Source organism: Pinus tabuliformis, chromosome 5_1 (assembly GCF_031772625.1).
Source record: "Pinus tabuliformis cultivar Carrire ecotype Pingquan chromosome 5_1, CPIR1, whole genome shotgun sequence".
In the NCBI taxonomy this organism is placed as follows: Eukaryota; Viridiplantae; Streptophyta; class Pinopsida; order Pinales; family Pinaceae; genus Pinus; species Pinus tabuliformis.
The window spans coordinates 914,192,179-914,480,536 of NC_142305.1; positions in this window are offsets into that span (position 1 = coordinate 914,192,179).

A 288,358-nucleotide genomic window follows, 5' to 3' on the forward strand; every position below is an offset into this window, starting at 1 on the left:
TCAGCCTATCCAAAGAAATACCCTTGCAATATAAACAAATGTATTTAGATCTATTCAAAACTTAAAAATATGTATGTGTGTGGTCTGTGATTATTTGAAATAGTTTGATACTAATATAATTCAGCATAAGATTCGCTTGAAGAGTGGGATAAATCCATGCAAATAGAAACTCAGACTGATAAATCCACTCTTACTTCCCTCCATTTAAAAGGAGGTAAGGAAGCTACTATAGGCCAATATCATAGTACCTTTAAGATACTCTGAGTGGGTAGCCAATTTAGTCTCTGTCTGGAAAAATAACAAAGAGATAAGGCTATGTGTCGACTTTCAAAATATAAACAGGGCATCTCTAAAATATAACTACCCTCTGCCCAAAATGGATAATATATTGCAAAAGGTAGTGAATGTAGCCAGAATGTCCATGATGGACAGATTCCCAAGATATAACCAAGTTTCAGTCCACCCTAAGGACCAGAAAAAGATTGCTTTCACCACCCTGTGGGGAACATTCATATACGCCTGCATGCCATTCGGGTTGATAAATGCAGGGGCCACATTTCAGAGAGCTGTGGACATAGATTTCGTAGGTGAGAAAGACAAATTTGTGGTAATCTACTTATAGAACATCACAGTCTTTTCTAAGGCTAATGAAGAGAATATCTTCCATTTAAAGCTCACCTTCAAGAAGTGCAGGAGGTATGGTCTCTCTCTAAATCCTAAGAAATATCAGTTGGCCCTAAGTGAAGGGAAGTTGCTTGGACACATAGCAGCGTAGGAAGGAGTAAAGATTGATCCTAAACAAGTCAAAGCCATCAACCATATTCCCTTGCCGAAAAAAAAGAAATAAGTCCAAGGTTTTTTGGGGAGGATAAATTTCTTAAGGTGATTCATACCCAACTATGCTGAGATAGTCAAAGGTATTACAGACATGCTCAAGAAGGAGAATGAAGTCAAGTGGAGCTCTGTCCCCTGTGATTTTTTCAATAGAATCAAAGAAGATTTGGTTGAGGCCCCAGTGCTGGTTAGCCCTGACTATTCAGTGCTATTCTACATCTTTTCTTTTGCCTCTCCACATAATATCGTTGATGTGATATTATAGAAAAATACAGAAGGTTATGAGTAACCAATTTCCTTTTTTAGCCAAGTCCCAAGGAATGATGAGCTAAAATACAATATATTGGAGAAATAGGGTTATGCACTAGTCAAGGTGTTGAAGTAATTATGTATGTATGTGCTGCAATTAGGAATCACAACGTTCATCCCAATGACTACAGTCAAGGACATCCTGGTGCAGGGAGACATTGAAGGAAAGAGGGGCAGGTGGATAGCTAAAATACAAGAATATGAACTAGAAATAAATCCTACCAAGCTCATCAAAGGCCAGGGGCTGGCCAAGATTTTATCTAAATCCAACTACCAAGCTCTGGGATAAGCTTGATCATAGAGGAAGGGAAGCCAAAGGATCACCAAAGGGGAATTAAAATAGCTGAGCAGAAGATCTATGCCAAATATGAGTGATCACCCAGGTAAAAGAAAATTGTTCATTACCTCTTATTCCTAAGATGCCCATTGGGACTGGATAGATCTAAATACCGGAGTTTGAGATTGTAGGCACAGAAATACGTTATATCCAATGGACAGCTCTACTGGAAGGACTTGGTGGGGATATTACTGCTATGTTTGGTGGAGAGAGAAACCCATGAAATGATTGAGGATTTCCACAGGGGAGTTTGTGGAGGACACTACAGTTGGAAGACAAGAACACATAAAATCCTTAAGGCAAGATTCTACTAGCCCACGTTGTTTGGAGATGTTTATTCCTGGGTCAGGTCATGCCAGAAATGCCAATTGTTTGCAGAAAGACATAAGTTTCTCCTCTCCCACTGATTCTTGTGCACATAGAGGATCATTTTAGATAGTGGGGACTATAATTCATTGGAGAAATAAACCCACCATCCAGTGTCCAACACAAATGGATTTTAATAACCACGGACTATTTCACCAAGTGGGTAGAGTCTATCCTAGCTAGAAATGCTACTGACTCAGTGGTGATAAAATTCATGGAGGAGACTATACTATCTCTCTTTGGGTGTCCTTTTCAAATTATCACTGATAATGAATATGTCTTCAAATCTTCCAAGTTCACCAACTTCTGCCATAAATTAAATATCATTATTGGACACTCCACTACATACTACCCTCAAGGGAATGGCTTGGATGAGTCTTCAAATAAGCTGTGGTGAGGGTTCTAAAGAAGACCAACACTAAAAATCAAAGGAACTGGGACTCCCAAATAAAGTTTTCTCTATGGGCTAACTGTTTAACGCCCAAAGGACCCACTGGGAAATCACATTTTGAGCTAGTGTATGGCAAGGCTATTGTCTTCCCTATCCATTTAGCAATGCTAGTAGCTAAGTTGCTACAAGAAGCCGAGGAAGAGCTAAGTGCCTTGACTAGAAGGATAAATCATCTAGTGGAGCTCCACGAGAATAGAGAACAGGTGGGGATCAAATTGTCAAACTACCAACAAAGGATGAAATCTATGTTTGACAAGAAGGCTAAGGATAGACCTCTTCACCAAGGAGATTTAGTTCTCAGGTGGTATGTTCAACGGGAAGACAAAGGAAAACATGGGACATTTTATCTGCTAGGTTCAACCCCTTCAAGATTGCAAAAGACAGGGGAAATAACACTTACATGCTTGAAAACTTTGATGGTGAACTGCTGGAACTACTTGTAAATGGCCAGTTCCTAAAATTTTATTTTCAAAACTAGAGATATCTATCTCTTGCTCATTGTAAATGTTTGGTGTGTGTGTTGAAATTGTTATTTGAACTTTTTAGTTTATTATAAAAAAAGTCCTTTTTTCACAGAATTGTATTTTGTTTAAGAATGACTCCATGCCCAATGGAAGGAAAATCTACTGGTTTGAAGGTCCTCAACACCTTGCTAGCAAGGCACTGTCCCTAGTTGGGGCCATTATTGTCATTCACTGCATTGTGGGTTTTAGTTGGTCAAGGTTGTCCAAGAGCAGTGAATTTTGGAGCCACTTTCCCAGGCTATAGAATATCTCAGAGCTAAATTAGACCCTCTCCATTGCCTACTACTCGGAAATAGATTTCGAAAGGTATATAGAAGTCCAAGAATGGACTTCTAGGTTGGAAGTTAGAGCATGTTGAATATCACACTTGGAAAGCCTTGAAAACCAAGAAAGTGACTAAGTATGAGGGGAAATCGCATATTGGCGATCCCGCATCTCGGCAACCCTACATTCCCACAGTCATGACAATATTGCACCCCACAGGTCCCGCATCCCACATCTCGGCGACCCTGCAGTCTTGCAGTCACAAAAATCCTACATCCTGCAGTCCCGCATGGCCCCCACAATACCTGATGGGCTATCCTTAAGGAATTTTGGGGGGGAGAATCACCGATATGGTGTGACATTGCCGGGGAGGGCCGAAATTCATTTAGAAAAGAAAAACATGGTAAAACCAAGGGAAGTCTGCCCCCTTCTCTCTCCTCCACGTGCAATCCTGCATTATCGGCATACCAGGGGATCAAAGGGTTGCCACTCTAAAAACCTTGCGGGGGCGTGATTATGCGATGTAGTGTAACATTGTCGGGGGAGGCCAAAAAGAGTTAACAAAGGAAATGTGGAACAAAACTGAGGCCGGGATGATCCCTTTCTCTCTCCTCCATGTGGCATTAGCGATCGGTGAGGGGAAATCCCACAATCCCACATTATTGACATACTAGTGGAGCAAATGGTTACCACTCTAAAAATCGTATGGGGGCTAATTGTGCGATACAATGTAAAATTTTCGGGAGAGGCCGAAAACCAAATACAAAGGAATTTCATGAAAAATGCAGGACCGAGCCACCACCTTTGCTCTCCTCCACATGGTTGTATGGCATATCGGTGATGGGAAATCCCACAATCCCGCATCCCACAATCCCATATTATCGATGATCGACGGGGGTCACCACTCTAAACCATGGAAAATTTCAAATCTTGCAATTTAATGCAAAGTTGCTAAGCAATGCCAAAATTCATTAACAAAGGAAATGCATGCGAAAACAAGGCCGTCAGGCCTTTTTCTCTCTCCTCCAAGGGGCCACGTGGTGGCATATGATTGGTCCTCAGAACTGACATGGTAGCTGATGTCATCAGTGATGTGGTAGTATGGACGCCGACGTGGCAGTACGGGTGGACACATGTCACTCAGTTTTGGTGTTTTCAGGGGTCAAATGGGGCCATTTCTGGGCGACATGTGTCACCACTCACAAGGTGACACATGTCACCTCTCATAGGGTGACACTTGGCAATAATGAAGCCATCCTGTATATTGGCAATCACAACTACCTAGGGGAGAAACTTAAGGAAAAGTGCATTCAGTGGCGGGTTGCGGGATTCTGAGTAACAAAGAAAAAGGCCCCCGGATGCGATGTTTCGGTTCTATTTGATAAATATTTCGCATCCGGATTTTGGTCAATGTGGTAAAAGGGTGCCACTAAGGGTGACTCAAGTTATAAAAGGAAAAGGCCCCTGCACAACTATTGATAGCCTTAGAATCCAAAGGGCTAAGCCCCTGGTTCCAGCCTCCGGTCATATGAGGAAAGTCACACAAGGGTATATAATAAAATGGGGCTAAGGGGAAATAAAAAAGTGCCCATTTCTCCTGTTTTAGAGGTAAAATGCCCGCAACTAAGAGACTTCATTGTTACACTACATCAAGGCACTGATAGTGTAGGACATAGATTTAAAGGGCGTGATGGGTCGGCAGCTACGGTTTTAAGAAGAACATGTGGTGCATTCAAAACACGGGATGGGCTGATCAAGGAGAATCCCACTGTGACATAGGTCTGGGAGCCAATACCGAATGAAATAAAGGCAAAGAAGATAGAGGTTGGTGAAGCAGTGCATAAAGCCATGCCTTAAGTAGAACAACTCCTACAACAGAGACGATCACAGGATGGGCAAGGAGATCTTTGTATATTTTTCATCTTATGGTTATTTATTTGTTGTACTATAATGTGCCTCCTTTCCTAAGGCATCTAATTCTGTAATATTTTGGTCCATAGAGCCATTTATGGTTGAGACAACTATTCGACCCGATAACTGAGTCTAGACTAGAGAAATTTTGTTGTAATGAATTTTCTTGCTCCCCTCTCTAGATAAATAGGGGAAAGCAAGACTTAGAAAAGGTTTAGAAATTCTATAGAAAACACTACATGTTATTTTGAGACTGTATCTCTTTGTAACACAGATTTTTCAGAATATCAAGGGAATGGTGGTGATTCCCTCTTCAAGAATTACAGTATGTGTTCCCTCTATTAAAACCAATTTTGTGTTCATATTTGTTCTTTGTATTCATGCAATTATAATTGCTACAATATTTCAATCTTCCTCATAGATTTATTTGTATTGATATGTGAATGCAAGTGCTTGTAATTATATCACAGATTGACTTGTCTCAATACTATTGATGCATATACCTATGTGGACTATTGAAATCATATCTTTAAATCTCGAACATATGAATCATAGCATTCAGCTCCTCCTTCATCCATTATTTCTGCTTGTAACTCAAATAAGTATAGAAGTCCTTAATGCCTCAAGCTCTATGTGTTAAGTGTAGAAGTCTTGAATCCTTATGCTCTATGTGATGGGTTGATCCTTCTCTTTGTTCTCTCTCACCTGCCCTGCAAAAGCCCATTAAGCTGTAAGCCCTTGAAATATTCTGCCTCCATTATTTTCATGCATATTTCTGAGATCTAAACCTGTGAAGAAGTACCAAAAATCCATGTATTATTTCATTGGATAAATGAACCAACCCATTTCCTATAAATATATGTATATATAGCATAGAAGTGATGTCTCCAGTTTCCCGTAAATCATTTGAGACACACAAATCTAGATGTGCCTAGGCACTGGTCTCGTAAGCAATCCAAGGTTGTCTCTGGGAGCTACAACAACTCTCTCGTGCACATTGAAAATCATCCCGATCTACACATTTCACACCCTCCACTAGAATTACACGATCCTATTGCACATGCATTGGAGGAGTTATAAGTAGCAAATGATGTTGCGAAGAACTTTTTTTCTTGTTTCTGCATGTTTTCTCATCTATCAAGATCAAAAGAGTGTGCATGTCTGTCATCTGCTGACAATGTGATGCAACACCATGGTATGTCTACAGAGTGTTTGCCATGTGCTTTTACTCTTCTTTTTTCTTCTGTGGATGCATTCAAAATTTGAGCGTGTTGGTATTCATTGTTTTATTTTTCTGACATGTTGGTTTACTTCAATATATTTCTTGTCAACCATGCCTTCACCAACATGGGCTAACCAATGCATTGACAACTGCATTGGAAATATCACTTCACATGAGTAGGCCCATGCACTATTTAGCTTAGAAGTAGGAGTAGTGTCTACTTTCTTGTTTTCTTTTCTTTCATGTTTTTCTTTGCTTGTTTTACTTCCATCCTTTGCTTGCTTGTTTGTTTTCTTGTTTACACACCCGTAGGATTAGTCTCCCATGAAATCGTGTTGGTATTTTTGAGACAAGTAGGGTGAAATAAAAGAGGATTTGTAAAACTATCAACATTTGGTTATCTTTCATTCCCTCTCCTTATGAATATCTTGCGTTCTTTTAGTCAATGATACCCTAATGGAAAATACGTTCCTTTTAGAGTGAGTCTTGGTGAAATCACAATGCTTGCACTTTTAACTAGTATCGCCTACTATATTCAGTTTTCTATTTTCGGTTAGCCCTTTTCAACTCAGTCAAGTAGATTAAGATGAGGGGGGAATCCTTAACAAGTATGTCATAGGTATATATAACATCCTTCTCTGAAGGGACAACCTCTTCCACTCTCAATAAGTCAAGATCCCTCTTTCGCCTCATGAAATAAATAAGTGCCTATGCACAGTTCTTTGATAAATGAAAAAAAATGAAAAAATAAAATTAAGGTGAAAGAAGAGAAAGGCTTCCTTTGCACAAAGGTGAAGCAAGTAACTCTGTCGGGGTATTATCTAGGCTCGCTGGCAGCAGAGAAATTCTTGTGTTCCTAAAGTGACTCTACCAGGGTATTGTCCAGACCTGCTAGCAGTAGAGCAAAACCAGAGACGAAACTTAAACTCTAATAGTAATTTTACTTGTGAATCAATATACCCCTCACCCCCAATCGAAACAACTCAGCTGAATTGGCTTGGTTTGTTTGTTGACCGATCAAGAGAATGGCAGGGACTATATCTTTAACTCAAGCTATTGAAGGAACCATGATGATTAAAGAATTGAACAATACTCCCAGAGGAGTTAGACTCGCTTTACACGAGGCAAGGTCCGTAAAAAGAGATGGAGTTTTACTAGTGTGTTGCCAATGTTGTAGCGGCTACAACCACCCTCCAAAATTTTTTCTTCGCTTTGATTTCGAGCCTCCCTACTAGTATCTCAACAGCTTGTCTTGCACTACCCAGGTACTTGTGCTTTCATCAAGTTTTATCTTTTTCTTTACAGCTCATGTTTGTTTACTTTCTCTACTATCTAACCAGAACATGACCTAGTGACTTGGTTGTAATCCGGTTTTGGAACTGCCTTGATGAACTGCGCAATCCTAGAGGGCAACCAACCTTGCTCTAAGGAAATGTGCAGTTCAACCCAGTAGTGAGCTCCAGCTCCAATCATGTGTAGACCTAGCTAGCATCTTGTCTCCAGTTGGAAAATTTCACAAAGCATGAGGGGCAGCTAGAGCCACTCAACCCAGGAATTGCGTAGAAGCAGTCCCCTCAGTTGTTGTCTAATGCATGTGCCAATAAGTTGCCTAGTTCTCCCCAGAACTGCACAATTATTCCATGCATGTTGTTGGTTGCTAATTTTGCCCACTTTTTATCCACCTTTTTATGCATTTCCTGTACTCATTTCATTCCCTTGTTGGTCAATTTGAATTCTAAATAGCAAAGGTACACCTATTGTCATGTATTTGTGAATTGTTAATCAATGAAGCATAGTCATAGGGGATTATTTTCTAAAGCGAATTTAGAACTTAATTTTTTGTGCATATTCAAAGGAATGATGATCAAAGGGATGATTCAACATATGATGACTATTGGGCCGACAATTCTATCTTTGGATATCAACTGCAACAATGGATCAAACTATCAGCCAACAAAAGTGCTATCTTTGAATTCTGATGTATCTCAAGAAACCACTATGTATTTGTAGGCAGACATCTGGTGTAATCTTAGGAACTATCAGTTGATGTATGAAATGTATAAGTAGTGATAAAGGGGCTGGGAAATTCACCGCTAAGAGATATATGATATATTTGAGTTGTAACAATGGACCTCTGTAATCATATTTTGATTAATATAATTGCTGATATTTTGAGTATTTTTTAGATCTCAATCTTGCCACAATCCTGATCAGGGAGTTGGGCCCACTCTCTTGACCAGGCATTATTGGATTAGATGTGTGTGTAGGTTTATTTTTTGTTGTGTTATCTCTTTGTTGTGTAATGATTTCAGTGTGTTACTGTGAGTCTTAACTTGTTGTTACTCTTATTTGTTGTTACATTTATAACTTACGATTATACGTTGTTATGTTATGATTAAATGTTAAATGTTGGGTAGGGAACTTGTGGCCTGCATATACCTTGCATGATAGCCTTGAAATAACCATTCGAGCCTCAAGTTGACAATTAATGTGGAATTGGGTGAATTGCATGATTCATATTTGAACACCAACATTTTGATGTTGTTGTCAGGGAGGCTATCGAAGGCACAAAAGTATGACCATTATTGACCATAGGACCACTCTCTCGTCTTGGGGAGGGAATTTCTTCACCTTGCTCGAGGTATTGGGCATTAGATTATTTTTTTCTTTCATAGGAACTGCTCTCTTGTCCTAGGAAGGGAAGTTTTTTCACCTTGTTTTAGGTCCTGAGCTTAGAATTTTGTCGTTGGTTTGCTTTCTTTCTTTCTTTTTCCTTTTAGGAGCCACTCTCTTGTCTTGGGGAGGGAATTTTTCACACTACTCCAAGTCACAAGCTTTCAATTTTCTTGAATGTTTTCCTTTTATTTTCTAATTACATGAACATAGATTCAAATAAAAGGGGCAGAAGAAGACCCCCAAAAAGAGGAAGGAAAGATCTAAGAAGAAATACCTATATCCAAGAAATAATTTCAAGAGTTGTATCAGGAGCATTTTGGTGAGCTGCTGTTAGGGTGAGATCCCATATGAGATCTAGAGGGTACTCAATTTCATGAGAAGAAGTAGCACACAGAGGATTGGGAGAACTGAACACTGTGAGTTCAAAAGAAGAATAAGACTTGAGGGAATTCACTGCACCATTTTATCGAGGGAGTGCTGTTAAACAGACTCAACCACGCATTATAGAAAAACCAGAACCTGTTGAGATTCCAAGTGAATATTGGAATATATTCATGGCTCCTGCAACTTCTTCGATCGAGTTCCCAATTGGAGATATCAAGGGTGATGCACCTATGAAGCCTATTCCTCTGACAACATTACCTAACTTTCATGGTCTTTATTTTGAAGATCTGTACACATTCCTGTTTGAATTCGATGTTGTCTATCTGGGGTATGACTATATTTATGAAGCTCAGAAATTGAAGATATTCCCCACCACTTTTAAGAAAACAACTTTGATATGGTTCATGGATTTAGGAGGGGAATATATTACTACATGGGATGTTATGAAGATGATTTTCCTCGAAAAGTATCACGACTACTGCAAATCGATATGTTAAGGAAGAAATATTTAAGACGATGTAGAAAGAGGAAGAGAACATGGAGGACTTTGTGGAACATTTCCAATATAGTTTGTAGAGATCAGGCCATAGTGATCTGGATAGGGACATCTTGAAAATATTTTTTCTCCGGCCACTAAGGGAGGAATATTTGGAACTTTTGAGCATAGTAGGAAAGGGATACATATCAAAGGAATATTTTGACACCATCTACGAATTGTGCATTAAGTTTTCATGTGGAGCTGTGAGGCAGAGGTAGGGGATCCAAACCCTCAAGACATCTAGTGGTGGAGTTACGAAAGAAGAAATTGGAAACTTGATGGACAACTTGAGGATTGATATCTTGAGCACACTATCCTCACATTTGGATGTTTTACCGGTGAAATAGAAGCAGAGAAGGCCATGTCTATTTTCTTCCCTCAATGCAAAAAGAAGCACCCGCTGAAGGAATGTACACTGAATACTATTGAGACATGTGTGATATGTGAACAGATCCATTCCACTAGCACTTGTCCATCTCTTCCTGGGGTGAAGGCAGTTTTTCAGGGAGAAAATGAAGAATTAGATCAGCTGTAGTTCATGGGATCAAGGAAACCATGCAAACCATGACCATAGAACATTTCAAGGTATGCCTCAAGACCTTTCTCATTATTTTAATAATTTGAATTTTGGGCCTTAGTCTATACCTTTTCCACCTTCATGGACACATTCCTGTCAATATCCAATGCCCTAGAATCCATGGTTCCCTCAGTCTAGTCCAACTCCTTCATGGTCCCATAATTGGCGTGGAACTCCTCCTCCTTCAGGATAGTTCTCCTAGTCTATGCCACAATAGTAGTTACAATTGCCCTCTAATGCCTCCACCAGTAATCCTCCTCTTCATCCACAACTGTCTATTCAATCCAACCAAAATCCAAACAATAGGGGGTTTCAACAGGTTGAGACACTCAACCTTCCTGCATACAATATTTCCACCATAGAATGTAATGAATTAAATCTCTGGTCCAGTCGGGTGATAAATACATAGACTTCACCAATAGTTGTTGAACATACTGATGATGAAGTCTCAGAACCGAAACCTAGGAATTCTACTGGAACAATTGGGGATGATTCAACACAACTTCCTATGGAACAACAACCCCCTTCTCAAACAATTGTTACTAGAGGATGTCAGACTGGTCCACCTTATCCTGAGAGACTATCATTGATCAAATAGAATCTTCATCCTGAATTTGACTTTTTAGGGGAATTGCAAAATTTATTTGTCAAAATATCATTACTTCAGGCTATGAAGGACGTACCAATTTATGCCAAAACAATCAAAGAATATTTCTCTAAGAAACTTGGATGAAAACCGAAGGATCCACTCACTATTCACGTTATGAGAAAATTATCAGATATAATGTTGGAGAAGTCTATACTTGTTAAGTACGGACATCCAGGGATCTTGATTCTTAAAGTACAAATTAATGGGGTTGATATCCCAAATGTGTTGGTAGACTTGGGGGCAACAATTAATGTTATAAATTCTAAAACTGTGATTACCTTGGGTCTGCAAAACCTTAAACCAACTCCCACTATCCTAGAATTAGTAGGTCGGTCTACTATAAGACTGGTAGGGAAGTTGGAATATATAACTATTTCAATAGACTCATGGCAGTACCCTGTTGATATTTTAGTATTACATACCCAATACCTAGCCAGTGGGCATCCTTTGATTTTAGGAAGACCTTGGCTTGCGTCTGCAGATTTTTATATTGGGTATCAGTCAGGAAATATGGTAATATCCAATGGGGAAGTTATAAAGAATCTTATTCTTTACCCTGCTACAGAACCAAGTTCATCAGATAAACCAAGATTTACCTTAACACAAAAACCTCCAGCTACAGAAGGACTCAAACCTGAAAACAAAGAAATAAGACCAATTCTTACTATTGGTGAAGCCCTCAATTTTAAGGATGAAATGGAAGATGATGCCATTAGTTCTTTTGTTAGAAGTCCCAATTTTGTTTCTGATTCAACTTGACAAATATTAGAATCTATTATGAGTTGCAATGTTCAGAAAGTTATTGAACCAAAGAATGAAGTTGAAAACGTTCCTGTAATTGTACCCCGTAACAATATTCCTGAAGAGATTGAACCAGGGAAGACATTGAACATTAATCCTAACCTTTCACCTTCCCAGTCTAAACAATTACGAAAAGTCCTTCGGGAATAGAAGGAAGCCTCCGCTTGAGAATATAAAAAAATGAAAGGGATCCCTGTGAATATATGTACTCATCCTATATACATTAAAGAAGAATGTCAACCTTTTAGGAAACCATGAAGAAGAATGGATCGTGCTTTAAAGAACATTGTCAAAGAAGAATTATAGATACTATCGGATGTGGGATTTATTTACCCAATCTTGGACAGTCAATGGGTATCCCCACTAGTCATTGTTCTGAAAAGAGTGGAAAGTGTTAGATTTGTGTTGATTACAAGGAATTAAATAAAGCAACTCAAAAGGATAATTTTCCCTTACCTTTTATTGACCAGGTCCTTGATACACTAGTCGTAAAGAAGTTCTTCTCCTTTCTGGATGGATTTAGTGGGTACAACCAGATCCAAATAGCTCTTGAGGATCAAGATAAAACTACCTTCACATGCCCCTGGGGAACCTTTTCATACCAAGTCCTCCCATTCGGTCTCTGTAATGCACCTCCTACCTTTCAAGAGTCAATATTGGGGATTTTTTTGATCTAGTCAATGATAGTGTTGAAATATACATGGATGACTTCACCCCATATGGGGATTCATTTGAAGAAGGTATATAAAACTTAGAGAAAGTACTTAAAATATGTAAGAAAACACATGTTTCTCTTAGTACAATAAAGTTCCATATGATGATGAAGGAAGGAATAGTGCCAGGACATGTGCTTTCAGTTGCAGGAATTCAGGTTGATCCTGCCAAGGTATAGGTAATATTAAATTTTCCTACACCTAAGACACCGACACAAGTAGTAGTTTCATCGGTTATGCTAGATATTATAGACGTTCTATATAAAAAATTCTAAGATAACATTTACACTTTTTCAATTGTTACCTAAGGATGTAAATTTTGTGTGGACAGATGAATGTGAAACAATGTATGTGAAAATCAAAGAACTAGTTTATAAAGCTCTGATATTATGAGGTCTTGACTGCAAAATCCCATTTCATATCTCTACAGAGGATTCTCACACAGAAGTAGGGGCAGGAGGACAAGAAACCGTATGTGATTTATTAAGTCAGCAAGAATTTGACTCCTAATGAACTAAACTATACGGTAATTGAAAATTAGTTTTTGGCTATTATTTATGCTATTAATAAGTTTCGCATTACATTACAAGGTATCCAAATTTTGTGCACAATGATCATACAACCATCAAGTATCTAATGAATAAACCGATAACTCCTAGTCGTATTACGAGATGGTTAGTATTAATTGAAGAATTTTATATTAAAATTATAGATAAGCCAGGGAAAGATAATGTAGTTGTAAATTTCCTATCTAGGCTAGATACTAGTGATGAAGGTGCACCCAAAGAGGATATTTTTCCCAATGAACATCTTTTTTCAATTTCTACTCATACTCCATGGTATGCAGATATTCATAACTATCTTTCTACATGAAAAGTACCTCAACACTTATCATATAGAGAGCATCTCATAGTGCCTGCTATTCATGGATAGAGGGAAACCTCTTTTATATAGGACTTGATCAACAAATCTAGCATTGAATAGGTGAAGATGACATCTATGACATCCTGAAAGCTACTCATGATGGCCCCTGTGGTGGGAATTTTACAGTTAAAAGGACAGGTCATAAGGTGCTACGGATGGGATACTATTGGCCCTCTATTTTTCCTTATGCAAGGAAATATGTATGAGGGTGCAATAGCTTCCAGCGGATGGGACAACCTGGTTGGTCGAATGAGATGGCATTGCATCCTCAGCTAGTTATTGAGACCCTTGAGAAATGGGTTATCGATTTCGTTGGGCCATTCAATCCATCCTCACATCAGAAAGTCCACATTCCGGTCTACATGGATTATGTGACAAAATGGGTAGAGGCCAAGGTTGTTGTGAAAGCAACATAACAGGTTGTCTCAGATTTATTATTTGAAGAAATTTTCACTCGGTATGGAGCTCCTAGAGAGATAGTTTTAGATGGAGGGGTGCAGTTCACATCACCTATGATAACAAGACTTATGAAGAAGTATGGAATCAAGCACAGGGTGACATCTCCATATCATCCTTAGGTGAATGGTCAAGTTGAGAGTACAAATAAAGTGATAGAGGATATCCTTACAAAGACTGCAGCAAACTATTGCCGAAACTAGGCTAAAAATCTTCCTAATGCACTTTGGGCGTATATAACAACATGGCCGAACACAACATGATTTTCACCATACGAGCTTGTCTATGGGAAATCCCCTTTTTTTCTAGTGGAATTCGAAATTAAGATGCTTAGGACAACCCTTGAAGTAGGCTTGGATCTTTCATAAACTCAAAAACATTGACTAGAATAATTAAATGAGTTCGATGAAACTCGTTTGGTAGCTATCCAGAACACTATTGCAATTCACTGGCAGTGAACTAAATGGCATGATAAATTTATCAAGAAAAATGTGTTTCAAAGAGGAGATTGGATGTTTCTCTATGACTCTCGATTCAAATATTTTAAAGGAAAACTCTTCTCTAGATGGATGGGAACATATGAAGTTGACATGGTATTTGATAATAGGATTGTTAGACTCATAAAAATCGATGAGACACATACTTCCCTGATTGTAAATGGACATCGCCTTAGATTGTATCACCATCTAGTTTCCAAAGACTCCTTTATTAAACATCTCTCTGATAATTCTGGTTTTGAAATTTTTAGTGCAGATAATTCTTCCTTTGCACCTTTTTCTTAAATATACATATATATAATAAAATGTTGTTATTACTCTATCATTATTTTTCTTGCAGGTACTTTGCTGGTACTGTTACACTACTTACATTGTTACTCCTCTAGTGCTGATACTTTGTGAATGCTGATTTCGTCTAAGTACTTCAATGGTGTTGTTACTCCACTGGTGTTGTTACTTCTCTGGTGTTGTTACTCTGCAGATGTTGATTTTTCCTAAGTACTTCACTGGTGTTGTTACTCCTCCGGTGTTGTTACTTCATTTGTCGTGATTTCATCTAAGTACATTGGTGTTGTTACTCCTCCAATTTTGTTACTTCGTTCGTCGCAATTTTGTCTAAGTACACTAGTGTTGTTACTCCTCCAATGATGTTACTCCATTCGTCGCAATTTTGTCTAATTACATTAGTGTTGTTACTCTATTCATTGTGATTTCATCTAAGTACAATCTTGTTGTTACTCCTCTAGTGTTGTTACTCTATTTGTCACGATTTCATCTAAATACATTGGTGTTGTTACTCATATGGTGCTATTACTCCTCTGGTGTTGTTACTTCTTTGGTTTTGTTACTCCGCTAAGTCACCACATACGTCCCCAATTGACTTCATGGATTTGATTGACATTTCACCTATGACATGACTAGACATGACCGTGGATGGTCATCTCTTAGTTGGTCGGAGGTACTATATTAATGTAAAATGTGATGTATTTAGCAACAATAATGATTCATCATCATTTCTATTGAATCTCGCACCAACTCATACACTCCACATCAACATTTTGATCCCCACCATACCTTGTGCAATTATCCATACGCATTGGAACTTGAACTATGTATGATTATATTGAATTATGGTCCTTTCCAATGCACTATAATAATTTCCATTATTTACCATAATCCACCATGGATTTTTCCATAATATTTGCCCAGATTTGCCTTTAATCACATCCCAATCCCTGTCATCGCAACTTACCAGCTAACGCTCTCCTCAACAGTTTTGTTGCTACTCTGAGTGCTGCTACAGAGAAATTTGCAGAATGGGTGGACAAATTGTTAGGCATGAACTTGAAGACACAGCATAGGTCTGACGCCATCTGAACGTATGGAAAGTTTTTCAGAATGTTGGGTGGCATACCTATTTTTAGAGGTTGCAGGGATTTGATGAAGCCGTTATAGTCGAATTTGCATTGAACTTGGATGGGAGTTATTCTAGAGTTCATGGGTGGGACATTCCTATCCTAGAGGAAGTTATTTAGAATATTAGTGGATTTTCGCAAGGTGGGAAGAAATGGTTCACCCAAAAATCACTTCTACCTGAATTTCAAAAATTATTCTTGCAGGCAGGAGAAACCATGGTTCAAAAGGGAAGGATATATGATCGGAAGTCCTTACCACATCCATGGGCTGAGGTCATGTATTTTGTGGTGTGATACATCACTTGTGAAGGGCGGATTGCTACCCTGTTCAAATACCATTTTAAACTTCTTGCATGCCTTCAGTTCCGTCGCGTGCATTCTATGGATATGCCACATCTCTTATGGAATAATATTTAGTTAATTGCACAGTCTACTCATCGGTCACAAAAACCGTTGGCAGTCCTCATAAACCACGGGATCATCAGGTTGCTGGTGATGCATGCCCTATCACAAATTTCTATGGCTTGGCCACAATTCATTGAATTGGCAGAAGAGGAACTTGCGATCATGATTCCAGCAAGAGAGGAAGAGGGATTAGTGGTAGAATAAGAAGTGACAGACGACATTGTTACACAAGAACCAACATCGGCTACTGAATAATTGGAAACATTAGTGATGGAGGAGGTTGTAGCAGAATCGCCAATAGAGAAAGGGGACACAGACGATGTTGTTACATAGGAACCAACATTGACTGCTGACCTAGAAAAAGAAGAAATGAAGGTAGAGGGAGGTGGAGGCAACGTTGCTACATAGGAACCAGCGTTGACTGTTGATCTAGAAACAGGAGCAATGGAAGTGTGGTTGATGTTGTTACACAAGAACTAGCGTCGACCACTAAGATTATGGAAGAATTGTTGGTAGTAAAAGAAATGTTAGAAAATTATATATTATGGAGCAATGGAACACATAAAATATTGCAGAAATATAAACACAGAAAGCGCATAAAACAATAGAGACACAGATATACGTGGTTCACCCAGTTTGGGCTACGTCCACCCCGAACAGCCAGTCCTTCCTTTCTATTATCCAGCAAAATGAAGAGACACAACCTACAGTAGATCCGTTGTAATATCCTCTGTTTTCTATCACAGTCTCACCTCTCTATTTCTTGCTCACAGAATACACATCTATCACACAGCCTCAAATACAATGCCCTCATACAAAGAGAGGGGTTGCCTTCTAGGGCAAAAAAACCCTAAACTAAACATAAGTTCTACTGTCAGATCATCCGCCTAATGAACGGCCCAGATTGACTAGAAATTACTATACTTTTACAAGGAAATTTTACAGCTATTTTTAGCTTCGGGGGCGCTGCCCCCGAAACCCCCCGCCAAGGGGGGGGCTCCCAAAGGTCACAGCTACCCCCCCCCCGGACCCCCCTTGCAGCGAATATTTTACGGGCAGCGTTGCCACCCCCATTTCGAACTAGGGTCCAATTTGGCGATACCTTTGAATATAGAAGATAATCAGGCTCCACACCCAACAATCTCCCACTTGGAGACTGATTGTAGCAACTCCACCGCCGCTCCATTTGCTGGACAATGACTCCTCTTTGGACCTGGCTATTTCTCATCTTCATCATCATCCTTGAAGACCAATTGAAACTAAGCATATTCTCAGTTTCTCCTTGGTTACAACTTTTGTGAGCATATTTGCAGGATTCTGGCTAGTGTGTATCTTTTCCAGCTTCAACTCTCCATCTTCCAACACTGATCGTATGAAATGGTACTTGAGCTATATGTGTTTAGTTCTGGAATGAAATGCTGAGTTCTTTGCAAGATGAATGGCACTTTGGCTATCACTGTATAACGTGCCCATATCATGCTCCCTACCCAATTCACCCATAAACCTTTGTAACCAAATCATTTCTTTACTAGCCTCTGTAGCAGCAACATACTCTGCCTCTGTTGTTGAAAGTGCAACAACACTTTGGATTTTTGAAACCCAACTGACAACTATTCCTCCAACAGTAAATACATATCCTATAGTGCTCCTCCTGTTATCTCTGTCACCTGCCATATCTGCATCAACATATCCTTGTAGGGAGATGTTTGAACCACCAAAGCATAATGCTTGATTTGTGGTACCTTTCAAATATCTGAGAATCCATTTCACTGCCATCCAATGTTCCTTTCTTGGATTGTTCATGTACCTGCTTACAACTCCCACTGCATGTGCAATATCGGGCCTTGTGCACACCATTGCATACATTAAGCTTCCAACTACTGATGCATATGGAACTTTAGACATATAATCCATGTCTTCTTGAGTCTTTGGGCACATTTCCTTGCTAAGTTTGAAATGGCTAGAAAAAGGTGTACTAACTAGTTTTGCATTGTGCGTGTTAAATATTTTCAACACCTTTTGTATGTACTCATTCTGAGACAATGTTAATTTACGATTTTTCCTGTCTCTAGTTATTCTCATACCAAGGATTTGTTTTGCAGCTCCCAAATCCTTCATTGCAACTGAATTTTCCAATTTTCTTTTGAGCACATTTATTTCCTGCATGTTAGATCCTGCAACAAGCATGTCATCTACATACAATAACAATATAATATAGCTGCCATCATTTTGATTTTTCAAATAAACACAATGATCAGAGTGACATCTAGTATAACCTTGTTCAGACATAAACTTGTCAAATTTTAGATAGCACTGCCTTGGAGCCTGTTTTAAGCCATACAAGCTCTTCTTCAACCTGCACACTAGTTTCTCCTTCCCTTTCACCTCATATCCTTGTGGCTGTTGCATATATATCTCTTCCTCCAAATCCCCATGGAGAAAGGTTGTATTTACATCTAACTGCTCAAGATGCAAATCTTCAGCTGCTACAAGACTTAAAATAGTTCTGACTGAAGTCATTTTAACAATAGGAGAAAATATTTCATCAAAATCAATACCTTTCTTCTGTGCAAACCCCTTCACCACAAGTCTAGCTTTATACCTCTGATTTCCTCCATCTTCTTCCTTCAGCCTGTAAACCCATTTATTCTTCAATGTAGTTTTTCCTACAGGCAACATGACTAAATCCCAAGTCTGGTTATGCATTAAGGAGTCCATCTCTTCTTCCATGGCTACCTCCCACTTCTTCTTGCTTTCAACCTACATTTCTTCTTCATAACATTCGGGTTCACCAGAATCAGTCAAAAATAAATAATATAATGAAGGAGAGTATCGTTCAGGGGGTCTACTTATCCTGGTAGATCTTCTAACACCACTTTCAGGTGTTTGGGTTGCCTGTTGTTGTGGTGGTGGTTGCTGTTGTTGTGGTTGTTGATTATTATTATTTTCAGGCACCTTTACTTTTTCAGTGATTTCATCAAGAACTGCATATTCCTTGTTTTCCTTTTCCTGTTTCTTTTCCTGCAACTGATTCTTATACAAGACCTTTTCATTGAATATTACATCTCTACTCCTAATGATTTTGTGATTTTCATAATCATATAAGCGATAACCAAAATCATTAACACCATATCCAATAAAGGTACATTTCTTTGACTTTGCCTCAAACTTTGTTCTATTTTCTTTATCAATATGGACAAAGGCCTCACAACCAAAAGGCTTTAAAATAGAGTAGTTTACCTTTTTACCTGTCCATGCTTCCTCTGGAACACCACCATCCAAGGAACTTAAAGGCCCTCTGTTTATTAGATAAATAGCAGTATCTACAGCATCTGCCCAAAACTGTAAAGGCAATCCTGCATGCAATCTCATGCACCTTGCACGCTCCATGATTGTTCTGTTCATCCTTTCTGACACACCATTTTCTTGTGGTGTTCTTGGAACTGTCTTCTCTCTGCGAATTCCATGCTCTAAACAGTACATATCAAACTCTTTGCTGCAATATTCACCTCCATTGTCTGATCTAAGACACTTCAATTTCTTTCCTGTCTCATTCTCAACCAAAGCTTTCCATTTCTTGAAAGTATCAAATACATCAGATTTATTCTTAATACAATAAATCCAAGTTTTTCTAGTTGCGTCATCAATAAAAGTAACATAATAACGAGAGCCACCGAGAGATGATACCTGAGCAGGTCCCCATACATCTGTATGCACAAGCTCTAATTTTTCATTCTTCTTTTCTTTCCCAACTCTGAGAAATCTGACTCTCTTCTGTTTTCCATAAATGCAATTCTCGCAGAAGTTCAAATCAACATTCTTCAAACCCGGAAAAAAATTCCTTGAGTGAAGAATCTTCATCCCCTTTTCACTCATGTGTCCGAGCCTATGATGCCATAATGCTGCATCTGCTCCTTTGGAAGTTAAAGCATTAATAGAGTTAGAAATACCATTGCATAAATACAATGTACCAACCTTTTCGCCTTTTGCTATTACCAAGGCTCCTTTGGTGACCTTCCAAGCTTTATCTGTGAAAGTTGTCACACAACCTTCACCGCCTAACTGCCCTGTTGAAATCAGATTTTTCTTTAGATCTGGAACATGCCTTACCTCCTTTAATAGCCATTGGTTTCAATTCTGCTGTTTTACAAGAACCTTACCCATTCCAACGATTTTACAGGGTTTATCATCACCCAGACAAACTTGTCCAAAATCTCCTTGAACATAGTCATCAAAGTATTTCTTATCAGGTGTGGCATGGAATGAAGCCCCTGAATCTACCACCCAGGAATCAGTAATATTTTCGAAAGAAAGAAACAAAGCATCTTGTAACACCTCACCTGTCACATTTGCTTCATGATTGTTTTCTTGCTGTGCATCTCCTTCTTTTCCCTTCCGAGATCTAGAGTCTTTCTTTAGGTGTCCTTTCTTTCCACATTTCCAGCACACTATCCCCGATCTAGACTTTGATCTGCCTTTCCTTGATTTACTGCGATATCCTGAGCTCTTTCCTCTTTCCATTTTTCTTCCTCTAGACTCTGCACTCAAATCATTTCCTGATGTCTCATCGGAGCTTTTCCGTCGCATTTCCTCACTAAGGATAGCATCGAAAACATCATCAATCTTTAAAGTACTAGATCCAGAAACGGAGTTACTAATGGCCATTAACAAACCATTCCAACTTTCTGGTAATGAGCACAAGAATAACAGAGCTCTAACTTCGTCATCAAAGTTTACCCCTACAGAACTTAACTAACTTGTAACTGTATTAAAATCATTTAAATGGTCTGCAACAGATCCACCTTCCGACATCTTCATATTAAATAACTGTTTCATAAGAAATACCTTGTTTGAGGCCGACATTTTTTCATATAGTTTCAACAACGTCTGAATCAAACCCTCTGTCGTGGTTTCCTTCGAAATTTTGAAGGTGACTAACGCAGCAAGGCACAACTGTATTGTTCCAAGTGCCTTTCTATCGAGAAGGTTCCATTCTTCGTCTGTCATACCCATCGGCATCTTTGATTTTCCGCCCAATGGTAGGTATAGATATTTCTGATACAGATAATCTTCCATCTGCATCTTCCAAAGCGAGAAGTTTTGGCCGTTAAATTTCTCGACCCTAAACTTACCATCTTCCGCCATTGCTCCCACTCGAACCAGGAACCCTTCTTTCCTGCGAGTTTATCAGCCAAATAGACCTCCGGCTCTGATACCAGTTGTTAGAAAATTATATATTATGGAGCAATGGAACACATAAAATATTGCAGAAATATAAACACAGAAAGCGCATAAAACAAGAGAGACACAGATATACATGGTTCACCCAGTTTGGGCTACGTCCACCCCAAACAGCCAGTCCTTCCTTTCTATTATCCAGCAAAATGAAGAGACACAACCTACAATAGATCCGATGTAATATCCTCTGTTTTCTCTCACAGTCTCACCTCTCTGTTTCCCGCTCACAGAATACACATCTATCACACAGCCTCAAATATAATGCCCTCATACAAAGAGAGGGGTTTCATTCTAAGGAAAAAAAAACCTTAAACTAAACATAAGTTCTACCGTCAGATCATCCGCCTAATGAACGGCCCAGATTGACTAGAAATTACTATACTTTTACAAGGCAATTTTACAGCTGTTTTTAGCTTCGGAGGCGCTGCCCCCGAAAGCCCCCGCCAGGGGGGGGCTCCCAAAGGTCGCAGCCGCCCCCCCCTGAACCCCCCTTGCAGTGAATATTTTACGGGCGGCGTTGCCGCCCCCACTTCGAACTAGGGTCCAATGTGGCGATACCTTTGAATATAGAAGATAATCAGGCTCCACACCCAACAAGAAATTGCATGTGATGATGTTACACAAGAACTAGCGTTGCCTGCCAAAGTGATGGAGAAACCTATGGAAGAGGCGGAATTCATGGTCGATGTTGTTACACAAGAACTAGCATCAACTGTCGAGTAAGCAGCCAAAATGGAAAAGTAGGTGGCACAGGAAAAGGAGAAGGAATTAAAGAAGCAAGTGTAGAAAGGGTGGAAATCGAGGAGGATATCCCCTGTTCTTCACTTTCCACCTCCTTGCTAAGAGGGGCAAGAAAATTTCACACCCCTAGATGCTCAGTGAAAGAAAAAATCTCTCCCCCGATACCAAATTTTGTAGGGATAGCTAGAGGCACCGTTGTCAACACTGTCACACAAGAACTAGTGTCGACTGGTGGAAAATTTGGACAAATCGAAGGATTGGTGGTCTACACTATTACACAAGAACTAATGTCGACCAAGGGGCAAGTTAATGAAACTCTAGTTGGTGCTATTTTCACAGAGCCATTGGAATAAAATGTTGTTGTTGGTATCGACCTGCAAGTGCCAGAACAAAATTTTAAGAAAATAATTGAAGAAACTGTGGCTGGTGTTGTTCGCACAGAGCCATTGAGATAAAACATTGTTGTTGGTATCAACCTGAAAGGACCATAACCATTTTTTGAGCAAATGGAGGCAGATAGATGGACAAAAAAGCTGCCACAGAAGCCACAGGAAAAATGTGTCGACAGTGCTACTCCGCAAAGGACCTGCAGTGGCTCCAAAGTCATTTAGGCAAAATGTAGAGGTTTTAAGACCTGCGGAGGAAGATCCTGGGGCTGGCCCCCGAGTTGAGGAGCAGAGAGAGGAAATAAGGGTGAAACAATAACTAGTTGTTGGGCATGGGATCCCCTACAGTAGGTTTTGGGGCTTAAAGCCAGAGTTTTTTGTAAGACTCCGCGAAGTGCTGGCGCAGAGAGCGCAAGTCTAGGATGAGTCATAGGGCTATCCACCCTAAGAATTGTAAAATAATGTAAAGCTGTGTCGGCCTACCCATGGTCCGCGGACCATGGGATTGTATAAATAGAGCAAGGCTCTAAGTCTAAAGATAGTTTTTTAGCAAGCAAGTAATAGATAAATGTGAAGGCATTGTTAGAGCATAGCGGAAAGTTGAAGTGTATTGGGTCATAGTAGTAGGAAGAGGCTCTGCAGCTAAGTGAGCAAAGGCCTAGTAGAGTCCGCAGCTGAGTGTGCAGACCCCTATAGCTGATGTGCTGGCTGAAGTCGGGTCTGTAGTTGGATTTGAAAACTAATAAAGAGAAGTTTATTTTGTGCATCTATTCTTGTATGTTGATGTTATGCATTACTTTACTCTGTTATTTACTACATGCAATTGATAATTACGTGTATGAATGCTCATATGTGAATTTAATCTAAGTAATCAGCTAACAGAGACTAATTATGGAAGACTTGGGTAAATAACATGGGTCACGCTGCTACTAGAACTGTGCAAAGACAATATCACAGGGTGCAGGTGCCTGCAGGTGTGTGTAGAGCAGTGAGTGCGAAGGTAGGACCACGTACCAATCACCACATATCATACATCCCAAGGGTGCGGAAACCTAGTTCTAACACCCTCCCATACTACTTCGGGTGAGATCTCAATCCGCATTCCGCAGATTGTTGCCGAAAGGGCCAGTAGTACTGGGATTTGCTTGGCTAAATCACTTCCAAACCTGGGTCAGGCCCCACTAAGCCAACACTAGTGGATGAGTTTCCTCACATCAACCTGCCTAATCCAACACTAGTCGCGAAACCAGTGGAGGAGGTCATTATCAAGCAAGAATTTATTGAACAATGCGCAAAAATAAGGGCCCCCATCCAAGAAAGATACCAGTCGCAATTCAAAGAAAATATGAAATTAAAATTGGAGATTATTAAGTTAAGGAAGTAGGTGTTATGGTTATTGAGACATGTGAAGAATCATAATAAGAATGCCCATCGGGCTACTGTGAATGCTAGAGCTGAAACCACTTCAGCAACAATATAGATCGAACCATTTTCACGTCTATTTAAGTCGTGCGCATTCTTGTTCAACGCTGAAATTAAGAAATGGTAGGCTACCGCATCTTGCCTTCAAAGGGGGTCTATCTCTTTGGAAGCCCACCGGGAAGGAGTGAGAGGAATTCGAGAACAAGCTACATGGGTAGTGACAAATTACATGACCCAAATGCAAAAAGCCAAGTAGAAACAGGAAAGGTAGAAGAAAAGGATTGAGGAACTAGAAGAATAGGTGCAACTACTAAAGGATGACAAAAATGAAAAGTTCACTTTAGTGCAGCAGGTAATGGCATGCCAATCTCCTGCTCATAGTTATGCTTTGTTCCTCCATGAAAAATACATGTTATTCTCATGTTATGAAAAATCGAAGATCTGATATACTTTCCGAGGATCCTAAAGAGTCACAATATTCTCAACGAGCACTTGATGTGCGAACTCTACATGCATGATTATTTTCTGGGGACCAATCAATCATTCAATCCAGTGCCATATGTGGGGGATATTTAGTTGATTTCCTTCACCTCCTTCATGATTAACCAGCTTAAGTGGAAGAAAGCCTTAGACATGTTTGAAGAGAACTAGGCAAACAAGCCACTTGTGGTCCGGGTAGAGCATTATCATTGATCAAGCTATGAATAGTTTTAACAAACATAGTACCTTCTTGGGAATAGAAGGATAAAGGGATGAGATGCAGGCAATGTGGAAGTGGTGTGTTGACATGTGTACTGTTGTCACTCACTGCATTATGAGTTTTCAGTTGTCCCAAGTGCCAAATAGAAGTTAATTTTGAAGCCATTTTTCAAACCTAAAAATCTCTCAAAGCTAAATCAAACCCTCTCCATTTCATAGTGCTTAGAACGAGCTTTCCAATGGTATATAAGTCTAAAAATGGACTTTTGGATCAGAATATATGGCCTTTTAATGTTCATAGGTTCTATTGCCTCTAAAGTGAAGCAAAAAAGCATATCGGAGGTCTGGGAGCTCATCACAATCACAAATTGGTGATTTTTTTTTACCGAAGTAGCAATGGTGAAGAGCATCAAGATTAGCGATCACCGATCACCGATATCGCAAATCACAATTGGAGTTCCTGCGATCTAGGCATATCGGCAATCGACAGGTCAAAGGCATCGTAAATCAGCGATCGGCGTGACGACAGGGTTACAACTCGAAAACACTGTGATATCACGATGTTGTGATATGATAGTTGAAAGCGCCACAAGGGCCGAAAAATATTTAACAAAGGATTTTTATGAAAAACCAAAGGCAGGCAGGCTCTTTCTCTCTCCTCAAGTAGGGCCACGTGGAAGCACAGGATTGGTCTTGAGAAAGACACATGGAAGCTGATGTCAGCATGAAGTGGTGGTACAGAGAACAAGTGGCACGCAGCTCCGACATTTTCAGAGTTCCTATGGGGGTATATCTAGGCGACACGTGTCACCACTCAGGACATGACACATGGCATCAATGACATAATCAATCCTGCAAATCAGTGATCGGTGATCTCACAGGTCAAATTCCTTTTCCGGCCGCATATTGATTAAACATCCCCCATCTATGGATGGTCCATATTGACTCCACCCAAATCGATGACTCCCAAGCCTTTTCGACCCTCCTCCCCCTGCCATGTTTCCCTTTATCGATAAGGGGGTGGTTTCGAAAAAGAAGTTTCCCCACCAAGTCTCCCCGCTATGTGTTCCTCTCATATTATTTCACACCTGCGCCCTCACTTACCACTTATCGCTCATGCCTCCCTATGAAAATAGCTAATCCTCACACTCCTCCATGTTACACCATAATTGCATCACCAGGCATATTAGGGTGCTGATAGTGTTTTACAAGGATTTTTGGAGGGTGAATGAGTTGGCAACTGCGTTCAAAGTTTGTTATTGCCATGATGGGTAACCGTTGCTGCTTCATGAAAGAGAAGGAACAATACTATTAAAGGCTAAAAGTGACAAGGAACCAGCAAAGAAGAGTGGCATGGAGATATTTTCAGGACCATCACTTCAGTTTCACTGGTTAATTCTGTTTTTGATGTTTTCAATTGTTGTTGCTGTTATTCTATTTTATTTTCAAGAAAGGTATCTTATGGTTGTAATAATTAGAGGCTTCACGCTGAGAAAACTAGTCATACGAACAATTTTAAACTCTAGATGGAAGATATTTTTGTAACTGATTTCCTTGTCCCCCATTTCCTTATAAAAGGGAGGAAGAAACACTTATAAAAGGTTCCGAATTCTATGGAAAAACTAATGTAATTTATGAAGCTCTATTAATTCCAGATTTGCATCTTTCAGATTATAAATGAAATAGTGGCGATTCCAAAATTTGAGTATTACAATATGTTATTTCTCTGTTAAAATTCCATTATGTTCACATTTCCTCTCTTATGTCATGCAATGGTAGCTGCCAGAAATATCTCATATGTCCTTACGAATTCATTTGTGTTAACTAGTTAATGCGCATGCCTATATGTAATTCTGAGATTATATCTTTAAATTTGCACTCCATGAATCATAGCATCCAATTCTCTTACATCCATATGTCTATCTTTAACTCAGCTAAGTATAGAATTCTTGAGGTTTCAAGCTCTATGTGATGAGTTAGTCTTCTGCCTCTCTTCTTTCATTACTCTTCAAAAGCTGATTCAACTATAAGTCCTCAAATTACTCAGCCTCCACTAGTTTTTACCTATCTTCCTGTTAGTTGTATATGTGAAAGGATACCAGAAATACATGGCTTATATCCTTGGATTAAGGAACCAATCCATGATGTTATTTGTACATTTGTAATTACTATGTGTATAAGATGTATATGTTGTCTCCAGTTTCATGAAGATCATATAAGACACATAACGATAGATGTTACCAGGCACTAGTCTTGTAAGCAATCCAGGGCTTTCTCTGCAAGCAACAACATCTTTTTGCGTCGTTGGTGGGGAACATATTGAAGGATTTTCCCCCTCGGATAAGACAAGTGAAGCACTCTTTGTGTAGGAAAGCAAAGATGTTCTGATTGCATCCTCATCAACTTGGCGACTCCACAAATCTTATTATCATTTATCATCTTGGCTTTTAGAAAGCTTGACACTCACTTAGATACCTCTCAACAAAAAAACCCTTCTGTATCTGATCCAAAGAAATTAATTTCCAAGAGACTCTGGAAGGAGAAAACTCCTACTACCTATACTACTATCTCATCATCCTTTGAAGCCTCCTCATCCAGCTCCCAACACATTGTCAGTCATGGCTTAGATCTAACTCCTAAGGTCCTTACATACCCTGCAGAAGATAATCTAGAGCATCGTGCCCCCAAAGCAGAGATCAAAGAGGAAGAAATCTCAGTAACAACTCCTATAGTTTCATTTCCTCCTCCTCCTAAGATTGGAAAAGGTAAAGAGATCCTCAATAACAACAATATTCACACTGCTCTCAGTCTAGCTACTCCAACCACTGTGGTTTTGACCCAAGTTCCTCTTGTAAATCTTAATCCTCCTCCATTAATCCAGATGGTTGTTCTAGGTTTCTTACTAAATAAATATTCCCCTCTTGATTTACCTCAACCCCTAAGTTCTATGCCCCATGATTACTTAAATATTTTTCCTAGGTTCAATGGGGAAGATGAAAATACTGCATAGAGACACATTGAAATCGTTTGTGCCTTTGTTGAAAATCTGAATGTAGAACAATTGGATGTGGTCCTGAGACTCTTTGTGCAATCCCTTGATGGAGAAGCCAAAAAATGGTTCAAAGCCATACCCAATGCACCTATCACCACCTGGGAAGAACTTGAAAACTCTTTCATAGAAAATTGGGGTGAACAGAGAGATCATGAATATGTCTTCACTGATTTTAATGCTATAAGGAAGAAGCCTGAAGAGGATATATCAGAATTCATAAAAAGATTCAATAAGTAGTATAATAACCTGCCCATTGAGATAAATCCTCCTCAAGCTGCTACTCCTATAGTATTTGTGGGAGCCCTTAAGTCCGAATTTGGCTTTACCCTGAGGGAGAGGAAGTCTGACACTTTAGATCAACTCCAAGTGGACGTTCTTGAGGTAGAAGAAAATTTCACCTCGGCAGGGAAGTCAAGAGGAAAGCATAATCCTGAGAAGAAAAGGGGGAAAGAAGAAGCATCCTCCTCTAGTCAAGGTAAATAATCACTAGATATAAAGTGGGAAGAAATGGAGAAGCTCATTAAGTGTTTATCGCACAAAGTGGTGAAGCTTGAGTTGGAGAACAAGAATCTCCCTAAACAGAACACTCAAGGTAACAACCAAGGGTACAACACATAGTAACGAAGGCCACCATTACAGTTACTGCAAAGGGAAATAAAATATCAACTCTATCAGATCCCTCCTCGTCTGTATCTAGAAGATGATGCAGATGAACAAACACTAGATACACATGAGACATAGGGAAGCATGTATTCCTCCTTCTTTGAAGAGGAACAGGAAAACATGGCTCACCATGAGATGTGTCTTGATAGAGTAGCAACAAATGAGGAGGTCACAGGGGATTATTGTAAACAATTTGCAGATTTCATGGAAGCATAAATATGTCAAAAGTATGACCTTAGATCTTCAAAAAAGAGGTCGAGGGAAATTGAATAGCAAGAGGAAAATTCTCCCCAAAATATTCCCCAAGTATTAAATAAAGGAAAAGGGAAGCTGAACACTAATCCACCAAAAGTAAAATCATCCTTAAATAAGGAATGTAATAACTCTAAGGAACATACAAAAGAGAAGGCACCCATTCTGATAAAAACTACTGGCAATAAAGAAAAATAAGTAGAGCTGGGAGGCATAGAAAAGGGCCAATCTGCATTCAATCTCCAAAAGGAACTCAAGAAGGTAAAGATCCTTGTTCCCCTAACTGAACTTCTAAAACAGCCCACGTATAAAGTTCAAGTCTCTCAGTTCATGCTTCCATCCACTTCAGTACAGACCCATGACTATTTAAACCTTCAAGAAGAGAGACCAATGGTTGTTTTTGGGCCTCATGTTGAAGAACTTGACTCTTCCACTACACCCTTCTATGTGATCTTGGTAATCCATGACGTCTTATTGCATAACTGTATGTTGGACTCTAGAGCCTCCCATAACCTCATGCCCTTGGCCGTGATGGAACAACTCGGCTTGCATATCACTAGACCCTACAAGGACCTATACTCATTTGACTCTAAGAGAGTCAAATACTTGGGAATGATAAAATATCTGGTGGTAAACCTAGCTCAGATCCCTATGAAGAGTGTATTGATGGACATATTGGTGGACGATATTCCCCCTAGATTCGACATGCTCCTGTCTACGTCTTAGGGTTCCAAGGTGGGGGGCTCTATAAAGTTAGATCTAACCTATGCCACTATTCCCACTTTTGGAGGGGAAGAAAGTAGGTTGTACAAAGAGTCCAGATTTGTAAATACTATAACCTAGCTGAAAGTTCTAGAAATTCTCTTGTATATGGAAAATAAATTAACCTCTCCTACCTAGTCTTAGAATAATATGATATCATCTTAGAAGAAACACAGGTACATCTAACGATGCAGTTAGACTACCGGCACACAAATAAAAACAAAGTATGGAAATTATACTTTGATGGAGCTAATTCAAAAGAAGGAAATGGAGCAGGAGTATTGTTGGTAAGTCTAGAGCGCAGCTTCATACCCCTCTCATTCAAGCTAGATTTTGAGGCAACCAACAATGTAGTGGAGTATGAAGCATTGCTCCTTAGGTTACAAACAACGAGGAATATGAATATTGAATGCTTAACTATGCATGGAGACTCTGAAATGATTGTAAAGCAGATCCAAAATCAGTGTTAGGCTAAACATCCTATATTGAGGACTTAACGAAGTGAAGTATGGGATTTAATTGATAATTTCTTTATGGCCTTTAATATCCAATTTCTTCCTAGATAAGAAAAAAAATGGTTGATTCCCTTACCATAGCAGCAAGCAACTTCAAATCTCCTCAAAATTCGCTTCTTAGGTACGAGGTGGAGGTCAGATACAGACCCTCTATACTTGATAATGTCAATCACTAGCAGGTATTCGAGGATGATGAGTAGGTCAAGTGGTTTATCAAAGTATTTTGGGAGTTCACTAGATCAACTATTGATCAGGAAGAGGAGCAAGAGGTAGATCAAGAACCAACTTCATGGGAGAACACAGTGACCAGGTAGAAAATTCTACAGCTGGAAGGGAATATTATTCCTCATGGGCTAGTTCCACTAGAAAAATTATTTAACCAGAACGATGTAGCCTCTAAAACAATGGCTCGAGAGATGGATGAGAAAGTATAAGATTGAAATATCGGCCCAAAAGATGAACCCTAGATGTTTTGACTATTAAAGGGAATCCCCTCACGATAAAAATCGATGTATTTAAATCTTTTCAAAATCTATAAGGATGTTTTTGCTTGGTCTTATGAGGATTTAAAAGCATTTGATACTAACATCATATGTCATAAGATTCCTTTGAAGAGGGGAATAAAACCATGCAAGTAGAAGCTCAGGAAGATTAATCTACTCTTACTCCCCTCTGAAGTGAGGAAAAATATATAGGCTAAAATCATAGCTCCTTTAAGGTACTTAGAGTGGGTGGCCAATCTAGTCCTAGTCTGAAAAAAGAATGGGGAAATAAGGTTATGCGTAGATTTTCGTAACCTTAACAGGGCATATTTGAGAGAAAATTACCCACTTCCCAAGATGGATTATATATTACAAAAGGTGGTGGGATCAGTTATAATGTCCATAATGGATGGGTTCTCTGGTTACAACCAAGTGGCAGTCCACCCTGATGATCAGAAGAAGACTACTTTCACCACCCCTTAGGGAGCTTTCATGTATGCTCGCATGCCTTTCGATCTTGTGAATGCATGGGCCACTTTTCAGAGAGCTATGGATATAGCTTTTGTAAGGGAGAAGGACAAGTTCATAGTGGTATATTTGGATGATATCAAGTCTTCTCTAAGATTGATGAAGAACACATCCTCCACCTAAAACTCGCCTTTGAGAAATGTAGGAGGTATGGGTTGTCTATAAATCACAAAAAGTCTCATTTTTCCTTCAGTGAGGGGAAGCTACTAGGACACATAGTAGCATAAGAAGGAGTGAAGATTGACACTAAGCGAGTCAAATCTATCAGTAAAATTCTGCTGCCCAGAAATAAGAAAGAGGTCCAAGTCTTCTTGGGGAGAATCAATTTCTTGAGAAGGTTCATACCCAACTATGTAGAAATAATGAAGGGTATCACTGATATGCTAAAACAGGAGAATGAAGTCAAATGGAGCCCTAACTCTCAAGAGTCTTTTACTAGAATCAAAGAAGCTTTTTCTAAAGTACCAGTACTAGTCAGCCCTGACAACTCTGTACCTTTTTATATCTTTTCTTTTTCTTCTCCACATACTATTTCTACAGTTCTACTACACAAGAATAAATATGGTTATGAGCAGCTCATCACCTTCTTCGGCTAAGTCCTAAGGGATGCTAAGCTGAAATATAACATCTTGGAGAAACAAGCATATGCACTAGTCAAATCTTTGAAGGCATTTCGAGTGTATGTGCTACAATCAGAAATCACATCATTTTTCCCAATGACAGCGGTCAAGGACATCCTTGTACAAGGAGATAGTGAAGGAAAAAGGGGTAGGTGGATAGCAAATATACAGGAATATGAGTTGTACATAAAGCCTACTAAGCTCATAAAGGGTCAGGGGTTGGCCAAGATTTTATCAGAATCTAATTGTCAAGCTTTGGGAATAAACCTGGTAACAGAGGAAGGAAAAACATAAGTTCAGCAGAATGGGATTAAAACATCAGAGAAAAAGATTTGTTCTAAATATGAGGGGTCATCCTGGTACAAGAATATCATCCATTATCTCTTGTTCTTGAGGTGCCCAAGAGGGGTAGATAAATCTAAGTACATGATTTTGAGACTGCAAGCTCAAAAGTATATCATATCCAATGGTAAACTCTATGGGAAGGACTCAGCAGGAGTTTTTCTATTATGCTTAATGGAGGGCGAAACCCATAAAGTGATTGAAGAAATTCATGGGGGAGTTTGTGGAGGTCACTATAGCTGGAAGACCACAACTCACAAAATCATCAACGTGGGATTCTACTAGCCTACACTATTTGGAAATGTGCATTTACAAGTCAGGCCTTGTCAGAAGTGCCAAGTCTTTTCTGAAAGACAAAAACTCTCTTCTTTTCCCCTTGATCCTAGTGCATGTGGATGAAGCTTTCAAGCAGTGGGGACTAGACTTCATAGGAGAGATAAACCCACTATCCCGTGGCTAGCATAAGTGGATATTAACGGCCACAGATTATTTCACCAAGTGGGCAGAAGCCATCCCAGTTAGAGATGCTACAGAATCAGTGGTAATTAAGTTCATGGAGGAGAACATATTATCATGTTATTGTTTCCCCATCAAAATCATCACTGACAATGCCAAGGTCTTCAAATCGACAAAATTCAATAGCTTTTGTTAGAAATTCAATATCATCATAGGGTACTCCACTAATTACTATCCCCAAGGAAACGGTTTAGCTGAGTCCTCAAATAAAACTATGGTGAGAGTGTTGAAGAAGACCATCACCGAAAATTAGAGGAATTGGGACACCCAATTGAAGTTTTCACTCTGGGCCAACCGAGTAACTCCTTAACGCTCCATTGTAAAACCACCTTTCAAGCTTCTGTATGGTAAGGCTGTAGTCTTCCCAATCCAATTAGCAATGCTAGTGGTGAAGTTACTGCAAGAAGCTGAGGAGGAGCTAAGTGCTTTGACGCGAAGGATAAACCAACTAGTGTAGCTGCATGAAAATAGGGAACAGGTGGAGACTAAATTGGCAAATAACCGGCAGAAGATGAAATCCCTATTAGACAAAAAGGCCAAGGATCAATCTATTCAACCGTGAGATTTAGTTCTCCAATGGGATGTTTGATGAGAAGAAAAGGGTAAGCACAGAAAATTTGATGAACTGTGGTTCAACGCTTTCAAGATTTTAGAAGAAAAAGGAAATAATACTTACCTACTCAAGAATCTGGAAGGTGAATCGTTGGGGTTATTAGTAAATGGTCAGTTCCTCAAACTTTATTTTCTAAATTAAAAGGTATTGTTCTGCACTCATTGTAAATACCGGTGTGTGTTGTAATTATCATATGAATTTTCTAGTTTTCTATTTAAAAGTTCCAATTTAAAAAAAAATTCACTTGTTTAAGAAGATTCCCCGCCCAATGGAAAGAAGGCTACTAGTCTGCAGGTTCTCAGCACCTTGCTAGTAAGCCACTATCCCCAGTTTGAGCCAATGTTGTCACTCACTGCATTATGAGTTTTCAATTGTCCAAAGTTCCAAATAGCAATGAACTTTGAATCCATTTTTCAAACTTAAAAATCTCTCAAAGCTAAATCAGATCCTCTCCATTGCGTAGTGCTCGGAACGATCTTTCCAATGGTATATGAAAGTCCGAAAATGGACATCTTGATCAGAGGATATAGCCTGTTAATGTTCATAGGTTCTGTTGCCTTTAAAGTGAAGGAGAAAAGCATATCAGAGGCCCGCGAGCTCATCGCAATCACAAATCAATGTTTTTTTACCGAAGTTGCAAAGGGGAAGAGCAACGAGATTAGCAATCAACGATTGTTGATATCACAAATCACAATCAGAGTTTCTGCGATCCAGACATATTGGTGATCAGTGGGTCCAGAGCATCGTAATTCAGAGATCAACTTGACGACAGGGTTAAAACTCCAAAACATTGCGATATCATGATGTTGCGATATGATAGTGGAAAGCATCGTGAGGGCCGAAAAATATTTAACAAAGGATTTCTAGCGGGCTCTTTCTCTCTCCTCGAATAGGGCCGCATGGTAGCATAGTATTAGTCCTGAGAAAGACACATGGTAACTGACATCAACATGACGTGGCGGTATGGACAACACGTGGCACGTAGATCCAGAATTTTCTGGGGTCCTATGGGGGTATAGCCAAGCGACACGTGTCACCACTCAGGATGTGACATGTTATGGAACTAGCTCACAAATAGATAGAAAAGATAGATCAACGACTTAGAAATTAGCCTCATTGAGGTGGAAACCTCCTTTACATTACATAAATGAACAATTCTTTGATGATACAAATGAAAAAACCTCCTTTCTATATATAGGAGTCTAAGGGGTCAGAATATAACCAAAGCCGACCTAACAATAATAATACACAAGCACAAAAATAACAATAGTGGGCTTCTATGGGGCACAACAATAACAATAAGGGATACAATGACAATAGTAATGGGGGAATCACTAGTATTATAGGTACCTAACATGCCCCTCTCCTTCAAAAAAGTGTTTTCATCAATGCTTGAGTAGTTCTGGATGCTTCTGTATAAAATTCTCATCCTCCCATGTGGAATCTTCAATGGGTAAGTTCTTCCACTTAATGAGATACTATGAAATTGATCGATTTCATAGATGTCGAGTCCTTGTGTCTTTGATTTCTTCAGGTTCCAATATGATTTTTACTTCCTCATCAAGTTCTGGAAATATTGCTTGAACTGGGAGCTTGTCACCTATAACCTTCTTTAAGCATGAAACATGGAAAACTGGGTGCACTCGGGAAGCTGTAGGAAGCTCCAATTTGTATGCCATAGTACCTATCTTTTGCAACACCTTGTATAGACCATAATACTTTAGTGATAATTTATTATCCTTCTTAGCTTGCTTGAGGGACATTTGTTTATATGGTTGTAGTCATAGGAATACACAATCACCTACATCAAAACTTATTTTGCTGCGATGGTTATCTTCCTGTTGTTTCATTATATTCTGCGCCAAGGTGAGGTTATCCTTAAAGAGTTGGAGAACTTGTTGTTGATGCTCGATGTGATCTTCCACTGCTTGAACCTTAGAATTTTCTCTTAAATTGTATGTGATGGATGGTGGTGTTGAAATATGGCAACAAGAATATTCCAATTTAATTTGTCCTTGAATTAAATTGTGAATTAAAATCGAATTTAGTCTTAACAGCTACTTGGAAATAATTAATTAAGTTATTTTGACTTAATTAGTTGGAGAAATTCAAGTTAGAAGTCTTTTTGAAGTCATGCAAGAGTTATCCCTTAAATTAAGGAGATAATATTGAGTTATATTTGAGTTGTAATTAGTTAACTCAATTTACTGAGTTAAGTCTAGTTAAATTAGTTCCAAACTATTTGAGGAACTAATGGTGAGTTAATAGTTAGTTGATGCATGCATGCACTCAACTAGTGTTACTCCAATTAACTGAAGATTCCCTCATCAAAAACTCATGCATGTCTATTCTGAGAAAGACCCAGTTGATATTAAAGTCAAGGATAGTGTACTATCAGTTGCATGTGTTTTCTTCCATGTAGTCAAGGAATCATCCTTGAAGATTGTGCAGTTTTGGAGGAAGATCATCAATTGGGTGAGGAGGTTTTCCACTTGGTGAGGTGAAGATCCACAACGAACAGCACAAGGAAATAGGATCTTGGAGGGAAGATAGGAAGGCTTGAGGGAAGCCAATATTGCCTGTGAGTATCTGTGAGGATTGTACTGAGAGCTGGCTAAATGTGAGAGCTAAGGCTTTGTATAATTCCTATGTATTTCCACCTTGTATGATAATACAAATAGTGGGGTTTTTAGCTGAGGCTTTCCAAAAATTATTTTCATGTGTATTGTGCATTGATTCTTCTTCTTCTGGTTATATTGTTCATCTCGATCTTTAATCTTCTGCAAATTGATAGTAGAAGTAGGTTATAGTATTCTACTTTGATTTATATTGCATTATCGGGTTAACCTACTAGCAGATTTTCTACATGGTATCAGAGCCATGTTTGTAGAAATTTTCTACAGGTGGATGATATCCATAAAGTGCCATAAATGGGGTCATTTTTGTTGTAGTATGGAAGGACGTGTTATACCACCATTCAGCCAGAGGCAACCATTTGACCCTTTATGTCTATTTATCAGATACAAAGCAATGGCTATATCCTTCTAAACACTTTTTTACTATCTCAAGTTGCCCATCAGATTGAGGATGATAAGATGAGCTATGAGCTAACTAAGTACCAAGACAAGAAAATAATTATGTCCAAAAATTTCCAGTGAAATTGGGATCTCTGTCACTTAGAATAATCTTTGGGTTTCCATGTAGCTTTTGAATTACTTCCATAAATGCATTAGAAATTGTACTCGTTTTAAATGGATGAGATAATGCACAAAAGTGTGCATACTTGGTAAGTTTGTCAAACACCACCATGATAACACACTCGGACTTGGGTAAACCTATGACAAAATCCATTGAAACATCCTCCCAATGTTGGCTTGGAATGGATAAAGGTTGTAACAGACCTGCGGTCTTAATTGTTTTCAACTTTTTTTTGTTCACAAACCAAACATTCTACCACATGCTTTTGAACATTCAATTTAAGGCCATCCAAAAAAAATTCCTTCTTAACCCTGTGGTAAGTTTTTAGAAATACTAAGTTCCCTCCTAAGGGAGAGGTGTGCAATTCCCTAAGAATCTTTTGTTTGAGTTGGGAATTCTTACATAGGTAATCGATATTTGTACCATAACGAATCATTTTTTCAGCTAAATGTATCAAATGTGCTGGGATCTTGTTGTATCTTTTGAATGAGTGCCCACACTTCTTCGTCATTTTTCCTTTCATCCCTTGCTTCGTTTATCCAATCTGGTTGGATAATAGAAATGGGGCAAAGAAATGCTTCCACAACATTTTGCTTCCCTTTTTTGTAAATGATTTCAAAGTCATAATCTAACATCTTTCTGACCCATTTTTGCTGCTCTTCTGAAGATAATCTTTGTTCTAAAAAGCATTTAAGACTATCATGATTTGTTTTTACCTTGAAGTGTCTTCACATTAGGTAGGGTCGCCATTTCTTAAGTGCATGTAGTATTGCCAACATTTCCTTCTCATAAATAGTTTGTATAAATACTTTCCTCTGATTGGACAACTTTCGAAAGCAATGGGTCTTTCTTCTTGCATTAAAACAACACCAATTCCATTTCCTAAGGCATCACATTCCACAATAAATGTTTTTGTGAAGTTCGATGTAGGTAAGACCAGTGCCTGGCACATTGCCTCTTTAAGATGTTCAAAGGCCTTCGTTGCTTCTGGAGTCCATGAAAATGCATCTTTCATCAATAATTTTGTTAGAGGTGCTACTATTCTCCCATAATTCTTAACAAACTTGCGATAATACCCTACCAACCTAAGAAATCCTCGTAGATGCTTTATGGATGTGGGGATTTTCCACCCTTAATGGTTTTAATTTTGCTAGGGTCTACCTTAACACCTTCATGAGATACAATATGACCCAGATATTCCACCTCGTGTACTCCAAAGAAACATTTGGAACTTTTTGCATATAATTTTATATCCTCCAATAGTTTGAGTACCCTATCAACATGTTGAACATGATCCTTCCAAGACTTACTGTAGATTAGTATATCATCAAAAAATACTAACACAAATTTTCTAAGGAAGTGTTTGAAAATGGAATTCATCAAACCTTGAAATGTAAAAGGTGCGTTGGTAAGGCCAAAAGGCATGACCAAAAATTCATAATGACCCTCATGAGTTCTAAATGTTTTTTCTGGAATGTCTTGAGTCTTCATTCTAATTTGATGATATCCTAAATGAAGATCCAACTTGTTGAAGTAAATTGATCCATGCAATTCATCCAATAATTCATCAATGACAAGAATGAGAAATTTATCTTTAATAGTGAGCTTGTTGAGCTCCCTATAATCTGGACACATGTGCCATGATCCATCCTTATTGTGAACCAATACTAATAGAGCAGAGAAAGAACTTTGACTAGGTTGAATTACACCAGCCTCTAGCATTTCTACAACCATACGTTCAATTTCACTCTTTTGGGCATAGGGATATCTATAGGGCCTCATGTTTGGAGGAACACTTCCTGGAATCAAATGAATAGCATGATCATGATCACGAATAAGTGGGAGGCCTTTGGGAGTCTCAAATACCTTGGAATGATTGTCCAATACTTTTTGGAGATATGGAGAAATAGATGATTTTGATGTGGGAACATCTAGTGAAGACAATTGTGCAATTATGCCTTGTTGTTCTTTATTTAGAAGCTTTGTCATTCCATTAGAGCTGATTATCTTTCTTGATTTCCCTATGATACCCCTTAATTCAAATTCCTTTCCTTCTGCAGAAAATTTCATGAAAATTTCTTGAAAATTAAAAGCTATTCACTACATATTCTCCCATGGATAACTTGATATTATGGCACTTTCTTGAGAAATTTATGGTTCCTCCACTTGCAACCATCACTTAACACTTTGGTTCTGGATATAGGAAGAAATTCAATTTTTTTACAAGAGAAAATCCATCAAATTTTTTCCTACGGTAACACTCTGAGTACTCTTTCTAACCCCGCAAGTCTGATCAAGATTGGATTCTCCAATGAAGTGTTATGCCAAATCTCCCATGATGACCTGATTATAGACTAGTTCAGTAGAGAGAGCTTGTACGAAGTGCCACATGTTACATTTTTGACCTTAGGATCTGAAATTGATACACAGAAAGATAAATTTTGTCCTCTTTCTGTAACATCTTACGAAATTTCAATCTGATGCTCAGAACAAAAGTTATGATGATTTTTCCCAGGTCACCTATTTGAGATATAATTAAATATCCAGTAAAAACCCTAACTTCCTTGGATCATATCTCCGAACATATAGCATGACAAGATCTGAAATTCGGACCGAAGGTTCAGAGCGATTTCAGCTCAAATGGGTTTTTTTTTTCACTTCTGAAACATCGTAGAAAAAACGTTATAGCAAAAATTCCATGCTGACCCATTTGGAGCAGCGAAACCCTATAATCCAAGCTCTGATACCAAATTTCATAAAACCAGCTCACAAAAGGATAGAAAAGATATATCAACAACTTAGAAATCAACCTCTTTGAGGGGGAAACCTCCTTTACATTACACAAATGAAAAATTCTTCGATGATACAAATGACAAAACCTTGTTTCTATATATAGGAGTCTAAGGGGTCACAATATAACCAAAGCCGACCTAACAATAATAATATAAGGGCACAAAAATAACAATAGTGGGTTTCTATGGGGCACAATAATAATAATATGGGGACAATAGGGGCACAACAATAATAATAAGGGATACAATGACAATAGTAATGGGGCAATCATTAGTATTATAGGGACCTAACACAACACGTGGCACCGATGATGTAATTATTCCCGCAAATCAATGATTGGTGATCTCACAAGTCAAAGTCCCAGTCTAGCTACATATTGATTAAACATCCCCAATCTCTAGATGGTCCATATTGACTCTTCTTAGATCGACAACTCCAAAGCCTTTTCGTACCCCCCACCATGTTTCCCTTTATCAGCCGGGGGGGTACGAAAAAACGATTTCCCCGTCGGGCCCCTCCAATACGTGTCCCTCTCATATTATTTCGCACCCCCCCCCTCACTTACCACTCACTGCTCATGCCCCCCACTGACAACCACTCATCCTCACACTTCATGTTACACCATAATTGCATCACCAGGCATATTAGGGTGTCGATAGTGTTTTATAGGGATTATGGGAGGGTGAATGAGTTGGTAGCCGCGTTCAGAGTCTATTATCGCCATGATGGGTAACTGCTCCCGCTCCGTGAAAGAGAAGGACCAATATTGTTAAAGGTTGAAAGTGACAAGGAATTGGCAAAGAAGAGTGGCGTGGATATATTTTCAGGACCATCATTTCAATTTTCCTGGTTAATTATTTTTTTGTTGTTTTCAATTGTTGTTGTTGTTATTCTGTTTTATTTTCAAGAAAGGTATCTTATGGTTGTAATAATTAGAGGCTTCACGTTGATACATCTAATCAAACAAACAACTGTAAACTCCAACTAGAAGATATTTTTGTAACTAATTTCCTTGCTCCCCCTTTCCTTATAAAAGGGAGGTAGAAACACTTAGAAAATGTTATGAATTCTGTGGAAAAACTGATGTAATTTCTGAAGCTGTGTTAATTCTAGTCTTGTATCTTTCATATTATAAATGAAATAGTGGCAATTCCAACCTTCGAGTATTACAATATGTTCTTTGTCTGTTATACTTCCATTATGCTCACATTTCCTCTCTGATTTCATGCAATGCTAGCTGTCAGAAATATCTCATATGTTCTTACAGATTCATTTGTGTTGAATAGTTAATGCACATGATTGTATGTAATTATAAGATTATATCTTTAAATTTGCGTTCCATTAATCATAACATCCAATTCTCTTACATCCATATGTCTATCTTTAACTCAGATAAGTATAGAACTCTTGAGGTTTCAAGCTCTATGTGATGAGTTAGTCTTCTCCCTCTCTTCTTTCATTACTTTGCAAAAGCTAATTAAACTGTAAGTCCTCAAATTACTCAGCCTCCACTAGTTTTTACATATATTCCTGTGAGTTGTATATGTGAAATGATACCAAAAATACATGGCTTATATCCTTGGATGAAGGAACCAATCCATGCTGTTATTTGTATATTTTTAACTACTATGTGTATAAGATGTATATGATGTCTCCGTTTTCCTAAATATCATATAAGACACATAAAGACAGATGTTACTAGGAACTGGTCTTGTAAGAAATCCAAGGCTGTCTCTGGAAGTGACAAGATGTACAAAGAAAATTTTTACTTGTTAGGAGGAGGCCCAGATCGACTATTAGAGATGATGGGTGTTGTTGTCAACTGCAGTAAGGATATGTGAACCTTTTGGGGCCCCTAATTTTGTTTGGTATTTGGTCAGAATACCACTATATATCGCATGTTTTCAGACCTGTGGGACCCGATGGATGGGTCTAAGATTTCATTTTCCCGTTGTTTGATTGCCAGCTGAAGAGTACACACCAAATTATGTGGTACACAAGGATTGGTGGAAGGAATTTCTTCACACATATGGATATAAGGTTCCTGGAATAGAAATGGCTATGAAGTATGACCTTGCACAGCTCCATGCTGACCACAGTGGCTCTAACACAGATCTGTGCAGGAGACGAGTTGCATGAGGTCATGTGTTGGGTAAAGAAAAAGGTATATTTTCTCCTCGTTAATTTCTTTATTTCTTATTTATCCTTACACGATTATATCTGTTTATGAATTGAAATAAAGGAAATTACATTTAAAGTTGGATGAAAACACTTGGTAACAAATTAGATAAATCTAGCACAGGAAACTGACTTTTCACTATCCTTGTGTGTAGAAGACACGAAATGGTCAATAGTCGTTCACTTGACAAAGCAACACCAGGCCGTAAAAGGGAAAGACAACGTCCGAAGTAGGAAAGGTAGAGAGAGACCAGGCAGACCAATACTATTTCATGACAGAATTAGATTATGTATTGCGAAATCCTTAGGATCCCCAGTCCTGAGGATTCGCTTTTATCTAGTCTACTCTTTTAGTATTATATATAAGGCCGAAAGGCAAACAAAGTTCAATTCAGACTTGTGTAATTTATAATTATTCTTTTAGAGACATATAATACTGTTATCTCAGTGACGTTGTAATCTGGTTACTTATATTAATGAAAGACTGTGTTTGATATTCACTTATATTCTAAGTATTCCTTAGCGGAGACTTATGGTGACTCTAGGCCCAGTCAAGAGAAGTTCTACTACTTTCTTGTGTTATAATCTTTCCATTTGAATCTTTATTGATTGTTAATGTCCAGTTAATATTATTTCGCTTATTGTGAGGATTGACAATTCCAATTCATATTGCTGTTCATTTTGATTCATACTTAGTTGTGTGATGTATCTGAGTAATGCTTTGATTTGATTGGTTATATTAGTTTCAGTAGTAGATTGTTGTTCATTCTGAGTTATGATATCATAGATCTTGGAGATAGTGTTAATCGATTTCCATAATCTGCTTACAGAGAACAATTGTTGTTTAGAAATCATTTATCATATTTGCTTGATTGTCCTTCAATTAAGAATTGTCGTTCAATCGAGATTGTTTTTCAATTGGGAATTGTCGTTCAATTGAGATTGCTGTTCAATTAGGATTTGTCGTTCAATTCTGATTTGCTATAGATTAACATTGATGTTCAGTTGTTACAGTTCTCTTTCTTGATCGAGTGAGTTAGTTTTAATTCTATTTGAAGGTTTTCAAGTGTGATTCTTTGCATTCACATTTAGATTCATTGATTTTGGAATAAGTAGATAGAATTGCATAGTGTGTTAAGAGTTCTTTCAGAGTCATTTCTTCCTTAGTTATTTCTTTAAGAGCTGTGTGAATTGAGTTGAAGAGATAGTTATTAGTGATTGTAATAATTTACCTTTAGCTAACCTCTGAATTCACTAATAATGTAAACTTTGAAACGGGAACTATAAACTCAAAACGGGAACTCTAGCCAAAAAACCTCGTAAAAACATAAAAAACAGTGCTAAAAACGAAAAGTGTTGATGTTGGAATAACACCTTTTTTTTTCTAGGGTAAATTTTTAACATGTTTTAAAAATGGCAGTGAAAACCATTTTTTTGTGCAAAAATTGTCCAAAAAACACGCTCAAAATGAAAAGCATTGATGTTTGAATAACACTTTTTTTTTCAACGGTAAATTTTGTGCAAAAAACACCCTCAAAACGAAAAGTGTTGACGTTGGGACAACACTTTTTTTTTCAAGGGTAAAATTTCAACATTTCGAAATAATGGCGTAAAAGTTTTTATCATGACCCTGAAAACATTAAAATTTCAAAAGATAATGAAAACGTAAAATAAAATTAAAAATTAAAAAATTAAAACAATGAAAAACACAAAACAAAAAAAAGTTAAAAGAAATAACAAAACATAAATTAAAATATATACTAAAAATAAAAATAAAAAATTCAAATATATAAAAGAGACAAAAAAAAAATTAAACATAAAAAAAAAATCATAAAAATGTTTAAAAAAAAACCTATAAAAGATAAGAATTAAAAATCTAAAGAAAAAAAAAACTTAAAAATTATAAACAAATAAATAGTAAGAAAAACATATTTAAAAAAGATAAAAATTATCTTGTAAATCATAAAAAAAACTCAAGTTGTTTTATTTTATTTTTTAAATGTTGATTACTTATATATATATATATATATATATATATATATATATATATATATATAGACAAAAAAATTGTTAAAAAAAAAAAATCTCATAAACCATAAAATAATTTGGAAAAAACAAAAAAAAAAACAAAATTTAAAATAAAATTAAGTAAAAATAGAAAAATTTAAAAAAACATTAACAAAAACTCAAAAAAAAAAGGAAAAACCAAACTAGATTAAAAAAATAGAAAAATAACAAAAAATAAATAAAATTAAAAACTAGTGAAATTAATATTAAAAACATTTAAAAAAACTAAAAAACACAAAAATAAACTCAAATTACATATATATATATATATATATATATATATATATATATATATATATATATCTTTCAAATTAAAAAAAAATATAAAATAAAAAAACATTTAAAGTTAAAAAAAATATGTATTTTTTATTATTATTTTTTTAAATTTATTAAGCCCTAGCTCTTTTTTTTTTCTCGGTAAAGACTAATTCTATTAAAGGTAAATAAAAATAAAATTACAAGGAGGTCGAAACCTCAGAGGAGAGCAGTTACTAGCCTTCAGCTCATCAAAACTATCCCAAGGTTGGGAGAACCAGTTACAGAATGCCCAAAAACCATACATAGAGAGCTGAATATATCGATAAACCCGAAAAAGGACATGTGGTAGCCCTTAGCGAAGCTGTCAATACTAACCAGAGACAGAGAAGCAATCGACATCTGCTAAACCATAGACCCATAGCAAAAAGACACTACCAGAACCATAGAAACAAAACGAAGTAACCTGGTGAGCCAAAATAAAATGCTGGGGGAGCATGCAGGGTCCAGGAGGCATCAAATGACCGCGTCTTGGTCCAGACATTCCTCCATAACCAAGCATGCATTGCCAACCCATAACTCTCCCACCTTTGCTTCGTCATCCATACCGCTGCCACCTGGGTGAACCGGAGAACGACGGTTGCCACAAGAACTATCAGCAAGGTCAATTGAGCCAGAGGCTCCATGAAAGTTGCCAACTGGTGGTTGGGTGTCAGCAGGAACATTCCCCTCGACATGCAATTTGTCATGATTGGTCACATTGCCTTTGTCTTCCATCTGCTGCTCGCTATTGAGGCCGCCCTAAGAATGCTCCGCCGAGGTGTGCACTGAAATGTTAGGCTGAGCCTCTTCCTCCGCGAAGATGACGGTAATGCTGGCCGAGATAATAGGCTTGTTGAGGCTGCTTTGAAACTTGAAATGGGTGGTCTGGAAGGTATTATGCGGGAAAGGCTTGTAGACAGAACTGGGCTGAGGCAGAATTTCTGGAGATGATGGAGGGGATGCAGGAGCCAGAGGGATATCAGTCGAAGGAGCAAGCTGAGAACACCCACGACCACCGCAACTACCACCATAATGACTTCGCATGCAGTGGCGCACCATGGTCAGGCTGCGAAGGCAGAACGAAGCAGAGCAGGTAACGGAGGGAGGGATACAAGACAACTTGAAGCGAAACAGCCCATAATTCAGATAGCAGAGCTAGGTCTTTGAAAGGGGAAGCTTAACTTCAGCAACAAAAGCCCCCCCAAACCAAACACTGATGGTTGCAGTCATTCTACTGCAAAAATTCTTAATCTGACGTGGGCGATAGCAGGAGGGAAAGGAGAAAATAATGGATAGGATAGCCGATAACACCATGAATAAAACCTGAGGAGTATTGTGTCGACCTGAGTGAACATTTAATTCGAAATGTAGGCTGATCAGCTGATGCCTTGTGTGAGCCTGCATTAACCATGAATAAGTGTGGAGGAATGTGCAAACCTACCGCTTGCAGGTCCTAACACCGGCGTTGATGAACCTCTCCATTAATAATCCATTAATTCACCTGCATCTGGGTGCTCTTCTTCTACCTGTTGCATTTCATTCTTCACAATATTGTGGTAATCCATTAATTGGGAGGCAGAGGCTAGGCTAGAAAATGATCCTGTATGAAGGTCCAACCCACATTCCACTCCAAGATTAGCTAAAAAGTCTACCACTTTATTTCCTTCTCGGCGGGTATGCTTGATGATGATAGCCCTATGGTGGGAGAGCCAGACATCAATGAGCTCAAGCCTCTTCGCCATTCTCCAGTTGTTGCTTACCTTGCTCGAGGGAGTGCCTTGCATGATTTTGGAAACCATATTTATGATGATCTGAGAATCACCCTCTATGATAAGTGGAAAGAATCCCTTGTTTTGAGCTAGGATAAGACCTTGCCACAAACCTTTCAATTCCGTCGAGTTATTGGTATCCCATCCCTTTGAGCCGAAAAAGGTTAGAAGAGGAGCCCCTTTATAGTTTCTGAAAATCCCTCCAAAGCCTGAATTTCCTGGATTGCCTTTCGAGGCTCCATCGAAGTTTAGCTTGAACATATCATTGGGAGGAGGAAGCCACTTCTCATGTGAATGGCCCAACGACGGCGTTGTTCCTTTGGAATTATGCTCTTGATTCCACTGAAGATTCCAATTTTCCCAGATGGATTGTTCTTGCGGTAGAGAAGGAAGATCTTCCTGATACCAAGTATGGAGCGATAAGGATTCTTTGATATTTTGGCATATGATGATCCAGAGATTCTCCATAGGCATAGAGTGATCCTTGAATATCCTGCGATTCCTCTCCTTCCAAATGTTCCACATGAGGAATCCTGGAATAAGCTTCCATAAGAAATTTAAAATTTTGCATTGATATGGTGTCTGTTCCCAATTGCGAACTGTGGCTATGATATCTCCATGAACTCTGCCCTCCTTTTGACATCGAAAGCTGAATTTTTCCCAAAGCTTGCGCACAATATGACAAGAATTCATAAGATGCTTTATGGATTCCTCTTCTTGTCTGCAGTTGGGGCATATGGAGGGCCCATGATAATTCCTTTTTCTAAGATTATCCCATGTGAGGATCTTGTTTTAACACAGGATCTAGAGAAAGGTAGAGACTTTCGGCTAGTTGGAGTGGTCCCAAACTTTGCTCCATAGAAGGTCTTTGACCACATGTTGCTTGATGATGATATTGTAAGCCTCCCTTGTGGTAAAGGTGCCTTTTTCTTCATATCCCCATCTGAGGATATCCCTTTCATCTGAAAGCTGTATTTTCCTTTTCATTAATTCTATTTTGAGAGTTTGTTGAGTTTGTTCTATTCCATGTCTTAAGATTTGATCCGCTTTAATCCATTGCCTATAATCCTGTGTAGAAGAGTGAGTCCAAAAATTTCTGACCTTGTCATACTTTTGCAGATCCTGCTCCGGAAGTTGCAGATGAGAAAGAAGGTCCTTTAGCTTTGGCAACTACTGCCAAGAATCCTCCCAGAACCTTGCTGTGTTGTCGTCCTTAACTTCCCAAAAACTATGCTGCTGAATTAGATTTCTATGTTGCTTGGCCGAATTCCAGATTAGGGAGCCCATGCTGACTTCTGACAATCGTATTCATTCTTCTATTGGGCAATTGCTTGCATATTTTGCAGTCCATAGAGTAGCCCAGGGTGTGAATGGCGTAGTAAGCCATTTCCACCATATTCTAGCCCCCATGACCTCGTTGCTGTGAGACAGATCCCTCAAACCAGTGCCACTGGCGCACTTCGGAAGGCAAACTTTATCCCATTTGACAAGAGCCCATTTGCGAGTTTGTCTTGAGCTTCCCCATAAGAAGGATAATTGGAGATGCTTGATTTCTTTGAGAACCCATTTGGGAGCAGCAAGGATAGAGAAGAGATAGAGCGGCATGGAGTGAAGAACGGCTTTTATTAGGACTAATCTACTCGCCATGTTGAGAGCCCTGTGAGTCCAGAGGGAGAGGCGAGACTCCAGTTTTTCTAAGAGGATTTTCCAAGAAGAGTGCTTTAGGGCCGAGGCTATCAAAGGTGCTCCTAAATAATTGGAGGGGAGAGCTGTAATGGAAAATCCAAGAATGCGGGCTATAGCTACTTGTGTATTAACAGGAGTGTTGAAAAAGAAGATTTGAGAATTGGCTTTATTGATATTAGCACCTGAGGCATCCAAGAAATCCGTCAGTAATGATTTGAGTTGACGAGATTCCTGGACAAAAGGATGACTGAAAAGCATATTGTCATCCACAAATTATTGGTGAGAAAAGGTAGGAGTGTTATGAAAAGACAGGCCTTTAAGGAGCCGAGATTGCTGGGCTATTCTAATACTGCGTCCCAATCCTTCTGCCATGATAACGAAAAGGAAGAGAGAAAGGGGATCTCCCTACCTAATTCCTCGAGAGGGGTGAAAGGTGGATGAGGGGATACCATTGATTTACATGCTTGCTCTAGGCCTAGGATATCTAGTTCTCCAATATCTATGCTTTTCGGTTCCTCCTCCATGTGCTGGGATTCATTTAACTCTTCAGAGGTTTCTATTGCTGTTCTAGACTCAAATAGTATATTGTCTACCTCCATTCCTTGAGAGCTCCAAGTTGGGATCTTGTGCTTGGTAGGGGAGAAGGTATCTTTGGGCATAGGATCTTCTAGGAGCGATTTGGGATCGTTTTGTGCTGAATGGTTGTCTTTCTTTGTCTCCCGCTCTGGGGGAGTGGGATTGTCGGAGACAAGATCATTTTCTCGGGCTAAAGCTTCAAAGTTGTTGCTTGTTGAAGGTTTGGAAGAGCTGGCTGGAGGCATTTTGGGATTTGTTGCCGATTTCTTGTGATTTCTCCTGCGGCTGGCCACTTTGGTAAATCCATCGGACTCAGGCTTATCTGAGGTTGCTAGGGAAGAGGGTTTTTGATTTAAAGGACAATCCCTAAATAAGTGGCCCAGATCGTGACATCTTCTACATCTAAAAGGCACATGTTCATAATCAATCAACTGAACCCATTCAATATCATCATGGAATAAGCTTACCGCATCCGGAAGTGCCTTATTGAGGTGCATGTAGACACATATTCGTGCGTATGAGGTGTATCTGCTGATTTTTGTTTCCTCTGCCACTTTGATAAACTCGCCCAGAACATTTCCGATCTCTTGTAAAGAGTCTTCCTCCCAGTATTCCATGGGGAGCGAGTAAAGTCTTATCCAGACTGGAGCCCAGCTGAGATCCTCTTTGTCAGGGTTGAAACGCTCTACCCATCCTCTAAGATACAGACCAACTGCATTAAAGAAGTACGGTCCTCCATCCAGGACCCTGTTCCGGTCCTCTAAGCAGTTAAAAATGGCTGTGAAGAACCCTTTAGGCCCTAGCTGCAAGGTGATGTGGCCTTTTGGGTTCCATTTTGCTGCTATCCAGCCACGCAGCACCTTCTTAGTTGGCCAAAGTCCTATGAACTTGCCTATTAGCACATGATCCCTCATAAACTGTATCCGAGCATTGATTCGATGACTTGGAAATTCTACTTTTGGACGCTCAGTGGCTACTGGCTTGCATGTGGTCGAGCTGACTTTGGGCTGATCCTGATTATCCTTTGCTTTTCCCTGTTGTGAGCTCAAATTCATGCTATCATTATTCTGAGCCTCTGTTTTTTCGCCTCCTTTATCTCTATACTGCTCACCATCATCCTTTGGGGGAGGCGCAGCATCCTCCCCCTGAGGGGGATTCATGGAACTCGAAACTGCCCTGCAGGAAACGAAAAACCGTGAAGCGGTTGATACTGTCAGAACAACAAAATTCTGGAGGGCTCTATCGTAGCAGAAGTTACAGAAACCCTAGAGAGTTGAATCACCGCGCGCTCATCCTCATGATCAAAAACCATAATCCTAGCTCTTTTATTTAAAAACAAATAAATTTTAATTTTTTTTTTAATATTTAAAAACAATTAACAAATTTTTTTAAACAAATTTTTTTATTTAAAAAAAAAAAGAAATTAACTTTTTTTAAACAATTTTTTTTTATTAAAAAAAAAAAAATTACCCCCGCACCGCCCGACCGCCTGTGGTGGCGCGACCTTAGGTAGAACCCCTCCACCCAGAGTCGCATTACCATAGGTGACCGAGGGGCAGAGAGGCGATTCTTGGAATCGCCTCTCCGCTCCCCCGTCTTCCCGTGGTGGTGCAACCCTAGGTGGAGGGTCTGCATGGAATCGCCTCTCCACCCCCCGACTGCCTGTGGTGGCACGGCCCTTGGTGGAGGGGTCTGCATGTAGGTGGAGGGTCTGCATGGAATTGCCTCTCCACCCCCCGACTGTCTGTGGTGTCGCGGCCCTTGGTGGAGGGGTTTGCATGCAGACCCTTCGCCCAGGGCCGTGCCATCACGGGCAGCTGGGCGGTGCGGGGTAATTTTTTTTTTTAAATAAAAAAAATAATAAAAAATGTTTAAAAAAAATTGTTGATTTTTTTTTAATGAAAAAAAATTGTTTAAAAAAAAAGTTTAAAATTTTAAAATTTTAAATTTTTTTGTTTTTAAATAAAAGAGCTAGGGTTTAATGATTTTTTTTAATCGAAAATACATATTTATTTTAAACTTTAAATGTTTTCTGATATATATATATATATATATATATATATATATATATATATATATATATATATATATATATATATATATATTTTTTCATATTTTTTTGGTTTGTTTGTTTGTTTTTGTTTTTTTGTTTTTTTTTTTGAGTTTATTTTTGTTTTTTTTAAATGTTCTTAATATTAAGTTTACTAGTTTTTTAATTTTGTTTTTTGTTAGTTTTCTATTTTTTTGTATTATGTCAGGCCCACGAGTCGGGTGTGCCAAGCGGGTGCGTTTAACCAACGAGTCGACGACAGTTGGCATGGTCACACGACGAGCGAACGACGAGTTGGGTGGTTGAATGGTGAGTTGAGGGCGCGTGCGAATGGTGCGACGAGCCGACCAAACGAAGGAAACGTGCGACGCGAAAGTCATCTTGTAAAAATGGTTAAGTGTTAGGGAGTGGAAAGTTTATATGTGGGGGCGGTCCCACACATGGCCGCCCACACCATGGGTCGATGCGAAGTTGGGGCGAGTTGGACTTAATGGTGGGTCGGCTTAGTGAGTTGACACCCCAAACGATGGGCCAACCACCATATAAGTAAAGCGTTGTAATGGTGGAAAAAGGCATCAAGTGAAGTTTCCAAGTGTTCATGCCAACTAGAGGGCAAGCTAACTTGGAGAGGAATGAAATTTGGGAAAGTGTAGGCAGACTCTTGGGCTGAAGCACTGAGTCGGGGAAAACGTAGAAAACAAATCTTTAGGTCGTGCGAAGGCATTCGGGCGAGGGCGTCTACCTGAATGATCAAATGGGAGAAGCCGTTCAAAGGTTTTCAAGCGAGTGTGTGCGAGGGTGCCAGGCCAACCGACTGAATGGGTGAAGTCGTTCGAAGGTGTTCGGGCAAGGGTGTGTGAGGGCATTGGGTTGGACGATTGAACGGGCGAAGTCATTCAAAGGTGTTCGTGTGAGGGTGTGTTAGGGCGTCGGGCCGAACGACCGAATGGGTGAGAGCGTGTGAAGGTGTCCACCCGAGCAACTGAATGGGTGATGGTGGGTGAGGGTATCCACCCGAACGACTGAATGGGCGAGGGCGCGTGAGGCACTCTGAATGGTGGTTCAGGTGTTCCGAACGGTGTAGGCCGACTTGCACAATTTGACAGATATTGTACCAAGAAACATGGGGTTTCTTACAAAGACTGTAAAACTGTATATTTTGTGATGTATTGATATTATTGGGTAGACTCATATTTCAGGGAGTTACCCCTCCCAGTTTATTATTTGCTGTGCATATATGTTAAAATATAATAACTATGACTAATGTATGAATGTTTCCACTGTGCTAATGAAAGTGTACTTAGGAAAGTTGAAAAATAAACGAAGTATAGAAAGTAGGCATAGTCCACGATCGCAAGTATTGTTAGAAAGAAAGTGGTCGGTGGTGCCGCACCTCCTATAGTGCGGTTGGAAGAGTACTGCCAGTGTAGGGGCATGACTGTTGGTATCGGAGCTTGATTCAGAGAATCGAATTTGCATAAAATTTGATCCCACTACACTTCGTGACAGTTGGTATCAGAGGTTGATTCAGTCGAACCAGGCGTACCGAAGGAAGTGTAATACTTCGTGACAGGTTTAGCAGAGGTGAAGCTTCATGCTTGGGCCAAGCTAAATGACAAGACATGGCAGGTTTGGAAGAATGCAAAGGGAAGCTCTTGCTGACCTTATACAGGTTGAAGCTGATGAAAGAAGAGAGCCCAGGGATTCAATATGAACTTGAAGTCTTGGAAAGGAATGTTGAAGATGAACTTCTTCGACTTGGTTGGGCAATGGAGCATGTTGCAGCTACAGATTGCGATGACAAAGAAGTGGAAGCCATGATGTTTGGTGATGTTGCAGATATGGCAGTGATGGAGGATGAACTTGAAATTGTTCAAGATGGACCAGGATCATGCAGTTTGCAGACATTGGTAGATGATGATACTCACATGGAGGAGCCTCATGATGAAGTAAGTACTACTTATACTTGTGTTTCATTTGAGCTTTTGGTAGATGAGTTGTATGCAGGGAAGGGAAAAATCAGTTTGTCGATGTGATGGAGAGTCTTACCATGGATGTCTATGATGAAGCCTTGTATGGAGGGGCAAGGACCATTGACTATTGCAGAACTTGTTGGGGTTGTTTGTGACCTTATGGCAGAAGGTACAAATGCCCGTTATAAGGGAAGAATGTGATGATCATTGCGGAGGAATGGGTCATGCCTTAGCCATATGGAGAAATTGGCGAAGTTCTCCTCATGACTCATGGACAGATTGGAGAAGGGCACACACTTGAGTTTGATGACACTTGGGTGGACTTCTCATGGCTGAGACCAAGAGGAACTCTTGGTGGAACCTTTAGTGGGGGAGCTATGATGGAAGAGACTCATGACTTGATGATGATATGGTTTGGGTGACTGAGTTCACTATACTGGATTGCAGACTTGGATAAGGATGACCAATTATTGTGATGGGTCTACTTAGTTGGACAACATGGGAAACTTGAGTCATGGACATCGAGTTGGAGACATGGAGCATGGTCGTCTTATGCAGGGACATTATGCAAGAGCACTTGTAGAGGTGTCATTTATGGGCATCCAATGAGGAGTGCCAAGGCAGGGATGTTGTGCAGGTGGATTTGGTGATGCAACATGGAGATGTTTTATTTATGAGCCGATGGGGATGTTGTTTACTCTTGTATAACGAGGCCATGGACTTGGTTAGATTTATGAGAAGATTATGGAGCATTCCTACTACATGGAGAGATAAAGCATCTTGTAGAGACCTTTGGGCTGATACATGTATGCTTGCTAGGGTGCTGGTTGGAGATGATTCATGGAGATCATGATGACATGAGGTTGTGACTTTTGGGGACTTCATATTATGGTGGACTTGGAGGATCTGAGGCATTGAGGAACTAAGGTCAAGGACTTTGATGCAGTATGTGGTGCATACTTTTGAGTACATGTATGGGTGTGTTTGAAAGAGTGACTTGATTTGGAGGATTGATATGGGACACTTTGGAGTGATGGAGTTGCAGTGATGATGATGCCTTGGTGGCAACACTTGGGCATGGGTTGAGTCGAGACTTAACCACTTTTGACACATGGGAGCTGATTGATCTACGATCATGGGAAGCATATGGATGATGATGTTGGGATAGATGTGGCTGATTTCATGCAGCACACTGATACCAAACATCATGGACAACATGTTGTAGACGAGATGGAGTTTACTTCATGGACTTGGGCATGGCTTACTTAGATGGAGATGGAGATGGATTCTTGATCGAGTCGATGCTGTGACAGGAGGCTAAGAGAAATGGTCGATGATGGCACGAGGAGGTTCATTCTCATGGTTTGGATGCGACAGTTGGATTAGCTACCCAACTAGTTCGATTCATGGGTGCTAGCAGTGTACCGAGGTATGCTTGAGTTGTGTTGGAGTATCATCGCAGCAGTTCACACAATGACGATACATGATGAGGTCGACACGATATGTTGCAGTGAGCATGTAGCTTGAGCTAGAGGGACCAGCCTTCCATGGTGAGGAAGCATGTGAGGATTGCGATGGATGTGGTTGATGGTCATGGACTGAGGAGACTTTCCGATTCATGGAAGACATAATACTTTATGGTTTTTGCGATGGTAGAGCAGAGGCAAGCAACATGAGCATTTTGATGTTGGATCTAGCGAAACTTTGCGATGTCATATGATGGTGTTGTCGAGGATGACAACTGTTTAGAGTGGGGGAGTATGTCAGGCCCACGAGTTGGGCGAGTGCATTTAACCAATGGGTCAGCGATAGTTGGCACGGGCACACGACGAGTGAATGATGAGCTGGGTGGTTGAACAATGAGTTGAGGGTGCATGCGAATGGTGCGACGAGCAGACTGAATGATGGAAACGTGTGACACGAAAGTCATCTTGTAAAAATGGCTAAGTGTTGGGTGGTGGAAATTTTATATGTGGGGGCGGTCTCGCACATGGGTGCCCACACCATGGGCCGACGCGAAGTTGGGGTTAGTTGGACGAAATGGTGGGTTGGCTTGGTGAGTCAACGCCCCAAACGATGGGCCAACCACCATATAAGTAAAGCATTGGAATGGTGGCAAAGGGCATCAAGTGAAGTTTCCAAGTGTTCATGCGAGATGGAGGGTGAGCTAACTTTGAGAGGATTGAAATTTTGCAAAGTGTAGGCGAACTCTTGGTCTGAAGCACTGAGCTGGGGCAAATGCAGAAAACAGAGCTGCCAGTCATGCGAAGGTGTTCAGGCGAGGGAGTGTGGGGGCATCGGGCCAAAGACCGAACGGGCAAGGGCATCTGAGGGTGTTTGTCTGAACGATCGTTCGAAGGTGTTCGGGCAAGGGCATGGGAGGGTGTCTGCCTGAATTACCGAACGGGCGAAGTCATTCGAAGGTGTTCGGGCGAGGGTGTGCGAGGGCACCGGGTCGAACGACCGAACGGGCGAGGTCATTCGAAGGTGTTCGGGCGAGGGAATGCGAGGGCACTGGGCTGAACAACCGAACAGGAGAAGTCGTTTGAAGGTGTTCGGGTGAGGGTGTGCGACGGCACAGGGCCAAATGACTAAATGAGTGAGGGCACGTGAGGGCGTCTGCCCAAACGACTGAACGGGCAAGGGCACGTGAAGGAGTTGACCCAAACGGTTGAATGACGTGCTAAACAGTGCAATGGTGAACGAGGTGCGACGGGCGGAAGTATCCTTGGGCACTCTGAACAGTGGTTCGGGTGGTCGAAATAGTGTAGGCCGACTTGCACGATTTGATAGATATTGTACCAAGGAAACTTGGGGTTTCCTACAAAGACTGTAAAACTGTATATTTTGTGAAGTGTTGATATTATCAGGCAGATGCATATTTCAGGGAGTTTCTCCTCCCGGTTTATTATCCGTTGTGCATATATGTTAAAAGATAATAACTATGAATGATGTATGAATGTTTTCGTTGTGCTAATGAAAGTGCACTTAGGAAAGTTGAAAAATAAACTAAGTATAGAAAGTAGGCGTTGTCCACGATCGCAAGTATTGTTAAAAAGAAAGTGGTCGGTGGTGTCGCACCTCTTATAGTGGGGTTGGAAGAGTACAACCAGTGTAGGGGCGTGACAGTCTGCATGGAGTCACCTCTCCACCCCCTGGTTTCCCTTGGTGGTGCGGCCCTAGGTGGGGGGGTATGCATGCAAACCCTCTACCCAGGGTCGCGCCACCACTCGCGGCCGGGTGGCACGGGGTAATTTTTTTTTTTTAAATAAAAAATTATTGTTTAAAAAAAAAGTTAATTTAAAAATCAAAAATACAAATTTTTTTAAACTTTTATTTTTTTTTTTTGTTTTTTTTTTTTATGTATTTTTATATTTGTTTTTTTAAGTAATCAACATTTAAAAAAAAAACAACTTGAAAATTCTTTAAGTAATCATAATTTAAAAAAAATTAGACATAATAAATTTTAAAGTGTGAAAAATAAGTCCTCTAAAAAAAAGTATGCTGCATCAACACGTTTCAAAATCAGCATGAAAATCACTAACATTTACAAACAAATATTTGTATTTGATACATAAGAAAATTTAAAGTGTCAAAAATATGCTCCAAAAAAAAGAAGTGTATTCTGCATCACCACTTTTCAAAATCGGGTCACGTTTTTACTACCCCTACGAAATGGGTAATCGTATTGGTTATTTAAAGTGCCAAAAACTATGCTCTAAAAGAATATGTGTGTTCTGCATCGCCCCTTTTCAAAATTAGGTCACCTTTATGCTACCTCTACAAAATGGGTAATAGTATTAGTTCTCATTTCAAAGTTTACGTTGTTCACTGCATAGATTGTGCTAACACTCTTGAGATAAAAAGACTTACCTTGGGTTGACAATTAATGTAGGAATTAAGATTACCTGTAAAAAGACATCTTGGTGCACCAACATTTTGGCGTCGTTGCAAGGGAGAGTGTTTCAAGTGATTTCCTTTTATCTTGTTGCGAAAGAATTGGGTTTTAAAAATGGAAGGTAAGAACCTATGTACCTAGCAAGTAAAGTGCTTGCTTACCAACCTGCTTTTTAGAAAAATATTAGAGGTTAAATAGGAATTGGTTTTTATGAATGACTAGGAATAGAAAGATAGAAAAAGGGCAGAACCCCCCACCTAAATCTGCAAAACCCAAAGGATCGGTGAACCTTGGGAGAATGACCTTTATAGATGAAATCATAAGAAAAGAGAGTCTCAAGCATCAGTAAGATTCTAGGCAGTACTTGGAAAACGTTCTACTGTTATCCCTCAAATAGCAAGCTCACCATCTATAGCTTACGTTGAGATTCAAAGCCAAGTTGGAGGATCAGAACAGAGTCTTCAAGCTACAATAAGTTTACATTCTAATACTCTACAAGAGGGAAAATCTTGTAACTTAAGAGAAGGAGAAGGAGAAATCAGTGGGACTACTAAGGCAGAACCACAGTTGTCTAAACAGGGATCTCGTGTGATCCTAGATCTAGGTAGTGCTGCAAATCTAGCTCGGGTTGCTAATCCTCCGCTTACTCAAAAAGAACCCCTTGAAATCCCCGAAGGTTATTGGCACATCTTTGACTAAATGGCAGATCAGCCACCTCATGGTAAAAACTCGACATTAGAGTATCCCATAGTCGACCAAGTGGCCAATGCCCCCATGAAGGCTATTCCTCTACAAAGCATCCCAACTTTCCATGGGATGATTACAAAGGATCTCGATGCTTTCCTATTTGATTTTGATGTCCTCTATAGAGGCTATGACTAAACCACTAACCCCCAAAAGCTAAAGTTGTTCCCTTCCACTCTGAAAGGAGCAGCCTTAAGATGGTTCAAGGGTCTGGGTGGGTGAACTATTAATTCTTGGGATGAGATGAAAACCTCCTTCCCCAAAAGATACTAGATCTTTTGTAAGACTAGGGAACTAAAAGATGAAATTTTTAAGATGACTGCAAAATATAATGAAACACTAGAAGAATATGTAGAACGGTTTAATTATAATTTGTAGAGGCCTCCACACAATGCCTTACCGAAAGAAGTTGTAAGATCTATCTTAATTAAAGGAATGAAAGAGGAATAGGTAGAAACTCTAAATTTAATTGGAAAAGGAGATATTTTCCAAGAAGATTATGATGAAATCATGTGCTTGTGTATCAGGTGTTTGTGAGGAAGCACACGTACAGGAACAAGAAGCTGGGATCCCATGAGCAGGGGAAGCAAACCACATAGTGGAGGCATAACGCGGATGGGAATCGGTAACCTCTTGGAATATTTTAAGAAAGACATCCTGGGCACTCTCACAACGCAGCTAGACGTCTTATAGGCTAAACAAAAATAAGCCTTGGCAGAAAAAAACTTGACCATCTTTTGTCCACGTTGTTGAAAGAAGCACAGCCAATGAGAATGCCGATTAGACATGGTGCAGACATGTGCTATCTGTACTAAAGAGCACACCACTGAACAATGTCCATCATTGCTAGGGCTGAAAGCAGTATTCAAGGAAGCAGAAGAAGAAACAGAGCTGGTATATCAGATGAACCAACATCGACAGTGGTAGGCTAAACCTACAGGTATGCCACAAGACACATCCCAGTTCTTTCATTCTTCACAGTTTATTCAGCAACAGAACCTTGGGACAACATGGCAGGGCCAATCACCCTATCCAAATTGGAAAACCCAACCCTATGACATCTTGGCCAATGCAATCATTTCCGGGTAATGGCTGGCAAAATTCTCCTTTTACTCCTATTTGGCAAGGTAATCCCTATCAATCCAAGTGGACTGCCTCCACCTCTCAAAATTTGAATTGGTCTACAAATTGGCAGTGACCTCTGGGGATATCTAATGCACCTATGGGGGTAAGCCCTCAGCCTCAACCTGCACTCTCAACACCGTATACATTACAGAAAAATCCCCAACCTCTTCTACGACTTCAATTGCCAGCTCAACCAAATCCAAATCCTAATAACAGACCGGTCCAGTTGGTGCAGATTATTGAAAGCTTAGATTATGAGGTTGAGCAGAAAGAATGTAATGAACTCAGATTGAATTCAAGCCATATCATCACCCCTGAGCAAAACAGTGATCAACCTTTAATCAAAATTGAAACCCCGCGTGTACATGTACCACCACCTATAATTCATACTGAACTAAAACAAGGAGAAGAAACAGATCAGCATGAAGACCTTGAAAAACTTGCAGTCACTTCTCCCCCGTTCCCTGAAAGGTTAATGATACCCAAACCTATTGTTTATCCAGATTTCGATCTTGTAGGAGAACTAAAAAATATTTGTATTAAAATCCCCCTTCTCCGGGCCATTCAGGACATACCCATCTATGCTAAAATAATTAAAGAGCCATGTCTAAAGAAGCCTTCAAGGAAAGAAAAAACCACACCCACCATTCACGTTGTAGGGACCTTATTTGATTTACTCTTGGGAGGGGAAACTCCAATAAAGTATGAAGATCCTGGAAATCCCATAGCGACAGTTTAGAAATATGGCCGCTCTTTTCCCAATACTCTAGTCGATCTGGGTGCATCCATTAATATTTTAACAGCAGAAACCTGTCAAGCACTTGGTATTACAGCCCTAGAACCAACCACCACTTTATTAGAACTTGTTGATTGTTCGGTGGTAAGGCCAGAAGGAACCTTACACGATATCATAGTTTCTGTTGATTCATATCCAGCAGATTTTCTTGTCGCAAACCCAAAGAGTAGATTAGATGGGCACCCTCTGATTCTGGACTGACCTTGGCTTGTGAAAGTTGATGCTTATATTGGTTTCCAAGAAGGCAACATGACTATTGCAAAGGAGGATGCTGTAAAAAAATCTTGTGTTGTATCCTCCTGTAGAAATTCCCATTGTAGATCAATAGATTATGCAGTATACTAAAGTAAAATACAAGATCTACTTCTACAACAAACTTGCGGAAGCTTAATCGAATATGAGCAAGATCAATTAGAACACATATAACTGAGAATGAGAAATCAATCACACATGAACACAGAAGAATAACCTGGGGAAAGCCTCAGCCTAAAACCCAATCTCTGTATTATCATACAGGTGGAAATATGTTTATATTACACAAAGAATTAGCTCACAAGCTATCCTGCTCTCTCTGCAATCCCTCCGCTACTCATAGACAGTCAAAGGTCTCTCACAAACCTTCTCCTCTGCCCTCCAAGCCTCCTATTTCCTTGCGCAGTTTCTCCTAGGGTCTAATGCTGCCACCTGTGTGAATTCACCTCTCACACAACTCACCAAACTCAGAAGTAACTGCGCAATCCTAAAGGAGATAATTCCTTCTGCATGGATGAGTTTCCTATATAGGAAAAATCTTCCAACTGATAGTACATTGTCCCTTCCTCTTATCTTAACTGGGTCTCCAACTAAACTGAGATGCATGAGTTATTTATGAGAGAATATTCAGTTATCTAAAGTGCAGCAGTTACATGCATGCACACATTAACTAATTGAACTCACAATTAATTCCACAAACTGTTGGAACTAATCTAATTGGACTTAACTCAGTTAACTGAGCTAACTAATTACAACTCAATATTACAACTCATCCTTATCTCTTTAACTAAGGGATAAATTCCTTAATTAATGGGATAAATTTTGCATGTCCCCACATAGACTTCATGTTTGATTTTCTACAACTAATTAACTCAAGATGAATTAATTAATTATTTTACAAATAGTTTCTAAGATCAAATTCGAATTTTATTTCTCAATTTTAGTTCAGGGACTAACTAAAATTGGAATCTATTCTGAAATACTATTTATATCAATGCTATTTTTAGCACTTCCATTTTTCATTCCTTGTTGCTATGTCCAACACTGATACCTGAGATGCTATTTATAACATTTCTATTTTTAGCATTTCTTGTTGCCATTTTCAACACTCCCTCTCAACAAGAAAGGCATTCAACTCGAACCTGATCATGAACCTTTGGAATGTTCCGCATGCAACACTTCTCCCAAGTGTTGTTGCTCCAGCAACTCTAGAAACACAAAACATCCAACCTGAATCAGAATTATGCCTTTTTCATCAAAGTCTCTGACTGCTGTTGCTTCTGTCAACTGAAAACTCTACACATATGTGCTCTTCAGTATCTGACTTCTCTAGCCTCTATCACTTTGATCTCTGACTGCATCAATCACACTGATTCCTCTTGCTGTTGCATACGTGCTACTGCTAGTTCTATCTCCCAACACTGCATCCTCACTGCACCTCCTCTCATCATGTTGCATTGTGTTGCTCACTGTTTTACTGCAACTCAGTTACTGAGAAGTAATTAACCGATCTCCCAACTAACCTGCCTATTGGGATAGAAACACCCTCTGATGCTGAAGCTTCCTCTACCGCTCCATCCACATCTGTCTCTACCCACTCATCCAGTCCTGCTACTCCTCGTTGGGGCTCCCGTAGCAAGGTCTAATCAAAGAGGTTGGGTACCTCAATGATCATGCCCCTATTCCAGCCTTCTTGGGACTGTCACTCCACATCGCCCCACCTCCGACCTGGAGGTATGGATGCATGTGATCCATCTGCCCACTTGGTTCGAAATTTCCCCCTACTGGAGGTCTCTACATGAGTAGATGTCTCTACTCAATCTCCTCTTGGCTTCTCTAGTCTTGGTTACTCTATAGCCTCCTGAAGTTGCTTCACCAATTGTGGCTCCTCCACAATTTTCTGAGACTTCTTTTGGTGCTGCATGTTGAGAGGTAATTTACTCTCCCTCTCAACCACCAAGTCTCCATCGGTTGCCTTGCTCCTCAAGGCTTTACATGCATCTTGAACCTCAAGAGCGTATAGGTTCTTGACTCATGAACCGATCTACTTCACCTGTCTCATGGTGATGTGTCGAAGGAAAACCTTTCCCTTACTGAAGACTACATCATAGCCTTTGTCTTCCAGCATTGCAATCGACACCAAATTTTTCCTCAGTCCTAGTACATACTTGACATCGGTCAAGGTAATGCGAGCTCCATGATCCCTCTCAAAAACAACCGTGCATACACCTGAGACACTATACTTTTCATCACTACCCATCGCTATGAGTATCTGGAGATCTTTCTCCTCTAAGGTATTGAATGAACTCTTGTCACCGGTCATGTGAAAAGAAGCTTCATTGTCAAGAAACCAACCACCTCCCACCATGGATGAAACCATGGATGTGAAGAGGGTGAAATCTAACTCAAACTGTGAGGCCAATGTCTCACCTTCAGATCCTTCCTTGGATCCCATCTTCGATTTCTTTAGTGGACAATTTGTAGCAAAATGGCCCACCTCATGATAATGAAAGCATCGCACTTTCGATTTGTCAAACTTCTTCCCACCATGGGAAGAACTAGATTTGGGATGGGATGCCTTCCATTTCCCTCTCCTCGCCTTACTCGCTAAGGCTAGATTTTCCTCATCATCTTGCTTCGATGGGGATCCATCTCTGGTGCTTGTTCTTATCTCCTCCTACATCAGATCCAACCAAAGTCGTTCCCAATATGGTAGTTTTTCTCTTTCATTGACCAAGTCTTGGTAGCTATGCCAGCTCTTAGGAAGACCGAGGAGTGCAAGACTTACCATGTCATCATCGGTTGTCATGATCCCTACACTTCCAAGCTCATCCTTGTAGGTGGTGAGCTTGTTTAGATATGTAGAGATTGTGTCACCCTTTTCACACTTGATTTTCTGAAGCTTGTCTTTCAGCGCTAGCTTCCTCTGATCGCTACTGTTTTGATATAGATCTTTCAATGTTTTCCACATCGAAAACGGTGTCTCCTTCCCATGGAGACTCGAGAATATGTGGTATCGAACTCCCTCCAGAAAGATTCTCCTTCCTCTAGCCACACATTTCTTCCATTCCGCTAATTCTGTAGCATTAGTTGGCTTGGGGTCTTCTTGATCAATGACGTCCTTTAGACCGTTATCCTCTAATACTGCTTCCATGTGATCCTTCTAGGCCATATAATTTGAGCTTCCATCAAGGGCATACTCGAGTCTTAAACCGTTGAATGCCATTGGTGAAATTGAGATGTGATAAGAACTCGATTTCTATATTCAGGAACTTCAAACTTTGTACTTCTCCCTTCTTGTATATTTTTCTTTGCTTTGATCACCTTTGCTCTGATACCATGTAGAAATTCCCACTGTATATCAACAGATTATGCAATATACTAAAGCAAAATACAAGATCTACTTCTACAACAAACTTGCAGAAGCTTAATCGAATATGAGCAAGATCAATTAGAACACATATAACTGAGAATGAGAAATCAATCACACATGAACACAGAAGAATAACCTGGGGAAAGCCTTAGCCTAAAACCCTAAACTTTGTATTATCATACAAGTGGAAATATGTTTAGATTACACAAAGAATCAGCTCACAAGCTATCCTACTCTCTCTGCAATCCCTCTGCTGCTCATAGACAGTCAAAGGTCTCTCACAAACCTTCTCCTCTGTCCTCCAAGCCTCCTATTTCCTTGCACAGTTTCTCCTAGGGTCTAATGCTGCCACCTGTGTGAATTCACCTCTCGCACAACTCACCAAACTCAGAAGTAATTGCGCAATCCTGAAGGAGATAATTCCTTCTACGTGGATGAGTTTCCTATATAGGAAAAATCCTCCAACTGATAGTACACTCTCCCTTCCTCTGATCACAACTGGGTCTCTGACTGAACTGAGATGCATGAGTTATTTATGAGAGAATATTCAGTTATCTAAAGTGCAGTAGTTACATGCATGCACACATTAACTACCTGAACTCACAATTAATTCTACAAACTGTTGGAACTAATCTAATTGGACTTAATTCAGTTAACTGAGCTAACTAATTACAATTCAATATTACAACTCATCCTTATCTCTTTAACTAAGGGATAAATTACTTAATTAATGGGATAACTGTTGCATGTCCCTACATAGACTTCATGTTTGGTTTTCTACAACTAACTAACTCAAGATGAATTAATTAATTATTTTACAAACAGTTTCTAAGATCAAATTTGAATTTTACTTCTCAATTTTAGTTCATGGACTAACTAAAATTGGAATCTATCCCGAAATACCATTTATATCAATGCTATTTTTAGCACTTCCATTTTTCATTCCTTGTTGCTATGTCCAACACTGATACCTGAGATGCTATTTATAAAATTTCTATTTTTAGCATTTTTTTGTTGCCATTTTCAACACTCCCTCTCAACAAGCAAGGCATTCAACTCAAACCCAATCCTGAACCTTTGGAATGTTCTGCATGCAACACTTCTCCCAAGTGTTGTTGCTCCAACAACTCTAGAAACAAAAAATATCCAACCTGAATCAGAATGATGCCTCTGTCATCAAAGTCTCTGACTGCTATTGCCTCTGTCAACTGAAAACTCTACACATATGTGCTCATTAGTATCTGACTTCTCTAGCATCTGTCACTTTGATCTCTAACTGCATCAATCACACGGATTCCTCTTGCTGCTGCATACGTGCTGCTGCTGGTTCTATCTCCCAACACTGCATCCTCACTGCACCTTCTCTCATCATGTTGCATCATGTTGCCCACTATTGTACTGCAACTCAGTTACTGAGAAGTAAGTAACTGATCTCCCAACTGACCTCCCTATTGGGCTAGAAACACCCTTTGATGCTGAAGCTTCTGTTAGTGTCGGTATATTCATCCCTCCGTCAGAGATCAAATTCTCTTGTTGCATTACATATTAGGTGTCTCGCTCAGTCAGATGCATTCCATTAGGAGCATGGATCATCTGACGGTAGTGGCTTGTTGTACATTTTCCCTCATGTCCTTTACCTGCTGGCTCGTTTCCATTCATCAAGATAATCTACAGTCACTTTTTGTCTTTAAATTGGCAAAAGTCATTTCTAGGGTTTCAGTTTCATTTAGGTCTTGGGTTTCATCGAAAAGGTCTTTAAAATCTCCAATAATAGTCAGCAGGTGCATGAGGAGGCTGAATAAAGTTCCAGTATCAATAAATTTCACTTAGAAATGTATTTTTCCTCAAAAATCTGTTTTGAGGAAAAATAGAGTATTTTAGGTTTTATTTGTATAAATTCATGTATTTTTAGTTCTTTCATATGTACATCCCTTCAGTGGCAACCCTGGTCACCTTGCCAAGATTCAGTAGCTCCATCCCCTGCAAGGCAAACAAATATCAAGTCATTCAGTTCATCAAAAGGTTCAAATAAAGCAAATTACTCAAAAAATAGAGGTGAAAAACAAAGTCACATGGCAAACATTATAAAAATGGGTTTTATGAATAAAAAATTAAAAGACTCTTGTATATAAACCATTTTTTATATTCAAAAGCTCATTGGCATTCCAAGAAGAAAAATTGAGCAAAGTGAAGGTCTTGTTGAGCAAAGGGAACGAACTTGGAGAAAAATTGTGTAAAATTATCAGCGCGGCCCACTGGGTGAGAGGCGCGACGCATAGGGCGGCTATCTTCAGTGTTAATTTGTACTGGTATGCACACATAGGAGGCGTAGCGAATAGAGCTGCCAAGCCCGATTCTCTCAAAAACTCCCTCAAATTGCCAAAACCGCTCAAAACTTCCAGTGTGCAAGTAAGTTAAGCCCTCTTCCATGCTAGTAAAGGAGTTTTTCTTGAAAATTTATGGTGGTTTTTTGAAAAAGCTTATACCCTAATACCTTGCAATTTCTCAAAAGCCATTGCCTAGGGCTTGTACTTGTCATTTTTCTGCCAAGTTTGTTCTACCACTCCCTCATTTTTTCACTCCTCCATTCATTTTCTTAGCTTATCCACCCATTCCCCAACTCCCATATTCAGTCATCCCTATCCCCAATTCCAATTTTCCCAAATCCTAACTACAAATCCATAAACCATAATTGTTGTCCCTAAGCTTACCTATTTTCCCTAAACCCCTATTTCCCAAACAAAATCATGTCCTGACATTCCCAAAACCCCTCATACTCTCCCCCCCCACAGTCCCTCATATATTTTTACCCTTGGTGGTAGAAAATTAAAAACACCATAAAACTCCTACTACTCATCAAGAAAACTCACCCATTAGCAAGCATGGAATCTAATCCTTCATATGACTGATAAGAAGAGACACACAGTGACTCTCCTATAGAAGTGCATGCACCAAGGAGACCTCACAGGGGTGGCAAACATATAAGAGAGGAGCCTACTTCACTTTCTGAGTTGTAGGCATGCCCTCTTGCTATTACATGCTTCCAACACCAATCCTGTTATCAATTCTGTGAGATGGTTGCTAGAGTCCAGTATCATCATGAGTTATCCCAGTTATTTGTGCTTCATCTACATAATAGCCAAACCACTCTAGCTGGTGTGACATTTACCTTAACACCGGAGTCTATTTCTCTAGCAACTAGCATTGCTAATGTCGGAGAGCAGTGGAATAAAAGGCAACAGATTGACAAGGAACACTATGAACCATACATCAAGCCCGGTTATTTGAGACAACTCAATAGAGTGTTTCCCTTTTGGTACCTGAAAGACTCATATGCTCCCTTGATGAAACTGATAATGAAATATTTCAGCTGTGAGGGCCGGTTTTCTTGCCTATATGCCTATCATATCAGGTTATTGATGCACTTTACCAGGGTGAGAATGATGAATCTCCCCTACTTCATGTGCCAAAATATTGAGAAGATGACCACCCTAGTACAACAAAAGACTCCTCAGCAGAAGTTCAACAGTATATATCATTTTACTCTCATTAAAATTGTGGCCATGCATCAGCTTGGTTTGCAGGGCATCTCATGGGAGGACTTCATTTCTCATGAGTTCTTCATAGCTCCTCAGGTACCTCTAGAGACTTTTCATGAGACAGGTGGACCTTCTCATCAGCAGGAGGGTCATGAGACACAGACCGCTAGTGTGCCGGTGTTTGTCACATATCAAAAGGGAACTAGATGGTTGTTTGCAGCAGCAAAGCGAGTATTATCTCCACCTGAGGTGGAATGGGTCTCGCTTCCTTCATCAGCACAACAAGTTCAGAACAAGGGAAAGAGGCAATTACATGATAAGGGGCCTTCAGGTGAGCAGGAGACTGATTTCATTCTCATTCAGGACGATGACACTTATTTGGGCCCACAAAACTCAAAGCTTAAGGAAGTCATCTAGGAGCAATAGGCAGACATCAATGCTTTATCCCTCAACTTGGAAAGAGTTGAGTGGATAATAAAGTACCTGGAGCAAAGAAACAAGTAGCTTGAGGATCAACAAGCGATTATGGAGTTGCAAAACATACGAGAAAACCGCCAAGTTTCCAAATGGAGGAGAGTCAAGTTCACAAAACTTGAGCAAGAAATCAATGTTGATCGTGAGTCTTGGTTGGAGAGAACTAATATCCACTTAGAGAGGAGGTTGGATAAAGTCATCAATGAGAAGAATATGTTGAGAAACATGGCATATCATTATTTGTCAAGGAATATGGTGTGCCAAGCTAGAATTAGGAGCTTGAAGGAAAAATTGAAGAAGAGATCAAGGAGGCAAAAAGCGCAAGATAAACTTCAAATCTTGGCTAAGGCTTCCTTGGCCCAACACAACACTTGATGGAGAGAACTCAGCCCAAATTTCAAAAAATTTGGGACATTTTTTGCATTTTTGAAATTTTTGGGCTAAAACATAGAAATTTCTACCCAATGCGTCGCGCCACCTGGCACTTTCTTTTGATGGGAGCCTCCAAATGACAAAAACTCTGAATTTTTTGATTTGGCATGAAAAAATATGCTTGCCTACCAATGGCCAAGAAATTTTGACAAGTTTTGAGCCCTTAAAAAAGTCAAAAACACTCAAAATATGACCTTACTGCCCCTATTTTGACACACAGGAAGCAGTGTTAGGAGAACTCATTTTTAGAGGGGAAAATGGAGGCCAAATTAAAAAATTCCACTTGTTCTGGAAAGTAGACAGGTAGAAATTTCCAACAAGCACACTTGGATTAAATTTGGACACAAAGAAGGCCTCCAAAAGTGGCTGCAAATAGGCGCTATGCATAGAGAAATCAGTGCGACACATAGGGGAAATTTTGCTCAGTTTGACCAAGTATACTCTGTTTTTCGCCTAGTTCCTTGACAGTTTGACTTTCTTCTTTCTTAATTTCAAACTTACGATGTAATTTAATGTAAGTTGATGGATATTGATGTAATTATGTCAAATTTTCACTCATGAAGGTAGATTCATCCATGAAAAGTTAGTTTGCAACTCAATGAATCAGTTCCCTAGTTTTTAGAGGCATGGTGTTCCACTGCCTAATTTGTAGTTCTGAGTTTAGAATTAGTTGGAACAACTCCTAAACTCATGAGCTCGACCCCTGGAGGCTAGGATGAGTTGTTGTTTGCCTATATCTTATTTTTTTTCAGTCATTAACATGGTTGGACTCTTGAGAAAGCTTAGAGCTTCATTGTATACTCATCTCAGTAGTTTTGGCTAAGGAATAGACCGGTGGTTTGTAGCACTCTATGGGATTCATGTGGCATGTTGCTTTGATATTGTGTTTCCTTCTGTAAATGTAAGTTTATATGTGTTTTATGTATTCCATTATCTCTCTTTCTTCTTCTTAACTAAAACAAACAAGGATAAAGGTAGAATCCATTGAAACTGCAGTGCTCTACCTAGGGTTTACTTAGTTATTGTTGTTTTCAGCTGTTTGAAGAGGATCCTTGAGGTTTTCTTGCCCTGTTCAACTCCTCACCTGTCTAAATCTCTCCATTTCATTCAATTTTAAGTATCAAATCACTTGCCTACCTTGCCCCATTGAGACCTCTGCAAAACTGAGCCTCATTCCCAAGACCCAAGACTGCCTTTCCATTTGAGCCAACAAACATCATCAAATTCAATCAAACTCTTTTGTACACATACCTAGCCTAAAATCGGTATTCATTAAAGTCATCTCAATCCTCATTGATCATTTTTTATGAGATTAACAGGAGAGAACCCTCTCCCAACCTGGTAGGGCTAGCTACAAGGTTAAGCTTGGTTTGATGTTACCCTAGATCTTACCTTTCTCAGCCTGAGGTAGATTTAGGCCCTAACAGCTTCCTCTATTGCTCCATCCGCATTTTTCTCTACCCAGTCATCCAGTCCTGCTACTCCTCGTTGGTGCTCCTGTAGCAAGGTCTAATCAAAGAGGTTGGGTACCTCAATGATCCTGCCCCTATTCCAGCCTTCTTGGAACTGTCACTCCACATTGCCCCACCTCCAACCTAGAGGTATGGATGCATGTGATCCCTCTGCCCACTTGTTTCGAAATTTCCCCCTACTGGAGGTATCTGCATGAGTAGATGTCTCTACTCGATCTCCTCTCGGCTTCTCTAGTTGTGTTACTCCACAACCTCTTGAAGCTGCTTCACCAATTGTGGCTCCTCCACAATTGTCTGAGACTTCTTCTGGCACTTCATGTTGAGAGGTAATTTACTCTCCCTCTCAACCACCAAGTCTCCATCTATTGCCTTGCTCCTCAAGGCTTTGCATGCATCTTGAACCTCAACAACATACAAGTTCTTGACTCGTGAACCAATCTACTTCACCTGTCTCATGGTGATGTGTCCAAGGAAAACCTTTCCCTTACTGAAGAATACATCATAGCTTTGTCTTCCAGCATTGCGATCGACACCAAATTTTTCCTCAGTCCTAGTACATACTTGACATTGGTCAAGGTAATGCGAGCTCCATGCTCCCTCTGAAAAACAATCATGCCTACACCTGAGACACTATACTTTTCATCATTACCCATCACTATGAGTATCTGGAGATCTTTCTCCTCCAAGGTACTGAATGAACTCTTGTCACCGGTCATGTGAAAAGAAGCTCCATTGTCAAGAAACCAACCACATCCCACCATCTATCAAACCATGCATGTGAAGAGGGTGAAATCCAACTTGAACTGTGAGGCCAATGCCTCACCTTCAGATCCTTCCTTGGATCCCATCTTGGATTTCTTCAGTGGACAATTTGTAGCAAAATGGCTCACCTCATGACAATGAAAGCATCACACTTTTGATTTGTCAAACTTCTTCCCACCATGGGAAGAACTAGATTTGGGATGGGACGCCTTCCCTTTCCCTTTCCTCGCCTTACTCACTAAGGCCATATTTTCCTCATCATCTTGCTTCGATGAGGATCCATCTCTGGTGCTCCTTCTTATCTCCTCCTACATCAGATCCGACCAAAGTCGTTCCCAATATGGCAGTTTTTCTCTTCCATTGACCAAGTCTTGGTAGCTATGCCAGCTCTTAGGAAGATCGAGGAGTGCAAGACTCACCATGTCATCATCGACTGTCATGATCCCTACACTTCCAAGCTCATCCTTGTAGGCGGTGATCTTGTTCAGATATGTAGAGATCATGTCACCCTTTTCGCACCTGATTTTTCGAAGCTTGTCTTTCAGCGCTAGCTTCCTCTGATCATTGTTTTTTTGATATAGATCTTTCGATGTTTTCGACATCGAAAACAGTGTCTCCTTCCCATGGAGACTCGAGACTATGTGGTCTCGAACTCCCTCCAGAAGGATTCTCCTTGCTCACACATTTATTCCATTCCACCAATTCTGTAGCATGAGTTGGCTTGGGGACTTCTTGATCAATGAAGTCCTTTAGACTATTATCCTCTAATACTGCCTCCATGCGATCCTTCTCGGCTATATAATTTGAGCTGCCATCAAGGGCATACTCGACTCTTAAACCATTGAATTCCATTGGTGAAATTGAGATGTGATAAGAACTCGATTTCTATATTCAGGAACTTCAAACTTCAAACTTCCCCTTGTTTTATATTGTTCTTCGCTTTGATCACGTTTTCTTTGATACCATGTAGAAATTCCCACTGTAGATCAACAGATTATGCAATATACTAAAGCAAAATACAAGATCTACTTCTACAAAAAACTTGTAGAAGCTTAATCGAATATGAGGAAGATCAATTAGAACACATATAACTTAGGATGAGAAATCAATCACACATGAACACAGAAGAATAACCCAGGGAAAGCCTCAGCCTAAAACCCTAATCTTTGTATTATCATACAAGTGGAAATATGTTCAGATTACACAAAGAATCAGCTCACAAGCTATCCTACACTCTCTGCAATCCCTTTGCTGCTCATATACAGTCAAAGGTCTCTCACAAACCTTATCCTCTTCCCTCCAAGCCTCCTATTTCCTTGTGCAGTTTCTCCTCAAGTCCAATGTTGCCACCTGTGTGAATTCGCCTCTCACACAACTCACCAAACTCATAAGTAACTATGCAATCTTGAAGGAGACAATTCCTTCTGCATGGATGAGTTTCCTATATAGGAAAAATCCTCCAACTGATAGTACATTGTCCCTTCCTCTAATCTCAACTGGGTCTCCGACTGAACTAACATTTATGATTTATTTATGAGAGAATATTAAGGTATCTGAAGTGTAGCAGTTACATGCATGCATGCATTAACTAACTGAACTCACAATTAATTCCACAAATTGTTGGAACTAATCTGACTGGACTTAACTCAGTTAACTGAGCTAACTAATTACAACTAAATATTACAACTTATCCTTATCTCTTTAACTAAGGGATAAATTCCTTAATTAATGGGATAACTGTTGCATGTCCCCACATAGACTTCATGTTTGATTTTTTACAACTAATTAACTCAAAGTTGAATTAATTAATTATTTTACAAAGATTTTCTAAGATAAAATTCGAATTTTACTTCTCAATTTTAGTTCAGGGACTAACTAAAATTGGAATCTATCCCGAAATACTATTTATAGAAATGCTATTTTTAGCACTTCCATTTTTCATTCCTTGTTGCCATGTCTAATGCTGATACCTGAGATGCTATTTATAGCAATTCTATTTATAGAATTTCTATTTTTAGCATTTCTTGTTGCCATTTTCAACACCTCCTACCAAGCCAAGTCTGCCCATTGTAAAAATATGTAAACAACCACCAACATACCTGGAGGAAAGCATCCATTCACCACTCACAGTAGCAGAGGCACTGGAATTTAAAGATCAAACTAGAAACGACATTATCAATAATTTTATAAATCAACCTGCTAATTTGAGCAATGTAAAGTGTCAAATGTTGAAAGTAATCCTGGATAATGAAGCCATGGAGGATCCTCTAAAGGATACTAACGATTAGCATCTTCAAATGACTGCTATTCATAACAGCAAACCAGTAGAGATTGAACCTGACAAAATTCTAAATATTAATGATGGTCTAGATAGCGATCAGCAGCAAAAGCTCACATAGGTCCTGCAAAAATATAAAGGGGCTTTTGCATGGGATTATCTTGATATGAAAGGAATAGACCCACAGCTATGTACACACCACATCTATACTGAGAAGGATGCTCGACCCATCTGGAAACCTCAACAGAGATTGAATCCAGATCTCAAGGACATTGTGAAAGATGAGTTACAGAAGGTGTTGGATGTAAACTTTATTTATCCTATATCAAACAGTAAATGGGTCTCTCCATTGGTGGTCATCTCTAAGAAAAATGGGAAGTGGTGTATCTGTGTAGACTACAGGGAGTTGAACAATGAGACACAGAAAGATCATTTCCCCCTCCCATTCATCAATCAAGTCCTTGATACTTTGGCAGGGAAGTAGTTCTTTTCCTTCTTAGACGGTTTCAGTGGCTACAATCAGATTCAGATCGCCCCTGAAGACCAGGACAAAAAAACCTTCACCTGTCCCTGGGGTACATTCGGGTACATAGTATTACCATTTGGCCTGTGTAATACCCCAGCTACATTCTATAGGGATATACACAACATATTTGTTGATTTAATAAATGAAGGACTTGAGGTGTATATGGATGATTTTACTCCATATGCGGATGTCTTCGACCAAGCATTGCAAACGTTAGAAAAAGTCTTAGAATGATGCATTGCTACCAGGTTATGTTTAAGCAATGGCAAGTAACACATGATGATGACTGAGGGCGTAATCTTGGGACACTATATCTTTGTAGCAGGAATACAGGTAGACCCAGCAAAATGTAGGTGCTTTGTGTGAGTGAGATCCCAATGAAGCATCCCAATTCAAGCATATTAGGCTGGACCATCGCGCACACCACATGCAAGTCCGAAAAATTCCCCTTTGCAAGACTATGAGGAGGAAGTGGTCACGGTATTGGAACACATGGGAATATTTGGGAATGCTGAAGAACGAAATTTCACCCCCAACTAGTCTGCCCCTGCTAATAGCCCTGGTCATGAGAAAACCCTGCCATTCACTGATTCCGTGGAAGAATAGAGGGAACCAATTCCTTCTGTGGAAAAACCCCTTGAAGTGGAGGTACATGAAGAAGATGTCACTAGAGGAGGAAATCGGGTAGTAGGCACCGGTCCAGTGGACCCCCCAACTAAAGAAAACCCTATAGATGAAACCCTGGTAGATGAAAATAAACTAGGTAACACTATTTTTTCTAAGTCCCCTAACGACGAGGCCTACCCAGAAGAAAACCCAAAGAATGAAAATTTTTTAGGAGCCACTGTTGTATTGGGATCTCCTAAAAGATAAATCCATGACAAAGTAGAGCTAGAAGGAGAAGCTACATAGGGAGATACAGTTCCAGATGGAACCCTCCCTGATGCTGAAACATTACCACCTATACGGGAACCAAAGGATAATGCAGTTAACCCATCACTATTTGGAAGTCCTAGGATAAAGAAGTCCTACAGAGACAGGCCCAGAAAAGTGCTGAAGAAGTAGAGGAAATAGAAGCGAATAATTGGGAAACTAAGGTAGTGGTTAAAGGAGGCCATTGGAGCAAAGAATTTGAAAGTAGAAAAAGAGACCACAGGCACACAAACAAAACATTGTTCTGGAAGGGATGTCGAGACCCAAACTAAGGATCTTTTGGCCTGTCCAAAGGAAACTCAAACATAGTTGTGCCTTGTAGAAGACACTGAAATGAAAACCGAGGACCCCTGTGTTTTCTCACAGGAGACCCAAACGAACTACCCTACTATGGATATTGTTGTTCAAACAGATGTTGAAGAGGACATTCCAATTGGTCATTGCATGATTCAAGAGGCAATTGAAGTTGTTGTTTAGATTGATCCCATGGAGACCCAGGAAGTAGAAATGCAAACAGAAGAAACACATGCTTATATCCCCCTAATCAGGGATGCATTTATTAGCAGACTGCAGAATGAATTACTGAAGGTCCTGGAAGAATTATCCCAGTACAAGGAGGAGGTAGTGCCCCTGAAGATACATCAAGAATTAAATAAAAAGTTTGCGGCACTAACCATAACTGATGATGAAACATTTGCTCTGTTCAGGGCTAAACATAAAAAGGTTTAGAAAGCACAAGAGAAATTATAGAAGGCTAAAGAGTAGTTGGAAATTGTATGCTCTCTTTATCCAGACACCTTGTCATGTAGAGCCCCTACTACAAATTATGCCTTATACCTCTTGGAAAGGTTCCTCCTGCTGAAAATCAAAGCTGCTAAGGCTGGTAAGCCTGTGGAAATCAAAACCACCCCGGATTTTTTCAAATTCTTTAGAGAATAGAACAAGCAAGTACAACGCCTCCTATGTGAGATTTATATGCACAATTTCTTTTTGGAAGATGATAGGGATAACAACCCTGGCCCCTTTATAGGGGATGTACAACTCTAGGCATTTCTCTCTTTCTATACTAATCAACTCAAGTGGGCCAAGGCCCATAATACTTTTAGGAGGCGTGAAGAAGGAATTGAACTATGGGTGAGAGGGGAACCAACCAAACCCATCCAATTCTTGAGTAAACACAAGCAATTCATGATGTGAGACAGTGCTATAGGCCAATTGGGGCCATTTCATATAGATGTTATACAAGCTGGAACGGATTACTTCCGAGAGATTAAGGAGGAAGCCTTGTCTATAGCTAGACAAAGGTGGGAAGCCTCCAACATTACTATTAGAAATTGAGAACCGTTTGGATATCAGAACTTTAAAGCCACCTCCTCTCGTTTCTATAAATATAGTAACATGATTTTGACTATGGGACTTGAATGGATAGGATGTCGGTATAGGACTCCAATCATATGGTATCCTCCAGATAAGTATCACTATGATTACACCTTGAAGGATCAAGATGTTACCGAGGCTTTTGCTATATTAAAGAAGAAAAATGGCTTCAGACATTATAAGGAGGAGGTATATTCTGCCTACTCCCTAACTCAGCTACACATCAACTATTTAATTGCATGAGGACATGCAACAAGCTAAGCTGGGGAGTATGTTGGGTCAAGAAAAAGGTATATTTTCTCCTCAGAAATTGCTTTATTTTGTATTTATCCTTACATGATTATCTTTGTTTATGAATTGAAATAAATGAAATTACAGTTAAAGTTGGATTAAAACACTTGGTAACAAATTAGATAAATCTAGCACATGAAACTAACTTTTTACTATCCTTGTGTGCAGAAGATGCGGATTGGTCAATAGACGTTCACTTGACAGAGCAGCACCAGGAAGTAAAAGGGAAAGACAGCGTCTGAAGCAAGCAAGGCAGTGAGAGACCGGGTAGACCAATATTATTTCAAGACAAAATCAGATTATTTATTGTGAAATCCTAAGTATCCCCTGATCCTGAGGATTCACTTTTATCTAGCTTACTCTTTTACTATTATATATAAGGCCGAAAGGCAAATGATGTTCAGTTCAGACTTGTGTAATTTATAACTATTATTTTTGAGACATATAATATTGTTATCTCAATGACGTTGTAATCTGGATACTTATATTAATGAAAGACTACGTTTGATCTTCACTTATATTCTGAGTATTCCTTAGCGGAGACTTCTGGTGACTCTAGGCCTAGTCAAGAGAAGTTCTATTGCTTTCTTGTGTTATAATCTTTCCATTTGAATATTTATTTATTATTAATGTCCAGTTAATATTATTTCACTTATTGTGAGGATTGGAAATTCCAATTCATATTGTTGTTCATTTCGATTCATACTTAGTCATGTGATGTATCTGAGTAATGCTTTAATTTGATTGGTTATATTAGTTTCAATAGTAGATTGTTGTTCATTCTGAGTTATGATATCATAGATCTTAGAGATAGTGTTAATTGATTTCCATAATCTGCTTACAGAGAACAATTGTTGTTTAGAAATCATTTATCGTATTTTCTTGATTGTTGTTCAATTAAGAATTGTCGTTCAATCAAGATTGTCGTTCAATTGGGAATTTTTGTTCAATCAAGATTGTTGTTCAATTAGGATTTTCCATTCAATTCTAATTTGCTATAGATTAACATTGTTGTTCAGTTGTTACAGTTCTCTTTCTTGATCGAGTGAGTTAGTTTTAATTCTATTTGAAGGTTGCCAAGCGTGATTCTTTGCATTCATATTCAGATTCAATTGATTTTGGAATAGGTAGACGGAATTGCATAGTGTGTTAAGAGTTCTTTTAGAGTCATTTCTTCCTTAGTTATTTCTTTAAGATTTGTGTGAATTGAGTTGAAGAGATAGTTATTAGTGATTGCAACAATTTACCTTTAGATAACCTCTAAATTCACTGCATAGATTATGATGACACTCTTGAGATAAAAAGACTTACCTTGGGTTGACAATTAAGGTAGGAATTAAGATTGATTGTAAAAATACATCTTAGTGCACCAACAACATGCAGAAGGGCTAGTTGGGGGGGAGATGTTGGTTGCTAATTTTGGCCACTTTTTATCCACCTTTCTATCCCTTTCTTGTACTCATTTCATGCCCTTTTTGGTCGATTTTCATTCTAAGTAGTGATGGTACACCTATTGTCATGTCTTTATGAGTTTTTAAACAACGAAGCATAGTCATAGGGGGTTATTTCCTAAAGCGACTTGCTAACTTAAATTTTCGGTCAAATTCGGAGGAATGGTGATCAAAGGCATGATTCAACATATGAAGACTGTTGAGATGGAAACACTATCTTTGGATATCAGCTGCAATGGTGGATCAACCTATCAACCAGCACTAGTGCTATATTTGAATTTTTTTGTATCTCAAGAAACTGCTATGTATTTGCAGGCAAACAATTACCGTAATCTTAGGCACTGTTAGTTGATTTATGAAATGTATAAGTAGTGATTACGGGGCTGGGAAAGCCACCACTAGGAGATATATGATATTTTTTAGTTGTAACAACAAACCTCTGTAATGATATTTTGATTAATATAATTGTTGATCTTTTGAGTATTTTATATATCTCGATCTTGCCACAACCCTGATCAGGGAGTTGGGCCCACTCTCCTGACCAAGTGTTGTTGGATTAGATGTGTGTGTAGGTTTATTTTCTATTGTGTTATCTCTTTGTTGTGTAATGATTTCAGTGTGTTGCTGTGAGTCTTAACTTTTTGTTACTCTTATTTGTTGTTACAGTTATAAATTGTTGTTATACATTGTTATTTTATGATTAAATGTTCAATGTTGGGTAGGAAACGTGTGGCTTTCATATACCTTGCATGATAGCCTTGAAATAACTAGTCGAGCCCCAAGTTGACAATTAATGTGGAATTGGATGAATTGCATGATTCATATCTAAACACCAACACATGCATGAAGACCTTTCCCGAAAAAGAAAAAAGAAAAAATAGAAAAGGCATCCCTAAAAAATAGGGATCTATTTTTAGTAGTGGGAGTTACACTTGAGTTAATTTTAGAAACTTCCGCCACTTGTTGCCTTTTCCTAGATTTTTGGCCTTCACGCCATAAGCCCTAAATCAATCAAATCTATTTAATGGAAACTATTAGAGCTCATTTCTAAAATCGACCTTGGAGCTCTGGCATTCCCAAGGCATCTAGGAAACTTTGACACAACCATCACAACTTTTCAAGTTTTCCTTTTCTTCTATTTTGCATCTTTTTCTCTCGCTTTTGTTTCCTTGGCTTGTGTGAGTGTTTTTTTTCCTTTTTTATTGAATGAACACTGGCATTTTGATATGTATTATCTTGTAGAAGTGTTGTTTTAAGCTTTTCATTGTCTTTCCTAAGCGTCATTAACCCAGTTTCTACACTAACGGTCGTTGTTTCGACAACTCTTTGCATGAGCTCTGTTGTTCGTCTATTTGACTGATTCATATATTTGGTTTGATTGCATGCATGCCCATTCACTCAAATCTGCACCAACCTTCGTAAACACATCCATATTTTATCATTTCCAAGTCACTCTTCAACAGATCTAGGCTGCCTTGGCCCGGATCTAGCACTTCCCGACATGCTATGCACAGTTCTAGAACTCAAGGCTATGCCTTGGCTCTAAGAATTACACAGAGGTTGTCATTTATTGCTCTAGCTATGCTATGCAAAGTTCTAGGAGTCAGTCTCGTAGTATTTCCCACTGGGATTGTGTCATACGTAGTCCTATCCAGCATCAAGCCAGACAGAACTGCGCATTATGTAGTTCTAGTCACCAACAAGCCACACTAGACTACGCATTGCACAGTTCCAGTCATCAGCCCATCTCACTGGCAGATCAGATTGTGCAATGCGTATATCCAGGTGACAGTCCCTCACCTTTAAAAGTTAGAATTGTGAAATGTTGCCCAGCAATTGCCCAGTTTATTGCATGATCAGTCCTTGAAGTTATTTTTTACTTTAAGCTAACATGTGCATGCCATGAGTGTCCTATCTTTCTCTAGGTACATTAGTTGTTAAGAATCTTCTCAACAGTATAGGTAGCATGGCTTCCAAGAGAGCTGGATCAAAGGATACTGTAGAGAGCAGCACTAGAGATGTACTTAAATTGGTGTCAATGAGCTTTCCAGTCTATACAAACACACAAATGTTCATAGAGAAGGACATGAAGATTACATGGAAAGAAATCAAATACATATCCACAGGTAGCTTCAAGGAAGATCTAGAAGATCGACAGGTCTATGTCAACATCCACAAGTCAGGCTTGCACAAGGCTGCATGTAGGTACCCCACCTTCCAATGCGTAGATATCATTCTCTAGATTGCCTCACATACCAATCCCAAGAGAATGACATTGAGAAATGCCAGTGGAACACAACTTGCTACCTTTAGGACCGAAGAATATCATCATATGCATCACCTACCACAGTTGGTGAACCACATGGATGCACTCTTCGATACTCCCAACAATAATGTGAACACTAGAGACATCATGAAGCATTGGGTAAGAGAGCCATCAAAGTTCAGGTCGACACCCAATACGATTTACAAGAATAAGTAACTTTGGAAGGCCTACCAACTGTTGGTCATCTTTGCATGCTACTTGTATGGTCAAGAGAGCATGAAGACCTTTCCGCAAAGTTGGTTGGTTGTATTGGATTAGTTGGAAAATGAAGGTCATTCAACTAGTCAGACATGTTGGCTCTTCAGCTGAAAGTGCATGTAACTAATGCTTGGAATCTGCCTAAGAATGAGAAAGCAATATTATATATGTCTGCATACCTGCTTGATGAAATATGTGCCCAATATCAGTTTCCTAGCATGGGTTAGACATGGACACCATAAAAGTATGTTGTGAACATATATTGCAAGTTGCTCTCTGAGGGTAGCTACCAAGGAGTCATGGCGATGTTGTCTAACCACTCCATCACCTTGGTTTACAAGATGATATTTGAGCACGATCGACCTTGCATGTCCCAAGAAGAGATCTAGGCATTGCTTAACATTGTAGATTGGTATGCCTCACGTGGTGGCACCTTCATCATGATGTTTGACGGAGAAAATCCTTTGCATGTGCTACCAAGGTTTACCATGGATAAGTTGGTCATGTAAGAGGTTTCATATCACATCTCCACATGGTTATCAATAGGACTGCACAGGAGGAAGAAGGCACCATGGCCCACTCTTCTTGTACATATTGGATTGTACGAGATCCAAAGTTTGAAGGATGTGGATGTCGAGGTCAAGGACTTGAAGAAGTTTAAGTTTGGCACCAAGAGCTTCAATCTATATGATCCCCACTGCATATGCAAGAACCACTATGAGAAGTTGTATTATCCATGGATCCACGGGGCATGTCATTGGCTAGAGGAGGACCCTTGGATGTATTGTTACATATCCTCTAGCTCAATGAACTAGTCAGCATGGCTATAGAATGGAAAGAAGCTTTGCAGGGAGTAGCACCATAGGAAGTAGCAACAACAACAGCAATGAGCAGAAAATCAGCACATGACAAAGGCAAGAGAAATATTACCAAGAGCGCAGAGGCTGAGCAAAGCTACAGGTTCAAATAAGATTCTCTTGTTGAGAAAGTAGCTATGGAGATAGAGGTGAAGAGGCGACAACATGAAAAGAGAAGAGAAAGGAGTAAGAAAGAGAAGAATAGGTTGGAGGATGCAGAGAGGAAGTTGCAGGAAAAATAAAAGAGGTTGAAAGAAGAGAAGGAGCTAAGGAGGAGAGAAAGGGAAGAGAAGAAAACATAGGAATAGGAGGAAAGGAAAGGTGTAATGATAGAGAAAACTACGCCAATATAGGTTGAGGAGTCAGATCAACCAACAGATAAAGAAGAGGGTGAACAAGTGCAGGTTTGGTACCTTTCTAAACAAATTGAGCAGATGGTGGAAGCAACAGACATGGATTTGAAACAGGAGCCATAGGACGAAGAAACCCACCTCATGCCAAGAGCATTTGGGGTCACACCTTAGTCTCTTTCACCTCCAAAATCAGAAATAGTCCTAAGAAAACAAGGCGAGGTTGTCCTCCTTGATGATGATCTGGTGATGGATGTGTACAATCTGTCATTTGATGATTCACAACAAAGGATTGTACAGGCACGAAAAAAGAAGCTCTCAGATGATCACACATCACCTACACACATAGAATAAAGGGTGATTGTGTCAGATATCAGAAGATATCCAACTGTCATGGCTAAGGATTCTAAGGCTTATGCAGAAGCCACGAGTTCAACTATCAATTTATTGTTAGCAGAGAATGATCGGATGGAAAAGGACTTGCAGGAGGCTAAGCAGAGGACAAAACAATCCATAGGATCCATTATGATATAAATGAGAAAAGTGATACTTTCTGAAGTGTCGACCCTTGAGACCACCATGCAGAAACTCTATGATAGATTTGTAACCGTGCACAATGCGGTTTTCCATCTGTATAATTTTCAGCACTAGTGGATGAATATTTCCCAAACTCTCAAGGACGTACATGCTGCTATCGCACATGCACAGAAATGGCCAATGAGGTACAAGGGAGCCCTGCTTTACTTGCACAAGATGATGAAGTCGCAGGTGGTGCTAGACAAAGCATGGATTCAAATTTTGATCCAATATTATAATCAACTCCCTCCGCTCATCTTCAGCATTGAGGCTTCCTATGCACAGTTGTTCAACAGTCTCGATGTCATAGTGCGGACACACATGATCCCATCAACCGGATCCCTCACTCAAGCCATGAAGAAGAACCAATTCCTATTGGAGGTCGATAGGTACCTAGAGCAGTTGATGCGAGAGGCCACTAGTGATGACTTGTATCTCAATGTATAAAACATGTAGAATTACCATAGTGTTCCAGCCACACTGAGGACAATACTATGCATGCTCGAAGATGAATTGGATAGAGGTTCCAAAACCATATACGCAGAAGCCATGGCAGAAAGAGTCCATTTCTATAAATACATCACTAAAAACAATACGGGGACACCATAGCATAGAACCAAGCTTAGTATCAGTTCTTCACCAAAGACCATCAAGAGGATGTTGCCGAGCCGGTCTTTCTCCGAGCTTCCGAGTGATGGTGTTTGTCTTGTTAGGCTAACTCAAGCCTATTTTTTCCCACATGAGTATATGTGGAAATTGTATTATTATTTATAAATATATTGTAAGTGAAATTCCAAGTGTCATTAGTGGAATGTGAAGAGTCATTGTGTAATGTGAAGAGTCATGAGGGTAGCCAAAGAGTCAAAGGGGAATTTCAATGGTCACCTCACCTTTTGTAATATATAGAACCTCATAACTCATTGTAGAGGCTTTAGGGAGCCAAGATTTTGGCTAGGAATTTCTTAGAGAAGGCTTGAAGAGTATTGTGACGAGCTTTGGCTTATCCATATCATAGAGCGAGTACATCTCTTTGGAGGAGCAGGCGGTGTTGGCTGTAACTTTCCACCATTGGGGCTAGTGGTTGTCATGGTGTATGTATGGATGGATCTTTCACTTAATAATATCACTGATCCAACACGTTTTCATGCATGCATTGCTATTGTAGTTCGACTATTCTAGTTACTTTAGCAGAGTATGTTATTTAACTTATGCATTTGTGTATGAACTATTTTGTATGTGATTGTACAAATCTTGTTGGAGATGTGTTGTTATATTAACTTGTCATGTTGGATTGTGGACTATTCTACTTCCAGCTTATGATGTAATTCGGCTCGTGTGTTCCTTTGAGGCTGTGTAGTATTATAGGCTTCTAAAGGAAACACTTCCTTTTCCCCTCAGTGCGTTAGAACCTCCATGCATCTCACTCGACTCACTGCAAGGTCACACACTTGCTTCTAACAAAGCTATCATACTTGTCTCTACGCGCTATCGTGGTCAAGGCACCACTGTACTACCCACTGTTGGGACTCCTACTCCAAACAGTTTGAGGTCTAGTTGGGACTTCTTATCGAGGATATCTCCTGACATTTTGGTAGTTCCAGCACCATCAACGCACCCCCTGGAAACCCCCTGACAAGGGGGATGTCACCGCCTCTGTGACCCCCCATTGTGCTCAACACAATGTAATAGTGCCCAAGGCTATTCATGCTTAGAATATAACACATAACCAACATAATCTCACTTATTTTCTTATTTACACACATAGGGCCACATGAGTACACAATCATTGATCCAGGGCTGCAATACCCATTGTTTCTCTACACCAAGAAAACTTCTTAGTGCTCATGGAATTTGTCGATGCATCTGCAAAATTATTCAAAGTGCCCACCTTTACTAGCAACACCTTTTTATCTTCAACTACATCCGTCAACAAGTAATAATGAACATAATGATGCTTTTTCTTTGAATGATAAGCATGGTTCTTTGCCAAGAAAATTTCACTTTGACTGTCACAATTTATCCTTATAGCTCATTGTACCAACCCCATACCTAAACATAATCTCTACAACCAATTTTCTTCCTTGCTTACATGAGTGGCTTCCATGTATTCAACCTTTGTAGTTGAAAAGGACACTACACACTATCTCTTTCTCATCCAACTGACTTATCCTCTAAATAGGTTAAACACATACCCATTTGTAGATATTCTCTTATCTAGATCTCCAACCTAGTTTGCATCCACAAAGCCATGTATGTCCAACACTCTATCAAATATTGGTCATCCTTGTTAGCACAAACCATAATCACTAGTGCCATACAAATACTTGAAAACCTGTTTTATGGTTGTACAATGATCCTTCCCTGGTTTTGATATAAACTTGCTGAATACTCCCACTCCATATGAAATGTCTAGTTTGGTAAAAACCTATGCATACATCAAACTACCAAATTCACTCACATATGGAACATGGGGCATGTCCTCTTCCTCTTCCTATGTCTTGGGACACTATTTTGTAGATAACTTTACACCTATAGGAATAGGAACCTTCACTAGTTTACTATATTGCATATTAAGCCTCTGCAATATTATCGTGACATACTTCCTCTAGTTTAACCAAAGATTCCTCTTTTCATTATCTCATTTAATTTCCATGCCCAAAATAAAGTTTGCAACACCAAGATCCTTCATGTCAAATTTATAGGAAAATTGGGTCTTCATGTCTTGTATAATTTCTTTGTCATTTATGATCAACAACATATCATCCACATACAAGACCAAATAAATAACACAATCACCAATTAATTTATTGGACACAAAATGATCTAATTTTCTCCTTATGAAGCCTAGTCCCCACATATATGTATGAATTTTTTGATAACACATCCTTGGTGATTGCTTTAACCCATATAGGAAATTCTTTAACCTACACACTAGTTCTTTATTACCCTTCACTACAAACCTGTACAACTTCTTATAGATCTCTTCTTCCAGATCCCCATCTAGGAATTGTGTCTTCACATGCATATTTTCTACCTCAAAATCAAAATCAATAAGAACAGATAAAAGTAATCTAATAGAATCTAACTTGGGAAAACTAGAACAAATATCACCAAAATTAATTCCTGACACTTGGGAATAATCTTTCACTACTAGTCGATTTTTTTATTTCTCCACTTTGCCTTCTACATTCATATTCTTCTTAAAAACCCATTTGATGTCAATGGGTTTTCTTCCATCTGAAAATTCCATTAGATCCCAAGCCTCATTTTTGTCCAAAGCTACCATTTTTTCAACCATGGCCTTCTTCCATAGTTTTCCAACCTCTGAATCCATTGCCTCACTGGCCATTCTTCCATCATCATCAGTAATATATAAAGAAAAATTTGAACAAAAATCAAATGCAATATACCTCTTTAACTGTCTTATTCCTCTCCCTTCAAATCAAACTTATTCTCTATGGTTTCTTTTCCCTTGGTAGGACTTCCAGGTTCATGAAATCCTTCAATTATTTATATACCACATCTTGATTGTACACTACTTTCTTTGTTTATGGGTTCCAAAGCTGGTAACCTTTTAAATCATCTTTATGCCTAATAAAGATGCACCTTTCATATTTACTATCCAACTTGGTTCTTTTCTCTTTTGGAACATGTACATAAGCATTGATGCCAAATACCCTGATATGTGTGAGAGAGGGTTTCTTACTGGTCCATACCTCATGTGGAGTCCGATCCTCCAATCCTGATGACTTGTTAAATAGATAACATGCAATCCCATAATTCCTTCCCTAATTCATCACCACTAAGCATGCTTATTTCCTTTTCCATCAAAATCCTATTAATCCTTTTTCTAACTCCATTTTGATGAGGTGTGTATGAATTAGTCTTTTGTCACGCTATACCACACTTCTTACAGATCTCATTGAATTCCTTCTTTCATAATTATCCACCATTATCTGTCCTCATGATCTAGGTGGATATTGGTGGCCACCCACCAATTCCACTTGGACCCCCACCATTGTTTCTTTCAGTTTTTCATTTTTCTTAATTTTAGCACAGTTTACTATTTTTAGCAGTTTTTTGGATCTTGAACTTCCGAGTTGTTTTGAGGCCCTAAACGACATTTTTTGGGAAAACTGGGAGAAACATCATTCCATGGACCAATGTTGCTCATCCCAAAGTTGTAGTCCTCAGATAGGGTTTTCTAACGAGGTATTGTGCACATCAAACGGAGATCATATGCCAAAGTTACAACCCCGATAAGTTGATGTACCAATTTACCCAAAACGGGGCCCATAGTTTGGCGCTTCATCTCCTAGGGTTATGTTTTTTTATGTTTAGGGTTTCCATTACTTCTAAACAATAAATAGGCCTTCGAGCCTCATTGTAAGACAGTTCAAAGGCATGTAGCCACAAAATCTCTCCTCGGAGATAAGCTACCATCACTCGAGCTAGTTTATTTCCATTTCTATTTGTAAGCATATTTAAGTATTTTACATTAATGAAATGAAGTATTATTTCTACTGCATCTATGTATTTATGGTTATCTCTGTAATTTTTTGTGTTCCTTTTTAAATCCGAATCACCTCAACACCTTAATCTTCTTCTCTGTTTGATTTTCCATCAAAGCCTTAAATTCTTTAAGCCTGTCAAAAAATTTAGATTTATTACTGAGGAAATATATCAATGTATTCCTCGAGAAGTTACCTATAAACGAGACATAGTATACATATTTACCTAGTGATGGAACTGACACATGCCCAAACACGTCACGATGCACAATCTCTAATAATCCTTATGTCTTCTTAGCACTAGAAGGAAAACTCACCCGATTCTACTTCCCATATACACAATGTTCATAGAAATCAAAATCCAAAGAGAAACTAGACATACCTTTTACCATACCATTACCATGTAATATTCTAAGGCCCTTCTCTCTTCAATATGTCTCAACCTTTGATGCCATGACATGGTCTTTTCACCAAAGAATACAAGATTTTATGCTCCACTTTCAAGAACTCCATAACCATTCTACCCATTAATAATAGTACTGCCCAAAAGCTTGTACATAGTATTGATCTGAACTCCCCGCATCAATACCAATGCTCCTCAAACCATTTTCAGGTATCTTTCTAAAAAAAATTCTTTACATCTACATCATCCATCTTTCTTATAGAAATTATATTTTTGGCTAATTCTAGAATGTGGAGAACACTAGGAAGTGTTATAATCATTCCACTTATCAACTTTATCTTGACTTTGCCTCATCCTGTGATTTTGGTCTTCCTTTCATCACCTAGGAAGACATCATCACCATCATATATCTCATACTCATAGAACCACTCCATATGGGGAGTCATATGGAAGGACGTAGCTGAGTCCAAACAACCATGTGTCATGATCTACATGTATACTCGAAGAAGAAGCTAAGTACACATCCCCACCTTCATCTGAGGTAGTTTTTTTCCTTCCTAAAAGGAATATCATCAGAACCCTTTCCTTTATCAAGAGTTTTAGATCTACAATCTTTCTTGTAGTTCCCTTCTTTTCTACATTTCCAACATACCTTTAAAAATTTTCCTAGAGATTTAGATCTCCATCTATATATAGATCTCCCACTTGAGGAATTATTTTTATTTCTATTCTAGGACCATCCTCTTACAAACAAGTCATCTTCTTTCCATCTCTCGATATTTTTCTGTCTTGTCTCCTCCAACAACAAGGATGAGACTATTTCACCAAATTTCAAGGTAGTTATATTGCTACCTATGGCAATAGCCAGACTATCCCATGGATCTGGTAGAGAACACAACAAACTGATGCACTTAACTTAGTCTAAAATTTTAATATCAATAGATAATAATTGAATCACAATAGTATTGAAGGAATTCATATGTTCTATCACCAAGTATCCATCCCTCATCCTCAAGTTATATAGCTTTTTTTGCAGCAAAAATTTATTTACTAGGGACTTAGACTGATACAAAGTTCCTAATTAATTCTACTAATCTGTCATTGTAGATTCTCATGAGACATTCAGTCATACTTAATCCAAGATACTCAACCATATTGTTCTCTTTTCTTTTTGATACAACTTGGTTCAGTCCTTTGTCAACATTGTTATTGGTGTAGTACTTGGTACCACCATGATACACTTATCTTTAGCCACCAACATATCATCCATCTTGGGCTTCCATAACTCAAAACTATGTCTGTTGAATTTCTTAATTTCTATATTTCCACTGCTCATAATATCTTGTCACTGTAAGAATCGATCCCATAGATATACCACTGTAATAGGGTCTACCACAAGCTAGAGAAAAATCCCTCAATTGTAATGGAATCCTGTTGAGGCCAAACCTACTTTATACCAAATGAAGGTTTTAAACTTGTACAAAAATTACTTGCAAACAAATTCTTAAAAACAAAAATATACAATGGTGAGAAAAAAAATATATACGCAAATATTTTTATTCTAGAACCCAAAATCGGGAAAACTAGATTGATTTTTCATTATGTTCCTTTTAGTGTTACAATACATTATATACATTCCAAAGCATTCATAAACCCCCAATCCATTAATCCTGGATTAGAACATAACCATATTTCCCTTGAACAAATCTACAAATAGCATGGGTAAAACCATCATGCCTAAAACTATGCACAAAACCATGGGTGGGTCTACCCATTATCCTTGGGTTCCCCCCCATCCTTCGATCTGCTCAACCATCCTTGGATCTGCATAAATTTTTATTTTTCGAGGTGCTTCCCAGAACCCAGTGTAGGTGGGATATCGCCCCATGATGCTTGATGTAACATAACAACACCTAGGGCTAGTTGTGCAATGAATATAACACATACCCAACAACCCCCTTATTATTTTAGGATTGAAAGTTATGTATGTTGTGTGTGGAGCATGATTGTTCAAAGGTCTTTGTTTCAGCCGGATGTATACCCCAGGAAGTCTTGTACACCCCTCCACGCGCGGGGGTGTGGGGCCCCCCCCTGCGAGGGTCCGGGGGCCAGCGGTCCCCCGGCGGGGGCTCGGGGGCAGCGCCCCCGAAGCTAAAAACAAATGTAAAATTGCCTTGTAAAAGTATAGTAATTTCTAGTCAATCTGGGCCGTTCATTAGGCGGATGATCTGACGGTAGAACTTATGTTTAGTTTAGGGTTTTTTTTTTTGCCCTAGAAGGAAACCCCTCTCTTTGTATGAGGGTATTGTATTTGAGGCTGTGAAATAGATGTGTATTCCGTGAGCGAGAAACAGAGAGGTGAGACTGTGAGAGAAAACAGAGGATATTACAACGGATTTGCTGTAGGTTGTGTCTCTTCATTTTGCTGGATAATAGAAAGGAAGGACCGGCTGTTCGGGGTGGACGTAGCCCAAACTGGGTGAAAAACGTATATTTGTGTCTTTCTTGTTTTGTGCGTTTTCTGTGTTTATATTTCTGCAATATTTTATGTCTTCCATTGCTCCGTAATATATAATTTTATAACAACTGGTATCAGAGCCGAAGGTCTATTTGGCTGATAAACTCGCAGGAAAGAAGGGTCCCTGGTTCGAGTGGGAGCAATGGCGGAAGATGGTAAGTTTAGGGTCGAGAAATTTAACGGCCAAAACTTCTCGCTGTGGAAGATGCAGATGGAAGATTATCTGTATCAGAAAGATCTATACCTACAATTGGGCGGAAAAACAAAGATGCCGACGGGTATGAAAGACGAATAATGGAACCTTCTCGATAGAAAGGCACTCGGAACAATACGGTTGTGCCTTGCTGCATCAGTCGCCTTCAACATTTCGAAGGAACCACGACAGAGGGTTTGATGCAGACGTTGTCGAAACTATATGAAAAACCCTCGGCCTTAAACAAGGTATTTCTTATGAAACGGTTATTTAATATGAATATGTCGGAAGGTGGATCTGTTGCAAACCATTTAAATGATTTTAATACAGTTACAAGTCAGTTAAGTTTTGTAGGGGTAAACTTTGATGATGAAGTTAGAGCTCTGTTATTCTTTTGCTCATTACCAGAAAGTTGGAATGGTTTGGTAATGGCCATTAGTAACTCTGTTTCTGGATCTAGTACTTTAAAGTTTGATGATGTTTTCGGTGCTATCCTTAGCGAGGAAATGCGACCGAAAAGCTCCGATGAGACATCGGGAAATGCTTTGAGTGCAGAGTCTAGAGGAAGAAAAATGGAAAGAGGAAAGAGCTTAGGATATCGCAGTAAATCAAGGAAAGGCAGATCCAAGTCCAGATCGGGGATAGTGAGCTGGAAATGTGGAAGGAAAGGACACCTAAAGAAAGACTGTAGATCTCGGAAGGGAAAAGAAGGAGATGCACAGCAAGAAAACAATCATGAAGCAAATGTGACAGGTGAGGTATTACAAGATGCTTTGATTCTTTCTTTTGAAAATATTACTGATTCCTGGGTGGTAGATTCAGGGGCTTCATTCCATGCCACATCTGATAAGAAATACTTTCATGACTATGTTCAAGGAGATTTTGGACAAGTTCGTCTGGGTGATGATAAACCCTGTAAAATCGTTGGAATGGGTAAGGTTCTTGTAAAACAGCAGAATGGAAACCAATGGCTATTAAAGGAGGTAAGGCATGTTCCAGATCTAAAGAAAAATCTGATTTCAACAGGGCAGTTAGGCGGTGAGGGTTGTGTGACAACTTTCACAGATAAAGCTTGGAAGGTCACCAAAGGAGCCCTGGTAATAGCAAAAGGCGAAAAGGTTGGTACATTGTATTTATGCAATGGTATTTCTAACTCTGTTAATGCTTTAACTTCCAAAGGAGCAGATGCAGCATTATGGCATCATAGGCTCGGACACATGAGTGAAAAGGGGATGAAGATTCTTCACTCAAGGAATTTGTTGTTGGGTTTGAAGAATGTTGATTTGGACTTCTGTGAGAATTGCATTTATGGAAAACAAAAGAGAGTCAGATTTCTCAGAGTTGGGAAAGAAAAGAAGAATGAAAAATTAGAACTTGTGCATACAGATGTATAGGGACCTGCTCAGGTATCATCTCTCGGTGGCTCTCATTATTATGTTACTTTTATTGATGATGCAACTAGAAAAACTTGGATTTATTGTATTAAGAATAAATCTGATGTATTTGATACTTTCAAGAAATGGAAAGCTTTGGTTGAGATTGAGACAGGAAAGAAATTGAAGTTTCTTAGATCAGACAATGGAGGTGAATATTGCAGCAAAGAGTTTGATATGTACTGTTTAGAGCATGGAATTCGTAGAGAGAAGACAGTTCCAAGAACACCACAAGAAAATGGTGTGTCAGAAAGGATGAACAGAACAATCATGGAGCGTGCAAGGTGCATGAGAATGCATGCAGGATTGCCTATACAGTTTTGGGTAGATGTTGTAGATACTGTTGTTTATTTAATAAATAGAGGGCCTTCAAGTTCCTTAGATGGTGGTGTTCCAGAGGAAGCATGGACAGGTAAAAAGGTAAACTACTCTATTTTAAAGCCTTTTGGTTGTGAGGCCTTTGTCCATATTGATAAAGAAAATAGAACAAAGCTTGAGGCAAAGTCAAAGAAATGTACCTTTATTGGATATGGTGTTAATGATTTTGGTTGTCGCTTATATGATTACGAAAATCACAAAATCATTAGGAGCAGAGATGTAATATTCAATGAAAAGGTCTTGTATAAGAATCAGTTGCAGGAAAAGAAACAGGAAAAGGAAAACAAGGAATACGCAGTTCTTGATGAAATCACTGAAAAAGGAAAGGTGTCTGAAAATAATAATAATCAACAACCACAACAACAAAAACCACCACAACAACAACAGGTACCCCAAACACCTGAAAGTGGTGTTAGAAGATCTACCAGGATAAGTAGACCCCCTGAATGATACTCTCCTTCATTATATTATTTATTGTTGACTGATTCCGGTGAACCCGAATGTTATGAAGAAGCAATGCAGGTTGAAAGCAGGAAGAAGTGGGAGGTAGCCATGGAAGAAGAGATGGACTCCTTAATGCATAACCAGACTTGGGATTTAGTCAGGTTGCCTGTAGGAAAAACTACATTGAAGAATAAATGGGTTTACAGGCTGAAGGAAGAAGATGGAGGAAAATAGAGGTATAAAGCTAGACTTGTGGTGAAGGGGTTTGCACAGAAGAAAGGTATTGATTTTGATGAAATATTTTCTCCTGTTGTTAAAATGACTTCAATCAGAACCATTTTAAGTCTTGTAGCAGCTGAAGATTTGCATCTTGAGCAGTTAGATGTAAAGACAACCTTTCTCCATGGGGATTTGGAGGAAGAGATATATATGCAGCAGCCACAAGGATATGAGGTGAAAGGGAAGGAGAAACTAGTGTGCAGGTTGAAGAAGAGATTGTATGGCTTAAAACAGGCTCCAAGGCAGTGGTATCTAAAATTTGACAAGTTTATGTCTGAACAAGGTTATACTAGATGTCACTCTGATCATTGTGTTTATTTGAAAAAGCAAAATGATGGCAGCTATATTATATTGTTATTGTATGTAAATGACATTCTTGTTGCAGGATCTAACATGCAGGAAATAAGTGTGCTCAAAATAAAATTGGCAAATTCATTTGCAATGAAGGATTTGGGAGCTGCAAAACAAATCCTTGGTATGAGAATAACTAGAGACAGGAAAATCGTAAATTAACATTGTCTCAGAATGAGTACATACAAGAGGTGTTGAAAAGATTTAACATGCACAATGCAAAACCAGTTAGTACACCTTTTGCTAGCCATTTCAAACTTAGCAAGGAAATGTGCCCAAAGATCCAAGAAGACATGGATTATATGTCTAAAGTTCCATATGCATCAGCAGTTGGAAGCTTAATGTATGCAATGGTCTGCACAAGGCCTGATATTGCGCATGCAGTGGGAGTTGTAAGCAGGTACATGAACAATCCAGGAAAGGAACATTGGATGGCAGTGAAATGGATTCTCAGATATTTGAAAGGTACCACAAATAAAGCATTATGCTTTGGTGGTTCAAACATCTCCCTACAAGGATATGTTGATGCAGATATGGCAGGTGACAGAGATAACAGGAGGAGCACTACAGAATATGTATTTACTGTTGGAGGAACAACTGTTAGTTGGGTTTCAAAGATCCAAATTGTTGTTGCACTTTCAACAACAGAAGCAGAGTATGTTGCTGCTACAGAGGCTAGTAAACAAATGATTTGGTTACAAAGGTTTATGGGTGAATTGGGTAAGGAGCATGATATGGGCACGTTATACAGTGATAGTCAAAGTGCCATTCATCTTGCAAAGAACTCAGCATTTCATTCCAGGACTAAACACATACAACTCAAGTACCATTTCATATGATCAGTGTTGCAAGATGGAGAGTTGAAGCTGGAAAAGATACACACTAACAAGAATCCTACATATATGCTAACAAAAGTTGTAACCAGGGAGAAACTGAGAACATGCTCAGTTTCAATTGGTCTTCAAGGATGACGATGAAGATGAAAAACAGCCAGGTCTAAAGAGGAGTCATTTTCAAGCAAATGAAGCAGCAGTGGAGTTGCTACAATCATTCTCCAAGTGGGAGATTGTTGTGTGTCGAGCATGATTATTCAAAGGTCTTTGTTTCATCCAGATGTATACCCCAGGAAGTCTTGTACACCCCTCCACGCAGGGGGGTGTGGGGGTGACTTGTCCCCCCCAGCTAGGGGGTCCGGGGGCCAGCGGTCCCCCGGCAGGGGCTCGGGGGCAGCGCCCCCAAAGCTAAAAACAAATGTAAATTGCCTTGTAAAAGTATAGTAATTTCTAGTCAATCTGGGCCGTTCATTAGGTGGATGATCTGACGTTAGAACTTATGTTTAGTTTAGGATTTTTTTTTGCCCTAGAAGGCAACCCCTCTCTTTGTATGAGGGTATTGTATTTGAGGCTGTGAAATAGATGTGTATTCTGTGAGCGAGAAACAGAGAGGTGAGACTGTGAGAGAAAACAGAGGATATTACAGCGGATTTGCTGTAGGTTTTGTCTCTTCATTTTGCTGGATAATAGAAAGGAAGGACTGGCTGTTTGGGGTGGACGTAGCCCAAACTAGGTGAACCACATATATCTGTGTCTTTCTTGTTTTGTGCGTTTTCTGTGTTTATATTTCTGCAATATTTTATGTGTTCCATTGCTCCGTAATATATAATTTTCTAACAATGTAGAGGGCATCATCGCACTAAGGAAACAACCAACACCTCAAACCTAAGGAAGTTGGGTGAGGAAGTTTTTATCCTTTTTAGGCTTGAGAAAACATTAACCACTTTCTCATATTTTGATGTATTTGAGGGTGGATAAGCTACATTGTATATAAATTGGAAACCCAATTTCATTAGGTTGATTATATTTCATTGAATCCACACAATCTTGTCTTGAAGACTCTATTTATGAAAGGGTTGCATATTTTCAAACATTAATTTAGCATTTTACCGAGAAAAAGGTGTAAAGGAGAGGGGAAGGATGGTTTTTTGATAGCATCAAGACTATGTGCTTTGTAATTAGACTAAGGGGCCATTTTGTAAGTATTTGAGTTAGAGAACTTCCTAAATTCATATCTCACCAGTGTGGAATCCTATTTCTCTTTTATTTTATTGTATTAAGTTTATATTTTACTTCAAACTTGTTCTTTCTCAATCATTATTGTAATTTGCAGTCAAGGTTTACATGAGACAATTATTTGGTACTATCTCCCATGTTGTAATTATGTCTTGATTGATTTCATTAATGTATCATGTATACCTACAAATTATTGTTAGAAGTGTTTAGAAGTTGGATTCATTGCCATGCTCAAATCTTACATTTGTTCATTTTCTAGGTTCATTTATTTATGACTAACATAATGAATCTTCCTTATATTGACTAATAGGGATTTCTTTACTCACTGTTAGATCCAAGAGTCATTATTCTTATTTAATTATTTTTCACCTACCACCTATCAATTAATGTGCTCTACTAGTTGATACTCTATGCCTAATGGAAAGGCCTTTAGTCTAAGAGGTTTAAAACCCTTATATATCTAGTCTATTGTCATTCTATCCTCAACCCTTTATCTATTCCTTACAACTTTAAACCCTTCCTTTTGAGATTGATGGCTGAGCTGTTTCTTAGTGATAGTGAGGGCTCAAATGTAATTGATGATTGAGGGCTATCCCCTCTGGCCCAAAAGCCATATTGAGGCATAAATCAAGTTTGAGATGCCATGGTATAGTTTCTAAACAAATAACATTAGAGGAAATTTCAGCCTAAAGGTGGCCTCCTAAGGAAAAATAATAAAATAATAGTTAAAATAATAAAATAAGAATTATGAATGTTGGAGGGAATAGAAGAAAACTACTTTATTTTAATTGTATTTTTGGCTTATCTACATATAGGTTTACTCAAATTTCAAGTGTAGACACTCGTTCACTGCGAAATTGAATTCCACATCCAACGAGTACCCATTATGCATACTTCTGAGAAGACCCATATTGTTAAAATTGAAGATACACTAAAAAAACAACGTGTTCAACACACTTTTTTGATGTATCTTCAGTTTTTATCAATGTGTGACTTCTTAAAATTTTGCATAATAGGTACTCATTGGATGTGGAATTTAGTTTCACATCCAACAAGTGTCTACATTTGAATTTGAGTAAACCAATAAGGAGATAAGCCAAAATTACATTTCAAAAACAATAGTTTTCTTATTTTCTTTCCAAAATATTTACCTGTACTTCTTTTTAAATTTAAAGAATTTTGATTGGTTTATATATTATGACATGGAAATTACATGAAAATTTCATGGGAACTTTTAAGATGAAATTTCCTCTAATGGAACATATCAAGGATACAACACAACCAGTCAAGTGAAATTGAATAAAATTCTCCTCCTATAAAATTTTCAAAGAGTAGAAAAAATGTGGTAGAAGTATTTTCCTTTGGTCCATACCATCAATTATTAGACCTAAATATTTATTTGGAACATCATAACACTTCTTTCAAGGATTTTAAAACTTTTTTGTTTCACTCTATTGTTGCTTGTGATGCTCTTAAAATGCTTTGACATTATAATTTACACATAACATAAATAAATATTGATAATATTTTTCATAGTTGATAACTATCTAATTATAACAAGTATTTTTGTAAATAATACCTCTTTCTACCCCTTCAAATTTATCCCTTTATGACTAAGAGAAGCACATGTATTGCAAACCCTCATCCTTGAATTCTTAACATTGTTGAATTGTTTCTCCCATATCCTTGTATAATATGGATATGTAATTAAATTACCATTTACTTTAGCACCATCAACATATTCTTTGTATAAGTTGTAGATTTCCCATCCCAAAAAATTATCTAACATATGTCTTATATCTCTATTTGACATACACTCTCCATGTTTGAAAAATGAGTCATGCATCTATGATAGTGTATTATTTGTTAATTGTCCACTTTCTCATCTATGATTCTTTATCATTCTCATTAGTTCCTTTAAAATACTTTCTTGGAGTAGATTCATCATCCTCATCATTTCTTTTAAAATCCTCTCTTGGAGGAGATTCATCATCCTCATTAATGCCTTTAAAATCTTAAGTTATTCATCATCTTCATTAGATCCTTTCAATTCTATTTCTAGAGAAAATTATTCATCATCCTCATTAGTGCCTTGAAAATATTTAATTGAAGGAAAATATCCATCATCTTCATTGGATCCTTTAATATCTATTGTTATATAAAAATCTTCATCATTATTGATGTCTTCGTCTTCTTTCTCCTCTACACCAATGCTATCATGGAATCTCGATGATCACTTCCATTAAAATCATCACTTGGAGGAAAATTATCATCGTAATCATTTATAATTTGTCATCAAAATCTTCAATTGGAGCTAGATTTGAGTATTTTCCTTATCAATGATGTTATCATTAAACTGTTGAGAATAATGATCACCATCGTATTCCTCCTCTTCATTAGTGGTGCCTTCAAATTCCTTATATATAGGAATTCCCTGATCAATATGCTCAATATCATTTATTGCACTATGTTCAAACTCCTAAGTAGGTGAAAAATATGACTCTTTATTTACAGTAGAGGCATCTAATTCAGATTAAAGAGCATCCAAACATCTAATTCAAATTAAAGAGTATCCAAGCATCTAATTCAGATTAAAGAGTATCCAACAATCTAATTCAGACTAAAGAGTATCCAAGCATCTAATTCAGATTAAAGAGCATCCCTACTGAGGCTATGGATTCCTACGGGAAGTAGAGGCAATGCTCATGGTATTATAGTCAAAACTTCATCACCAGCTTGGTTATTGACTCTGTCAATAATTTTGTTGGTTATTGGATTGGCTAAAAATTTATATGGATTTTTCTTGTAGAGTTTTTGTTTGCGAATAGTTATTTTAACAGGTTTTGTGAAAATATTTATTGCATTCAAAGATGGCTACTACAACCATTTTAGATTATTGTGGCCATTCACTTTCTTAAAGCATCTGATCTTTGTCCTTTTTCTAATTTATTTCAGTACAAAGATAACTAGTTTGTCCAAGTGAGTCACCAATTGTTGGTAGCCCAACCGACTCCCCTCTCATTTGCGAAATGATATGGGCCCCTCTTTTTGTTTATATTTTTTCTTTTCTTTTGATTTTTGAAAATGTACATTTCTAGTCATGGTTTTTATCTGGATCATGGTGAATATGGTTACGTGGCTTTAACCAAAATTTGATTCTTTTTTCTAGTACTTTGTTCCCTTATTTTGGCTATGTAACAATGATATGACGTATTCTTTAATTCCATTTGATAAGGTTATAATTTCTAAACCTCTAGGCAATTTTGGTTCTGATCATCGGATTATAAAGTTATGGTGAATGATTTTAAAATCTTTATATTTTCCTTTGTGTTTTTTTGAATGGTAAAACCATTAGGTTGATGTTTTTTTCGATGCATCAATTAGTGTATTATTACACTAGTCATGCCTTATATTGCACATCTGAATATATGAATTTGGGTTTGTTGAAAATATGGTTATGGTATGATTTACGCAATAATGTAATGTTTTTGCACAATTAAACCTGTGATATTAACATTTATCATTTCCACATCCCAAATGATATATGGTGGTGCAAGATGGATTGGGTATGATTTGATTTGGATATTGTGTTTCCCATTTGGCATTATCACCTTGTGACACTTGTATACATTGTAATTCATAGCCATAATTCAATACATAAATCAATAAAATTTCTTGTTTTCATGATAGATTTGTGATACATTCTCGAAACTGCACATTTTGGTATTTCAATTTTCCTTTTAGGGTTTTCAGTTCATCATTTCCCTCTGGTTTTGTTTCTCTTTGCGCCTTTCTCGGTCTCTCTATAAATTTCCAAGATTTCAACCTTATGTATGCTTGATTTCGGTTTGTTGAGCTAAACCCTCTCTTAGATTTTTGTTTCTATAAATACCCATGCCTGTAGTTAGAATGGAATTGGAAGGGAGCAAGGGTTGATAGATAATGGTGTTTTTGTATCATACCTAACCGATGATGGTTTTTCTTGGTCATGATCTTAATTTACCTTATTTATTGTACAAAAATTTAGCCAAATAATGAAAACCTACCAATATCACTGTAAAAAAGGTCACTCTTCCACCAGGGTCTTATATGTATCTTAGTTAGACACCATTTTTTTAATGTCAGCCAATAGTGGGAAAGTTTTCTCCTCTGAAATGGTTTTCAAAAAGCCCTATAGTCATGTTGGCACAACGTCGCACCAAATAATTCTCTTAACTCTCCCTCTCTAGTTTCGACTTCACCTGATGCTTGTGCTAATGAAGTGAATATCTCTGAGCACTGTGGTCTTGAACCACAGTTCAATTTTTCGGGTGATGATAGGGACATAAGCTGCGTGAAGCTCCTCTAGTTCATATTAATAGGAGTAAGGCAAAAGACACTATGTTCCACCATACTAAATTGAAATCATAATCTAAGAAATAGGTCAAAAATTTAAAGAAGCCAGATCGTAACCTTCACATAGAACCTGCATGCCAAGAAACAAAGGGTCAATATGAAGAAAATCTTGAGTCTAAAATCAAATCTAAACAAATAGACAAAAAAGTTCTAGATTGAGGTGAAATAAGCGAATGAATTTTAAAACTAAAGATATATTTTTTAGTCTCGAAGAAATTACAAATACTGTACCCAAAAATACCAAGCCTGAGACTCGAGACAGCTTAAAGTTTTTCTAATAATGAAAACAATACACCTAATGCTAACAATGATTCCAGAAAAATTGCTTCTAGAACTCTTCTAAATATGTATTGGCATAAGTAGTATTTATTAATTGTTCCTCGCTTGGAAAAAAAAATAAGTCAACTTGTCTAGAAAAATAAGTAGCTCAAGTCATCTAATCTAGCTAAGGAAAAAATAAAGCAACAAGAGTCTTCTAATCTAGAAGGAAAATCACAGAATTTCGATACAAACATTATTATAAAGTCATCAAGGGTCAATTGCTTCATATCTTGATAATCTGACTGATTCTAAATAAAGGTTTCTATTGTTATTTATGTTCGAGCCTTTGGATATATCAAGGTATGTTACTATAATGACTCTTGTTGTTAAAATTAAAAGGGTGTTGTAGAATCAAAGATTTTGTAACAACCCTCTTCCTCAATTATGGCTAATAGTAATCTTGTTTTCTTAATTTTTAATAGGTCTCCATGTTCGCATTGCTCTCACCCTTAATGGAATAGATTGCTTTGGATAACCACTTGATGTTGTAGATACTAGAAAATAGTTTTTGATAGTTATCATGTTTACTTTTTTTTGTCTGTTCGAGTATGGGAAACACGTCTAACAACCAATGTTTGTTATTTTGGAAAAAGAAAATTTTGATTTGGACTCTATTTCTAGACATGGTCAGTAAAAGTACCCATATTTAAACCTTTGGTTTTGAAAGAAGGAGGGGTACCTATAGTATTACATAGGGAGATTTTGCAGAAAGGGATTTTTTGTTAAACTGTATGTGGTTTTGTATATTTTTGAATTACACTCTAATTTTTAAGAATTGATTTTATTTAGTTAATTACTTACTTTGCCTTCAATTGTTCCATAAGTAATTGATATTTATCATCTTTTTTATTCCGTGTAATTTGATTTCCCAGAATATAGTAGATAGTAGTTACTGTTTGTGTGATTTTATTTCATGAACACTTAACAATTCATAGCATTTAATTTTTTTCTTAAGTTAATTCAATTTGAATAACTTCTTATATGATCTATTGAGAAGTGTAAGAATAAAGTCTCAATTTGACTTTTCCTTGGTCAAATTGAGAAAATTTGAATTTTCACATCAATAGACAACTTGGAGGTAGTTAACTGAGGTGACATGGCTCTTGTCACTCAATTATATCTATAAATTAAAATTAGAGGGCTTGGATTTTAGTTATACATGTGTGATGACTAATTTTTAGCAATCCAATTCAATTATTTCCAGTTGTATTCAGTTAAACTAGTTCTAATTGTTGATAGAACTAGTTGGAGGTCAGTTGTGCAGCAGGACAATAGTCTAACTCAATGATCATCTAATTAATTTATCTATCAACCTAAAATAGATGGTGCATGCACATAATTCAAGTTCCTCAGCTGAGAAGTGTAACATCAGTTGTAGACTAGTCTTGAGTGTACAAGTGTTGCATGCATTCAGAGATCTAACCTTGGGAACTGCACAATTAATTGGAGGAAAATTCCTAAAAAATAGGTGCCTAATTACTCAGGATTTTTGCAAGGAAATATGAGCTTAGGTGGAGGTATAAATTGACTAATTCTAGGTCATATCATTTCATTGAGAAGAGAGAAAGGTTATTCATTTGCAGGTTGTGCTCAAAGCGAGCAAGCAATTGTAATACATTCTCTATTCATCTAATTAATGCAAGCAACCTTAAGGTGTTTTTACCAGTTGGTTTCCCCTATATAGATATGTTTACTTGTGCATGTGAATGATGCATGTTTGTGAATGTTGTTATAAATTATGAATTAATTTCTGCAGAGAAGTAGAGTAGAATTGTGTCTCTTAATTTAGATTAAATTTCTTGAGAACTTGCAATTCTATCACAATATTTCTACATGGTATCAGAGTAGGATTCACATTAGAAAAAATATTTTGAGATTGTTCCTTAGAGATTCGAATTTTCAGCTTCAGCGTAGCAGAATTTCTTCAGAGTTGGGAGAATGGCCTTCAATGGAATGAGATTAGAGTATGCCTTAGAAGGAAACTCGAATTTCATAGCCTGGAAGGATTGCATGGAGGCAATGCTTGATGACAATGGATTGTTGGAATATGTCAATAAAAACATTCCAAAACCACCATAATTTGAAGCTTACAACCTATCCCAATGGAAGAAAGATGTAGCCAAGGTGAGAGGAACAATTTTGAAGGGAGTGAGAGACCACATTGTCTCAAATCCCCATGGCAAAGAAACTCCTTTCACAATGTGGAAGGCATTGACTGAGCTATTTGAGAATAATATTGACCATATAAAACTAGCCCTAAAAGACAAATTTCAAAACATTAAGATGCATAAGAATGATACGATTCCACAGTATCTCTCCAGGTTTACAAAAGTTTGTGATGAGCTTGGAGGGGTTCATGTGAATGTTGCAGAAAATGACTTGGTGAGCCTAGCTCTTCTAGGCCTTCCCAAAAGCTGACGTAGATACCAAAACTGGGTGAGTGGGAGGAATAAATTACCAAAGTGGGAATGCTTATGGTCTAATTTTGTAAAAGAATAAATCAAGCAAAATACTAGAGATGGAATTTCATCCAAGGAAGAGGATGAAGAAAATTTTACATTGGTTGGAAAGAGAAAGAAGGGAAAAGGGAAGATATGTCAAACCAAACCAAATTCTAGCCAAGGGGGCAAGAAGAAAGACCTATCCAAAATAGAAAGCTCCAATTATCATGAATTCAAGCACTATGCCACAAAGAGTCCAAACAAAACGTCTAGGAAGAAGAACTCAACAAGAGCAATAGGTGAAGCATTAACTTCAAAATTCCAGCTTGACTTCACCCTTATCATATGCATGACCATCAATTTGATGGGGAGTGTGTGGTACTCGGAATCAAGTTCCTCATTCCACATGATAGGGTGTAGAGAGTTTTTCAGTGGGCTGGAGGAGAAATATCTCCATATTCATATTAAGCTTAGGGATGACAAAAGGTACAATGGTACCAGGATTGGTATAGTAACCTTCAAGACAGAGTCAGGATGGCCTCTTTGCCTCAAAGATGTCATGTTTGTACCAAGCTTGAAGATGAACCTCATCTTTGTAGCAATTTTAGAAAACCTTGGCTATGATGTGTTCTTTAGTAAAGGGAAATCCTTTATGGGATACATATCCACTGGGAAGGTGAGCATATTGAGATTCGTGTGAAGAACATGTATAAAATTGATGTGGAAGATTGTGTTGCATTAACTGTTAAGGAAGAGAAAGTGTAGAGTCACAATGTAAGTGAGCTATGGGACAAAATATTGGGCCGTTTGCATCATGGTGCCTTAAAAATTATGCAACAAATAACCACTGACCTCCCTAAAGGATCACTTGAAAAGAAGGATGTCTGCAAGGGTTGTACCTTGGGGAAGTATGTGAAATCCACATTCCATGATTGAGACAACAAATCACATGTAGTCTTGGAAAGAGTCCACTCTGATGTTTATGGACCCTTCTCGACAACCTCCACTACATAAATATATGTTATTTTTATTGATGATTTCTCAAGAAACTATTGGATCTTCTTCACATGAAAGAAGGATGAGAAAGAGACTGGTAAGAAGGTGAGAAGAGCATGGAGGTGAGAAGGTCATGTAACCGTCTACTTACAAAACTAGAGTCCTCATTGGACTCTTGGTATGATTACATTGGAGGAGGAATTCTCTGGGAGAAAGTCATATGTGTCTCATTTCAAAATTTTTGGAGCCTCTATTTTACTGCCATGTCTCTAAAGATTCGAGGAAGAAACTTGAGACGAAAACAAAGTTGGGATTTTTTGTGGGTTACACCGAAACTCCACACAATTATCAGGTGTACTTACCATCCCTCAGAATGACATTTGTGTGAAGCGATGCAAAGTTTGATGAGGAAAACGAAATGAGATACTCTCTTGAGAGGGAGCTTAAGATCCCACCATAAGAGGAGCTTTTATCTCCAAAGGAAGAGCCTCAAGAAGTTGTGGAGCAGCCACAAATGGAGGAGTAGAGAAGAGGTATATTGGAGAAATCCACTATTGGCTTGAGGGGGCCTGACCCAGGTTCAGCGTTATTAAGACAAAAAAATCCCTACACTACTGGCCCTTTCAGCATTAGCTCGCGGAGTGCAGATCGAAGTCTCACTCGAAGCAGTATGGGGTGATGTTGGAACCCATTTTTCGCACCCTGAGATGGTTGTGATGTCGTTGATCTCTTTTATCCCTGCCCTCGCGCAAGTGATCTCTCTCTAGGGCTTGTAAGACAAACTCTATATCCTAGCTTTCGATACCTTCGCGAAAGTATATGATCAACCTTCGCGCAACCCTAACCTGGGGCTCATGTACTTTTGCACTGCTATGGCAACGCGCCATGCAGATTCCTCACTTACCCTAAGTGACTTGCTTATTTTTCTGAATACTTAAGTTTATCACTGTGTAACTAGATATTTTTAATTGCGTTTAATTATTCAGTGTAACTGTATTCATTCACGCAACATAGAAGCATAACAAAGGAAATTCATATACAAAATATCCAAACCCATCAACATAACAAATACACAGAAATTGTAAAATAACTCCTTTTATTAATATCTTCCAAGTGTTACAGACTCTATTCACCCTGCGCACATAGCTATAGGGGTCTGTGTAGTCAGCTACGGACTTCTACCCTAGGTCTCTGCCCATTCAGCTGCAAAGCCTCTACCTACACTATGACCCAAGACTTAGACTTATTTCTCTAAAGCTATGACTCTCTTACTTCTTCCATCGATGCCTTTAACTACTTAGAGTTTAGCTCTTTTTATAAAATCCCATGGTCTGAGGACCATGGGTAGGTCTCTTATAACCGACTTTACTTTACAAAACTAAGGGCAGACTACCCTTTATGGCACATAATACCTTCATGCTCCGCGACCACAAAATGTGGAGTCTTTACAATAATATTCCAAAACCTGACTTAAACATGGGTTTTTAGCCCCAAAACTGCCCTTAGAGGATCTCGCTCCACGAGGCCCCCAACACAAACATCGTGACTCACCCTCGAGTCACTCAATAGGCGTGGAGATCTTTGCGCGAAGCTCGCCCAGCTCAACCTTGATGACCACAACTTCAGCTGTGCATTGAGCTGCTACCTGCTTTTCATCTTCGACTGTCTTCTCAATTATTGCCCCTGTGTTGTCAGCCTGAAGCTATTGTTGCGTTGCTTGCAAAGTCGCAAGCTTGCCTTCAATGTTGTTGGTGACTGAACAAGCTTCCTCCAGCTAAGGCTTTAGTCACGCCTTCAACATTTCTTCCTTATGCAGCACTTCATCCACCTGTTCCTTCAGCTGCTTGGCTTCCTGTAGCTTGGCTAACCTCTTTGTCAGCGCGATAGTTCGCGCTATACCCTTAACTTCGTCATTGTGCTGTTGGAGTTCACGCACTTCTGTCTCGAGCCTCTGGATGTTTAGATCCTCCTGCAAGCTGGCTAAGACCTGAAATGATTGTTCAAACAACTGGGTGCAATCTGCTACTACACTCTCCGCTATCGTGACTAACTCTGTGACAACGACCACCCATTGTTCCTTTAAATATGGTGGTGTTGAAGGCTGAGCCCTCAACTAGAGCTCTGTAATCTGCAAGTTCAGCTCCAACTGAACCCGCGCCATCTCCATCTAAGTGTCACGTACTCTTGTGGAAAATCTACGGATGCAGACCTCGATTGACTCCTCCTCTAGAATGGCCAATTTTGGGACCATTCGACAGGCCTCCTCCACGACCTATATGATCTTCTTTCTTTGGTTGGTCATCTTGGCCTCGGTGGCGATAACAGCATCCCTCTGTAAGGCCATCTGCTCATTGCTGATTTTTTGTTCACTGATCACTTGGAGAGCATGGTGGTCATGGGCCCTCAGCTCTACAATTACTCCATCCTGCAAGGAGTGGAGTACTCCACATGGGAGCACTGCCAAGTTCAATCCCATTCCCTGCAAGGCACTGACAGTGGGCCTGTCAACCTCATTTTCTGTTGTCAGTGCTCCATCTGCTAGCACTAGCACACTGGAAGCCTTCATATGCAGCATATCGGCAGCCTCTGATGTGCCGATAGCCAAGCTGGTAGACACCATAACAACTTATGACGCACGGATCTGCAACTCTTGCAGTCCCGTCTAAACGGCCCCTAGCATGATCTACTACTACTTTTCAAATTGTTGCAGGGCCTTCGCTTTGACATCTCTGACTTTGTCACTGATGTCATATAAATTTCCCTTCGTTAGTGTGATAGGGTCTAGCAAGGTCTTGGTCACTTTTGATTTCTTTCTAGGCCCTCCCTTTTCCAACTTTCTCGGGTACTTAATGCGGTCGGACGTCTCGTCAGGGTCTGCATCGTGCTTCTCTGTGTCCTCTTCTTTAGTTTTAGGTGAAGGTGACCACACGCCTTTGTTAGAGCCCCGCTCTGTGCCACATGTTTATTTTCCTGCCTCCTTCCCTGTTTGTTCTTCCTTAGCCTTCTCCATGACCTCCTTCTTCCTTTTTTTGACTAGCTGCACCATCTTCAGCTTGGGCTCGTCCTTCTTCTTTTGTGCAACGGACTTGCTTCCACCCATCGCCAAGTCCATGGTGGTGCTCCATCTTTGTATCTTGGTGGTGATAACACTCTCTATTAGTACTCGTGATGTCTCAGGAAAGCTCGCAAATGCAGGAGTCTATTTGAGAGCTTCGAAAAACTCTGGGTCCACAGGCATTTTAGAGCCCAACAGCCGAATACTTAAAATGACAAGTGTTTCTTGCTAGACAACCACTTGTACTTTATAGGGAAATTTGAATTCAAATCCGAGCATTCCCCCTGAAATTGGTTCATTAATGCCAAATTGGCAGCAGATTTTCAAGGATCTAAGCCATAAATTTCATCTTAAATGTCGGTTGCTCACTCCATTTGGCCTCACTTCTACCATATTTTCATGAATAATGACTTTAATCGTCACTTTCCAGCCAACCTGTGTGATTACTCCCTGGGTAGCACAACTCCCTCAGCGCTGTCGTGGAACCAATGACACGTCCTTCCTTCGCACCATCTTCCAACCGCGCAACTCCCCAACTTGGGCAGTGTAGTTTATAGTTCCACCTCCTTTCAGCTTCCTAGAGCACTAAGACTATACTACTTTCATCTAGTCAGATGGTCAAACCATCGGTGTATGGCTTCAAGCGACTGCAATTCACCTTTCCTGGAGGATTCTCCATTTAACTTGACGAGTCATACCGCTCCTCCGTCGGTCATCTCCTTAATAACATAAGGCCCTAACGAGTGCATCCTAAATTTTCCAGGGAATTTATCAAACTTACTATTGTACAAAAAAACCAAATCATTTACCTTAAATGTGCGCAGCTTGATGTGTCGAGCATGCCATGCCTTTTCACGCTGCTTTTGGACTTGCTGGTGAAATCTAGCCAAAAATCTTTCTTTTTCGAGCTCATCCATCTGCGTGAGCCTTTCTTCCAGGGCTCCACGATCCATCATACCTGTGAGCACTACTATGCATAGACTAGGCATGATGTATTCCATAGGCATTATGGCTTCCACACCATAGAGAATCCTAAAAGGGGTTTGTCTCATCAACTTCTTGCATATCATTCAATAAGCCCACAATATTGCAGGCATGCGTAGGTCCCAATCACTTTTCTGAGCATTACAAACATTGGTGAGCACATTTTCAAGCACTTTGTTGAATGCCTCCACTATCTTGTTAGCCTGTGGGTGATAAGGTGTGCTATTCTGGTGATATACCTAAAATTCCTCCATTAGTGCATTGATCGTCTCATTTAGGAAGTGTGTACCATGATCACTCATCAAGATCATTAAACACCCACATCGTGTCAATACATGCTCAAATAGGAACTTCATGGTTGTCATGCCCATGAAATCCTTCACCGGCTGCGCTTCTGCCCAACGAGTCAAATACTCCGTCGCAGTGAAAATGTACCTTGCTCTTGTCTTCCCTTGTGGTTGAATGCATCCTACAAAATCTATTGCCCACTTCTCGAAGGATTGCAATGTCATTTGTGGACTCAAAGGCATTTCATCCCTCCACGGATCCTCATCCTCTACTTCAGCAGTTATATTATAACATTCGAGCGCGTGACTTAGCTGAGTAGCCCATTCAGGCTGAATCAGGTCTAAAGGATGCCGAAGTATTCTAAAGATGACTTCTTTCAGCTCTTGTAGCACTTCATCAATAGTGTCAAACCTGTCTTCAAAACTAAATGTCATCATGAATCCTTCGCACAGGATATCCCATTCACCTATCCCACGGTGGAGCTCTATTTCAATATACCAATTCATTGGGATAACATCCAGGGTATGACGGAACAGGTGCACCCACTCAGGTTGGGGCTTTTCTCCATAAGCCTGCGTCCATTTAGCCAGATGCGCACGTGTATCATTCTGCCCATCGTACTTATCTGTTAGTTTTATCTTAGGCCTCCCAAATTGTGTTCTCATCATCCTCCTACATTCGCGCCAATCATCAAATCTTCCCTTGTGCTTACCCCACCATCCTTCGGGTGTAGCGTGTAGTGCCTAGTCCAAGGCCTAGAAGCGCTACTTTTCTGGTACCTCCCTTTCAAATGCATCCAAAATGATATCTACCTCATTTAGACCATCATAAATAGGCATATTTCTTACTTCTGACGACACACAACACAACGACCACGTCATCATGTTGCAATTCAGTGTAGTTACTTTATGTAACCAATTCTTCCAACGTTCTATTTCGTCGTCGGAGTTCGAAGTGTAGGAACTCTCGTGATCCAACGTAATCCATCCATCCGCAGTGGGATTTGTTAGTGTCAGTCTTTGCAGCCTTCCTCCAGTGATCAAACATGCTCTTACAAAGTGATTTTAAGGTGTCAAGGTCAAATTTTGTCATTTCAGTGAGTCTTCAAGCAAAATTTGGTCACTAGGCATTAGGTCTAGGGTTTGATTTTACCCTTGTCAAAGTTGTCCAAATGACATTCCATGTCACCATTCAACTGAGTGTACCATCACTCAAAGGGTTTTCATCGTCATGTCAAGTTCCACTGGGTCATTTTACACCTTGTTCATGCTTCAGTTGTGCCTAGGCAAGGTTCATTTCCCTCTCCTAGGGTTTTGAAGCTAATTTCTCTTGGATGGTCAAATCATCATAAAAAATTGTATCCTGATGTTCATACACCTTCCCCTATCCATAATGTACCTTATTCAACATTTCCCATCACTAAAATCCCCCAAATTCCTCATTTTCACACAAACCCTAGTTTCTTGCTACAACTTGGCAATTTTCTACGCTAGGCCTATGTTTTGCCTTTTTGGAGCCCTTCCCCTCACTCAATTTCTAAGATTCCACTTTCCCCTACTTTCTAAAATCCCTCCTCACTTCCCAAAATTTTCTCAAGAATTTAGAAGCCCCCTATCCCCTTCATTTCGCTTCATTTCGGCAAATCCCTTGTCCCACACATCGGGATGGGTTTCACTCAAATGAGGTTTCTGAGCAATCAAAGATGAATTTGGGAAAACTGAGAGAGGTTTCTGTCCACAACATTCCAAGGATGCCAAACCTCCTTCACGTTTTACACAGGTGTCATTTTTTGTGAGAAATGTCAAAAATATAGTTGCCTCGGGAGAATTGATGCACCTCTGAAGTGACCTTGGGAAAATCAAATTTTCTCCTAGCTCAATTGACCAAATGACTTATTTGATGCATCACATGATAACTAGACACAAATATATTTCCAATGAGATATCATGAGCTCAATTTGGAGTTGAGAAAGGCATTCAAAATTTGATTGTAATAGCACTCTGCCTTTAGGCAGCCTCATGTGGCACATTTTGACCAGTCTTGGGAGATTTGATTTTTGATAGGGAAAATGAACTAAAAATTGAAAAATTTCAGTTGGGGTGGAAAGTAGACTCAAATAAATTTTCAACAAGCTATCCTGCGCCCAATTTGGACACGGGGAAGGCCTCCAAAAGTCTCCTGCAAAAACTGCTACGCACAGGCTATATGCGTCTGCCTCAAGCCCAGTGCGCTGCCACTAAAAATTGGGAGCTCCAAATGAAGAAAGGTTAAAATTTTTGGATTCATCATGAAAAATCATGACTATTGGTGCATGGCCAAGAAATTTGGAGCATTTTTGGGGCATTTTGGGTCATTAGACAAATTTTTGGGAAAAACACAGGTTTTTTCTCCCTGTGCGCGCGGTGCTAAAAATTGGGAGCTCCAAATGAAATGGTTTGCATTTTTGGATTCATCATGGAAAATCACGGCTATTGGTTCTTGGACAAGAAATTTTTCCAAGATCGGAATCTCCAGGAAGTCAAAAACACCCAAAAAATGGCCTCTCTACCCCTTTTTTGACACATAGGAAGTAGCCTTGGGAAAATGAAGATTTGGAGGAGAAAATAAGCACCAAATTCAGAAATTCCAGTTGGGTTAGAAAGTAGACAGGACAGGCTTTCCAACAAGCACACTTGGGCACATTTTGGACACCTACAAGTGCCTCAAATCAAGCTTCAAAATAGTGCGGTGCACAGAGAAAATGACGCAGTGCACACAGGAAAAATTGCTAAATTTGCTTCCGTTTCACGAAATTTCGATTCGCGACTTCTCCAAGTGGGTCTGCTCATCTACATTTAGATTTTTTGGCACCTAAGTCAGCATTTAAAGTATTTTATCTCCATATTTTCTTCTATCCAAGTGGCGAAGGAAGGAAAACGGTCACCCAAGCCATTTGTCATGTTTGTAACGTTGCACCTGTCGCTGATGGTTGGCTCTTCACCTCCATTTTGCAATGATTCGAGTAACTCCCCAACCCTTGGGCGTTCTATCTCTTCATGGCACATTCTATATATTGTATGCAAGCTATTTGCAAAGGGTTTGCTTGTAACTTCTGGGAGACTGTGGGAAAGAAACTCTGTTTCTTCACTGTATATTTTTGACAGAGAATTAATGAAAGGCAGCGGCTCTGTTTCATGAGATTCTTGTGGTTGTGAGTGTAGCAAATGTGTCTCTTATGTTTTCATATGTATTTTGTTATGTTCCATAATTCAATTCATGTTTATTTCCAGGGAAATTTTCTGAGTGAGATTAGGTAGAATTCAATTTTATTGCTCTACCTGTGGGAAAATTTCATGTTCAGTGTTCTTCTTCTATTGAAAAGGATTCATGTTCCTATGCCCTTCTCACACTCCTCAACAATCTCTCCGTTCCGCATTATTCCAAACTAAATTGCTATGCTTTCCGCCTGTCTTGCCTCATGAAGTAATCCGTGCCTTTGTATTAAATTCTCTGTTCTTTGCTGACCGTTGGTCCCATACCATCCCAAGAGCTCAGTCATTTATAATTTTTTTTCTTGTATCCATATTCACTTACTAGCCTAAGATCAATATTCCATTGTAAGTCATCTCAGACCATTTTTGCTTATCTATTCACTGAGCGTGACTCGGAGAGAGCCCTCTCTTGCTCTAGTAGGGCTAGCTACCAGACTGAGTGTGGTTTGTGGTTACCCTGAATTTTGCCTTCCTTCAGCCTAGGGTAGATTTAGGTGCTAACATAGTGGCGACTCCACTGGGGACGAAAATGGTTTGCTTGAAGATTGTTTTGCCTCAGTACATCTATTAAGCTCAGATCTGATGGTTGATGGTGAACAACGATCAGACATAAGAAGACAGCTGAAATCATTCACCTGGCGGCTCCTTTCACTAAAGAATCCAACAATCGATGCTTCATGGTGACTCCACTGGAGGACTAACTTTTTCTCTGCGAAAATGGAAGAATCTTACACAAAGTCCGGGTATCCAAAGTGGAATGGTATTCAAGACTTACTCTGCTTCCTTGTGAATTACTTCTTTGCTGTTCTTGAAGCTGCCCTGAAAGTTTTTCAGAACTTGTTGTATGATAAAGGTGATCAGAATCTTCACTCGACCTATTCAAAAAGTGTAAATATTGAGTTCCCCTTAGATCCTAGCCTCCTTACTTTTCCCACATCTTATGATGCCACTCTTCATAGTGATGAGCCTAAAGAAGACAAACCTAATCCCATCACTCTTGTACATATCCCTACAGCTGTTATAATCCCAGATAGGTATAAACCTCTTGTTTTACCTTCTATTCTTCATGCTTTCCCCAAAAATTATGATCTATACTTGCCAAGATTTGACGGTGAATGTAAGAATGTCAATGCTGAGCAACATGTGCAGAATGTTGAGACTTTTCTAGACCTTTTTGAAATTGATGAAGAAGATGTCAGTATAAGGCTTGTTGCTCTTTCTTTGCAAGGCAAAGTCAAAAGTTGGTTCAAAGCCCTGCCTGATGTGAGCATCACAGATTTACTACAGTTCATCAAAGTTTTTCTTGACAGGGGGAGGATCGGTCAGAACCTTTTCCTTATCGTAGAAGAGTATAATTAGCTGAGAAGGCTGCCAGGGGAGATAGTACAATAGTTTTCATCTAGATTTAATCAAGTTTATTATTCAATGCCAGTTGATATAAGACCCACTCCTGGATCTGCTCTCTTGCACTACCCGGGTGCCTTTGATCCGGAAATGGAGTTTCAGCTGAGAGAAAAGAATGTCGCAACACTTGAAGAGATGCAGAACAATGCAGTAAATGTAGAGGCTCATTTGCTGATCAGAAGGGCAAGGTTGAAAGAAGAAGAGATGAAAAACATGGATCTAGAGAAAACTACACCTTTAGAGGAAAAGCTTGACATTTTGGTGAGTGCAGTAGAAGAGATGGTGAGGAAAATGACTGCAAAAGATGAAAATGACAGTCATGAACAAGTGGCTGATCCAAAGCATTTTGTTTCTTATCTCAGTAGGCATAAGGATTGATTTGTAGATCATATTGGAGAAGAAAGACCTGTTGATATGACATGTATGCTTGATGACGTGTTTTATACTGATGATTTGCCTCAGTTTGATCAGTATGATGATGATGATTATGCTCTCCAAACAGAAGCTAATCTTGCAGACAAATCAGCAGCTAGTTTATGGGATGAGGAAGTTCGCTTACAACAGCTCGAGTACAGTGATCAACCAAGGCATATCAGCTATGGAAACGATGAGGAAAGTGCAGTAGATTTTGAAGTAAGTGAAGGATCTTTGCCTTTGTGCTTTGATTCATGTCAATTCATCAGAGATAATTTCCATGCAATCAGACATCAGCTATCGACAAATCTTGATTTGGATCCTCTTGAGGGCGATGAAAACTTTGTTCCAGACTTCTTATATTCAGAGTTCCAGCCCCTAAATGCCATTAATAGTCAGGTTGCACATGAAGACATAGAAGCTGGCTTATATGATCAAACGATACAAGAAGATTCCTTACCTCTCTGTTTTGAATCATTTCAGTTTTTGTAGGGTAAATTGCATAGTAAATCTTCAAATGAAAAGCTTGTAGGAAATCAACAATCTCTCAGTTTTAATGTTGAAGATGAGACGAATGGCGAAATTTTTTAGCAGATCGTTAATAAGAAATCTTCCCCTGAAATGATTGATGAAATCATTTTGGATACAGAACCAGATTTGCAGCCACCAAACACAATTCAAGGTCAGATTACAGATGAAGGTGAGGCAGCCGAAATACATGATTTAATGATGCAAGAGGATTTTGTACCCTTGTGTTATGAAGCATTTCAGTTTATAAGGCAGAATCTTCATAATATCTCTAAAGAAAAGGATGAACAGCCAATAGGATGTCATACAGTTTCAATAGATACATCGCAGCAGTCTCCTCAAGTTTTTGATGATCCTTTTGCTCATGTGTTAGATTTTGTTTGCTGTAAAACTTCTTCTCCATCAGCCAACCAGGAGACAAAAGAGAATGTTGATAATCATCTGTTTCAAGGGTCACCTTCATTGTCTTGTTTAACAAATTGTTCATTTCATAGCCCATACCAAAGTTTGCAGTCATATGAGGAGATTGATAAAGGAGGCTTTGGTTCTGTTTGGAATCAACAACAGAGTTTGGTTCTTCACAAAATTCAAGATCCTTTTGACCACTTGCTGCAATCATCAAAGAAAGACAGTGCAGATGTGAGGAAAAGTTTAATATCCAGCTATGAAGATTACTTGGACCAGAGCAGTAATGTGTTAATGGAAATAAATGACGATGCTTATGAAGATCCTTTTGCAGTATTCTTGAAGTCATCCAGCCAATTCATGCTTTGCCAGTTTGTTAGCAGTGAACTTGATTCCAAGTTTCCATGGGAGCTGCCTTTCGATTCTTCCCTTTTCCTGTGCATCAGAAAGCACTTGGGAAGAAATAAAATATCAGCCATAATGCTTACCTGGTTGCATTGGCTATTCCATCTCACTTGACCGAGTTGTGGAAAGAGTAATTAGGGTAGGTTTGCTGAATAAGCTCAAATATGAGCATATTTCTAGTTTGTTAGTTAGGATTTAGTCATGTCTGGTTCTATTATGGTTTTTAGTTTGAGTCTTCAGTCAGAGTTCGTCTGCATAATGTCAGTTTCTGTGTTTTGACTCCATAGCCCAATGGACAAAGGCACTGTCTGCTCACCCAAAGATCTGCAGTTCTTGGCACCTCCAAGGAGCTGGAGCTACCATCCCTATTGGAGCCAATGTTAGTGTCAGTCTTTTCAGCCTTCCTCCAGTGATCAAAAATGCTCTTACAAAGTGATTTTAAGGTGTCAAGGTCAAATTTTGTCATTTCAGTGAGTCTTCAAGCAAAATTTGGTCACTAGGCATTAGGTCTAGGGTTTGATTTTACCCTTTTCAAAGTTGTCCAAATGACGTTCCATGTCACCATTCAACTAAGTGTACCATCATTCAAAGGGTTTTCATCATCATGTCAAGTTCCATTGGGTCATTTTACACCGGGTTCATGCTTCAGTTGCGCCTAGGCAAGGTTCATTTCCCTCCCTTAGGGTTTTGAAGCTAATTTCTCTTGGATGGTCAAATCATCGGAAAAACTTGTATCATGATGTTCATACACCTTCCCCTGTCCATAATTTACCTTATTCAACACTTCCCATCACTAAAATCCCCCAAATTCCTCATTTTCGCACAAACCCTATTTTCTTGCTACAAATTGGCAATTTTCTAGGCTAAGCCTGTGTTTTGCCTTTTTGGACCCCTTCCCCTCACTCAATTTTTGAGATTCCACTTTCCCCTACTTTCTAACATCCCTCCCCACTTCCCAAAATTTTCTCAAGAATTTAGAAGCCCCCTATCCCCTTCATTTCGGAAAATCTCTTGTCCCACACATCGGGATGGGTTTCACTCAAATGAGGTTTCTAAGCAATAAAAGATGAATTTGAGAAAAATGAGAGAGTTTTTTGTCCATAAAATTCCAAGGAAGAAAAACCTCCTTCACGTTTTACACAGGTGTCATGGTTTTGGAGAAATGTCAAAAATATAGTTGCCTCGGGAGAATTGATGCACCTCTGAAGTGACCTTGGGAAAATAGAATTTTTCTCCTCGCTCAGCTGGCCAAATGAATTTTTTGATGCATCAAATGATAACTAGATACAAATAGCATTCCAATGAGCTACCATGATCTCAATTTGGAGTTGAGGAAAGCATTCAAAAGTTGATTGTAACAGCACTCTGCCTTTAGGCAGCCTCATGTGGTACATTTTGACCAGTCTTGGGAGATTTGATTTTTGACAGGGCAAAGGAACTCCAAATTGAAAAATTCTAGTTGGATTGGAAAGTAAACTGAAAGACCTTTCGAATGAGTTATCCTACGCCCAATTTGGACACTGGGAAGGTCTCCAAAAGTCTCCTTCAAAAACCGCTACGCACAGGCTATATGCGCCGCGCCTCAAGCCCAGTGCGCTGTGCCACTTCCTTGTGCGCCATGCACTGGCGCAGCGCTAAAAATTGGGAGCTCCAAATGAAGAAAGGTTTACATTTTTGGATTTAGCATGAAAAATCACGACTACTGTTACATGGCCAAGAAATTTGGAGCATTTTTGGGGCAATTTGTGTCATTAGAAAAGTTTTTGGGCAAAACACAGGTTTTTTCTCCCTGTGTGCCGCGCCAGTTTGGGAGCTCCAAATGAAAAATGGTTTACATTTTTGGATTTAGCATGGAAAATCATGACTACTGGTGCTTGGACAAGAAATTTGGGCAAGATCTGAGTCTCCAGGAGGTCAAAAACACCCAAAAAATGGCCTCTCTTCCCCTTTTTTGACACATAGGAAGCAGTCTTGGGAGAATGAAGATTTGGAGGAGCAAATGAGCACTAAATTCATAAATTCTAGTTGGGTTAGAAAATAGACAGGACTGGCTTTCCAAAATGCACACTTGGGCACATTTTGGACACCTTCAAGTGCCTCAAATTAGGCTCCAAATTAGCGTGGCGCACAGAGAAAATGGCGCGACACACACAGGGAAAACTACCAGATTTGCTTCCGTTTTGCGAAATTTCGATTCGCGACCTCTCCAAGTGGGCCCGCTCATCTACATTTCGGTTTTTTTGCACCTAAGGCAGCATTTAAAGTATTTTCTCTCCATATTGGCTTCTATCCAAGTGGCGAAGGAAGGCAAACAGTCACCCAAGCCATTTTTCATGTTTGTAACGCTGCATCTGTAGCTGATGGTTGGCTCTTCACCTCCATTTTGCAATGATTCAAGTAACTCCCCAACCCTTGGGCATTCTATCTCTTCATGGCACATTCTATATATTGTATGCAAGCTATTTGCAAAGGGTTGGCTTGTAACTTCTGGGAGACTGTGGGAAAGAAACTCTGTTTCTTCGCTGTATATTTTTGACAGAGAATTAGTGAAAGGCAGCAGCTCTGTTTCATGAGATTCTTGTGGTTGTGAGTGTAGAAAATGTGTCTCTTATGTTTTCATATGTATTTCGTTATGTTTCATAATTCAATTCATGTTTATTTCCAATGAAATTTTCTGAGTGAGATTAGGTAGAATTCAATTTTATTGCTCTGCCTGTGGGAAAATTTCATGTTCAGTGTTCTTCTTCTATTAAAAAGGATTCATGTTCCTATGCCCTTTTCACAGTCCTCAGCAATATCTCCGTTCCGCATTATTCCAAACTAAATTGCTACACTTTCTACCTGTCTTGCCTCATGAAGTAATCTATGCCTTTGTATTAAATTCTCTGTTCCTTACTGACCATTGGTCCCATACCAACCGAGGAGCTCGGTCATTCATAAAATTTGTTTCTTGTATCCATATTCACTTACTAGCCTAAGATCAATATTCCACTGTAAGTCATCTCAGACCATTTTTGCTGATCTATTCACTGAGCGTGACTCGGAGAGAGCCCTCTCCTGCTCTAGTAGGGCTAGCTACCAGACTGAGCGTGGTTTGTGGTTACCCTGAATTTTTCCTTCCTTCAGCCTAGGGCAGATTTAGGTGCTAACAGGATTCACCTAATCTTGGTCTCACGCCATTATCTTATAAATATAGTCCAGGTCATCATCGCTCTCATAATCATGGATAGGTTCAATATAGCACGATCCTTCAGCAGAATCTATGGGTATTATTACACGCAGCAATTTCTTCTCAAAGATCACCTTTTGCTTGTTCAGATTGATTACCCCATTCATATCAGTAGCCCAGTCAATTCCCAGGAGTGCAGGGTAGGGATTGTCGTCATCCACTATCTCTATTACTTCAAAATCAGCCAGCGCACTCGCTCCCTCAATATCCATGGTCACCCCCTACAGCTGCCCCATGGGGATGATTTTATGTTGATTCGCCATTCTTAGTTGAATCAAATACCATTGCAACATAGGTCTCCCCATTCGCTCCCAAGTCTACTTTGGTAGGATAGTTGCATCTGACCCTAGGTCCAAAATGACTTGATCCATTTCATACTCTCCTATTTGTGCGGTCAGTCTCATCTCCCATCTCGTCCTTGTTTTATGCTTACCAATCTTTCATACTATGTGTGGCTCACCTGGCACGGTTCCAGCGCATGTATTGATGATTTCTTGTAACCCTTTCATAGACTTACTGTCGCGCAGTAACTTCATACAGGTTTCCAAGAAAGTTGTGAGAATAGAAGGGTCCATCTCTGGCTCAGGCTTATCCTTGCTTCCTGAGTTGGAGGCCTTAGCGAAGCTCTTCTTAGCTTCAATGAAGGTTTCACGAGCGCACTCCAAATCGAACTCAGCCTCTTTCGCCAGGGCTTTGCGAACCCATGTACTGTCTTCTGGTTATTTCCCATTGTCATCTCCCATCGCGATTCCACTTCTGAGTACTATATTTACATTTCGATCTTCCTCATGTGGCTCAGATTTCATCATCTGAAGGTTCTGAGTCAGTGGAGGTGGTAGTGCCCCTTTGTCACGTATGCTAGTTATCAGCATAGAAAAATCTTTCATTTCATGATCAAACATCATGCAATACTTGCACGATGGATGTGTTGGATTAGTTCAATCGCAGGCATAGTATCCTCGTCCTCCACAATTGTAGCAAATCAACAGTCCTCGACCTCTACCAGGTCCTCCTCCGCCTTGGCCTCATCCGTGTGTTATCGGGAAATCTAGTTTCTATGCAGAGCTGCTAGTCCCACTAAGGCTGGTAGCTACCTTAGAAACAAACAAACTAAAATTACTTTCGTTTTCCTTTATGAGAAATAGAAAAGAGGGGAATAAAGGAGACCAACCTCTGCCTTGCGCTTGGTTCCTTGCTTGATTCCTCTCCCTTCTGATAGATCTTTGCCACTCGCTTCCTCGTCTACCCAGCTTCAAAGAGCACCTATAGAATCAAAACAGCATAACACTATCCAAGAACATAGATCTATTATCATAAGCAATATAGGAGTAGATATATATTGACCACACAAATGCATATATCATCAATCATACAAGAATGTGGAGGAAAACTTGAATAGCTTTATTAATAATCAAGAATAGCAAAGAGTATTACAACCAATTGTTCTAACCCAGCATCATCCTCTCAGCAAGAAAGCCCTTCTTCACCTCATGAAAAGCTTAGATCACCCAACACTATGATATTACGCCAAGAAACCAACAGCACTTCCTTACAAGATACAAAATTCCAACCTCTGGATCTCTGGGATGAGGGATCCATATATAGATGTTTGCAAGGGGGGTGAGTCAGCTTTTGAGATTTGATTAGTGTCCTCTCTCTAATAGTTCTTGATTCCACTTGGAGATTGATGATCTCTTACTCATCCCTGGGCGAATGCAGAGAGGCAAGTGTCACAGGAGAAGTTTCTGGAAGATTCCATGATCCTCCACCTTGTAGATTGACCCTGCCATTTGTCCAATCTCACCCATCGCACCCCATAGAAGGGCTTTTCAAGATGCATCGCACCTCCCATGTGTATTTAGGTGGGATGCAACACACTTTGACCATGGCGAAGGTGAGATGGTTCAGTTTTGACCAATTCTGAGTTGTTTTTCATGGAGAACTTCTGGGAGAAGATGTAATCAGTTGACCTTGTTCTTTTAGAGGTCAAAACAACACTTTTAGGGACTTAAGAGCCCTTGGTTTATGGACATTTATGATCGGGGTTGCAGTGCCCAAAAATGTCTATAACAGTTGCCCCCTAAAGCATGAGGTCGTTAATCTATTGATGTCGGGTGAAATGCTTTATCATGAGGATCTGAAGTTTTTTCAAGCTAGAAGGCGACCTGTAATAAGATACAATACAATTCATTATCTTCATAATATTTTCATGATCTAACTGAGGCAGGCATTCCCATTCTCATATTTATAAATTCATTTTCATGTACATAAGATAGACAATCGTCTAAGTGTAGACTGATGATTCTGGTAGAGCCATCATCCCTTAGGTTGGATGATTATCTGTGCAGTAATAATGTACATTTGATGTCTTTATTTTCCTGAATATATATCGCAACCCAGATGGATGAAACTAGATTCGGGGTCTTCAATCTCATTCGATCTTCACTGAAAGTACAAGTCGATCCATGTGAGAGACGTTCTGGAGTCAAACATGGAAAGACATCGCCTGATTACCAACAATGATGTAAGTTGTTAATAGGCACGAGAGGAATCACCGATAATGATGATGACCCTCAAGGTACTACAGTACAATTCACGTGGTATGAATAAGGGACTTGGCATCGAACACCATGCAAAATCTTTCGGTCGAAGGCCATTGATGTAAACCTGTCGCCGAAAGTGAGAAACTTGCCATTGAGGCATGCAAGCTTCAAAGTACTAAAAGGGGTGTTCCTAGATCGACCTTTTGGATAATGAGCTGATGTCGACAAGAAGCGATCCATCATAGGAGGGCCTTAGTGAATCCCACATCAATGACACAGAACAGAGCAAATTATTTTAATGGAGTTCATGAACGAATGGAGCGTAAATGTATTGCAGTGGGTGAGACACAGGTGAATTCTCTGAGCAACTTCTCTTGAACATATCAGCAACACTGACATGATGGATTGGTAGTGTTAACCCCAAATATGGATGGTGTGATGGACCCATGGTGATATGACCAGTGAACGGGACAACCCAACCCGGCTCGGATGCAGAGTGAAAGTGTCATGTACAAGAGCGACTTGCTACCAATAAAGTTTTTTCAAGTTTTCTTCCCAATTTTTCCCCAGTCATTGCTGACCAGTGCCTCTTTATTTTTGTCAAGCTTGAGGAGGATAACATATGCTTTTTCTATAATTTTCCCTTCGAGAAAACCCATCACTATGTTTTAACGAGCCTAGCGATAGTGAAACTCATTCTTGGTTGTATGGACAAGTTTGTCGCTATTTGGTTTTAATGCGTTTAACGACAAGGATAACTTGGTCCTTTTCAATTTTAGAGAGTCTGAAAAAGGGACGTAAAGAAAACTCCAATAATCCTTTTTTGTCATATAATCCCTTGAGTCTGAAAAAGTATAAAACAATACAAAAGGGATGAATTTTTGGTACTTTTAACGAGCCGAACAAAACAAGCGCTCGGTCTTTTTGTGTAATGATCCCTCAAGTCCAAAAAGACTAAAATCTAAATGAGGGATAGCACTTCCGGTCCCTTTAACGAGCTGGAGAGGCCAATTGCTCGGCAATCTTTTCATATTTTACGAGTCAGTTGAAAAGGGCTTAAAGAAGACTCATTTTTTGAGGAACGAGTGATAAATTCGGATAGCAGTTGATTCCAAGTAAGGTTTGGAATTTTCCAATCACGGCAGTGTCACAAGGATGGCTAACAGGATCACTCTTCGTAGCTATTCCTCAAAAAGGGTAAACAATCAAATGGAGGTGAATGATCGGCCAATACAGAGTGCAGGTGATGATGAGAACACGGCCAAGGCTTTAAAGGCTGATGATAATACATTCACGAAGGTTGTTTACCGGAAAATGGTTCATTTTTTAATGAGCTTAAACTTTGGGGGAACATTTGCTCATTGCTTATGTTTATTTTTTAACGAGCTTGAATTCCGCGTTAAAACTACTCGATCCAGTCATATAATAAGGACATCTCATATAAAAACGGCATCTTTTCAAAGCTTTGCCCCACATCCTTTCTTTATGCAAGTTAGGAAACGACCAATCCTACGAGTTTAAAGGGTTAGAGGACCTACAAATTTAAAAAATAAATGGTCGCTCTTCGCTTGCATGCCAAAAGGTTTGCATGCCCCCAGGTATAGTGAAGTAGAGTTTCCAGGTTACCCCTTAATTTGCGGACAAAACATTTGTTTTATCAGGAAAGGCCTACCTTTAACAAAGGTATCTTATTCCAATCTAACCCCATTTTCCTAAATGGACGGGTGTGTCAACCAGTCATTTATCCTTCGTGGAAACCTACCCTATACCCAAGGTTTTCCTGTTGAAACAGGCCAGGGTGCATGCCCCCTAGGTTTCATTCATATCCTCTGAATCACTCGCGCTCATCAGGAGGACGGACTGGAGATTGATGAGACATTCCTTGCGTGAAAAGACCATTCAGGGTTGGTGTATGACTATTTGCTATGTGTGAACTGGGGAATGAAAGCTGGTCTACGAGCTTGACCACTCTTCCTTCATGTGGAAAACAAATTACTCTAAAGAGTGAGGAGACAATGGCTCCCATGCAATAAATATAGTCACGTCCAAGGAGTAGATTATAATCCAGGGGTCCTTGGACTACCATTACGTTTACGTGAACATTTTTCCTTCTCAATGTTATCGACACATTGGGAAGGATCCCTAACGGTCGACTGGTTCCTTTGTCAAAGCCTATTAGATTTCTCATCTGAGGAAAAAGCGATGGCGAACCAAGCACTTTCCAAGCCGTTGAGGAAAGGATACTCACAGAAGCCCCTTCATCTATGATGGTACCGGCCATGACCATTCTATATATTTGAGCAATGATTTGAAATGGTACACTAGCCGGTAAATGGGGTCTGCCTAGTAGATTCCAATCGAAGGAAACAACTAGGTTGCTTGGAGGTGAGATCGAATAGACGGCCGGATATGACTCTAACGAACTTCCTTCCTGCGGTAAAGGAACGGGTAGACTGCCCCCATGTTCATCGGAGTCTGTGCTTACGAAGAGAATTTGAACGGTGTCGTTCTTGTTCTCTTCGATGACTGTATCATCTAAAGATGGATCCTCTTAAGGCAAGACCGGGTCAACTACTGCCTCGACGTTTTGACTTTCATCTGGTGTGGATTCAGATGATTTATCTTCAATGATAGATGCTTTGGCCAACCACAAGGGCGTGTCAGCCAGATTTTCAACTAGTGACGGACTCGGCAAGAGCTTCTTATATCCAGGAGGAAGCTGTAACGGTGAAACCAGATGGTCGTCCAAAACACTTTTAGCCTCGTCTAAGAAGGGACAATGGTGGACAGCATGATCGCCTTCACACAGTTTACAAGGAAATTTACATCTTCCTTTTTGTCCAGGGGCTTCACTTTCACTAGTTGACAGTGTACTTTCAACATGATCATCAGAGGTTGATGACACCAGATTGTGCAAACGAGGAGACCAATCCCTTAAGATCCGAGGGATGCAAGGACAATCTCGATGATAGTGGTCTCCTTTGCAAATGACACATGGTGATTTAGGCCTGGATGGTGCAGTGTGGATTTTCGCTAGACGATGCCTGGTCGCCCCTTTTTTCCTTTGGCTCCTTCTTCTTCTTCTCTTTCTCCTTCTTCTCCTTCTTCTTCTCGGTTACTTGATTTTTGGCTTTATCAGCTTCATCAAGCGAAGAGGAAGGAGTAGAGGAAGAATTGGACGAAGTAGAGGGTTGGGGGGTAACTCTCGTATCGTTTAGTTGCTGACTTGATTGTTCAGGAATCACAGTGTTCTAAATGATAGAAGTTGAGAAGATCCATACAGGCAAGCCGATTGTCAATCCTGGAAGCGACAATGTGGCCATATGGGGTGTGCCAACATCTCCCCAAGAGGAGAAAGGACTAGGATTTCCCCCAAGGGGAACTCCTTGGTTGGTGGACTCTATTTTTCTCAACCTAAGACCAATGGAGGAAAGGAGATATTTATTCCGATTAAAATAAATTTTAGGCGCTTTGACATAACTTGCTTTTTCAATTTTTAAGAGTCGAGAAAAAACAAAAGATGACTCTAGTCGCCTTCGATTTTTAATGAGCCTGAAGTGACAAGTGCTCAGATGGACCTTTTCCTTTAAGGATTCTGAAAAGGAATGAAAGAGACTGCTCCAGAAATCTAGACAGATGGATTACCAAACCAATCGCAAAACTGCAGAATACCTTTTACGGTGCGGCAGTCAATCTTCCCGAATGTTGTGTTCAGTGCATTGCGATCGATAGGGTGGCAGGCACGGCTTCCTATGGATAAAGGATAAAGCCCGTTGTGGTCTCCCAATATATACTCGACGGTACGTGGGAGCACAAGTCCATACTGGCACTTATCATCTCAAAGTGGAGGAATCACCCAACCATCAATGAAAACAACAGTTACCAGGCTTTACGACGTCGGAATACGTCTCTAGCCTAGACTTCTAAATGTTTTGCGTTAGGTTCCAAAGCGTTTTTAGATTCATTAAATTTATTTTACAGTTGATCTTGCTTAAGAAATTTGCCTTTCAGGTTCACCACGTGATGTAGATGTACAATTCCTAAAATGCAATCTAAGATGATAAACAATCGTTTAATCTTCTTTTTGCAATGAAAATCCTAGCTACTAAGGAAAGAGAGATGATATTCTTTCAACATAGAGCAAAGAGCACACACTATATGCACTGTCCTAAATCAAACTAACAAACAGTCTAAATGAAAATGCACATGCGTGTATTTTTTTCAGCCTTCTTAATGTGTGAATAATAAAAAGAAAGCTAAGCACAAATCTGAATTATTTTTCAAAGCGACATTACTAGCAAGTTTCTTTTCAAGACAAACTGAGGACAATGACGACACTTTGCGATTTGGAATTGAAAACTTGCTTTCGACACTTGAAAAAATACTAATTCAAATCAAATACAAGAGTAAAAGTGTAATCGACTATCAAGAACAATCATATTCTCTTTTATGACTGAAAACGACACTTGCGACACTTTCAAATCAAGAAACGACAGTTCAATTACGCTACTTCTTTGTAAAAGAGAACTGAAAATGACTCAAAATACATAAAAACATTTACAGTTATTTGCACAATGGAGGCGGGATAATGGCAAGGAAGGGGGTTTCAACAGAGGTACACTGACTGCAAACAAAAAAACTCCTGAATAGAGCTGAAAAGAGTGAACACAGAAACCAAAATCTAGGAGCAGGAGAGGCCTTGTCTGATCAGCGCACCTGTAACACAGGGAAAAAGAGATGCGACACACCTACTACACTCGCGAAGTGCGATGCATCTAGATTCCAGAGAAGAGACAGTGCGATGGTCTAGGGACGAGACTTCAACTGGGTTCTGGGTCACAGTTTGCAGCTCAGTCCAGGGATTTAGGCCGAGCAAGTGGTAATCAGTAAATCAATCACAGGGGTAGATCTAAAGAGGTTACTAGAGCCACCAAAAGGGAAATTAGAGAGCTTGTAAATCGATCTTTTAGTTCATAAACAAAACCCGGAGATAGACTGAAGCAACATTGATCTACTTTGCACTTGCATAGCAAATGAAGTTCGAAGGCTAGCTGGCTTGACTTCAAGCTCCATCTGTAAGTTTATAAAGCAAACAAATGTAGACAAACAAACAATCTATTCTCTCCCCAGTGGAGTCATTGTTTTGTTATCAGGAAATCTAGTGTCTATGCAGAGCTGCTAGTCCCACTAAGGCTGGTAGCTACCTTAGAAACAAACAAACTAAAACTACTTTCGTTTTCCTTTATGAGAAATAGATAAGAGGGGAATAAAGGAGACCAACCTCTGTCTTGCGCTTGGTTCCTTTCTTGATTCCTCTCCCTTTTGATAGATCTTTTCCACTCGCTTCCTCGCCTACCCAGCTTCAAAGAGCACCTGTAGAATCAAAGCAGCATAACACTATCCAAGAACATAGATCTATTATCATAAGCAATATAGGACCAGATATATATTGACCACACAAATGCATATATCATCAATCATACAAGAATGTGGAGGAAAACTTGAATAGCTTTATTAATAATCAAGAATAGCAAAGAGGATTACAACCAATTTTTCTGACCCAACATCATCCTCTCAGCAAGAAAGCCCTTCTTCACCTCATGAAAAGCTTAGATCACCCAAAACTATGATATTATGCCAAGAAACCAGCAGCACTTCCTTACAAGATACAAAATTCCAGCCTCTAGATCTCTAGGATGAGGGATCCATATATAGATGTTTGCAAGGGGGGTGAGTCAGCTTTTGAGATTTGATTAGTGTCCTCTCTCTGATAGTTCTTGATTCCACTTGGATATTAATGATCTCTTACTCATCCCTGGGCGAATGCAGAGAGGCAAGTGTCACAGGAGAAGTTTCTGGAAGATTCCATGATCCTCCACCTTGCAGATTGACCCTGCCATTTGTCCACTCTCGCCCATCTCACCCCATAGAAGGGCTTTTCAAGATGCATCACACCTCCCGTGTGTATTTAGGTGGGATGCAGTGCACTTTGACCATGAAGCAGGTGAGATGGTTCAGTTTTGACTAGTTCTGAGTAGTTTTTCATGGAGAACTTCTGGGAGAAGATGTAATCAGTTGACCTTGTTCTTTTAGAGGTCGGAATAACACTTTTAGGGACTTAAGAGCCCTTGGTTTATGGACATTTATGATCGGGGTTGCAGTGCCCAAAAATGTCTATAACACCGTGCCCCTGAAATACTGTCTACGCCATCCGTACATTCTGGTCAAGGGGCCACGTTTCGGCCTGAACCCTATAGGAAGGAGTTCTATCAATCATTAATTCATAGCTCTCGCAAGTACACTCATCATGTTCTACTGACCTACAAAAGTTGTAGAACAGCTATTGCGATGCTTGTACATACTTCTGTAGCAAGTGACAGTTATCCATGGCATGTTTTCTAGCTACCTGACAGATAGCGCACCATATTGCAGGCCCCACACTAGGTCCTACTTGAGCTTCCAACCTTAAAGGCATCGGTCCTCCACCTGCAATGTAATTTGTAAATACCGGGAAATGGTCTTTTTCATGACCCTGAATCTTGCATTTCAAGCACCATACCTCCTCGCATACCTCTAGTCGAACCGTCTTGTCTTGCTTAAGACTTTGCATCTCAAGGCACTGATTCTTCAGCTGCTCATGGATCCACTAAACTCCTAGATTAGGATCTTGCATCAGACTCTCATGTAGTCTCATTGCAATCTCCAAGGCCTCCGCCTGAGTTGTTATCTTCTGTTGCAACAGTACACTCCTTAAGTGTGGTAGTAGCGAAGCCACAAACCACTCACGATGTTGTCCATCTGTCAAATTCATGTTGGCTTCATGGATTGTACACTTCAGCCTCTGATCTAGTTCCCAAGGTGTCTTGCCTGGTTGCATCGCGATCTCTTTGAATCCCACAATTGACTGCACCTCAAATTTAGGCCTGCTAAATTCCCTATTTAGCGTTGCCTGGATGTCTGCTACTCCAACATTCGGGTTGTCGTTAGAGTACTTAATATACCAGGTTAGCAAACGATCTCGCAGAGCACAAAATAATGTTTCCTTCTTTATATGATCATCTGTAACACCTTGAGCTTCCCATATAGTCCTTACAATGAACCAAAATTGGTCCAGGTCCTCATTTCCCAAGCCATTGAACAAAGGAAACTTCATTGTATTTTCCATATTGAACCACGGTGGAGGTGGAGGTGGTACAGGTGAAGTTGGAGGCAATGGTGGTGAAGTCAGAGGTGGTGTGGGTGGAGGTGGTCTTCACGGGAATCCTTGTCTTATTAACTGAATAGCACTTTGTGGAGAAACCTTCGCTATCCCTTCTTTGTCTCCTCATAGAGGTGAAATAAAGGGGCTATACTCCGGACCCTTTTTTCCTTTGTTCCTGTAAGTTTTTCCGTTTCATGTAGTCCCGAACATCAAGATAGTTGCATAACCTGTTTTTCACACAACATTATTTTAATACAAGTATTCAAAGATTTTACATACTTGCCTCGCGATCCTTTGAAAAAGTGTCGCTTCACCTCACTATAGCTGACTAAGGTGTCGACCTCAAATTCAGTCACAAATCCTCCTATGATGCGATCAAGCCAATGATCAACAACGCGGGTGATCTTATCCTTTGATGCTTCCAATCTTCGCACTAGCTCTGGGGTCCACACAATAGGACCGTAAAGTTTCCACCTTCCTTTGTTATCTTCTAGCTTCGCGATCCATTCGTATAGCTCAATAGGGAAAGAGCAGAAAAAGATCTCGTGGATCACTATATATAGGTATCGGTCCAACCATTGTTCCTTTGTCAGTCACGGGTTTCTGTTCTCCTATGTAGAAAATTTGTGGATCTTTCTATCCAAATAGTCTCCAATCTCCTTCTTAGTTGGATTCCACTGATATGACATCACACATCTCTTATGCAAATTCTGGATCCGGAAACAAAACCATTTGTTGGCTTGAGAGGGCCTAACCCAGGTTCAGCATTATTTAGCCAAACAAATCCATACTACTAGCCCTTTCGGCATCAGCTCGCATAGTGCAGACTGAAGTCTCACCCGAAGCAGTATGGGAGAATGTTGGAACCAAGTTTCCACACCCTGAGAGGTTGTGATGTTGTTGATATCTTCTATCCCTGCCTTCGCGTAGGTGATCTCACTCTAGGGCTTGTAAGAGAAACCCTCTATCCCGGCTTTCAATACCTTTGTGAAAGTATATGATCAACCTTCGCGCAGCCGTAACCTGGGGCTCAGGTACTTTTACATTGCTATTGAAGTGCGTCGTGCAGATTCCTCACTTACCCTAAGTTATTTTCTTGTTTTGCCGAATACTTAAGTTTATCACCGCATAACCAGATATTCATAATTGTGTTTAATTATTCAATGTAACTGTATTCATTCGCGCAACATAGAAGCATAACAAAGGAAATTCATACACAAAATATCCAAACCCATCAACAGAACAAATACATAGAAATTGTAGAATAAATCCTTTTAATAATATCTTCCGAGTGTTACAGACTCTGTTCACCCTGCACACACAGCTGCAGGGGTCTGCGCACTTAGCTATGGACTTCTACCCTAGGCCTCTGCGCACTCAGCTGCAAAGCCTCTACCTATGCTATGACCCAAGACTTACACTTCTTGCTCTAAATCTATGACTCTCTTACTTCTTCCATCGATGCCTCTAACTACTTAGAGCTTAGCTCTTTTTATACAATCCCATGGTCTGCGAACCATGGGTAGATCTCTAATAGCTAACTTTACTTTACAACACTAAGGGAGGACTACCCTTTGTGACACATAATACCTTCATGCTCCGCAACTGCAAAATGCAGAGTATTTACAATAATAATACAAAATCTTGACTTAAACATGGGATTTTAGCCCCAAAAACTACCCTTGTGCGATCTAGAGAAGGTAGAGAACTAGGGAAGTTGATAGATTGGTACAGGATGCGAAGGAGAATGTGGGAGCTCCTTCAAATTTTTGCAGGAAAAAAAAGTCACCTAAGAGGTATGCTTCCTACACAACTATAATGATTAGACTTGTAGAGACTAAGCCATGATTGAGATGACAAATCACATGTAGTCTTGGAGAGAGTCCACTCTGATGTTTATGGACCCTTCTCGACAGACTCCACTACCAAACATAAATACTATGTTATTTTTATTGATGATTTCTCAAGAAACTATTGGATCTTCTTCACGTGGAAGAAGGATGAGAAAGATACTGATAAGAAGGTGAGAAGAGAATGGAGGTGAGAAGCTCATGTAACCATCTAATTGCAGAACTAGAGTCCTCATTGGACTCTTGGTATGATTACATTAGACGAGGAATTCTTGGGGAGAAAGTCAGATGTGTCTCATTTCCGAATTTTTGGAGCCTCTATTTACTGCCATGTCTCTAAAGATTCGAGGAAGAAACTTGAGACAAAAACAAATTTGGGATTTTTTGTGGGTTACACCAAAACTCCACACAATTATTAGGTGTACTTACCTTCCCTCAAAAAGAAATTTGTGAGAAGGGATGCAAAGTTTGACGAGGAAAAAAAAATGAGATACTCTCTTGAGAGGGAGCTTAAGATCCCATCAGAAGAGGAGCTTTTATCTCCAAAGGAGGAGCCTCAAGAAGTTGTAGAGCAGCCACAAATGGAGGAGTAGATAAGAGATATATTGGAGAAATCCACTCAAGAAGAACCATCTAGAGAAGGTACAAAAAGAGTTAGGGAAGTTAATAAATTGGTAGAGGATGCAAGGGAGAATGTGGGAGCTCCTTCAAATTTTTGCAGACAAAAAAGGTCACCTGAGAGGTATGTTGGCTACATAGCTATAATGACTAGGCTTGTAGAGGAAGAGCCATGATTGAGACGACAAATCACATGTAGTCTTGGAGAGAGTCCACTCTGATGTTTATGGACCCTTCTCAACAACCTCCACTATCAAACATAAATACTATGATATTTTTATTGGTGATTTCTCAAGAAACTATTGGATCTTCTTCACACGGAAGAAGGATGAGAAAGATACTGGTCATGTAACCCGCTACTTGTAGAACTGGAGTCCTCATCAGACTCTTGGTATGATTACATTGGAGGAGGAATTCTTGGGGAGAGAGTCAGATGTGTCTCATTTCAGAATTTTTGGAGCCTTTATTTATTGCCATGTCTTAAAGATTCGAGGAAGAAACTTGAGATGAAAACAAAGTTGGGATTTTTTTCGGGTTACACTGAAACTCCACACAATTTTCAGGTGTACTTACCTTCCCTCAGAATGACTTTTGTGTGAAGGGATGCAAAGTTTGATGAGGAAAATGAAATGAGATACTCTCTTGAGAGGGAGCTTAAGACCCCACCAGAAGAGGAGCTTTTATCTCCAAAGGAGGAGCCTCAAGAAGTTATGGAGCAGCCACAAATGGAGGAGTAGAAGAGGTATATTGGAGAAATCCACTCAAGTAGAACCATCTAGAGAAGGTAGAAAAAGAACTAGGGAAGTTGATAGATTGGTATAGGATGTGAGGGAGAATGTGGGAGCTCCTTCAAATTTTTGCAAGCAAAAAGTGTCACCTAAGAGGTATGCTGGCTACACAGCTATAATTATTAGGCTTGTAGAGACTGAGCCATCATATTTTCAGGAAATAGTTGAGCAACCGGTTTGGGTTGATGCAATGGTGGAAGAATATGAATCCATCATGATTAACAATGTTTTGGAAGTGGTACAAAGATTGGAAGATATATTAGTTGTGGGTTTGAGATGGATCTTCAAAGTTAAGAATGTTGTAGATATAAGCATAGATATGTATAAGGCCATATTTGTGGCTAAATGATTATCTCAAGTTGAGAGTATTAACTATGAGGAAATCTTTGCTCTTGTAGCAAGGTATTCATCCATTAGATCAATTTTTGCACTAGTTTTGCAGATGGGGTGTAAGATCCACTAGATGGATGTAAAAAAAACATTTATCAATGGTGTTCTTGAGGAGGAAGTGTACATTGAGAAGCCATAAGTTTTTGAGAAATTTTATTGGGAGTCTCATGTGTGCAAACTCATGCGATAACTATATGGTCTCAAATAGGAAACCTGAGCTTGGTACACTCAGATTGATAGATATTTGACTGGATTGGGTTTCACCAAAAGTGAAGAGGATATGAACCTATATAATATTTTGGTAGAAGGAAAATTTCTCATCATTGTTTTATATGTTGATGATTTAATACTTATAGGTGATGAGAAGAAGATCAAATCTTCCAGGGAGAACCTTGCAAGGGAATTTGAGATGAAAGACATGGGCCTTGTGAACTACTTCCTCGAGTTATAAGTATGGAAAGGTGATGGGGAATTGTTTGTGTCTCAAGGCAAGTATGCCAACGAGATACTGCAGAGATTTCGCATGGAGATTTGTAAGCCCATGGAGACACATATAGTGACCAACTAGAGGAAGGAGGATGCCACTTCAAGTGAAGATGTTGATGCTACCATTTACTAGCATCTTGTGGGTTCAATGATGTATCTGTTGGGAAAAATACTGATGGGGGGAGGGGGGGGTGAATCATTATTGTAAATGCAAAATTCCAGTTTTTATATTCTGAGAAATATATGCTACTGTTATTAAGGGAACTTGCTTATCTACACTATTTTAAAGAAGGGGACCCGCGTATATCTAGTTTACTTATTCTTATGTATTTCATCAGATGATTATTCTTAATCAGTGCATTAGTATATTAATTAATTTTTAGTATGCAGTAAAGAACATAAATAAATCACACCAAGCACACATAGAAGACCGTGATTTTTTAGGTGGAAACCCAATGTGGGAGAAAACCACTGCTATTTTTGTCTCTATCTTCTTTCTTCTGATATAAAGAAAAGTACTACATTTGTATGGATGTTATCTCTTGTCAGTATGCAGGCTCCCACTTGGAGAAAGCTTCAATCTTCTCTTGTTCTCCAACAACCCCTAGATAGGAGCTTCAACCCCCTGATCTCGTTTACCGGGTCCTACCAGAAGAGAGCTCCTACCCTCCTTCTAAAGGATGCAATCCTAAACTTCTTATGAACCAATTTTCAGAATATTTAAGGTTAGGTCCACCTATCAAACAATCATCACAACATGTAGGCCACCTTTCATCAAATTTTCAAACTGGACCCATATCAAATATAAATCCAAACAAACTGAAGCACTGAATCTGAAATACTATCACACTGCAAATCAACTAATTTTTTTAAGCATCAAATCACTGAATGTAGAAACAAACCAGAAATAAAAAATATCAAATTATGTACATGAATGTACATAATAAGACTCACATATATATGTGTTTCCTCTGTATAAGAACTTCTTACGGATATCATAATACTGAATGTTGAATCATCAATCACTGAATCATTTATAGATTATTTATCAGTCATAGATCACTTGAACTGATCATATATTACTGAATCAAACATAGATCACATATTCTATAATTAACATTCATACACCCAACCAATATTGTCAAACACACATTATCATGATATATACATCATCAATGGACAACAACAAAAAAGAACAAAAATGATCAAATATCATAAAAAAGTCATACTGTAAAACCCCGGAATATATACGTGACTTCCTTGCAGCTGATCTACGTATGTACACACTTATATTTCACAACACTAGCGTACATATCTACACAAACTAAAAAATTATTTTGCAGAAAATATAGGTGACCCTACAAAGATGGATCCAAGTATGTACGCAACTCTTCCCAAACACACTGGCATACTGATCTATAAAAATTTCGTTGCAAGCACAATTTCACTTTCTACAACCTTTACTATCAATACTATAAATTTATGAATAAATAATTTAGATCACAATATCATAGTGTCATCAATATTAGCTACTTACACATTTGCAACAAGTAAACCAATCAGGCATATATGTCAACATATTTTAGATATTTCATATCTAAGTATTCTCCTTTCTCAATGGTGCACACCTATTTCAGATCAAATCATCCATAGACAACCCAATACTTGCACACCCAACACCTTGATCTCCATGTATTTATATAGTATTTTTGGTAGCTAATACCTTAGGTAAATACCTTGTTTATGTCGTAAGTTTCTTTGACGAGATCAAATATCCATTGTTGCTCCAAATACAATGGGCCAATACCATGGTAATGACCCTTGGTATTCAAAATACCTTGGTGTGGATTATATATATGACTTTTACTCATAGGACCTGCATATGTATGCAACCTTTCTTCTCAGGATTCATGTGTCTTTTCTCAAACTTTTCTTTTATCATCCATTTGTCTCTGAATTGGCATTCCTTTGACCCATAACCTCCATATTTCATAATCATCATGCTATTATAATGTTTATATCGATATCAAGTAGGTTTCCATCAAGGACAACACATTAGCCATAATGCCAACAATCTCCCCCTTTGGACTTGATGGCAACAATTTTGGTGTTGGTCATCATCTCTAAATACTCGCAAAAACACTTGAAAATACCAAGACTTCTCACCAATCATTTTGCTACAAACACCAAGCTTATCTCCCCCTTTGACATCAAGGGAAAAGGGATGACCAATGTTGAATGGAGAATTCTCTCCTCCTGTGTAGAGATGATCATTATAGAAATGATTTACTAAACCTTCTGACCATGCTCCCCCTGAGCATATGTGAAACCTTATGAAGATATTCAATAAAGAACAATAATTTGACCAAACATGACCTTCTGTATCACCAATGACACATGATTACATCATTCACCCAACATAATGGGGTTACATATTTGACCCATATTACATCAATTTCCTAAAATAATGGGATTACATCCAAGGAATGAATTCATTCCAACATTACACCAATGTCTCAAAAGTACAAAACATGACTCAATAACCTACACATGAGTAAATATTACAATGATTACATCATGGGTCTTTACATGAACTTTACATAGATAATCAAAAGCAAGACCTCAACAATGAGGTTGTAGGATCATGATAGTCATCATCAACCACCATATACCATATAGGAACTTGTAACATGAATATTTGATAGCAAAAATATAGAAGCAACATGAAAATCCTCATCAAGAATTAAGATATGGAAAGTAAGCACCAATCTCTTCAACATCATTAAATCATAGTAGACACATCCTCCTCATCATTGATAACAGTGATAGAACAACATCATATAGTTCTCCAACATAACAATAGAAGTATCCAGTCATTAGTAAATGTATGCAACAAGACATGATTATGAAACCATAATGCTAACAATGGATAATAGTTTCTCCCCTTGAACCAACAGACTGTAACAAACCAATGTCAGAAACAGAAGAAATTATGAATGCGTATAGGAAGCTCCCCCTGAATTTGTGTCATTTTTACCAATCACTGAGATGTATACATGTCTATCTAACTCAGAAACTATGTACATATGTGTATATCCTTCACATCATCCGTGTAAAAAAAATAAATTGTATTAATTTATAGTCTCATCTCGCCATGAACATGAAATACTTGTCAGAATAATCAGCAAAGTGATGAAGAAAAAATGATTCCCAATTTTTGCCTGAGATATTCAAAGGAATCACGTGGAAGTGGCTTTGTAAATATATCTGCAACTTGTTCCTTTGAAGGAACATATTCCAGTTTGACCTTTTGTTCAAGCACATGTTCTCTCATAAAATGATATTTGATTGGAATGTGCTTGGTTTTTGAGTGCATGACATGATTTTTAGAGATACTTATGGTACTAGTATTGTCACAGAGAATAGGTATAGGTTGAGGACAAGTGATTTGAATGTCTTGCAATGTTTGGATCATCCATATAAGTTGAGTACAACAAGATGTAGCAACAAAGTATTCTAACTCAATAGTAGATAAAGTGATGGAGCTTTATTTCTTGTTGAACCATGACACAAGGCTGGGTCCCAAATAAAATGCTCCTCCACTAGTACTCTTGTGATCATTAATATTACCTGCCCAGTCTATGTTTTTGTAAGCATGAAGTGAAAAGTATGCATTTTTGGGATACCATATACCAAAATATCGAGTTACTTATAGATACTTGAATATTCTATTAACTGCTTGGAGATGAGTTCCCTTAGGATTGACTTGAAATCGTCCAACAATTCCAACTGCATGCCTAATTTCTGGTCTTGTACTTGTAAGGTAGATAAATCTCTCAATCATAGATCTATATTATTGTTGATTGACTGAAGGAGAATCATCATTTTGACTAAGATTGCATTCTATTACCATTGGTGTGCATAATGTTTTACAGTCTTCCATTCCATATTTCTTCAAAATTTGTTTGAGGTACTTGGTTTGAGAAAGAAAGATACCATTCTCAGTCTGTTGAACTTGAAGACCATGAAAGTATGTTAGTTCACCAAGTAGAGACATTTAAAATTCTTGTTGCATAACCGAAGCAAATCCTTGACTCATAGATTCTACATTGCTTCCAAATATAATGCATGTACATAAACAACAAATATCAAAAGTTTATCTTCATCCATATACATATATATGTTTCTATCCGAAAATCCCTTTTTGCTATCAAGATGATAATACCATGCATGAGGAGCTTGTTTCAATCCATACAATTCTTTCTTAAGTTTACACAAAATATTTTTATCATTGCCAAGAATGAACCCTTCATGTTGTTCTATATAGACCTCTTCTTCTAGATCTCCATTTAGGAATGCAGATTTGACATCCATTTGATATACTCTAAAGATATTAAAAATTGAAATGCAAGAAACATTCTTATGGATTTAAGTCTAGCTATAGGTGAAAATGTTTCTTAAAAGTCTGTCCCTTCCTGTTGAGCATAGCCTTTACATACAAGTCTTGTTTTGTTGCGAATTACATATCCATCTTCATTCAATTTGCTTTTGAACACCCATTTTGTTCCAATAGCATTTTTATTATGGGTTCTTGATACTAATTCCCATGTATGATTATTTTCTATATGATCAAGTTCTTCATTCATTTCCTTAACCCAACATTCATCTTTGCTTGCTTGATTCACATTTTGAGGTTCAACTGTGGATAGTAAGGCTAGATAACTAGAAGTTCCAACAAGAGTTCTTCTATTTTGTATTCATGTGTCCTTTTCACCTATAATTTGAGTTTTAGGATGATTTTTATAAACATATCTTGAAGGTTTCTTTTTTGATGTATCTATATCTTCATTTCTTTCTTCTGATTCTTCTCTATATCCTCCTTCTACAACCTTTTGTCTTATAGTATGGAGAGGTCCATCATCTACTCATTCTTCTTTTTTGGTACTTGTAGATGCTTCATCACTTACAACATCTATGTGTTCAAGAATCTTTTGAAGCCTTTTATTATAGAATTTATATCCGTTTCTTCTAGAAGAGTATCCAAGAAGGATTCCTTCATCAGCTCTAGGTTCAAATTTTCCAAGATTATCATCATTTTTCTTTATGTAACATCTACTTCCAAAAATTCTAAAGTGTTTGACAGTTGGAGGCTTACAAAACCATAGTTCATATGGATTTTTGTTACTGTTTACTCGAATATAGATTTGTTAAGAATATTCACGGTTGTATGTGTTGCTTCCCCCCAAAATGTATGTGGAGTTTTGAATTCGTAAAACATGGCGTGTGCCATTTGTTGGATTGTTCAGTTCATTCTTTCTATAATTCCATTTTGTTGAGGAGCCTGAGCTATAGAAAATTGTCTTTTCATGTCATGATTTTCACAGAAATTGAAAAACGAATATGATATAAACTATACTTTATCATATCTAAGGCATTTGATTGTCAATCTAACTCATTTTCTACCAAAGCATTGAATACTTTAAGTTTATCAAATTCTTCATCTTTATGTTTAAGTAAGCCAAGCCAACACATTATTATAAAATCATAAATGAATAATATGAAGTATTGTTCACCTCGAGGAGACTTATTGCTCATAATACCACACAAATCAATATGAATAAGTTCAAGTGGCGTACTTGAAGTACCTTCTTTAGCATTAAACTGAACTCTGGTTTGCTTACCAAATTGGCATGATTTGCAGATGCTATTTTCAGTGGAGAGATGTTGGGAAAGTCACAAACCACTCCCATTCTACTTGATTTGTATAATTGAGAAAAGCTATGGTGTCCCAATCTTTTGTGCCAAATCCAACTTTCTTCAGATTTTCTTAAGTAACAATTTTCTTGGTCGTCTTCCAAGACATAAACATTTCTTGGAGTTATTGTTCCCTTTATTATGATCTTACATGTGTCCATATTTCTTATCACGCAGTTATTTAATATGGAAACAACTTCATCACCTTGGTCACACATTTGACTAACACTCAACAAGTTATGTCTTAATCCATCAACAAATAAAACATTTCCAACCTTGACCTTTTTCTTTAATAGCAAGTTTCCTTTCCCTTTCATAGCAACAAGTGAATTATTTCCAAAACTTACATTCTTTTCTTTGTTTATTTCATTAAAAGACATAAAATTATCTTTGTCACATGTCATATGATTTAAACATGCGCTGTCAATGTACCACATATTTTCTTGATCTTTTGCATATAAATCTAGACCATAATTTTCAGAGTATATGGTTTTCTTTTTCCATATCTTGGGTGTTATTGTCTTTTGTTCATGTTGATAGGATGGTCATATTATGGTTCTTCATTCATTTTCTTTATGACCAAATTTATTTCAAAAATAACATTCAATTTCATCTTAAATAGATGAGAAGACATTGTAAGAAGATTTCTTTGCCCCAATCTCATTCTTTTGTTTTTTTGCTTCTCTAGTCATAATAATTTTAAAAGTGACACACTGAACAACTTTATGACCAAAATTATGACAAGTGAAGAATTGACCATTGAAGCCAGAATACTTGGGAGTATGATACCTTCTTGAGTAGCTTCCCCTTTAGTTGTGGCAAGGTTTTTTTATTTGAGAGATATTTGATCCTTCATTCCTTTACTGAGAGCTAGAATTTGGATGATTGCTTCCTTTTACTCCAATGAGATAGATTCATGTACCTATTTCAAAATATTTTATATATTTTTTATGATTCATCATTGTATCCAAGACTCGTCTTAATTAGAGGAGAGAATTATTCTTTGATCATTTCTTCTAAAGTCTTAGATCCTTTAGCAAATCTAATATTTACAACCTTTTTTTTTTCAAGTTCCTTTCTTAGACCCACTATTTCAAGTTATAAGATTGCATTGTTCCTTTCCTTTTCTAAAATTTGTTTCTTCATTACTTCTTCAGCTAATTTAGCTTCTTCCATACATATTTTTAGCCAAGTTATTTCTTCAATAAGAGTATCCTTTTCTTCTAGAGAATCCATAAAAACATCATCAGATTCATCTACACATTTTTTTTTCAAATTCTATAAGAAAATGATATTCTTGATTAGATTCAACATCCTCATTATTGGAAAAACATTCATTATCTTCATGTGTATAATTTTTTTTTTTTGTTATAAAACCTTCCTCCAACATTCACTTTTGAATAATTCTTCCCTTTCTCATGATTTTCTTTATGAATACATTTAGTAGCGTAGTGACCAACTGTTCCACAGGCAAAACATTTGAAAGGAAGCTTACCTCTAAACTTGCCAGTTCCTACTTGGAGTTTCTTTACAAAATTCACTTCTTCTTTGCCTGATCTGTAACATGTTTCCTTAATCTCCTCCTTTCCCTTTCCTTTATATGTAGCTTTGAATGTTGCTTCTTTGATATCCGATGGACCCCATTTTCTCATTTCCTAAGTTGTTAAGATCCCATGGAACTGTTCAATAGTCAAATCATGAAAAATATTCAATGTAAAAGACTTTTGAATCAAACTTTCGAGTTAGAGATCTTAGAATTTTCTCAACAACCATTGGATCTTTTACTTCATCACCAATATTTCTCATTGAGTTAATGATCTCATCTACCCTAAGGAAAAATACTGGAATAATTTCATCATTATGCATTATGAGAGTCTCGTATTGAATTCTAAATGTTTGAAGTTTAGCACTCTTTACCTTAGTGTCACCTTCATAACTCTAGATAATCTTGTCCCATATAGCTTTTGTGGTATTCAACTGCATAACCATTACAAATTAAGATTCTTCCAAGCTTCGTAAGAGAGTGTTAACTACCTTTGCATTGATCTAATATTATTTCTTCCCTTCATCATCGATGGGGTTGGAGGATAGATATTAATATCCTCCTTCAACGATTTCCAAAACATCAACTCCAAGAAACTGCAAATATTCTCTCATTCTGAATTTCTAGAAACCCAATTTACTTCCATTAAACAAGGGTTTTCGGATAGAAGATACTCCATCTTGATTGCTCATCTTAATGGATCTCCCTTTAAGTGGTCAAACTTCTTCTGAGAGACCCGCTCTGATACCAATTGTTGGGAAAAATACTGGGGGGGGGGGGGGGGGTGAATCAGTATTTTAAACACAAACTTCCAATTTTTATATTCTGAAAAATATACACTATTGTTATTAAAGCAACCTGTGTATGTATGCTATTTTAGAGAAGGAAACCCATGTATATCTAGTTTACTAGTTTTTGTATTTCATCAGATGATTATTCTTAATCAGTGCATCTGTAAATTAATTACTTTTTAGTATGCAGTAAAGAGCATGAATAAGTCACACCAAACACACTTACAACACCAGGATTTTTTAGGTGGAAACCCAATGTGGGAGAAGACCATCGTTTCTTATGATATACACAACCCTATACATGTGACCCTTATGATTCATAGAAAATATGCGCGACCCTACAAAGACATATTCACATATGTATGTGACTCTTATCAAACACACCTACGTCTCGATCTATAAAACTTTCACTGCAAGCATAATTTCACTTTCTACAACCTTTACTGTCAATGCTACAAACTTTTGAATAAATCATTTATATGAGAGTATCACAATTTCATCAATATTAGCTACTTAGCTATTTTCAATAAGTAAATCAATCAAGAATATATGTCAACATATTTCATATCTTTAAAATCTGATTCTTCTCCTTGCTCATTGGTGCACACCTGTTTAAGATCAAATCATTCATATACAACCCAGTACTTGCACACCCAACACCTTGATCTCCATCTCTATATTCTTTCTTATGATATACGCAACCCTTATGATTCGCATAAAATATACGTGACCCTAAAGAGACGGCTTCACATATGTACGTAATTCTTCCCAAATGCACCCACATACCGATGTGTAAAAATTTAACTTCAAGCACAATTTCACTTTCTACAACCTTTACTATCAATACTACAAACTTCTGAATAAATCATTTAAATCACAGTATCACAATTTCATCAATATTAGCTACTTAAACATTTTCAATAAGTAAATCAATCAAACATATATGTCAACATATTTCACATATTTCGGATATGAGTCTTCTCCTTGCTTGTTGGTGCCCACCTATTTCAAATCAAATAATTCATAGACAACCTAATACTTTCACACCCAACACCTTGATCTCCATCTCTTTAAATAGTATTTTCCTTAGCCAATGCCTTAGGTAAATACCTTAATTATGCCATAAGTATTCTTTGGCGGGATCAAATATCTGTTGTTGCTCCAAATACTATGGGCCAATACCATTGTAATGACCCTTGGTATTAAAAATACCATGGTAGATATTATATACACAACTTTTACTCACAAGACCCACGTATGTACACGACCTTTATTCTCAGGAACCACACATGTTTTCTCAAACTTTGCTTTTACCATCCGTCTGTCTCTGAACTATCATTCCTTTGAGCCATGACCTCCAGACTACACAATCATCCTATGATTATAATGTTGACATCATTATCAAGTAGGTTTCCATCTAGGAAAACACATTAGCCATAATTCCAACAATATCTTGTGAACACACAACTAGATACAGGTTATGCATACAACTAGCTGAGCCAAACTATGGTTAACCCGAAAAAATTGTATTGGAAGGCAACAAAGCATGTTTTACAGTACCTCAGAGGCACTACCAAGTATGGATTATGGTATAAACAGATAGAGGGAGTGAAGTTGTGTTGCTTCAAAAATTCATATTGGGTAGGGATTCCATCCGACTGAAAGAGTACATCAGGTGCAATTTTCAATGTGGGGCTTGCATTAATTTCCTGGTACAACAGGAAGAAGAGGTCTATGGCACTCAAATCGAAAAAATTTGAATACATGGCTACAATTCAAGCATCATGTGAGGCAATCTAGACGAGAAAGATACTTCTGGGACTATTTGGTTAGGATATGGATCTAACTATGATCTATTGTGAAAATCAAATTTTCATTAATCTCTTTGAGAATTTGGGATTTCACGATTGATCTGATCATATAGATATACAATATCATCATTTACGGGACTATGTGTAGAGGAGGCTAATGTTGTTACAATACATTTTGATAGAGGTACAATATGTTGACATATTGACAAAGACTTTGTCAAGAGGGAAGTTCAAATTCCACAGGTGCAAGATAGGGGTGGTCAAAAATATTTTTATTGCTAAGAGGTAGTGTTGAGAAGTGTAGCAAGAAAGTGTCAATTTGACTTTGCCTCGGTAAAATTGAGAAAATTTGAATTTCCACATCAACAGAAAAAATGGAGGTAGTTAACTAAGGTGACATGGCTCTTGTCACTTAGTTAGCTCAGTAAATTCAAGTTAGAGGTCATGGATTTCAGTTATGCATGTGTGATTTCTAATTTGTATCAATCCAGTTATGTTATTTCCAATTGTATTTAGTTAAACTAGTTCTAACTACTAATAGAACTAGTTGGAGGCCAATTGTGCAGCGGGAAAATAGTCTAATTTAGTGATCAATCGACCTAAAATAGCTAGTGCATGTAGATCATTTCAGTTCCTTAGTTGTGGTCGAGAATCAAAGGTAGTGTAACATCAGTTGTAGACTAGTCTTGAGTGTACAAGTGTTGCATGCATTCAAAGATCCAACCTTGGGAATTTCACAATCAATTGGAGGAAAATTCCTAAAACATCAGGGCCTAATTCCTCAATATTTGTGCAACGAAATAAGAGCTCAGGTGGAGGCATAAATCGGCTAAGTCTAGGTCAAATCCTTTCATTGAGTAGAGAGAAAGGTTATTCCCTTGCAGGTTGTGTAGGTTGTGCTCTGAGCGAGAAAGAAATTGTAATACATTTTCTATTCATCCGATTAATGCAACTAAGCTTAAGGGGTTTTTATCAGTTGGTTTTCCCCAAATAGATATGTATATTTGTGTATGTGATTTATGCATGTTTGCAATTTTTATTCTAAATTATGAATTAATTTCTGCATAGCAATATAGTAGAATTGTGTCTCTTGATTTAAATTAAATTCCTTGCGTAGTTGCAATTATATCACCATATTTCTACATGATCAGCATCGCTCTCCAGTGACATGTTATTAAATCAATAGTTGATATGGATATGTATTTGGCCTAGGCTCCTGTGATTTTATTCCAGTAATTTTCAACTTAGATAATTATTAATCAATGGTTGTCATTGATGTCAACCCAAGTAGCACCAGGGGCTACCCCGACCTTGAATGGACATTTTGACTTGAAAAATTACTATATTATGAGTCAAGGATATTCTATATGGATTCTACTCATTGAGATGTTTCCATTTATATATGGCACGCCAAGTAATTCTTCATGGTTTGAGAGATATTTGCATTTGAAGTTCGTAACTGCAATTAGTGGGCTAAAACCCTATGGGGTTGTGGCATGGAACTCATAATTTGTAGTGGTCATTGAATAGTAAATAATTAATAATTCTTTTTTAATCCTAAAATACCTCAATGTTCACTTATTGAGTACCCTCTCAATTCAATCCATTCATATAAATAGTGACCCTCATATCCTCCTCTAGTAGGGATTTTGTGGCTTCAAACAGGCCATCATGGAATTTTCACTATAACTTTTTTCTAGCGACGCTTTAGAAGCTTAAATTAAAACTCATTTAAGACAAAATATTTATGAACCTCGTGACTAAATTTCATATCTTGGTTCGCTATATTTTCAAAGATATGAACTGAGGAAGGTAGGCTTTTTGCAAGCTCCTGAATTCCATGTCAAACAAGTGACGTTGGGAAAATTGTCATAACTTTCTCTCTGAGCATTGGATTAAAATTTAATAAATAGTGAAAGAAATAGAACAGATTGTAGTTTTTTTGGCATCGTTTTAAGGGCCGAATGTCGCAAAAGTGACACGTGGAACTTCGTATAATTTTGCTCTACTGAACTAGTCTATAATCAAGTCATCATGGGAGATTGGGCATAACTCTTTCTTAAATAATCCAATAAGAGGACTCAAAGGGCTACAACAAGACAAAATTTCAGACCCTGAAAATCAGAAATTGCATAGATACAATAGATTCTATATGGAGCTCCTAGAAGGAAAGAAAAAGCATGCATTCAAGGATCATTACAGTAAGGACCACACATCAACAGTCAAGGGTAAGTCTCCTACAACAAGGTATGCATGATTAGTGTTTACATTTGAATTTTGAGTATCATATCTAACATATGTTTGCATGACATTGTAATTATATACAAGGTCTCAGTTATATCTCTATGTCGTTATATATCGCAGTTAGTTTTTCAGATGTCCTATTCTTGATACTACAGATTTGATGCTACATATTCTTGATGCTACACCAAGTCTGCAAAATCTATATGATGTTGTATGTTCATGTTACTTGTCTGGTCATAGTTGATAGAATGGTCTCCGTTATTGTACTTATAACTTAGTCCATCACAAGTCTAGGGTTTGTCATCAGTTTTTATTGTATATATCTTTAGGTCAGTTTTGGATATAGTCTTGCATAGATTTTAGGCCTATATCAAGAGTGGGAGTCTTTGTCTACTACTGCAACAAGTCAACAAAAAAAGTGACAACCACACTTTAGGTACACATTGTAATTTTGATTTATATTTATTCATTATTATGCACTTACATGCGTTTTGAAGGCAAAGGTAAGTTGAAGGGAATTTTGTTTTGTTTTGGGATTGGTTTTGATGGGAAAATTTTGTATCCAGGTAGAAGAAGATTCAAGTGCAACATCAAGAAAAAATTCAAGAGCAGAAGTATCAAATCAAAGGAAGCATTGCGGTGGGACATGCTTGAAGACATGACAACCATACAAATATCGTGAAGTATTGTTAAGGCAAAGAGTCATCATTGTAAAGTTGTAAAAGAGTCATTTGTGTAAGAGTCATCATTGTAAAGTTGTAAAAGAGTCATTTATAAAAGAGTCATTATTGTAAAAGAGTCATTTGTAAAAGATTCATCATTGTAGAGTTTGAAAAGAGTCATCATTGTAAAGATGGTAAAAGAGTCATTTGTGAAATATTCATTCTGCCTAGAATCGAAGACGCAGTGTTGGGAGGTATATGAATCACTATTGTGATGATGTCATGGTTGGGTTGCAAGTCATAGAGTGATTGGTTATTTGGTCAAGCACATGAAAATCATTGTACATATTATTGTATCGTGTATTGTTGTCCCTAGTTTGGGAATCCATAGTTTTGTCTTATTTCGGTCATTATAGGGTGGCAGGGAGGTGCTAGGCAAGTGTATGAAGTTGCCTACAAGTTGGGGCCTGTGAACACTTCAGTGTGGTAGGGTGGTGCTAGGGAGAATTGTGGCTCGCTAGGGTGTTGGGGCATCCATTCAGTTGATTACTGAAGAAGCTAGGGTGTTGGGGCATCCTTCTAGTGAGAGATGGAGAAGAATGATTTTCTAGAATTCTAGGAATTTGTTGCTTTCATTTTAGTTGGGGCTGAAGTTTAAAGAATTTATTAGAAAAGTGTTCGGTGGCTTTTGACCCAGAGGGGGTTTTTCACCTAAAATTGTTGTGCCTACTGTGTTATTTTATTTACTGTTATTATTGCATAAACATTAATAATAATTGAAGATTAACTAATGTTCTAAAAATATTTAAAAGTGCTAATTGCTAAGGAATACTGATTCACCCCCCCTCTCAGTATTTCCAATAGATAATGTCACTCTCATTATATTAATTGAATTAATTTGATGTAATGGTTTCTAAGTTAACATGTCATTTTTATTATTTTCTTATTGATTTGATTCATAAACAAGTAATTGGATGAATATTTCCTTTGTGAGATTGTTATAGTCTTTCTTTGTTTCTCGTCTGAGTAATAGAAAGTAGATTGTATTAGTTAGATTAGTTTTTCATCAATTCTTGAAGCTAAATTTGAGAATAGATAAAGTTTAATTTGTATTCATTCAAAAAATAAGAGACTTGCATTGTAGCAGCTGTATGTCTTCTCTTTCGCATCAAGGATTGTATTTCTTGTTTTAATTTTAGTTTATAATTATATATAAAAATAAAAATTAGGAATTATATGTTTATTGTCTTTGTAGTGAATGATATTCTTTTTGTACCAGTTACATTTAGTTATGGTCTTTACTTTATTGTAACATTATTTGTTATTATTTGCATAGATTCTAATATATTCTTTTGCTAACAATTACTGATTTTTCTATAATATTCTTGTAACTAATATTTTTCTTATATAAGTAATAGTTTGGATATATTGTACTTTTATTAGTTATTAATCTGTAAATTGCATTTTATTACTTAACTAATAATTTTAGGAGCATCTAACAATAGTTTTAGTTTTATTAGGTAATATAGGTTAGAATTATATTACCCCTGGTGTTCTTCTTTGAAAGATGAGGAATCCAAAGGCTAACGGAGCCTCAAAACCTATTGAGGATGACCACACCAAACAACTAGGGCTATTTAAAGAACTTTGGCTTGGTTCGTTTCTCCCTTGTTGACTAGGGTGCACAAAACCCATGTCAACACTCCCTAATGTGCAAACTATAAAATTCTTGGTGACATTTTTGTAAAAATATTCAAATTTTTAATGATATTATGTAGTCTCGAAATTTTTTTGGAAATTTTTAAGGTAAGAAAATTTTATGCTATAAAATTTGCTCAAATCATTTTTAGAATAAATGGAACTTCAGGAATATTTTTTTCGGAAAAAACATGGAAATTATCCCACCTACAAATGTTAGCCCCAAAAATTTTCCCTCACCACATGGGGATTATTTTGGATTCGATAGTTTTGGGAGGAAAACCTCAATAACATTGTTTCAACCTCCCAAATTCTATACCCCAAAAGGTCAATATTCATTAAAACACTATAAAATAATAGTATAAACACTCTTCAATATCATGAAGAGTTTCAAGTTCTATTAGTATTTGGGGGCAAGCCCGATATGGTGATCTCAACCTCCTAACAAACTGACACCTTATAGCTAATTGATGGTTCATCTATCACAATGACTCTACTCCTCCATTAGTTAACCATCCATATCCTAGATCACATATCATTTGCCCATTGAAAATACATGGGAACTCTTCTCACATGCCTTCCCTAACTTTATCAATGGACTTCAACTGATGGAGATGTTCTCATCGACCAATGGACTTGTTGATATATGTTAGTATCATAGAATTCACAAGAATATAATATTGCCCGAAACCTAATAGCCAACATCCCAACATCTGATGTCAAGGTAAAATCCACCTCATTTACCACTATTCCCTCTAATCAATGGCATCCTACCACATCATTGTGCCATGTTGATATGACATGTCATCCCCACATTGACATGCCATGTCACCAGGAAAAATGATTTAGCCACATCACTATGACACATCACCTACCATATGTACATGCCACAAAATCCCATGTCAACATGCCATGTCAACCCCATGTGTGTAACACCACATCATTGACACATGCCAACCCTTACCAGTTCATCAAGAACCTAGCATGCCACATCAGGGTTATTATTGACTTAGGAAGTTTTGGGAGAAAAACCTAGATAATGTTGTTTCAATATCCTGATGTTGATACCCCAAAAGGTTAATCTCTATTACAAACTTCCATGTAATATGAATACCACTCTTTAGTAGCTATCAAGGTTTTAAGTTTTATTAGTATCAAGGGGTAAGCCCAATATGGGGCTCTTAATCTTCCAATAGCCCGACACCTGATAGCCGACTTATTGCTATCACCAGGACTTTGTTCCTCCAATAACTAATGCTCCATCTCTTGGTTCACCAGATCACTGACACATTGGGAATACATAGAAACTCCTCTCACATGTGATCCCTAACCTGATCAATAGAATTCAACTAATAGAAAGGTTCCTTTCAATCAATGGACTTGTCAATATTCATTAATATGAGGATATTCCTGAGAATCTAATATCACATGATGCCTTATCTAAAATCACAACTTATGACATCCACTATTCCGTATAATCCATTTCATATTGCAACATCATCATGCCATATGAACATGTTGTTCCATCACCACATCAACATGGCCATCACAAAGACCTACTTTGTGCCACGTCACTATGACACATCACCTACAACATGGACATACTAGATCATCCCATGTCAACACGCCATGTCAACTCCATGTGTGTAACATCACATCACTAGCACATGACAACCCTCACCACTTCATCAACCAATTAGCATGCCATGTCGAGGTTCTTATCAACTTTAGTAGTTTGGAGAAGAAAACCATGATAATTTTGTTTAATTCTCATGATGTTGATACCTTGAAAGGTTGATATTCATTACAACATTGTCAGATAATAAGAAATACACTTTTTAGTAGCTAATGGGGTTTCATGTTCTATTATTATATGGGGATAAGCTTGATATGGGCATCTTAGCCTCTCAATATCCTAACACTTGAAAATTGACTAACAAACCATCCATCTACTAGTTCACAAGATCACTAACCCATTGGAAATACATGGAAACTCCTCTCACATGTTTTCCTTGACTTGATCAATGGACTTCAACTGACAAAGATGTTATCATTGATAGATGTAATGTTTTAGGTCTGTTAGTATCATGTAATTCATAAGGAACCAATATCACTTGACACCTAATACCTAACATCCTAACATATCACTTCTATGTCACCTCAACCTCGACTACCATTACGACCTCTGATCCATGTCATATTACCACATCATTGTGTCATGCAGACATGCCATGTCTACATCATATCAAAATTCCACATCACCAAGGACCTGATTTATGCCACATCACTATGACATATCATCTACACATGGACATGTCACATCATCCCATGTCATCATGCCATTTCAACTCGACATCAACATGCCACATCATCATGCTTATTATGCAACATGCCATGTCCCAACACTTTATCAAGAATCATCAGTATTATAAGGAAATCCTAATAGTTGGGTCGTTATATCCCAACACCTAACCTCTAGAAGCTCCATACCCTAATACTTTATACCAAACACTTGGTCCTTATTCCTTTCTACTAATAATTCTTCAACTTCGCGTTAAGTGATAGACAATGCAGTAATTTTTTGTATTGGGGTATTCAACCAATGAACTCCATTACATCCTCCCAATAACAAATTAGTTTAAAGGAAATCCCTAATGACCAATAACCTAATAGTACCTTCTAGCTAGGTTGCTAGTTAGAATTCCCATTAGGCCATGTGACTAAGGGCTAACTCTAAAGGATTCAAGCTTCCAAAATTTCCAACTCCTTTGTTATATAAATTCTCCAAGGTTATAGGGTCATATCTATAATTATAATTCTTCCAAACCAATGATCGATAAGTCAATATTTGATGACTAATATACACTCCATTAACAAAAATTGTTCCATTAACTACGAGCAGATGGACTTGTTAGATTAACGGAGTTCTTATCCGATATTTTTTTGTAACACCCAAACCTCGAGGCTTGGTAGCCTAATACATTTTTATTATGGTTTTACAAGGATTAGGCCCCCTTTCTATTAAATTTTCTGTCACGAATCCTATCAGTCCAAGTGACCACGCTAAGGTTGAGGCTTCTAACCCCAAAATTCTAAAACTTTTGATAAAGTATTTTAGGCATGTTCCAATATAAAACCAACTTTGAAAGGAAATAATTACTAAGAAAACTTTTAAAGACTCAGGAGCCTTCAATAGCCTTTACGTACATCCTAAACATTGCCTTCAACCAAGGAACTCCTCAGAAGAATACATAAGGGTGGCTAATGGTTATATATTTCCAACCTTTCAAAGATAAATAAAGAGATGGCCATGGGAAAATTTCATAAATTCTCTTAGTTTGATATTATTCTCCCAATTCCCTTAGGACTGCAATTCACTCTTAAGGATTCTAATGTTCACAAAATATAGAGGATGGTATATTGTCTTATCTCTAGAGGAATCAAGTTCCTTAAGTAGGGAAGAGATTTCAAGTCTTCTCATTCAAAATAATGAAGTAGTCACAACTTCTCTTATTCCAAACTAACATGAGAAGGAGCATTCCAGCTAATTGGATACAAGGAGAGACTTATGCTCAAATAAACATGTACATCCCACTTGATGCATCATTCCTCTCACAACCATCACACATAACATACTTCATAGATTATCTCTACATACAATATTCATGTATCAATTAAATATTGGATATACTTCTAACTACTCACAATTATATAATACTTATAGCTATTCATTCAAGCATATTAAACATATCTTCACAACATCTTTCAACTCATATTTACAAGCAAGCACACTGACTAGCATAAAAATATTCATAAAGCATTGAATAGTAGTATCATTTCATTAATAAGAAGAAATACACTAATATGTTTCACTTAAGCTTGCTAGAAATTGAAGAAGCCTTGATCCACTCTCCATCCAACCATAGGATCAACTACATTGTAACTTTTCTTGTAGATGGCCAACCTCAAGCTAGATTTTATTGCCTTAAGGGAAAATTTTATTTAACGATTATCAACGGTGATTCAAGTTAGGTAGAAGACATGAAAATCACTCTCCTTCACATGCAAGATTCAAGAATTTTTCACATCTAATGTTGATCTAGGGCCTATTCACAGCAAAATATGGCCATCCAAGGCCTCCACAATACAAAAGGGAACCCTTCACTGAGTTAGAAATTCCTTGGTGCTTCACCTTTTCTATAGGAAAATGTTCCCCATGGATTTCTGAAAGTTGTTTTCAGTTAGTCAGAGGGAGCCACCATAACCTAGTTATAGCCTAAGAAATATTCCAAGAGGGACAACATCTTAGAGCCAGAAACTCATTGTAAGATCTACTCCATGGACAGTATTGGGTAGTTATATTTATCAGAGGCTTTGGTCAGTTTTATGAATTCAACACAGAGGCAAATGTATTCATTTTTCTTTCTCACTAGAACTAAATTACAACTCACTACATATGCTAGACAAGAAAGATTATCTCTACTGCTAAAAGTTTGTTCAACTCACTCTTGACATCCAACTCTAAGATGAGATGTATTTTTCTCAAATTATGTTGAAAAGGATTAGTGTGAGGGTTAATGTGCATTGAATGTTGTATAATATTGGGATCAAAGGTTTTAAGGTGCTCATACTAGGCAAATATATCTTTCAATTCTCTAAAAATATGTATGAAATCCACCTTTTCCTGAGGGGTACAATTATTTCCAATATTTATATTTTGAGGTTTATCTTTGGTTCCCAAATTAATGACCTCATATTGCATGGTTTAGCTGTTATTTTAACAATTAACGATTTACTTTATATGTCTTGCAAATCATAAAACTTTTCAAGTCTAATAACAAGTCGAGGGATAAAATTTACCAAATGATATGAATCTTCCACTGATCATTGACTTGGGATCTGAGAAAAGTCATAGAGTTTTTCCTCATGAGTCAACTCATCTATCACGTTCTCATGAAAACTATATTTTGAATTGAGGAACTCAAGTATCCATTGGTAATGATCAAAGAGATGGAAATTATTAAAAATAACTCAATAGAAAAATAATTAGGCTCAAATCCCTGAGATGGAATTAATTTAGATGCCACATTTGATAACATGTCAACTTCCTGATTTAAATATCTAGGTATAGAAACAATATTGAATGCAAAAAAATTGAAATAAAATCCCATACCTCTACTTGATAATTTTTCAAATGAGCTAAAAGGCAATGAACGGAAATTTTTACCCATTTGATAGTTATTTCTAAATCACCATACACTTTTAAACACCAACTTTTGAGATATAAAGCCTTCTTAAGTCCTTATATGAGTGCATCATACTCTGCAACGTTAGTAATGCACTCAAACTCTGACCTACAAGGGATACATATTTTGTTTCCCCTTGGATCCAAGAGGATAAAATCTTCACCTTCACTTTATTAATATTTAGACGAATCAAACTACAAAGACCATAATTTATATTTAGGATAAAAATTAACTTCAATGACATTTTTATCTATTGTTACTAACTTATTAGCAGTTGAAAATTCATATTGTTGTTTGTTGTTTGAAAAAGGAGAAATTTCAACAACAAAACTACCAAAGAATGAGTTGATACTTAAAGAATCAATAAACATTCATGTTTCATTAGGGCAATCAATGTCAATTACAACGTGAGAAATGCATTTTTCTTTGATAATTATAGTCTTTTTTTGTTCTCCTTTTTGAGGTAACCATAAGTGTGATAAGTCCATAGACATGTAACCCTTTAAATTTTGCATTCAATCCTGACTTAAAAATATACCATATGTTTTAGGAATGTTTACAATAACTATATCAATGGTCTAGTGAACCCTATGGTCTGATGATAGTCTAATGAGTACATCAGTAAGCTCTCCAACATTAGAGAATTCTTAAGGTCTAAAATGGGCATCCTAAGGAATATTATAAAATAATAGTGAAAATAATAAAATATGATTAGTTTAAATCATCAAATTTTAGAGGGAAAAAAGAAAAAACTATTTTTTCAACTCGTATTTTCAATTCATGTCCCTACGGTTTTAATCAAATTTCAAGTGGGAACACTCATTCAATGTGAAATTTAATTCCTCATCCAATGAGTACCCATGTTGCATACTTTTGATGGACTCTCCTACATGAAAAATGAGAAATACATGGAAAAATGTGACTGCAATCAAGTTTTTCCATGTATTTCGCATTTTCATGTAGAAGGGTCCATAGAAAGTATTCAACATGGGTACTCCTTCGATGAAGAATTAAATTTCACATCTAATGTGTGACCCCGCTTGAAATTTGAGTAAAATCATAGGGAGATAAGTTGAAAATATGAGTTTAAAAAGTAGTTTTTTATTTTTTAATCTTTTTACTTTTCTACTCCAAAAATGGTGAGTCATCCCCCATGGTTGACATCATCATCTTGAATCCTATTGTTTCTTATAAAGTTGATATTGGTTGTACATTTTTTTTTAGGCCCACTTTAGAATTCAAATTTTCTCTAATGTTACCTTCACATTTTTTCTATTGAGTTGATTTTTTTCCTTCAAAAGGTTGCATTTTGGCATTCAATTTCTTGCATATCAAAAGTGGAATAACATTCAAGGAGGCCCCCAAATTATTCAAACAATTACGTACATTACAATTAAATATTTAATTAGTAAGGAAGAATGGGGTGGCTTTCTTTTTTTTGTAGAAAGGTTTCTAATGAAAGTTTCAAAATACGCACATTGTTGAATGGAGGTCTTTCAAAACTAGCTACATCTTTGTCTGAAACAACTTTCTTTTTCACAAAATTTTCAACAATGTGTTGTTGAACTTTCTACTCTATTAAAGAAGTTTTCAATAGTTCAAATAGTGAAATGTTAGGATTTTTTTTTTTTTTTTTTTTCAGCTGCTCAATGGGGTTATATTCTAAGTTTATGACAACAATTCTCTGAACATTTATTGGATGTTTTTTAGTGCTTTTGGATTTATCATTAGGAATAGGATCATATTTTTGAGTTGTAATTATACTGAGTGTATTTTACTAGTGCTTCTTAGCAACAATTGGATCATGGTCTTCCTCAAACAACATGGTTGGGAAATGACTTATAACAGATAGTGGTTGATCATCTTCTTCTTCAGTATTAATCTCAGCCTCCTCTGCATTATTTTTATCAAGGGAAGTTTCAACCATGATTGCTTGTATAGTATCAAGTAAAACTTCAATAGTAAGTCCCTCATCTAGGAGGAACATATTTGTTTTGGAAAGGCTTCATATAAGGATTCCTAAAGTTTGATTTATTTGAAGAACTTTCTACTGAATTCTTTTCCAAATTTGACAGTTTATTGAGGGCCTTTTGGAGTCTTTCCAAATCAAAAGGGGAAGACACTTTCTTTTTGGAGGGTTGTTTTGATGTTTCAGATTTCTTACTAGAAGAGGAAGTTGTATTAGTTTGTTTATCTGAATTGGGTTTTAGGCTAAGGATATCCTTTTCTATGGACAAGGCTTCCTCAAAGGCTTCCTCTAAGGTAGCTTTTTAGGCTCTTTTCACCCACATGGGTATATCATGGGGTAAAGCCTTTACATAGTAGGAAACAATAAAATCTCGAGCAGGCATATATTCAACATGAATTTTATTTTTTGATGAAAGAAATCTAACATTGAAATCTTTTACCTTCTCTATATTCTCCATTTTCATGTTTGACAATTCTATGACCAATACCTTTGGTGGTTTATCACCTCCAAATTGATCTAGAAATGCAATTTCAAATTGTTCCCATGAAATGATACTTTGGGGAGGCTAAGAAAAGTACCATGTAGTTACCTTACCCTCAAATGTATATGGGGAAAATATACATACTATGAATTCATTTCAAACATTATTTTTCCTTAAGACCAACATAAATGCTTTGATGTGATCCTAACTAGCTGCTTTAAATCAGGGTAAAATTTAGGGAGAAACTTGTGTGGGTTCCTTGGTAGAGGATGTCATACACTAAGTATAGCAACAACATCCTTATAAATAAAATGGGTTGTAGGATTATTTTGTGGGTTTCCTTGATTATTTCTAGGATTACCTTGATTGTTTTCCATCCTTGGTGATCCTTTACATTCCGATGACTCAGAAAAACCTTCTTCACTAGAGCAGTCCCCTAAGGAAGAGGGTGAGCTAGGGGGGAAGGGGGATATCCTGAGCCTCTAATCAGAGTCGGTTGGATGGACTCACCAATAGGTATCTCATATGTAGATAGATCAAGGTAAATAATTTGACCGATTAAAATGTCATGTAACCTATCATTAAAAGTGGTAGTAGTCCGAGGGATGTCCTCATGTGGATGCACTATAGTGGGTTCTTGTAATTGAAGATCAATAGAAGTGACTAAGTGTTGATATAATCTTCTTTGGATAGAAGAAGTTCGCTCCAATCTTTCTTGAGTTTGGGAAAAAAGTTCACAATATATTTGATAACTTCATCAATTTCATATCGTATGCGTGTTTGAGTTGGAGTGGTAGACCCGCTATTGGTATTTTTGGGTTATGGTTTGAGAATAATAAGAAGTATCAGTAGGGGGAGGGTCTGTGTGACTCCTCATGACAATAGGTGACCTAACGGTTTGTCATTTATGACTTCCTTTTTCCATTTATAGTGGGATGTGCCCTCCTTTTAGCACCATTTTGTTGACGCGGGTTTTATGCACCCTAGTAAACAAGGAAGAAACGACCTAGACTGAACCTCTTTAAATAGCCCTAGATGTTTTTTATGGTTTTCCTTAATGGGTTTTGAGGCTCCATTATCCTTTATATTCCTCCTCAAACAAAGAGGAACACGAAGGGAAATCAAATCCTAACCTATATTACCTAATAAAACTATAACTATGTGTTGGGTGTGGAGCCTGATTATCTTCTTTATTCATAGGTATTGCCACATTGGACCTCAGTTCGTAATGGGGAGGCAACGCCGCCCTTTCTTCGTCGCCAGGGGGTCCGGGGGGGATGATCTATTGGTAGAACTTATGTTTAATTTAGTTTTTTTTCCCTAGAAGGAAACCCCTTGCTATATATGAGGGAAATATATTGCGGCTATGAATGTTTGTATTCTGAGTGAGAAAGAGAGAGGAGATCATGTGAGAGCGAAGAGGAAATTACAATAGATCTATTGTAGATTGTATCTCTTCATTTTTCTAGATAATATAAAAGGAAGGACTTGTTGTTTCTCCATGGACGTAGCCCAAATTGGGGAAACCACGTATATCTGTTTCTCTCTTGTTTTATGCACTTTTTGTGTTTGTGTTTCTGCAATATTTTATGTGTTCCATTTCTCTGTAATATATAATTTTCTAACACTATGGTTAGATCTTGCTAAAATTACTAGTTAATAAAATACAATTTATAGATTAATAACTAATAAAAGTACAATGTATCTAAACTATTAATTATACAAGGAAAATATCAATTACAAGAATATTATACATAAATCAATAATCATTAACAAAACAATATATTAGAATCTATGCAAATAATAACAAATAATGTTACTATAAAGTAAAGAACAAAACTAAACATAAGTGTTACAAAAAGAATATAATTATTTGCAAAGACAGTAAAAATATAATTCCTGATTTTAATTTATATATAAAATTATAAGTTAAAATTAAAACAAGAAAAATAATCCTTAATGCGAAAGAGAATATAGACAACTACTAAAATGAAGTCTCTTATCTTTTGAATGAATACAGATCAAAATGTATGTGATCTCAATGTTAGCATCAAGAATTGATGCAAAAAGAATCTAACTATTACAATCTACTTTCTATTTCTCAGCCAAGAAATAAAGAGAAACTGTAACAATATCATAAAGGAAATATTCATCCAATTACTTGTTTATGAATCAAGTCAATAAGAAAATAATCAAAATGAACATGTAAACTTAGAAATAATTACAAAAAAATAATTCAATTAATATAATGAGAGTGACATTATCTATGTTCTAAATCACTGGCATAAAACCACAGGAACCTAGACAAGATACATATCCATATCAACTATCAATCTTAGGACATAAGTCACTGGAGAGTGATATTGATCATATAAGAAGTTATTCAAATAGAATTAACATAAGTAAAAAAAATAAATGCTATTAATTGCTAAGTGTTCATGAAATAAAATCACACAAATAATAACTACTATATGTTGTCTTCTGGGAAATCAAATTACACAAAAGACAGAGGATGATAAATATCAATTATTTATGGAACAATTGAAGGAAAAATAAGTAATTAGCTTAATAAATTCAAGTCTTAAAACTCAGAGTGTAATTCAAAAATATCCCACAATCACATACAATTTAACAAAAATTCCCTTTCTGCAAAATCTCCCTCTGTAATACTATAGGTACCTCCCATTCTTTTTTCAAAACTAGAGGTTTATATATCAGTGATTTTACCAACCATGTCTAGAAATAGAGTCCAAATCAAAAATTGTCTTTTTACAAAATAATAAACGTTGTTTGTTCGGCTTGTTTGCCATATCCTAACAGACAAAAGAAAGTAAACGAGATAACTAACAAAATTTCCTTTCCAATATCCGCAACATCAAGTGGTTTATCCTAAGAGATGTGTTCCACAAATGGGGAGAGCAATGTTTTAGCCAACGTGGAGACCTATTACAAATTAAGAAAACAATATTACTATCCATCATAACCGAGGAAGGGGGTTGTTACAAAATATTTGATTCTATAACACCCTTTTAATTTTAACAAAAAGAGTCATAATAGTAACATACCTTAATATATTCAAAGGCTAGAACATAAATAACAATAGAAAACTCTATTTAGAATCAGTCAAATTATCAAGATCTAAAGAAATTATTACCTTGATCTATGATGATATTACAATAATGTCCATATCAAAAGTTTGTGATTTTCCTTCTGGATTGGAAGATTCTTGTTGCTTTAGCTTTTCCTTAGTTAGATTAGATGACACGAGCTACTTATTTTCCTAGATAAGATGACTTATCTCTCATTCCAAGCGATGAACAATTAATAAATACTACTTATGCCAATACATATTTAAAAGAGTTCCAGAAGCAACTTTTCCAAAATCACTATTAACATTAGGTGTATTGTTTTCATTATTACAAAAACTTAAGTTGTCTCGATTTTCAGGCTTCGTCTTTTTGGGTACATGATCTATATTTTCTTCGAGAGAAACAAATATCTCTTTAGCTAAAAAAAATCTCCTATTTCACCTTAGTCTAGATATTTTACGTCTATTTGTTTAGCTCTGATTTTAAACTCGAAATTTTCTTCATATTGACCCTATGTTTCTTGGCATGCAGGTTTTGTGTGAAGGTTACTATGTGACTTCTTTAAATTTTTGAATTGTTTCTTAGATTTTGATTTCAATTTGGTATGGTGGAACATAGTATATTTTACCTTTCTCCTAGTAATACGAACCAATGGAGCTTCACGATTTCTATCTTTTCATCGCCAAAAAAATCAAACTATGGTTTAGTACCAGAGTGCTAAGAGATATTCGCTTCATCAGCACAAGCATTGGGTGAAGCTGAAAGTGGATAGGGAGGGTTAATTGATTTCTCTAGTGAAACATCGTGCCAAACTAACTGTAGGGTTTCTTGAAAATCATTTCTCAACATAAATCTTTCCCACTGTTGGTTGACTTTAGATAAATGGTGTCTAACTAAGATACATATAAGACCATGGTGGAAGAGTGAACTATCAAGATTTTTACAATCAGACTAGTAGATTTTGACCATTTTGGCTAAACTCTTGTGCAAGAAATAAGGTAAATTAATATCATGACCGAGAAAAACCATCAACAATCAGAGATGATACAAAAACACCAGTGTATATCGACCCTCGCAAGTTATGTAACAATGTATTAAATATAACCAATATCTCCATTTCAGTTTGAGATAGTCCACAGGAATACCTTTTACACAATAACCCCTATTTTTGTTCTCTAGAATCTTTTTCCATGGGATATCTTGAACAAGACAATTATTGGACCATTATTCACCCTTAGTGGAGAGGGAAGTAGCTTCGGCCACAAAACTGACATCAACGACCATTTCTAAATCACCAAGCTTAGCTCGCTTTCCATTAAAAGTGGAAGCAAAAGCTTTGGCACCATTGTTAAACCCTTGAAACTATTGTATAAATGACCGCCATCCAAATTGCTAGAAGAGGGATTGGTATTCTTCATAAATCTCGACAAGGTCACTCCCTTCTAGTTTTGTTCTGACTACATACATGGGTGTTTACAGAAATAAAATCTAAGCGAGGCCTTATCTCGATAGACAAAAATCAAGCGTACAAATGGTTGAAATATTGGGAATTTATAGAGACACTGGGAGCAACATAGAAAGAAACAAAACCAGAGAAAAATTTCGAAATGAAATCCCTATAGGGCAACTCGAAAGACCACAATGTGTAGTTTCGAGAATGTAGCATAGCTCTATCATGACAATGATTTTTTTTATTGATTTAAGGATTGAATTATGTTCATGGGTTATGGTGTATACAAGTGTTGCAAGGTGAGAGTGCCAAATGGGAAATACAATATCCAAAGCAAATCATACGCAATCCATCTTGCACTGCCATATATCATTCAAGATATGGAGATGATAAATGTCAATATCGTAGGTTTAATTTTGCCAAATCATTACATTAACACATAAATCATACCATAACCATAGTTTCAAAAAAATCAAAGTAATGTATTCATATGTGTAATATAATCCATGACCAATGTAATAATACATTAATTCATGCGTTGAAACAAATATCAACCAATTGTTTTTCCCATTTGAAAACATCACAAAGGAAAATGTAAAGATTTTAAAATCATTAACTAGAACCTTATAATTTGATATCAACATATAAAAATGAATCACCATAATATATAATAAAACTTTGAATCAAATCATAAAAACAATGCTTCTAAATGATACAAGGCTAATGATACAAGTATCTGGATCAAAATATACTAGAGTCTTAGAAATTATAACCTCAAGAAATGGAATTAAAGCATAGGTCATATCATTACTACAGAATCAAAATAAGGGAACAAAGTACTAGAAAAGAGAATCAAATTTTCAACGTAACCAGATTCACCATGATCCAGATAACAAGCAAGACTAGAAATCTACATTTTCAACAATAGAAATGAAAAAATGCAAAGAAAAGGAGGGGCCCATATCATTTTGAAAATGAGAGGGGGGATTTTTGGGCTTCCAACAATTGGTGACTCACTTGGATGAACCTGTTACCTCTGTACTAAAATAAATTAAAAAAGGACAAATATTAGATCCTTTAAGAAAGCGAATTCCCACAATAATATGAAATGGTTGTAATAGCCCTCCTTGAATGCAATAAATATATTCATAAAAACTTGTCAAAATAATGATTAGCAAACAAAATTTCTACAAGCAAAATCCATTTAAATTTTCAAAGAATCGAGTAACCAAAAAAATGATTGACAGAGTGAATAACTAAACTAGTGATGTATTTTTGACTATAATACTAGGAGTATTGCCTTTGCTGCCCGCAAGAATTCATAGCTTCAGTAAGGATGCTCTTTAATTTGACATAGATTCTTGGATTGTATCAAACTGATTATCAATTCATGGTTAAACTTCATTATTTTTTAATTACGGGGGAAGCAAGCTCAAAAGCTCCTTAAAGGCATGGATGGCATGCAGATAACAAAGAATTTAATAACTTTTTTAGTAACAATTTAAATTTGAAATCTCAAATGTCATAGACACTCCCCACTACGACCAACAGGTGTCCATAGCCTAGTCGTTTATTTTGAATGATTCAACGAGTTTTATTTTATCACCTTTTCGTGAAAATGCATTAGATTAGTTGCATTCAAAAGTTATTTTTTGAGATTCATGATTGAAAATAGATCACGTTTTTTGGTGATTGAAAACTAATGACTGTATTAGGTGCATCAAATTACTCAAAATTAAAAGAAAAGCATAATTCATATAAGTGCATCTTAGTAAAGTAAAATCATTTTTCTTTCGAAAAAGTTGCATTTAGGATAGTGAAAAGTGAAAATCATTTTTACTTTTGGCATTGCATTTGGAAGACAAAAGTGAAAGTTAGTGGAGGCATGTTCTTTGATGCATTCTCTATTGATGCATTATTGATTGAAATTTATTCCCTGGATTAGTCTATCTTTCATTGAAACGAAGGGTTTTCCTTTTCTCATATAGTTTCATCTTAGGCGTTCAGGTGACATCATTTTAAGCCCAAAATTGAAACATAATTCAAGAAAAAAATTAAAATTTACTGAACGAACCTAAGGAGCATTTGGAACTTAATGCAAACATTTAGAGGTCTAGGTTAGAGACATGTTCAGACATCTGTAAACCTAGCAGTTTTTGTTATCTACCAGCATTGTATCCCGAGCGTGATATTCGGTTCCACGTACAGAAGTATATAGTATCATTCTCCAGTACTCTCGGGTATATCGAAGTTGCTCCATGTATGGAAAGTATATAGGAACACTCTCATTGAACGGTTATGCATTAGAAAATGCAAACACGGACTTGTGCTCCCCGTACCATCGCTTATATATTAGGAGACCACACTAGGTTTCTATCCTTTAGCCATAGGTAACCGAGTCAGCCACCTTGTAAACGTGATACACCAAACAAAACATTCGAGGATATCGATCATTGTACGTTATGTCCTTAGTTTTAGCTAAGGTGTATATTGTAGTTCACGGATACTTGGTAAACCCTCTTGCCTAGCTTACCCCTATTTTATTTTGTTTTTTTAGTTTCTAAAATCCATTAATTGACCACGAAACAACATCCTTCCTATGGAAATACTCCTTAGAAGATCTTAGGTTGATACTGATGGCAACATCTCCTGAGTCTACCACTCAAGGAAACTCCTCTGACGGGAATCCTATTCCTTTTCCTTCTTTTCAAAATATTTATGCTCCCTATATGGAAATGTTATCCCTTCCCGGATTGACCATTGGTTTTCCAGTTTGATTATTTTCAACGTCAGTGATTCTGAGTGTCCAAGCTACTTTTCAACTGATTTCTCCTCCACCTGAAGAACATCAACCTAAAGTTGATCCTAAAGTTGACCCCTCACCTTCTTCCCCTATTCCTTCACCTCATTCTTCCTCTTCACCTGGTGAAAGTCTAGATTCTAGTAACTAGGAAGCTAAGAAGAAGAAGAAGAAGAAGAGGATGAAGAAGAAGAATCAAAATAAGAAATTGGGCAACCAAGAAGCCATTGCTATGGATGCAACTGATGAAGAAAAATCTTCCAACCAGACTTAGAAAATAAAATTCCATTCCATGTTATGTAAGGGTGACCACCTTCTTCGGAATTGTCCTGGTATTCTCAAGGTCTTAGAAGTGTGGTCCATAAGTTGACATCAACCTTTGTCATCAGCCTCTGGCAATCATGTTGGTGATAAACATTTAATTAGTGATAATAAGGTCCATGGGAAAAAGGGAAAATTCAAATTTCCTTGTAAGTTGTGTGAAGGTAATCATGCCATTCACCTTTTTCCTCTTCTACATGAGGCTTCCAAAGATTTGGAAAACCTTACAGCTTCCCAGCCTCATCTTCTAGTTGGTTATCAAAAACTTTCCCCTGATCCTTCGCTAGTTGATCAAGTGATTGATCAAAAGCCATATTTGGTCAACCCCACTCTCTCTGAAAGTGAGTCTTGTGAGTCCATTCTCAACCAACCATTGGTTGAGAAAATGGTAGACTTGATTCCACCTTCAGTTAACTGTACCTTTCCAGTAGAGAGTGAACCTCATACTTCTTAGGTTCTTCTGGTTTCTTCAGTTTCGAATGAACTGGAGGGAAATCTTACCATTCCCGAGGTGCATGAGAGAAGTTCTAATATTCCCATAGAGTAAGACAGAAGCTCTCACGTTCCTACAACACCCCCTCTGAGTATTTTAGTCACTTCTTATGATTGGAGTCGACTGGTAGGATATCGTCTTCCATCTTATGTGCCTTTCTAGATTACAGTACATGCTTACACTATGGTTGTACCTAGTACAGTCATAGATGAGGGAACATCTGTTAGAATTATGTCCTCAATTGCTTGGCAAGCTTTAGTTTCTCCTTAGCTTGTCCCTGTCACCTAGAATTTGTTATCTTTTAATAGAGGAACTAGTCAACCGTTAGGGATCCTTCTTAAGTTACCTATTACTTTGGGAGGAAATATTGTCTATATAGACGTGATGTTTGTCGAAGGCCCCTTAGATTTTAATCTACTCCTTGGTCATGACTATGTATATGTCATGGGAGCTCTTATCTCTTCTCTCTTTCATGTGATGTGTTTCCCGCATGAAGGAATAATTGTGATCATTGATCAACTTACATTCATCGGTCTTGAATCAACTTTCGATCAACCATCATCTCTAAATGGTTCTTATATGCAAGTTATATCACCCCCACCACAGGTTAATTACATGGCCACCTGTTCCATGCCCACATCTACTAATGATCTAGTAGGTGATGTAGTACATCATGTACTGAGGGCCTTCGAGCAGGATTTTTCATTTGGATCCCTCGACATGTATCCCTTCTAAATTTTTGTTCTCCCATCTGATGAGAACCTCTTGGAAGCCATGGTCTCTTATAGTCCATGATCGAGGTCCCCATGAGGATAGCTCTTTTACTATGTCAACCTCATTAAATATGAAATAGGTCTCCATGAGGATAGTTCTTTCACTATGTCAACCTCATTAAAAATGAAATAGGTCTCCATGAGGATAGTTCTTTTACTATGTCAACCTCATTAAAAAATGAAATAGGTCTCCATGAGGATAGTTCTTTCACTATGTCAACCTCGTTAAAAGATGAAATAGGTCCCATGAGGATAGTTCTTTCACTGTGTCAACCTCGTTAGAAAATGAAATAATTCCCTATGAGCATGGTTCCTTTACTTGTGTCAATCTCAATAAAAAATGAAATAAGATGTCATGAGCATGGTTCTTTTCCTGTGTCAAGCTCATTAAAAAATGAAACAAATCGCCTTCCAATTCGATTCTTTGATTAGATCTCATAAAATCCCAGTCGAGTCTTTCACTTGATCTCGTAAGTAAATCGCCATTCCATCCACTTGTTAGTAACCAATAGTCTTCTTAGGTGGATGAAATGAATCTTGGGGGGCATGTACCTCGAATTGAGTCATTATGCCGGGGGCAGTCAAACTTATCTCAAGCATAGTTTATTTTTGTTTCAAGTTTGTGTAAAAATGAAACCAAATCCAAGTGCATTTTTTCTCATGTTTCAAACTTGTGAAAAAATGAAACCATTTTCAAGTATCCTCAAGCATAGTTTCCCATGTTTCAAGCTTATGTAAAAATGAAACCATTCCCATTTTACCTCTCATGATTGCCATTTTTATCAGCATATTTTTTCTAGATGGGCCTTGGTTTTTTCATTCCATCATCACCATCTCTTTGGATAATCATATTCTTTCACTTGGTTGTCTTACCCTTGCCTGTGGAACATCTGCAATGAGTGGTCTTATTACCCAACCTCTTGACCCTTACATGCTTTGAGCAGTTCCATAATCACCAGAACCAGTTGCTATCCTTTTATACCGCTCGTTCGTCCAGGTGGAGTCATCTTTAAGTTCTTTTCTAACTCTTGAAACATGAAAAGATCACCAAGCAATTCTCGTTTCAAACTCGTTAAATTAAATTAAATGACATCTACCCAGTATAAGTTTAACCCTTTTCCAGACAGAGATAGACTATTATACGAAAAAGGAATACCTTAGTCAAACATGGATAAGAGGTTCCCTTGGATATTGTTTTCTACCTTTTCAAGTTCAAGAGACGATTTATGAAAAGGGACCTTTGGAGCTTACTTTTTCACCTCTTTTTCAAACTCTCTAAACATGAAAAAGATGTTGAGTTACCCCTCCACCGGACTCGTAAAAGTTAAACGACATAGGACTTGTCACCATGATGAGACCGAGTTTCTCCTTCCTAGGAGTTGTTAAACTTACAAGGATGGATTCATCTGAAGGATGAACTTACATGACAAGAATATGCTATATTCTTCAAGCTTGTGTAAACATAAAGAGGTACTCACTCGAAATAGTGGGGGGAAATGAAAGTGAACATCTCTTGTATTTTGTGTAAAGGCAGCATGTCGCTCTTGAACATGACACTTATCTATTGCTCGTGTCAGGTCTGGGACATTCTCACTTAGTCATTTGTCTTCTCGGGTTTGGGAGATCCATTTTTCCTCTCATTTGATTATACCACTTTGACATCATGACCTCTGATCCTATGTTGAGTCAAATGTTGCCAATATCCAGAGTCCTGTCACCAGTATGTTCAAGAGAAGTCCTATCTGCATTTCTTTACCACTTATACACTATCTGACTTTTTTCCACAGTCCTAGATCACAATTTTCTACTCTAGCACATCCTTTTTTTCGTGTCGATGATGTGGGATTCATTATGACCCTCCTCCAACAGATCACTTCCTATCGACTTCAGCTCATTATCCGAGAAGATGATCTAGAAACTCCCTTCCAGTACCTTAGAACTTGTATGCCTCAATGGCAAGTTCTTCACATTAGACGATAGGTTTACATCATTGACCTTCGATCAGATGATTCCACAGGTGTTCAACTTCAACTTCATTATTCCCATTCATGGATTGTCTTGATTGTACCTTAAGAGCCATTATCATTATTGGTGGTTTCTCTCATGCCTGTTAATGGTTTACATCATTGACCAGTAATCAGGTGGTTTTCTTTCATGTTCAACTTCAACACATCTATTTGCATGTTAGAATTTGTACGTTGATCAGGTCGAGACAGAGAGCAAGTCCTTGGATTCTGTCTGATGAAACCTAGGTTGCGTGGAGTTATGATTTATTCATGACTGTACACATATTTTCCTCTCTACGAATGGTTGGGACCATGTCGTGGGTCCATATATATGATCCTCTTTATTCAAATGGATGTGACCATACCATGGATCCATACACATTATCCCTTTTATTCAGAGGACGACGTCCATAACATGGATTCATGTATCATTAGATGCTTATTCATGCATCACTAGGTATGCTTATCGGAGATGTCAGATATGCATATGTATATGTATATTCTTGATTTGCAAGTCTCCTGACGGCATTGTTCTAGTCCTTGCCTTGGTTTGTAAAGAATCTCTACCATCACTCCCTATTCTGCATTCATGCTTTAGGGGGCATTTGTTACACAATATTTTGTCACACCTCATGTTCCATATCCTAAAGTGCCATAACATTGTCAACTATGCAGCTTATTCATCATGATATATAGATCAAAACCTCCCTAAAGAACGAAATAAAAATTACCCTGGATTAATTCTGAAGAAGGTTAGCTAAAATCCTAGTTTTTAGGGTTAGCGGATTTTTCTCCTTTGCCTGCCTTTTCTGATGGAAGGTTTCACAACTTTACCCTAGCATTTCCAGTGTGGTTTTTGATATGAAAACCTACACTAAACCTCTTCTAACAGGTTTTCCCAAACTGGAGGAGAAACTTCATGCACTAGAAACTTTGAGAACATCGAACTAGATATTGGTTGTTGTTGATATGGTCTAGCTCTCCCATTTAGACCTCCTGATATTATCATTATAGATTTTCCCCTTGAGATGTGGACCTTCCTCACTATTTTGTGGATCCCTAACTCCTCTTCCTTCCATCCCCAAATGGTTGGTCATTGATAGCTATATTCCTATGCTGAGATTATTCTTACATGCTTCCCATTCTAACTTGGAGAAGTGATTGAAGATTCTTTGCTTGGACTTATAAATCCACCAAAATGATGTCTCTAACATCAAGGCATAGGTTTCATGCTTCCCTTTTTAGCTTATTAATATATACATCTGCTGTTCACTTTCCATAATTGCGTAAATGTTTATGCTATTAGCTTAATACTCCTTGATCTATTAAGTAGTTTATGTTTGATGTATGCCATATATTCTCTTGTATCTTGCATATCTCTTTGATCTTCCTTGTAGGTACTTAGACATAAATAACACATAAGATGCGATGCTTGGAATGAAAGGATCAAAATCATCTCCAAAAGGATTGAGAAATTAGCATCAGAGCGAGGTAGGCTACTCTCTCTTTGCATTTGTCAAACATAAGCTAGGAAAGTGTATGTTATTTTGTTTAGTTTGTTGCTAGACCCACTCATCGGGCTATAGGGATTGCCTCTATCCCCGGAGGGGATTTACCTTCACAATGCCTAGGCAAGGACATATTTCCACCAATTTTACCTGAGCTCTTTTATCCTAGTAAAACAACATAAGAAAGAATAATATCATGAATAATTGCTTTTTATTCCTTACTAGAATACTCTAACTGATGGGGAAGCATATATAAATCTCCTTAAGAGATGGAGTGGCATGAACAACCTAAAAGGTCACCAACTTCATAGCAATTACACTCTTTTTTAAAATAAATCTGTTGACATTATCAAGGAATCTATTAATAAAACAAAGTCAAATAACATAACAAGTTTTGTAATGCTAATTAAAGCAACCAAGAATTTTGAAAAAAACTTTTAAATGATGCTACATCAAACCAATAAGATCATTCTGACATGAGTAAACAACATTAAATTTCATATTTTCTCAAAGCAATTTTCAAACAAGATTACTGATATTCATGGTTATGGAATAACTCAAATAGTCCAATAGAAAACGAGAAAAAATCATACTGAAAAATGCAAGGAAAAATAATATTTATAGAGAGATGGAATCCCATGAGGGACTCAAGAAGAATTCTTATTCAAAAGTTGGCCATTGACCAGCGGAGGTTCTACCTAACCTTCTAGATTTTGTAGATGAAACATACTAGGACCAATCTTCTCTATAATAGTGAATTGCCCTAGCCATAACCTTTGAAACTTGGAATGTTCCCCTTTATTTTCGTGGGCCTTGTCCCATTTTAAAACCAAGTCTCCTAATTATATATTTTTGTCAGAAGAAGATATGTTGTCAAACCAATATTTAACAGTCTATTAGTGTTGGTGTAGTTTATGTTTGGATTTTTATCTTTCTTCTTCTAATTTTATTAAGGTATCAATCCTATTTTGCATGATATAATACTTGACTTCTTAGACCTATTGGGACAATTGCAGAGAAGGAAGGAAAATATGAGGGGGGGAATGGCTTTTATGCCATAAATGAGGAAAAAGGGGGAGTTACCAATGGAATCGTACGGGTAACCCTATTAGCCCAAAGTGCATTAAAAACGGAAATATTATAGTTCTTATGGTGCTAAGAAACAATCATTTTCAAAATTTTAGTCAAATTCTTATTTTATGACTCAACAAGACCATTCCCCTGAGTGTAATAGTTTGTTGAGTATTTAATTTTGATTCATTTATCAGAAGCATAAGAATCGAGTTCTTGAGAAGCAAAGTAAGAGACATTTTCAAACAATAATGACTCTAGAACCCCAAAACGAATAACAATATTTGAATCCAAAAATGAAATCACATGTTTGGTATTTAATACCCATAAAGGTGTGTCCTCTACCCACCTTGTAAAGTAATATGTGGTAGTTAAATTATATTTATGTTATTGAGAGGATGAAGGGTTCACGAGACCAATAATTTCAATACCCCACTGTTGAAATGGAGCTTCAACAGTAATAGGTTGAAGGGGAAAAGATGGTTTCTTAGCCCTACCAACAACCTTTTTCCAGATTTGGCATTTTGGTACTAGGGCATGACCATCCTTAAACAATGTAGGATAATAATAGCCAACCCTTAGTACTTTGCGATTGGTATTATCTCCGCTAAAGTGATCACCAATAGGACCTAAATGGAGTTCATGGAGTACTTGTTGGGTATCCCCTTGTTCTAGACAACGAAGAAATACACCATAATAATTTTTTTGAATCAAAACATTATTAATCGATTGATAAGGGGTAGATTTCAACCTTAATGTTGTGTTGACAGTGTTGGACCCACCAAAATTCAGTGGATATCCCTGGTATGAAGTCTCAATTAGACGTCACAGCTTTTGGTGTAGGGGTCTCATCCAGTATGATGGCCCGACTACCATTTAATTAGATATTTTCCTTAGCTCTTGTTGTCCAACACATGAGAGTGTTATGCTGGTGCCTTCAAAAAGCGAGGTGAGTATGCCTAGAGAGTGCATAATGTAACTCATGTCTGAATTCTCTTACTACAATTCGAGAGAGTAAAGTGAGCCTCTAAATGATAGGTAATAGTACCACCTAGGAAGAGACACATGTGAACTAAAAAGGTTTATCTAGCACCCAGCGGAATATTCCATAGCGGATGCGGAAGTCGTTAAAACCGAAGTGAAGGGGACAACATGTACACCACCCAGCGGAGTAGACCACGTGGATGTGACAGTCATTGTAAGTTGAACACAAATATGGTATGTCAAGTATCCCACGGAGTTTGGTGAAGTAAAATTCTAAGTGCAGACACAAACAATTCCTCTAGCCCGATAGCAGGTCTAGCCACAAACAAGCAATCTATGGAATATCTCCTTAGGATAGAATCAAATACGAGGGCCTACCTCTTAGTACACTATTCCACTTGGTGATGATCTTGCTTCCTCACTCCATCTATCTTTCATTTCCTTCCTTCGAACACCTGAAACAAGTCAACAATAGCAAACAACAAACGTGATAACATACAAATTGCATTCAACTTACTTAACAGGTCAAGAAACATTAAGCCATAAATATGTGAGATGACACTTCATGTAGGAAATCAGTTGATAGTTGCATCTATATTAGTTCAAGAAGAGATTACAACCAGCATCTTGACGTTGTTGTTCTCCTCTGACAAATCCGGGTTACCACACACTTCTGCTAGCATTCCATGGATGGCCTCAACAATGATAGTCTTAAGGCTCTTCCCTTTAGGCTTCACACCAAACCAACTCAAAAATATCCCTTAAACACAAACTAGAGAGCTACAAAGTAAGGATAACTTATTGATTACTCCAAACAAAACTTAATTAGCACTAGCACTAGCACTCACACACTAACACTAGCTTGTGCTTGGGAAAAAGGGAGGTTTATATAGCATGAATGGATGGGATATGGTTCCTCTTCTCATGGGAGAAGGTCTTATCTCTTGAGGTAGTTCCATCCTAATAGGGGAAAAGAGCCCAAACTGACATCCTCGACTCCATCTAGCCCAACCATTTACCAGACTTCTCTTACGAAGCTTCTAGAGCTGGAAGCTTCTAGAGCTGGAAGCTTCGACTCCTTATTTAAAAAACTTTCCAAAAGAGGATCGGTGTGACTAGAACAAGGCTCAGTCGCTCTCGTTGGTGCCAGGGACAATGTTAATCCCTACATATCAGTGTGAGGAGGACATTGGTCATTAGCGTCAATCTTATAAACTAGGAAAAACAGAAGATTTTTGGAAAATGATGCAAAAGGGAATTGTTTTGCTCATGAAGAGGGACACAATGGGAGTTTCTTCATGAAGGGGAAGCATGTAGGGTTCACTGTAGAGGTCCTCCAGGATCATGGAATGGGGAGTACAGGGACAATGACAAAATGTTGTGTAACAGATGCCCCCTAAAGCGTGAAGGTTGAACTAGAGTGAGGGATGAAATGCTTTAGGAATCAATGCGGGGAACTGAAGTCTCTCGTCAAAAAACTTGCAAGAAAGTACAGATACATATACATAACTGAAAACTATGTCAAATGATACATGAATCATGGTATGGATACATCCATCTAAGAATTATCTTGTAAATGGATCCAGGCATGGGCACAACCATCCGATAAAGAGCATCATATTGAAACCAACGTATGGCCGTAGCCATCCAATAATGAAAAGGATCACATATGAAAACTCATGGTATGGTCGGAACCACCCATCTGAAAGAGACATGCATATCAGCACAATCATGTCACACCACCTTGCAACTTGGACTTTTGTAATCTGAGCCCAAGGTCCTGCGCTCCAACACGACCCGATCAAAGTATAAATTCTAACATGTGAATATATGTGTTGACATCGAACATGCTATAAAATCGCTTGATTACCAACCGATGATGTAAACTGTTAACAAGCACGAGAGAAACCACCAATATTGACAATGGTCCTCAAGGTACTATCAACACAATTCATGGAATGTGAATAAAGGAACTGAAGTTGAATACCTATGAAATCACCTGATGAAAAGCTAATGATGTGAACTTATCATCGAGTGCGAAGAACTCGCCATTAGGGCATGTAAGCTCTAAGGTACTGGAAGGGAGTCTCTTGGTCAACTTCCTGGATAATGAGAAGAATTTGACAGGAAGTGACCATGTTGAATGAGGGCCATGATGTATCCCACATCATCGGCACAAGACAAAGGGATGCAAAATGATTTTGGATGATACATAGAATTAGGGGTAAATGTAACTGTAGAAGGACAACTCTTGAACATATCGGCGACACAACTCTAGAGTTTGGCAGCTTTTGGACCCATAGGATTGGTGGTCATGATGATGTGGCAGAGATCAAATGGAAGGCAAAAATAAATGGCCCAACCCAGGAAGGTCAATGAAAAAAGGAGGATATCCCAACCCGACACGAAATGGAAATTGTCATGTTCAAGTGTAAGTTGCCGACACGACTGATTGAATTTCAAAATTTTCCCCCACCATTTCTGGTAGGTACCCCAATTATTTTTTAATCACAAGCTTAAAGGGGATAACATATGCTTGCACTATAAGTCCATCATTCGGATGAATCTAACCTAGTAATTTTAACGAGCCCTAGGAAGGAGAAGCTCATGTTCGTCATGGTGATGAATACGATGTCGTTTAATATTTTGACAAGTCTGACAAAGGTGAAACTCAGTATCTTTTTCATGTCTAGAGAGTTTGAAAAAGATATGGAAAAGAAAAATCCACATGGTCCCTTTTCATACATTTGTGTCTCTTAAGACCGAAAAGGTAGAAAACGATACTCAAGAGAACCGCTTGACCATTTCAATCAAGGAGTACCTTTTTCATAAATAGTTCATCCCAACTCGAAAAAGGAGTAAATGTATACTTGGTAAACAATGTTTCGCAGCCTTTGACATGTTCAAAATGACAAGAGCTCGGAAATTTTTTCATGTTTAAAAGGTCAGAAAAGAGCTTGAAAGTGGACCGTGCATTTTATTCTCTTTTATGAGTCAAAAGGGAAAAATACTCGACAATCTTTTCATTTGAGTTTTACGAGCCGAGAAAAGAGCTTAAAGGTGACTCGTCTTGGAGGAATGAGTGGTATAAAAGGTAGCAACTAGTTCCGGTTATGATGGAACTACTCAAAACATGTAATGGTCAAGAGGTTGGCTAATAAAACCACTCATTGCTGCGATTCCTCAAGAAAGGAAAAAACAACCAAGTGAAATCATATGATCGAACAAAGAGATGGTGGCGATGGAATAAAACAACCAAGGCTCATCTAGTAGAAATCAGCTGATTAAAATGACAATCATGAGATGTAAATCGGGCATGGGTTCATTTTTACACGAGCTTGAACCATGGAGAACTCTGTTGGGATTTGGTTTCATGTTTACATAAGCGTGAAACAAAAAACTATGTTTGATTTTGGTTTCATTTTTACACAAGCTTGAAACAAAAACAAGCTATGCTTAAGTTAAGTTGGCATGCCCCCAGCATAATGGCTCAATTCGAGGTACATGACCCCCAAGCTTCATTTCATTCAGCTAGGTGGATGTAATGAAAGTTCACTTCCAGGATCTAGGAAAGACTCGACTGGGATCTAACGAGATCTTAGGCAAAGACCCGATTTGGAAAAGGGAGTTGTTTCATTTTTTAACTAGGTTGACATAGTAAAAGAACTATCCTCGGACATCTGTTTCATTTTTTAACGACATCGATATAGGAAGAAACTGTCCTCGGGATTCCTTGATTCATTTTTTAATGAGCTTGACACAAGACAAGGAACTATGCTCGCATCCCTTGTTCCATCTTTTAAGGAGCTTGACATAATACAAGGAACTGTGCTCCACTCCTTGATTCTTTTTTAACGAGTTTTTCACAAGACAAGGAACCATCCTCATGACTCCTTGTTTCATTTTCTATCGTGGTTGACACAAGATCAGGAACTATCCTCACGACTCCTTATGTTACACAGTAATTTGTCACTGTCCTCATCTTAGTCCGTCTGCTGTGGCATGTGTCAAATAAACATGTCCATATCTTCCCACTTATGCAAGAATATTAAGCAAATGCTCTCTAATACTGAAGATTGACCCTTTTTGACTAAGTTCCTGCATCATCACTAGTAAACCCTTAAAATCTGTGACGGTTCTCTGTCATGCATTGTATTGTTTCAATGTCATCGCTAGTCATTGTATAGTTCTAATTTTGTGTCAACCTCATTAAAAAATGAATCAAGGAGTCCCAAGGATAGTTTTGATCTTGTTTCAACCTCATTAAAAAATGAAACAAGGATCATCGAGGATAGTTTAATCTTGTGTCAACCTCGTTAAAAAATGAAACAAGGATCATGGAGCATAGTTCCTTGTCTTGTGTCAAGCTCGTTAAAAAATGAAACAAGGAGTCTTGAGGATAGTTTGTCCCTATGTCAACCTCGTTAAAAAATGAAACAAGGGGTGTGGAGCATAGTTCCTTGTCTTGTGTCAAGCTCGTTAAAAAATGAAATAAGGAGTGTTGAGGAAATTTCTTGATCTTGTGTCAACCTCGTTAAAAAATGAAACAAGGATAATGAGGGTAGTTCTTTCACTATGTCAACCTCATTAATAAATGAAACAACTCCCTTTCCAAATCGAGTCTTTGATTAAGATCTCATAAAATCCAAGTTGAGTCTTTCCAAGATCTCGAAAGTGAACCTTCATTCCATCCACCTCGTTGAATGCAATGAAGCTTGGGGGGCATGTACCTCAATTTGCGTCATTATGCTGGGGGCATGCGAACTTATAGCAAGCATAGTTTTTTGTTTCAAGCTTGTGTAAACATGAAATCGCATCCAAGCAGAGTTCTCCATGGTTCAAGCTTGTGTAAAAATGAACCCGTACCCGATTTACATCTCGTGATTGTCGTTTTTATCCACTAAATTCTGCTAGATGAGCCTTGGTTGTTTCATTTCATCATCGCCATCTCTTTGGCTGATCATATGCTTTCACTTGGTTGTTTTTCCTTTCCTGAGGAACCGCAGTGATGAGTGGTTTTATTAGCCAACCTCTTGACCATTACATGTTTTGAGCAGTTCACATTGCTGGAACTAGTTGCTACCCTTTATACCACTTGTTCCTCCAGGACGAGTCTCCTTTTAAGCTCTTTTTTGACTCGTAAAAGATGAAAGGATTGCCGAGTATTTTTTCCCTTTTTGACTCATTAAAGAGAATAAAAATGGAGGTCTGCTTTCAGCTCTTTTTTGACCATTAAAAGACGAAAAGATTACTGAGTTTTCCCTTTTGACTCATTAAACGGAATAAAAGGTTGTCCACTTTGAGCTCTTTTCTGACCGTATAAACGTGAAAAGATTACTGGAATTTTGTCGTTTCAGGTTCGATATTGGTTACAAAACGACATGTCATCAATCACTTTTCTACTTTTTCAGATCAAGGCCACTAATTACGAAAAGTACTCCTTGATCGTAATGGTCAAGCGGTTCTCTTGAGTATTATTTTATACTCTTTCGGGCTTGACGGACACAAATTTACGAAAAAGGACCCCCCTGGAGTTTTCTTTTCCATGTCTTTTTCAAACTCTCTAAACATGAAAAAGACTGATTTTTACCTATGTCAGACTCGTTAAACCTTGACGACATTGGACTCGTCACCATGATGAGACTTGAGCTTCTCCTCCCTAGGGCTCGTTAAAATATTACTGGGTTGGATTCATCTGAAGGTTGAACTTATATTACAAGCATATGCTATCCCCTTCAAGCTTGTTTTTAAAAATAATTTGGGTACTCACCAGCAATGGTGGGGGAAATTTGAAAGTCATCATTGGTTACCTATGGTAGCTAGTCACTCTTGAACATTGACACTTTTTCTTCTTATCAGGTTGGGACATCCACACATCGTCATTTGGCCTTCTAGGGTTTTGGGTTGTCATTTTGCCTCATTCCATCTGATCCATGCTGTCTCCATCAAGCCTCTGATCCCTTGGTATCAAAATGCTGCCACATTCTAGAGTCGTGCCACAGATATGTTCAAGAGTATAATCCTTCTGTAGTTCACACCCTTACCTCCTCCTATGACACTCTACTTCACCATCTACCATTTGTTCCTCGTCTCGTGTCATTGATGGGGGAAACATTATGGCCCTCCTACGACGAATTGTCTCCTGTCGACACCAGCTTATTATCCGGGAGATTGATCTAGAGATCCCCTTTGGTACCTTGGAGCTTGCATGCCTCAATGCAAAGTTCTTCGCACCTGACAATAGACTTTCATCATTCGTCTTCAATTGGGTGATTCCACGAGTGTTCGACTTCAGCTCATTTTTTTACACTAAGTGGATTGTACTAGACAGTACCTTGAGAACCATTAGCATTATTGGTGGTTTCTCTCGTGCTTGTTAATGGTTTTATCATTGGTCGGTAATCAAGCAACTTTCTATCATGCTTGACCTCAGTACATCTAATCGCATGCTAGAATTTATACTATGATCGGTTAGGTTTCAAGACCTCGAACTACGGTTACATATGTTCAAGCTGTGTGGATTGGTTTGTGATTACATATATGACTCTTTGAAGGATGGTTGCGACCATACCTTTATCATTGTCATGGTCTTATCTTCTGGGTGGCTACGTCCATACCACAGACCAAGTTTCATATGTCTTTTGGATGGCTGCACCCATGCCTAGACTACATGTATTTCACTATCAGATATATCAGTTGTACTTGCACCTACAAGTCCTTCAAAGTGGTGTTCCAGTTCAGACAGTTTCGTAAAGCATTTCACCCCTCCCACTCTCTCAGGCTTGATGCTTTAGGGGGCATCTGTTACACAGTAATTTTTCACTGTCCTCATCTTAGTCCCTCTGTTGTGTCATGTGTCAAATAAAAATGTCCATATCTTCCCACTTATGCAAGAAGATTAAGAAAATGCTCTCTAATACTGAAGATTAACCCTTTTTGACTAAGTTCCTGCATCGTCGCTAGTAAACCCTTAAAATCCGCGACGGTTCTCTTTCATGCATTGTATTGTTGCAACGTCATCGCTAGTCCCCAGTTCATGACCCACGACGATCCAAATTTGGCGAATTTGTTCCAAAAGTCGGTCTTCTAGATGTCTCTAGACCTAGTTGTTGGGTCAGTTTGGGTCGCCTTTCTGCCTTTGGGATGGTGGTTCTGCCTTTTGTGCTACCTTCCTTGAGGATGAGGTCCCTCTCCCTCATTTCATGGAGCCTCCTTCTCCTATAAAATCACTCACCATTGCTATGATCTGCTAGTTCCTTAGTTACTAGTTCCTTTGGTTGGATAGTGCCGCTAATGCTTTTGAGTTTGGTAGATAGCTTTGGTGTGAGTGTGACAAGTTTGGGATTTCTAATAGTTTGTAAGAGGTTGTGGAGTGCCCTTAACTTAAGCTTGTAATAGAGAGAGAGATATTGTTTGTTTGGGAGACCCATCCTTGAGAGTGAATTCTTGGAGGAACATACTGGCTGGACCCTTTGAGAAGGCTTGCGATGTCAAGACTTGGTTGTAAGCTTTGCTCTTGATTTATTATTAATACAATCAATGACGATTTCCTATGTCTTGTATGTAATTTACTTGATAGCTCATAATTTCTTGACTTTTTGAGTAAATAGATCATTGTTTTTCTCGTTCATGTGCACTGTTGTTTTCTTGTGGTGTTTCAGGTTGATTTCTCATTAAGGAGAAGGAAATGGAAGCTGGAGCAGTGCAACGAAACTTCACCAATCACCGGTTTGAGGTAGGCCTCCAACGATGACTATTTAAGGGAATCAATTGTTGTTTTGTCTTTGCTGTGAGTAGACCCACTCTAGGGCTAGAGGGGTTGCCTCTGTCTGCAGAGGGAACACTTTCCTACTTCACACCTTGTTTCATTTTTTAATGAGGTTGACATAGGAAAAAAATATCCTCACACGCTGTTTCATTTTTTTTAACAAGGTTTACACAGAAAAGGAACTATCCTCAGAGTCTGATCATGGACCATACGAGAACATGGCTCCCAAGAGGTCCTCACTAGACAGAAGAACCACGCTTCGGGAGGAATACATGTCATTTGGTACCAAAGATAGATTGGGTTCCAAAGCTGCGTGATCATCAGAAAATGTGAAGATGGAATGGGTAGCCACATAATTGACCTATGGTGAGTAAGGTATTGCTTGCAAACAAGAAATAAGATCTCCCATGACATAAGCATAGTTGCGTCCAAGGAGAATATTGAAATCTAACAGACCTTGGACTACCATCGCATCTATATAAATAGTCTTTCCTCCCAAAGTAATATGGAACTTCAGAAGGATCCCTAAGGGTTGACTGGTTCCTCCATTGAAGGCCAACAGATTTTGAGTCACACGCACAAGTTGTGGGGAACCCAAAGCTTTCCAAGTAGTAGAAGACATGATGCTAATAGACACACCTTCATCTAATAGAGTGCCATGTACTACCATATTATAGGCTTGTACTGTGATCTGGAAATACACATAAGATGGGAGGTGGAATGCAGTCAATTAACTCCAATCAAAAGAAGAAACAAAACTACATGGTGGGGGTATAATATGATTGCTCCCATGTTGTACATGAATAGGAGAAGGACTCTCCTGAATAATCAATATGGGAGGGTCACTCTTTGATTCGTGGGAATATGAGGAGACAAGAATAACATGAGCAATATTATCACTACTTTCTTTAGGAATAGAGTGAAGAACTAAAGGCAGAACCAAGTCGACACTCTTTTCGACCAATGGTTGGTCGGGAATAGACACAAAAGAGTCATGCTCAGAAAGAGCAGGATGGGCAAGAGATGAATTAAAGTCAATCTCTTTACCAACTAGGAGAGGATTAGGAGAAAGCCTCTTATAACCAATAGGAAGTTGGGGTTGAGCTGCAAGATTTTCCAAAACTTTGGAAGCCTTATCCATAAGAGGACAAAGGTGAAGAAGATGCATCCTTTCACATAACCTACAAGGGAATCTAATATTTCCCTTCTTCTTACCATCATTAGCTGAAGGCGTAGAATTGACATGATCTCCAGAGGTCGACGGGGATGGTCGGTTCAGGTCTTGAGACCATAACTCTAAGACTCTTGGCATTTCAGGATAGTCTCGAAGGATATGGTCACCCTTACACAGATTGCAAGGGAATCTAACCTTCCATGGAGGATCAGAAGGTTTGTCTACAGGAGGTGCATTTGGAGTAATAGCCGCACGGTTGGCCTCTCACTTATCTGAATTCTTCTTCTTCTTATTCTTCTTCTTCTTCTTCTTAGCCTCCTCATTACTGGATTTCAAACTTTCACCAAGTGAAGTAGAAGTCGAAGAGGAAGAAACAGGGGAAAAAGGGGAGAGGTCAACTATAGAATCATCGTGACGTGATTCGAATGAAGGGGACGTTTGGACAGGAGTCGAGACACTTGGGACCACCGAAGTTGAAAGCAACTAGACAGGTAGACCAATGGTTAACCCTGGAAGGGACAACATCACCATATAAGGAGCACCAACATTTCCAAAAGAAGGAAAAGGACCAAGATTCCCATTCGAGGGAAATCCTTGACTAGTAGATTCTGGAAATGTTGCCATTGGAATCGACCCTAAAGAATTACTAAGGAATATAATTTTAACCAGGAATATTTCGTGGGAAGTCAATTTTAGAACACTGAAACAAAACTTTGCTTTTTCATGTTTTAAGAGTCGAGAAAACGAAAAAGGGTGACTCTAGTCTCTTTCGAAATTAACGAGATCGAAAAGACAAGTGTTCAATGATGTTTTAAATTTAACGAGTCAAAAATACCAAAACGACTGCTCCAGATAATCTAGGCAAAAGAATTACCTAGTAACCGTGAACTGCAGAATACCTCCCGGTGAACTGAGAGGTACGAGCAAGTAATCTCCCTGAATGTTGTGTTTGGTGTATCATGTTTACAAGGCGGCAGACTCAGCTTCCTATGGATAAAGGATTGCAGACTTAGTGGGGTCTCCCTTCATATACATGATGGTATGGGGAGCACAATTCCGTACTATTGTTGTCTAGTGCTGAAAAAAATGACAGCTGCTAGGTTTAAAGACGCTATAACACGTCTCTAGCCTAGACCACTAAATGTGAGCATTAAGTTTCAATGCTTATTTAGGTTAATTCAATAAATTTTAACGCTTGATCTTGAATTAGGTTTTAATTATAAAGCCCTATTGTTTTCATCTGAAAAAACTCCTACATGCATCTATATGAGAAAAGAGATCTTTGTCTTCGATGAAAATCAACACTAATTGAGGGATAGAGATCACACAATAAATGCAACAATCAAAGAATGAAATCTTTCACTAAGATATGTCCTAAATGCACTTAATCTTCCCTTAGCAACAAAATAAGTTTCATTTCATTTCCATGCCTATGATGATGCAATTCTAGCTTCTTAATAACACTATTAATGCAATATTTTCACTTAAGTAAACTAGAATGATGTTGCTATTTTCATAAAATGAAAAATGAATCTTTCACATAAATCACTTTAATGAAAATTTTCTCAATTCTGAGCAAACAAGCATCGATCAAACCCAAGGCATGATAAATGAAACTAAAAGCAACTTCTTCCCTAAATCGAACAAACCAAACACATAATTGCTTCATTTGACAAACCAAGCAATGTAATCTATGCTTGGAAAGAGAAAAGAGACACTCGAAATAAGAGAACAAACGAGACTCTTTCACTCATTCAATTGAAAATGAAGCAATGAAGATGTTGCAACTGAAAGATGGATTAAATGTAGCATCAAATTAGCAATTTGACACAATGAGTAAACAAACAAATGAATGGTAATTAACCTAGATGCCCTAGGGTCATAGAAACCATCTAAAAAACTCAAAAAAAAAAAATTCAAGCAATGAAACTTCAAGCCAATCAATCAATCAAAACCAGCAAACAAAGCATCCTAGTCACTTCTAGGAGGAAGAAGAGAGTCCGAGGGTCAAGACGCACTAGCACTAGAATGAAAAAAATTCTGATTTTTTCTTAACTCAAAGACAGGAGTGACTGCCTAACTGACAACTAGTGCCGATAGGCATGACCGACACCACTGACTAGTACTACAACTAGCGTTGATGTCCTAATCGGCACGAATACCTAACTGACAACTAGCGGTGATCAAGGGATTCAAAGAAAAAATAAAAAAGAACTTCATACAGGGTCAGACTTAACACATCAGAGGGTGGGCTAAATCAATCAAGCACACAAACCAAGCTAAATGAAGCTTTCTAGTCAGGGAGAACACAACCTAAAAAAGCTACAAGGCAGAAATCAAGAGAGCAAGACACATTGGTTGAGATCTGGGGTGAACCCTAATCTTCACCTACAGGCATCGGCACAACTACCTAACTGACAACAAGCGATAGAAGGGGGTCTTCACGACTATTTTTGAGCATATCATGTTGATCAACACAACTGTTAGTGAAATAAGTACGCTGAGCGAGGATGCAAAGAAAAACATAAAAATTTTCAAAATTTGGGAGCAGAGTAGTAAGCAAAGCAAAGCAGACATGACTAAATGGAAATGGCAAAACTAGAAAAGTTCACACAAAACCACGAAATTCTCAATCAAACAAACAGAAGGATTGGTTCTTGTTCGGGCAAAGTGATTACCTATCATTTAATTTGTCAACCCAGGGATTTTGTAAACTTGTGAAGCATGTGTGCACTGTATGTGCTAGAAATTGTCTGTCAGTTTAGATTAATCTAACTACAAAATAATAAAAACCAATTCATCTAATCTATGAAATCAAATAATGAAAATGAAATTCAACTAACCTATGAAATCAAAAACAACTAATGTATACTTAATTACTCCAGCATTCAATTATGAAGTGTTACCTTCTTGAGATGATGTGTAGGCAACTATTTATACTTTAACTTGTAATGTCCTAGAAAAGTAAGTAAAGTAGGTAGAAAATAACTCAGTAAGTTCATGTATTAAATATTCAACCATTCAATCTTGAAATATAGTTAAATCAATTTCTTAGAATGATCTTTAGGAATATTAGTTAATGCAATTAAATGAGGATCTTAAAAGCAAATATAAATGCACAGAAAAGTAAAGCTCAATTATTGCACAGGTTGAACATTCAATCACCCAATTTGAAGTCACCTTCTTAGCCTGATCTTTTATTCAATTATACAATGAATTGATAGTTTGATCTAAGAAAGTGAATAACAGAACATGAAAGGAAACTAAATAACTATGAGCTCTTGCCTCAAACTTAATCCAATTGGAAAATACATAAATCTTTCCAATTGAAATATTTTTAGAAAATCAAAGATTACACAGTCATTCTAAAACTAATACTAAGAAAGAAAATGAACTTTAATCTGTAAAAGCAATTAAATCTCACACATTTTAGGCAGCTAGTCTAAAAGTTTGAAAGATGGTAAATCGAGATTCTCCATATGTAAGAAAAACCAAGTCAAAATGAAGGAACATTCATGAATAAGGTGCCACAATCTAATTCTGTATTCAAAGCTTGAAAATAACTCCAATTTTACACATGAAAATGATAGAAGAAAACTTCCCCTATTTATATAAAAAGATGAGAAACTATCTTATTAATGAAAGTCCATGAATCTCTCCCCATATCTCTAGAGTTACAATCAAAATAGGAAATGATAAGACACGTATTTTTAGAGTTTCAATACAAATAGGAAATGAGACACATATCCTCATGATCCCATAATCTTCTCCACTCAAATTCGAATTTGGTTTTAGGAGGCCACATAAGGGTCTTTTAGAATCTTCTTTTTGACTTACACATGTCAACAATCTCATCCCACTTGTTAGGTATAAGCATATACACATTATTTTCTAATTTTTAACTATAAATTCATTTAAAAATGCTAAGAATTAATAAAGTTTGGAAAATCATAAATGTGACCCAATAATGATAATGGTGAGGTAAATGTAATGAAATAGAGGTGGAGTGAAGGTGACAATATGGAAATATAAGTGAAAATGTAACAGAAGTGAATGACAATTTAAAGACCCAACATACCCCCAACTGAAGCTATTGCATGTCCTCATGCAATCTATTACATTAATTCTTTTTTATCCTTGAGCTTTGGCTTAACTTTGCATAACATCATTTGATAACTACATACTTCTGCAAAATATTTTAGTTGAATTGCAACATGGTTGGTTCTTGTGGTACAACCATATTTTGTTGCATTCATTTTTTATCTTTGAACTTTTCATAATGATAATTTGATTATTGTTGCAAAGTATATCTTTATTGGATTGCATCATAGTTGGTTCTTGTGTGACAACCATGATTGTGTTTGTATCCAATTATCTTTTAGTACTTTTGACAAGCCTTTGTATGCTCATAACAATAATGTAATAGTTAATATATTTTGATAGTATGTGGGTTTTTGAATACGATATGAATATGGAAAAATGTGAATATGAATGTATGCCCCCCCCCACCCCCCCAACCGATGATATTGGCAATTTTATGAGATGAAGAAGAGAAATGTTTTTTTTTTTATAAAAATTATCATTCTAGCTTTTCAAGGAATTTTATGGTAAAAAGTTAGAAAATTACATACCTTAACTTACCCTTTAGAAATGGATGAGATGCATGTGTGGTGGCTGCAAAATTCTGATCATAATCTTCTTCAAGTGGTTGGACAAGTCATGGAGAAAAATTCAAGGTGACTTTTTATTTGATTTTATTAAAACTTGTTGAATCTGCTGCAGAATAGTGCTAATTCTGCTACTGCCATTTGATTCTGCAGCTATTATTTGATTTTGCAGCTGTCATCTGATTTTGCAGCCGTTGTCTGATTCCGTCGTTGCTATCTGGTTCTACAACTGTTGTATGATTCCGCAACTGTCATCTGGTTCTGTAGCTGCATATATTCTACATTTGCTACAAAATGCTGAAAATGATAGCCTTCGTGTCTTCAAAACTCATTGGCACAATTCCTGTTATGTGAATAAATGTTCTGATGTCGAACATAGCAGGAAATTGTTGATTTAGTGGCCACTAATGGATGTCACTAGTCAACACGAGAACTATCACCATTGATGACAATGAGAGTCAAGATTCCCAAACACATCTTGATAAGTACGAATAATTTTGTTGTTGTCGAGTACCTAGAAGATCCAATGAACAAGGGTCATTGATGTATTCCCATTGTTCGTCAGCATGAGGACTTGCCATTAAGGCATGCAAACCTTAAGGTGTTTTTGCAAGGATTTTAGACTCAAAGGAATATGGACTCAATAATTTGCATTGAAGAAGGGTTCATTTGCGAAATGAAAAAGGATGGGAAAGGGAAAAAATGAAAATAGAAGATGACAATGGAAAATAATAATGACAATGGGCAATAAGCATGTAAGTAAGCTTCTTGCTTTTATTTGTGGGTCAGGCAGAAAGTGTGTGAATAAAGGAAAATGAACAACTGACTCTTGCTGGGAAAAATGACTGTGGCTTGCTTTGAATTGCTTGGTTGGATTTATAATTCAAAGGGGAGGAAAGGTAATGGTTTTGGTGGATATGGACATGGACTTGTTCTTATGTTTCTCATGGAATCGGTCCTTTGAAGACCAATTGTGCGCACAATTAGTTTTCTTCCATGATCATTCGATCATCCCAAAACCTGCAAAAAAACTTGACATAAAGAACATAACTGTTTTAAAAAAGAAATGGCCAATTTACTTTCTGATTCTTATGCAAAATGTAAATGTCAAATAAAACAAATTAAGGAAAATCAAGTGTTATATTCAGTCCAATTCATGATATTGATAATAATCCATTTCTAAAAAATAACTATGAAAATTAAATTAACTCCCTGTCGTCGGATGACTTCATGCATTGTGCTCAATAATTAGCATCACAAAGATTTGTTGTGCTCTGCAAGTTAAAACTTCATAGAAAATATATAGCAACAATATTAATGTCAAATGTTCATAAATCATCTAAATAATTTTCCAATTGTTTTGCAAGCCATTATTGAATTGTCATTTGTGCTGCAAAAATAACATGCTGTCAAAAATATTTGAAGCGACAAAAATATGAAAAAGTATCTGTACAAAAAAATTATTTCAATCAAATTTTTCAAGTATTTTTCGTTTTATAAATTGATTGCATATGTATTAATCATCACAATATATATATATATATATATATAAATTTTTTTCACAAATAAAATAATTTCTTTCATTCAATCTTTGAAAATTATTGTTGTTTGTTGTATCAACCACAAATCTGAATTCATTGATTGTGTATTCACACTTCATAGCATTCAAAAGAGAATCACTCCCTGACTACACTTACACGTGACAAAACAAGTATACACAAGGGTGTAGCATTAAGTTAGCAATTTCTTCCAAGTGTTCAAAGATGTAAGGAGGGTAAATCTGTTAAAATTTTGCAGAGGAGCAAGAGTCATTGTTTGATTAGAAGTCTTAGTAAATTAAATTTGTTATTGCCAACAAAACTTCGCGCATGAAAAAAAAAAAAAAAAATCATTTTCCTCACAGAGTCACCAAACAGGGTCCCGAAGAACCACGATTTTCTCCCGAATGGTTAGGAATCCGAGGAAATGATATCTCTATTACTAAATTCACCCCGTTCTAGAAAAAACCCATGTCCCATTTTTTTCAGATTCGCCATGGTTTACTCAGAAAATTCGTTTTAAAGTCGGGTGTCAAGATAGTTTACGATTTATGGCAATTACATTTTCTGCAAAAATCAATTTCATATTTCTCCTAAACGGTTGCAAAATCTAGAAAATAGCTCATTTTTTACCTAATTTCCCCCGTTCCAGAGAAAACCCATGTCTCTTTTTTTTCATATTCACTCTGGTTTGCTCAGAATTTGCGTTTTAAAATGGTGTGTTTATGTTGCTGTGTTTTCTAGAAATGTTCCAGTGATTTTTGATTTGCAGGTTTTGAAGGTTGGGCTTGTGGCTGTGTGGATGTCTTCCAGCAAAGGAAAATGGAAGATCTAACTATATAAGGCATCCTATAGACAATTCTAGGGGACTCGAAATCTAGAATGAGATAAAATATGGGACAACGCTTTGAAGAAATCTAACCGCATCATTTTTGTAATCCCGCAGAAAACTCTTGCATTATAGGGGTAAGGGTTTTTGCACATGGATTTTGCAAGTCTTGTAGTAGCTAAATAATTTTTATGATATACTAACAAAACAATTTCTTTTTCTGATCCTCTAGGTCACACAAAGTGCAGAAGGAGAGCATACATGAGAGATTTATTTTGTTAGCATATTCAAGATTTTATCAATCAATTCGTCTGTAAATTTTGAAAAAATAAAATGAAAAGGCTTGATCTCATACCTTAAATTATCATTTGTGATCTTCGCTTGCGCTCTTTGTTCTCAACCATTTGTTTTATTGCAAATTTTTCCTACCAAGGGTTAGTAGATGAGTGGTTCTTACTGCACCATAAAACATCAAATTTATCCTAAAAAAAATAAAAATAAATAAATAAATAAAAAATATTATTTTTCCTATCTATCTAAAAACTATTTCCTTTTTAAGTATATTCATGCTTTCAATGAAGCCAATTACGAATTAGAATTTTTGAAATGCTCATATTCAAACTTGAAAAATGTACTTGATTGTTTGTAAGGATATGTAAAATCGATTTGACCTTTCGATTTGCTGCAAGGATCTCTTGAAGAATTGATGAATATTGTGGCGTAATCGTTTTCCGATACCATTCCTCAATGTAGTCTTTGGGCTGCATTTTAGACCATTTTTCCATAAATGGTTAGTAAAAACAAAAACAAATAAAATACACTCTAAACTGAAAGCTTGTTCCTATGCACACTTCCCAGCAATGGCGCCAAAATGTTGGAGCAAGGTGACTGCTTGTCATTTAATTTGTCAACCCGGGGATTTCGTAAACTTGTGAAGCATGCATGCATTGTATGTGCTAGAAATTGTCTTTCAGTTTAGATCAATCTAACTACAAAATAACGAAAACCAATTCATCTAATTTATGAAATCAAATAATGAAAATGAAATTCAACTAACCTGTGAAATAAAAAACAACTAATGTATACTTAGTTACTCCAGCATTCAATTATGAAGTGTTACCTTCTTGAGATGATGTGTAAACAACTATTTATATTTTAACTTGTAATGTCCTAGAAAAGCAAGTAAAGTGTGAAGAAAATAATAGTAATTGCATGTATTGAATATTCAATCATTCAATCTTGAAATATGGTTAAATCAATTTCTTAGAATGATCTTTAGGAATATTAGTTAATGAAAGTAAATGAGGGTCTTAAAAGCAAATATAAAAGCATGAAAAAGTAAAGCTCAATGATTGCATAGGTTGAACATTCAATCACCCAATTTGAAGTCACATTCTTGGCCTGATCTTTTATTCAATTATACAATGAATTGATAGTTTGATATAAGAAAGTAAATAACAAAACATGAAAGCAAACTAAATAACTATGAGCTATTACCTCAAACTTAATCCAGTTGGAAAATACATAAATATTTCCTATTGAAATTTTTTTAGAAAAGCAAAGATTACACAGTCATTCTAAAACTAATACTAATAAAACAAATGAACTTTAATCTATACAAGCAATTAAATCTCACACATTTTAGGTAGCTGATCTAAAAGTGTGAGAGATGGTAAATCGAGATACTCCATATTTAAGCAAAACCAAGTCAAAATGAAGGAATCTTCATGAGTAAGGTGCCACAATCTAATTCTGTATTCAAAGTTTGAGCATAGCTCCAACTTTACACATGAAAATGATAGGAGAAAACTTCCCCTATTTATACAAAAAGATGAGAAGCTATATCATTAGTGAGAGTCCATGAATCTCTCCCCATATCTCTGGAGTTACAATCAAAATATGAAATGATAAGACACATCTCTTCTTATAGTTTCAATACAAATAGAAAATGAGACACATATCCTCATGATCCCATAATCTTCTCTACTCAAATTCGAATTTGGTTTTGGGAGGCCACATAAGGGTCTTTTAGAAGCTTCTTTTTGACCTACACATGTCAACAATCTCATCCCACTTGTTAGGTATAAGCATATGCACATTATTTTCTAATTTTTAACCATAAATTCACATAAAAATGCTAAGAATTAATAAAGTTTGGAAAAGCATAAATGTGACCCCATAATGATAATGGTAAGGTAAATGTAATGAAATGGAGGTAAATGTACTGAAATAGAGGTGGATTGAAGGTGAAAATATAGAAATATAAGTGAAAATGTAATGGAAGTGAATGAGAATTTCAAGGCCCAACATACCCCCAATTGAAGCCATTCCATGTCCTCATGCAATATATTACATTAATTCTTTTTGATCCTTGAGCTTTGGCTTAACTTTGCATAATATCATTTGATAACTTCATACTTCTACAAAATATTTTAGTTGAATTGCAACATGGTTGGTTCTTGTGTTACAATCATATTTTGTTGCATTCATCTTTTATCTTTGAACTTTGCATAATGATAATTTGATTATTGTTGCAGAGTATATATTTATTGGTTTGCATCATAGTTGGTTCTTGTGTGACAACCATGATTATGTTTGTATCCAATTATCTTTTTAGTATTTTTGACAAGCCTTTGTATGCTCATAACGATAATGTAATAGTTAGTATCTTTTGATAGTATGTGGGTTTTTGAATGTGATATGAATATGGAAAAAAGTGAATATGAATGTATCCCCCCCCCAACTGATGATAATGGCAATTTTATGAGATGAAGAAGAAAAATGTTTTTTTTCCAAAAATTATCGTTCTAGCTTTTCAAGGAACTTTATGGTAGAAAGTTAGAAAATGACATACCTTAACTTACCCTTTAGAAATGGATGAGCTGAATGTGTGGTGGCTGCAAAATTCTGATCATAATCTTCTTCAAGTGGTTGGACAAGTCATGGAGAAAAGAGTCAAGATGAATTTTTATTTGTTTTTATTAAAACTTGTTGAATATGCTGCAGAATAGTGTTGATTCTGCTGCTATCATTTGATTCTGCAACTGTCATTTGATTCTGTAGCTGCTATCTGATTTCGCAGCTGCTATCTGGTTCTTTAGATACTATATGATTCCATAGTTGTCATCTGGTTCTGTAGCTGCATATCTTCTATATTTGCTCCAAAATGTTGAAAATGATAGTCTTCATGTCTTCAAAACTGATTGGCACAATTCTTACTATGTGAATAAATGCTCTGATGTCGAACATAGCAAGAAATTATTGACTTAGTGGCTATTAATGGATGCCACTAATCAACAAGAGAACTCTCACCATTGATGACAATGAGAGTCAAGATGCCCAAACACATCTTGCTAAGTACAAATAATTTTGTTGTTTTCAAGTACCTAGAAGATCCGATGAACAAGGGACATTGATGTATTCTCATTGTTCGTCGACATGAGGACTTGCCATTAAGGCATGCAAGCCTCAAGGTGTTTTTGCAAGGATTTTAGACTCAAATGACTATGGACTCAATAATTTGCATTGAATCAGGGTTTATTTGTGAAATGAAAAAGGATAGGAAAGGAAAAAATGAAAATGGAAGATGACAATGGGAAATAAGCATGTAAGTGAGCTTCTTGCTTTTATTTGTGGGTTAGGAAAAAAGTGTATGTGAATAAAGGAAAATGAACAACTGACTCTTGCTGGGAAAAATAACTGTGGCTTGCTTTGATTTGCTTGGTTGGATTTATAATTCAAAAGGGAGGAAAGGTAATGGTTTTGGTGGATATGGACATGGACTTGTTCTTATGTTTCTCATGGAATCGGTCCTTTGAAAACCAATTGTGTGCATAATTAGTTTTCTTCCATGATCATTCGATCATCCCAAACTTGCGAAAAAAATTGACATAAGAACATATGTGTTAAGAAATAAATGGCCAAATTACTTTTTGATTCTTATGCAAAATGTAAATATCAAATAAAACAGATTAAGGAAAATCAAAAGTGTTATATTCAGTCCAATTCATGATATTGATAACAATCCATTTTTAAGAAATAACCATGAAAATTAAATTAACTCCCTGTTGTCGGATGACTTCATGCACTGTGCTCAGTAAAACAATTGGCATCACAAAGATTTGTTGTGCTCTGCAAGTTAAAACTTCATAGAAAAATACACAACAACAATATTAATGCCAAATGTTCATAAATCATCTAAATAATTTTCCAATTGTTTTGCAAGCCATTATTGAATCATCATTTGTGCTGCAAAAATAACATGCTGTCAAAAATATTTGAAGCGAAAAAAATATGAAAAAGTACCTATAAAAAAAAATTATTTCAATCAAATTTTGCAAGTATTTTTCACTTTATAAATTGCTTCAATAAATTGATTGCATATGTATTAATCATCACAATATATATATATATATATATATATATATATATATATATATATATATATATATATATATATATATATATATATATTCACAAATAAAATGATTTTTTTCATTCAATCTTTGAAATTATTGTTGTTCGTTGTATCAACCACAAATCTGAAATCATTGATTGTGTATTCACACTTCATTTCATTCAAAACAGAATCACTTCCTGACTACACTGACACGTGACGAAACGAGTATACACATGGGTGCAACATTAAGTTAGCAATTTCTTCCAAGTGTTCAAAGATGTAAGGAGGATAAATATGTTGAAATTTTGTAGAGGAGCAAGAGTCATTGTTTGATTAGAAGTCTTAGTGAATTAAATTTGTTATTGCTAGCAAAACCTCGTGCATAAAAAAAAAATTGTTTTCCTCACGCAGTCACCAAATAGGGTCCCGAAGAACCATGATTTTCTCCTGAATGGTTAGGAATCTGAGGAAATGGTTTCTTAGTTATTAAATTCATCCTGTTCCAGAAAAAACCCCATGTCCCATTTTTTTCAGATTCACCCTAATTTTCTTAGAAAACTCATTTTAAAATCGGGTGTCAAGACAGTTTACGCTTTCTAGAAATTACATTTTCTACAAAAACCAAATTCGGATTTCTCCTAAACGGTTACGAAATCCAGAAAATCACTCATATTTTACCTAAATTCCCCCGTTTCAGAGAAAACCCATGTCTCCGTTTTTTTCAGATTTACCCTAGTTTTATCAGAATTTGCGTTTTAAAATCGTGTGTTTATGCCGCTGCGTTTTCTAGAAATGTTCTAGTGATTTTTGATTTGCATGTTTTGAAGGTTGGGCTTGTGGCTACGTGGATGTCTTCCAGCAAAGGAAAAGGGAATATCTAGCTATATAAATCATCCTATAGAGAATTCTAGGGGACTTGAAATCTGGAATGAGATAAAAGATGGGACAACGCTTTGAAGAAATCTAACCGCATCATTTTTATAATCCCACAGAAAAATCTTGCATTACAGAGGTAAGGGCTTTTGCACATGGATTTGCAAGTCTTACAGTAGCTAAATAATTTTTATGATATACTAACAAAAAAAATTCTTTTTTTCTGATCCTCCAGGTCACACGAAGTGCAAAATGAGAGCATACTTGAGAGATTTATTTTGTTAGCATAGTCAAGATTTTATCAATCAATTCCTCTGTAAATTTTGCAAAAATAAAATAAAAAGGCTTGATCTCATACCTTAAGTTATCGTTTTTGATCTTCGCTTGCGCTCCTTGTTCTCAACCATTTGTTTTATTGCAATTTTTTCCTACCAAGGGTTAGTATATGGGTGGTTCTTACTGTACCATAAAACATCAAATTTATTCGAAAAACTATAAAAAATTATTTTTATTTTTCCTATCTATCTAGAAACTATTTCTTTTTTAAGTATATTCATGCTTTCAATGAAGCCAATTACGAATCAGAATTTTTGAAATGCTCATATTCAAACCTGAAAAATGTACTTGATTGTTTGTAAGGATATGTAAAATCGACTTTACCTTTCGATTTTCTGCAAGGATCTCTTGAAGAATTGATGAATATTGTGGCATAATCGTTTTCCGATACCATTCCTCAATGTAGTCTTTGGGCTGCATTTTAGACCCTTTTTCCATAAATGGTTAGTAAAAACAAAAACAAATAAAATACACTCTAAACTGAAAGCTAGTTCCTATGCACACTTCCCCGGTAATGGCGCCAAAATGTTGGAGCAAGGTGACTGCTTGTCATTTAATTTGTCAACCCGGGGATTTCGTAAACTTGTGAAGCATGCCTGCAGTGTATGTGCTAGAAATTGTCTTTCAGTTTAGATCAATCTAACTACAAAATAACGAAAACCAATTCATCTAATCTATGAAATGAAATAATGAAAATGAAATTCAACTAACCTATGAAATAAAAAACAACTAATGTATACTTAGTTACCCCAGCATTCAATTATAAAGTGTTACCTTCTTAAGATGATGTGTAAGCAATTATTTATACATTAACTTCTAATGTCCTAAAAAAGTAGATAAAGTGTGCAGAAAATAACTCAGTAATTGCATGTATTAAATATTCAACCATTCAATCTTGAAATATGATTAAATCAATTTATTAGAATGATCTTTAGAAATATCAGTTAATGCAACTAAATGAGGATCTTAAAATAAAATATAAAAGCACGAAAAAGTAAAGCTCAATGATTGCATAGGTTGAACATTCAATCACCCAATTTGAAGTCACCTTCTTGGCCTCATAATATTATTCAATTATACAATGAATTGATAGTTTGATCTAAGAAAGTGAATAACAGAACATCAAAAGAAACTAAATAACTATGAGCTCTTGGCTCAAAATTAATCCAATTGGAAAATACATAAATCTTTCCTATTGAAATGTTTTTAGAAAAGCAAAGATTACACAGTCATTCTAAAACTAATACTAAGAAAGCAAATGAACTTTAATCTATAAAGGCAATTAAATCTCACACATTTTAAGTAGCTAATCTAAACGTGTGAGAGATGGTAAATCAAGATGCTCCATATGTAAGCAAAACCAAGTCAAAATGAAGGAATATTCATGAGTAAGGTGCCACAATCTAATTCTGTATTCAAAGCCTGAGCATAACTCCAACTTTACACATGAAAATGATAGGAGAAAACTTCCCTATTTATACAAAAAGATGAGAAGCTACTTCATTAATGAGAGTCCATGAATCTCTCCCCATATCTCTAGAGTAACAATCAAAATAGGAAATGATAAGACACATGTCTTCTTAGAGTTTCAATACAAATAGGAAATGAGACATATATCCTCATGATCCCATAATTTTCTCCACTTAAATTCGAATTTGATTTTGGGAGGCCACATAAAGGTCTTTTAGAAGCTTCTTTTTGACCTACACATGTCAACAATCTCATCCCACTTGTTAGGTATAATCATATGCACATTATTTTCTAATTTTTAACTATAAATTCACTTAAAAATGCTAAGAATTATTAAAGCTTGGAAAAACATAAATCTGACCCAATAATGATAATGGTAAGGTAAATGTAATGAAATGTAATGAAATGGAGGTAAATGTAACGAAATAGAGATGGAGTGAAGGTGACAATATGGAAATATAAATGAAAATGTAATGGAAGTGAATGACAATTTCAAGGCCCAACAGATCCCAAGCGAAGTCGCCAATTTGTGGTGAAGTAAAATTCTAAGTGTGGACACAAACAACTCCTTTAGCTTGATAGCTAGTCTAGCCACAAAAAAAAGTTTATAGAAGATCTCCTTAGGCTAGAATAAAATAAGAGTGCCTACCTCTTAGTACGTTATTCCACTTGGTGACAATATTGCTTCCTTGTTTCAGCTATCTTCCATTTCCTTCCTTCGAACACCTGAAACAAGTCAACAACAACAAACAACAAACGTGATAACATACAAATTGCGTTCAGCCTACTTAACAAGTCAAGAAACATTAAGCCATAAATATGTGAGATGACATTTCATGTAGGAAATCAATCGATAGTTGCATATATATTAGTTCAAGAAAAGATTACAACTTGCATCTTGACATTGATGTTCTCCTTCGACAAATCTGGGTTCCCGCATACTTCTACTAGCATTCCATGGATGGCCTAAAAAATGATAGTCTCAAGGCTCTTCCCTTTAAGCTTCACACCAAACCAACTCACAATTCTCCCTTAAACACAAACTAGAGAGCTACAATGTATGGATAACTTGTTGATTACTCCAAAAAAAACTTAATTAGCACTGGCACACACACACCAACACTGAATTTTGCTTGGGAAAAGGGGAGGTTTATGTAGCATGAATGGATGGGAGATGGTTCCTCTTCTCATGGGAGGAGGTCTTATCTCTTGAGGTAGTTCCATCCTAATAGTGGAGAGGATCCCAAACTGATATCCTCGACTCCGTCCGGCTCAACCATTTACCAGACTTCCGTTACGAAGCTTCTAGAGCTGGAAGCTTCGACTCCTCAATTAAAAAACTTTCCAAAAGAGGATCGGTGTGACTGTAACAAGTCTCAGTCACTCCAGTTAGCGTTAGGGACAATTGATCCGGATTTAAAAAAGAACACAACAAAATACAGAGATAACCATATACACAAAGATGCAGTGGAAATAATACTTCATTTCATTAATGTAAAATACTGAAATAGGCTTACAAACAGAAATGGAAATAAATCAGCTAGGGCAATGGTATCTTATCTCTGAGAAGAGATGTGGTGGCTACATGCCTCTGAACTGTGTTACAATGAGGCTCGAAGGCCTATTTATTGTTGAGAAACAATGGAAAACCCTTAACACCCCAAAACCTAACCCTAGAAGATGAAACGCCAAATTGTGGGCCCCGTTTTGGGTAAGTTGGTACATTAACTTCCTGGGGTCATAACTTTGGCACCCAATCTCCATTTGACGCACACAATAGCTCATTAGAAAGAAGTTTAGGGCCTCAAAACGGCTCCAGAAGTTTAGGACCCAAAAAACTGCTAGAAATAGTAAATTGTGCTATAATTATGGAAACTGAAAAACTAAAAGAGATCGTTGTGGGGGTCCAAGTGGGATAGGTGGGTGGCCACCAACATCCACCTAGATCATTCCTCCCCCCTTAGGAAGCAATGGTCCACATTGCGTTGAGTTCCTCCATCTAAAGAACTTGGTCCCTAGTGAGATGTTCTGCAATCTCTGATGTGTCCAGTAATGGTGGGAAGTATGGTCGAGGGCGTTCCACATTGAACACTCGGTGCAAGTGAAGGAATGGAGGAATGTTGTGCTCCAAATCATTATTTCCCATAGCCTTGGTAATAGTGTAAGGACCATGTCGGCGTGGTCAGAGCTTCTGATGGGCTCTTATAAGGCGTTCTTTGTACAGATGCAACCAGACTTTGTTGCCCACCTGAATTTTATGTGGTACCCATGTGGGTGAGGAGAAGTTGTTCCTGTGTTCTATCATGACTGTATCCCTTTGTTGCTACTACTGCATGGAGGAACCCTTCACGGGGGTCATGGATGTGGTGACTATCTTCCCCTTACTTTGGGAGTGAACCAGACAAAAAATGAATTTTCTAGTCTGGGAGATGAGCTTGCTGCCTTTATTGGCAGTGATCAAAGAGGTGGCCATAGGTGGGGCTACCTCTGGTATCCTATATAATGAAATACCAAAAGAAATAATGACAGCGCGGGGCCTTGACTCATACACAACATGTCGCCTCCACAAGTATGGTTGGCCTAATAGTACATCACAAACATCCAGAGGTGTGACATCACACAATACCTCATCTGTGAAGGGCTTGACGCTGTAAGGAAGGCGGCACTGCTGGTGAACTTTGAGATATCGTCCTTCATGAAGCCACCTGATTCTGTACGACTGTGGGTGTGGTGTAGTCGGTAGGCCCAACTGCTTCACAACCCCTGCTGAAATGAGGTTCTTTTGGCTGCCACTGTCGACAATGAATTGCAGCAACGAACCCTTCACCCACATCTATGAGTGGAAAAGACGTTCCCCCTCCTCTGGGTCTTCAAGCTCATTCTTCTCGATCTTGGCGGTGACAACAATGACGTTGGGCTCTGCATCAATAATCTGCTTCTCTTTGCCATTCCCCTTGTCAGAATCTGACTCAGGGTCGGAACATGCATCTGATTCTGAAGCCTTCAACTCGGCCACTGTAGAAACTTTGAATAATATGACACTTATTCACAGAGATTATCCCGATTATACACTATATCGAAATACATGCACAATACATAATCTCCTCTACGTTGATTGTTGGGTCCCTATAATACTAGTGATTACCCCATTACTATTGTAGTTATACCCCCTATTTATATTGTTGTGCCCCTATTACCCCCATATTGTTATTTCTGTGCCCCATAGAATCCCTCTATTGTTATTTTTGTTGCTTTATATTATTATTGTTAGGTCGGCTGGATTATATTGTGACTCCTTAGACTCCTATATATAGAAAGGAGGTTTTGTCATTTGTATCATCCGAGAATTGTTCATTTATGTAATGTAAAGGAGGTTTCCCCCTCGAAGAGGCTGAATTCTAAGGCGTGGATTTATCTTTTCTATCTTTTCTTGAGCTGGTTTCATAACATTTGGTATCAGAGCTTTGGATTCTAGGGTTTCGCTGCTCCAAACAGGTCATTGTGGTATTTTCGCTATAACTTTTTTTCTGTGACGTTTCAGAAGTCGCAAAAAAACCCATTTGAGAAGAATTGACGTTGAACCTTGGGTCCAAATTTCAGAGCTTTTCGCACGATATTTTCGGACATATGATCTGAGGAAGTTGGCCTTTTTGCAGACTCCTGAATTACATTCAAAACAGGTGACCTGGGGAAAATCGTCATAACTCTCTCTCTGAGGATCGGATTGAAATTTCGTAAAAAGGTACCGAAAGAGGACGGACTGTAGTTTCTTGTATGTGTGTTTCAGATTCAAAGGTTCAAACAGTGACTCGTGGCATGTCGTACAAGTTCTACTGAACCAGTCTAAAAGAAAGTCACTGTGGGAGATTTCACATAACTCTTCCTTGGAGAATCCAATTTGGCTCAGACTTGTGGCATTGGAAAGAGGATGCAGAAGGCTACTGCAAGTAGCAATTTCAGAATTGGATGATTCGAAATTACAGAGATACATCAGATTCAATATCAAGCTTCTATAAAGTGAAAAAAGGTGTGTAGTTTTTTTTTAATTTTTGTGTAAGCTTGGTTTAACAGAATTCAAAGGGCATAGTAAAACATTATTATCGGTAACTAATGCCCCGAGGAAAGAAAATGCAAACACCTAGTAAGGAACCTGAAAGCTCTAGCATGACTCATGAAGAAGAGGAAGAAATGCTACATGATATATCAAAATTACAAGAACAAGTGCAACAAATGTCACGCTCACAAAAGCTAACAGAAGCTAAGATAAGTGGCATGGAATCTAAGGTAAATGGCGTGGAATCTAAGATAAAGGGCATGGAAGCTAAGATGGATGGCATGGAAGCTAAGGTGAATGGCATGGATGCTAAAATTGATGGCATGGATGATAAGATGGATGAATTGAAGAAGTTGCTACAAGAAAGGGTCACTAATGGTGAAAAGGTAGTAAAGGAAACTCATGATGAGAATAAAAGAAATGTTAATCATGATTCCATAGACTCTAATGTTGGATCGAAGACTCACCATGTTCCAAAAATCGATATAAGGAAGTTTGATGGCAAGGATCCCGCCACATGGATATTACAGATGGAGCAATTCTTCGATCTCAATAATGTGCAAAACACACAAAAGGTAGGTATGGCAATTTTATATTTGGAACCAAATCAGTTTGTATGGTATCAATGGCTTTGTTCTCGTAAACAATTTATCACTTGTGCAATTTTTACGGAAGAATTGATAGCACATTATGAGGATACAAAAAGCAACACTTTTTTTAGCCAATTGATAAGTCTCAAACAAAAGGGTTCAATAATGGAGCACATTGAGGAGTTCCAAAAATTGAACATAAGGGTAAAAGATATTCCAGAGGAGCATAGGATTGATGTGTTCATAGGGTATTTAAAGGATAATATCCAACATGATGTGCGCCTTTGGGAACCTGATTCATTAGAGAAGGCATTCAGGTTAGCAAGAAAAATGGAAAGCAAAATTATGGCAACTAGGAAGCATACCATTCACAACTATAAAGACGGAAGTGTTGTTGCCCATAGTCTTCCACAACCTACAAGGTTGACACCACAACAATTGGAAGAAAAAAGAGCAAAAGGGCTTTGTTACAATTGTGATAGCAAATACACAAAAGGTCATAAGTGTGCTGAGAAGAAATTATTCTACATAGATTGTGAAGAGGAAGAAGAAAAGGAGCAAGAAAGGTCAAAAGAAGAGGATATATTCCAGGAACAAAGCCTAGATGAAGAACAAATAAATCCGACCATATCTTGTAATGCATTGGCGGGAATTACCACTCCTCAAACCATCAAGATAGAAGGACAAATCAAGAAGAAAAAGGTAATAGTGTTGATTGATTCAGGAAGCACCCACAATTTTATTCATTGTAGGGTAGCAAAAGAATTGAATTGCTTCCTATATCCAGCACCAGAGTGTCAAGTGATGATTGCAAATGGAGGAACAATAAATTGTTCTGGAAAGTGCCATAATATCAATCTATCCATGGGAGAATATGTATTGACTAGCCCAATGCTTTCCATTCCAATGGGAGGTGCTGATGTTGTACTAGGAGTCCAATGGCTACAATCCTTGGGTACAATAGCTTTTAATTTTCAAGAACTTTTCATGAAATTTTCTGTGGAAGGAAAGGAAGTTGAATTAAGGGGTATTGCAGGGAAACTAGGAAAGATAATCAGCTCTAATGGCATGACAAAGCTTCTAAAAAAGGAGCAAAGAGGTGTAATTGCACAATTATGTTCGCTAGATGTTTCCACATTGGAATCATCTATTTCTCCAGATCTCCAAAAAGTCCTGGACAATCATTCCAAGGTATTTGAGACTCCCAAAGGTCTCCCACCTATGCGTGATCATGATCATGCTATTCATCTGATTCCAGGAAGTGTTCCTCCAAACATCAAGCCGTACAGATATCCATATGTCCAAAAAAGTGAAATTGAACGTATGGTTGCAGAAATGCTAGAGGCTGGTATAATTCAACCGAGTCAAAGTTCTTTCTCAGCTCCAGTAGTATTGGTGCATAAGAAGGATGGATCATGGTGCATGTGTCCAGATTATAGGGAGCTCAACAAGCTCACTATTAAAGATAAGTTCCCCATTCCTGTTATTGATGAATTATTGGATGAATTGCATGGATCAATTTACTTCACCAAGTTGGATCTTCGTTCGGGATATCATCAAATTAGAATGAAGATTGAAGACATTCCGAAAACAGCATTTAGAACTCATGAGGGTCATTATGAATTTTTGGTCATGCCTTTTGGCCTTACCAATGCACCTTCAACATTTCAAGGTTTGATGAATTCAATTTTCAAACCATTCCTTAGAAAATTTGTGTTAGTATTTTTTGATGATATACTAATCTACAGCAAGTCTTGGAAGGATCATGCTGAACATGTTGACAGGGTGTTACAACTATTGGAGGAGAAACAATTATATGCAAAAAGATCCAAATGTTTCTTTGGAGTCCAGGAGGTGGAATATTTGGGTCATATTGTATCTCATGAAGGAGTTAAGGTAGACCCTAGCAAAATTAAAGCCATTAAGGAATGGAAAATCCCCACATCCATAAAGCATCTGTGAGGATTTCTTGGGTTGACAGGGTATTATCGCAAGTTTGTTAAGAATTATGGGAGAATAGTAGCACCTCTAACAACATTATTGAAGAAAGATTCATTTTCATGGACTTCGGAAGCAACAAAGGCCTTTGAACATCTTAAAGAGGCAATGTGCCAAGCACCGGTCTTAGCTACGCCGGACTTCACAAAAACCTTTATTGTGGAATGTGACGCTTCAGGAAATGGAATTGGTGCTGTTCTAATGCAAGATGAAAGACCCATTGCTTTTGAAAGTCGTCCAATCAAGGGAAAGTTTTTAAACAAAGCTATTTATGAGAAGGAAATGTTGGCAATACTCCATGCACTTAAGAAATGGCGACCCTACCTAATGGGAAGACACTTCAAGGTAAAAATGGATCATGATAGCCTTAAATACTTTTTAGAAAAAAGATTATCCTCTGAAGAGCAACAAAAGTGGGTCACAAAGATGTTGGGTTATGACTTTGAAATCATCTACAAAAAAGGGAAGCAAAATGTGGTGGCAGATGCACTCTCAAGAAAGGATGAGGATGTGGAAGCATTGTTGTGTGCCATTTCTATTATCCAACTAGATTGGATAAACGAAGCAAGGGAGGAATGGAAGAACGACGAAGAAGTGTGGGCACTTATTCAAAAGCTACAACAAGATTCCAGTACTTCTGATACATTTAGCTGGCAAAATGATTCGTTATGGTACAAAGATCGCTTATACCTCTGTAAGAATTCCCAGCTAAAACAAAAGATTCTTATGGAATTGCACACTTCTCCCTTAGGAGGGCACTCAGGATTTTTAAAAACTTACCACAGGGTTAAGAAGGAATTTTTTTGGGATGGCCTTAAATCAGATATTCAAAAGTTTGTGGCGGAATGTTTGGTTTGCTAGCAAAATAAAGTTGAAACAATTAAGACACCAAGTCTATTACAACCTTTATCCATTCCAAGCCAATGTTGGGAGGAGGTTTCAATGGATTTTATCACAGGTTTACCCAAGTCTGAGGGAAAGAGTGTCATCATGGTGGTAGTTGACAGACTTACCAAGTATGCACACTTTTGTGCATTATCACATCCATTTAAAGCCAGTACAGTTTCTACTGCATTTATGGAAATAGTTCAAAAGCTACATGGAAACCCAAAGATTATTGTAAGTGACAGAGATCCCATTTTCACTGGAAATTTTTGGACAGAATTATTTTCTTGTCCTGGTACTCAGTTAGCTCATAGCTCATCTTATCATCCTCAATCTGATGGGCAAACTGAGATAGTAAACAAATGTTTGGAAGGATATCTTCGTTGCTTTGTATCTGATAAACAGACACAATGGGTCAAATGGTTGCCTCTAGCTAAATGGTGGTATAACACTTCCTTCCATACAGCAACAAAAATGACCCCATTTATGGCACTTTATGGGTATCAACCACCATCCATCACATCATATTTAAGAGAAAATTCTAAGGTTCAGGCAGTGGAACATCACATCGAACATCAACAACAAGTCCTCCAACTCTTAAAGGATAACCTCATGTTGGCACAAAATAGAATGAAACAACAGGCAGATCAACATCGCAGTGAAAGAAGTTTTGATGTAGGTGATTGGGTATTCCTACGGCTACAACCATATAAGCAAATGTCCCTAAAGCAAGCTAAGAAGGATAATAAATTATCACCAAAGTATTATGGTCCGTACAAGGTGTTGGAAAAGATTGGTACTATGGCATACAAATTGGAGCTTCCTGCAGCTTCTCGATTGCACCCAGTTTTCCATGTTTCATGTTTAAAGAAGGTTATAGGTGACAAGCTCCCAATTCAAACAATATTGCCAGAACTTGACGAGGAAGGAAAAGGAAAAATTATATTGGAACCGGAAGCAATCACAGAAACAAGAACTCGACAGCTACGAAATCGATCAATTTCAGAGTATCTTATCAAGTGGAAGAACTTATCCGCTGAAGATTCCACATGGGAGGATGAGAATTTTATGCAGAAGTATCCAGAACTGCTCAAGCGTTGAGGACAACACTTTTTTGAAGGAGAGGGGCATGTTGGGTCCCTATAATACTAGTGATTACCCCATTACTATTGTAGTTATACCCCCTATTTATATTGTTGTGCCCCTATTACCCCCATATTGTTATTTCTGTGCCCCATAGAATCCCTCTATTGTTATTTTTGTGGCTTTATATTATTATTGTTAGGTCGGCTGGATTATATTGTGACTCCTTAGACTCCTATATATAGAAAGGAGGTTTTGTCATTTGTATCATCCAAGAATTGTTCATTTATGTAATGTAAAGGAGGTTGCCCCCTCGAAGAGGCTGAATTCTAAGGCGTGGATTTATCTTTTCTATCTTTTCTTGAGCTGGTTTCATAACATTGATCATCAATTTAGCAGCATTAAAAACAATGAAACATCAATCGCATGCACACATTAACACAGTATGTAACTCGGGGAAAGCTTACAGCTTAAAACCCCACACTATCTGTATATTATAATGATAAATAACATGTAACAATACATAGTACAATACTCCTCACAAGTACTCAGTACTATCTCCACCTGTTACACACAAACTAGCTCAAATCTGAAGCCTCAAATCTCCTCCACTGTTTGCCTGCCTCCACTGCGCAATCCTGCAAGAGAATCAATCACTCTATGAAATCTAATTCCTTTGGTTATACTACGCAAGCCTCATGGGCAATCTCCATCCATGCATGTGCAAATCTCATGCACAACATAGTCACATCTATAGTCACCACTGATAGCAATCTCAACCTCTAACACCTATCTCCACTGAACTGTCCATGCACTGAGTTAACTGGTGTATTCTTTAGTTGCTTTATGAGTTAATAACTAGTGAATTAATTAATAATTAATTCACACAACTCATCACTAGTGTATTCTTTAGTTAGACTAAAATACAACTAGTTCAACCAAGTCAAACTGAACACAACTCCATCAACTCGACAATCAACTCCACCAAACTCAACCACATGAGTTCTAACTGAAGTCCTGCATGCAATAGCTCAACTGACCCACAAAGAAAGTGTATTTCCTTCTGACAGCTACATGTGCCACATCTGTAGCTCAAACTGAAGTGCTGCAAGAGGATAAGATAATTTTTATAGTCCAAATATTATTATGAGACAATAATATTCGACTGTTCTATTTTTAGCCTGACAGTCTAAAAATAGAAACCTGGCCATATGTCTAAAAATAGAAGTCCATCTATTTTTACCAACATGACCAATCATCCACAAATAGCATACTGCAACTCATAGACCATGATCCATATGTTTAAAAATAGACGTAGTCTAAAAATAGACTTTGCGCCAAAAATAGCCTGCGGGTCCACTTAGTAAAGGCAACTTCTTTCCACTAAGCTCCATCATCTTGTTGCATTCTCAACAGCCACCAATGACTGCTTGGTCTAACACTCACTTGTGTTATGAGTGGGACTCTTGTGGAACTCACACCACTTTCCTATGTCCTTCTTTGACTTCATAGTGTTGTTCTTTTCTTGCGGCTTCGACGGGTTGTCTTGGGTCACCCCGCCTTGGCTTTGTCCTTTGGTCTTCAGATTTGCAGATTCAAAGTCTCACTTCTTTTGTTTGAACTTTTGCTCGATTTTGAAAACATATTGGTATTCCGTGCCAAGCGAGGAGATGTTCAAGAACTCCATCTCTTCCTAGATGTATCTGTGTAGGCAGCCACAGTATTTGAGTACCAAATGCAGCTCAGATTCCTTGATACATAACTATGTGCGAAGGGTATGAAAAATGTTTGTGAACTCTATCACATCTTGGTTCCTTCCCTACTACAGTGTGGTCCATTTGATGTATTTGTCCTCATAGCTTTTAACAGGGTAGTACTACTCCTTGACGACATCCTGGAATGAATCCCAAGTGGGTGTGGCTGAAAATAGTGAGCCCGTACTTTCGTTCTTTTGCTCGCAGTAGGTTTCCCACCAGTCCTTGACATGGGGGGTTGCTTTGAGAGAGCGAAAACAATCTTTTCCTAACTCAAAAATTCATGAACAGAAAAATACCTATCTAGCAAATTTAACCATTTATCTACGGCATCTGCGTCTATCTGACCCTCGAACATGGGGATTTCAAAATTAACTTGTACCTTAAACGGTGTGACGTTTCCAGAGTAGGTGTTGGAGTTCGATGTGTCACCTCTGGGTAGCCGCTAAAGGGTCTGCGCAAAGCTATTCATCATTGTGTTCCTTTGCCACTCGAGGGCTTCTTCGAGCAAGATTTTGATAGGATCTCCTACCCCCTCGTCTTTCTTTTCATCCACCATGGAAGGCCATCAGGATTTGTGAGGATGGTCTTGCAAAGGTTCGACCAGTTCAAGCCCTAACTCCTTACATCCTGACTTCGTTGGGGACATGCAAAGAAAAGCGGAGAAAAAGAAGACCGATCTAATACCACTGATCCAAATTTAAACAGGAATGCAAAAAAATACAAAGATAACCATATACACAAAAATGCAATGGAAATAATACTTCATTTCATTAATGTAAAATACTGAAATAGGCTTACAAACAGAAATGGAAATAAACCAGCTAGGGCGATGGTAGCTTATCTCTAAGAAGAGATGTGGTGGCTACATGCCTCTGAACTATGTTACAATAAGGATCGAAGGCCTATTTATTGTTGAGAAATAATGGAAAACCCTTAACATCCCAAAACCTAACCTTAGAAGATGAAACGCCAAATTGTGGGCCCCGTTTTGGGTAAGTTGGTACATCAACTTCCCTAGGTCGTAACTTTGGCACCCAATCTCCGTTTGACATGTACAATAGCTCGTTAGAAAGATCTATCCGAGCACTACAACTTTGGGAAGAGGAAAATTGGTCCGTGGACCCATGTTGCTCCCATATTTCCCAAAAAACGTCGTTTATGGACTCAAAATGGCTCTAGAAGTGCAGGACCCGAAAAACTGCTAAAAATAGTAAATTGTGCTACAATTACAGAAACTGAAAAACTGAAAGACATAGTTGTGGGGGTCCAAGTGTGATAGGTGGGTGGCCACCAACATCCACCTGGATCAACAATGTTAATCCCTTCATATCGGTGCGAGGAGGACACTGGTCATTAGCGTCAGTCTTGTAAATTGGGAAAAACATAAGATTTTTGAGAAATGATGCAAAAGGGAATTGTTCTGCTCATGAAGAAGGACACAATGGGAGTTTCTTCATGAAGGGGAAGCATGTAGGGTTCACTATAGAGGTCCTCCAGGATCATGGAACGGAGAGTACAGGGACAGTGACAAAATGTTGTGTAACATAGAGTATTCCACAGGGATGAGACAATGGTGATAACCAGTACAACATATTCCCAACAATGTAAGTACTAAAATAACCGAAATATTTCAACAATATTAGTATAGGTGAAACAAATATGCATTAAAAATTCCGAAAGAATAGCCTTACAAACATCTACAAAACATGCATGAAATGTGTTTCCCTTAACAGGCTTCCGTATTAAGAAAAAGTCCCAAGACACATATGTACACCATACAACACTAGTCCCAGTAGTGGGATTTTGAAGCCACTCCTCGCTCCTCAAAGAATTGATTGTCTACTCTCAAGGCCATGTGGGAGGATCCAAGTTGAAAAGTCCTTGGTCATACAATGGGAGGGTTATATATAGTCAACGGTGATGCTTAACCCTTGTGACTCTTGGACTATCATCATGACCATTAAACTTCCCATGAATTTTCAACTAACATGACTCTTCAACTTTTTATGTGCCTCCATTGGACTTCCAATTTACATTACATTCAGTTACAACAGATATGGCCCATGGTGGTGATGTGGCCTTGACAACTCATGACACAACTTCAACGACATTGCTGACACATATTAGCTGGTTGTGGTGTCCATGTCAAGCTACCGCACTGCTAAGTGAAGGATGTACTCGGGTTGCTTTGTCTTATTCTCTGCATGGCTTAGCGCTGCAAGGTATTCTATTGGGTTGTGTTATATTCAATCCACGACTACCCCACATGTCAGGGGTGGGTGCCCCCCTGTCGGGGGGTAAGAAAGGGGGCGGTAGCCCCCCTGTACGGGGGTTTGGGGTAGCATGTTGAATTTTTTTTGGACCCTATATTAGGTGGGCAGACCTACATATGGTTTTTTGCATGGATTTCACACATGGTTTTGGGCATGATGGTGTTTTGTCCATGGTATTTTGTAGATCTAGTTAAGGGAACTATGGTTATGTTCTAATCCATGGTTAATGGATTCGGGTTTATGGATCCTTCAGCATGTATATATATGTATTGTAACATTGAAAGGAACATAATGAAAAATCAATCTGGCAGTCCCGGTTTATGGATCTAAGGGAAAATCTTTGTGTATATATGTTTTATATTTTATGCTCTATGTTTAGAATTTGTATGCAGGTAATTTTTGTACGTGGTTAAAACCTACATTTGATATCAAAGTTGTTTTGGCTTCAGGGGGACGCCTTTGCTATTGATTGGTTTTTGCTCGGGCCTGTGGTAGACCCTATTCAGTGGGAGATCTTCGGGATCGATTCTTGTGGTGAAAGAATATGGCGAGCAGCAGAAATATAGAGATCAAGAAATTTAATGGTCAGAGTTTTGAGTTGTGGAAACTCAAGATGGAGGATCTTCTCGTGGATAAATATCAGTGGATCATGGTAGATCCGGGTACTAAATCAACAACAATGTCAATTCAAGACTGGGAAAGTTAGATCAGAAGGTAAAGAGCACAATACGATTGTGTGTCTCAAATTCAGTATCGTTGAATGCATCAAGGGAAGTTTTGGCGAAGTCTTTGTGGGACAAGTTAGCAACTTTGTACCAATCTAAGTCTCTAGTGAATAAACTGTTTCTACAGAAAAAGTTGTATAACCTCAGGATAAAAGATGGAGACTCAGTGACAAAGAATCTGAACACATTTAATATTGTGGTAAGCCAGTTATTATCTATTGATATTAAAATTTCAAATGAAGATAAGTACATTAGTTTATTGTGTTGTCTACCAAATTCGTGGGATAGTCTGGTTGTTACAATAGGTAGAAATGCAACTGCCTTACAGTTTGATAAAATAGTCTCATCCTTGCTATCGGAGGAGATGAGAAGGAAAAATATGGAGGGACATAATGGTGATGTCTTATCTATATGAGGATGGTCCCAAAATAGAAATAAAAATAAGTCCTCGAGTGGGAGATCTAAATCTCTAGGAAAACATGTAAAGATGTGCTGGAAATGAAAAAAGGAAGGGCACTTCAAAAGGGGCTATAAATCTAAAGCTCCTAATAAAGGAAATGGATATGATGATGCTCCTTCTACAGAAGCGAAAACCACCTCAGATGAAGGTGGGGATGTGTACTTGGATTCTTCTTCGAGTACACGTGTAGATCATGAGGCATGGTTGATTGACTCAGGTGCATCCTTTCACTTCACCACCCATAGAGAGTGGTTCTGTGAGTATGAGAAATATTATGGTGGTGATGTATTCTTAGGGGATGACCAGAAGGCTAGAATCATTGGCCATGGAAAGGTCAAGTTGAAGTTGCAAGGTGGAAGGATTAGAACAGTTCTGGGTGTTCTGCATATTCTTGCATTGGCCAGAAATTTGATTTTTGTAAGCAAATTGGATGATGCACGTGTAAAAATAGTGTTCAAGAGAGATACTTGCAAGATGGTTTGAGGAGCACTGGTACCAAGGAAAATTTTAAGGATGTAATTTTATTTTAAAGTTTAGAAACCTTGGAGAACCCAATTAATCCCTAATATGCAAATTGTAAAATGTTTGGCAATATTTTTGTAAAAATATTTATTTCTAATGATTTTATATTAGTCTATATAAAATTTTGGTGATTTTGAAGGTAAAATAATTTTATACTATAAAATGTGGGAGAGTCCTTTTTAGAATAAATGGAAATTGGCGAATCTTTTTTTTGAAAAAACATGGAAAATTAGCTCACCTGCTAATATCAGCCCCTAAAATGTTCCCTAACTAGTATTGATGCGGGGAGTTCACATTGGAACTCTGTACAAGCTTTAAGGTAGCATTGTCATTAATGGGTTCAACAGTTATGTGGTTGCTGAAAGTGGAGCAGAAAATCTAATGGTCTCTGGAGAAAAGACCATGCTATGGCATCAAAGGCTTGGACATACTGGATAGAAGGGCCTTCGAATACTTTATGGTAATGGTATGGTAGAATGTATGTCTAATAGATCTATGGATTTTGATTTATATGAAAATTATGTATATGGGAAGCAAAATCAGGTGAGTTTCCCCTCTAGTGGTAAGAGAGAGAAACATATATTAGAGCTTGTGCATAGTGATGTGTTTGGACTTGTGTCAGCTCCATCATTGGGAAAGTCTATGTACTATGTATAAATTATAAATGACTTCTCAAGGAATACATGGATATATTTCCTCAAGAATAAATCTAAAGTCTTTGATAGGTTTAAATAATTTAAGGCTCTGGTGGAAAACCATACTTGAGCAAAAGTTAAAGGTGTTGAGGACAGATAACGGTGGAGATTTTTGAAAGAAGGAATTTGAAGAGTTCTATAAGAAGTGTGGTATAGCACGGCAGAAGACTACTCCATACACACCTGAGAAAAATGGAGTTGCAGAAAGAATGAACAAGACGTTTATGGAAAGGGCAAGAAGCATGTTCAGTGTTTCCAGGTTAGAATAGGAATTCTGGGCAGAGGCAGTGAAGGTTGCATGTTACCTAGTCAACAAATCACCTTCATCAGCATTGGAGGATAAGACTCCACAAGAGGTATATACTTTTAAGAAACCTTCTCTTTCACATCTAAGGGTATTTGGATGTGATTCATATGTACATGTTCCAAAGGAGAAAAGAACAAATTTGGATAGTAAATCTTAAAAGTGCATCTTTATTGGGTATAAGGATGGTTTCAGAGGTTATAAGCTTTGGAACCCAGAAATAAGGAAGGTTGTGTATAGTCGAGATGTGGTGTTTATAGAGGTGAAAGATGTTATTAAATATGAATTCCTACCAAAGGAACCTGAGAAGATAGAGTTTGAGATAAAGGAGGAGGAATCAAACTCTACAATAGAAGAGGAATCAGTAGATGAAGAGCCACAAACTCTCGTTGTGAGAAGATCAGTTCGAGAAAGAAGGCATCTAGAAGGTATAGTCCATCTGCTTTCCGTTAAAAATTTTCTTTATCTATTACTAATGATGATCCCAAAACTATGAGGAAAACAGTAGATTCATAGGATGGAAAACTCTAGAAAGAGGCCATGCTTGATGAAATTGAATCTTTGCAAAAAAAAGAGGCTTGGCATCTGGTGGAGTTGTCGGTTGGAAAGAAACCCATTGGTAGAAAATGTGTGTTCAAGAAGAAGATGAATGCAGAAGGACAGGTGGAGAAATACAAAGCTCAGTTGGAAGAAAAAGGTTATTCCCAGGTGTCGGGAATTGATTTTGGTGATAATTTTTTTCCTGTTGCCAAGGTAGCTTCTATTAGATTACTTTTATCTGTTGTTGCTGCTTTTGATTTTGAGGTAGAGCAGATGGATGTGAAGACAACATTTATTCACGGGGATCTGGAAGAAGAGATCTACATGAAGAAACCTAAAGGATTTGCGATGAAAGGTAAGAAAGATCTGGTACGCAAGTTAAAAAAGTCTCAGTATGGGTTAAAGTAGTCACCAAGGATGTGGTATCAGAAATTTGATACATTTATATGGGGACTTGGCTTCACCAAAATCAAAGCAGATCACTGTGTGTATTTTAAATTAATTGGTGACCATGTTATTTATCTAGTATTATATGAGGATGATATGTTTCTGGTTGGAAAAGACAAAGAAATTATCCAGGATTTGAAGACCCAATTGTCCTCCAAATTCGACGTGAAAGATCTTGGAGCTACAAACTATATTTTGGGCATGGAAATTAAATGAGATCAAGCAAAGAGGAAGATGTGGTTAAACTATAGGAAGTATATCGAGACAATACTACAAATCTTTAATATGCAGGATAGTAAACTGGTGAAGGTTCCTATTCTTGTAGGTGTCAAGTTATCTACTGAAAAACATCCCAAGACACAAGAAGAGGAAGAGGACATGTCCCGTGTTCCATATGCAAGTGCAACCGGTAGCCTGCTGTATGCAGTGGTCTGTAGTAGACCAGACATTGCACATGCAGTGGGAGTACTGAGTAGGTTTATTTCAAACCAGGGAAGGAGCATTGGACAACAGTGAAGTGGATTTTCAGGTATTTACGTGGAACTAGTGATTATGGTTTGTGCTACCAAGGAAGACCAGGATTGGACAGAGTTTTGGACATCTGTGGCTTTGTTGATGTAGACTGGGCTGAAGATCTAGATCATAGAATATCTACAAGTGGGTATATGTTTAAGCTATTTGGAGGTATTGTTAGTTGGATGAGCTAGAGACAGTCCATAGTGGCACTTTCAACTATAGAGGTAGAATACATGGCAGCCACTCATGCAAACAAGGAATTTGTTTGGTTGCAGAGATTGTGTTCAAGTATGGGGTTAGTACAACGAGTTATAAGGATAGATTGTGACAACCAAAGTAAAATTTTCTTGGAAAAGAACCCTGCTTATCATTCAAAGACAAAGAACATTGATGTTCAGTATCACTTTGTGAGGGATATGGTTGAGGACAAAAGGTGTTGCTCGTAAAGGTAGACACTTTGAAGAATACTACAGATGCATTAACAAAGTCTGTGAGCACTAAGAAGTTCTCCTGGTGTAGAGAAATAATGGGTATTCTGAGGTTGGATCAATGACTAAGCTCTTATGTGGCTCTCTCTAGAAATGAAACAACAAGTGGGAGAATGTTGGGTTGTGTTATATTATTTCCCTATTAGGTAGGCAGACCTACCTATGGTTTTGTGCATGGATTTTGCACATGGTTTTGGGCATGATGGTTTTTTTTCCATGGTATTTTGTAGATCCAGTCAAGAAAACTACAGTTATGTTCTAATCCAGGGTTAATGTATTGGGGTTTATGGATGCTTCGGTGTGTATATATATGTATTGTAACACTGAAAGGAACATAATGAAAAACCAATCTGGCAGTATTGCTTTTGGGATCTAGGGGAAAATCTCTGTGTATATCTATTTTATGTTTTATACTGTCATCATTATTTATTTTCTATTTTTAGAATTCTTATGCAGGTAATTTCTATACGGGGTTAAAACCTACATATTCATTGGTCTTGGTCTTGTAAGATGGTTCCATGTATGTGTTCCTTTCGCTTGCTACTTGGTGTGCTTTGTTTGTCCATCCAACTACAAGTAATTCTTCTAGCATGTGTGCTCCTTCTTCATCTCGTTTGTCATCTCGCCATGATCTATGCGTGTACTTGTTCCTGCAATTCACTCATGATAGGACGACATCAAATCCAAAACCTCCTAGTCTAGCATGATGAATTGTTTTATGTGTTTTGGGAACGAGACAGATGACAGGTTGGGATAGGGCCCAAAAATTGTGCACTGCACAGTTCCAGGTGACAGGGAGGGAGTACTAGTCACTGAGACTGCACAGAGCGTAACTCAGGATTTGACAAGGAAATTCAAGGCACAATCTTCACTATTTGGGAAAAATACGTAGAGACCACTGGGAGGAAGAATTGTGCAGTCAAGGACACCAGTGGAAGCTACAAGGTGGGACCTTGAGGGACACCTCTACAGATTTTCCAGGAGGAAGACAAGGCAAGACAACAGAGGCACCAGAGAACAGGTCTACATAGTTCTTGAGAGCAGTGAGTCTTGGCTAAGGGAGGTGACTGGGAGGAAATTTATGGGCAATTTATGGGAGCAATGAAGGCTCAGGTCTCTGTGTAATGTGGGGCTCCAGCATGCAGGAAGGAGGCTTGATGAATATTCTTGGGAAATGCATAATTTAGATAAGCTGTGAAGCCGTTTTCTGCGCAATTCTAGGAAGGAAGACAACTGCTCACTTTTCAGATTGTGCAGTGCAACTAGCCCGGAGCATAGCCTCAGGCACTACACAGTTCCAAGAGACATAGCAGCACCAATGAGGGCTGACTGTGAAGTTTAGCTCAGTCGGGTCCCGGTGAAGTGGAGTTAGTCCATGGAGAGATTTTCAGGAAAATGGCTAAGTGTGAGAAGCAAGTTAACTCATGAGGACTTGACATTGTGATCACACACTTAACATACCTTGACAACACTACAACACTAACCAGTGGGACACCATAGCAAAGCATGACCCTATGTGGGACTGTCTAGAGCTGAAAGTGACAAGTGGGACACTTGGGATAGACCTTTGGATGACCGTGATGACACTTGCATGACAATGCTTACAACTTTGTGTGAGAGTGTGACTGATGCTCACATAGATAAGACAACCCAAACACACAAAGACAAACCTTCAAAATGACCAGAATAAGATCGCAAGAATGACAAAGAAATCAACATGTCAAAAAATGATAGTTGGTTAAGCAAGAAGAAAGGGTGGAAAATACTCTGAGAGAGCTCAAGGAATGTGCTTGAGTGTTTGCAACCATTAAAGGAAAAATCAAGGAAGGATCTGAAATTTGAGTGCAAGCCAAAAGTTTGGAGCGTGTTGTGGTTGTTACAACACTTGGAAACACACTGGTTGAATACCAGCTTCTCTGTTTTGGTTCATTTGCAATGCAAGGCCTTGGTCCTTTCGGAGTATTGGTTCATCGTGCAGATAATTTCAGCTTCCCCACTTACCCCATGGATATACATGTTTCACCTTATACCAACTTAGTTGAACACAACATAAGATTCAACCAATCATAGTGTTTCAAGTTGGGAAGGGTATTTTAGCTCACGGTCTTAATATTTTCAAAGTATAAGTTTTCATCTCTGGTGTTGCTCCGCTGCTAGAAGTCCTAGACATTACCCCGACAGAGTCACGCATGAACACAAGCATTGCTCCATTGCCAGTGAGCCCGGATAGTACCTCGATGGAGTTTCCTGCTTCACCTCTCTGCACAGGAAGCCTATCACTTCTTTCACATTTGTTATTTTTTAAAGAGAACTATGCATAGGAACTTATTTATGTTTGGGGTGGAAGAGGGATCTCAAATTATTGAGACTAGTACACGTTGTTCCTTCAGAGAAGCATGTAAAGACCTTTGATTCATGTTTTCTTGTTTATATTTTCCCCTTCCTTGTTTCTACTATTTGGATAAGTTTGAACACACTAGAGAAGAAGACTGAGTATAGGCATAAGGTTTCCCAGACTGGACACAAGTTCATGGTTTGGTAAAAACTCTCCTTACAAAGAGATCATATTTTTCGTCAAGACTTCATTGACCAAAAGTTACAACCAAGAAAAAATAAGGCAAACATAGGATTGGCCAAGCGCTGCAGTGTCACAAGACTCTTTGAACTTCAGCCACATACACATTTATAAGCCATAATATAGTGCAAGACAACACTTATTTACAAAGGAAAAAAACAAAACATCAAAGAAAAGCAAAACAGAAAAGCAAACAGCATAACAAGTAATCAAAATACTACATAACGCGGGGCACAACCCTAGATCATTGGAAATAACATTTTAAGTCTTAGCCATTGACAGGGAGAGTCTCAATCTTCCCGTCAAATGATTGAAGATAATACGTGTGTTTGCCAAGCTTCTCATGGACAGTGAATGGACCAATCCACGGGGACTAAAACTTTATGTGTTTCCATTTGTCCTCATGGTGTTTGTCCCACTTCAAGACTAAGTCACCCACACTGAAGCTAGTACTCCCTGGAGACTTTTTGTCAAACCATCTCTTGATACAATTCTGGTGGAGTGTAAATTTTTATTTTTCTTTCATCCTTTATTCCTTTAGTTTATGCGGTGTGTCCATCCTATGTTGTACTAATAGACACGACTTGCCTTGGGATACTTGGGACAACTCAAGAGCAGGCAGGTAGATGTTCGGAAGAGGATGGCTTATTTTTCATAAACTATGAAGTAGGGGGAGGTAGTTAGAGAAGTCTTAGGTGTGACTCGGTCATCCCATAGAGAATTCACTAGAGCGGAATACTAGTTTCACTATTCAGAGTAAATGGTCTTTTTGATAATGTGGATGAGGTTCTTGTTTGTAGACTCAATAAGACCATTTCCTTGCAGGTAGTAATTAGCAAAATATTTCAACACAATACCACTTTTTAATGAAAACTCATAAAGCTTCAGCGAAGAAAAGTACGTTGCATTGTCAAACATAGGTGATACAAGAGTGCCAAACCTGGAGATGATGTTCTATTGTAGGAAGCTTATGACTTCCTTGTTGTTCACTTGTTTCATCAGAACTACTTCTATCCATCATGTGAAGTAATTTGTAGTAGTCAGAATATAGTGGTGCTGCTTTGACGAATGTGGGAAAATCTTCCCAATGATATCCAAGCCCCACTTTTGGAATGTTTCTTCCATTTCGATGGGTAGTAGCTCGGTTGTTGACCTTCAGTTTTTTCCAGCGCATCTCTGACAGACCGAACACTTGCAGGCGTAGGCATGTGCATCCTTGAACAATGTAGGCCAATAGAAACCAGCCTGCATGACCTTGTGTGCTATTATGTTACCCACAAAGTGTCCCCTGGCTAATATGTCATATAGATCACATAATACCCTTTCTAAATCATGTGCCTCTAGGCACTTGAGAAAGACCCTATTGTGATGCTTTCTGTAAAGCACCCCATATACCAGCTGGTAAGATAGAGCTTTGAGTCAGGGTGCCCTCTTCTGCCGCATAGAAAAATGAGAGGCCACAGTGCCATGCTCAAGGTACTCGCACACTTCTACGTACCAAGAGTCTCTGTGCGAAGTGGGTGAGGCTTGATTGACATTGTACATTTCTATTTCTTTCTCCCAGCCTATGAGTTCTTCTTATTCCTCTTGCGCATGTACAACTTCCACTACTAGTCTAAATAGACCATTACCCTTAATGGTGTGAACTAGCTTGATGTCAAGATCGTACTCTTGCAGTCCTGTCATCCAGTTCACCCTCCTTTCACCTAGCTCTTGTTGAACAAGTAGTGCTATGTGTTAGCTACCTATACCAATAGGTTTCATATTTCATGATTGGCAAAGAAAGTTCCAAATATGCTCTGCTTTGGTGATTCAAAGATCCCATATTTCCATGAGAAGACAAGGTGTGTACAAAAGCTTGATGTTGACTCAATTTTGATGGATGGTCCAACAGCCTAATCTGAATCATGCCATGTTTCAATTTTTTTGTTGTAGAATAGAGAAAGAATTCTGTCCAAACTGTTTAATCTTGGCAGACTAGTAGCTAGGTAGAGAAAGTAAGGTTCCCAACTGCTTAATCTGGGACCTTGGAAGCAATAAGGGTAGCCTTAGATAGAAAGTCAAAAGAAAAAGCCAAAGAAAAGAAAAGGCACATAAGGGTCTGCAAGTCTAAGTGCACCCTCCATGAAGAAACAAAAAATGCTAGGCAAGTAGATGGGTAGGTAGATGGGGTTGCAGAAATGTTATTACTCTCAAATGAGTTCTGCTGGTCTAGCATAAAGGAAACATCAGTGGATAGAGAAGCTCCTCTTCTCCATCATGTTGCAGCAAAGCAAAGGAGCATGACTAACTCCCTTTCCTCCCCTTTCACATTCATTACTAACATCCCTTCATCAGTTGTGTTCATGAAAGAATTTAAGGTCTTATGTTGGTTCTTATTCCTTTAAAAGCCACATTTCTTGTCTAAAATTCTTTTCATTTTGATCTACTCCCTAAGCTAAGTTGTTTTCACATAAACTTAGTGATATCACTCCTCATTCACCTCTTCCATTCATATTAACCCCTAACTTCTTACTATCTTAATCCCCTATGTTACTCTCTCCCTATTATTATAAACACTATGGTGTATAAAACCCCAAGCATTCTATAAATATCCTTTCCCCCTGGCATTATAGCCATATGTTCACAATCAGGGATTAAATTGACATCTGGTCAGTTTAAGAACCCAAACCCTACCCCTCTTCCCCCTTCAGAAGTTATCTAAACCATTAACCCCTTCATTTGCAAAAGAACCTTGTAAAAAATCCCATTTTCACCCCTAACCCGCTTTATTTGCAAACACACATGAAAACCCACTTTTTCATTTTACCCAAAGTTTGGGCGCTATGTGCGTTTTTATAAAAAATACATTGGAAACCATATAAATTCGCCAAACTCCAAAGGTTCCCGCCGGGCGAATCTTCCAAAAAATATATTATTTTAAACTCCGCCCACATACGTATTGACCTGGCACCTTAATGATCCGTCGACCGTCGGATCTGGCCCTTTTCATCCGACGACTCTCATGCATTTCGGACCGGGCCCGACGTCCGAAAGTTACCTTCCGAAATCTGTTAGAGGGTGACGTCAGGCCTCTGCCACGCGTCACCCCCAAATCGTATCGGAGCGCCCTCTGACAATTCTGCTTCCGTATAGAGAGCGGTGCGATATTATACCGCTTACCGTTTCCGGTTTCTGTGAACCCGCCTTGCCAACGTCACTGCTACCTCATCGCTACGTCAGCGCCCCCGTCCGCCACTGCTCTGACCTGCCCGCCACCTCACCATCCCCGTGGACCACTCTCAAGCCGCCACGTCCCTCGATGACGTCATGCTGACGTCAACTGACCTTGACCCCACCTGATGACGTCATGCTGACGTCATCCAAAAAAAAGCGCCAAATAACCCAAAAGTCTATATTTTGGCCAAAATTCATGTTTTTCGTTACTTTTGCAAAAAAGACTGTTACTCCCCCTGCATGCATTTTACGTTCAAATCCATCGCCGACCAGTTGAAATCAACCAGGAGACTGCCGACGCTTCCATCCCACCTGCATTTGCAAACTTTGCCAAGCAATTCACCAGGTATTTATCAAATTTACCTCCCCTGCGCTCGGTTGTGTCCATAATTATCTGAAACAAAGTTAAAAGAGTGGGCAAGCTTATAATTTACCGGCAAATCCCCTATGGCTAGCCTCCATTTTCAATTGTAAAGTCGAAATTCACCTACAGAGCCTTGTTTAGCCAAATTCTCACAAAACATACAGTTAGTTCGCGCATTCGTGAACTAAGAACCCAAGCCGCACCAATTCACCCTGAAGAGAGTTTTAAGGCCGAGCATTTGCTCTAGTAGTCCTCTGTGCAGTATTCCAATTGCTGCTGTTACAATTTACCCTCTCTTCCTTGCAATTCACCTCTATATTGTAAAAATACTCCTCTGTGTTTCTCTGCATAGTAACACCAGTGCATACAAACAGAAGCCTAAAGTAACCATGGATGCACCAGTAGCTCCTGTATTCTTGAACATTGCTCCATTAAATGCCCCTTAGAGAGAATTGGAATGGAAACCATTACCAGACCTGGATTATCAGATATCAGAAGAAATGCTAATGCACAGCAAGTACCACATCCACTTGTTAAACGAATTGAAGATTAAACATGAGACTGGAACAGATGTATTGGGCATTTGGGATTCTTTCCTCCCTATCTTCAAGCTCCCTCAGGTCAACCAGTTTCCTGACCTAATCCACCTATGTGCTGAATGCTACGACGCCACTCAGAGGGCTGTGATTGACCCTTCAGGCTCAGTTGTCTTCTATGTCACCCTTGAATCCATCAGAGAGATGTTGCACTTCAAAACTGAGAAGAAATTAGTTCCTTTATCACTGACTGATCTGATAAAGCAAGGAGCTAAATTGACAGATGCTCAGGTCACCAAACTAAATCAATTGTACATTGACTCTGACACTGTGAAGTACCCTCCCATTTCTCATGTTTACCTCAACCAATTGGGCGGGGACCTTGTAGACATGATCAGTCCCATTCTGGGCTATAATTCAATTGAATTTGTTGATGAAACTGTGCTGGTGATGATGCTCATGTTTTCCCCTGGCAAGTCTCCAATCTGCTATGACTATGCCACCTACATATCTGACAAAATACATGAGCAATTGATGAACTTTTCAAGAGAAAGGGTGTTCAGATACACCTCCTACATCTACCACTTAATTTTGTACTATCAACATGAGAAATTTCATTTTTCTATGAAGAGAGTGGATGCACAAGGCAATCCAAGGTCAATTGTTTATTGGTCCTCTGCCTTCCACTGCAGATCTTGTTCTCCATACACTTATTCTGAGTTTATAGACCTCTTCATCCACCCAACCATGTCTTTGCTTATGAGCTCACCTCCTCCAAGACTAACTGATGAGATGCAGAGGATTCTTCAGCTGTCCAAGGTATACAACATTGGGGATTGGTACTATTACCAAAACCACACAGTCATCAGAATATATGGGTGTGAGTTGCCCCCATACAGATTGCCCAAATATGTGCCCATGAGATTGTTTGCCCTTGAATACTTCAGGCAGTTTGGGAATGCTGATGTGCTACATTTTTCAGGCAAAGGCAAGAAAGCACAGCTCAAAGTAAGAAATCAATTAGGCCACTTCATCTACAACAAAAGGGAGGAAGGTTGGCGAGAAGCAGAAAGAATGCTAGAATCCCTTGGCCTACAGACCAGTTTCCTTTGGAAACCTTATGACCCCAATCACTTCATAACTTTAAGAAGGGTCAAGTATAGGCTGGCCAGTTATGACCACGTAAGGTTGCCTCACATAGAAAAATATGCAAATCAAATAAAGTGGAGGAGAGGAACCTTAGAGGAAGCTGTCACACAAGAAGAATTAAATGAAAGAGCAGTTAAAAATCTCCAAAAAATGGCTGACTTAGAGCTTTGTGCACAGGTATTTGCTCTTCCAAGCACTCAAGTAGGAGCAGCTGCCTCATCCTCCTCAGCACATCAGCAAGCAGCTAAAGCTGCTGATCAAACCTCCAGCAAAGGCAAAGAGAAAGAGATGGAGCCAGAGCAGCCACCTCATGAAGAGGTGCAGCAGCAGGAAGTGCAGCAACAGCCACAGGTACAATAGCAACAAGGGGGGCAGCAAGAAAAGGAATAGCCAGTGCAACAAAGCAAACATCACAGGCCCCAAAATCCACCGAGCAGCAAGCTCAGGACACTCTGCCTCCTAGGCAGGAGACAACAGTGGAGGCCTCAGTCCTCCAAACCCCACAAAAAGAAGACATAAGTAGAAAGAGGGACAGAGAGACTACCCTCACAACATCAACAACTCATGGGGAGAAAAGACACAGAATGAATCCCCTCTCGGAGGAAGAAATGCCAATAGGGCAATCTTTGGGCATGGGCCCACCTAGCATGGAGGCATCTGCAAGTTCCTTCCAGCAGGAACTAGAGAGGACAGTGGGAGGAGAAGTCAGCTCCTCAAGCCAGCAAAGAGGAGGTGAACTGGGCATCAAGCAACAGTTCATTGATATAAAGAAGAGGAATGAGCCCATAAGGATACAACTATACAATCATTTGGTGAAAATGGCTCCCACTAACCAGCAAAGACTAATGTCTGCATATGATGTCTAGGAGGGCAAGATGATCATGAGCCATTTTACGCCAGCAGTGTTGTAGCCGCAGTCAGCTGCAGATTACATAAGGACCAACCTTGAGGTCCTTGCCAAGGACATCCACCCAATGGATAAAATTGAATTACATAAGCAAATGGGTGAGATGGTGTATGCCTCCTTGGCAGATAAGACATTGGAGAACTACAGGCTAGAAAATAGCCTAAATAATACAGCTGCCCAACTTGAGTTGGAGAGAGCATCCTCTCAAGCAAAGGACAACAGAATCAAAGCCTTAGAGGAGATAATCATAGAACTTGGGCATGATCCCAAGGACATCAAGGCTGTACAAGCATTATTGAAGTTAAGGGATGCAGACATGGTAGCACTAAGGAAAATGGTAAAAGTCCCAGCAACCATTCACCCACAAACTGGAGAAGTTGCCCAGCTGAGACATGACCAAGATGCAGCAGCTATGCTAGTGTCCCTATATAAACAGCTGATCCAAACACAAGAGAAATTGGGAGAATCAGAGGTTGCACAGGCTGCACTGCAGGCAACATTACAACAGAAAGAAGGAGGACAAACATCTCAGCCTCCTCCAGAAATAATTAACCTGGAGGAACCTCCTCAGACTACCGCTCCTCCTACTGAACAGACAGCACCATCTACATTAGCAACTGCACCAACAACAGAGCAGGCTCCAAGCCTGGACATGCAGAAGCTCAAGAATGAAATCCAAGCCCTGGAAGCCCAAATGACAGAGCTAAATGAGGCCAGGGAGAGTCTAGCCAAGCTCAATGAAAGATATGATAAATCCAAGCAGACTGTAGCAGAAAAAGGAAGGGAAATAAAGGCCCTTAAGGATAAGATAAAGGAGCTGGAGAAGGAGCTCACACTTGATAAAGTAGTGGCCGAACTCAGGACAGTTTTATGGGCCAACATTGGCCAATCAATCACTGATCAATGGCAATACATTGAGACCATTCATGAGCAGATAGAGCTCATAGGGAAAGCACATAGAGAAATCCAAAGAGCAAGGGCATCTCTAGGAAATATGCCTGAGGTTGCCAACAGAATGATTAGTGTGCTTAATAACAGAACAAGTGCTCAGCTGGCAGCAATGGGAATCTCCAGTAGAACTGAAACCATCCAGCTGATAAAGAGGGTCCTCACACTAAGAAACGTGGTACAAACACTGGAAAGAAGAAGCCAGGATATGCAGACAGAGGTTAATAAGTTCACGGACAAATTTGTGGCATTGCAAAACATAGGTCTTCCTAGCTTACTGAACAGCGTAGGAAGACTACCTTCACATGAAAATTATGCCAAAAGGGTCAACACATTTGCTATAAATCAGATTACAGAAAGACCCAGCACTTCAGAAGAATCAGGGCCAGCATCAGGGCAGAGTCTCTACAACAGGGTTGAGAATTTATTTTTCATTATGAATGAGATCCAACATTTGTTTGAAGTGCCTCCAAATTTCTACAAATACACAGAGGCAGATGAGACTCTAGAGGCAATCCTGAGACATCAATTGCCCACACAGGAATTTTGGACCAAAATGATACAGTTAATACTGTAAACCAGAGCCTGTATTCAAGTTTTTTCATTTAAATATATAAGTTATCATACACAGGAAAATTTTGATAAAATCAGCATGCATGGAGAAGAATGGGCTGAGCCAACTCAGCAAAACTATTCGGCCACTAAAGCAGCACTGATAGTTACAGGTGACAGGGCCGAAAAGATACAGGAGAACAGAGCCACAAAGACACGTCATCCAGCATTTATAACAGAACATTCAACCGACTCAGTGGCCTCCAAAGGTCAAAAAGTCTTCTGACAGAATTGAAGAGCATTTATGTTGTATTCAAGGCTGTAATAACTTCTTATCTGTTGTTCTGTACAAGTTGGTGAACATATTTATTTCTCAGATGACTCAACGCTTCAGATATTTTGTATCATCGTTTGTATATATTCCCCCCTCGCATAAGCTTGCAGGGGTTGTTGTTGATTGCTCTTCTAGAGTTTCTTATGCTGTAAATTCGCAGAGTATTAATACAAAAGCTAATGGAATTTCCAAAGCTCCGCGTTATCTGAGTCATTGTGGTGTTTTGCTGAGTATTACAGGATTCCTGCGTATTTCGTGGCACAATAAGTTTTCCTTAAAAACTCTTCATAATGTGTTTTTGTTATCTTTTCATAGCTCATTCATATTCCTGTGTTTCATAGTTAATGGCAAAGAAAAAGAATAGTTCCAGGATTTATTCACAGAGTACCCTGAAATTAATCTATGTTGTTATAAATGTCTTTCTTCATTTATAGTCATAAGGTGTAATTCTTAACTGCTGCACCTCCAAACTATATCTTTCATAGTGATTGTTGTTTCAGGAATTCAAGTTTGCTCCTGTGCAATAGATCTCTTTCTTACACCCCCAGCTTAGTGGAGAATTCTTAATTTCTTTTCACTGGTTATACACACAGTTCATAATCACAATTTCAATTTTGTTTCATGATGTATTTGAATGGCCCTGTAACTTTAGCAACTCAACTCAATATTCCAGATAACCTGTAGCCACAGACTCCATTGCCCAATGGACTAATACTGCCAGAAGACTTCCACCATAGGTACAAAGAGACATCCCTCAACCAAAATATAAAACCAAAACCCTGAACTCATAACTAGCCTAACATCTTCACAAAACAGAGACGAACCTTTAAAGAGAGAGCCCTCTCTGATTACAGTTTGGCTAGAAGCTGTAATCCAAAGATTGGTTAGTGGTTACCCCGGACGTATTCCCTTGGGAGTCAAAGGGAACAACCTGGGTGTTAACATAATTGGCGACTCGACTGGGGAGTTCCTCAGGATTTTCTAAGTTCTGTATTTCTTTAAGCTACTTCAAGTCAATTTTCATGCTAGCTTTAAGATAGACACAGTCACTCCAAAATCTTGTCTAGCCCTTGTAGACACAAAAATATTCCAAAAAACATACTCAAAAACAAGTTCAGAAGCTGGCTCCCAAGAAGAATCCGCGATATACATGGTCAAATCCTGACCCCAACCCACCAACTGTTTTTGAAAATCCTAATACAATCCCTAAAATCATTAGGAAGCAGCAAGGACAGGAAACTCTTGCTGATTTAAGTCCTGAGACAGCTTATCCAAACCCTGTTCCAACTCCAATCAAGGTTCTATTTCGATCTACCCTTGATTCCCCCAGTTCCCCATCCACATCTCAAATCCCTCCTTTCACACCTCCATCCACTGCACATATTCCCTTGACCAACACTCTAGTTTCTACCGTTCCCACTACCCTTGTTGTACCAGTCATTCATGTTATCCCAGTTATCCCTGTCAACCCTATAAATCCTACAAATATGGCTAATAGATATGCACCCCTGCAGTTGCCTGCTAATGCTGCAGCTCTACCTCAGGACTACCAATCCAAGATCTCGTATTTTGACTCCACTTGCCCTTTCACAGCAATTCAGCATGCCAGAAGGATGCAAGACCATTTTGAGAACTATGAAATAGATGATGACAGTGTGAGAATGAGAATCTTTGTTCAGAGCCTCACAGGGGATGTAAGAACTTGGTTTAGATCACTGGCTGTAAATACCATCACAACCCCTGATGAGCTCTATCAAGCCTTTACTAACAGATGGGAGAAAAAGAAAGAACCCCTGCACATACTTGGTGAATATGATACAATCAAACGAGGTCCTCAAGAGACTGTTTTGGAATATTGTGCAAGATTCAATAATTTATATAACGCAATACCACAGAATTTAAGACCTCCTCCTGATTTAGCCTTGTACAAATTTCCTGATTGTTTTGACCCTGATATGGCATATCAGTTGAAGGAAAGAGCCCCTGAAACCCTTGAAGATGCCCAAAAGGTTGCTGTCACAGTAGAAGCTAACCTGATTGCCAAAAGAAACAGGGCAAGATTGGAAAAGAGAACCACCTTCAAAGAAGAACCCTCAGCCTTTGATAAAAAACTGGATGCAATACTCACTGGTATGAAGAGATTGGGTGATAGGGTAGAATTAGTTGAGAGAAAGTCATCATGGGAATCACCACAAAATAACCCTATCAGGAATCCCAATTTTAGGAGAAATAAAAACCCAAACGCTGGCAAGGCCGGTTCTGATCCAGACATAAGACCTCCTTTCCAGGAAAACTATACTGAGGCATCCACTCCGAATGAGCAAACAGATGACACCCACATGGCCCTGATGGGCCTGAATGATGAGCAGCAAGTTTTTCTGAGTCAAGAAGATCATAAGGATGATGACATTCAGCAATTCCAAACCAGGTCAGGTGAGTCATTTGACTTTAAACAAGGATATGACACAGCTATTTATGAAGTCCATAAGCAATACAAGCTAAGAAGCAGAACTATAAATGTGATACCGCCTGACAAGACAAAGGACACTCCACAGCCTAAGAAAGCTATTGTCACAGAACCAACTGACAAAACTGGTCCAATTACAGATGAGGTAAGAGTTGAGGAAATAACTGAAACATCCCTCTTAAAACAACAACCAGTAGATACAACACCCTTCCAGCACAACCCAGGCAACATTTCTCAAAAGACAAGTAAAAGGGATAAGCCTCAAGATCAAAAAGAGAATCAAGAGGAGGGCATCAAGGATTCCATTGAAAAGGAAAGGGCTATTAACCAAAATACCAAGACCCAACCTGATAAACCTTTTGACTTAGAAGCTGAAATTGGCAAATTGAAGGTAGCTTTTCCTCTTTCAGAACTAGCCAAGCATGACATTTATAGACAACAAATCAAGAAGTCCCTTCAAATTACTCGTAATAAAGATAATGTCAATGTATTGGATGACACCCCAGAATTGCTTTTCGGTCCAGAGGTTGATGGAAAGACAGCAGTTACAGGGGTCTTACCTTTCTATGTCAGCCTGCATGTTCATGATAAGATACTACACAATGCTATGTTTGACTCAGGTGCCTCTCACAACTTGATGCCTAAATCAGTCATGGAAAGATTGAATCTAGATATTACCAGACCATATAAGGACTTATTCTCATTTGACTCCAGCCAAGTTAAGTGTTTAGGTCTGATAAAAGATCTTTGTGTGTCCCTAGTTCAGTACCCAAATAAAACAATTCTAATGGACGTTGTAGTTGCTGATATCCCACCCAAATATGGGATGTTGTTATCAAGATCATGGGGGGCTAAACTCCAAGTTATCTTTTCATAGCTCATTCATATTCCTGTGTTTCATAGTTAATGGAAAAGAAAAAGAATAGTTCCAGGATTTATTCACAGAGTACCCTGAACTCAATCTATGTTGTTATAAATGTCTTTCTTCAGTTATAGTCATAAGGTGTAATTCTTAACTGCTGCACCTCCAAACTATATCTTTCACAGTGATTGTTGTTTCAGGAATTCAAGTTTGCTCCTGTGCAATAGATCTCTTTCTTACACCCCCAGCTTAGTGGAGAATTCTTAATTTCTTTTCACTGGTTATACACACAGTTCATAATCACAATTTCAATTTTGTTTCATGATGTATTTGAATGGCCCTGTAACTTCAGCAACTCAACTCAATATTCCAGACAACCTGTAGCCACAGACTCCATTGCCCAATGGACTAATACTGCCAGAAGACTTCCACCATAGGTACAGAGAGACATCCCTCAACCAAAATATAAAACCAAAACCCTGAACTCATAACTAGCCTAAAATCTTCACAAAACAGAGACAAACCTTTAAAGAGAGAGCCCTCTCTGATTACAGTTTGGCTAGAAGCTGTAATCCAAAGATTGGTTAGTGGTTACCCCGGCCGTATTCCCTTGGGAGTCAAAGGGAACAACCTGGGTGTTAACATAATTGGCGACTCCACTAGGGAGTTCCTCAGGATTTTCTAAGTTTTGTATTTCTTTAAGCTGCTTCAAGTCAATTTTCATGCTAGCTTTAAGATAGACACAGTCACTCCAAAATCTTGTCTGGCCCTTGTAGACACAAAAATATTCCAAAAAACATACTCAAAAACAAGTTCAGAAGCTGGCTCCCAAGAAGAATCCGCGATATACATGGTCAAATCCTGACCCCAACCCACCAACTGTTTTTGAAAATCCTAATACAATCCCTAAAATCATTAGGAAGCAGCAAGGACAGGAAACTCTCGCTGATTTAAGTCCTGAGACAGCTTATCCAAACCCTGTTCCAACTCCAATCAAGGTTCTATTTCGATCTACCCTTGATTCCCCCAGTTCCCCATCCACATCTCAAATCCCTCCTTTCACACCTCCATCCACTGCACATATTCCCTTGACCAACACTCTAGTTTCTACCGTTCCCACTACCCCTGTTGTACCAGTCATTCATGTTATCCCAGTTATCCCTGTCAACCCTATAAATCCTACAAATATGGCTAATAGATATGCACCCCTGCAGTTGCCTGCCAATGCTACAGCTCTACCTCAGGACTACCAATCCAAGATCTCGTATTTTGACTCCACTGGCCCTTTCACAGCAATTCAGCATGCCAGAAGGATGCAAGACCATTTTGAGAACTATGAAATAGATGATGACAGTGTGAGAATGAGAATCTTTGTTCAGAGCCTCACAGGGGATGTAAGAACTTGGTTTAGATCACTGGCTGTAAATACCATCACAACCCCTGATGAGCTCTATCAAGCCTTTACTAACAGATGGGAGAAAAAGAAAGATCCCCTGCACATACTTGGTGAATATGATACAATCAAACGAGGTCCTCAAGAGACCGTTTTGGAATATTGTGTAAGATTCAATAATGTATATAACGCAATACCACATAATTTAAGACCTCCTCCTGATTTAGCCTTGTACAAATTTCCTGATGGTTTTGACCCTGATATGGCATATCAGTTGAAGGAAAGAGCCCCTGAAACCCTTGAAGATGCCCAAAAGGTTGTTGTCACAGTAGAAGCTAACCTGATTGCCAAAAGAAACAGGGCAAGATTGGAAAAGAGAACCACCTTCAAAGAAGAACCCTCAGCCTTTGATCAAAAACTGGATGCAATACTCACTGGTATGAAGAGATTGGGTGATAGGGTAGAATCAGTTGAGAGAAAGTCATCATGGGAAGCACCACAAAATAACCCTATCAGGAATCCCAATTTTAGGAGAAATAAAAACCCAAACGCTAGCAAGGCCGGTTCTGATCCAGACATAAGACCTCCTTTCCAGGAAAACTATACTGAGGCATCCACTCCGAATGAGCAAACAGATGACACCCACATGGCCCTGATGGGCCTGAATGATGAGCAGCAAGTTTTTCTGAGTCAAGAAGATCATAAGGATGATGACATTCAGCAATTCCAAACCAGGTCAGGTGAGTCATTTGACTTTAAACAAGGATATGACACAGCTGTTTATGAAGTCCATAAGCAATACAAGCTAAGAAGCAGAACTATAAATGTGATATCGCCTGACAAGACAAAGGACACTCCACAGCCTAAGAAAGCTATTGTCACAGAACCAACTGACAAAACTGGTCCAATTACAGATGAGGTAAGAGTTGAGGAAATAACTGAAACATCCCTCTTAAAACAACAACCAGTAGATACAACACCCTTCCAGCACAACCCAGGCAACATTTCTCAAAAGACAAGTAAAAGGGATAAGCCTCAAGATCAAAAAGAGAATCAAGAGGAGGGCATCAAGGATTCCATTGAAAAGGAAAGGGCTATTAACCAAAATACCAAGACCCAACCTGATAAACCTTTTGACTTAGAAGCTGAAATTGGCAAATTGAAGGTAGCTTTTCCTCTTTCAGAACTAGCCAAGCATGACATTTATAGACAACAAATCAAGAAGTCCCTTCAAATTACTCGTAATAAAGATAATGTCAATGTATTGGATGACACCCCAGAATTGCTTTTCAATCCAGAGGTTGATGGAAAGACAGCAGTTACAGGGGTCTTACCTTTCTATGTCAGCCTGCATGTTCATGATAAGATACTACACAATGCTATGTTTGACTCAGGTGCCTCTCACAACTTGATGCCTAAATCAGTCATGGAAAGATTGAATCTAGATATTACCAGACCATATAAGGACTTATTCTCATTTGACTCCAGCCAAGTTAAGTGTTTAGGTCTGATAAAAGATCTTTGTGTGTCCCTAGTTCAGTACCCAAATAAAACAATTCTAATGGACGTTGTAGTTGCTGATATCCCACCCAAATATGGGATGCTGTTATCAAGATCATGGGGGGCTAAACTCCAAGTTTCCCTACAATTAGACATGTCGTATGCAACCATCTCAGTTTTTGGTCAACCCAAGAGGTTATATAGAGAGTCACTTATGAAATACATGGTCAACAGTGAAGAAAAACCTCAAAACTTTCCCATATATGCTGTCCATTCTGATATAGATTCATATATTCTCTTCAATGATAATTCAGGTCTTACAAATGATGATGAAACCAAGACACTCAAAAAAGATCAGGACATTAATGAACAAGTTGCTGCTCTAGAAATAAAGTTGATCCAATCAAGTGATGAGACTGTCCTAAAAGACAAACTAAATGAAAAACCAGAACTTCAACTCACAATCCCAGATCACAGAGAAGTTATTAAGTCTCCCCTAGAAAAAGAGATCCTATGGTTTCTTGAATTTGATGGGTCAGTCAACAAATTAGGGGCAGGAGCTGGAATTTGGATACATAATAAACAAAACAGTCATGCAGAAGGCCGAGCATATAGGTTAAACTTCAGGTGCACCAACAATATGGCAGAATACGAAGCTCTCTTACTAGGCCTCAGACTAGTAAAATCCTTACAAGCCATAAAAGTTTCAATACTAGGAGATTCGGACCTAGTTGTCCAACAAGTAAAGGGTAATTTTGTCACCAATGACAAAAGACTGAGATCTTATAATTCTGCTGCTGCTGAAATACTAAACTCCTTCACTGAATTTCAAATCACCAAAAATGCTAGGACCCATAATCTTCATGCTCATAGTTTAGCCACATTTGCAAGCACCTGTAAACTACCCTTTGAACCTAGCCATTGCTTTACAGCTGAGGTAAAACACAGACCTTCTGTCCCAAACAATGTTAAAGATTGGCAAGTATTTGAAGATGATACACAAATAAATAATTTCTTGACCTTGCAACAAGAATTTGCAGGATTAAACATAGACACTGAGGGAGCAAGTCAATCACAAATACAGAGTGAATAGAATAACAAGCCAATATCACCGAAGACATCTCACCAAATCTTACATCCAACAATTTTTAACAAAAACAACATACAAGAAATTCAACAAACTAGTTATGAAGAAATAGCTGCTACAGAGGCTGAGATCATAGAGCTGAAAGACAATTTTCTTCCAACAGGCCTAACTCCATTAGAGGACATCTTTGACTCAAATGATATCCCTAGAAAACCAAAAATGCAGCCCCTTAATGCTGCCATTGAGGAATGCAACATTGGAACTATTGAGAAGCCCAAAATAATAAAATTGTCTGCATCCTTACCTCCTGATCAAAAACCTAAATACATTGACCTCTTCAAAGAGTTTCAAGATGTCTTTGCATGGGGTTATGGGGATCTAAAATCCTATGACACCTCTGTTATCCAGCATACTATCCCTCTCAAGCCTAATCAGAAGCCATTTAAGCAGAAATTGAGAAGGATCAATCCCATGCTTCTCCGTTCAATCGAAAAAGAACTGCAAAAAATGTTTAAAGCTGGCATCATAGCACCCATCAGGTTTTCTGATTGGATTTCTAATTTGGTACCTACAAGAAAGAAAACTGGTGAGATAAGACTTTGTGTGGATCTTAGAAATCTAAACCAAGTGTCCCTCAAAGACAACTATCCCTTACCTAAGATGGATCACATTCTCCAAAGAGTGGTAGGGGCCTCAAGGATCTCATTACTTGATGTATTCTCAGGCTTTAATCAAATCCTAGTGCACCCTGATGATCAAGACAAAACTGCATTCACAACCCCATGGGGAACTTTCAAATATGTAAAAATGCCTTTTGGATTGAAAAATGCAGGGGCAACATTTCAAAGGGCAATGGATATTGCTTTTGCCAAAGAGATTCATGACTTTCTTGTCATTTATTTGGATGACCTCACACCTTTCTCAAAATCTGACCAAGAACACTTGAAGCATTTAAGGCAGATCTTCTTAACATGTAGGAAATATGGAATTTCCTTGAATCCCAAGAAGTCTCTATTTGGTTTGGAAGAAGGTAAGCTGTTAGGGCATATCATTTCGAAGGATGGCATAAGAATTGACCCAGACAGGATACAAGCTATCTTACAAATGCCCCACCCAAGAAACATCAAAGAATTGCAAGCTTTCTTAGGGAAGATCAATTTCTTAAGAAGGTTTATCCCAAACTTAGTAGAACTGATCAGATTATTCAACAACATGCTAAAGAAGGATTCAAAAGTGAAATGGACAGTAGAAGCAAATCAAGCCTTTGAAGGTATAAAATTGGCCCTTACCCAAACCCCGGTCTTAACAAATCCCCAATTTGATAGAGAATTTATCATTTTCTCTTTTGCCTCCCAGCATACTATTGCTGCTGTCTTATTACAGAAAGATGACCAAGGAAATGAGAAACTCATTGCTTTCTTTAGTAGAGCTCTTAGAGATGCACCTCTGAAATATCAGATCATGGAGAAGCAAGCTTATGCTTTGGTCAAGGCCATCAAAGACTTCAGGATTTACATCCTTTATTCCCATGTTATAGCTTATGTGCCAAGTCCCATTGTGAAAGACATACTCACTCAAGAAAACTTAGAGGGCAGAAGAGGAAAGTGGATTGCCAACATTTTGGAATTTGATATTGAAATAAAACCTACAAAACTAATAAAAGGGCAAGGTTTGGCCAAACTAATGACAGAAGCAAACTTCCAAACCTTAGACATAAACCAGCTGGACAATGAACCGGAGCTAGCGACTCCAAAGATCAATGTAGCCTTTGAACAATCCCGTTGGTATTCTGATATCTGTTATGTGTTACAAAACCTGTGTGCTCCCCCAGGATTGTCCAGAACTAAATGTAGGTTCCTAAAAATGAAAGCTTCAAGATTTTGTGTTATGGATGGCAATTTGCTTTGGAAAAGCCATGAGGGTATATTGTTAAACTGCCTGATTGAGAATGAGACTAACAATGTCACCAAAGAATTTCATGCAGGTGACTGTGGTGGACACTTGTATTGGAAGTCCACTGTGGATAAGATACTGAGGGCTAGTTACTATTGGCCCGCTGTTTTCTCTGATGTCAAGAAATTTACCACCTCATGTCATAAATGTCAAGTGTTTGAGGGAAAGAGAAAGTTATTGCCACTTCCTTTGAGGCCTATTGCAACAGAGAGACCTTTTCAACAATGGGGCTTGGATTTCATTGGGGAAATTCACCCCTCATCTTCAGGCCAACATAGATGGATTCTAACAGCTACAGACTACTTTACTAAATGGATTGAAGCTGTTACATGCAGACAAGAAAATGATTCCACTATCATTCAGTTCCTTGAGACCAATATTCTTTCTAGATTTGGCTGTCCTGATAAGATAATAACAGACAATGCTGCTGCCTTCAGATCTAAGAAGATGGTGAATTTCTGCCACAAATTTCACATTACCTTGGGCCATTCTATTGCATACTATCCCCAAGGAAATGGCCTGGCTGAATCATCAAATAAAAGCCTTGTAAACATCATAAAAAAAGTGTTGGAAGAAAATAAGAAGAATTGGCATAAGAAGCTGGTCAATGCCTTATGGGCAGATAGACTAACAACCAAGAGATCAATTGGGATCAGCCCATATGAGTTAGTCTATGGACTAGAAGCCAAATTTCCTTCATCACTAGGGGCATGGATCAGAATGAGGGTGTAATTTTTGGTAAGTTGGCCTACTACTGGAGGAGACCTGCTACATAGACTTCTTCAAGAAAGTCAAGCTGAGCCCAATGATATGCAAAGAAGGATCAATCAAATAATATGTTTGCAGCAAAATAGAGATCAAGTTTATAGCAGAGTTCAAGTTTTACAAGAAAAGTTAAAGAAAGCCTTTGACAGAAGGACTAAGGCTGAAGATTTCAACATAGGTGATAAAGTCCTCAAGTGGGATTCAAGAAGGGAAGATAAAGGAAAACATGGAAAATTTGATTCCCTTTGGAGAGGACCATTTGCTGTTCAAGCAGTGCAAGGAAATAATACTTACTTCCTTAGGAATCTTGATGAAACTGATTTGTATGAAGGTCCTGTAAATGGCAGGATGTTGAAGCACTATTTTGACTACTATCCATAACTGCAGCCTAAGTTTCCCTTGTACATATTCAGGTGTATATATTACTTTCTGTTAACATGTAAAAATGCAGTTTCTCAAGTTTTATTAGTTATCAGCAAAAGGCAAATAAGTTCAGAGATTTAGCAAGATGGGAAGAGCACAGTTTTGGGATTTCAAAGAGGAATACTCCAAGTTTTGATACAAGAAGTCAAGGGCCAAGGCATTCTGACCTGCTGTTCTTGGTCTTTCAAATGGGAAAAGCCATCCCCATGTGGAGCCACTGTTAGCTACCTATACCAATAGGTTTCATATTTCATGATTGGCAAAGAAAGTTCCAAATATGCTCTGCTTTGGTGATTCAAAGATCCCATATTTCCATGAGAAGACAAGGTGTGTACAAAAGCTTGATGTTGACTCAATTTTGATGGATGGTCCAATAGCCTAATCTGAATCATGCCATGTTTCAATTTTTTTGTTGTAGAATAGAGAAAGAAGTTTGTCCAAACTGTTTAATCTTGGCAGACCAGTAGCTAGGTAGAGAAAGTAAGGTTCCCAACTGCTTAATCTGGGACCTTGGAAGCAATAAGGGTAGCCTTAGATAGAAAGTCAAAAGAAAAAGCCAAAGAAAAGAAAAGGCACATAAGGGTCTGCAAGTCTAAGTGCACCCTCCATGAAGAAACAAAAAATGCTAGGCAAGTAGATGGGTAGGTAGATGGGGTTGCAGAAATGTTATTACTCTCAAATGAGTTCTGCTGGTCTAGCATAAAGGAAACATCAGTGGATAGAGAAGCTCCTCTTCTCCATCATGTTGCAGCAAAGCAAAGGAGCATGACTAACTCCCTTTCCTCCCCTTTCACATTCATTACTAACATCCCTTCATCAGTTGTGTTCATGAAAGAATTTAAGGTCTTATGTTGGTTCTTATTCCTTTAAAAGCCACATTTCTTGTCTAAAATTCTTTTCATTTTGATCTACTCCCTAAGCTAAGTTGTTTTCACATAAACTTAGTGATATCACTCCTCATTCACCTCTTCCATTCATATTAACCCCTAACTTCTTACTATCTAAATCCCCTATGTTACCCTCTCCCTATTATTATAAACACTATGGTGTATAAAACCCCAAGCATTCTATAAATATCCTTCCCCCCTGGCATTATAGCCATATGTTCACAATCAAGGATTAAATTGACATCTGGTTAGTTTAAGAACCCAAACCCTACCCCTCTTCCCCCTTCAGAAGTTATCTAAACCATTAACCCCTTCATTTGCAAAAGAACCTTGTAAAATATCCCATTTTCACCCCTAACCCGCTTTATTTGCAAACACACATGAAAACCCACTTTTTCATTTTACCCAAAGTTTGGGCGCTATGCGCGTTTTTATAAAAAATACATTGGAAACCATATAAATTCGCCAAACTCCAAAGGTTCCCGCCAGGCGCATCTTCCAAAAAATATATTATTTTAAACTCCGCCCACATCCGTATTGACCTGGCACCTTAACGATCCGTCGACCGTCGGATCTGGCCCTTTTCATCCGACGGCTCTCATGCATTTCAGACCGGGCCCGACATACGAAAGTTACCTTCCGAAATCTGTCAGAGGGTGACGTTAGGCCTCTGCCACGCGTCACCCCCAAATCGTATCGGAGCACCCTTTGACAATTCCGCTTCTGTATAGAGAGCGGTGCGATATTATACCGCTAATCGTTTCCGGTTTCTGTGAACCCGCCTTGCCAACGTCACTGCTACCTCACCGCCGCGTCAGCGCCCCCGTTCGCCACTGCTCTGACCTGCCCGCCACCTCACCATCCCCGTGGACCACTCTCAAGCCGCCACGTCCCTCGATGACGTCATGCTGACATCATCCGACCTTGACCCCACATGATGACGTCATGCTGACGTCATCCAAAAAAAAACGCCAAATAACCCAAAAGTCTATATTTTGGCCAAAATTCATGTTTTTCGTTACTTTTGCAAAAAAGACTGTTACTCCCCCTGCATGCATTTTATGTTCAAATCCATCGCCGACCAGTTGAAATCAACCAGGAGACCGCCGGCGCTTCCATCCCACCTGCATTTGCAAACTTTGCCAAGCAATTCACCAGGTATTTATCAAATTTACCTCCCCTGTGCTCGGTTGTGTCCATAATTGTCTGAAACAAAGTTAAAAGAGTGGGCAAGCTTATAATTTACCGGCAAATCCCCTGTGGCTAGCCTCCATTTTCAATTGTAAAGTCGAAATTCACCTGCAGAGCCTTGTTTAGCCAAATTCTCACAAAACATACAGTTAGTTCGCGCATTCGTGAACTAAGAACCCAAGCCGCACCAATTCACCCTGAAGAGAGTTTTAAGGCCGAGCATTTGCTCTAGTAGTCCTCTGTGTAGTATTCCAATTGTTGTTGTTACAATTTACCCTCTCTTCCTTTCAATTCACCTCTATATTGCAAAAATACTCCTCTGTGTTGCTCTGCATAGTAACACCAGTGCATACAAACAGAAGCCTAAAGTAACCATGGATGCACCAGTAGCTCCTGTAGCCTTGAACATTGCTCCATTAAATGCCCCTCAGAGAGAATTGGAATGGCAACCATTAGCAGACCTGGATTATCAGATATCAGAAGAAATGCTAATGCACAGCAAGTACCACATCCACTTGTTAAATGAATTGAAGATTAAACATGAGACTGGAACAGATGTATTGGGCATTTGGGATTCTTTCCACCCTATCTTCAAGCTCCCTCAGGTCAACCAGTTTCCTGACCTAATCCACCTATGTTCTGAATGCTACGACGCCACTCAGAGGGCTGTGATTGACCCTTCAGGCTCAGTTGTCTTCTATGTCACCCCTGAAGCCATCAGAGAGATGTTGCACTTCAAAACTGAGAAGAAATTAGTTCCTTTATCACTGACTGATCTGATAAAGCAAGGAGCTAAATTGACAGATGCTCAGGTCACCAAACTAAATCAATTGTACATAGACTCTGACACTGTGAAGTACCCTCCCATTTCTCATGTTTACCTCAACCAATTGGGCGGGGACCTTGTAGACATGATCAGTCCCATTCTGGGCTATAATTCAATTGAATTTGTTGATGAAACTGTGCTGGTGATGATGCTCGTGTTTTCCCCTGGACAGTCTCCAATCTACTATGACTATGCCACCTACATATCTGACAAAATACATGAGCAATTGATGAACTTGTCAAGAGAAAGGGTGTTCAGATACACCTCCTACATCTACCACTTAATTTTGTACTATCAACATGAGAAATTTCATTTTGCTATGAAGAGAGTGGATGCACAAGGCAATCCAAGGTCAGTGGTTTATTGGTCCTCTGCCTTCCACTACAGATCTTGTTCTCCATACACTTATTCTGAGTTTATAGACCTCTTCATCCACCCAGCCATGTCTTTGCTTATGAGCTCACCTCCTCCAAGACTAACTGATGAGATGCAGAGGATTCTTCAGCTGTCCAAGGTATACAACATTGGGGATTGGTACTATTACCAAAACCACACAGTCATTAGAATATATGGGTGTGAGTTGCCCCCATACAGATTGCCCAAATATGTGCCCATGAGATTGTTTGCCCTTGAATACTTCAGGCAGTTTGGGAATGCTGATGTGCTACATTTTTCAGGCAAAGGCAAGAAAGCACAGCTCAAAGTAAGAAATCAATTAGGCCACTTCATTTACAACAAAAGGGAGGAAGGTTGGCGAGAAGCAGACAGAATGCTAGAATCCCTTGGCCTACAGACCAGTTTCCTTTGGAAACCTTATGACCCCAATCACTTCATAACTTTAAGAAGGGTCAAGTATAGGCTGGCCAGTTATGACCACGTAAGGTTGCCTCATATAGAAAAATATGCAAATCAAATAAAGTGGAGGAGAGGCACCTTAGAGGAAGCTGTCACACAAGAAGAATTAAATGAAAGAGCAGTTAAAAATCTCCAAAAAATGGCTGACTTAGAGCTTTGTGCACAGGTATTTGCTCTTTCAGGCACTCAAGTAGGAGGAGTTGCCTCATCCTCCTCAGCACATCAGCAAGCAGCCAAAGCTGCTGATCAAACCTCCAGCAAAGGCAAAGAGAAAGAGATGGAGCCAGAGCAGCCACCTCATGAACAGGTGCAGCAGCAGGAAGTGCAGCAACAGCCACAGGTACAACAGCAACAAGGGGGGCAGCAAGAAAAGGAACAGCCAGTGCAACAAGAGAAAACGTCACAGACCCAAAAATCCACTGAGCAGCAAGCTCAGGACACTCTGCCTCCTAGACAGGAGACAACAGTGGAGGTCTCAGTCCTCCAAACCCCACAAAAAGAAGACATAAGTAGAAAGAGGGACAGAGAGACTCCCCTCACAACATCAACAACTCATGGGGAGAAAAGACACAGAATGAATCCCCTCTCAGAGGAAGAAATGCCAATAGGGCAATCTTTGGGCATGCGCCCACCTAGCATGGAGGCATCTGCAAGTTCCTTCCAGCAGGAACTAGAGAGGACAGTGGGAGGAGAAGTCAGCTCCTCAAGCCAGCAAAGAGCAGGTGAACTGGGCATCAAGCAACAGTTCATTGATATAAAGAAGAGGAATGAGCCCATAAGGATACAACTATACAATCATTTGGTGAAAATGGCTCCCACTAACCAGCAAAGACTAATGTCTGCATATGATGTCCAGGAGGGCAAGATGATCATGAGCCATTTTACGCCAGCAGTGTTGCAGCCGCAGTCAGCTGCAGATTACATAAGGACCAACCTTGAGGTCCTTGCCAAAGGACATCCACCCAATGGATAAAATTGAATTACATAAGCAAACGGGTGAGATGGTGTATGCCTCCTTGGCAGATAAGACATTGGAGAACTACAGGCTAGAAAATAGCCTAAATAATACAGCTGCCCAACTTGAGTTGGAGAGAGCATCCTCTCAAGCAAAGGACAACAGAATCAAAGCCTTAGAGGAGATAATCATAGAACTTGGGCATGATCCCAAGGACATCAAGGTCGTACAAGCATTATTGAAGTTAAGGGATGCAGACATGGCAGCACTAAGGAAAATGGTAAAAGTCCCAGCAACCATTCACCCACAAACTAGAGAAGTTGCCCAGCTGAGACATGACCAAGATGCAGCAGCTATGCTAGTGTCCCTATATAAACAGCTGATCCAAACACAAGAGAAATTGGGAGAATCAGAGGCTGCACAGGCTGCACTGCAGGTAGCATTACAATAGAAAGAAGGAGGACAAACATCTCAGCCTCCTCCAGAAATAATTAACCTGGAGGAACCTCCTCAGACTACCGCTCCTCCTACTGAACAGACAGCACCATCGACATTAGCAACTGCACCAACAACAGAGCAGGCTCCAAGCCTGGACATGCAAAAGCTCAAGAATGAAATCCAAGCCCTGGAAGCCCAAATGGCAGAGCTAAATGAGGCCAGGGAGAGTCTAGCCAAGCTCAATGAAAGATATGATAAATCCAAGCAGACTGTAGCAGAAAAAGGAAGGGAAATAAAGGCCCTTAAGGATAAGATAAAGGAGCTGGAGAAGGAGCTCACACTTGATAAAGTAGTGGCCGAACTCAGGACAGTTTTATGGGTCAACATTGGCCAATCAATCACTGATCAATGGCAATACATTGAGACCATTCATGGGCAGATAGAGCTCATAGGGAAAGCACATAGAGAAATCCAAAGAGCAAGGGCATCTCTAGGCAATATGCCTGAGGTTGCCAATAGAATGATTAATGTGCTTAATAACAGAAAAAGTGCTCAGCTGGCAGCAATGGGAATCTCCAGTAGAACTGAAACCATCCAACTGATAAAGAGGGTCCTCACACTAAGAAACCTGGTACAAACACTGGAAAGAAGAAGCCAGGATATGCAGACAGAGGTTAATAAATTCACGGACAAATTTGTGGCATTGCAAAACAGAGGTCTTCCTAGCTTACTGAACAGCGCAGGAAGACTACTTTCACATGAAAATTATGCCAAAAGGGTCAACACATTTGCTACAAATCAGATTACAGAAAGACCCAGCACTTCAGAAGAATCAGGGCCAACATCAGGGCAGAGTCTCTACAACAGGGTTGAGAATTTATTTTTCATTATGAATGAGATCCAACATTTGTTTGAAGTGCCTCCAAATTTCTACAAATACACAGAGGCAAATGAGACTCTAGAGGCAATCCTGAGACATCAATTGCCCACACAGGAATTCTAGACCAAAATGATACAGTTAATACTGTAAACGAGAGCCTGTATTCAAGTTTTTTCATTTAAATATATAAGTTATCATACACAAGAAAATTTTGATAAAATCAGCATGCATGGAGAAGAATGGGCTGAGCCAACTCAGCAAAACTATTCGGCCACTAAAGCAGCACTGATAGTTACAGGTGACAGGGCCGAAAAGATACAGGAGAACAGAGCCATAAAGACACGTCATCCAGCATTTATAACAGAACATTCAACCAACTCAGTGGCCTCCAAAGGTCAAAAAGTCTTCTGACAGAATTGAAGAGCATTTATGTTGTATTCAAGGTTGTAATAACTTCTTATCTGTTGTTCTGTACAAGTTGGTGAACATATTTATTTCTCAGATGACTCAACGCTTCAGATATTTTTTATCACCGTTTGTATATATTCCCCCCTCGCATAAGCTTGCAGGGGTTGTTGTTGATTGCTCTTCTAGAGTTTCTTATGCTGTAAATTCGCAGAGTATTAATACAAAAGCTTATGGAATTTCCAAAGCTCTGCGTTATCTGAGTCATTGTGGTGTTTTGCTGAGTATTACAGGATTCCTGCGTATTTCGTGGCACAATAAGTTTTCCTTAAAAACTCTTCATAATGTGTTTTTGTTATCTTTTCATAGCTCATTCATATTCCTGTGTTTCATAGTTAATGGCAAAGAAAAAAAATAGTTCCAGGATTTATTCACAGAGTACCCTGAACTCAATCTATGCTGTTATAAATGTCTTTCTTCAGTTATAGTCATAAGGTGTAATTCTTAACTGCTGCACCTCCAAACTATATCTTTCATAGTGATTGTTGTTTCAGGAATTCAAGTTTGCTCCTGTGCAATAGATCTCTTTCTTACACCCCCAGCTTAGTGGAGAATTCTTAATTGCTTTTCACTGGTTATACACACAGTTCATAATCACAATTTCAATTTTGTTTCATGATGTATTTGAATGGCCCTGTAACTTCAGTAACTCAACTCAATATTCCAGATAACCTGTAGCCACAGACTCCATTACCCAATGGACTAATACTGCCAGAAGACTTCCACCATAGGTACAGAGAGACATCCCTCAACCAAAATATAAAACCAAAACCCTGAACTCATAACTAGCCTAAAATCTTCACAAAACAGAGACAAACCTTTAAAGAGAGAGCCCTCTCTAATTACAGTTTGGCTAGAAGCTGTAATCCAAAGATTGGTTAGTGGTTACCCCAGCCGTATTCCCTTGGGAGTCAAAGGGAACAACCTGGGTGTTAACACTATGACTATTGGGTGTGACACAAAGACAATGCAATGATTCTTTAGGAGGTAGGATCTAAAATTCTGCATCGCCTTGTACACTGTGTATGCATGTTTTTCCATGATGGGATAGTTGATTTCGGGTCCTTGCAGGCTCACATTCATGAAGGAGATGGGTTGCTCATTGTTTAGCCCATCCTTCTAAGTGATCACAACAATGAATGAAGTGTTGAAAGTGAAGATGTAGAGCAAGAAATATTTGTTGAAGGTTGGGTTGTACAATGCAGGTGCTTTTGCTATATCTTTCTTGATATGGGAGAACACGTCCTTTTCCTCCTTTCCCCAACTATAGAGTGTGTCCTTCTTGATTATCTCTTGGATGGATTTGACAATCTGTGCATAATCTAAGATGAACTTTCAGAGGAAGTTTATCTTCCCTGGGAAAGATTGCATAGCTTTCTTGTTCATTGGGTAAGGAATTTGCATGATTGTTTGAACTCTATCCATATCTACCTTGATCTTAGTCTTTCCAATGATGTGTCCAAGCAGGTTTCCCTTGGACACTACGAAGATGTTCTTCTTGGGATTCAAGGATATCCCGTATTTTCGACATCACTCAAATATTTTCTTAAGATGGTCCAAGTGGTCTGACCACTATCTTGATAAGACTGTCGTGTCATCAAGGTAGACCACCACACTCTGTATGATGAGCCTAGGGAAGGCGATATCCATTGTGTGCCAAAAAGTTGCATCTACATTCACCATTCCAAACGACATCCTTCGAAAAGTGAACGTACCCCAATTGGTACGGAAGGTTTTTTAAGTTTGTCAGACTCTGCTACCAACACCTAATTGTATCTTGAAAGGTTGTCAAGAAAAGAAAACATCTTTGCTCTAGATAATTTCTACAGTATATGCTCCATGGAAGGCACTAGGTATTTGTCTTTGTTCGAGGTGTGGTTGAGGTTACAGAAATCTACGCACAGGCAGATCTCCCCAGAGTTATTTCTAATAGGGACTAGGTTGGAAACCCATGTGGAATGTTGAACTTTGTAAATGATCCAAGCATCCAAAAAATTAGTCAATTCTTTCTGTATGAGGTGCTCAAGCGAAGGATGAACTTTCCTTAGCTCCTGCTAAAAGGCTTGGCCCCTTCCTTGATTGGCATGACGTGATGGATTATTCATGTGTCATATGTCCTCAGGTCATCGTATGTCCATGCGAACACATCTTGGTACTACTTGAAGAGGCAAATGAGAGCTTGCCACTCTTGAGGTGTGCAACATGTACTGAGATTCACAAACTTCAAATCCTTATCCATTCCTAGATTAATATGTCTGTGCAACAATGTAGAGCTATGAGTTTTGGCATTGATAGATCCCTGAAAGTGGTTCTGCAAGTCATATAGCTTTTCAAGTGATACCACACCCTTAGGGATGAGGTTGCTTTTGCTTACATCGGTTGCATCCTGCAAAGACTGCTCATGCTTGTCCTCTTCTATTGTTGTGTCCTTGAAGACATCAGTGATAGCCGTGAAATGTAGTATCTATTGATTATCATAAAAAACATGTAAATCAGTGATGTTGTCCAGGACAGATGGCTTATATAAAATTTCAACATAAAATCTATCCCTTAACGGTGTCATCCTAGTAGCTGCATTTGCTAAGGAATATGCAGTTGCATCATGCATTCTTGGTATAGAAATAATATTGAAAGCTTGGAATTGAGAGATGATTCGCCATACCTCTTGTTGATAAATTTTAAGATGGGGTGACACACAGTGTATGGTGTTATGTACCTGATGCACCACGATCTCTGAGTCACCTACCACTCTTAGCACAACAACATTGAGGCTGATGGCTTTCTTAAGCCCAAGATGAGTGTTTCATGCTCAGCAGTGTTGTTTGTGCACTCAAACTCCAAGAGGCTAGAGATTAAGTGTTTCCTATGCAGTGGTTCTGTTAAGACACAATTGGCTCCAGAGCCCTCTTGCATCTTGCAACTGTCAACGTACATGGTCCATATATCATCTGTACAAGTACCACTTGCCACACTAGTATTACTATCACTACTACTACTACTGTTACAATGTACTGTACAAGTTTTGTTTTCACCAATTGGGCATGAAAGGAGACCCAACTATGTGTCTTGTGGGGTTGGGGATGGCTGTGCAAGATAACACCCCAATTGTGTCTCTAGAAAGAAAATGTCAGACATAAGTTCTGCGAAAGCAAACGATTCATTTTCTCCATTCAAGGGGGTCATATTGTGCTTCATGTATCTCTCTGACAATGCCTAGATCTGGTTGTTTCTACCCTGTTACAGAAGCCATAAGTGTGACTAGTCAGTGGCAAAGTATCCTTGCAGCTTGCTTGATGAGTCCTCGCTAAGAAATACGACATATGCTTTTGGGATGTCCATAATTACAATGTTGATGCATTGATGAACTCATCCATCAAACAATAACCAGATGATCACATCCCGGAGTTCACCAATTGTCGGCACACATGTTCTATCAAGTTGGATGAACTGCGTAGTTGTCTTGCTCCATTGGGTATTGATCTTCTTGGCGATGGAGAATGGTGTTGGCTTTGTGGGCCCTGACCCAAGTTCAACGTTAGTTAGCCAAACAAATCCCTACACTACTGGCCCTTTTGGCATAAGCTTTCGGAGTGCGGACCAAAGTCTCACCTGAAGAAGTATGGGGGGATGTTGGAACCAAGTTTCCACACCTTGAGATGGTCGTGATGTTGGTTTATACCCCCTGCTCCTACCTTCACGCAGGTCACTAAGCCTTAGGGCTTATCAATCTACCCTCTATCCCACCCTTGAGTACCTTCATGAAGGTGTACGATTGACCATCGCGCAACCCTAACCAGCAATTCATGTACTTTCACACTCCTATGACGGTTTATTATATAGGTTCCCAAGTTATCTCAAGTGTTTTACTTATTGTACCAATCAATTACAGTTGTTGTCACGTAAAATGATATTCTTACTTGTGTTCAATTAATAGATATAATCACATACATTCACGCATCAAATAAACATTGTAATATAAACCCATATCGTAACGCAATATAATCAGATGCATTAATAGAGACCAAATACACAGTAATTGCATAATACTTCTCGTTATTTCTATCTCCAGTTTAATACAGACTCTATCAACCCTACGCACACAGCTACAAGGGTCCGCACACTCAGCTGTAGACTTCTACCCTAGGCCTCTGTGCACTCAACTGCAGAGCCTCTACCTATGCTAAGACCTGAAAACACTTAGACTTCTCAAAGCTAGATCACTCTGTAGAAACCATCCCAACTCTACTTCTCTACTAACTACTTAGAGCTTACTTAATTAGCTCCTTTTTATACAATCCCATGGTTTTCAGACCATGGGTAGATCTTTACAGCTGACTTGACACTTTAAATAATAAGGGCAAACAACCCTTTATGACTCTTGACACCTTTGTGCTCCGCGACCACAAAATGCGGAGACTTTACAATTTTATTACAAAATTGTCCCGAAACATGGCCTTTTAGCCCCAAAACTACTCTTGGGGGAACCTGTTCCCAATAGGCCCCCAACACAAACATGGTGACTTGCCCTCGAGTCACTCTGCGAGCACGGAGATCTTGGTGCAAAGACCTCCCAGCTCGACCTGTATGACTGCCACCTTGGCAGTGCATTGTGCAACCACCTACTTCACTTCTTCAACCAATTGCTTTGTTGTTGGTCCTGAACTGTCAACCTAAAGCTTCTACTGAGTCGCTTGCAAACTAGCAAGATTGCGTTCAATGGAGGTCGTGACCAAATAGGCCTCATCCAACCAAGGCTTCAAGCGCACCTTCAGCACTGCCTCTTTGTGTTGAGCTACATCTACCTGTTCCTTTAGTGTTTTGGCCTCCTGCTACTTCGCAAGTCTCTGTGTGAGGGTGACAGTACACACTGTTCCTTTCACCTTGTCGTTGTTGGGTTGTGTTATATTCTTTCCATGACTAGCCCACGTAGTTAACTAGGAGGTTAGAAGGGAGGTAGAGCCCCCCCTTCATTGCGTCGATTGTGTATCAGGCGGGTCAATTTTGGTTTTGGACCCTATGTTAAGTTGGGCAAACCCACCTATGGTTTTTTGCATGATTTTTGCACATGGTTTTGGAAACGATGGTTTTTGGTCCATGGTTTTGGACGCGATGGTTTTTTGGTTCATGGTATTGGATTCTTTAGCATGTATAAATATGTATTGTAACATTGAAAGGAACATAATAAAAAATCAAGCTAGTAGTCCCGGTTTTGGGATCCAGGGGAAAATCTCTGTGTATATGTGTTTTATGTGTTATGCTCTCGCATTTTTTATTTTTTGTGTCTTAGAATTCATATGTAGGTAATTTCTATACGGGGTTAAAACCTACAGTCATAGCATTGCTACAGTTCTCACGCCTCTGTCTCTAGCCTCTATGCATTAGGATCTTCTTGTAGACTAGTCAGTACTTCGAATGATTGTTAAAACAACCTTGTACAGTCTGCTACTGCACTAGCTACTGCCGCTACTACCTTTGTGACAGCGGTTGTGCGCTGCTCCTTTACTTCTGGTGGAATTGAAGGCTGGGCCTTCAAATGCAACTTTGCAATCTGGAGGTTCAGATCCAGCTGAACCTTGGCCAACTATGTGTGAGCGTCGAGCACCCCCGTAGCAAGTTTGCAAATGTGCACCTCTACCATTTCTCCCTCAGGAATGAAAAACACTGGGACCATTCGGCATGCTTCCTCTACAACCTGAACTATGCACTTGTTTCGGTCGGTTATGTCATTCACGATGGCATGGCAGAGTCTCGTTGTAGGGCCATCTGCACATTATTGATCTTTCATTCACTGATCACCTATAAAGCGTGCTATTTGCATGCCCTCAGCTCCACGATCACCCCATCCTGCAGTAGGTGGAGCACCTCACCAGGAAGCACTACCAAGTTTAGCCCTACTCCCTTGAGGGCACTAACAGTGGGCCTGTCAGCTTCAATATCTATGGTCAGTGCTCCTTCCAGTAGCACTATCGCTCGGGAGTCCTTCGTGTGCAACATTCGTTGGCTTCTGAAGTATCGATGCCAATGCTAGTGGATGTCGTGCCAGTCTGTGATGCACGGATCTGCAGCTCATGTAGACCCATCTAGATGGCCCCAATGCTTGTTGTTGTTGCTACTTGAACTATTGTAGTACCTCCGCGGTGACATCTCGCATTATATCTCCAATATCATTCAAATCTCCCTCTGTTAGGGTGATTGGGTCTAGAGATGCCTTATTGGCCTTGGATTTCTTTTGTAGCCTGACATTTTCTTGTCCTCTTAGACGCTTGATACAGAATGACGTCGTCTGTAGGTCCACTCCACGCTGCTCTTTCTACTCATCTGTTTCTTCCTCTATTTTGGGTGAGGGCGACCTCAAACCTTTATCAGAGTCACGCTCTGCTCCGCCTGTCTATTCTTCCACCTATTGTGCAACATCGAGCTCTACCTGGGCCTTGTCATCGGCCTCCTTCCTCCTCTTCTTAGCTAGCTGCACCATCTTGAGCTTGGCCTCCTCCATTTTGAATTGCACGACAAACTTGCTCAATCCCACCGCCAAGCCTAAGGCAATGCACCACTCTGTCGGCCAATGATCAAGAACTGCATCGATCGCATCATTAGTTGCCAAGTAAGGAAATTCATGCCACTTCTGCTCAGCATCCTTCCATGCCCTAATTGATATGCGGTGAAAGTCTGCCTTAAACTCCATGTACTCCTGCAATTTGTAAAAAACAGTAGGCAAAAATCGCGGATTGCAGTCAATAGCCATGCATATATTCATTTCCATCAATATCTAACATATCTTGCTATTGTTGATGTGATAATCATCCTTAGTCACCCACAGCAACGTGTACTTTGTCACTTCTGGCAGGTCTGGCACAACCAAGGGGAATTGATTGTCTTCAGGTAGCTCCCAGGCTACTAGCACAATGGACAGCAAGAGCCACACAGAGTGGAAGGTATTGTTGATCTCTTGTGCCTCATGAAAGTTCGCAAGGAACTCACCGTAGAGATATCACACCCAATTAAACTGAACCCCTAGTACACATTGGGACGCTAGAGTGATGACGGGTGTCGACACTTCATCTGCGCGACACTTCTGCATAACATTTCTTGCCAAAATCTGCGTGGCCACTTCAACTGCAGGATCACATATATTTGAGACGGCATAGCCTCGTGGCTTCTTCACGAGCCTGAATTTCTCCTTCATGGTCTTTGTGAGAGTATGCTCGCCACCTTTTCCACCAAACATCATGGTCGGATTTTCCCCTGTATATGGTAGCCGTGTGATCCTATGGATCAACATGTCAGTGATGGGTATTGGCTCCTCCAGCCATAGACACCCATCGTGCACCAAGCATAGCAGCTACTTGATTACCAATCATATAATGGGTTTACAATTGTAGTCCGACACCCATAGCAGGTTGAGAAGACATGCCTTGTCTACACCCTTGAGCCACTTCCATGGTTCCAATGCAATCATCCCGGTGGTTGTATGAACAACCCGGTGCATTGGCTGGTATGTCGCCAAGTGATGGAACTTCTCAGTGTCATATAAGTCCTAGTCTTCCAATTTCAACAGCAGAACCTACCCCAAGCACGGTCCTTCAAAGAAAATCTCGTCCTGCAGCAAAGGTATGTGCAAGGTGACCTTGCTTTCGTTAATGTCCTTTGGAACCTTGGTGTTGCCCTTTCATAGAGGGACATATTTGGGAAACTTAGTAATAGGGTCAGAACCCTCAACTACAACGTCCTCCACTTCCACCCCCATATCATCATCATCCATCAGGATGTCCTCAATCTCTTCCTACTTCGGTTCCGAGTTAATAGCTTTTCCTTTTTCCTGTGCGGTGGGCTTGTCCTTCTATGGGTTTCTTCTAGGCAACACACGCACTGGTGTCACAGCCTGCTTTTCTTTCTTATCCTTCGCACTCTCCTTGGTCAGGGTAGGCTTTGGTCTAGGTGTCCGTGGTGACTTGGGGACTTTAGCTAGTACCTCTGCAACCTCCGGAGCAGCTCCCTCTACCTCCATAACAACTTCCGGCACAGCCCCCTCGGCTGTCACTGCTTTGGTGTCCATAGCTTCTAATCCTAGGATAATGTCACATATGATGTTGCAGTTGGACTCTGGAAATCAATCAAACGCTGGTCAGTCAAGCAATTCTTTGACGAATGTGTAGTTCATGCACGTCTGAGAGCTCACCAACTCAATGCTCAAAATGCCAAGTGTTTTTCATTGAGCAACCACATGTAATTTATAGGCCATTTTGAATTCAAATCCTATTGTTCACCCCAAATTCGGTTCATTGATGCCAGATTGGCAGCAGATTTTCAAGGATATTACCCATAAATTTCGTCTTAAATGCCGCCCCCCTCCCCCGATCCATTTGGCCACGTTCTCATTGTCAAATCATGAAAAGTAACTTGAACGATCACTTTTCGGCTGACTTGTGCAGTTTTTCCCTAGGTATCGCAACTCTCTTTGCATTGTTACGAACCCTGATACATCTCCTCATTTCGCGCAATCCCCTATTCACGCAGTTTCCCAACCTGGGCAATGTAGTTTATAGTCTCACTTCCCCTTTAAGCTGTCTGGAGCGCTAAGAATATGCTACCTTCATATAGTCACCTGGCCTGATCACCAGTGTATGGCTTCAATCGGCTACCATTCACCTTTCTTGGGAAGGGATCTCCATTCAATTTAACCAACAGAACTACTCCACCATTGGTAATCTCCTTAATGACATAGGGCCCTAGTGAGTGCATCCTAAATTTCCCTAGAATTTATCAAACTTGCTGGCATATAACAAAACCATATCATTTACCTTAAAGGTGTGCATTTTAATGTGCCGATCATGCCATGCCTTTTCGCGCTCCTTTTGTACCTGTTGGTGAAATCTAGCCAGAAACCTTTCTTCCTCAAGCTCAGCAAGCTGCACGAGCCTCTCTTCTAGGTCTCCGCGATCCGTCATACCCATGAGTGCTGCTATGCACAGACTAGGCACAATCTATTCCATTGGCATCACTGCTTCAACACCATATACAAGCCTAAAGGGTGTCTGTCCAGTCAACATTTTGCACGTCGTTTGATAAGCCCATAGTATTGCGAGTATGCACAGGTCCCGATCATTTCGCTGAGCATTACAAACCTTGGTCAGTGCATTCTCTAGTACCTTATTGAATTCTTCCACTGTCCCATTAGCCTGTGGGTGATAAGGCGTGCTTTTCTGGTGATATACCTGAAATTCCACTGTCGGCACGTTGATCGTTTCGTTCAAAAAGTGCGTACTGCGATCACTCATCAAAATCATTGGACACCCAAATCGCGTCAGTACATACTCAAAGAGAAACTTCACAACAATCACACCTGTGCAGTCCTTCACAGGCTATGCCTCCGCCCATCGAGTCAAATACTCAGTCATGGTGACAATGTACCATGCACCCGTCTTCTTTCCTTGACGCTGAATGGATCCCATAAAGTCTATTGCCCATTTCTCGAAAGGTTGTAACGTCATCTGTGGGTTCAAAGGAAACTCATCTCTCCATGATGGCCTGCCAGTCCTTTAACACATGTCACATGCCCTACAGTAGGCTTTTGAACCCTTATGGAGGGTTGGCCACCACAACCCTACACGTAGAATCTTCTGCGCAATCACCCTTCCTATGTAATTCCCTCCCGTGGAACCCCCATGAACATCCATGGGGATACTGCTTCTTTCAAACTCTAGTACATATCCTCACAATACTTCATCAGACGCCATTTTGTACAGATGTCCGGTAATGATAGAAAAGTATTTTGCGTGCACCACTAACTCCTTTTTCTACTGGGTGGTGTAGCCTTCCGGGGCAATTCCTATCGTTAGGAAGTGTATGATGTCTTCAAAGAGACCATCTGCGACGTGCACTAAAAATAGCTATGCGTCAGGAAATCCTTTCTCCAAATTAGTGAGCTCTTCTGTTGTTGTGATGCACGCCAGATGGTTTGGTCCTGCGTTCAGTCATCCAGGCTTCACAATAACTTCAAAATCATACTCCTGGAACAATAAAAACCACCTGCAGATTCTCCCCCTCAACATAGGCTTATTGACCAGGTATTTCAACGCAGAATGATCTGTATACATCTTAAAATGTCCATCCAACAAATAGTGTCTAAACTTCTGGAGCACGTATACCATGGCTAGTCCTTCACGCTTGGTGGTGGAAAAGTTCTTCTCAACCTTGGATAACTTCCTGCTTGTGAATGCTAATTCTCCTTCGCCAGCTTGTGTCAGTACTGCTCCTAGTGCTATTACATGATGCGTCTACATGTACATGAAACTCCTTCTCCCAATTCGGGAAGACTAAAATCGGCACGGTGACCATTTTTCCTTTCAGCACATCCAAGATTTTCTGACAATCCTCATTCCAACAGAACGTGACATCCTTTTTTAACAACTTCTCCATAAGCGTGGTGATCTGGGCATAACCCTTGATAAACTTCTTACAGTACCCAGTATGTCCTAATGTTGTGCGCATCTGTTTCACACTCCTTGGCACCTCCAGGTTAATTATCACTGCGATATTCGCGAGATCTACAATTAATCCCTGTCTACATACCACATGACCCAGCAAAATCCTAAAAGGGACACAAAACAAACATTTTTTCAGATTGAGCGCAATCTGGTACCTTCGAAAAGTATCTAGCATTAAGCACAAACTTTCCACATGGTGTTTTACCAACCCAAACATAGTCCAGTCATCAAAGTACACCTCCAGAAACTTATGAATGAAGCCTTTGAATGCAGCAATCACTACGTGCGAAACAATTACAGGCGCATTCCTTAATCCGAAAGGCATTATAGTGTACTAAAGACATCCCCATTCAGTCATGAAGGTCGTCTTGCTTGTATCTTTAGGTGTGATTTGATATGATGGTACTATTAGCCTCCTGTTGCAACAGTTGTTCATCTTTCATGATTGACACTTTTACATGCCAAATATGTCATACTTTGCATGCTGCAATGCTCCATATTTCCTAAAGAGGCCAAAGAAGGGGCCATGAAAGTGTGCCAGTCTAAATGCCACTGCTGTATTCCAATTTTGATGACTTAACCATTTTTGAAGAATGTTCTGTTAAGGGAAGTCCAAACAGCCTAATCTTGGCTTCCCTAGGTTTCAATTTCTTGCTTTAGAATATAGAGAATGAATATTTGTCCAAACAGCTTAATCTTGGCAGATTTGTAGATAGGTAGAGAAACAAAGGAGCCCAACTGCTTAAGCCGAGCCCTTGGCAAAAATAAGGATAGATTTAGATAGGAGGGCACTCAAAAGAAAAATTGTAAAGCAAGGTCTACAAGTCTAAGTGAACCCAAACCAAAAAGAAGAAAAAATGTTAGGTAAGTAGGCTGGGTAGGTAGTTTTGAGGTTGCAGAATGTTGAATTGTGGTCAATTTTGCGTTTCAAAGTGATATTGTACTTCAGATCACAGGTACAAGGCAGTTTTCATTTGGAAGAGCTCAAGCGAGGCATGGCTAACTCCCCTTTCTTCTTATTCCCCAAATCACTCACTAATTTCCTAAAGAGGTCAAGATCTGCTTGATTCCTCTTAGTTTCATTATTTTCCATATCATTTGCCTGGGTGAAGATCTGCTTCACTCAAGGATTTCCATTCTTCCTCTATGAGTCACTTTTCCCCCCTTGATAGCCTAAGATCCACATACTTAGCGCTTTTTGTCATCTCCATATTAACTACTAACTCTATTATTTAGCTCCCTAAATCATTTTCCTATCCCCTACTATGCAAAAATATATAAAATCCCAAAAATATTAAATAATCCCCCCTTGGCACTATAGCCATATTTTTCTAAGTCCGGGAGGCAGTAGTCCATCTGGGGCTCCTACTAACCCATCCGTGTCCTAACTGGAGTTAGTCTGACACCTGGTCATGCTAACAACCATTCCCCCTTAACCCCAACCCTACAACACCCATATTCTGCCCTTATCCTAAAGTTTTACATGTAAATATCTACCCCACCCGCTTATAACCCCGTAAACCCACTTTTCTAATGTTTAAACCCCCCCCACCATTTAATAAATTATTCAAATGCACCGTGGGCCCCGTCCATTATCCCTCCGCCGCCTCATCTGTGCCACCGACCGTCAGATCTAGCGTGTCGCAGATCAACGGTGGGCGGGTCTTGTCATCTCTGAAGCCGCCGAGGGTTAACGCCCAGGAGATCAGCGGTTTTCCCATCGTACTCCTGCCACGCGTCACCCTTTCGGCTGTGGCAGAGCCCCCTCCTCCAATACCACCTATGCGGAAAGGCGGTGCACCATGAAACCGGATACCGCCTCCGCCGAGTGACGTCATCCTGCCATGTCATCAAACTGCGTCGGCCTCCTGCCACCGTACCGCCAAATCCTCCTGCCACCGTGTCACTGCCACATCATCCACCGTACTGCTGACATCACCCTGTTGACGTCATCCTGCCACATCACCACCGTACTGGGACCCATCACTGACGTCATGTTGACGTCACCGTCAAAAAGCACAAAAGGCGCAAATCGCAGCTTAGGAAGCCCGGAATCAAAATCTGAGGCAGTTTTTCATGCGCGATTAGCGCCTAATTGCGCATGGCTATGGGAAATAGGCCAAAATGGAAAGCCCCTTCGTGACTCAACCTCTAGCAAGCCTGAAAGGCGCAAAATGACCAGAATTTCTTCGCGAAGCATTCAGAAATGGGCAAACACAGTTTTTAAAGAAACAGAGGGCCGAACAGCTACTATGAAAGGTCGATGAGACAGTCTAAAACACTCAGAAGACATAAAAGAGGCCAGGTTCAGCACCAAAGAGTATCAGGAAGCGGCAAAGTGTATCAGTGAAGATATGTCAGTGGCCCGAAGTAGGAAAACATTAAAGAGCCCCCCAGCAAAGTCAACGAAACGGCACTAAGCCATTTAAAGCTCTTAGATCAATGATTAAAAAAATTTAAAGCCACATGAGATCAGTGGATCAAAACCCAAAGCATATTTATGGCTAAGTGATCAGCACAGAGCCATAAAGACAACACATTAATTCCTTTTTGTTATAGCTGCACCCAGTGCAGCTTGAGGATATTTTCCTACATTTATTTCAGACATGTGTTAGGTTTAAAACATTTATTACAGCATATCTGTCTAAGATCTGATTAGGGTAGATATTTTGCTTATATAAACAACCCTAATTCATTGTTTAAAGGGGTTGGTTGGTTGATAATCTTCATTAGAGACTCGCACTGGAGATCTGAGATGTTTTACCTAATCAAAGATTGTTGAAAAGCTTTGGAGGAATGACTGTCTGCTCTGTGTCTAATGGTTTGAAGAATTGAATGTGGAATTCTTGTGCTGCAATATGAATCAATAAGTGTTCCCTACCTCTGTTATTTCAATTTCACATATGCTCAAGTCACAGAACAAAGGATTGGTTTAGAATTTGCTTAGCTGCACTCTATGCTCAGTTTCTGTGGCTTCTTAATGTTTTCCTCTTGATTTAGGCATAAATATGAATTCTGTTATGGCTCATGTTTGATCTATTTCACATATGAATGACTGTTATCTAGGAATTCTTAGCTGCTCCTAGATAGGGCTCATTTATCTTCCTTCTGCTAACCTGAATGAGAGATTCTTAATTGCCCCTCATTCCTTAGCCTTTAATCCATCTCTTTTACCTTGAATGATTGTTTCATATGCAGCTGTCTTGCTCCATAATTCTCTCTTGTGACCAAGAAAACGCACCAGCAGTCCTACTCCTTGACTCCACGCCCAATGGTTTTAAAACTTTCATGTTATCCCTGCCTCTTTACCTGAAAGCATCATCCTTCCCACCAAAAAATCAAAACAAAACCCCTTGAACTCAATAACTAGCCTAAAAACCTTATCAACAAAGCTAAATCAGAAAGAGAGAGCCCTCTCTGATTGCAGGTGGGCTAGAACCTGCAGTCCAAAGATTGGTCTGTGGTTACCTCGGTCGTATCCTTTTGAGCTGACCAGAAGGTCAACCTGAGTGATAACAGGTACCCAGAGAACCCATTAGTGAAGGAGTACGCTTCTTGGCCACCTACATTATCCAATACCTCATCAGTGAATGGAGTCGGGAAAGGATCATGCACGCAAGCATCATTCAACTTCCTGAGATCTACGCATATCCTTATTTCATCCTTCTGCTTCTTTTCCTGTACCACCATTGGGCTCACCCAATCAAATTCCTCTACAGGCTCAATGATGCCTGCCGCAAGAATCTTATCTAACTCTAAGTGGACCTTTTCCTTATACTTTGGATTGAGATGGTAAGGTCTTTGCTTAACCGGATTTGCATCGGGTTTTAACGTGATCTTTACAGGTCTCCTATTGTCCCCTTTAACTCCGTCAACTTGGTAGGGAACAAATCCTGGTATTTGCAGAGAAATTAACAACCTTATCTACCATCACGTCATCCCAGTAATCTCCAATCTTCGCGAATTTGGGCTCCGCCGTCGTGCCAATAATTATCCATTTAGTTTTCAGTGATGTGGTTATATCGGGATTCTCGATCTGCGATCCCTCGACCTCCCGGTGAGCCTCGGTTTCAGGGATATTAATATTTTAGGGGTCCTCGTCTTCTTCTTCAATAGCCACGTTATAGCATCCCAGCGTGTGGCTCAGCTGAGTAGTCCAATCGATTTTAATCAGATCCAAAGGATCCTGCAGAATCCTAAAGATCGTTGCTTTAACTTCTTGTAGTGCTTTGTCAATACAATCAAACCCGTCTTCGAAGCTGAATGTCATTATGAACCCTTTGCACAAAATATCCCATTCTTCTATGCCATGGCGGAGCTCTGTCTCCAAGTACTAGCTCATCGGGATGACATCTAGGGTGTGACAGAATAAGTGCACCTATTTAGGTTAGGGCTCTGCTCCATAGGCCTTAGCCCATTTGGCCATGTGTTTGCACGGATCATCCTTCCCATCATACTTGTCCGTCACTCGTACCTTCGGCTTCCCAAAGCGTGTTCTCATAATCCTCCTATACTCGCGCCAATCATCAAAACTACCCTTGTGTGTACCCCACTATCTCGCGAGCATAGCGTGCAGTGCCCAGTCCAAACAAAGCCTGAAAGCACTACTTCTTTGGTACTTCCCTCTCAAATGCATCTAGAAACACATCCACATCATTCAAGCCATCATAAGTAGGCAGATTTCTTACCTCTAATGGCACACAACACAGTGACCGGGTCATCATGTTACAACTCAATGTAGTTACTTCGTGTAGCCAATTCTGCCAGCGCTCTAATTCTTCATCTGATTCGAGGGTGCGGGAACTCTCGCAATCTCATGTAATTATTCCATCCACTATCGAATTCACCCAATCTTGGTCTCATGTTGTTATCTTATATATGTAGTCCAAACATCACTTTCGTAATCGCGAACTGATTAAGTATTGTGTGATCCCTCTGCAAGATCTATGGGTACTATTACGCGAAGCGATTTCTTTTCAAATATCATCTTTCTCTTCTTTAAGTTGATTATCCTACTCATGTCAGTAACCCAATCAATGCCAAGGAGCACAGGGTAGGGGTTGTTGTCATCCACAATTTCTGTTACTTCAAAATCAGCCAATGCACTCACGCCTTCAATATCTATAGTTACTCCCTACAACTGTCCCATGGGGATGATCTTCTACTGATTTGCCATCCTTAACTAAATCAGATACCACTGCAGTGCGGGTCTCCCCATCCGCTCCCAAGTTTTCTTTGGAAAAACATTCGCATCTGACCCCAGATCTAGAATAACATGATCCATTTCATATTCTCCTATCTACGCAGTGAGTCTCATCTCATGTCCTATCCTTACCTTATGCTTACCAATCTTCAGTACCACGCGCGGTTCACCCGGAGTGTTTTCGGTGCATCAATTTATAAGTTCCTATAACCCCTTCACAGCCTTGCTATCGCGCAGTAGCTTCATGCAGGTCTCTAGAAAGGTTTTAACCATAGAAGGTTCCATTTCCTAAATAGGTTTATTCCAGCTCCCTGAGGTAGAGGCCTCAGTGAAGCTCTTCCTTTCTTCCATGAATGTTTCGCGTGCACGCTCCAAATCAAATTCAGCCTCCTTCTCTAGAGCTTTGTGAACCCATGCAATGTCCTCAGGTTGTTTCCCCTTATCGTCACCCGTTGCAATTCCAATTCAGAGCACTATATTCACATTTGAATCTTCTTTGCGAGGGTCAGCTCTCATCATCTGCAGGTTCTGAGTTAGCTGCGGAGGTAGCATCCCTTTGTTGCATATCCTTGCTACCAGTGTAGGACAGTCCTCAGTCTCATGATCAAACTAAGTACAATATTTGCACGATGGACGCATTGGGTTAGTGCATTTGTGGGCATAGTGTCCTGGTCCTCCACAATTGTAACAAATCAGTTTTCCCTGACCTCTGCCAGGTCCTCCTCTACCTCGGCCTTGTCCGCGCCCCTGAAAGCCTATCTGCACCATCTCAACACCATGATCAGGAGACCGCATTTCTGCATGAACTCTATAGGTAGGTGTTCTATCCATCATCAACTCATAACTTCAGCAATTATGCTCATCATGCCCTACCGACCTACAGAATTTGCAGAACAGTTGTTGTGGTGTTTGTACAAACTTCTGAAACAAATGAAAATTATCAATCATATGTTTCCCTGCTACCGGACATATATGACACCACGACGCAGGCCCCACACTCGGCCCTTCTTGGGTTTTCGGCCTCAAAGGCATCAGTCCTCCTCCTACAATATAGTTCACAAAGACTGGGCAGTGGTCTTTGTCATGCCTCTAACCTTTACATTTGAGGCACCATATCTCTTCGCGTGCCTCTAGCCGAATTGTTTTGTCCTACTTCAGACTTTGCATTTTGAGGCAAGGCTTTTGCAACTACGCATGGATCTTCTAAACTCCGAGACTCAAATCTTGCATCAGTGTTTCATGTAGTATTATTGCAATCTCCAAGGCCTCTTCTTGAGTCGTAATCTTCTGTTGTGACAACGCAACCCTTAGGTGAGGCAGGAGTGAAGCCACGAACCATTCGTGGTGCTGCCCATCCATTAAATTCATGTTAGCTTCGCGGATTATACACTTTAACCTTTGATCCAACTCCCAAGGTGTCTCACCTGGTTTCATCACGATTTCCTTGAACCCCACAATCGACTGCGCCTTAGATTTAGGCCTATTGAACTCTTTATTCAGCGCGGTCTGGATCTCTGCCAATGCAATGTTTGGGTTATCATTAGAGTACTTGATGTACCAAGTTAGCACACGATCCTACAAAGCACTAACCAATGTTGCCTTCTTCATGTGATTGTTTGTGACACCCTGAGATTCCCATACAACTTTTACAATGAACCAGAACGGGTCCAGGTCCTCATTTCCTAAGCCCTTAAACAATGGAAACTTCACTGAATTCACCATGTTGAACTATGGTGGAGGTGGTGGTGGTGTGGGCAAAGTCGCAAGTGATGGTGGTGAAGGTGGAGGTGGTAGTCGCAGGAACACTTGTTTTATCAACTGAATTGCACTTCACAGAGAAGCCTACGCTACTCCCTCATCATCACTTAAAGAAGGTGAAATCAGTGGGCTATATTCAGGACCCTTTATTCCTTTGTTCCTATAAGTCTTTCCACTTTGCGTAGCTTCAAACATCAAGGTAGCTTCATAACCCGCTTTTCGCACAATAACATCTTAATCCAAGTATTTAAGGACTTCAAGTACTTACCTAGTGGACCTTTGAAAAAGCATTGCTCTACTTCACTGTAACTGACTGAGGTATCGACCGTGAATTCAGTCACAAACCCTCCAATGATACGATTAAGCCAATGATCAACAGCGCGAGCAATATTATCCTCAGAGGCTTCCAGTCTCTCTACTAACTCTGGGGTCCAGACAATAGGACCGTCAAGACTCCACCTTCCTTGGCTATATGCTAGCTTCGCGATCCAATCATATAACTCAACTAGAAAGGAACAGAAAAAGATCTCATGGATTTCTGTATACAGGTACCTATCTATCCATTGTTGCTTCTTCAGCTGCGGATTTCTATTCCCTTGCACCGCGAATTCGTGGATCTTCCTATCCAACTAGCCTTTGTTCTCTTTCTTAGTTGGATTCCAGTGATACGAAATCACACATCTGTCATGCAGATTCCCGATCCTAGAAACGAAACCATTTGTTGGCTTCGTGGGCCCTGACCCAGGTTCAGCGTTAGTTAGCCAAACAAATCCCTACACTACTAGCCCTTTCGGCATCAGCCTGCGGACCGAAGTCTCACCTGAAGTAGTATGGGGGGATGCTGGAACCAAGTTTCCGCACCCTGAGATGGTCGTGATGTCGATTTATACCCCTTGCTCCTGCCTTCACGTAGTCGCTAAGCCTTAGGGCTTATCGATCTACCCTCTATCCCGCCCTTCAGTACCTTTGTGAAGGTGTACGATTGACCTTTGTGTAGCCCTAACCAATGGTTCAGGTACTTTTGTGCTCCTATGACAATGTATTGTATAGGTTCCCAAGTTATCTCAAGTGTTTTACTTATTCTACCAATCAATTACAGTTATCATGGTGTAAACTGATATTCTTACTTGTGTTTAATTAATAGATTTAATCACATACATTCGCGCATCAAATAAACATTGTAATATAAACCTAGATCGTAATGCAATATAATCAGATGCATTAATAAAGACTAAATACATAGTAAGTGTAGAATACTTCTCTTTATTGATATCTCCAGTTTAATACAGACTCTATCCACCCTGCACACACAGTTGCAAGGGTCCACGCACTCAGCTGCAGACTTCTACCCTAGACCTCTACGCACTCAGCTCCAGAGCCTCTACCTACGCTAATACCCGAAAACACTTAGACTTCTCCAAGCTAGATCACTTTGTAGAAACATCTCAACTCTACTTTGCTACTAACTACTTAAAGCTTACTTACTTAGCTCCTTTTTATACAATCCCATGGTCCGCGGACCATGGGTAGATCTTTACAGCTGACTTAACACTTTACAAATTAAGGCAGAAAACTCTTTATGAATCTTGACACCTTCGCTCTCCGTAACCACAAAATGCGGAGAATTTACAAATTTATTACAAAATTATCCCAAAACATGGGCTTTTAGCCCCAAAACTGCTCTTGGGGGAACCCGTTCCCAACAAATGGCATGACATTGACTGATGCATCAGAATCAAACAAATAGTTGTGGACATTGAAATTGAATATTTCAAATGATAATAGGAAAGGTGGGTAGAGTGAGTTTGCCTCCTCCATACGGAGCATGTTGAGCATGGATGTGAGTGTGTCAGGAGATTTACTTGTTCCCTTTCTGTAAGAGGTAGCATCATTTGTAGACGTATGTCCAAGTGCTCCCAGAAGAAGGTCCTGCTGACTCGTGATCTTAGTTAACTCATACAAAGATATGTTTGCGCGAGTCTTCTTCATGTATTCTACGATGTTGTAATCCAAAGTGAGGAAACTCACTGAGGTGTCTGGGGATAGACTTGTGTTCATGGTGTCTAGTGGGTTACTCTTGTCTTTGCTACTCACAGGCATACTCTTTGTTGTAGTTGTCTTCCTAGACGTGCTCTAAGTTTTTTGTGTTGAGTTGACCGACGAATCTACTATTCTTTGTATGTCTTTTCTTATTTTGTCTCTCAGTATCTCAATCATAGTGGAGACCCCTTGACTTCTCAAACTATACCGATTCTTCTGCTTCAGAGTCAGACCATCACTCATTGGCTCCTTCTTGGTGGTGGTCTTCTGGGCTGTGTGCAAACACAGATACGTGTTTACTATATGCCCAGTACTTGGGGCTTCATCAGATACAACATCGTCTTCATCTTCAATGTTGGGCTAAGCCTATTCATTGACCACGACACCTTCGAACAATCGTGTGGCCATTCTAATCATTATATGGTTCCAATCCAAGCACGTTCTTTTGGAATGGCGTTCATTGTGGAATGAGCAGTATGATTCTCTCGCGAGCTTTTCAAGGTTTAGTACCAGGTTTGAGCTATACACATATTTGGGTAGTTGGCTACTGCCTGAAGCTGCATTATTCTTCGGCTGGTACCTGGGAGGCTTACTGCTCATGGTTGTCTCACTCGTCCATTGTTTGAGTTCAACAACTTCAGTGGTCAGGGACTAGAGGAGACAAGTAAGGCTCTCAACGTCACTTGCTCCCTTTTCCTTAAACTTACTCACATAGGCGTGAGACCTCTTGCTCTTTTCCTTGGAGTCCTTAGTGGATTCTTCATCTACAATGACTCCAATAGTGCACAGGTCTTTCTCCACGGAAATAACCTCTTCACAATTTTCCGTCAGTGTTGGTTTCACAGCTCGCTTGACGAATTGCGCAATGCTGGTTAGCAGTGCAAACATGTAGTAATCGATGGTGATGAAGTCATGAGGTTTAGTGTCTGCTGAGAACTTGTTCAAAATTCAGTTAAACCTCTGATTGAAATTTTTGACATTCTCTTTCTTCTCCATCTTGAGACTACCTAGCTCCTTTAGCAGCATTGCAGGGTTCTTGTCCTCAACAAACTTCTCAAGGAACATTCTCTTGTACACCACCCAATTTTGGATGGTATTTGGTGGAAGATTGTGGTACCATACAACTTCTCTAACATCCAAGGTACATGGAAATAATATTAATGCAAAGTTGTCATAGAGTACCTCGACTGTATGCAGATGTAGGTAGAACGTGTCTAAGTGATATTTTTCCTTCACTATTCTACGAGGGTCATATTTTGGTAAAAGCTTCTGAGCATGTCTCGATATCTTGTGAAAGACACCCAGAAAGTGCCAATGGACCCTAAGTCATCCATTCCATATTTTTCTCTGCCCTGTTGTCCTCTTCTTCGCCCTCTACCTCTTCTTTGGAATCTGATGGTTCTTGCTCTGAATCTGTTGGTTCGTCTTCGCTTCCACCTCCTCCACTGCTTTCCCATCTGCCTCCTACAGCGGAACTTGAGCCCAAGAGTAAGAGGTTGTATTCTTATTCCTTTCAAAATATTAGAGGTTCCTCTTCTTTTTCCATAGCTTCAGCCAGATCTTCGAGAGCGATGAAGATTGCTTCTTCCACGGGATGAGACTACGACTCCTCTAGGAGTAGTCTTTTGCTTCCTTTGCGAATATGGAAGAGCATACACTCCTGGAATCAGTCCAACAACTTTAGCAAATTGATAGGTGATGGGATGGACAATGCAGATATTCTAATAAAGAATTTCACATTCGTGTCTGGGAGGTGAGCAATGACCAACTTCAGAGTTGCGTGTAGAGGAGAGGGAGTGAGTGTTACTTCCTTGACCATATGATAGATGAGTTGGCTCGGTGGAACAATCAACCATAAATTGCTGGTGGCCCTCTTTCTAGCGCCATAAATGTTGACAATGTCAAACCCACCAACATTTAGGGGATCTCCCCGGTATGAAGTCATAATTAGACCTCACACCATTTGGTGTATGAGTTCCATGTGGTATGGCTCAGTTTCCATTTACTTAGAGATTTTCCATAGCTCTTGATGCTCAGTACATGAGAGTTTTATGATGGTTCCTTCAAAAAGCAAGGTGAGTATTCCTGGTGAGTGCATAATGTAACTCGTTTCTTGGTTCTCTTACTGCAAAGGGAGAGAGGAAAGTGAGCCTCTAAATGAGAGGTAATAGTACCACTCAGGAAGAGAAACATGCAAACCAGAAAGGTTTGTCCAGCATCCAGTGGAATAGTCCACACAGGATGCTGAAATCGTTAAAACCAAAGTGAAGGGGACAAAACGTATACTACCCAGCAAATTAGTCCACATGGATGTGATGGTCTTTGTAAGCTGAACACAAAGATGGTCTATCGAGTATCCCGTGGAGTAGTTGACAAGGATGTGATAATGGTGATAACCAATACACAAAGGTAGTATGTCTAGTATCTCGCGAAGTAGTCCATAGGGATGAGACATTGGTGTTAACTAGTACATCACATTCCCAACAATGTAAGTACTAAAACAACTGAAATAGTTCAACTATCTTAGTACAAGTGAAAGAAACATGCATTACAAATGCCGAAAGAATCCTCTCACAAACATCTACAAAACATGCATGAAAATGTGTTGGCCTTAACAGGCTTCCATATTGAAAAAAATCCCAAGACATGTTTGTACACCATATATCATTAGTCCCATTAGTGGGACGTTGGAGCCACTCCTCACTCCTCAAAGAATTGACTATATACTCTCAAGGCTATGTGGGAGGATCCAAGGTGAAAAGTCCTTGCTCATGCAATGGGAGGGGTATATATAGCTAATTAGATATTGATCTAGGACCTTAATGATAGCTAAAATTTCAAAGTGTTCAAAAGAGTGTTGAACCTGAGCGACCAGATATATCTCGTCTTCCTAATTCCGGTGCCGCAAACTGTTCGAAAAACCGATACCATATAAAGGAGTTATCACAATTTGAAAAGTCTAGTAAACTGCAAATTATGGACATTTGACCAAGATTAATTTGGTTTTAAGCGCTAAACCTTTCTTTAAGTGCCTTTCTTAAAAGTGTGAATTAAGCACGTGGGTAATATTCAGAAAGTGGAAACTGGTATCTCACACGCCCTAAAGGTGGGAAGTCATATTCCTAAATTTCACATGATTACCCTTAGCGGGTGACACGTAGCATGGGAAAACTGCTTTTCTCACACGCTCTCGACCTGATATCGAGCGTGCCAGATTTCACCCGATATTTCATGATATTCGTTCAATTGGATGGGTCACATCAATGGTGGAGATTTTCTGGGCAAGTTGGCGAGTGGATGACGCGATATTCGTTGCATCTAGAGAAGTGAGATCAATGGCGCAGATTGAAGCACTTGATAAAATGGAAAGTCAAAGAAGAATCGAGCGGGATACATAACCGCTAGTTGCAAACGCTTGAAACGCAGTCACATGCGGTTGCATGTTACCCGACCGCCAGATCTACACGGGATTCTCGCTAACCGTCGGGGTTTATACCACCACATATGCATGACCAACAATTACGATTATGTTAACAGCTACCTCTGACGGTTAGCATGGCGAAGTGGATAAACTTAGGCGGATATGCTAAGTTTAGCTAGAGTAGGTGCAGTTCACCAAATTTGGTGGAGTATCTCCAGGAGATATTGAATAAATGCACTCCAGGAGCAGTTTTCAACCAGAGAGAAAGAGAGCCAGAAAGAGAGAGAGAGAGTGAAACAAAAGGCTAGCTAGGCCAATTGAAGCCTTTTGAAGCCAATGGAATAGTCCAGAGAAGCTGAAGAAGTCATCTTCATGGAGATTTTCATCCAAGGATATTTTGGAGCTCAGGGCCATAAAGAGTTGGAGGTAGTTGTAGGAGCTACCAATACTCATTTTCAGGGAACCAATAGTCATTTCTAACTGTAATGACCCTTCTGAATCCATTTTAGGGATTTGCAGAAGTGATTAGAGACTTCTAAAGGCCGAGATGATACATGGAAGTTTCAGGTAGCTCAGTTCCAACCGTGGAGGAAGGGCTAGTTTCGGGATGCAGTACTCATTTTGAGCAAATGTTCAGTCTATTTTCAGTGTCTGATATGTGCTGGAGATAGGAGATGAGGTTTCAGTGATAGTTAAAGAATTTTGAAGGAGTTAGAACCATCAAGAAGCTCAGGGTAGCTCAAAGCATTGATTGAAGGAATCAATTCTAAGGGAGCTTAGATCTATTTGCAGAGTGATGACACTCATGACAGGGATATAGATGGTATTCTAAGCCCATTGGTTCAGTTTAGTAACCTTTGGAGTTAAGTGTGGAACTTGTAAAAGAAACTTTGCCATAATCCCAAAAAGCCAAGTCAAGATAACAAAAGCTCAAGGAGACGTAGCCCATGATATTTGAGTGAATTCCTAGATTAAATTTTCTATTATGTGTGGTTGTTTATTTGCTGCATTATATGGTTGTTATATGCATTTAATATCAACAAAAACAAATGTACTTAAAGCACTGAAATAGTTAAAAGAAAACATACACCTGTTTCAAGTATTTAATTCCACAAATGTCATATATAATCTAGATCATTTATTTGTTTAACTGAGTGGAAGGTTCTTGTAAGCATAACAAGTTATCAAACCCCCATTTCAGATCAGGTGGTATCAGAGTAGGTTGCTTGATTAACAGAGAAATAGGTTGCTTGATTGAAAAAGCAATTGGTTGCTTGTTTGACTTGGAAGGTGTTTAAAAAGTACAAAGGATTTGATTGTTTGACTATTTGTAAACTGATTGTTGTTTGAGTTTGCAAAGGTGAAGGGAAAGCTAATGATAGCTAAGTCCAGGAGAGGACAAGAAGGAAGAAGGGTTGAAGGCATTCTCCTTACCCAAAGTACCTCAAGGCAACCCTTGAAGCACAAGAGTGTTTATTTGCAAAAGGCTGCTTGAATAAGAGTTTGACTCTACAGCCGTTTAGTTCAGAAGTTTTATCAATAAATTCTGAAAGATTTGTGAATTTTGTTGAAGTTCTTTTGTTCATTTCTATAATGACAACTTCTACAAGTGATTTTTCAAAATCCTCCTCCTTCACAATATTCTTCGATGAATACATGAAGCGTGACTTGTTCATCATGATGGATATGGTGAAACAAATGTATGAAGATGAAAGGAAGAGCACAAAACTTCTAGATCAATTGAATTCCATGAAGGAAGAGAAGCAGTTTCTTTTTGACAAATTGCAGAAAATGGAGAGCCAACTTCATATTGCAAATATGAACCTAGAAAGGATTCATGAGTTGGAGACACAACTCCTTGTTTGCAAATAAGCCTTAGTCAAGCATCAGTTTGAAGAAGAGGTAAACAATCCTAGTTTGTCTTCAATTTCCTCTAAGACTGTTTATGTTGGTTCTTTTGCAAAACATACAAGAGGCATAGGGTCCAAGTTGATGTCAAAAATGGGCTATGAAGGAAAATGATCGGGCAAACATGCACAAGGCATAGTTGAGCCAATAATGGTTGAGGAAAGGCCTAAGTATTTGGGCCTTGGCTATGGACAATCTTATGGAGAAAGTTCCAAAGCAGCCATGAAGGCAATTGAAACAGTTCCTAGAAGGAGTTTCATTTTAGCTTCTCTACCTCAAGTTTATAAAGATCGTATTCATGGGGAATGCAATTGTTTGAAACATACTTTGCAAGAAGACGGTGTTCATAAGAATTCACTCAAACAAGGGAGTTGTGAAAGCTCTAAAATCATTTAAGAGATTGATGGTGTTCCGAAGGGAGCCACTTCTTCATTCAATTCACCTCCCCATGAAGGCAAAAAAGGTGAAAGAGGAAGGTATAAATATGTTTTCAATCACATTTCTTTTGATTATATTAAGCATGGTAAATTTCCACATAACCATTGGAAAAAAATTGCATGTTCCTTTTGTGGTTTGGTTAACCATAGTGTCTCTAGATGTTGGAAGAAAATGGCCACATACAAGAAACTTTTGAAGAAGAGGCAAGAATCCAAAGGTCCATTGGACAAGGAAAATTACGTTGTAAAGAGGATGAACACGTGTTGCACTTATTTCCATAAGTAAGGACATATTGCTGAAAAGTGTTGGACTTTGAATCCAACAATGCTTCCATGAAATTTGAAGAAGGTGGAAAAAGAGAATGGCAAGAATAGAAAGGAAGTTTCCATAATTGATGTGTTTTGGGATGATTCACATGTTGATTTCAATATGCAGTTAAAGGAAGTGCCTTGAATGTGGATTGGTAAGAAATGGTTAGAGATCTTATCTAATTAAAGTTGCATGTCTTTTGATTTGATACATTTATTTTCCAATGGAATGCAAGTTGCAAGATTTTACCAAGTAGGTGAATGAAAAAGTTAAGTATGAGACTCGCTTTATTGCAGAAAAATTATATTCATTTTAGCTTTGTAAGTACATTTGCATATGATTGAGGATCTTGCACTGAGGATCTTGTGCTTATGATTGTGCTTGAGAGAAATTTGAAGAATGGAATACATACATGAGAATGGTATGTATGAACAAAGGAATGTTGATGATTTCATTGTATTTGAACATGTATGTGTAATTGACTTGATGGTCGATTGCTTTCTTTAAACATGCATGCAATGTCATATTGACTAGGAAAAGTTGATTTTGTCTCCAAGATTGAGAAAGGAGATAATGATGAAGTGTTTCACAAGAGGTGGAATTCTTTCTACTTTGAAAAAATAATCGTCAAGTTCTTTTTGTATATGCTTGACTTGGAGAGTCAGTTGTTTGAAAGAGGTATGTTTTTGTCAGCGTGTGATTTAGTCGATCATTTGTACACCCACATGTAAGCGACATGATGATGATTCACATGATGTGAATTTATGTCTTCAAGTTGTTTTTCTTGCATTATGTTGTTTTTGACAAGATGTCAAAAGAAGATTTGCACCAGCAAAAGTCGCCATAGAAATGGCTTGGTTTGACTTCTTGACACAGTAAAACATACTTTCATTGGTACATATGAAAATTTTAGTATACATATGTTTATGATGTAATCTCATGTTTGTTTGAGCCACCTTGGATCAATGATCAAGGAAGCGATGTTCAGCTACCTTCCATAAACTCCTCAATAGAAAGTCTGAATGAGTTCAAGGAAGACAGTTCTTAACAGGAGGACAAGTGCACCCAGGAAGGGAACTGTTGACTACCTTCGAGTTTTGGTTCAAAGGCACTAGCCATGCAAGGCAAGTGTATGGAGGCTGAAAGAAGAGGGTGTTGTACTCTCTTCTACTGTACATATCAATATATCAGTCATTTGGGGTCCAAAATATTCCTAATGGGGAGGAGTGATCAGATATTGATCTAGGACCTTAATGATAGCTCAAATTTCAAATTTTTCAAAAGAGTGTCGAACCTGAGCTACCAGATAGATCTCGTCTTCCTGATTTTGGCACCGTAAACGGTTCAAAAAACCGATACCATATGAAGGAGTTATCACAATTTGAAAAGTCCAGTAAAGTACAAGTTATGGACATTTGACCAAGATTAATTTGGTTTTAAGTAACCTTTCCTTAAGTTCCTTTCTTAAAAGTGTGAATTAAGCACATCGGTAGTATTCAGAAAGTGGAAATTGGTATCTCGCATGCCCTAAAGGTGGGAAGCGGTATTCCTAAATTTCAAGCGATTACCCTTAGCAGGCGACACGTAGCACGGTAAAACTGCTTTTCTCATGTGCTCTCGACCTGATATTGGTCATGCAAGATTTTATGTGAGATTGCACGATAGCCATTTGATTGTATGGGTCACATAGATGGTGGAGAACGTCTGAGCTAGTTGGCGAACAGACGACGCGATATCCATTGGATCTGGAGCAGTGAGATCAATGGCGCAGATTGAAGTGATTGATAAAAGGGAAATTCAAAGAAGGATCGAGCGGGATATGTAACCGCCAGTTGAAAACGCTTGAAACATAGTCACATGTGGCTACATGTTACCCACCTGCCAGATCTACGTGGGATTCTCCCTAATCGTCGAGGTTTATACCGCCACATATGCGCGCCCAACAATTACAATAATGTTAATGGCTACCTCCGACAGTTAGCATGGCAAAGCGGATAAACTTAGGTAGATATGCTAATTTTATATAGAGTTAAGTGCATTTCACCAAAGTTGGTGGAGTATCTCTAGGGGATATTGAATAAATGCACTCCAGGAGCAGTTTTCGACCAGAGAGCCAAAGAGTCAGAAAGAGAGAGAGAGAGTGAGAGTGAAACAAAAGGATAGCTAGGCTAATTGAAGCCTTCTGAAGCCAATGGAATAGCCCAGAGAAGTTGAAGAAGTCATCTCCATGGAGATTTTCATCCAGGGAGATATTGGAGCTCAGGGCCACCAGGAGTTGGAGGGAGTTGTAGGAGCTACCAGTACTTGTTCTCAGCGAACCAATAATCATTTCTGACTGTAATGAGCCTTCTGAATCCATTGCATGGATTTTTAGAAGCATTTAGAGACTTCTAAAGGCTGAGATGCTACAAGGAAGTTTAATGCAGCCTAGTGCCAACAATGGAGGAAGGCCTAGTTTGGTGATGCACTACTCATTTTGAGCAAATTTTTAGTCTATTTTCGGTGTCTAATATGTGCTAGAGAGAGGAGATGAGGTTTCAGTGATAGTTAAAGAATTCTGAAGGAGTTAGTTCCATCAAGAAGCTCAGGGTAGCTCAGAGCACACATTGAATGAATCAAGTCGAAGGCGCTTAGATCTGTTTGTAGAGTGATGACAGCCATGACATGGATATAGATGATATTCTAAGCCCATTGGTTTAGTTCAGTAACCTTTGGATTTAAGTGTGGAACTTGTAAAAGAAACTTTGCCATAATCCCAAAGATTCAAGTCAAGATGACAAAAGCTCAAGGAGACATAGCCCATGATATTTGGGTGAACTCCTAGATTAAATTTGGTGTTATGTGTGGTTGTTCATTTACTGCATTATATGGTTGTTATATGTGTTTAATATCAGCAGAAACAAATGGACTTAAAGAACTTAAACAGTTAAAAGAAAACATACACCTGTTTCAAGTATTTAATTTTGCAAATGTCATATATAAGCTAGATCATTTATTTGTTTAACTGAGTGGGAGGTTCTTGTAAGCATAACAAGTTATCAAACCCCCATTTCAGATCAATAGCCAAGGGTGATGCATGACCCTTGCGACTCTTGGACTACCCTCATGACCATTGAAATTCCTATGACTTTTCAACTAACATGACTCTTAAAAATATTGTGTGCGTCCATTGGACTTCCACTTTACATTACATTCAGTTACAACAGGTATGACCCATGGTGGTGATGTGGCCTTGACAACTCATGACACAACTTGAAATGACACTACTGACATGTACTAGCTAGCTATGGTGTCCATGTCAAGTTGTTGCACTGCTACGTGATGGATGTACTCTCAGGTGTGCTTTGTCTTATCCTTTGCATGGCTTGGTGTTGCGGGGTTTTTGATGGTCTTGGTCTTGTAAGATGGTTCCATGCATGTGTTCCTTTCAGTTGCTACTTGGTGTGCTTTATTCGTCCATCTAGATGCAAGTAAGTCTTCTAGCATGTGCACTCCTTCTTCACCCCGTTCATCGTCTCACCATGATCTATTAGTGTACTTGTTCTTGTAATTCACTCATGACAGAACGACATCAAATCCAAAACCTCCTAGTCTATCATGATGTATTGTTTTTTGTGTTTCAGGCTCAGAATAGATGACATGCTGGGAGAGGGACCAGAAACTGTGCACTGCATAGTTGTAGGTGACAGGGAGGGAGGAATGGTCACTGAGTCTGTGCAGAGCACAACTCAGGCTTAGACAAGGAACTCTGGGGCACAATCTTCATTGTCCAAGGAAATTGCATAGAGACCATTGGGAGGAAGAATTTCATATTTAGGGACACCAGTGGTAGCTACAAGGTGGGACCCTGGGGGACACCTATGCATAGTTTCCAGGAGGAAAATAAGGCAGGACAATAGAGGGACCAGAGAATAGGTCTATGCAGTGTTTTAGAGAAGTGAGTCCCGCCTGAGGGAGGTCACTAGGAGGACATTTCGAGTCAATTTCTGGGAGATGTGTAGGCTCAGGTCTCTATGGAATGCATGGTTCCAGTAGGTAGGGAGGAGGCTTGATGAGTGTGCTTGGGAAATGTGTAGTTTAGATAGGCTATCAGGCAATTTTCTTCATAGTTCTGGGAAGTAAGACAACTACTCACTTCTGGGATTGCGCAATGCAATTGGCCTAGAGGAAAGCCTCAGTAACTACCTAATTCTAGGAGATAGAGCAACACCACTGAGGGTTGAGATTACACAGTTTAGCTCAATCAAGGTCAGATGAAGTGGAGTTGGTCCGTAGAGATATTTTTAGGGAAATGGCTAAGTGTGAGAATCAAGTGAAATTGTGAGGACTCGACATTGTGATCATTGTAATAGCCCTGGTGAAAATTCCATGTAAAAAACATGTAAATACCACAGATGATGGGACACATATTCCAAGTTGGATGGTGGGTAGGAAATCCTAGTGTGTGTTCATTTGGTTGTTTATGGCTAAGGAAATTGGTAAAGGAAATGGCTAAGGCATTGAAGAGGCAAAAAGGTACTTTTACACAATTATTTATGAAAATAATGGAAATTAGGAGAAAAGGAAGGTGAGAGGTCATAGGTTTCATGTGAGGAGGAAATTGAAGGAAAAATAATAGAAAATGAAGAAAATAGATGCCTCATTAATAAAAATGCTTATGAGGATCAGTTGGCAAGCTTCTTCCTTTCAATGTGAACCTTTTATCACTTTATCTTTGGAGCTCTCTCATTATTCTCTCTCTCTCATACTCTTGGACACTTTGAGTTTTCTTGGAGCACTTTGGCATTGGAGAAAGAAAGGCAAACAAGGCAAACAAGGCAAGAGGAAGCAAATATCAAGTATGGAAAGGTAGGATCAAGCAGCTACAACAGGCTTCATTGCACGGGGGCTTCACTCAGTGAACCTCTGACATAGCACATGCGTTCATGGCATACTAAACAATACCCATAATTTGACTACATGTTGGAAAATGCCTCTAAAAATCACATTATTTAACCCCCTACCAATATGAACCTATTACACCTTCCCAATTCAAAAAACCCCTACTTTCACTAGATATTGTAGGTATCCATTTTTTCATTAACATTTTTCATACCCCTTTATATTTTTTCATTAAATTTGAGCTCCATTTTTTATACCTACCAATATAAAAACCCTTTATCCCCTATTATATGCTCAATATATTATGTCATTTTTTCCTCAATATATATCCCCCAATATGAATGCACGTGGTATGGTATTTCTCCCCTAGTGGATCCCCCGCGCTTAATTGTAGGTATCAACTTGCATGTGTATTTTCCTTGATAGATTTTGCATGCATGGATTGCATGTGTTTCTTTTCTACCATGGAATGGATTTTTCCAGGTGTGACAGTATTTTCAGCCTAGCCTTGCCATTTCCTGATAGCTTTGATGAGATGGGTTCTCTCATGTGGTTTGTGGGGGATGGCTGGATTAGATTCAAAGCTGAGTGGGGTGGATCTCTTAATTAACAAGAACATGGTAGTAGTGGTCCCTGAACTGGACTAAGGATGGACGAAGCCTAGCCTAGTTACCCCTGAACCGGACTCTAGGTTGCGGTAAAGCCAGATTGTGTGCCTCGGTGAGGCTAGGAATCCTTGTCAGTGAATGGCGGGATATACGGTAAAGCCAAGAGGTGGAGTTTCTCTCCGTTGGGCCTAGTGATTCTTGGATGGGATGCATGGTAAAGCCTGGAGATTATGTCTTAGTGTAGGGCCTAGTGATCCCTAGATTAGATTGTGGATGCACAGTAAAGGCTGAGAGACTAGGAGGCACTCAAATTCCTCATGATGTAGGCAGAGAACTCTGGTGGCATCCACATTGATTGGTATTTTTGATGTGTTCTATGAGTCCCACATTCATGCTTGGAATATGGCACGGGGGTGATTGGCTAAAGAGAGACTTGGCTTAGCCAATCTATGTTCGGGTGGAATGTGGTAGTCCCATCGCCGATTGGTTCATTGCATTTATTAATGAAAAATTCATTCCCTTTATTTTCATGTGCAAATGTACTGATGTATATATGGATTTTGATGTCTGATATGTTTATTGTATTTTTATTCCTATTATGTTGGTTATAATCACATTTACCTTAGAGGGTGTTACATAGTGGTATTAGAGCATGGTTCAAACACTAGGACTGGATGGGCTTTATCATAGGTGAAATGAAGAACAAAGGTTTAAATTTTAGACCTTTCTTTCATATCTGTTATAACTTTCTTCTATGGCACATTAGAAGTTGAAAAAATTGTCCATATTTAAGGTAAATCCCACTAATAATGTGTTCAAAATTTCAGATATTGGTTCACAATACTTTAGGAATTATGATCTAAGGAAGATGACCTTCCTGAATGCACCTTTAAACAGGTCATGTTGGAATTTCTGCAATAACTCATTTTCTGTAGGCTTTCAGAATCTGAAAAAAATTCTACATTGAGGAGACATACCACTGATTATGTGGTATAAATCTCAGATATTGGGTTTCTATATTTTAGGAGATATGAGTAGAGGGAATCGAGCCTTCTAAATGCTCCTAAACTCAGGACTCAAACAAGTCACGCAAAAATTTTTGTTATAAATTTTTTTTTAGGAACTCTCAAGAGCTGAAATGTTGTCTACAATAAGGGTACATCCCACTGATATTGTGATAAAAATTTCAGACATTTAGTCACTATATTTTATGAGATATGACCAATGTAAGTCGGGATTTCTGGATACTCCTAGAATTGTGCACCAAATAGGATTGCGTTGGTATTTTTGTTATAGCTTTTTATCTATGAAATCTCAGAAGTTGAAACTTGAACCATATTGAGGGAAAATACCACTAATCATATGGTTCAGTTTCCATAAATTGTACTACTAGAGTTTAGGGTATATGCATTGAATAATTTGCTATATTAGTTTGCATCCAAAGTGTTTGATGAAATGCTTAAATGGTTCAATGATTAATTGCATACAAATTGTTTGATAAAATGCCCCAATGAGTATGCTTTTTGTGGTTGGGGGTAGTATTGATGTGTAATAGTATTCTTGTAGTTGATATTTGCTTACTTGTATGCAAATAGTTTGTTATATTAGTTTGCATGTAAAGTGTTTGAAGAAATGCTTACATGCAAATGTAATAGTATAGTAGTTGTTTGAAGAATATGTAAAAGTATGGTTATTCTTTGACGAAAATGTTATTTTTAAAATGTAATAGTATTGTAGTATGATAATATGAATGTAGTTGATCTACGCCTATTTTCATGCAAATAATTTGAAGAGTTGCATGTAGGGAATGAAAGGTTGCATGCAAGGAATTTGAAAAGTTATATATAAGGAAATGGAAAAGTGGCATGTTTTTAGTTATTATGTTACAAGTAAAATAAGTGCAATGTTTTGACTTAATCTCATACAAAATGTATGAGAAATAAAAAATCAATTTATTTTTAAGTGTGGTTAAATTTAATAGAGATTTGGAGATCCCATTTCCATAATTGGACATTGGAGATCGGGCCATTATAGTAGCTTCCTCCTTCTACCTTAGTGTGTACCATGGATAGTAAGGGGGTATGCTTATAGGTTTTTTGGATGCTTGATTAAATGCGTGATATGTGTTTGTGCTTATAAAATTGTATGAAGGAATGCTTTTGTTTTTATATGGTTGTACTAACACAATATGTGTTGAGGCAACTGATATGCACTTGCGTGCAAGTGGGTGCTAATTTTAGTATTATGACTATGATTGTGAGTTGATTGCCAGCTATGATATGGTTGTTAGTATTGGTGAAATTTTATTTCAAATTAGTAGACATGATGTCTTGATTTTTGGAACACATGACTGACTATGTATGGATTATATGTCACTTACATGTTGATTTCATGATACCTACTTAGATCCTTTCATGTTAGGTTACATTTTTTAATATTTTGATTACATGCATCAGTCTTGTAGGTTGATTACAAGAACTAATCGATTATGTTCGACTACATGCAGTTATGCATATTGGTAGTTGGTTTAGCATTGGTTATGCATATTGTTGGTTGCATGTGTCAATGTGTACAATGGAGTAATGGTTGTTTTCATGCACGAGGTCATGGCTTGTGTAGTTGATATGGTCATGCATTGATGACTGGACTATAGCTGGAATGATGACTATATGGTTTGGTACTCATTTTTTGTGTGTATATGCAGTTGTTATGCGTGTATGGTCTTGGTTATGATTATGAATGTAAAGTATGTCAAATATGCCTTGTGAAGTCATTGTATCTAATTTAGGTTATCATAGTTTTATTGGATGTTATGATGCTAATATGTTGGCTGAGAAAGAATAGGAGATGTAAATCATCATAATGAGGTTGCAACATTGGACTTTGGGGTAAGAGCAGATCATCATACATGTATTGTATGTTTGACATGCAGGTATGTAAGTTAAGGATTTTTATATGCATTAGTTTTATATACATTAGGTTATGTACATGTATTTTGATGTTATGGTTACATTCATGATATATGTTAGTTAATTACTGTAGTTATATGCACATGGGTCGGATAGTCAAGAATGATAGTAGCTTGTGGTTGTATGCATTGCTTCTGTTGTTTATGCTAGGTAAATTGATGATTAGGTTATATGTTGTTGATGAGCATGATATATAGCTTATTGTCATTATGTGCTATTAACTTGATGATTAGAGTTATTTCATTGACATCTTCATGTTGTAATTTGGATTGGTCATATGTGTGATGGTTATGTTCATTGCATTGTAGATCTTGATGTTATATGTATTTTGTTAACCTGATTTGACCTATGCATATGGTTATGGTTGTGATACTCAGGTATGAGCTGACATATTTGTGATATGGTGTCTTACTAATCTAGACTGATCATACATATGTGATTATTATGCATGAATGATAGATGCTTATGATCTTTTAATATGAACATGTCAGTTAGTTACTATTATGGATATCATGATTTATGTTGACATGTTGTAAAGTTACATCTCACTAACTAGATTGATTATGCAGACAAGATAGCCTCCCCTGAGGCACACTAACGTATGAGTTTGCTTACGTATTATACTTGGTGTTTGATAGTTTATTATGTCGTCTATTTGGTATTTGAGTGTTTGGTGCCTATTATGTCGTCTAATTGATTTATTTAACATGGAATGTTTTCGAGTTGGTTGAATGTCTGATGAATTGCATAATATGAGTATGTGTTCCAATGATATTGTTTTAACATGATTGTACTAAAATATATGCGTTGAGATAGTTTAGAAGTACTTGAGTATAGTAGGTTATAGTTGCAGTATTATGACTGATGACTATGATTTGACAATGGATTTTGCATGATTATTAGTCTTGGTAACAGTTGATTTCAAATTAATAGATATGATTGTCTTGATATTTTGAACATGTGGTTGACATGTGTGAGTAGTTGTAGGGTAAAATGCTTGGTATTAGCATGACAAGGTAATATTTGATGTGTCTATATAACTAACAGTTGGGTGGTGTGACAACACCTAGTAAGCCTCGATTCCAACAATGTAAAAAGGTAAAAGAAAGGAATAGGAAACCATTCCTTTGGCTATGTTTGGAAACCCTAATTTTGAACGAATGAGTGCTTTGCACACAAGAAGTATTCTTAACCTTGATTTTATCTGACATTACGAGTATATGTGCTAAATTCATGAACGTGTACTTGACATATACATTAGCTAGTATTTAGCTACAGGTGGATCTGTTAAAGGATTGGATTCCCTTGAGAGATGGCGTGGATGTGTTCAGTTGCAAGAAACGTGCTCGACACAATTAGATGAGGTAACCGGTGTATTATTATGCTTAATTATACATTGAAACTTATGTGTTTATGGTAGCATGATGCAGGGAGTTGCATAGCAAGACAGGTTGCCATGAAATCTTGAAGATGGCTCAAGTTGAGCTTTCCTTAGGAACCATGGGGATTGAGTCATGGTTTCAGTCTTGTGCTTTTAGTATTTTGAGTTTGATTTGCAGTTTTGTTTATGTCTGTTGAAAGGCCTTGCCACTTTGTTGTAGTGTCATATCATTATTGTTGGCTTAGTGGGGCCTGACCCAGGTTCAAAAGTGATTTAGCTAAGCAAATCCTGGTACTACTGGCCCTTTCGGCAATAGTCCGCAAAGCGCAGACTGAGGTCTCACCGGAAGTAGTATGGGAGGGTGCTAGAACCAGGTTTCCACACCCTGGGGACGTCTGATATGGGGCGACAGAAACATGATTCAACCTTCACGCTTACTAGGTTACACGCACTAGTGAGTTCCTCGCGTCCTGTGGTACTGCCTTCACGCAGCTCTAGCCACAGTGCGACCAGTGTTAAATACCCAAGTCTTCCTTGATTAGGTTTTGTTCACTTAATTACTTAGAAGGTTTTCATACATAATCATTCATACAAGTGCACACATATAAATAAACAGATACCATCAATGCATAACCTCAAAATATAGATCTACGCAATAGATGCACAATATGCCGAATCAACTTAGATTTATTAATAATCCTTTTCAAGTTCAGTTGGATACAAACCTGACTCTGCCATGCGCACTCAGCTGTAGGGGTCTGCGCACTCAGTTGCGGACTCTATTAGGCCTCTGCACACTCAACTACAGAGCCTCTACCTACTACTATGACCCAATACTCTTCAGATCCACTTCTATCCTCTAACCATGCCTTCGCATCTATCTATTACTTTTTTTTTCAAAAACTATCTTTACACTTAGAGCCTCGCTCTATTTATACAATCCCATGGTCCACGGACCATGGGTAGGCCAACACAACTTTACATTATTTTATAATTCTTAGGGCAGACAATGCTATGACTCATCCTAAACTTTCGCGCTCCGCGTTCGTACTTTGCGGAGTCTTTACATTACATTGACCAAAACTCAGGCTTTAAGCATCCCATGCCCAACAGGCCCCCAGCATAATCATCGTGACTCGTCCTGAGTCACTCTGTTGGTGCGGCGACCTTTGCATGAAGCCCCTCTAACTGTGCCTGTGCTACGCAAAGGTCTGCAACGCTCTGTTCTGTTGTCGGCTGAATGTGATCCAGTTTTGCTTCTGAATCATCTGCGTATGACTCGTGTCTTTTCTTTGGTACCAGCTTCTAGTGCTTGTGTTTATAGTCCCGCGCCCTTGTCTGGCTCCTTGGGTCGCGAAGACTGTGCTTCAGTCAGTTAGTCAAATAGCTGGCCTACCCGTGTAGGGCTTCAGACGACTGCCATTTACTTTTCCTAGGAAGGGTTCTCCATTAAGTTTGATTAGTTGGACCGCACCTCCGTCTATAACCTCTTTTACCACATATGGTCCCAACCAGTGCATTCTAAATTTTCCGGGAAATTTTTCGAACTTGCTATCATATAGAAACACTAAGTCGTTTACTTTGAAGGTGTGCAACTTGATATGGCGGTCGTGCCAGGCTTTCTCAAACTTCTTTTGTACCTACTGGTGAAATCCAGCCAGAAATCATTCTTCCTCAAGTTCTTCTAATTACGCGAGCCTTTCTTCCAGAGCTTTGCGATCTGACATGCCTGTGAGCACTACTATTCGTAGACTAAGTATGATATATTCCATCAGGAATGACTACTTCCATACCATAGACCAACCGGAATGGTGTCTGTCCCGTCAATTTATTACATGTTGTCTTGTACGCCCACAACAGAGCGGTTATGCACAGGTCCCAGTCATTCCACTACGCATTACATATTTTTCTCAACAAAATCTCCAATATTTTATTGAATGCTTCTACTGTTCCATTAGCCTGTGGGTGGTATGGTGTACTTTTCTGGTGAAAAACCTGGAACTCGTCCGTGATTTTGGTTGGGAACAAGTCTTGATATTCGCGAAGTAACTTGGCGACCTTATCTACCATAGCATCATCTCAATAGTCCCCGAGCATCGCTTACTTCGGCTCCGCTTCGATGCCAATGTTTACCTGCTTTGTTTTGAGTGGTGCGGTGATGTCGGTATCCTCAATAGATAGTCCTCAAACCTTGCGACAACCTTCAGTTTCTGGAATATCAATATTTCGGGGGTCGTCAACATCCTCCTCCACCTACACATTATAACACTCTAGTGCGCTACTTAACTATACTGCCCATTTTGGTTGCAGCGTTTCCAATGGCTCCTGTGGTATTTGGAAGATGGCGACTTTTACTTCTTGCAGCGCATCGTCAACAGTATTTCACCATCGGTCTTCAAAGGTGAATGTTAACAAAAATCCTTCACACAAGACATCCCGTTCACCCATACCATGTCAGAGTTCTGTCTCAGTATACTAGTTCATGGGTATTACATCTAGGGTATTATAGAATAAATGTACCCATTCTGGATGTGGTTCTTCTCCATAGGCTTTGGCCCATTTCGTGAGGTGCATGCGCGAGTCATTTCATCCATCGTATTTATCTTGTAATCGTAGTTGCGGTTTCCCAAATCATAGGCGCATCATCCTTCTACATCCGCGCCAGTCCTCAAAACTTCCTTGATGTGTTCCCCACCAGCACGCAGGTGTTGCATGTAGTGCCCACTTCAACGCATCGAACCGTTGTTGTTCCGGTACTGCGCTTTCAAACTTGCTCAAGAATTCATCCACTGCTGTCAATCCATCATATGTCGGCAGATCTTGGGCCTCTGTTGTTACGCAACATAGTGATCTAATCATCATGTTGCAATTCAGTGTTGTTACTTCGTTCAACTGATTCTGCCAGTGCTCTACTTCTTCATCTGAATCCGAAGTGCAGGAGCTTTCATGCTCCCATGAGATCCTTCCATCTGCAGTCGGATTCACCTAATCTCGGTCTCATGCAATTATCTTGTAAATACAGTCAAGATCATCATTGCTTCCATTGTCGCGTGCTGGTTCAGTGTAGCGCACTCCTTCGGCTGGGTCTAGCGAGACTACTACGCCTAGTGACCTTTTCTCAAATATCATCTTCCACTTCTTTAGGTTGATGACTCCATTCATGTTAGTGGCCCAGTCTATTCCTAACAACACGGGATAGGAATTGCTATCATCAACAATCTCTATTACTTCAAAATCCGTTTGTGTGTTCATGCCTTCAATATCAACTGTTACCCCTTGCAACCTCCCCATGGGAAAAATCTTTTGTTGGTTCGACATTCGTAATTGAATAGGGAACCACTCCAACGTAGGCCTACCCATTCATTCCCATGTTTTGCTTCGGTAACACATTCATGTCTGACCCTAGGTCTAGGATTACCTGGTCCATTTCGTACTCACCAATCTGCACCGTCAATCTCATTTCCCTCTCGGTGTGAAATGCATGCCTTCCTAGTTTCCGGACTACGCGTGGTTCTCCTGAATCTACGCACCTGGTGATCAGCTCTTGTAGCCCCTTCACTGCCTTGTTGTCGCGCAGCAGTTTCATGCATATCTCCAAAAAGGTAGTGAGCATGGAAGGATCCATTTATGGCTCTGATTGATCCTTACTACCTAAAGTGGAGGCCTCCGTGAAGCTCTTCTTAGCTTCCATAAACGTCTCTTTTGCGCGTTCTAAGTCAAACTCAAGCTCCTTTACAGGAGCCTTGTGAACCCATGTATCTTCCTCGGGCTGCTTCCCCTTGTCTTCCCCTGTGTTCACACCACTTCTGAGCATCATGTTCACATTTGGGTCTTCCTCGTGCAGTTCAGACCTCATCATTTGGATACTCTGAGTCGAAGGAGGCTAAAATACCCCTTTTTCACGCATATGTGTGATCAACGTAGGACAATCTACTGTTTCATGATCAAGCTGAGTATAGTATGAATAGGATATCCTTGTCGAGTTGGTACAATCACGGGCATAGTGCCCTGGTCCTCCGCAATTGTAACAAATTAACTATTTGTGGCCCCTTCCTGGTCCCATTCCTCCTCATCCTCCACCTCGCCCCTGAAATCCAGCACACGCCATCCCCGCAATTGGGTCGAGGGCTCGCGTTTCTATCTGCATCCTATAGGCTGGGGTCTGATCCATCATTAGCTCGTAGCTATGACAAGTGCACTCGTCGTGGCCTATCAACCTGCAGAAATTACAAAACAGCTGCTGGGGAGTCAGCGTATACTTCCGCAACAAATGGCAATTGTCTGTCGTGTGCTTTCCTCCTATCTGACAGATCACACACCATAAATTAGGTGTCACACTTGGTCTTTCTTGTGCCTCTGGTCTCAACGACATTGGTCCTCCTCCTGCCAAGTAGTTTGCAAATGCTAGCCAATGATCCTTGTCATGGCCCTGGCCTTTGCATTTTATGCACCATACTTCCTCACGTGCCTCTGGTCGCGGTGCCCTATCCTGCTTCAAACTCTGCATTTCCAAGCATATATTTTGTAGTTGTGCGTGGATTTGTTGAACTCCCGACCCAGGGTCTTGTATCAGGGTCTCATGAAACCTCATCGCCATTTCCAACGCTTTGGCCTGGGTGGAAATTTTCTGCTCTTACAGTGCCGTCCTCAAATGCGGTGTCAACGATGCCACAAACCATGCGTGATGCTGGGTATCTATTAGCCTCATATTGGCCTCGAGATCGTGCTCTTCAGCCACTAATCTAGATCTCAGGGGGTCTTTCCTGGAAGCATCGCGATCTATTTAAACCTGATGATTGACTGTGTCTCTGATTTCGGCTAGCTAAATTCTCTGTTCAATGCATTCTAGATCTCTGCTATCCTTGCGTTTGGGTGGTTGTTAGAGTGCTTGATATACCATGTCAATGTGTGATCCTGCAATGCGCTCACCAATGTATCCTTCTTAATGTTGTCGTCTGTGACCCCTTGCGCTTCCCACACTGCTCTTACCACAAACCAGAACTGGTCCGGATCTTCATTCCCTACACCTCTGAATACAGGTAGTTTGATCGCGCTCGCCATGCTGAACTATGGGGGTGGTGGAGGTGGAGTGGGTGGAGATGGAGGTGAGGGAGGTGAAGCGGGTGGTGGCATGGGTGGAGGTGGTAACTATGGAATGCGCTGCCTTATCAAACTGATCGCACTTCTCTGGGAGACTCGAGCAAGCTCTTCCTCGCTCTCTCATGAAAGTGAAATTAAGGGATTGTTTCCTAATTCCCCGCTACCTTTGTAGATCTTTCCACTCTGTGTCATTCCAAACATTAATGTATTCGCATAACCCTCTTTTCACATAACAACATCTTAATCCATGTATTCAAATATTTAATAGAATTACCTCGCGGTCCCTCAAGAAAACATCGTTCTGCTTGTTGTAGCTCACGGTTATGTCTACCACGAACTTAGTGATGAATCTTCCTATTATCCAGTTGAGCCAATGGTCCATAGCTCGACGCAATCTTATCTTCTGATGCCTCTAGTCTGCATACTAATTCTGAAGTCCACACTGTCGGTTGGTCGAGCCTACACCTTCCCTGGCTGTCGGCTAACCTCACGATCCACTCATACAGTTCAGAAGGAAAGGATGCAAAGAAAATCTTGTGGATTTCCGTATACACATAGCAATCCAGCCACATTTTCTTAGATACTTGTAGAGTTATGTTTTCCTGTGTCGCAAACTTGTGAATCTTCTTGTCTAACCACTCTTCAATTTCCTTCTTTGTTGGGTTCTAGTGGCATGACATCAAACATCCCATAGGCAGATCCTAGTCCTGGCAATGGAACCATTTGTTGGCTTAGTGGGGCTTGACCCAGGTTCAGAAGTGATTTAGCCAAGCAAATCCGACTACTACTAGCCCTTTCGGCAATAGTCTGTGGAGCGCGGACTAAGGTCTCACCTGAAGTAGTATGGGAGGGTGCTGGAACTAGGTTTCCGCACCCTGGGGATGTCTAAGATGGGGCGACAGGCACACGATTCAACCTTCATGCTTACTAGGTTATGTGCACCAACGAGTTCCTTGTGTCTTGTGGTACTGCCTTCACGCAACTCTAGCCACAGTGTGACCAGTGTTAAATACCCAAGTCTTCCTTGATTAGGTTCTATTCGCTTAATTACTTAGAAGGTTTTCATACATAAGCATTCATACAAATGCGCACATATAAACAAACAAATTCCATTAACGCATAACCTCAAAATATAGATCTACGCAATAGATGCACAATATGCCAAATCAACTTAGCTTTATTAATAATCCTTTTCAAGTTCAATTCGATACAGACCCAACTCCGCCTTGCGCACTCAGCTGCAGACTCTACTAGGCCTCTACGCACTCAGCTGCAGAGCCTCTACCTACTACTACAACCCAATACCCTTCAGATCCACTTCTATCCTCTAACCATGCCTTCGCATCTATCTATTACTTTTTTCTCCAAAAACTATCTTTACACTTAGAGCCTCGCTCTATTTATACAATCCCATGGTCCACGGACCATGGGTAGGCCAACACAACTTTACATTATTTTACAATTCTTAGGGTGGACAACCCTGTGACTCATCCTAAACTTTCGCACTCCACGTCCGTACTTCGCGGAGCATTTACATTACATTTGTTGACATCTAATCTTCATGATTTGGTGAATTTATGTAAATAATTAAATTAGGAATGTGAACAGTCATCGGGAGATGAACTGAACAGACGCTCCCTATTGTATATAACAAAGACCTACCTAATGGAATAATACATGAATCAGTTTTTTGTTTTGTGGAGTTATTGCCTGGCCTGACATGGTATCAGAGCCAGCTCCTTTTTTTAGCCTTTATGTCTTTGTAACTCCTGGTCTGCTCCACTGCTCCCCATATAATTCAACAACTGATTACCTGCGTTCTGTCTGCCATCCCTGCGCTATCTGTACCTGCGCTCTCTGTCTGACATTCATCTGACATGGTATCATATGTTTGAACAATGGACGTTTCATATGTTTGAACGCTGGACACTTGTGTTACAGTGTGTGGGGTCTCGGAATTGGATGCCTATACTGATGCATGTACATGCAGTGTGTGTGCCAACCAGCACCATTTGCCTAATTGGAATGATATTTGCCTCAGGAGGTGTCAAAAGCAGTGCCTTAGGCTTCATTCTGGTTCTTTCTATTAGCCCCTCTTTTTGTGGTAGGTTTCAGAATGAATAGAGAAGAAAGCAGAATACTGGATTTCAGGTTTCTGTTGGTATAACAATCTTCTGTATTAATTCGATTGATTGCCATTTTAATAATGTTTGAATAGCTTGAGGAGTTGTATTCTGGTATTCAACTCGCTGCTACTTAGCCACCAGTGTTCACGGATTCTCCTATATCCATTTACACTTCCCACGCTACCCAAACATTTACGCTGTGGTCTTCACTCTGGTTTTCGCTGCCCATACATACAGTGATGCTGCCTGATTTGTGAACGCTGTCTGACACTTTCAATACCATTGAATGCTGCCTGATTTGTGAACGTTGTCTAACATTTTCAATACCATTGAACGCTGCCTGATTTGTGAACGCTATCTAACATTTTCAATACCATTGAACACTGCCTGAAATTCCATTAAGGCCATCATTGATCGTCTCCCCGGGACTCGAACCGAAGCCTTGGAGCAATGAAAGGGTTTAAACTTGCCACATTTTTTTCGAGTCTTCCCTGTGATTCGAACCTCTGACGTCTGAGCTATTTTTCTCCGAAGGCATTACATTTCTTTAATATCTGCATCGAAGGATGGGTAGTGTCGAGGGTTGGTTGGTCGCTTAAAAGGAGTCATCCAACTTCACCGGCAGAATGTAGTACAATTCTCCAGGCCGATTGCTGGGAATTGGAGAAGAGCTGTGGGTGATGTTACATACACGCCATAAAAAAAAGGGATCTTTGTATCTTGGTTCTACAGAGGGATTTCTTAGTTTTCAGGAAATTGAATTAAATTTGGAGAAGTGCTTAAGTTTTTTGCAGTCTTGTGGTGTATCTCATGTGGCTTAAAATCGGAGATACATCTGTCTCAGATTATTCTAAATACTTCTTTGTATGACACAATATCTGAAAGTCTAAATACATCTAGACTACATTCTTCAGTTTTTCTTTGGTGAACGCAGTGTTGTTGAGGGTATTTTACACTGCCATATTTTGTGCTTTAAATCTGTTGTCCCATTATATCATAACTATATTTTTTTTCCTATTAAGAGTAAAAGATTTGCAGCTGAAATTTTATTTGCTACAGTATGCATTCAATCATATCTATGGTGGGAATAGTTCTCATAGGCAAGGAGAACTATCCTGAATGGTCCCGGATGATAAAACACACCCTCATTTTCAATGAGTTGTGGAAAGGAGTGTGTGTCGGAGAAGGAGACAATGACCCAGTACAGCCTACCTCAGACAAAGAGCTCGTCATTTGGGAAAACAAGAACAACAAATCTTATGAATTAATCGCAGCATCTGTAAATGAAGAGGTGAGTCGCCATATTTTGTCATATTCAACTGCCTTTGAAGCTTTACAAAAGCTGAAAGAACTCTATGACTCACATTCTGCACTTGAAGTCGTTCAACTCATGATTAAACTCTTCACTCTTGAACTGCAAAATAATGATCCTCTTGCTCTTGCATCTAAAGTAAAGTCTATAATGCATGATATAAAATCCACTAAGGTTGATTTGGATATTCCTCTTATTTCTTTTCTCAAGGAACTTTATCCTACTTACTCCAATTATCTTGAGTCATTGCAAGCAAACGGAAATCTCAAAGATATAACCTTTGACTCTCTTGTGAAAAAGTTTGCTGAAAGAGAGAAAGCTTTTGGAAAGAAGACAACCCCTGAATCTTCTGAAGAGACTATATGCCTTGTTCATAAAGAAAAGCATCCTACTCAAGATTCTACAAGAGGAAGAGGTGGACGAAGAGGAAGAGGAAGATATTTTAGAGGCGGGGGGGGCAGACATTCTCAAGGAGAAAAGGCAGATTTGCACTGCATTCACTGCAAAAGTAATGGATCACATGATGCCTCTACATGCAAGCTACCATGGGATAAAATTGAGCAGAAAAGAAGCCAACAAAAAGGTAAAACTGATGATACAAACAAAGGTAAAGCACTTGAATCCGCTCACTATGTTGAGGCACAATGTAACATTGGAGTAAATGAAGATTTGTTTAATGCTTCATTTGCTTCATGGAAAAATGATTGGTTTCTTGATTCAGGAGCAACCTCTCACATGACTCATAGAAAAGATTTTTTTGAAGATTTCACTGACAATGTTGATGGAGCAGTATACTTTGCAGATCAATCAAAAATCAAGCCATCAGGGCTTGGCACAATCAGGCTTAAACGTCCTGGTCTTCTAGGCTTTCTTCTGGATCATGTTCTATATCTCCCACAGCTCAAGAGAAACTTGCTGTCCTTGGTCCACATCCACCAGCAAGGTCACTCCATTCATATGTTTGATGGCAAGCTTGAGGTAAGAAAAGCATTTGACCACTCACTTGTCATGAGGGGAATAGAAGAAGAAAGGCTTCTCAAACTGCAAGGAACCTCTGCTCATGCACAACATTTCTCATATATTTCTCATCATGAAGAAGGTACACTTCCATCAAGTTTATTATGTCATGCTAGATTTGGACATTTAAACTATGACAGTCTCCGCTTATTGAAGAAAAATGGTGTTGCTGGTTTGCCTACAATTCCTAGGAAACTTAAGTAATGTGATGCTTGCATTCTAGGAAAGCATAGCAAACAGTCTTTTCATGATTCACATTCAAGAGTACATAGGAAACTTGAACTCATTCATTCAGATTTATGTGGTCCAATGCCTGTTCCTTCTGCAAATGGAAATAAATATATCATGACATTTATTGATGACTACACCAGAATGTGTTGGGTTTATTTATTGAAGAACAAATCTGATGCTTTTCAAACATTCAAGAATTTTCATAAATGGATTGAAAATGATGCACAATCTCACATTGGGTCTATTTGCACTGATAATGGAAAAGAATACACATCAAATGAATTTGAAAACTATCTTCGCCAACATGGGATCAAACATCAAACAACTGTGCCTTATAATCCCCAACAGAATGGTGTAGCTGAAAGAATGAATAGAACAATCTTAAATATGGTACGATCCATTCTCTTCTTCAAGAATGTAAAGATAATGTTTTGGGTTGATGTTGTTCTATGTGTTGCATATATAAAGAATAGATGTCCATCTAATGCTATTAAAAACAAGACTCCTTATGAAATGTGGTATGGACATGTTCCTTCGGTAAAGCATCTCAGGGTCTTTGGTTCCACCTATTATGCTTTGATACCAAAGGTACATAGAAACAAACTTGGTGCTAGAAGTCGTAAGTGTATCTTCCTGGGGTACTCAAACACCTCCAAAGCATATTGCCTTTATGATGAAGTAAATAAAAAGTTTGTTGTATCTCGAGATGTAATTTTTCTTGAATCATCCAAAATTGACAATGTTGTTGAGCGGCAACTTGATCGCTTGGATAGATTCGCAAAAGAAAAATCATTTCAAGAATTTGATAATCAGATTCCACATCTTGAAGGGGGGATTCCTATACTAGATCAACATGTGGAATCTTCATCTGAAGAACACTCTTTGCCACATGAAACTCCAACAACGGATGATGCTTTAAGTGATGTAATTGATAGAATTGGGAGACTCAATCTTGATTCAGTCCCAACTCAACCAACAGAGCAGCCTAGACCATATCAGAAAGGTCCCCCAAAGTGGCTGACGAAGACACTTGAAAGTGTTCATCCTGATGAAATTGGAAAAACAAGAACCAGAAATTCAAACTGACAAAATGGAGGTGATGTAGATGACTCTAATTCACCTGTTGATATGGATGTTTCTTATGATTGTGAATTGAACTTGTCTACAGATTTTGAACCAAATTCCTTCAAAGAAGCTGCTTCTCATGATGAATGGAAAGAAGCAATGCAAAAGGAGTATGATGCCCTCATAAAGAACGACACTTGGGAGCTGGTTGATCCTCCATTAGGAACCAAACCAATTGGCTGCAAGTGGGTCTACAAGAACAAGTATAAAGTTGATGGCTCACTTGAAAAGCACAAAGCTAGGCTTGTGGAAAAAGTTTTTGCACAGAAGGAAGGGGTCAATTATGAGGAAAATTTTGCCCCCACAGCAAAATGGGCTACCATCCGGACACTTTTTGCAATAGCAGCTCAGAACAGTTGGAAAGTCCATCAAATGGATGTAAAAACTGCTTCCTTGAATGGAGATTTAGAAGAAAATGTTTTTATGTCCCAGCCTCTAGGATTTGCTATGAAAGGACATGAACATAAATTATGCAAACTTGTGAAGTCCTTGTATGGCCTCAAACAAGCACCGCAAGCCTGGTATGAAAAACTAACTGAGCATCTTCTGAAACTCAATTTCAATCATTTTGATCTTGATGATGCAACTTTATTTGTCAAGAAAGTTGGCAAAACAGTTGTATATCTTGTGGTATATGTAGATGATCTTTTAATGACAGGGAAAAATGAAAGCTACATTGCATCCATAAAGAAGGAATTGGGGAAAAGTTTTGAAATGACTGATTTGGGCTATGTTCATTACTATCTTGGCAATGAAGTAACCCAACATCCAAAGTCCATATTTCTTTCTCAAAAGAAATACATTGGAGATTTGTTGAACAGGTTTGGCATGACAGAGTGCAATCCCCTTACTACTCCAATGGAACAAAACTTAAAGCTCACATCTATTGAAGGAAAGGAATTTGAGGATGCAACAAAGTATAGACAGCTTGTAGGAAGTGTCAGCTACCTAACTACAAGCAGACTAGACATTTCGTTTGCTGTTGGAATCCTCTTCAGGTTTATGCAAAAGCCTTGTGAGGGACATTGGTCTGCTACAAAAAAAGGTCTAAGGTACTTGAAGGGAACTCAAGACCTTGGAATCAAGTATACACAAGTGGACGACTTCAGCTTGATTGGATACTCTGATTCAGACTTCGATGGAGACAAAGAAACTGGGGTATCTACTTCAGGATATGCTATGATTCTTGGATCAGGAGCTGTCTCCTGGAGATCACGCAAACAATCAGTTCCAGTAGATTCCACAACAGAAGAAGAATACGTGGCAGCAGCTGAAGCAACAAAAGAAATTGTGTGGCTCAAGAAAATTCTTGAAGATTTGCAGGTAAAACAAGTACAATCAACTCCACTCATGATTGACAATACCTATGCAATAAAGTTGGCCAAGAACCCAAAGTTCCATGATCGAACAAAGCACATCAATACTAAATATCATCTGATTCGACATCATGTTGAGGCCAAAACAATCCATCTCCTTCATTGTTCCACAAATGAGCAAATTGCAGACATCTTCACCAAAGTGCTTGGAAGGGAAAAGCTTGAACGATTTAGAATGATGATTGGACTCACCAACATCCCTTCAGATTAAGGGGGCGAATGTTGACACCTAATCTTCATGATTTGGTGAATTTATGTAAATAATTAAATTAGGAATGTGAACAGTCATCGGGAGACGGACTGAACAGTCACTCCCTATTGTATATAACAAAACCTACCTAATGGAATAATACACGAATCAGTTTTTTGTTTCGTGGAGTTACTACCTGGCCTGACAACATTGACCAAAACTCGGGCTTTAAGCCCCAAAACCTGCTGTGAGGGATCCCATGCCCAACAATTATGGGCTTTCGTGGTCTTCTTCTTGGTTTTTTATTGTCTTCTCTTTTATTGTTTTGAGTCTTGGGAAAGAGGAAAGTTGATGGAGCTCGGGGAGAGCTGTGTGGTACCAAAAGGTAATGTAAGATTCAGATGAAGCTCGATGCATGAGTAAGCGCAGCGAAAGGTAAGGTTATGATAGTCGGTTGGACTGGTTGTGTCCATTGTGGTAAATGGACGGTAGAAATATAGTCATGAGAAAGGTAACTAGAAAAGGTAAAGTAAATGGATTTGAGGTGTCATATGCCTTGGCTATGTTGGGAACTGTTGTTCTCAATGTTGCACATGTGTTGCATGAATAAAGGAATTTCTCTTAACCTAGACCTTATGTTATCTGGTAATTATGTTATGATCATGATTATGTTGATGTTTATATATGTATACATGAATGTATGTATGTCGTTTTCTGACAAGGTGATGATTGTTTTATGCTAACGATTATATATGTATGTATCTATGTATCTATGTCACTGTCTGATAGGGATTGTCAGGGATCATTCTTGTGAAGGAATAATTTCTTACGCAATTGAATGGCATGAAGAGGTTCCTGGTTCATGAGGAATCAAGTGGGAAGAGTAGTCATGAAAAATATACGAGGTCAATATCATATGGTTATGATTTGATATTATGTGATTATATTATGTCTATGTTGTGGACAGGTTGTACCAAAGGATACACCAATGAAGTGAAAGTAGTGTGGTTTGCGGCATGCTAGGATAAGCATGGATGATATACTGAAAGCAAGGTTTCTTGGTAAGGACAGTGTGGTTTTGGATGTGTGGTACTATTGTTTGCATATGTTGTATATGTTGTACATGTTGCATCTATGATGTGTTCACTTGTGGTGTTTTGTATACATGTCATTTATGCAATGTTATGTAAATGATGGTACAAATAGATTTGTGTGAATATTTCATATGGGGTGTTGTATACATATTGTACAATCTTCATGATGTATATGCGGCGTGTGTCCATATGGTGCTCTGTGCATGTTGGACATGCAATGCTATGTACAGATGGTGCTAAGAACATGTTGGATATGCAGTGTTATGTACACATGGTGTTGCATGTTGTACATATGGTGTTATGTAGATATGGTGTTGTGTGCATGATTGTACAAGTGGTGGTGTGAGCATGTGGTGTTGTGTACATGTTGTACATAAGGTTCTATGAGCATGCGGTGCTATGTACATGTCGTGCATGTGATGTTATGTACATATGGTGTCATGTACACATCATGTGTGTGATACCGTGTACATGTGGTATTGTGTACACGTTGTACAATGGTGTAATGTACATGTGGCGTTGTGTACACGTTGTGCAGGCGGCATCGTGTACATGTGATGTTGTACACATGTTTTGCAGGTGGTGCAGTGTACAGGTGGTACTGTGCACATGTGGTACATATGGTACTGGTGCACGTGTGGTATTGTGTGCATGTCATATATTATGTGTTGAGGGCATGTGGTATGTATGTGCATAATGTATTCATGGTATTGCAGCATGTGTACTCGTTGTGTGGTACCCTATCTAGGTACATTTACTGGGTGGTATTTAACATCGGGTATAGATGGATGCATTGTATTGTATACACTAGGTGTAGGTGTATGTGTTGTATGTCAGGTGTAGATACGTGTATTGCATGGTGTGGTATGCCATATGGTTGTATGAGTGTGATGCACACTATGTGTCTATGCACATGGTTGAGGAGAAGGCACTGGGAGATTGTTGGGTGTGAAAAGTAATCCAGAGTGCATATGGGATAAAGACAAAGGCAGAAGTAAGGATCAATGAAGGACAAGTATTTATATTGTATTTCAGTTTTGTTATGCATGTGATTTATGATTCTAGTATATGATGGTTATATGGGATCTATGATTTTGGTTCATGATGTTTACATGTGATTTAAGATTTTGATCTATGATGGTTCTGTTTGAGCTAACCTGATGTGATATATTTATATATGTTGATTTGGTCAAGTATGCTAGTTTGACTTGATGTGACAGGAAGCAAACGGGATTGAAAGTGTACCTTATTGACAAGCTACCAATGAGGTATGATGTGAATTTATTTCAATTTATTTTAAATCTAATAGAAGTTATGTCCTTGGTACAAGAATGCATGAGCATCCCCATTTGAGTGGCTGAAATTGACTGTAAGAAGTAGAAACAACAATAAAGAGATTGAAACAGGCAACAATATGTTGGCAAAGCACTTCAGGAGCAGGGCCATTGTGGGACACTAGTACCCAATAGTGTCCATTGATTTCCATGAGCATATTATGACTGGTATGATGTGTTGAGGCAGGTATATGCCTTGTTTTTTTGTATCTTCCGATGTGAGGAATCCTTGCTAAGGGATGGACTTCCTAGGCTGAGAGTGCTAGTGGAACTTGGAAGGTGAATCACTGCATAGAAGGGGTGACTGGATTCCCAAGGGATTGTGTAGCAGAGAAGAGAAGGTCACGAATGGAAATTTTTTTGTCATTAGCATTGCTATATGGAATCATATGCACATTAGCATTGCGCCCTAGAACAATGAGTCAGTAACTGTTCTCTAAGAGGACAACTTGCGCAAGATTATAGCATTGAACATAGGATGCAGATTTGACTTTGAAGTGGATTTTGGACTTCTTGGGAAGGAGGTGAATCCTAGTGTTACTTTGAGGTGTGAGCCTCTGGATTCCCTTGTTGATTGATATGAGCATCATATCCTTTATTTGTTGGTTAAGAAAATGCGTATATGTGTATATCATTGTAAATACCATAATGAGTTGTGTTATAAAGCTGCAGTATACAGTATAGTTTTTATATGGTCACATTGTCATGATGTTTTACTTTTGAGTGGGTCATTCATTGTAAATATTGCAACGATCTGTGTTATAAATCTCCATGGGAAGTATGTTTTGTTTTCAGCAGTCATGTTGGTTATAGGTGTCACTGAACATCGAGGATGGTGTTTTCCCAAGGGGGAGGGTTTTGTAACAACCCTGGTGAAAATTCCATGTACAAAATATATAAATACCACGGATTATGGGACACGTATTCTAAGCTGGATGGTGGGAAGGAAATCCTAGTGTGTGTTCATTTGGTTTTTTTATGGCTAAGGAAATTGGCAAAGGCAATGGCTAAGCCATTAAAGAGGAAAAAAGATATTTTGGCACAATTATTTATGAAGATAATGGAAATTAGGAGAAAATGAAGGTGAAAGGTCACAGGTTGCATGTGAGGAGGAAATTGAAGGAAAATAATGGAAAATGAATAAAAAAGAGGCCTCATTAATAAAAAGGCTTCTTAGGATCAGTTGGAAAGCTTCTTCCTTTCAGTGTGAACCTTTCATCACTTTAGCTTTAGAGCTATCTCATTATTCTCTCTCTCTCATACTATTGGACACTTAGAGTTTTCTTGGAGCACTTTGTCATTGGAGCAAGAAATTCAAATAAGGCAAGAGGAAGCAAAGATCAAGCAGGGAAAGGCAGGATCAAGTAGCTACAATAGGCTTCATTGCAGGTATCAACTTGCATGTGTATTTTCCTTGCTAGATTTTGCATGTGTTTCTTTTCTACCATGGCATGGGTTTTTCCAGGTTTGACAGCATTTTCAGCCTAGCCTTTCCATGTCCCGATAAATTTGATGAGCTGGGTTCTCTCATGTGGTTTGTGGGGGATGGACGGATTGGATTCGAAGCTGAGTGGGGTGGATCTCTGAATTGACGAAGACATGGTGGTAGCGGTCCCTGAACCGGACTAAGGATGCATGAAGCCACTAGCCTAGTAACCCATGAACCGAAATATGGGTTGCAGTAAAGCCAGATTGTGTGCCTCGATGGGCCTAGGAATCCTTGTCGGTGAATGGAGGGATATACAATAAAGTCAAGGTGGATTTTCTCTTCGTTGGACCTAGTGATTCCGGGATGGGACGCATGGTAAAACCTGAAGAGTATGTCTCGGTGTAGGGCCTAGTGATCCCTGGATCAGACTGCGGATGCACAATAAATCCTAAGAGACTAGGAGGCACTCAAATTCCTCACGGTGTAGGTAGAGAACTCTGATGGCATCCACATTGATTAGTGTTTTTGATGTGTTCTATGAGTCCCACATTCATGCTTCGAATATGGTACAGGGGTGATTGGATGAAGAGCTACTTGGCTCAGCCAATCTATGGTCAGGTGGAACATGGTAGTCCCATCACCGGTTGGTTCATTGCATTTAATAATGAAAAATTCATTCCCTTGATTTTCATGTGCAAATGTAAAAATGTAGATATGGATTTTGATGGCTGATATGTTTATTGTATTTATGTTCCTATTATGTTGGTTATATGAACATTTACCTCAGAGGGTGTTACAATCACACACTTATAATACTTCAACAACATGATGACACTAACCACCGGGACAACATAGCAAAGCATGACCCCCTGTGGGACTGTCTAGAGCTGAAAGCGACAAGTGCAACACTTGGGATAGACCTTTGGATGACTGTTCCGACATGTGCGCGATAGTGATTAAAACTTTGTGTGAGGTGCGATCAGTGTTCACATAGCTAAGACAACCCAAACACACAAATACAAACCTTCAAAATGACCAAAACAAGATCACAATCATGACAAAGCAATCAACATGCCAAGACTTTTTTAAGGAAGAAAAAAGGGTGGAAAAGACTTTGAAAAAGCTCAAGAAATGAGCTCAAGTGTTTGCAGCCATCAAAGGAAAATCGAGGAAGGCTCTGAAATTTGAGGGCAAGCCAAAATTTTGGAGGGTGTTGTAGCCGCTACAATATGTTGTTTTCTTCTTCAGCTCAAGATGTGATGGTGTTGTACCATTCTACAAATAAAACTTAATGTCATTATACCAAGAATTAATATCGTTAGGAAGACAAAAAGCTTCATTTTACAACGTAATTATTTCAGTAGGAGAACAGGGATCTGGATTAGGTGAGCTAGCAGATTCAATAGCAAGCTTGCAGAGACCTTGGCCTTTCACTCTTTAGGAAGATTTAATGTCCAAGTCATATTTCTAGAGAGCTATCATTCAGTGGGCCTTTTTCTCTCCCAATTATTTCTATACAAGTAAATTCATTACTGCAACATAGGGAATTATTACCTTTGTTTGGGATTTAAGCAGGTAAAATCTAAAAAAAATTACAACCTTAAAGACTGCAAAGGCCTTTTTATCTATTGCCGCGTAATTCAGTTCAACTTCCTTAAAAGAAAAACTCATCAATGCAATGGGAATTTCAACATCTGATTTTGTTTTTTGTTTAATAACAATAGTGTAAACGGAATCAAAATTGAAGGTGTACAATATAAATTCATTAGAAATATCAGGGCTCATTAAAATAAGAGCCTAAAATATATCTTGTTTAATGGTACCCAAAGATTTTTTTGGATAAGATCACTTATAAATTGCATTTTTCTTTACAAGGTCCTAAAGTGGTTTTACCATTTTGGAAAATCTTAGGATGAATCATCTGAAAAAAATTATTTTACCAAAAAACGATTACATGGATTTTTAGAGTTAGGAGGCAAAAAACATATCAATAGCATGCGTCCTTTCTAGATCAATCATGATAGCTACTTATGATACGATACAATGTAGCAATTTTCCTTCGGTGACCCCAAAAATAGAATTTTTGGGTTTTAATGAAATGCCAACTTTTTGCGATTCTTAAACACAGTTTTGAGATGGGAAACATGATCTGATATCTATTTTGAATATACAATGGCATCATCTAAGTAAATGGCCATAGATTCATTGATTAACCACTCAAAAAAAATATCCATTTCCCACTGAAAATTTTCGCTGACATTTATTAGGTCAAAGCGCATCTTTATATAGGAAAATGTCCTCCATGGAGTTCTCAAAGTTGGTTTCAGTTGGTCAGAGGGAGCCACCATAACCTAGTTATAACCTCAGAAATTGTTCAAGAGGGACAACATCTCAGAGCCAAAAACTCATTGTAGGAACTACTTGTAGAAATTACGATGTAGATTTACAACTGCTCATTAAGTTTTAATCAAAATCACAAGACACGACCTACTCTACTTCTTTATGAAAAGTAATTCACTATAAAGAACAAAAAATATAGACATGAAATAAGAAATAACACACATGGAACAAGTATTTTTCCTAGGGAAAGAAAACTGCTAAAAACCACAATGCTTTCTTGCATTAAATCATAAGAATATAGATGTATTACAATTGTTTTGCTCAATTGAGCACAACCTGCAAGTGCATAAGCTATATCCCTTCTCACTAAAAGGCTCTAACCCAGACTTACTAAATTTTTTCTTTTGCTTCAGATCCTATTTCCTTGCGCTATTTCTTGATAAATTAGTCCCCTATTATTTAGGAAATTCTTCAAATTGATTGTGCAATTCCTTTGGGTAGATCATCTAACTACATGCAACACCTGTGCACTCAAGACTAGTCTACAATTGATGTTACACTGCCTTGGAATCTCTACCAAGCCTGGGGAACTCAAATTCTCTATGTCCACTAGATATTTCAACCGATTGGTTAGTTAACTGGATGATCACTCAATTTGACTGAAGTCCCACTGCTTAATTGACCTTCCATTAGTTCCTCCAAAAGTTGGAACTAGTTTAACTAAAAACAACGTGAGATAACTGACCTTGATTGCTACAAATTTGAAATCACACATGTTGAATTGAACTATACCTCCTCCAACTGGAATTTACTGAGTAAATTGGGTGACACAAGCCATGTCACACAAGTTAACAACACCCAAGTCATCTTCTAATGTGGAAATTCTAATTTTCTCAATTTAATCAAGATAAAATAAAATCGAGAATTTCTTGCTGCATTTTTCAACACTCCCTCTTAGTAAGAAAGGGATTATCAACCACACCTATCATGCGCCTGTGTAACTTGAACTTACCTCTTGACAAGGCATTTTTCAAAATGATAGCATCTTCATCCTCTATCAGAATGTATTGCAACAACATTATCCACCTTTGCACATAGTCCTGTAAATGGTGATACTGAATACCTATATGCTTGGATTGATTGTGAAAAACAAGATTCTTAGAGAGCTTGATGCAACTTTGATTATCATATTAGATAATAGTTGGATCCATCATCTAACCAAAAAATATAACAAGTAACTTTCTCATCTAGATCACCTCACATGCTACTTGACCTGTAGTCATGTATTCTGCTTCTACCAAGATGAGTGCCACAAATATTTGCTTCTTGTTGTACCAGGAAACCGCTACGGACCCAACACTAAAAATTCCACCTGATGTACTCTTTTGATCTTATT